The sequence below is a fragment of the Lampetra planeri genome, chromosome 15 (genome assembly GCF_965212315.1).
Source record: "Lampetra planeri chromosome 15, kcLamPlan1.2.h2, whole genome shotgun sequence".
Lineage (NCBI taxonomy): Eukaryota > Metazoa > Chordata > Hyperoartia > Petromyzontiformes > Petromyzontidae > Lampetra > Lampetra planeri.
Window position 1 is genome coordinate 5,142,889 of NC_136121.1, and position 288,358 is coordinate 5,431,246.

Here is a 288,358-nt window from a genome sequence, read left to right on the forward strand (position 1 = left end):
ATTGTTGCTGCATTGGCATTGTTGCTGCATTGGCATTGTTGCTGCATTGACATTGTTGCTGCATTGACATTGTTGCTGCATTGGCATTGTTGCTGCATTGATATTGTTGCTGCATTGGCATTGTTGCTGCATTGGCATTGTTGCTGCATTGGCATTGTTGCTGCATTGGCATTGTTGCTGCATTGGCATTGCTGCTGCATTGGCATTGTTGCTGCATTGGCATTGTTGCTGCATTGGCATTGTTGCTGCATTGGCATTGTTGCTGCATTGGCATTGTTGCTGCATTGGCATTGCTGCTGCATTGGCATTGTTGCTGCATTGGCATTGTTGCTGCATTGCCATTGTTGCTGCATTGACATTGTTGCTGCATTGGCAATGTTGCTGCATTGGCATTGTTGCTGCATTGACATTGTTGCTGCATTGGCATTGTTGCTGCATTGGCATTGTTGCTGCATTGACATTGTTGCTGCATTGGCATTGTTGCTGCATTGGCATTGTTGCTGCATTGACATTGTTGCTGCATTGGCATTGTTGCTGCATTGGCATTGTTGCTGCATTGACATTGTTGCTGCATTGGCATTGTTGCTGCATTGGCATTGTTGCACCGTCCATGCTCCTGGTGCTGCTGATACACTTGGGCTACGCCCATCCACAGACCTTTATAAACAGTTTGCCTTTGGAGGCTGACTCCTTTGCCTGATGATGACCGCTTGTGTTGCGATCGAAACGTCGTGATATTTTTTATCCACTTTACTTATTATTACTTTTTTTTTCGATCTATGTGACTTACTTTAAATTAATTGTATTTATTTTGTGGAGATATAGGTATGTGAAGGAGTAGACCAGTGGTTGTCAACATTTGTTGGCCACTGATAACCCTCTTATTCAACCCCCTTGCCTGATCCAAAACGGTTTTTTAGAAATAAATGTCATTCATTCATGAACGTCAATATTTTAAACGATCGTTCATTTTGTGAGGTATGACCTAAGCTAGTAACTGCAAGCGGCGAATAAAACTAAAATCAACGGAGGCATCTGCATGCAGGACGTAATGTGTTCGCTCGCTGGCTACACTTGTAAGCCACATTGTTTACGATCAATGAGTTTATAAAGGTCTTTTATATTTTTCTAGGCTACCATATGGATTAACATTTTATCGTAGTTATTTTATATTGGCAGATTCATACTCAACAATGACTCTCGTGTAAGATATCATTTCACACGCGTATAGACATCACCTCACGTACCCCCAGTTTGAGAACCACTGGAGTATACTTATCGTCTGCTCATATATTTCGTTACCTATATTCTCCACAATGACGGCAATTGTTACTTTCTGTTACTCTGTTCAATGCTTTTAAGCAGCATTTTTTTTTTACAAAGGTAGAAAACCCTGCCTCTGCAATGGATGTAAATTGTTCAAAGTTCAAGTCTCATCAACAGTTTGACAAGTCGCACTAAAATCCCAGTTAACAAACGGCAGTCGTTTAACACTTTGGTTCGGCAGTGCCACTGAGCGGATGAACTATTCTACGCTTGCCTATGATGCCCTATCCCCACTCCTCCGAATAGCACGTGTGTCTACATACGATGCGAAAGAAGTGCAACATATATACATGGCAGCAGCGAAATTTGCGGGAGCTAAATGCCAATGTCGAGGTCTGCTAGCCCATGAGAGGGCTTCAGGAGAGAGAGAGACTTTGTGCTATTCCTCCACCGTTGAAGAAGCGCAGACCAGAGTGGTTTTACTATATGGAGTAAAATAATACTTTGGGGCCGTCCATAAATGACGTCACGCATCTAGGGGGGGGGGGGGGGTCGGACAATTGTGACGATGTGTGACGAGGGGGGGGGGGGTTTGAGTAATGTTACGTCACATCAAAATGCACAACTTTAAATAAATATAGAATTGTTATAACAACACGAATTGTTATAACAACACTCCTACAACATCAGAGTGCATCGCCACATTAAATACGCACTACAATGACTATAGTTTAAAGCGATTTGAAGCATATTTTATTTTCAAAATGGAAATATGGTTTTGGGGGGGGGGGCAGAGCTTTGTGACGTCATATTTGAGGGGGTGGGGTCTGACTTTTTGTGACGTCGTGTGACGAGGGGGGGGTCAAAAATCGTCCATAATCGCGTGACGTCATTTATGGCCGGCCCCTTTGGTGTTTTGTGTGGACCAGTACAGAACCAGTTGCTCTTCAACGAAAATTAAGAGACAGTTGTCCCCATCTTAAAAATTCACATCTATTGCCCAACTGGTTTTACCTGTGCCAAAAATAAACATAATTTTCATACTAATCGCGTAAATACTAAATAGTAATCTGGAATTTCAAATGAAGCGTGCCAAGTCATCCGTACTCGTTACCGCCGCCTTGTGTGATGCTTCTGTATTCGTGAATTCCACTTCGTCTACATGTCAAGACGTAAATCGAGTTATTACTGTACTTAGTGTTTTTATTTATTTAAATATATACATTTGATGTTCGACAAGATATGTCTTCAACTTGTTGATACAAATCCTGAATGATCAACAAAATATCGATTACCCCTTATCAGTGCCGACCTTATGACAGACCAATTCAGACCTGATTGGTCACCCCGTGCACTTATAAATTTCAACGTTCATCATCTTACAAAGTCCCATCACAAGGGAGAAGCACAAACAAATAGACAAACAAATGTTTGCCCCTATTGAAACGGCTTTACGCCGTATGGACCTGCACACTAAATTTGCCTGTACGTGAATACGGGCTAAACCGTATGGGTGGACACGTATGCTTATGTAATATATCCTCAATGATCCAAAACATACTGAATCATGTTCTTAAAGGTAAGAATATTGCGTTCGTTTCACTAATTAAAGTAATTTATAAATCAGGTTTTAGCATTGGCAATATAAAATTATTTATGTTTGACAATAGAGGACACTAAACTTGATTTCAAGCTTTCGTGACTGCAGGAATCCATACACATCAAATCAAGAAGTATTAAACATTCACTTTCCAAACAACATCACTCAAAGTTTTGAATCGAGGATTTATTATCTAGGTTCTTCACTATAGTAATTCATTGTCTTAGCCATGTCACAACTGACTGCATAAAAAAATCTACATAATTAAATTTGCACTTAATTTGGCTTAACTTCATGACTGAAGAATCAAAATATTAGATTGACTATCATGCAACGAATATCACTCATATGCAAAGACATTTGGAAAATGCTTCCCCATACTTTGTGGACCAGAGGTAAAATGAAAGGGCGCTCTAATGTAGCCCATTGATATCCACTTCCGTAGGCAGTTATCTAATACGAAGCGTTGTACTTCTCTATGAGAGATTCAAATGTCTACCTCGTCTAATGACACGGCCAAACAGAGAGAAAACCAGGTAAAAGCCCCACTGAGACTGCATGACCTTTTTTCAAATGGAGCCTTGGGTTATATAGATCCTAAAGAATATGAATAAAAGTTATTTGCGACCATATTTCACCACGCTGGTCAGTACGGGCTGATGTTAGCTGGGGCCGGAGATCAAACTCAGAAGTCACCAGGTGCAGCGTGCTAACCACAGGTGTCCCTCTCGCAACGCCAGGACATGCGCTCCTGAAAAACAGCGCGTAAGTCGAATCGCGCTGTATGAAGCCAATTTTTCCCATAGACATGCATGTTATGAGGGGGTGTGTTACCGAATAAAAGAATTAGTATCATTTCATTATTTTAGCCCCAGATGTACAAAATACGTATATATGTAATACTTATTAATAATAACATTACAAATATACGTTACAAAATGTGTTTATTAACAAATATGAATTAAGATGGAAATGATTGCTATTTATAAATATTATTTAATAAGGATTAACTACAGGGATGCTTGAACGCTTCCATGGGCTGCTTCGACTTAGATTCAAGGTGGCTACGCCCAGCCCGTGACAATGGGCGCTGACATGACGTGGTCACGCCATCAGGTTGAGATTTTAGTTGGTTAACCTGCGAAATATATTTAAAACATTGAAATTTTACAATTTTCCAGTTTTTCTTCTTGAGTGTGCGTAACTCAGAAACCCATAGCGCAAGTGTGAATTATGTCCATAAAGGATGAATCGCGTAGTTGGCTAAGCTGTGAAATATATTTTTGTAACTTTTAGTTTTCATAACTGAAAATAATTTTCGATTTTAAACATTGAAATTTTACAATTTTCCAGTTTTTTTTCTTGAGCGCGTAACTCAGAAACCCATAGCAGCAATCATCATCAGGCGTGAAAACCACAGCAAGAACATTTTCACACCTGGTGATGATTGATTGTGTTGCAGTCGAAACGTCGTGAGAATTTTTATTGTTTAATATTTTTGCTATTTTATTATTTCCCTTTTACGTGACTTTACCGAAAGAAGCAAGAATATAAGTAGAACGTTTTGTCTATATTTATTTAAAGTTGCGCATTTTGATGTGATGTCACATTTCTCACCCCCCCCTCGTCACAAATGTCTGACCCCCCCCCCCCCCCCAGGTGCGTGACGTCATTTATGGACGGCCCCTAATGAAAATTCCACATTCCTATGACTGGGCGAGTTAATCCATAGGACAACCATTATTGACTTCTCAAAAGTTGGCATGCATTTTTTTTTATCAACACCAGACGGATAAGTCGTCATCTGGTTGGAACTTGACGTAGGGACTTTACAATCGTGACTGGGCTACTTGAATATATTTGGCTATTTCTACTTTAACTGAATTAAAGTTCTGCACCGCTGTATATGATGATGCTTCGTTGGCAATAGTGCACAAGCACTATTCCGTCACAATACAATTTACATGTGGCAAAAACAACTGCATTTAAATTAAAAAAAGTATACACGGGGCGACGTTTCAGGCAATGGACCTCCTTCATGTGCATAGTTTTCTGTGCTTATTTTACGTGGATGTTGCTATGAAGACGGGCCATTACCCGAAACGTTGCCGCATTAATTTATTTTTACACTTACGAATGCGTCGCGGTTTGTGTTTTAGGCTAATAAATGTACCGAAAAGTACTTTCGTTGCATGGACAGATCGAGCCCTCTGCAGCCATATTACGTCGGGATGGAGAGCACTGATAAGGGTCGATACCTGTGCAGTCTTATAAAATGGTTTATTTCAAAGTAAAAATTGTTAATTTGTACAGTTATTCGCTTGCCTTTCCTATACTATGTACTCCTATCGTGTTTTTATATTTTGATTGTGGTAACTTTCTCACACGCCCCTACTGGACATGTGTGATAAAGAGCTTTATAGGTCGTCGGATTGCTCCAGTATTAATATTCTGATTATGTGTTTTTGTATTATTTATTGTTGTAACTTTCTAACCCGCACCCTATTGGACATCTGCGCAAAAGTGCTTTATAGCTGATCGGATTCCTCCAGACTAAATACAGACTCTGAAATAAAGATTCTGATTGTGTTTCTGTATTATTTGTTGCTGTAACGTTCTGACCCGCGCCCTACTGGAGACACCTGGGCTTTCATAGCTCATCGGGATTCCTCCGGTACACATCAAATAAAAAGTTACGATTCTAGATTTGAAGCTTTCGTGACTGCAATGATTCATACTCTTAGGTTTTTTCGGTAAAGTCACGTAGGTAAAAAAAAAATAATTTAATTAAAATTGAGCAATTTTTCATTTTTTACCTACATAACTTTACCGAAAAAACCTAAGAGTTATAAAAAGTTAAGACTGAATTCTATCTCCCTCCACGTGTTTCTCCCCTCTTGCTTGAGATGGCTTCACGTGGCGTCACGAAGTCTGCTCGCTCCACAACGATTGGTCGAACTCGAGCCACGTGGGAGGGGCGTGGTGTGGAAAGGGGAGGGTCAGGGGCACCCTGACGTACGTATTATAATTCCCAATACGGATAAGTAGTCCGAGCTCGCTAAACCAATGAGCTGTCCGCGTCGGGCCCTGTCACGCGCGCGGCTCCGACCAATCAGCAGGGTGCGCGGTGCTCGTGCGCAGTGGGAAATACAATCGCGCGCCCCTCCCCCTCTCTCTTCCCCCTCGCCTCCATCTTGCGGCTGAGCGAGAGGCGACGCAGGTCCGTGTCTGAGCCGCGCGTTTCGGTCGTCTTCCTCGCGTTAACCTTCACCGCTCCCTCTCGGAATGAACGTCTGTGCCCCGTGGAGTCCCGCGATGGAGGGCTGACGTGGCTAGGCGCTTGCTGTTTGGTGTAAATGTTTAATGGGAGTTGTCTGGGCCCGTTGGGGGCGCCGCGGCCTGTTCTAGCCTAGCGCCATGTGGCCATCGTGTTGTGTCTGGTAAAGTGTTTTGTTTAATTGGCTTAATTCAATCTGCGTGCGATTTTTGTCTGCATATTTGATGCGTAATTTGTGCCGTGATTGGTGCAAAATTGGTTGTAAAAGTCGTAAAGCTGTGTTTGTACGATCTTGCGTTGTCGATGGGCTTTCACGTGGTGACAATGAATCGCCGGCACTGTCGTATCGTTAAAGTGAATGATCACTTTATCAATGTTGAATATCACTTGTAACGGTGTTTAAATTATTCGTGTATTTGTAGTCTCATGTTTGTAGTAGTCTCGCGTTAATAGAATAGTAATGCTCTGTAACGTGGCCATTGGACTGTTATCAGCTCGGTAAAGCATCCATTTTATACTTCACATCGCTACTATTTTTAAAAAATCAATTATTACATTCCTCTATTGGTTGTATAATTAAAACTGATCGCAAAATAAGCGTTGGGTAGTTCTGTGGAGATATGGCTGGTTCCCGCCATAGTGGATTTTACACACGGGCTTAATCATATATAAATGTTACTATATTAATACATGCTTATGCGGAGTGTATTTTATTAACGTGTTAGTCACTTAACAGTGAAATGTTTTTGTATTCGTGCTCGTTATCCTTTATTAGTCCCCACTATGTGGAGTTTCCTCTAATGGTTCATACACGTGGTGTTAGTTTCTCTAACCATCGAGCTACATTTTAATACGTACGTAATGTGTTACCTGCAGTTACGTGCACTATTTTAACATGTAAATAGATCACGTTTAATGTTTCGTTGGCGTTTGCCATCCTGTAGAGTTTTTGGTCCCCGCCATAGGAATGTGGAGTTTGCAGCAGCGGCTTTGAGTCCACTGCCCGAAATGAGCGCCACGTAGCGCTCATTTGCTTGAGGAGAGGGGATACTTTTAAAGCAATATATTTACTTACGACCATGGGAAAGTAATTTAGGCCTGGGCTTCAGCGGTTCGAGATCGCTTAATGCGGCAAGTCTGCACTGCTCCGTCTAATGGTAGGAGATAGCATCTATCATTTTCTTTGAGGTGCAGACTGCCTAGTATATGAATGTCAGTACATATTTGGATAGTTTAACACGTAGGCTTTCACGATTATGAATATCCATAATAGTTTTTTGGGGTTTGATCGCGTTAATAGAAATGTCGTTAAACCCGCCACCACCCAACACGGCCAATTGGTAAGGCTTGTCACGTTAACGAAACATGCCGAATTAGTTACTAGGACAGCACACCGGTGTGGTGTAGAGTAAACCCATAACATTTGCAATTCGAGTAGTCGAGTGTAAGTGTGGATTTACACTGCTGTACTAGTAATTAATTGGCATGTTTTATTTACGCAACGAACCTTACTAATTGGCCGTGTTGCGTGGTGGCGGGTTTAACGACACATTTCTATTTACGCGATCTAACCCAACAACCTGTATGGACATTTAGACACTTTACGCCGAAATGATGTAGTGCTGTCTGTCTTATTATGTCTGGGCCCTATTGTGACACTTTCTTACCCAGGAAAGCTTAACTTAGTCAACTTTTTCAGGAGGGTATTGGCACATTTTTACAGTAGGGGTGGTTATGCATAATCCCGTTGAGTAATTTGCAGATATTTCAACTTATTAAAGTGTAACTTTGTACTGTACTTAAGCGGGGTCAATGCTGAGTTGGTAATGACGAATCAGCCCCTCCTATATTAAATTGCCTATCGGTCTTTAAGTGTCTGTGTGGCTACGAAGGACGGGGCAAAGCAAAGTCCTTTTAAAAACCCAGAGTGGGAGAGGCTTTACAACTTCCCTTTGGATCCTGTCTGAGGAAACAACTTTTGTGTGCGAGTCCTGGGTTTGAATTATTCTGCTCACCAGTGCAGGGATGGGGCTTTATTTGCTGTGATCCTAAAGCCAGATTTACCTTTGACTGTTTCAGGCCCTGTGCGACTTTCCACGTATGAACAAATTGGTATATTTGGCCAATCGTCGGATTGTTTTTATCGCTATGGGAGGAAAACTGAGAATCCAGAGGGGAACCCATGCTAAATAGGGGGAGAACATACAAAGAACGCCACGCAGGAAAAGGGTTCCTAAGTCGGGAATCTTGCTGAGGCTCAGGTGTTAACAACTCTGCCACCCTTGCAGGCATTAGACTAGCACATGTGCTTCAATGAGTGACCGTGAATTACAGTCGTTTTATTATTCTAAGCTTGTGTTCTCTCTGCAGGAAACATGGGCAAGACACATGGCAAGCGCCGGGGGACCCGGTACATGTTTGCCAGGTCCTTCCGCAAGCATGGTACGCATCCTTAACCAATGTTTAGCAGTTTGTCCCACCTACACACAATACAGGAAACTTGTACTTAATGTATCCTGCGTTGTCCTGCAGGATTGTAGATAATGAAATGGACAGTTGTATTTTTTTACGACAAATTAACGTCTTTAGTCCCATCAGCCTATGGGCCCTCTAAACCAATGTTTATAAACCAGTAGATAGTTCCACTTATCAAATGCTGCTGGGAATATTGGTCCCTAATGTAGACGGACACATTTTATATGCGAGTTGTGAAGCATTCGGGTCTGGTTAATTAACAATACATCAGTTAACTCCACTTACATTTAATGTTTGTTTAGACAGGAGCTGAGCAGCTGCATGCAGTTTTATGCTATTGCGACCACAATTCTAAAATAATGTCCTTGAAATGTTACTGTGGCGTTAAAACAAGTGTGAAAGGAACTGGTTATTGTAATGCACCATTTATTTTTATATAGAATATTGTAATCTATCATGTGTGTCTGACGATGCTGATTAAAAGTTAAATTTGTATATACTACAGCGGTGTTGGTGCATTGTGGTTAATGACGATCAGCCCCTCCTATATTAAATTGCCTATCAGTCTTTAAGTGTCTGTGTGGCTACAAAGGACGGGGCAAAGCAAAGTCCTTTTAAAAACCCAGAGTGGGAGAGGATTTACAACTTCCCTTTGGATCCTGTCTGAGGAAACAAGCTTGTGTGTGTGAACCCTATGCTTGATGGTCATTCTTCTGCTACCACTGTAGGGGGTGGCCGTTATGTTTGCTGTGCTTGTAAGTTTACGTTGTACTTTTTTTGACCATTTCAGGCCCTATCCCACTTTCAACGTATATGAAAATCTACAAGAAGGGGGACATTGTTGACATCAAGGTGAGGCTTCTCCCATCGTTGGCTGTGGAGTGTGTAAACCATAACATTGTTCTTCTGTGATGTTTGGTGGGAATGGAGGTGATGCATGCATATGAAGTGCATATGCTGAAGTGGCTTTTAAAGGAGATGATGCTGATACAAGTGACGTCATCACATCTATCCCTCGAAGGAACGAAACAGGATTTCTCCACAAATCTGGCTGTCCGCTTGATGCTCGTTACTTCCTGGCGAAACGTCGTACTCGGATTGTAAATGTTGTGGATTTGCTCTCCAACACACCGGTGTGCTGGACTAGTAACGAATTGGCATCTTCTGTTTACTTGACAAACCTTACAAATTGGCTGTGTCGGGTGGTGGTGGGTTTAACGACACATTTATATGTACGCGATCTAACCAAAAAAATCCAATGTTATGGAGATGTTGCCTGTTTGTGAAAATAATTAATGGTAACTTACCACAATAATCATCAATGGAACAACCGGTGATGACCAAGCTCGAGTTTTCAGATTTCCCAAATCAAAATATTACGCAAGCCTAGTTTTTAAATCGGTGCACATTTCTTATACCATTTATTTCCTGTCACGTCAGTTGGCTTTCATAGCAACTGTGGCATTGGACTTGTATGACGCGGTGTAATTTTTCTCGACAACAAAGAGTGGATGATGTGAAGCTCAACTCGCCAGCCTATAATCCCTAATGGCCGTGACTCGACACATCCTTTGCGTTTACTTATCTTGCTGGACAGGCAGGACCAAATATCTACCTTTCCCACACACCCTAGTGGCTGTGGATTTTTAATGGTAATCAGCTTGTTGGCTTCAAAAACATTTTGGTGAGCTGATTAATTCTCTTTAAAGGCTGAGAGCCATAGAGAAGGGTAAGATAATGACCCAGAGCGTAGGAATATTCAGTTTTGTCAGCATTACAGGTGTATGAGTAATATAATTTTCATTCCATTTGGATCAAATTTGCCAATTAAAGGCATCTCACTGCGGACAATTTCCAGGAAACGCTGATTCATATGCAAAAATTATGACCAGGTTATTATTAGACCTGGATTACTCAGCCAATTAAAAATCGTGTGCCAACATTTATACACTCACGGCCATGCAACATTGGTTTCAAGAGTATTTTCCTGCTGGTTCTGAGGACATGTTTTTTAGGGGTTATGTTTTTATTACAAAATTAAGGTTTTATTGAAAGGTTATTTCTTATAAAGAGTGGTGGCAAAGTGAGGCTGCTCTGCACGTTTGAGTGCTCCCGTGAGGGTATTGAGGTTTTTCCGTTCATTTGTGCAGCATGCATTTGTTTGACGGTGCTTTTAGTTTGCTTTTATTTTACTAGGTAAGGCCCCCGCTGAACTATTTAGCTCTTTTTTTCAAAATCGACCTGGCCACAAACGGTAGCTCAACGAAGTGGGTTATGTGGAAATTTATAGCAGCCAAATACTCTAAACTTGTGTTTTAAACGTGGAGGGGAAAAACGGAAGACCCGGACAAAAATCCACGCAACCACGGGGAGAGAACACGTGCACTAAAAATATACAGCAGGCGTCAAGGTTGGGATCGAACCCACGACCTGTAAACCAGGCGCGGTAGTTAACATCTCGCCCCCCAGCGGCCATGTTTGGCCAATGTACGAAGACATAACAAATAAAGTTATGGGTCTGCATTGACAATGGTGCACGCGTATAGAGCAAAATTAACTTTGCCATTGCCTAGCATTCACGGGTTAAAAGTGCCACAGTTAAAATACTTGGCTTGCCATCAGAAGATTGCAAGCAGAAATCTTACTGTAAGTCATCTCAGTCCTCCATTCCTCCCAAGTACCATTTCGTTGAAGTTCCATAAAGGAGGTGCTACAGCGGGAATCTAAAGTGTCCAGCAACAGAGTACAAATGGTTGTCAAGCAGACCAACCCGCAACTTTTCTTGAATTGAGCATGGTTCCATTAACTTGTGAAAGAACAATCAGAGGTAGTTCCAGTGTGAGGGAAGTAGGGTCCATGTGCTACAAAATAGTGGTTGAACGCAGTGTGGGTGAGCAAAAACAGTTAATTTTGACTGGCGATTCCTCGACATTGGTGGTGGCGTAGAGGTTTTGAAGTTTGTGGGAACATTGAACATTGGCTGTGGTAGTGGCATTAAAAGAGTGACTGGGAAACAAACGGCACAAGCATCAACCCGCTAAACTCCCTCACATTCAATTTTGACTTAAAACTTTCGTGACTGCAGGAATTCATATTCTTTGGTTCACTCGGTAAAGTCACGTAGATAGAAAAATAATAATGCAAAATAAAGGGAATAAAAATAAAAAATTATGAAAATAAAATTATCCCTGAAACAGTCTACTGGGAAATTAAGTGGTGGCGCAGTGGTTAGCGAAGTGCAATATGGATCCGGCAACCTCGAATTCGATTCCCAGCCACAGCTTGCGTCAGTGGCGAGTGGTACCCGAAGCGTCCTGCCCACCCTTCGCCCAACCCGCGCTGACCAGTGTGGTAGTGTGGTCAAAACAATCGCCGACATGATGCATCATCATTAACAACATCGCTCCCTTAGACACTCGTGTCATTGATTGGATGTGTAGTGAGTTGCAGCACGTTAAAAGTGTTAAGACGCGAACCTTTCCGTAGCAGAAAATTAGACAGTGCTGATTGAATTGTGGCTTATGAGAGCAATATTGGTGCATTGCATGCAGTTAATGACGATCAGCCCATCCTTTATTAAATTGCCTATCGGTCTGTAAGTGTCTGTGTGGCTACAAAGGAGGGGGCAGAGCAAAGTCCTTTTAAAAACCCAGAGTGGGAGAGGCTTTACAACTTCCCTTTGGATCCTGTCTGAGGAAACAACTTGTGTGCGAGTCCTGGGCTTCGTCATTCTTCTGCTGCCAGTGTAGGGTGGTGTTTTATTTGCTCATGAAGCCAAATTCAGAGTTTGATTCCCGGCCAAGGCTAATATCAGGTGGCGAGTCTTATCCAACCTTCACCAATGCACATGGAACAGCGTGGTAAAGTATGGTCCAATAACTCTTGTGACGTGGGGAGTCCTTATCTATGGAGCAGTGAATTGACAAAGGGTGGTATAGACCAAATCCATTTTTGTGCTACTTTATTCTCTTTCATAGTATTCTCTTACAAGACGATACTTTCCACTGGTGCCGTGTTCAAATTGAAACCATGCTGCGGAATGCTTGAGCACTCCAAATGGTCTTCTTGGTTCTTTCGGGAAAGTCACGTAGAAGGGAAATAATAAAATAATACAACGCAAGCGGCGTTGTAGCCGAAACGTCGTGAGAATTATTTTATTTTTATTATTTCCCTTCTACGTGACTTCACCGAAAGAACCAAGAAGATGAATCCCTGCAGTCACGAAAGCTTTCAATCGAAATTTCACTCCATATGGACGACTCCCGCGGGGCTCTGCACGAATCCCCCTTGACCACGTGTGTGTGTGTGTGCGCGCTGTGGCTGCGCTAACAGGGAACAGGCACGGTGCAGCAGGGCATGCCGCACAAGTGCTACCACGGCAAGACGGGCCGCGTGTTCAACATTACGCAGCACGCGGTCGGAGTCATTGTCAACAAGCAGGTCAAGTACGTCCTCGCCGAACTCGCCTCGCCCGGACCCCTCTTCCCTCCCCGTCCCCTCGCCTGGTTCCTGCCGCCCTCCTCTCGCTGGTTGATGAGCGCGGTGCCGAGTTGCGTCGCGTAAACGTGCATTGTGCACTGTGTGAAGAGTGCTCAAAGTCACACGCAGCAGAGTTTACCCCCCCGAAGGAAACTTGGGGCTGTGGAGTACCGGTGGGTGGAGTTGCTGAAGGTTTCTGTCATTCCATCGGAGAGTCAATATTTACATGGGAGATATCGGGCTTAAAATAAATTTGGAAATTTCAAGGAATGTAGTTTCTGTTGAAATATACACTTCGTTGTTTTTAAATAATGGATATATTTCACTCTTAATTTCAAGACTTGCCGGCGCAATGTCCAATAAAAGTCTCGTGTTTATTGTCCTTCGGAGATTTAACTTAAAGCTCACAGCTCAGAGTAATGATAGACTCCATCTAAGAGTAAAGGTCATAAATATATGGCAGAAAACACAATTGTGACCATAAGATCAATCATCCCATCTCTTGCATCTAACTGGTTATCATCACGTGCCATGTATAATGCACCCAGCCTCGTTTTAGTGACCACCAACTCAAAATACTTTGAATTATGGTAATTTAATAGCAGCAGCAGGACAGACGCCTGCACGCTGGTTTCATTCTTGTTGGGAAACATCAGTAATGTATAGCCACCGTTGCCTGTTTTTTTCGAGGCATTCACAGAAAAGTATTAGAATCGTTTTTCTATAATTGTAACGCCTCTACTTGTTTAACTTGTCGTAGGCAAGTGTTCAAATTTCACATCCTCCCCCCCGTCCCCCCCCCCCTTTCACTTTGCCACATAAATCCACCATATTTAACGTGGCCATTAAAAGGGGAACAGGAAAGTCCTTCTATAAACCCATTGCCGAGGAGGAAACCACCTCGCTCTGGATCCTGTCTGAGGAGACATATGCCGCTCTGGCGATAATGGCGACGATACTCTGAAAGAATAGGGAATCTCGTAGGAGTCATTCAACCGAGAGGGCTGTCAGTGGAACGCTTTGAGTAACTTGCAGCCTGGCCGTTCAGCGATGCAAATTGAGTATAGCAGGCAGATGTTGTTGAAACTTTGTAGACATCGGGGAATGCGATGTCCTCTAAATTGTTGAAATTTCTAGGTTATTTTTTAAAAGGTGATAGGTCAGTGCGTCTTTTACGATTCGTTTCACAATCAGAAGTTCAGTGTCAATCCTCAAACAGCTATGAAAAATCTACATTGGCATGCAAGGGACAGTATTTAATTAGGCTTTTTTTTTATTCACCTTAGGGGGATTACATATCCAAACTGTACCACCAGCTCTAACAAAAAGACGACAAATCAGTGGGGAGCTCTCCCCTCCCCGTGGTGTTGCTTTATCACTGACAGTGCCACTTGCTGTAGTGACATTACTCCTGATGCTCCTGGCTGATTTTAAAGCCTTTTTGTCTCACGAAAGAATGTCCACGCTAATGTTGGACATCCTGAGGCACACGGATATGATGTATGTAGCTGCAAGATAAGAGCTGTTTTGTGGATTGCTTTTGTTCAACAGTATCAACTTAAAAGATCCTGAGAACTGTAACATCAGAAATTGGGGGGACTTTGAAGAACGGTGTGCGATTCCAAGGCTGGAAGATGCATCACCTCCGATAACATTTTCCATTTTGTTGTGCTTTGATGGGATGTGTGTGTGTGTCAGTGCCTGGATGTGTGTGTGATTAGCGCTACGCTGTTACAAATCCGGCGACCCGAGTTAGATTCCCGCTCACAGCCAACACCACCAGTGATGATTATCTGAACCGGTCCTGGGCCTCCCCTAGGTCGACTCAGCCTCAAATAAGTACCTGGTGTGGTGTGTAAACATCGCGACTAGGGAGACAAAGGTGGTCGGGCGTGGTGCTGGCCACCCACCCCCTCGTGTGCCGTGCCGGCCTTCATAGGTGCTACTCGCTAACAGCACTTGCCCCAACAGTCTGTCCAGGCTGTGTGTGGTTTAGTTGTATTTCTTTGTCGTCGTTGTGTTCTGTTTTGGGTGCTGTCCGTGCTGATAATCTCCTCAACCCCCCACCCTCCACCATTGCATTTAGCAGACCCTGCTGTTGGATAAGCTCACAGTTTGCCAATTCACGTGAAAGCAATCGGATTATCCACAATTACTAAAATCACCTCATTTCTCCTTGAAACGCCTGCCCCCCCCGGGCTGAATGCCCCTCTGGGTTCTGCTTGGATTGGCTCCTCTCGGTCAAAGCACTTTATATACAACTGATTAGCCTTTATTTAACCAGGTCATGGCCCACAGCCTATTTTAGACTCATCTCTACTCGTATCTTTTGTTTGTCTGTATTAAAAGAGCTTTGCTGGAATGCTACGGTTACACTTTCAGGGTGGTATTATGTTAAAACATAAAAATAGGTAACGAAAAATTGGCGCAGAATGTTTAATGAGTGGACGATGACACAAGCATACACTGGGCTGCTCTTTCACCTGAGGTCACGTCTCAAATTTTATTTTTTGGTAGTTTACACGAAATTTCCGCACTAGGCTGCCCCCTAATGGCAGCATTGTGACCGTATGGATGATGGTTGAAAATGTACCTAAATCTTTTTGTTGCATTTGAATACACGACCGAGGGCGGAAGGGATTTTATGGCAAGATAAAAGTGACGTTTTCTTTTCACCTACGTGACTTTACCGAAAAACCCAAAGAGTATGGATCCTTGCAGTCACGAAAACGTCAAATCTAAAAGCTAAAAGTGCCGTTGCAAGTGGAATGGATACCGTCGTATACGTGATATGGAAGAGGAGGTTGCGGTAATAATATGGGACTTTTCTTGGCAGTATAATATAACAATAACTATTACGCTTTCTGGAAATCAAACGGGTGTCAAGATGTTAAACCACCAAACGGAATCCTTATTCAAGGATTGTTTTTTGTTTGCATGTTCACCACAAGTACGTGTGGTTAATGCAGACAGGATTCCTTGAATAAGGATCCCGTTTGGTGTTTTAACATCTTGACACAACTGTTTTATTGCCAGAAAGGGGTAAAACATCTTGTTTAAAGAGGTTGCGGTGGTTGGGAGCACGTGCAGGGTGAACGGCAGCTTAGCGATGCAGCCATCGTTGGCACCCAGAGGTCACGAACCAGGCGGATGACCTAAAGCCAGATGGTGGTGGTGATGATGATGAGACCAGGAGTCTTCTTGGAAGGATCTGTTGACTTGAGTGGAACACCAAAAGGCAACAGTGGGTAGCTGTTGGAACAAGGCTTGGAGACCAGGTAGTTGTGACAATGCGTCAGCGGTGTGATCTGGCCGAAGGAAGGGAAGCGATGGCTGTGGTTCTGTCGGCACCATTTCGCCGTGATGAGCTCTCGACCACGGCCATGTATTTATCTTTCCTGCCCACCCACGATGACTCCTATGGTTATCCTGTATTTGTTTTGTCCACCCACCACTGACCGACCTTGTAACCGTTACATCGCATTTGTCCCGCCCCCACCGTGTGCCCGCTGTTGCGCAGGGGCAAGGTCCTAGCCAAGCGAATCAACGTGCGCATTGAGCACGTGAAGCACTCGAAGAGCCGCGACAGCTTCCTCAAGCGCGTCAAGGAGAACGAGCTCAAGAAGGATAAGGCGAAGCTGGCGGGCGAGTGGGTGACCCTGAAACGCCAGGTAACGTTGCCAGGGTCGTGGCTGTCAAAAAACGTGCGTCGGCTGTGCGTTCCCCTCGCTATGGTATGCAGGAGGACGTGGGTTCGATGCAGGAGGACGTAGGTTCGACCCCCGACCCCTGATGCGCCTGCTGTAGATTTGGCGTTTGCTTGTCTCTCTCGACATGGTCGCGTGGGTTTTTCTCCGGGTCCTCTGGTGGTTATTTCCTCCATATTGAGAATGAACATCACGCGTTTATAGAGTATTTGCCTGTTGCTGTAAATTTCCATGTGCTAAGCCGCTTGGTTGAGTTTTCATTTGTGATGAAAAATAAGTTAATACCTCGGTGGGTTTTTCCTGGTAAGATAAAAAAAAGTTTTGTTTTATGTCCACGTAACAATGGGCCGCTTCGTTGAAAAAAAATAGTTGAATAACACGTTCAGTATATTGTGACGCGCCAAGAAGCCCTTGCGACGATGGAAGTGCACAAATTATTATTTTATAATTTTACCAGGTGAGGCCCATGAAGCTATCTAGCGCTTTTTCAGAAGCGACCTGGCCACATGATCGCTTAACGAAGTGGCTCTTCACGTGGAAATGTATCGCAGCCAAACACTCTTAAAACTCGCGTTGGTTCTCAATGTTGAGGGAAAAAAAGAGCCCGAAGAAAAATCCACACGACCAGAAGGAGAACACGCAAACTCCAAATACACAGCAGGTGTCAGGGTCCGGATAGAACCATGAGCTGCATACCAGTCGAGGGAATTAACATCTCACCACAGTGGCGAGATGTTCGAAACGCAGCGTTGTCTGGGAAAAAATAGTACCCTCTAGTTCCAGATGAGTGCAGCTAAGATGGTTGCACTGATGGATAAATATTGTTTATGGGCTGTTTCAAAGTGGTAGACTTAGAAAAATGGAAGTTGGCTGTAGATTCTCCACCTTTGCCTTAATAATACAATTTATAATTCTTCTTCTTTGGTTCTTTCGGTTAAGTCGCGTCTAAAGATAAAATAATAAATTAAAATAATAGCGACGTTTCGATTGCAACACAAGCAATCATCATCAGGCATAAAATAAATAGCAACAAAATCTAACTAGAAAACTATAGACAGACATACAAGCAGACAGACATCACAAGGACACACAGAGAGAGGACACATATCGGCACAGAGAGAGGGGTCGTTTCTGTGACGGTCCCTTAAATATAGGGAGGGGGGGCGGGGACGGAGAGAGGGAGGGGGTAGAGAAAATTAGCATATCAATGAGTGGACGGCAACGTGTTGCTGCTGCGCAAGTAAGATGACGACGTGGCACGGCACGCAAGCTTGAAAATTAGGAGAAAGGCACACTACAATTTATAAATCAGCACATGATATTGGACCATTGTTATAGCAGAAGGCTATCACGAAGTTGCTTTCTTTCACAGACAGTCTTCCATCAGGGGGCAATCTTGCTATGTGGTTTTACCCTGCGAGGCAATTTGCGGGCAAAATTTAGATCGCAATGCCAGCTTGCATGGTGGGCCTTTCTCGAATGACCTCGCGGTAAATTTAACATCCACTGTCAAGCCAAACTGCGCAAAGTTTGGTTAGTCCACCCGTGTGCGGTATACCGGCGAGCGAACTGGGCTGGCTCCACTTCGCTGGCTGCACTTGGCACTGGATGTAGTTGGGACCTTTTGCAAATCAAACCTCGGGGAGAGAGCTCCCCCCCCCTGCCCCCCTTCGTTTTAACCGCGGATGCTGCCTCGGTTCGTGCACTGGCCCCGAGGTTGAGTCGGCGCGGTTGCCGTGTGCGTGCGGCTTCCCTTTGAGCTTGGCTGCCGTGTAATTACGGGAGGCAGCGTGGATTACGAGCGGATTAGCGCCAGCCCACAAGCCGCCATGGCTCGTCGGAGGGCATTGGATGTGTGCCCCTTGGCTACCGAGGCTGCAGTGGCAGCTGGTAATGTCGTCTCATCCAATTATTACAGTGACGTGTGTTTACGTGTCGGTGAATTTTCGTTATATTTAACAAAAATATTTCTGGTAAACTTGAGTGCGCGCATTGCACATGTACCCGGCGGGGCGCGCAATCGCCGTTACTGTTCGCAACTCAATCCGTTAATTTCCTGTTTCGGGGATTGACGCTGGCCGTCAACTTTCCTGGAGTCGATTAAATAAGCGCCACCTGGTGGGGATATCAGAACGGTTGTTACATGGGGACAGACTGGCTGCCACCATAGGAATGTGGAATTTGCACAAACTCTTTCAGGGCTCCCTCATCAAGATGAGGCTGCATTGCAAATGCTTGTGCTTGGTGTAAGACCCTTGGTCACATCTCCAGACTGGTGTTAAGTTTAAAATCCACACCGACAGAGGGGCACGCGTGCAGTTCGTGCATTGTGTCAATCCTCGAGTGACTCTCGGTTCTGCTGAGTGGGAGGTCGCCGCCCCTCCTCAGCTGGCTCCAGTGTCTGCAGCTGCCTGCCCCCTACGGCTGTCCACCCATGCAGCTCCCTGCTGCTGTTGAGGCCCAGGCTAACGGGCCTTGCTTTCAAGCAATGCTTGGTGGACTGCCCTCCCTGGCTTGTTGTAAATCCCTCCTCTGCCCCCCCCCCCCATCTTGGTTTCACTTGTCAATCTGTGCAGTGTGTCACCCTCTTTAATTAACTCTGCTTTTCATCTCGGTCGTGCATACTCCCTACTTCCCTCCTACCACCTTGCACGGTCTGGCTTCTCCCTTGAGCCAAACACTAATTTGGCAGAACTGTAGTAATGCTGTACGAAAAAAATCTATCCCGTTGCCTGATGGCTTTATACAGTGCGCCTCGCAGCGAAACCTATATATTATGCATTGGCTTGCATTCTTAACTGCTTGGTTTCCGCAGCCATATCAACGTGGAAGTTCCACCATGGCTGTCGGTGAAGATGAGCACTGCTTCGTGCCCTTTTGAGCGAGGGAGGCAATTCGATTTTTTGGCAAAGGCACTTTGATTTGATGTCATGTCCTTGTAGCATTTATTGTGTTTGCATTGAGGTTTTGTTGTGAAAAGTGGGACGGCTTATATTCTGATGTCAAACCCCACTTTCGTCATGATGCGAGGCCTCTCCTTTCAGAGTTCATTTGAATGTGCCCCCCCCGCCGCGCATTCTCTTACCAGAAAGTTTTCCATAAACTTGTGATCGGATGCCAGATATTTTGGTGCGGCAGGGGAAGAAACAATAACATTTGTAGGTTAACATTTACTGGTTGGTGTCATGGCGCGGCCGCTGAATTAATAAAGAGCTGCACCGGTGGGGCCTTGGTGTCAAAAAGTTGGCAGGCAGTGGCTTGTTTTTGCCGGGTATTAAAAAGCGTGCACATTTGAACGTTTTCAAATGTAACATACAGTTAAACAAAATATACAAACAACGCCAATTACATTTTAGTTTTTCCATTTTTAACCCGCCTGGGACAGCAGGCTGCTTTATAATGACAGAAGAAAGTTAATAATAGCATCTAAACGACTTTTAAAATAAATGCAAGATATTTGCTAATGAAGGCATGGAAAAAAGTGGTGTGGTGCGTTTAAGAGTTAATGCTTCCCTGTAGATGTAGGCTGTTTGCAGAAGCCCGTTATGGCAGGCTTGAAGGGATATATCTAGTGAACTGCCTCAATTGAATTATAATTTAATCCACTATTTTGATGTTTGAGGTTCAGTGCAGCTTTCGGCTGAGCCGTGCATATTTTAAGGGACTTAAGTTTGGTTTGCATGAATTATTGACCGAACATGCGTAAAAAAAACGGCGCAAACTCAAACAAATCTTTGGCGGTGTTTATCTTCGTTGGTGGTCCTGAGACTGAGGAAATTTAATTTCCCTATGGCAGTGATGAGTCTATCCACAGGGCAAGCCACAAGTTGACTTTTCAAAAAGTGGTATTTAATTTATCCCAACAGAGGGGAAAAAGGGATGTATTGATAACACCCGATCAGAATTTTAGCTCCGCATCCTTAAAATTGAGAGTTCAAGCGCTCTGCTCACAGTTGGCCAGCCATTCGTTTAGTTAGCGAGTTTCATTACAGACACAGCAGTGGATGTCAAGTGTCCCTTGTAAGATTGAGCCGTGGCTGTTCTGTTTTGCAGAGGTGTTCTGGTTTAGCCTCTACTCGCCGAGATGTAATGACGCTTCCCAAAAGATGAACGTTAAAACGCGCATGAATCCGCAGACCCCGCAAAGCTCACGGCCTGTCTGAATCGGTGTTGTGGCACGTAGTGAACTTTTCTCTTGACTGCAATTCTAGTTTCTACTGTACTAGTGATCGGTTTAACTTGGGAGGGGGAGGCTCCGTTGAGTTGGCTCCCAACACAGCGCCCGGTAGGAGGGGGGGAATCTGTACATGGGACAGTGCGGAGAAGAAAGACGTCCGAATGAAACCTCCCAGAGCTTGATAACTCTTGTGCTTTTGCGTGGAGGAAAAGTTGCCAAAGTTGTTCTACAATGGGGAAAATATATTTTGGTGTTGCCCTGATTGCGACCGACATCGTAAAACAACGCACATTGTGGAAGTGGCCTGGTGTCTCGGGGGCTAATAAAGTTCTGGAATCGTTGAGCTGGCTCCACCAAGGAAACCTGGGTTCAATCCCAGGCAGCCATCTGTTACAAAGCTTTGCTTCTCAAGTGTAGCGGCTGGGTGGTCTCAGTCCTGTCACCAGTGACTGCACATGAAGTAAATAAATGTTTCATTTAATGCGGCCAAACCAAGTTCAGTTGTATTTAAAGGCAATGACTACATCAATATCGGGGTGGATGAGACGATGCGCTACGTGGTGTGGGGTACGTAACGATGGAAAGGCGTCTCACCGTGGGCGATCCTCTGCTTTTTCAAGACTTCTAAATGTGGATGTTTTAATGCAATTCTGGGAGAGCTGTTACATTATGATAGCGAGGAGGTGGGGATAAGCAAAAACTAAAAACCTTAAAGAAAACCATTTTTTTAATCGTTATATTGGAGCGTGTGTGTAAGTGTGCGCGCAGCGTAACACTAATCTTGGTATGCTTGGTCCTTTCGGTTAAGTCACGTTGAAGGGAAATAATAAAATAATAATATAAACCAATAAAATTCTCACGACGTTTCAACTGCAACACAAGCAATCATCATCGGGTGTGAAATCCGAAAGAACCAAGAATATGAATCCCTGCAGTCACGAAAGCTTTAAATCAAAAAATAATCTTGGTGTCGATCTTGAGCTGTCAAGCAAGCTACCAAAGTGGCAGTGCAATAGTGCATGCAAGATATGAACACGTTGTGATAGGTGCAGCAGTAGCAAATATGGAATTTAAAAAAATGTAATACGTTCTTCAGAATAGTTTATTTGTGTGTAGTGGTGGCGCATTCATGAGGCAAGTGTTGGCACTGCTCTGCATTTGGAATGCATCTGCATTTTAAACCCCCTTTCACGTTTCCATTTTAGATTTATTCGATATCTAAAGTGGTTTATCAAACGGGGGGTAAAGAAAGATTCCTTATAAAACCTAGAGTCGAAGGGTTCTAACTGCCCGACTCTGGATCCTGTCTAAGGAAACAGCGATGACCCGTTGGAGCTGCGCGTGGCTTTCGACACGTTTTGGGAGAGAAAAAACAAACCACGACGTTATGTACGCGTGCAGCCAGACTGCAGATTTGTGCCGCGTTCGCGTGGCAAAGATCGCTCCGTCGCGTTGAGTTGCTTCGCTTAAAATGCAGCAAGAACAAAACTAACCGGCCAACCACAATGCGGCTTTTGAAGCGTCAACGAAGCTTTGGACGCTCGATGTGCCCCAAGCCAACACGATTGACAGACTCGATTGATTATTTGCGTCCCAGTTGGCAGGTTTAAATGGCTGTAGTGGTCTTTTGGTCTTTCGGTAAAGTCGCGTAGATAAAAAAAGAATAGATCGCGACGTTTTGATCGCAACACAGGCAATCGTCTTCAGGTGGCTGTTGTAGTTAAGCTTCATTGGCTTGCTTCATCGATGCATTCAAGCTTGACTCGCAGACTTGCATCAATCTGCTGCCCGCCAATGTTAGGAATTGCTTCCACCCAGCAGTCTGCTATGGGCTCCCCAGGATCAACATCTCCCCCCCCCCCTCTACCGTTGACTTTGGCTCTATAAAATAAATATGGCCACCGCCGTGTCTTCTGTATAGCATCTTGAGATGCAGTCATAGTTTAGACGCGATATGTAATACGAAATTGTTATTGTAGGTGATAGATTGCATATTTTTAGAGTGCGCGTGTACCCTGCCTGGTTGCGTGGTTATAGACTCTTAAAGTTGCAAGTTCAAACACGGACCTGGTGGTTTGCTGTGCCCGTATTCCAAGAGATTCATAAGCGCACAGTGCTACTGACATGTTGAGTCAAGTGGATGTCTTAAACAATGTGACGTTACAGTGCTCGCTATGAGTTCCAGATGGATGTTACTTATCTTGACGTGAACGTGACGCTACAATTTTAATTGGCGGTTGGCGAAAAAAAACCTCGCTTATAATTTAAAATAACAAAGTTTCTCTTGGAACGACATGTGCTTGACTGCCTTTGCGTGTTATTTCTGCACGTGACCCTCACCCCCCCCCCCACACCGTCTGCAGCCAGCCCAGCCTCGTGTGGCTCACTTCGTCAGCACCAAGAACAACACGCCGGAGTTGCTGGAGCCCATTCCCTACGAGTTCATGGCGTAAAGGGGAGTGGAGAGAAGACTCCATCCCACCCCTCTCCTCTCTCTCTCTCTGCCTGTCCCTGTCAATAAAGAATGGTCGAACCGTACCGCGCCCCGAACGAGTGCCGTGGTTTTGTCGGCGCCGAGTGCATGGGTGGTTGTGTGCATGGGTGGTTGCGTGCATGGGTGGTTGTGTGCGTCGAGCTCCTAGTGTTGTGTGCGTGTGGTTTGGTTAAAATGTACATTGTGGAAGAAAGTTGTCATAAGATGTACAGCTTTAAGGTTCCAGATAAACATACTTTCCTTTAATGTGTTGTGCGGTCAGCACGATGGGAGATGCACATCCAGTTTCACCCTCGAGAGAAAGGTGCCTATACTCATTGGTTTATTTGGTAAAGTCACGTATGTGGAAATAAAATATACATTAAATAAAATTAGATTAAAATAAATCGTGACGTTTTGACCGCCACACAAGCGCTCATCAGGTGGAATTTGGGTAAAACACATCAAGGGCACACCCAGAGGGACATCACGCACACAGAACGCCAAACTGCACAGGGGTAAATACAGCAGGAAGATGGGAGACGTGAACTCGGCAAACCTTAGAAACGCAATGTGATGCAAATCAGTCGGCCAACAACACAGACACTAACCTGGTTGACCACGTATTTCAAAAGACGTGTCATGATTGTCATGGTCTGTGGCCGTGGCTAAACAGCGAGTGCATATTCGGTTTAACGTGGAAAATGTGTACACGTGAAAGAGCAGTTAACTCGGGGAAGCTGTTCAGCCCATAGGAGATCGAACGGCTTATCTCAAAGCTAGCCACTTTGTGGTAATTACCTGTAGTGCATATAAATAGTTGAAACAGTTCATTACATTTTAAACCAAAGTTTATTTCCATTGACAATGTTGCAGTTTACAAGGTCACACGGCAAAGCTTGGCGCTCGCATTCACTTTGCGCCATCCTACCCATGGTTTTATCCTCGTTCAGAAAAAGTTGTGCAAGTCTGCTGGAGCACACGTCTTTCCCTGCACACAACCCAAGTCGGATGTTCAACTTTGTTATCCATTAAAGTGCCCAGATTTTCAACGGGATGCAACTACCATTCACTTCAGTCGCTGCACGAAACTCTTCCAATTACACCAACTCTGCACTTGTGACGCAAAGGTTAAAGCTTTGCGCGGCTACAATTACGTTTATGCAGTTGCACATTGAGCATGTCCAGTGACCCATTCATGAACATCACGAGCCAGAGGCAGAAGCAGGAACCAACCACCTGGAGTTGAGAGAAAAAAAAAACTAGCAGTACCAGTTTATTTGTTTAAGTTTATTGATAATCATTACAAATGGTAGATCATATTTCACGGTTATTGACAACACTGATCAATATGGACCCACTTGTGGCCACCTCGGGTGATTTACGACGATTAAAATATCTGCTCCGGGCTTTTGGACTGAGGCACAGTGCTCCACTGACAAGAGACCACGAACTTGCACTAGTTACAAGTTCATTGTTTAGTGTTCGTCCAATGCAGTCAACTACTTTTCCACCTTTTGAACTTGTCAACATCCATTTCCCCGTTTGGAAGTTGAGTGCAGTGTTTGGACAGAGATGGTAAAACTCATTGCACATCAGTCGACTTTTCCTTCCCTTCATAAAGTAACTTTGAATTTAGAATCTTGATCATTTGGATTTCTAGTATCATCGACTGCACCTCAATACGTACCTGGTGCTGTGGCTGCATACCATGTGAGCAATAAGTCCTCCAATAGATTTGATAGATCTATTATTCTAGAGGTTGATCTATCGTAGAAATTCGATTTCTCAATAACCAATGGCTGGTTTGGGCACGGAGGCACTTTCAACTACATGTGGTCTTGTATAAGATTAGCCAGTATCCTGCAAAGATAGTTCTATATTTTATACAAATGCAGTCCATTAATTGGTGCAAAATTATGACGGCAAGATGAGAAGGCTCGATCGCGCTTTGGTATATCAACTCGCAAAGCCGTCCGTCCAATGTGTGCGGGAATGATCATCAGCCAAGATCAGTCTCCTGCTGGACGAATGGCTCCCCCCCCAAGCCGTCGCAATCACAATCATCGTATCGGCTTCAGCCGTTCCGAGACGTCTGCAAGTCGCGTGGTGGGTGTCCCGTTCACCGCTGAATCTCGGCACGCGCAAGTGGTTCAGAGTTGTATTATTTAGGGAGGCGTAGCAGCGCCGCTGTTTTTAAAGACATTGCACTCACAATGGAGAAGTGTAGCGACACGACCACACTGATAGCTGGCGCCAAATCCGTGCCACGCCCTCCCGCGTGGCCTTGTGGGAGCGTTGGTACGGAAAAGGTTATTTTAGTGTACGTCATCGGAACAGAACCGCAAGAAAAAGTGCTATTGCGAGTGGACTACGGCAGGACATGTCGCTTGAAGGAATGAAGGCCAATGGTCAGGACTCGAGGAATAGCAGCAAAATGACGGAACGGACGAAAAGGCACCAAGTCCCGTGACGCATTAAACGGTCGGATTGAGTCGGTCCTTTGAAAATAGGAGCACGGGAACATCGCTGGGCTGCAAGAGCCGCGTGGACATCACCAGCACCTGCCACGGCAACGAGGAGGCAGAGGAATTAGAGGCGGCGTAGTGGATGGATGTGAAACAACACAAACTGTTAACCCGAATAATCCAGCAGGGTTACCCCAGCCCCAAGCAGCGGCACCGCACGAGCTGAGACGCACATTGGTGGTGGAGTGTGCGGTGTGGTGGTGGAGTGGTGGTGGTGGAGTGGTAGTGGTGGAGTGGTAGTGATGGAGTGTGCGGTGTGGTGGAGTGGTGGTGGAGTGTGCGGTGTGGTGGTGGCGTGTTCGGTGTGGTGGTGGTGGTCCTTCCCCCACACCTGCGATTAGCACGGGTTGGCTACGTACGATGCGAAATAATTTCTACAAACAAAACAACCACTCGGGGTTCCCCACCACCGTCACCCCCCCACCCCGTACCTGTTGCGTGACCTTCATCGCCGTCACGGAGTCGCGGACGAGCTTGATCTCGGCTGGCGTCACTCCGCCCACGACGAAGATGACGACGAGCGGGTGGTCGGCCGGCCTGGGACGGCTCACCTGCACGGCGCGACACACAAACACGCAAGCCACACGCCAACGTGCAGCATGCGCGCGGCACACAAACACACGCGTCACGTTCTCGACACACAAACATGCATCACGCACGCACGCAATACAAAAACATACCTCGCGCACGCAACACGCATCATGCCTCGTACACACGACACACGAATACGACACAAACACTCAGCTGTTCTTTCACACCGTACTACGAAGCCAACCGCGCAAAACGAAGGTGCGGCGGAAGGACAACAAACCAAACACAATAAAGCGGTTCTAAAGAAATGAGTTTTCAATTGAGGTGATTTAAAAGTGCATCGCTCCAGAGGCTTCCTAATATCGGCAGGAAGCGCGTTCCAGACGGCCGCAGAGGCGCACCTGAAAGCGCGCGATGCGGTGACCGTCTTTGTTCGATGGCGAGAATGATGACGACGACGACGACTCGGGCCCGGCGACGGACTCACTACAGGGCCCCGCCCCCTACTCGCTCGCGCACCTTCATGAACATGCTGATGCCGGTCTTGAGGAGGTCCGTGAGTCCACTGGCCATGTGCTCGATGTCGGAGCTGTCCGGCTGCTCAGCGGCGAAGATCTCATCCAGGATCTGCTTCAGCAGAGGCCGGTACGCCGCCGGCTGCACGAGCACACGGAGACCGAGGCACGTGCGCAGACGCGTAAGAGCCACGATGAACGTGTGACAAGTGCCGTTGGTGAGCGGTTATTGAGGCCGCAATGGCCGCACGGTGCCCAACCGCCTTTGTCTCCTCCGGCGCCGATGTTTATACGTCTCAACAGGTACTCATTGAAGGCCGAGAAGCCCTGGGGAAGGTCCAGGCCAGGTTTAGTAGCCTGCTCTCACCGGTGCTGTGCAAAACTCCACACAAACAGCAGGTGCCTGGGTCGGAATCGAACCCACGACCTCCTGCATAGCAGGCGAGGTAGTTAACATCTCATAGCCGCGGTGCTGCACCGCTGCTGCTCCTGCCACGGTGCGCACGGTGAACCTGCCGAGTGGGGTGGTGGGGGTGGTGGAGGTCGTGGTGGTGGTGGGGGTGGAGGGGGTGGTGGAGGTGGTGGGGGTGGTCGTGGTGGTGGTGGAGGTCGTGGTGGTGGTGGGGGTGGTGGGGGTGGTGGAGGTCGTGGTGGTGGTGGGGGTGGAGGGGGTGGTGGAGGTGGTGGGGGTGGTCGTGGTGGTGGTGGAGGTCGTGGTGGTGGTGGGGGTGGTGGGGGTGGTGGAGGTGGTGGGGGTGGTGGTGGGGCTGGTGGAGGTGGTGGGGTGGTGGAGGTCCTGGAGGTGGTGGTGGTGGGGGTGGTGGGGGTGGTGGAAGTGGTGGGGGTGGTGGAAGTGGTGGGGGTGGTGGTGGGGGTGGTGGTGGGGGTGGTGGGGGTAACGGAGGTAGCAGGCCCATCCTCGCCCCACCACTCCTGCAGCACCCACCTGGTGTGCCCCCTCCCCGGGGTCGTAGATGCTGGAGAAGCGCTTGAGGGCGTGACGAGCGCGCGCCACTCCGCGCAGCGCCTCCAACACGGAGGCCGCCAGCCGCTCGCGCTCCGCTTGGCTCGGCGTGGCGGCGCCACCGTCCTGGCCCGCTCCTGCGTGGCACGGACGAAGGCGGCCCCGTGAGGCCTCCCCACCTCCCCACGCACGAGCTCGCACGAGCTCAAACGCCCCATTGTCAACCGTGAATCTGGAGCGGCGGTCTGTGAAAACTCACTGGATATTTTTCGATTTAAAGCTTTCGTGACTGCAGGGATTCACCTTCTTCGTTCTTTCGGTAAAGTCACGTGGAAGGGAGATAATAAAATTATAAAAATAACACATAATAAAATAATACAATTCTCACGACGTTTCGGCCACAACGCAAGCAGCCGTCCTCAGGTGAAGAACAGGTCTGTCGGAAAGACAGCGTCTGAATGAACACCACTAAGCTTGGCAGCGTATATTTAAGCTGGGTTAGGGGGGGAAGGGCGCCTTGACAAAGGACATCTGTTGAAGAGGAGCTTTGCCGCTCATCGGGTTCCTCGAGTGTGAACAAATGTTCAGATTTTGGGAACAGACATTTTCCTTTTGGCCTTAGCTAAAACTAGTTGGGGAGCCGCATCACACGTAAAGCTACTTGTAAACAAACACTGCAGCAGGTATACACAGCAGATGATAACACACATTCCGACTGAAATAAACAAAACAGGTGATGGAATAAACTGCATCCATTTAGGTCCCCCCCCCCCTTACTTATTCTTTAACGGTGCAGTTTGACTGTTGTACATTTTGTTGTCACCAAGACATTGCCTAGTGACCCCATTCCCTGCCATATTTAATCAATTGTCTTTATGTTAAATATGTTTGAGATTTAAAATTTGTTTTTAAACGGCTGCCTGCAAAGAGGAGCCAAAGAGCCGCCGCATGCGGCGATGGAGGAGCAGGTTGCCGACCCCTGACCTATGACCTATGACCAAGCAACCCACACAGAGAGCCGTAACACAGACCTAGTGACTCACGCAGAGAGACAGAATCACAGAGACACCCAGACCCACACAGAGATCCGTAACACAGACCTAGACACTCACGCAGAGAGACACGGACTCACAGAGACACCCAGACCCACACAGAGAGCCGTAACACAGACCTAGTGACTCACGCAGAGAGACAGAATCACAGAGACACCCAGACCCACACAGAGATCCACTGATGAACAGTGAGACCCCTACGACGAGAACCCACACACTAATGTAGTCATCGACTAGCATGAAGACCCAGAGACTCATAGACACCCAGCCTCGCACAGAGAACCATAATAACGAGCCCCACAAACGTACAAGTCATCGACTCGCATTCAGACCCGCGGGCTCGCACAGACTACAATCACCGTGACAATTGCCGTAATCCATTGCATAGCCAAATTTTGCCGCGCATTGAATTCATATTTATTGTAGTTTTTTGCTTCGTAGATTTTCTGCTTTATTTTTCGTACATACTTTGCTATTCCAGGTCTCCCTTGCAAAAGGAGAATTTTGTCTCAACCGACCCTCTCATGCGGTGGCAAAAGTTCTTGTACGCGTCAACAACAGGCATCACATCATAGCCATCCCATCCGAGTTCAGTGCAAAATAACAAAATGGAAAGCTAAACGATCTCCCCGCTCAATTGTCGCACTGCTCTGCTGGCAGCGTGTGCCGGTGGTAATTCCACGTTCCCGTGACGGGGGACGGTCCGTCCGAACTGACTCGCCACGAGGTTTTCAAGGCACGCGCGGTTGAGAACGCCGACACGTACCGCCCTCTGCTGGCCCCCCCGGCGCGCTGCGTGTGTCCGCTGCGGGTATCGGGGCAGCGACCTCAGCTCAGAGGTCGCAAACGGGTTTTGATTCCTTACCCGTACCCGTACCCGGCCGCACCAGGGTCGCAATCGGGTACCCGTACCCTACCCGATACCCGGCTACCCGTACCCGGCCGGGTATCGGGTAGGGTACGGGTACCCGATTGCGACCTCTGGGATGAAGCCATGTTGCAGGCGCGGGTGGGTTGATTCTATGAACTTGAATTGTGAGAAGAGACAAGACGTTGGGAAATGAGTGACAAACGGTTACTCACCAGTGACTCACGGCCTACCCGTACCCGTACCCGGCCGCACCAGGGTCGCAAACGGGTACCCGTACCCGGCCGGGTATGGGTATCGGGTACCCGATTGCGACCTCTGCCTCAGCTCCTCTCTCTCCAATGTCAATCCACTGCTGGATGAAGGCATCTCATCCGCCCCCCGCCCCGCCGCCCCCGCATCTTGTCGATCATTGGGCCATGCTTGACCATACTTCACCGCGGACCCGCTCGGGTAGTCCTCACCCACTGACGCTAGCCAGGAATCAAACGCAGGTCGCCGGGATGATAGTGCAATGTGACCAGTGGCGGGGGGGTGGCACGTGCCCCCCCAATGATCTCTAATTTCGATCGGATCATTGGGGTTTATTAGTAATAAATCGTAGTTGTTTTTTTTTGTATATTTAATATTTTGTTAAAACCTATCTACGTGACTTTACCGAAAGATCCAAAGAATATGGAGTGGACCAATCCGTTTCTAAGACAATGCATCGTTATCAGAGCATGTTTCTATTGTTTTCATGTTCACCGCAAGTACGTGTGGTTAACGCAGACACGATTCCTTGAAACAGGATTAGCGTTTGGTGTTTTAACCTCTTAACGCAGCTGTTTTATTGCCAGAAAGGCTAAAACCTCTTCTTATATTTTTATACCGGCAAAGAAATGTCCGACATTGTAGCTGCCCACACACCTGTGTATCACAACTCACTCAAACTCGTAATGTGCAATCAACCCTTCGTTATAATCCACTGCTCGATCAAGACCACTCCACACTGTGGTGGTGATTATTATTAAATCCTTTATATTAAGTTCACTTGCTTGCTTGCTTGCGCGCTTACGACCGTGCAAATCTTTCGGTCGTTTTTTAACCCACTTCCCGTGATCCAATCGAGCTGACATTTTGCACACAGACTCCGTTGTGCGTGACAATGTATTTTCGTGAAAACATTTTTCCAAAATTTTCCACTTTTTAGGAACATTTTTTTTCATATTTAATTTAAAATACCAATGTGATAAAAATGAAACTCTTACTCAAGAAAAACAGAAATGAATAATAAAATAAAACCGATGCCACGCATATAAAGGATTTATAGTGAAAAACTTTGTTTTTACGGGTTAATTTTTTTTTATTTAGAAGCAGACTTCAACGACGTTTGGTGAATGCCGAGTTGGTACATCTGGGGGACGGGGGGAGAGAGGTGCACACGGACCGGTTCGGATATCACGGTCGGGAGTCGAACTCGGCAGAGGTTTTTTTGCAGAGGTTTTTTTTTTTAAACGACTCGGATACATTTCATGTCAGCGGTGTAACTAACATGTTTTGATTTCGTGCGTTTGCCATTCAAAATGAATTGTCTTTAATTACAGTTTTCCATACGCACATGGCTCAACATGCGGTAATTATACCCAATGGCATGCAGGTGTGTGGGGGGGGACAACCCGTTTAGTCGGAGCGAGCGGTGGTGCAGCGGTGAGCCCACTGAACCAAACCTGGACACATTTGCCCCCTTCAACCAGCCTGCTCTGACCAGCGTGTTGTGGTGTGGTATGGGTGGTTTGGTATGGGTGGTGTGGTATGGGTGGTGTGGTATGGGTGGTGTGGTATGGGTGGTGTGGTATGGGATGGTGTGGTGTGGGTGGTGTGGTATGGGTGGTGTGGTATGGGTGGTGTGGTATGGGTGGTGTGGGTGATGTGGTGCGGGTGGTGTGGTATGGGTGGTGTGGTGCGGGTGGTGTGGTGTGGGTGGGGTGGTGTGGTGTGGGTGGGGTGGTGTGGTATGGGGTGGTGTAGTATGGGTGGTCTGGTATGGGTGGTGTGGTTTGGGTGGTGTGGTATGGGTGGTGTGATATGGGTGGTGTGATATGGGTGGTGTGGTATGGGTGGTCTGGTATGGGTGGTGTGGTTTGGGTGGTGTGGTATGGGTGGTGTGATATGGGTGGTGTAGTATGGGTGGTCTGGTATGGGTGGTGTGGTTTGGGTGGTGTGGTATGGGTGGTGTGATATGGGTGGTGTGGTATGGGTGGTCTGGTATGGGATGGTGTGATGTGGGTGGTGTGGTGTGGGTGGTGTAGTATGGGGTGGTGTAGTATGGGGTGGTGGAGTATGGGGTGGTGAAATATGGGTGCCCCCCCCCCGGCGTGCGTTGGGGTAGGCCTTCATCCAGCAGTGGACTGACACTGGCCCACGGTGTTATTTCAACGACAGACACAAACACACACGCACCGCGTACGTAGCACGGTTGGCCACGTTCGGTACAAACGATGTTCAGCACGTTGCAATACGATCATTGAAACGATCTTTAGTTGTTGAAAGCGACTATTTCCCCCCGAGTGAAAATGGCACGTGGCTGAGCGCGTGGACTCGACTCTGGCCACGTGTACAAAAAACAATACGGATTCGTGTTGCAGCCAGCACGTGGGTGTGCGTGGTCGGCTTACGCGTGCCAATGCACGTGCGTTTGGTACAAGTTATTCCCTCGATATTCGCGAGGGATACGTTCTGTAGACGCTGGTGTGGTGGAGCGGTGGTGGAGCGGTGGTGGAGCGGTGGTGGAGCGGTGGTGGAGCGGTGGTGGAGCGGTGGTGGAGCGATGGTGGAGCGGTGGTGGAGCGGTTAGCGCCACGCTGCGCTCCGAACCAAGGGTGGCCCAGTCGGGTTTTTTTACAATCGGGTTTAATTGTCTTTCTATATTAAACCCGATCATCTGAGATTGGGAGAAATCCGGTTTAATTGGTTCTAATTGCAGAACCGCACTTGTCAACGATGGGCTTCATCCATTCCAAGCGAAGGAACTCACTGGCGCCCACGATTGTGGAGAAGCTCGTGTTCATCACGACCAACCTGCCCGCCGCATTCTACGACTACCCCCCGTGCCCCACGGCCCCCCGAGTACGATAGCAGCACCGACGAGGAAGCAGCCTAAGCCTTGGATCAGAGTTTCGTATTTATTAAACCAGGTTTTAATTCCCCGAAATCGGGTTTAATTGTATTAAAGAAAAAACCCGATGCCTGCCGCTGGAAAAAATCGGGTTTTTTCCACCCACGCTCCGAACCTGCCGACCCCAGTTCGATTCCCGCTCACGGCCAACACCGCAGCGACGATTATCTGAACCGGTCTTGGGCATCCCCAAGGTCGACTCGGCTTTAAACATGAGTACTTGGTGCGGTGTGTAAACATCGTCACTAGTGAGACAAAGGCGGCCGGGTGTGGTGCTGGCCACCCACCCCCTCGTGTGCCGTGCCGGCCTTCATAGGTGCTCGCCAACAGCACTTGTCCCAAAAGTCTGTTAAGGCTATAGGGGGGATCTTTGTATTTTTGTTTGGAACACACGTTTGGTAAGTGTTTGTTTGGAACACGCGTGTGTGTGTTTTTGAACACGCGTGTGTGTTTATAACACGTGTGTATTTGGAACACGTGTGTGTGTGTGCGTTTGGAACACGTGTGCGTCAAAACTCGGTGTGTATGGAAGCCGCATTATCTTTCAAACGCCGGTGGTGGTTTGCCCGGCTGTATTGGGACCACGTGCGATGTGTTGGAGGCCACGTGGCAGATTGCCCGCCACGTGTGAGACACGTGTAACAGTGTGATGCCAACAAGTGTGTGTGTGCGTGCGTGCGTGAAACACCTACGCACGTGTATTGGAGACACGTGTGTGTGTTGTGTGAGAGCGGCGCGTGGTTAAACATGTTTGACAAACACGTGTTCATACCTGTCAACCCCTTTTGTCAGTGCTCTCTACCTGATTACAGACCACTTCAGACCTCATTGGTCACCCCGTGCCCCTTATACATCTCAACGTTCATCCCACAAAGTCCCATTACAAGGGAGACACACACATAGACAATCACCACGAGCAGACTCACCACAACACTCACCACTACAAACCTGTCAACCCCTTATCAGTGCCCTACCTTATTACAGACCACTTCAGACCTCATTGGTCACCCCGTGCCCTTTATAAATTTCAACGTTCATCCCGCAAAGTCCCATCACAAGGGGAGAAACACAAACAAATAGACAACTTTCTTGTTGTTGCTGCCCGTATTGAAACGGCTGTACGTCACGTGGACCAGAAAACTCAATCTCCCTGCACAAGAGTTCGGGTTTCAACCAGATGCGTCCGACAGGTCTGCGCGTGCTTGAGAATAGTTTGTAAAACGTTCAGACAGACAGACGTCGTCACCAAATCACGCGCCTTCAAAGACGGCCACGACAGCGCGCGCTTTCAGAAGCGCTTCAGCGACCGTCTGGAACGCTCTTCCGATATCGGGAAGCCGCCGGAGACGTGCACTTTTGAATCGTATCTCCTGTTTACAGCCCTGAATGTGTAAATTCTACATTCCTGTGATGGGGACGAGTCTATCCACAGGACGACCACTGGTCCTCACTTTGTGGACCCTGGGGGGATGACGATGATGATGATGATGGGCTGAGTCAACCCCCCGCCAGGACTTCAACTCGTGACCTTCAGAGCCCCAACCCATCACTCCTCCATGGTTAGTCCACAGTGGTCGTCCCATGGACAGCCTGGCCCTGTTATAAGAATGTGGAATTTCCACCACGTAATCAGGGCCATTAATTGTTTGAGCATGGGGACCTACCTGGACTTTGACACGACGCAATGTTTGTTGATTATTACTTAAATAACAGCGTAACACAGCCGTGACATGGAGCAGATGTCTCCAGGTGGCACGTGACTTGCACCATCTTCCGGCGTGTGCAATGTTACCTCCGTGGGTCAACGTCTGACACAAGGTGATGTTGCGATGCCCCAACTGTGGCAGTTCCAATAGAGAATCTTACTTCTCCCGTGAGAGGACGCTGATAGCACAACGGCAATATGATGGGGTGAGAGAGTTTGCAAACCCACACGCAGCGATCGGTGACGTTCGTAAACGGAGCAGTCTCCGGATGAACGCGATGCTTCAGGACATCGGCACGGCCTGTTTGCGTTGAGTTCGTCGTCCTTACACCCGCACCTCCGATTAGTGCGGTTGGCTACGTACGGTGCGAAAGAAGTTCAAAATACTGTACACACAAGCGTGATGCCGAGCCTGGACCACAGTGCACAGCAGGCAGGAGGAGGCTGCTGCACTCCGTGGTGGGTGGCAAATGCGTTGTTGTATTGCACTGCTATGCTCCCACGTCGATGTTCCTCCAACTTCGCCGATCCGCGCTGACCCAGTGTGGACAAGTAGGAGTGGGGGAGGACGGGGGGGGGGGGGTAATCAGAAGTGTCCTGACGAAAGGCTGTACACGGACATGGCACGTTTGTCCAGGTGTACAGGTGTCAGACAAATGCCCGACACCTTTGTGTGTGTGTGCCAGAGCGAGGCACGTGCGTCACAGGTGTTCGTATTTTGAGACAGGCGTGTAGAGTACTAGGAAAACGCGTGCGCGTGTGTGCGTGTGACACGTGCATGTGTGCGTGTGCGTGCATGTGTGCGTGCGTGTGTGCGTGTGCGTGCGTGTGTGCGCGTGCGTGCATGTGTACGTGTGTGTGCGTGCGTGTGCGTGCGTGTGCGCGTGTGCGTGCGTGTGTGTGACACGCGTGTGTGTGTGTGCGTGCGTATGACACGCGTGCGTGTGTGTGCGTGTGTGACACGCGTGCGTGTGTGTGCGTGTGTGTGCGTGTGTGTGCGTGTGTGTGTGCGTGTGTGTGTGCGTGTGACACGTGTGTGTGTGCGTGTGCGTGTGCGTGCGTGTGACACGCGTGTGGCGGCCAACACCATCGATAGCGATTATCTGAACCGGTCACGGGCCTCCCCGAGCTATTTATATAGCAGTGGATTAACAAAGGCGACTAGCACGAGTGAGCTGTAATATACAGGCGTGTGTACTACAGCGTGTGTGAGATTACATCGGTATTGTGCATGTGGGTGGGAAGCGGTGGTACAACGGACAGCGCGTCGCGCTACGGACCCGGCGACCTGAGTTCGATTCCCGCACGCCAGGGTGCCCCCCGTTATAACACCAGGGTACCCCCCGTTATAATATAATAATGCCAAGGCCCCCCCCCCCCCCCCGTTACACGCTACGGGCAGATTACGAATTTAAAAAGCTGAGAGAGCGAGCGAGCGAGAGAGAGAGAAAAAAAGCAAATAAACTTGATATGCATGACGATTTAAGTTACGGAGTTTGAATAAGGGTAAAAATGGAAAGTTCCTGGCACAAAAGCCACATACTCGTGCGTTCACTTACTCACTTATTTAGGACCTGGCATTCGTTTTGGCTGAATATTTGTCAGGTGGTTGGGAAAGAAAGTATTTGTGAAAACACTCTGCAGCCTGTTCACCAGCCCGTACACCAACCTGTACACACGATCCTGGTGTACACCAGCCTGTACATCAGGCTGTACACCAGGCTGGTGTACACCAGCATGTATACCAGCATGTACACCAGCTTGTACACCAACTTGTACACCAGCATGTATACCAGCTTGTACACCAGCATGTACACCAGCATGTACACCAGCATGTATACCAGCTTGTACACCAGCATGTACACCAGCATGTACACCAGCATGTACACCAGCATGTACACCAGCATGTACACCAACCTGTACACCAGCTTGTACACCAGCATGTACACCAGCTTGTACACCAGCATGTACACCAGCATGTACACCAGCATGTACACCAGCATGTACACCAGCTTGTACACCAGCTTGTACACCAGCATGTACACCAGCATGTACACCAGCTTGTACACCAGCTTGTACACCAGCATGTACACCAGCTTGTACACCAGCTTGTACACCAGCATGTACACCAGCATGTACACCAGCATGTACACCAGCTTGTACACCAGCTTGTACACCAGCTTGTACACCAGCATGTACACCAGCATGTACACCAGCTTGTACACCAGCATGTACACCAGCTTGTACACCAGCTTGTACACCAGCTTGTACACCAGCATGTACACCAGCTTGTACACCAGCTTGTACACCAGCATGTACACCAGCTTGTACACCAGCATGTACACCAGCTTGTACACCAGCTTGTACACCAGCATGTACACCAGCTTGTACACCAGCATGTACACCAGCTTGTACACCAGCTTGTACACCAGCTTGTACACCAGCATGTACACCAGCATGTACACCAGCATGTACACCAGCATGTACACCAACTTGTACACCAGCTTGTACACCAGCATGTACACCAGCATGTACACCAGCTTGTACACCAGCTTGTACACCAGCTTGTACACCAGCTTGTACACCAGCATGTACACCAACTTGTACACCAGCATGTACACCAGCTTGTACACCAGCTTGTACACCAGCATGTACACCAACTTGTACACCAGCATGTACACCAACCTGTACACCAGCTTGTACACCAGCTTGTACACCAGCATGTACACCAGCTTGTACACCAGCATGTACACCAACTTGTACACCAGCATGTACACCAGCTTGTACACCAGCTTGTACACCAGCTTGTACACCAGCATGTACACCAGCTTGTACACCAGCATGTACACCAGCATGTACACCAGCATGTACACCAACTTGTACACCAGCTTGTACACCAGCTTGTACACCAGCATGTACACCAGCTTGTACACCAGCTTGTAAACCAGCTTGTACACCAGCATGTACACCAGCATGTACACCAGCTTGTACACCAACTTGTACACCAGCTTGTACACCAGCATGTACACCAGCATGTACACCAGCTTGTACACCAGGCTGTACACCAGCATGTACACCAGCTTGTACACCAGGCTGTACACCAGCTTGTACACCAGCCTGTACACCAGCCTGTACACCAGCTTGTACACCAGGCTGTACACCAGCATGTACACCAGCTTGTACACCAGGCTGTACACCAGCATGTACACCAGCTTGTACACCAGCTTGTACACCAGCCTGTACACCAGCTTGTACACCAGGCTGTACACCAGCATGTACACCAGCTTGTACACCAGCCTGTACACCAGCCTGTACACCAGCTTGTACACCAGGCTGTACACCAGCATGTACACCAGATTGTACACCAGGCTGTACACCAGCATGTACACCAGATTGTACACCAGCCTGTACACCAGCCTGTACACCAGCATGTACACCAGCATGTACACCAGCATGTACACCAGCTTGTACACCAGCTTGTACACCAGCATGTACACCAGCCTGTACACCAGCTTGTACACCAGCATGTACACCAGCATGTACACCAGCTTGTACACCAGCTTGTACACCAGCTTGTACACCAGCTTGTACACCAGCATGTACACCAGCATGTACACCAGCTTGTACACCAGCTTGTACACCAGCATGTACACCAGCTTGTACACCAGCTTGTACACCAGCCTGTACACCAGCATGTACACCAGCTTGTACACCAGCATGTACACCAGCTTGTACACCAGCTTGTACACCAGCATGTACACCAGCTTGTACACCAGCTTGTACACCAGCTTGTACACCAGCATGTACACCAGCATGTACACCAGCTTGTACACCAGCATGTACACCAGCTTGTACACCAGCTTGTACACCAGGCTGTACACCAGCATGTACACCAGCATGTACACCAGCTTGTACACCAGCTTGTACACCAGCTTGTACACCAGGCTGTACACCAGCTTGTACACCAGCTTGTACACCAGTTTGTACACCAGCCTGTACACCAGCTTGTACACCAGCTTGTACACCAGCATGTACACCAGGCTGTACACCAGCTTGTACACCAGCATGTACACCAGCTTGTACACCAGCATGTACACCAGCATGTACACCAGCTTGTACACCAGCATGTACACCAGGCTGTACACCAGCTTGTACACCAGCATGTACACCAGCTTGTACACCAGCATGTACACCAGCTTGTACACCAGGCTGTACACCAGCATGTACACCAGCATGTACACCAGCATGTACACCAGGCTGTACACCAGCATGTACACCAGCATGTACACCAGCATGTACACCAGCATGTACACCAGCTTGTACACCAGGCTGTACACCAGCTTGTACACCAGGCTGTACACCAGCATGTACACCAGCATGTACACCAGCTTGTACACCAGCATGTACACCAGCTTGTACACCAGCATGTACACCAGCTTGTACACCAGCTTGTACACCAGCATGTACACCAGCATGTACACCAACCTGTACACCAGCTTGTACACCAGCTTGTACACCAACATGTACACCGGCATGTACACCAGCTTGTACACCAACATGTACACCGGCATGTGCACCAGCATGTACACCAGCTTGTACACCAGCATGTACACCAACATGTATACCAGCTTGTACACCAACCTGTACACCAGCATGTACACCAGCTTGTACACCAACATGTACACCAGCTTGTACACCAGCTTGTACACCAGCTTGTACACCAGCTTGTACACCAGCTTGTACACCAGCATGTACACCAGCATGTACACCAGCATGTACACCAGCTTGTACACCAGCATGTACACCAGCATGTACACCAGCATGTACACCAGCTTGTACACCAACCTGTACACCAGCATGTACACCAGCCTGTACACCAGCATGTACACCAGCTTGTACACCAGCATGTACACCAGCTTGTACACCAGCTTGTACACCAACATGTACACCGGCATGTACACCAGCTTGTACACCAACCTGTACACCAGCTTGTACACCAGCATGTACACCAGCATGTATACCAGCTTGTACACCAACATGTACACCAGCATGTACACCAGCTTGTACACCAGCTTGTACACCAACCTGTACACCAGCATGTACACCAGCTTGTACACCAACCTGTACACCAGCTTGTACACCAGCTTGTACACCAGCTTGTACACCAGCATGTACACCAGCATGTACACCAGCATGTACACCAGCATGTACACCAGCTTGTACACCAACCTGTACACCAGCCTGTACACCAGCATGTACACCAGCATGTACGCCAGCTTGTACGCCAGCATGTACGCCAGCTTGTACGCCAGCATGTACGCCAGCATGTACGCCAGCTTGTACGCCAGCTTGTACGCCAGCATGTACGCCAGCTTGTACGCCAGCTTGTACGCCAGCTTGTACGCCAGCATGTACACCAGCATGTACACCAGCTTGTACACCAGCATGTACACCAGCATGTACACCAGCATGTACACCAGCATGTACACCAGCTTGTACACCAGCTTGTACACCAGCTTGTACACCAGCATGTACACCAGCTTGTACACCAGCTTGTACACCAGCTTGTACACCAGCTTGTACACCAACCTGTACACCAGCATGTACACCAGCTTGTACACCAGCTTGTACACCAGCTTGTACACCAGCATGTACACCAGCTTGTACACCAGCATGTACACCAGCATGTACACCAGCCTGTACACCAGCATGTACACCAGCATGTACACCAGCTTGTACACCAGCTTGTACACCAGCATGTACACCAGCATGTACACCAGCTTGTACACCAGCATGTGCACCAGCATGTACACCAGCTTGTACACCAGCATGTACACCAGCATGTACACCAGCATGTACACCAGCTTGTACACCAGCTTGTACACCAGCATGTACACCAGCTTGTACACCAGCTTATACACCAGCTTGTACACCAGCATGTACACCAGCATGTACACCAGCATGTACACCAGCATGTGCACCAGCTTGTGCACCAGCATGTGCACCAGCATGTACACCAGCTTGTACACCAGCATGTGCACCAGCATGTACACCAGCTTGTACACCAGCATGTACACCAGCTTGTACACCAGCATGTACACCAGCTTGTACACCAGCATGTGCACCAGCATGTACACCAGCTTGTACACCAGCATGTGCACCAGCTTGTACACCAGCATGTACACCAGCATGTACACCAGCTTGTACACCAGCATGTACACCAGCTTGTACACCAGCATGTGCACCAGCATGTACACCAGCTTGTACACCAGCATGTACACCAGCTTGTACACCAGCATGTACACCAGCTTGTACACCAGCATGTACACCAGCTTGTACACCAGCATGTGCACCAGCATGTACACCAGCATGTACACACCAACCTGTACACACCAGCTTGTACACCAGCATGTACACCAGCATGTACACCAGCATGTGCACCAGCATGTACACCAGCATGTGCACCAGCATGTGCACCAGCATGTACACCAGCATGTACACCAGCATGTGCACCAGCATGTGCACCAGCTTGTACACCAGCATGTACACCAGCATGTACACCAGCATGTACACCAGCATGTACACCAGCTTGTACACCAGCATGTACACCAGCATGTACACCAGCTTGTACACCAGCTTGTACACCAGCATGTACACCAGCTTGTACACCAGCTTGTACACCAGCATGTACACCAGCTTGTACACCAGCTTGTACACCAGCTTGTACACCAGCTTGTACACCAGCATGTACACCAGCATGTACACCAGCATGTACACCAGCTTGTACACCAGCATGTACACCAGCTTGTACACCAGCTTGTACACCAGCATGTACACCAGCCTGTACACCAGCATGTACACCAGCATGTACACCAGCTTGTACACCAGCTTGTACACCAGCATGTACACCAGCATGTGCACCAGCTTGTGCACCAGCATGTGCACCAGCATGTACACCAGCTTGTACACCAGCATGTACACCAGCTTGTACACCAGCTTGTACACCAGCTTGTACACCAGCTTGTACACCAGCTTGTACACCAGCATGTACACCAGCTTGTACACCAGCATGTACACCAGCATGTACACCAGCCTGTACACCAGCATGTACACCAGCATGTACACCAGCTTGTACACCAGCTTGTACACCAGCATGTGCACCAGCATGTACACCAGCCTGTACACCAGCATGTACACCAGCATGTACACCAGCATGTACACCAGCATGTACACCAGCCTGTACACCAGCATGTACACCAGCATGTACACCAGCCTGTACACCAGCATGTACACCAGCATGTACACCAGCTTGTACACCAGCTTGTACACCAGCATGTGCACCAGCATGTACACCAGCCTGTACACCAGCATGTGCACCAGCATGTACACCAGCATGTACACCAGCTTGTACACCAGCTTGTACACCAGCATGTACACCAGCATGTACACCAGCCTGTACACCAGCATGTACACCAGCATGTACACCAGCTTGTACACCAGCTTGTGCACCAGCATGTGCACCAGCATGTACACCAGCCTGTACACCAGCATGTACACCAGCATGTACACCAGCATGTGCACCAGCATGTACACCAGCCTGTACACCAGCATGTACACCAGCATGTACACCAGCCTGTACACCAGCATGTACACCAGCATGTACACCAGCTTGTACACCAGCTTGTACACCAGCATGTGCACCAGCATGTACACCAGCCTGTACACCAGCATGTGCACCAGCATGTACACCAGCATGTACACCAGCTTGTACACCAGCTTGTACACCAGCATGTACACCAGCATGTACACCAGCCTGTACACCAGCATGTACACCAGCATGTACACCAGCTTGTACACCAGCTTGTACACCAGCATGTACACCAGCTTGTACACCAGCATGTGCACCAGCATGTACACCAGCTTGTACACCAGCTTGTACACCAGCATGTACACCAGCATGTACACCAGCATGTACACCAGCTTGTACACCAGCTTGTACACCAGCATGTACACCAGCTTGTACACCAGCTTGTACACCAGCTTGTACACCAGCATGTACACCAGCATGTACACCAGCATGTACACCAGCATGTGCACCAGCTTGTGCACCAGCATGTGCACCAGCATGTACACCAGCTTGTACACCAGCATGTACACCAGCTTGTACACCAGCATGTACACCAGCTTGTACACCAGCATGTGCACCAGCATGTACACCAGCTTGTACACCAGCATGTGCACCAGCATGTGCACCAGCATGTACACCAGCTTGTACACCAGCATGTACACCAGCTTGTACACCAGCATGTACACCAGCTTGTACACCAGCATGTACACCAGCTTGTACACCAGCATGTGCACCAGCTTGTACACCAGCATGTACACCAGCTTGTACACCAGCATGTGCACCAGCATGTACACCAGCTTGTACACCAGCATGTGCACCAGCATGTGCACCAGCATGTACACCAGCTTGTACACCAGCATGTACACCAGCTTGTACACCAGCATGTACACCAGCTTGTACACCAGCATGTGCACCAGCATGTGCACCAGCATGTGCACCAGCATGTACACCAGCTTGTACACCAGCATGTACACCAGCTTGTACACCAGCATGTACACCAGCTTGTACACCAGCATGTACACCAGCTTGTACACCAGCATGTGCACCAGCATGTACACCAGCATGTACACACCAACCTGTACACACCAGCTTGTACACCAGCATGTACACCAGCATGTACACCAGCATGTGCACCAGCATGTACACCAGCATGTGCACCAGCATGTGCACCAGCATGTACACCAGCATGTGCACCAGCATGTACACCAGCATGTACACCAGCTTGTACACCAGCTTGTACACCAGCATGTACACCAGCTTGTACACCAGCTTGTACACCAGCTTGTACACCAGCTTGTACACCAGCATGTACACCAGCTTGTACACCAGCATGTACACCAGCTTGTACACCAGCATGTACACCAGCATGTACACCAGCTTGTACACCAGCTTGTACACCAGCTTGTACACCAGCCTGTACACCAACCTGTACACCAGCTTGTACACCAGCTTGTACACCAGCATGTACACCAGCATGTACACCAGCCTGTACACCAGCTTGTACACCAGCTTGTACACCAGCTTGTACACCAGCTTGTACACCAGCATGTACACCAGCATGTACACCAGCATGTACACCAGCTTGTACACCAGCATGTACACCAGCTTGTACACCAGCATGTACACCAGCTTGTACACCAGCATGTACACCAGCTTGTACACCAGCATGTACACCAGCATGTACACCAGCATGTACACCAGCTTGTACACCAGCTTGTACACCAGCATGTACACCAGCATGTACACCAGCATGTACACCAGCCTGTACACCAGCATGTACACCAGCCTGTACACCAGCATGTACACCAGCTTGTACACCAGCATGTACACCAGCTTGTACACCAGCATGTACACCAACTTGTACACCAGTTTGTACACCAGCCTGTACACCAACTTGTACACCAGTTTGTACACCAGCATGTACACCAGCATGTACACCAGCATGTACACCAGCATGTACACCAGCATGTACACCAGCCTGTACACCAGCATGTACACCAGCTTGTACACCAGCATGTACACCAGCTTGTACACCAGCATGTACACCAACTTGTACACCAGTTTGTACACCAGCCTGTACACCAGCATGTACACCAGCATGTACACCAGCTTGTACACCAGCATGTACACACCAGGCTGTACACCAGCTTGTACACCAGGCCGTACAGGCACTCCAGCCTCTTCCGACATGACTCCCGAACACATTTGAGCAGAGTCGGTCTGGTTTCCGATGCGACTTGGCGCGCCGCTTGTCATGCTCGAGTGTTTTGTCGATATCCGTCCGTTAAGCCGTGTTAACCACGGCTGACGAAGGGGGGGGGTAGAAACACATCGGCAAGCGGTGTTTCTACCGATGCTACCGTCATCGGGAAAAGAAGGTCTCGATTTACGCCGATCCGATTTCACAACGCTGGGTTTACATTTTAACGCGGGGACCGTCTGTATTTCTTTAGCTGCGACTGTAGTGGAGATGGGGGGGGGGGCAGTCAGAGGCAGAGGAGGATCCAGAGGAGCCTGGACCAGAGGTCGCAACCGGGTACCCGATACCCGTACCCTACCCGATACCCGGCTACCCGTACCCGGCAGGGTACGGGTAGCCGTTTGCGACCCTGGTGCGGCCGGGCACGGGTAGGCCGTGAGTCACTGGTGAGTCACCGTTTGTCACTCATTTCCCAACGTCTTGTCTCTTCTCACAATTCAAGTTCCTAGAATCAACCCACCCGCGCCTGCAACATGGCTTCATCCCAGAGGTCGCAATCAGGTACCCGATACCCGTACCCTACCCGTACCCGGCCGGGTACGGGTAGGGTACGGGTACCCGTTTGCGACCCTGGTGCGGCCGGGTACGGGTACGGGTAAGGAATCAAAACCTGTTTACGACCTCTGACCTGGACTCGAGTAGGTACAGGGCGTCAACAGCACAGGTGACAGCAAGGGCATCAGGAGCAGCAGCAGCAGAGTAGGTCACTCGCTCCCTACTTGGCTGTTGGAATGAGGAGCCATCATTGAAAGGAGTAGAGCCAGAGCAGAGGGCAGCAGAGGGCAGCAGAGCACGTGAAGGAGAGAGGCAGGCGGGAGGCGGGCGGGAGTGAGTGAGTCCACCGAGGACGCAGTCGTTGACTTGGTATTGAGACCGGGGGGAGGGGGGGCAGTGCAATAGAGGATTGAGAACGTATTAGAGTCAAAGGCGGACGACCTCGTCATAGCACGCCGATGACCACTGTTTCATTGCTTTTATGGCTTTATTTTTGGTGAGTTTTGAAAAGTTTTTCAGTTTGGCCATGTTTGTTTGTTGTAGTACAGAGTTAGACTGATGGCCTTAATCTAAGTTGTCTTGTGCGTGTTGTTGTTTGACTTGCATCCCACTGGGATTTTTGCACACAGCGTTGGTGTACGGTGTTTTCTGCAATATTTTGTTGTCTTTTCTTGGATTTTCTGTTTGCACTTAGTCACTTTAAGATGTTCTCTTGTTCATGTTTTTGTTTTTTTGTTTGTTGCGGTTGCACCCGATTCAAGAGCCGAATGGCTCACAGGGCTATACACCTAATAAATGAAACTTGAAAAACTTGAAACTTGATGGCATCGCTGAGGACATCGCTTTGGACGCAACTTACACGCATTTAAATGCGACATCGATGCGGGAACATCAACCAGAGGACTGTGATTTGTTTTTTTTACGATCAAACCATTCCCATATAACCTCTGTCCACATCAAAGTGGCAGAGCTGTTCCGTGTGTGTGCATATACTGTATATATACTGTGTGTATATACTGTGTATATACTGCAAAGAGGTCGTCTCCCGTCAATAGTAACCGTTTTCTTTTCTTAATTCTCAGAGCCTGAATAAAGCGACGGTGGTCGTAGCGGCGATGGGAATGGTGGTGGTGGCATCTGGTGATGATGCTGATGACGCTGATGCTAGTGGTGGTGGTGGTGGCAGTGAGAGTGGTGGTGGCATATATAGTGACGGTGGCTGGAGATACTGGTGGTGGCAGTGGTGGTGGTGTCATATGGTGGTGTCGGTAGTGGTGGTGTCATATGGTGGTGGTGGTGTCGGTAGTGGTGGTGTCATGTGGTGGTGGTGGTGTCATATGGTGGTGGTGTCGGTAGTGGTGGTGTCATATGGTGGTGGTGGTGTCATATGGTGGTGGTGTCGGTAGTGGTGGTGTCATGTGGTGGTGGTGTCGGTAGTGGTGGTGTCATATGGTGGTGGTGTCATATGGTGGTGTCGGTAGTGGTGGTGTCATATGGTGGTGGTGGTGTCATATGGTGGTGGTGTCATATGGTGGTGTCGGTAGTGGTGGTGTCATATGGTGGTGGTGGTGTCGGTAGTGGTGGTGTCATGTGGTGGTGGTGTCGGTAGTGGTGGTGGTGTCGGTAGTGGTGGTGGTGTCGGTAGTGGTGGTGGTGTCGGTGGTGGTGGTGTCGGTGGTGGTGGTGTCATATGCTGGTGTCGGTAGTGGTGGTGTCATATGGTGGTGGTGGTGTCATATGGTGGTGGTGTCGGTAGTGGTGGTGTCATATGGTGGTGGTGGTGTCATATGGTGGTGGTGTCGGTAGTGGTGGTGTCATGTGGTGGTGGTGTCGGTAGTGGTGGTGTCATATGGTGGTGTCATATGGTGGTGGTGGTGTCATATGGTGGTGTCATGTGGTGGTGTCGGTAGTGGTGGTGTCGGTGGTGATGACGACCACGTCTATGGTTGTGGCGGCCGTGATCACCCAGTGTGTTTAAAAAAAATCCAAACGGACTCCGAAAAAAAACCCACCAAAGCACAACTGCCCCCCCCCCGTTTGGCTCTTCAATCAGACGGTGATTGGGGGGGGGGGTCGTGGCAGCGGGGGGCCCACTGGGGGGCCCCCACTGGGGGGAGCGGAGGAGGAGGAACACGTGCCGCGGCTCGGCCTGCTGCACAGGTTACGCGCAGACGCGCAATTTACTGTACAGGAAGCGCGCTCACGTGGAAGTCATTAGAAGGAGAACTTTCTGCGGGCGAGGGAGCGAGCGAGCGAGGGAGCAGAAATAAATAAGCAGCGAGAGAGAGAGAGTGAGAGAGAGAGTGTCGCACGCGATGGTGCGCAACTCCATCGCGGACGCCCACTTTTTGTTTTCTTCCCGTAGCTCGTCTTCATCTGCGCTGTGCACGCGCGCACGCACAGACCCCCACCCCCCACCACCCCCAACACCCACCCCCACACCACCATCCCACCCCCCACACCACCATCCCACAAGCCCACCAGCACCACAACCCCACCACCACCCCACCCCCGCCACCACCCCACCCCCCACACCACCACCACTCCCCCACCCCCGACCACCACCACCCCCACACTACCATCCCACAAGCCCACCACCACCACAACCCCACCACCCCAACACCACCACCACCACAACCCCACCACCCCCCTCCCCCCACCACCACCCCCACCACCACCACCATCCCTCTGTAGCCTCAACAGACTGGTGGGTGGGTGGGTGAGTGGAGGGAAAACTTGTGAAGGCCGGCACGGCACACGAGGGGAGGTTGGGTGGGGGTGGCCGGCCAGCACCACGCGCGACCGCCTTTGTCTCCCCGGTGGCGATGTTCGCACACCGCACCAGGGGCTCATTTGAGGCCGAGTCGAGATACGGGGATGGAGGCCCCAGAACCGGTTCAGATAACCATCGCCGGCGTCGGTGGTGGCCGTGTGTGGGAATCCAACTCGGGTCACCGGGGTCGCAGTGCAGCAGAGGTGGGACAAAGTCATTGTTATGCAAGTCCAAGTCGAGTCGCAAGTCATCAAATTCATGACTCGAGTCTGACTCGAGTCCAAGTCACATGACTCGAGTCCACATCTCATAGGTGGGACAAAGTCATTGTTATGCAAGTCCAAGTCGAGTCGCAAGTCATCAAATTCATGACTCGAGTCTGACTCGAGTCCAAGTCACATGACTCGAGTCCACACCTCTGCAGTGCAGGGCGCTAACCGAAACGCTACTGCTCGCCACACACACGTAGGCACACACAGGCACACACACGCACACACACACACGCACACACAGGCACACACACGCACACACAGGCACACACACACACGCATGCACGCGTGTGTGTGTGTGCACACGCATTTAGACACGCGCAAGGACACTGACACACTCGTACACACACACAAAGACAGAGATCCCTGCATAGCCTTCAACAAACTGCTGGGGCAAGTGCCGTCAGCGAGCACCTAAAACACTCACACGCACACACAGATACACGCAGTCATGCATACGTCTTAAAGCACGTACATATGCATGCAGAGGCTGAGACACACACACACCCCAATGCACACGCACATACACACACGCATCAACTCTCACACGCACGCGCACACACACACACGGCCTCTGCTCTGCCACCCATACGGGATGAATGGTTTTCATTAAGAGGAACAGAGCGTCCACGTTTGCCAACTCAGCTTCTTAGGGGAGCAGCTATTGAGGCTGCATCTATTGTAGAGGAGCAATAGCACTTGTGGTTTTCATCCAACAAATATACGGGGTTTTTTTTAAAAATTTCCACACACATGCAGCCGCATTACGAGCCTGACGACAAAACTTCGATTCCCGGGCCCATGACAAACCTCGGCGGCGAGTGGCATCTGCACCGATCCTGGGCACCGACATCACCGCCCTGTGCTCACCGGCGTGGTGAAGATATGGGTCGATCAACTCCCGTCAGCCGACAGGGCATGGAAATGGTTTTCATCCAGCAGTGGATTGGCAAAAGCGCGGTTATTCGAAGGGTGCCGCCGAGGTAAAGTGTGCCCGTGTATCTGCGTAAGAGAACGTGGAAGAATTCAATACTCGCGGAAAAAGAGCAGTGATTATTTCACGATCGCATTGTATTCGCAAATTCATGGGCAGGATACAGTGCGGTTTGTACATCTGCGTGGCTCCTCCTTAGAGGTGCGAGTTAAAAAATCTCAGCCACAGATCATCCCCATCATAGTCATCTTCATTATCATCATCACAGTTCCGTCGTCATCATTATCATCATCGTGACCTTCGTAATCACTCCGGGGTTGTGAAAAAAGCCGGCAAGACCTGACGTGGTGGTGGCGGCGATCGTCTAACGCAGGAGACCGGTCACGGCCATAGGAATGTGGAATTTCAAACGCAGCTTGCGCGCAGTTCAGCGGCCCTGTGCTCGCGCGGGCACCAAAATTTGACTTTCATTTATACTGCATGAGGAATCCGATGAGCGATGAAGCTCTTTTGCACAGATGTCCAGCAGGGTGCATTTCAGAACGTTACAACAACAATCAAGATACAAAAACACGACAGTAGTGTAAAGTATAGGAAAGGTAGGAAAGTCACTAAAAATATATACGAATAAAACTGAACTATTATATTTTATCTTACCAGGTAAAAGCCCACTGAGCTATTCGCTTCTTTTTCAGAAGCGACCTGGCCACAAATGATACTCCTTACTATTTCACTACTATACTACTATATTCTTGGTTCTTTCGGTAAAGTCACGTAGAAGGGAAATAATAAAATAATAAAAATATAAAACAATACGAATTCTCACGACGTTTCGACTGCAACACAAGCAATCATCATCAGCTGTGAAATCCACAGCAAGAAAAAATACTATACTACTTCGATTTAAAGCTTTCGTGACTGCAGGGATTCATCTTCTTGCTTCTTTTGGTAAAGTCACGTAGAAGGGAAATAATAAAATAACAAAAATAAAACAACGTCGTGAGAATTAGTTTATTATGTTTTATTTTTATTATTTTATTATTTCCCTTCTACGTGACTTTACCGAAAGAACCAAGAAGATACTATACCACGATTACGAGGATTTACAATTAAATATTGTTTTACCAGGTAAGGCCCACTGACCTACGTAGCTTCTTTGTTTTTCAGAAGCGACCTGCCCATGACAAATGACGGCTCAACGAAAGTGGCTTCATCGTCGCGTGGAAATGTACAACGCCACGTTTCGATTTAAAGCGTTCGTGACTGCAGGGATTCATCTTCTTGGTTCTTTCGGTAAAGTCACGTAGACAGACCTGTTCTCCACCTGAGGACGGCTACTTGCGTTGTGGCCGAAACGTCGTGAGAATTATTTTATTATGTTTTATTTTTATTATTTCCATTCTACGTGACTTTACCGAAAGAACCAAGAAGATGAACGCCACGTTTGTGCGAGTAAACGCGTTTTCCCCCTTTCGCCAAAAGTCCTCCCCAGTGGGCAACGCGAGGAAGGATGTTGCGGAATATTTTTTTTTGCTTTTGCAAATGTTCCTACGAAATGTCCTCCTCTGCAAAAGTAGTTTTGGGATCCTGGCGCAATGGTAACAATAGCCATCTTCTCTCTCTCTTTCTCTCGCCCCCCCCAACAACAACAACAATCACGACAACGATCGAACGCTGGCACCCTGCGCCGTGCATTCTTATTGAAGACAAATAACGTTTATTTCATCATTCTTACTGGCCTTCCGGAGTAACGCTACCCAGCAGAATTCACTTAACCCTGGACCAGTTTCAACCTTCTGGCTCTCATCAGCAGAGTTTGGCCCATTAAACAAATACTGCTGTGTTGCCAGATGTTATTCGTATAAGCGTTCCATCTTCCTGTTTCAGTATATATTTTGTTAAACCAATATTCTACAAAAACTAATTCTGGGATTTTGTATCGCATTCATCATCATCATCGTGGTCATCGGCCGTGATCTATCGACTGCTGGATGAAGGGCTCCTTAAGCTGTTGCCACCTCTCATGGAACTCTTGCGATGCCACAATCACTCTACTTCCTACTGGCACACGTACGTACGACATTCTACCGGCATACACACGTATGAAATGCTACTGGCACACACACACATACAAACCTACTGGCATGCTCGTGCGCAAATCCTCCTGTCACAAATGGCATACATATGTTCACAATGCTACTGTCACACATACGTTTACAATTTACACAATGCTACTTGCACACAAACATGATCTTATTGGCACACATACACACAATCCTACCCGCGCACATACACAATATTATTGGCACATATTATTTGGTTCTTTCGGTATAGTCATGTAGAATAAAAATAAAAATATTAAAATAAAAAATAACCACGACGTTTCGATCGCAACACAAGCGGTCGTCATCAGGAAAAGGGGGTTAGCCTCCAAAGGCAAACTGTTTGTAAAGGTTTAAAATGGGCGTAGCCCAAGTGACAGCATCATGGGCGGGACAGCTAATGTTAATGTACGTGATGGGCGATGGCGGGCGTTGGTGGAAGCCCACCACCTGTACCATCACCACCCACCATCACCTCAAGCAGCAACCTCCACCGTCAACAGCGTGTGTAAAGCGAGGCGCAATGAATTCTACGCGACTTTACCGAAAGAACCAAGGAATATGAACGCCTGCAGATCGAAAATGTTCTCGGTCGAAATTATTGGCACATGTACAGACACAATCCTACACAATCCCACTCACACTCTACGACGGCCGTGTATCCCACGCAAATGCGTGGGCAGTGCTGGTCTTTGCATAATGAATAAAATACAATTATTTTAGTCCATCGGCCTAAGGGTCAACTAGACTGTAACCCAGTACATGCTGAATGTGATCAGAATGAGCCGGCAAGGGCAGGCGCGATGGTTTTCGCCCGTGATCCAGCGCTTCGGAAGTGCAGGCGATGAACTCCGCACGGGTCGATTCATCGGGTCAGTTAAGCGGCCAGCCCGTTGTGACGCGTGGTGGCCTGTACAAGGCAGTGCAGCAAGTAGGCTGCAAGCCCACGTGACGTATTTTTGAATGCTGCTCGAGTGTAAGTGGGAGCTTTTTTCTGGGCACTCTGGTTTCCTGCCACGTAAAAAAGGAAAAAACTCGGCCCCATCATCAAATTCAGGGCAGCTAAAACAAGCACCACTCGGTGGTAAATAAACAGCCGTCGTACTCTTGGGAGCACGGCTCCTGTCACAAAAATGCGGAATTCCCACCGATGACTCGGAGCTACCGAGTGAGACGATGGTGGCAACAGCGGCTCTGTCGCTGTGCACGGAGACACTCGCACCTGACGTTCACGCAAAACGACTCGAGCGTGTCTCACTCACGGTCCGGTAACAAGGGGCACCACGGTGGCGAGATGTTATCTCCCTCGCCTGGTATGCTGGAGGTCGATCCCGACCCTGACACCGGCTGTATATTTGGAGTTTGCGCGTCGCCCTCTCCCCATGGTCGCGTGGATTTTTCTCCGGGTCCTCCGGGTTTTTCCCCCTTCCATGGTTAGAATCAACATCACGCGTTTGGAATATTTTGCCTGTTTGTACATTTCCACGCGATGATGAAGCCACTTCTCGCTGGGGCTATTATTGGTGATGGCTAGGTCGCTTCCCACAAAAGAGCTATGTAGCTCAGTGGTCCTTACCTGGAAGAATAAAAAAAAGTTGCTTTAATAGTTTAAAACTTCGTGGTGGGGCTGGCGCACAGACGCACTTTCAAAAGCAGACTGCGGCACTTGGGAGGACGGAGCGTCGCGTGAAACTGTCACGGCTCATTGTAATGCAACGCAGTTGGCTTCCTCCTCCGAAGGTAGCATCGCCGGTTTATAGGTCGCACATGTTGCGGCGTTATTAATGCCAGACCGCAAAAAAAAAAAGAAAAAAAAATCACAAACAGAGATTCGTGCGGAGGAGGGCAGGTGATTGGGAACAAAAAAGGCTGGAAACCATATTTCTATTTTAATAAAAAACACACAAAAAACCTCGAAAACCGCGAGACATGTCTGTCAGAACTCACGGGAAACATCTTATCAGCCCGCGACCTGCGGACCAGGTGTTGGGAGGCAACCGAGGTCGCCGTTAACCAGCCGCAGACAGAACATCAATCGCGCGCCGCCGTGTGCCCCTCTCCTTCAGCGGGCGAGAGCCCATTGAGACCCAAACCGTTTGGGGTCCATTGCACGGAGAGCCGGGGAAGAGAAAAAAAACCCCACTGTTATGTAAGCGACCACAGCGGTGACCATTTACCCTCACCGGAACTCTGACCCCCCCCTCCCCCTATTAATTCAATGAATAATCGCGATCCCGTTTATGGGGGGCTTGTGTTGTTGTTTTACATCGTGATGGGCGTAGTGGCCACTTGGCGGCTGCAGGGGGTCACGTGACCCCCCGTTGTTTATCGCTCAAAACGAATAAAAAAATCGATCCTCACGCTGAACAAGCAAAATTCTTATTTTCTACCTACGTGACTTTACCGAGAGCAGCAGAGAGTATGGATTCCTGCAGTCCTGAAAAAAGCTTCACATCTAGATTAAAGCAACATTCCTCGTGGAATCGACTCAATGTTAACGCCTCGAACAGGGGCCATCGATATCAGGATAGCATGTTGCAATCTTAGCGGCGCTATGCGTAGACTGCCCCCCACGATAGCAATGTGGATTTTCCACCGTGGCCCTCGGGGTCCACCGCAGGACACGAAGACCATCAGTTGGGGCTCCTCTGAGCGGAGGCACTTTGATTTCACCTGATGTATCAATAGCAACGGCTGCGGTCCTTTATGTGGTCGACCGCTGGCGGGGTAGTGTTTCACACGCGCACATGCGCGGGTTATGACACTGTTACATCAGCGCTTCCCCTCGCGGACAGTGGTCTTTAACGTAAACCACGCAACACGTGCAGCAGGAGGGCAATGCCCCTTCTTTGTAGCCATTGCCCGCAACGTTGCCAATTACATTAAATTGTTTTCCTTTTAAGGCCACAGTGTTTATGACGAACGTGTTGAGTTCAGACGTTTTGTTGCGACGTGCGCTTGTGCACTACTGCCAGGAGAGTACCGCAAAGTAATTCAGGTAACAGACGATGTGCTGCGGTAAATTCTCCCGAGGGGCGCGCGGGCGGATCTGAGCGATGCACATCCAGGCTGTGATTCTCCCTCCCCCCCAGCCCCCAGAGATTCGGAGGATTGTCACGATTCTTGTTCGCGGTTCGTTCTTCGAATCGATTCCTTTTTAAATCCTTTATATTAAGTTCACTTGCTTGCTTGCTTGCGCGCTTACGACCGTGCAAATCTTTCGGTCGTTTTTTAACCCACTTCCCGTGATCCAATCGAGCTGACATTTTGCACACAGACTCGTTGTGCGTGACAATTCATTTTCGTGAAAAAAAATTCAAAAATTTTCCACTTTTAGGAAGAAAAAAAATTTCATATTTAATTTAAAATACCAATGTGATAAAAATGAAACTCTTACTCAAGAAAAACAGAAATTAATAATAAAATAAAACCGATGCCACGCATATAAAGGATTAATAGTGAAAAACTTTGTTTTTACGGGTTAATTTTTTGTATCACTCGTAAGGTTTTGCTCGCACCATTGACCCTAAATGTAACAGCACCAGGACATCACTCGCAAATGATTTGCATACACCGTAAACGACGTTGTCTTACACGTGCGATTCGACGAAAATGTATTGCACAGTCCAAGAAATCACCTGAATTGACGATTCGATGTTTGATCCACGAATCGACGGGTGGTTACATGCCGAGTAATGAGCTGTTACACTCCGTGTAACGTTTCAGCAGCAAGCTGTCTCATCGCTTGGCTATTGAGCCACATGAGCGCACAGACCATCATCGCTGGGGCACTGATAAAACGAGTACCACTTTGTGCAAAGGCAGCAGTGGGTAGGTTGTACGAGCGTAGGACGGGTCCACGCCGCGGGAATGAGGAATTTCCACCAATGGCTTGGGCCACGGGGTTTCCAGAAAGTGTATGTATTCATGTTCGCAGTCCTCTTCCTGACAACAGCTTTAAACACAACGGCCGCATCTGGCCAACTGCTCGACTCGCTGCATGGATTGTCCACACAACAAGAAAGCTCGTCACACTTTAGTTAGACTAAAACTAGTTTTTATTTTACCACTGAGCTACACAGCTCTTTTTCAGAAGCGACCTGGCAATCAGAAATGACAGCTCAACGAAGTGGCTTATCACGTGGAAAATACAGAGCAACCAAATCCTCTGAACGCGTGACGTTGATTCTAAATGTGGAGGGAAAAAACGGAGGACCCGGAGAAAAATCCACACGACCACGGGGAGAACACGCAAACTCCAAATAAACAGGCGTCAAGGTCGGGATCGAACCAACGGTTTCCTGTATATCAGGCGAGGTGGTTAACATCTCGCCGCCAAGATGTTAACGTTAACTTTGAGAAGGTGTTTAAACACAATTCTCAAATTTCCGACGACTCATTGCCCCCCCAGTGAGCTCGTGATCCGACCTCACCGCCCAAATTCACCCACCAAGACTCATGAAGACTACTCTCTCTCTCTGTAAACCTTTATGCCCCTGTAAACTTTAATATTTCCTGAAGGTCACTTGCCCAAAGTGTCGACATATATCTGTCGGCGTCAGTGCAAGTGTTCAATCGTAACGCGCTGTTGTGTGGGTGCAGCGATGGCGTGGTGGGCGGTCAAGCGCACTACAAACCCAGGCCACCGGAGTTCCCATTTCCAGCCACGGTTAACATCAGTGGCGAGTGATATGCGGCTTGGTGCTGAGCACCCCCCGCACACCCCCCCCACCCCCCTTCGCGAACCTACACTGACCGGCGTGGTGGTGATGTATGGCCCAACACAAACACCTTGACCGACATGGTGTTGAGAGGCCTTCGACCAGCGGTGGATAGTCAAAGAACTCTGCGGCCTCATTCAATCGTTGCCACTTCCCCAGCCAGCCCCGTCACTGGCGGTGTTCCCCCCCAAGGGGCACTTCCTGGTCCCCGACTCTCTCTTTCTCTCTCTCGACATCTCACCGCTTGCATATCTCCTTTCTTCGCTCAACTTCCCCCCATCGTTTCTCCGCAGATGACGTCCACATTTTTCTTCCACTTTCCTTCCTTTTCACCCACCCCGACGTCGCCCCCCGCATCTCATCCCGCCCTGGTTTCTATCCAATCTTGGATGTCACTGTCTGTCCATTAACCCTTCCAAAACTCAAATTATCTTTTCGCCTGCCTCCCGTTCCCCTCCGCCTTGTCCCACCATTTATTTCCCTCCTTCTTTCAATCTCCCCTATTTCCTCAGCCCCGCAGCCTTGCTGTTATCTTCGACTCTTCCCTCTCCCTCACCAATCGCATCTCCGCCACCACCCGCGCCTTGCCGGTTTCATTCGTTCAAAGTTCGCAAAATCCGACCGCATATGTCCACCGCTGCTGCAAAACCCACCGTCAATTCGCTTAGCCGTAGCCGTCTGGACTACCGCAGCTCTCTTACGCTCGGTCTGCCCATTTACACTTTCGCCCCCCCTCTTCAACAAATACAAAATAACTCGGCCCGGCTCACATTCAACCATTCGCTACAATTCCCACAACTTTCCTCGCGCAACTGCACTGGGCTCACTGTGTCCGACCGCTGCCCGTTCAAATCCCTCACCCCGGTCGACAAAAATCCCTTCGTGGACTTGCCCCACCGTATCTGGCCGCCACGCCTGTGTCGTTCTGCGTGTCGCCTTGTCGCCCTCTACGTTCTCAATGTTTGATGTCTCTCTCTCTGCCTCTCTGTTCCTCCTCCTCCTCGTGCTCAACTCACGCTCTCGCCCTTCACGCCCCCCACCCCCTTCACTGGAACAAACTTCCCCCTCCACATTAACCGGTCACCTTCGCTCGCTAAGTTTCCGCTCCTCACTCAAAACTCTCACTTGTTGTTCTCTGGCTCACCCCACGACGGCTCCTTAATCTCCCCCTCAAAACCGCCACCGTTACTGTTCCCTCTTCATGTTCTCATTACACGGCTTTCACTCATTCACCATTCATTCAATCCATTCATCATCATTTACTGCCATCAATATCGCTCTCGCCAAATTCACGCGGCACAGATTTTGCCCCCATCGCTTCCTCTCATCCATTTCATTCACCTCATCGTCACCATTACATTCACGTGTACCATTGTTAATTCTTTGCAAAAGGGCCTTGGTTTTAAGGCGCTTTCTAAATTCCTTCAAGATAACATAAATTACTTTGACCTGTGACCTGTTCACGTATGTCACGTGGCGGCAGGGTGGTGGTGGGCGCATCGGTAACGCCCACAGCAAGAAGCACCTGGCTTCGAGTCCAAAATCGGGTACCTCTTCTGTGAAGGAGTTGATACATTTCCCCTCCCGTATTCTGCGAGGGTTTCCTTCGTGTTCCCCGGTTGACTGGGCACTTGAAGTTGACTGGGCACTGCCGCCGCGCATGTCCCGCCGTGTGAGCATCAAGGCTGCGGTTTCCCCGCTACTCCTCAATTTTATCCGTTTCCACGAAGCTCCTGCACGCGCATCCCCGCATGCCGCGCTTGGAAGTTGCTGAATGTTCTCTCCTGAAAGCCCCGTTAGTTTAGTTTCAGAAACGGCTCGGGGCTTTAGAAAAATACAACAGCAGGAGGAGGCGCGGGGGGGGGGGGGTCGGTGTTTTTCTGGCGCTTAAGAGGGCGAACGGCGTGCGTCCACGCGCTCACGGTCCGCTCGCGGGGTTAAAGCTCTCTCGCCGTCGTGCGCCAACACAACGGTGTGGCAACATTTCGTTGCTCGTTATTGCTTCGTGAGAACGAAAGGAAGGGGCGAATGATGCCACCGATGCAGAACAAAAGTGGGCACGGTGTACGCACACTCATCGGAGGTGTGGGGGAAGGACGACTAAACTAAACACAACAACAAGCGGCTCGAGAGAAATTCTTTTCAATCTGGATGATTTAAAAGTGCATAGCTCCAGTGGCACCCTAATATCGGAAGGAAGAGCGTTCCAGACGGCCGCAGAAGCGCATCTGAAAGCGCGCCGATGCAGTGACCACCGTCTTTGTTCAATGGCCGCTGCTGCGTGGATGACCGGAGTTCGCGCGATGATGGTTTACGCTCCTTGACAGAAAATAATAGCACACGCAAACTGAAGAAATGGTAACGTGGGTGCCGTTAGCGAGCGCCTATTAAGGTCAATTTAATGGTTCGCGAGATGCACCTGACGGCCTTTGTCTCCCGAGTGCTGATGTTGGTGACACCAGATATTCATTTAATGCCGAGTTAACCCATCGGAGGCTCATACGAACTTCTACCGGTGATGTGACGCACGCATGATGAGCAACTAGCAGCTTGGGGATGCATTCATCCAGCAGTGGGTTGATCATGGCCGATGATGATGACGTTGTTGTTGTTGTTGTATATCACGGAGAGGAGTTGAACCGATGTGAGCTCCTGGCCAGCCAGCCGGGCAAGTGGTAGTCTCCAGACCACCACCTCGTGTGCTGTGCCGTCCTCAATATATGCTCGCTAAACAGCACTTGTCCTTGTGGTTTATGAACAGGGTGTCTTTGTTGTTGTGTTGTTGTGTGTGTGTGCGAGACTACTGTGCCGTGTTATTAACTTTCCTATAACAAAAAAACAAGACGTTGGCTCTCGTGCAAGTTTCTAACAGAATTTCTTAACGTTTGCCAAACTGAAAGACGTCTCCAGAGAATCACGTTTGAAAGTGAGGCCAGGTTTACAATGCGAGCCTTCTCACATTTTCTATTTTGTAATATTACACGAAAAATAAAACGCGCGTATTCCTGGTGACGCGCGGCTGGCGTGGCTGGGATATGAATCCCACCTGGTACGCGTCCAGAATGCAGCCAGTGAAGAGGTGCGCGAGTGTCTAAACGCGTCGGCGCAGGGGGAGAGAGCCTGAAGCTACGCAAGTTTCACCGCTTGGCAGGCGGCGCTTGTGGGAGTCCAAGTGCTCAAGTGAGAACCGAGGCAGTGCTGCTGGTTGAAAACTGGAATTGTAAACGTCGTGGGTTTACTCTCCAACACAGCGGGTGTGCTGAAGGGGTAACGAATTGGGGACGTTTGGTGTACGTGACGAACCTTACTAATTGGCTGTGTCGGGTGGTGGCGGGTTTAACGGCACATTTATATTGATGCGATCTAACCTGAATTTTTTTTAAATTATGGATTATATTGGTCACTTAAGCCTACTATGTGTCAAATTGCTCATCTCCTGTTTACAGTCCTGAATGTGGAAATTCTACATTCCTGTGATGGGGACGAGTCTATCCACAGGACGACCACTGGTCCTCACTTTGTGGACCCTGGGGGGATGACGATGATGATGATGATGGGCTGAGTCAACCCCCAGCCAGGACTTCAACTCGTGACCTTCAGAGCCCCAACCCATCACTCCTCCGTGGTTAGTCCCCAGTGGTCATCCCATGGACAGCCTGGCCCTGTTATAGGAATGTGGAATTTCCACCACGTAATCAGGGCCATTAATTGTTTGACCTACCTGGGCTTTGACACGACGCAATGTTTGTTGATTATTGCTTAAATAACAGCGTAACACAGCCGTGACATGGAACAGATGTCTCCAGGTCGCACGTGACTTGCATTAATTCTAGATTTGAAGCTTTCGTGACTGCAAGGATTCATATTCTTAGGTTTTTTCGGTAAAGTCACGTAGGTAAAAAATGTAAATTAATAAAAGTAAAATAAAACAAACAAAAAAAAATCACGACGTTTCGGAAGCAACACAAGCCTCCGTCTTCAGGTGGAACCGTCACATCCACGACAGCTGTATCAAGTAAATGAGAGATCACAAGAAATACCACCCCGTATATATAATGGTTGAGGGGGGAAAGGCCAGGAACAGCACACTTTTATTAATATGGTAAGGTGAGGCTTAAGACTAAGAATAGACTGCATAACAAAGGACTGAGCCTTTGTTATGGAGAGGTGCGGTTTGTAACTAACACCTAGCATACATAACAAAAGTGTGAAAAAAGAAAGCAAGTAAAAACTAAAACTGGTAAAACAACAAACTGGCTGTCTATCAATAACCTGTAATAGTTGTCTGTCAAATAAGATGGTCCAAATAAGTGTAGTTACATCTTTTTTGCATGGTTAATCACATATTTCCAATGATTACTCAGTTTGTAACCCTCATCACGGTTGAAATGATGTCTGTGTTTGAATATTTGTATGGCTTCGTGTACAAATCTTTGATGGTAGCCAGGAGGTTCGCAGAGCACCATTGCATTATCTACCGGCGTGTGCAATGTTACCTCCGTGGGTCATCGTCTGACACGAGGTGATGTTGAGATGCCCCAACAGTGGCAGTTCCAACAGAGAATCTTATTTCTCACGTGAGAGGACGCTGATAGCACAATGGCAACATGATGGGGTGAGAGAGTTTACAAACCCACACGCAGCGATCGGTGACGTTCGTAAACGGAGGAGTCTCCGGATGAACGCGATGTTTCAGGACATCGGCACGGCCTGTTTGCGTTTAGTTTGTTGTCCTTCCCCGCCGCATCACCGACTAGCGCGGTTGGCTACGTACAGTGCGAAAGAAGTTCAACACACGTACAGCCGAACAAGGCGACTGCCTGACCGATCGACTGACACCGTCACACCGATTCACGCTCCATTCTCGGGTTTCAACGATGCGACCAAAGTTTGTGTCGCGAAGGCCCTCCACCACCCGACGCAGGCAAACACTTACAAAATCGTAGAACGCTTCTCAGAATCGCAATCTTTAGTTGATCCTGGATAAATCCGATAAAAAGACGTGGCCAGTAGACACTGGCCACAAAATCCCCGCGCGTTAAACCGACAACATCATCTCGAACGTTTGTTATGCCGGCGCCGAACTTGCGGGGAATTCAGCGTCCGATTTCCAGCGCCGCCACTGCCACCACCACCACCGCCGCTCGCTGTGTGGCCACACGAGGCTGCGGCGCGCTAATCGCTTGGGGTTCCGGCTGCCGCTCCCGCGTGCCCTCGAGGTGCTGTTTGTCCGGACACTAATCTCCCCAATCCCCGTGGCGTCCACATTAGGAAACCAATTAGGAGACGGCTGCGCTCAAACGAGGCGGCGGTGAGCGCTTGCGCCGGTGTTTTGCCGGGGGTTGGGGGGTGCTGCTGGGGGAGGTACCGCACGTGTCGCGCGAGGTGTTAAGCTCGTGAGTAAATAAATAAAATGTTCGGCGTGCCCGCCTTGCTGGCGGGAAGGCTCAGGATGGCCGTGTCGGAAACGCGCGGGGTTCGAGTGCGGGCTTTCTGGGCGTACGCCCGTCGTTGTTATTCTTTCACGCCTGCTTTGATACGCGCTTGCGAACGCACCTCGCGTGACGATGCCCGTGATGATACGCGGCGAGCGTTGCGAGCGTCTCGCTTCGATGGCGAGCGATTTGGCGGCGCTCGTTTCAATAGGGGAGGGGTCCTGAGCTGGTGGTGGAAATTCCACGTTTCTGTGGTGGACAACCACCGTTGTTGTATTTCCCACAAGGTGGCATTAGCTCTGTCAGCTCCAAAAGGGATGGTGATGATGATGTCTTATAGTCGACCCATGACTCGGGTTCGAACTCGGGCCCTTTCGCCTGCAAGTCTGGGTGGCTCTCTAAGCAAAGGTGCGGCAACATTGATTGGCGAGCGTTCGGCAGGAACGTCCTCTCGATGGCAGCAATCTCGTGTCGCCGTCATGTGCACATTTTTCCCTGGTCGATTGGGTATTTTGAGCATCAGCCACCACTGCACCACGCGGCCAAAATAACCGAGGGTACGGGCTAATGAGTCGATGCGTGCGTGCGTGGTTCTGTGTGTTCACAGGAATTAAGTTAACGGGCCATGGGACGTATAAATATATACATATCGGGCTTGTTCCATCTGAACTAATGTGAGCAGGACGTGATTTGTAAGAAAGAAAAAATGCCTGAAATTATCTACACTTCCCACCAGAGGGTAGGGCAGAACAGCATTAGACGAGTGATACGTGGTTTCGACGTGAATTATATTAATAATATTGTCCAAACACTGAGTCAGCGTCAAATAGCGGTGTCTCATCAAGGGGTGAAACCAGGTGACCATGCCAAGTGAGTTCAATGCTTCAGACTGGCCAACGACATGAAATGTCACATCAGTTCATGTGGTTCCATGCTCAAACTAATGCACTTGCCTCTGTTGGCAGCCCTGAACCGGTGGTGGAAATTCCACATTCCCATGGCGGGGGCTATTGGTGCATTTTAGAGAGCCTGTGGAGGGGATGACGAGGCGAGTCAACCCTGTCAGCCAACACGGAATCGACCAGCGAAACCGTGAGCCGAGCATGATCTGGCTGCATGCCGCACGCAGAACGGGCCTCTGCACGCCTCAAGAACCATCACACTCTACAGACACGCACAGTCAATTCAGCGCCCGGTAATTAACCTGAACTCCAACCGTGACGCGTTTGTCAAGGGTCAGCGGAATTCATTTGTGCTCAGCGGGCATCAAGCCACACTGCCGACGCCGCCACCTCGAAAGAGACAAAGAGATTTGGGGGATGACGCAACGCCTCCTTAATCCAGTTTCCAGCGTCGAGAAGTACCTCATTGTGGCAAACGGAAGGACGCAACAAAACGGGAATTGTTTGGTGGAATAAGCCACCGCTGTGTGCTGGCAAGCTCGCAAGTGGAAAAAGAAATCGTCCCAATGTGGGCATGATCTGTCTTTTGGGAGAACCACGAATGCTGCCTGACCTGCCGCTTATAGAGTGTCGACCTCTGACCTTTAATTCCGCCCCAAGGAAGGATTATTTTCTCATTCCTCGCCAAGAGCCAGAGCCAGGTTTAGCGCGAGCATAAATCTCGGCTGCAACGGACCCGGCATTGAGATATCACTCGGCTGTTCCGCTTTGCTTTCTTTAATTTGGGAAAAAAAATCTGGTATTAGTTTTAATAAGGGAGAGGCCGAGTGCGTTTTCGATCGTCGCTTTCTCGTTTATGGGTCAGCTTCGTTGAAAGCAGAATGACTTTGCCTTGGCGAACGACCGCCCCATTGGCGAATTTCCGCGAAATTAATTTGACACGACCTGCAGACTGCATAAATAAAACCGGTCTAACGCCGTCTTGCACGCCTTTAAAAGTTTATTTTTACGCAATTTTAAAGTGGAAGAAAAAAATAGTCCAGGAGTGATCGATGATGGAATTGTGTGGTTTTGGAAAACGCTCCTTGTCTCACGATGACTGATGACACTTTAATGAGGTGGTCCACTTGCAGATTTCTTCAATGAACTCCATCAGCCAGGGGGCTGGCTGGTGTATATTTACATTGGTTCCATAATCACGCACAACCGATTAAGCGATACACAGCGAACTTTGGATGTGGGGGCAAAGCTGGTGTATGAATGCAATCGACACGAATGCAATTTGGCAACGATGTGAGTTTTCTTCCACCAGATGTGATTCATAATTGTGTACTGGCCGTGCGCTGGGATATGAAGAGGCAATGAATCCGTGAGGAAGTTTCTGCGAAGAGCGAACGCCGAGCGTCGCCAAACGGGGTGTGGAAGATTTTTTTCCTTCCTCCACCAAGTGACTTTTTTTTACATTTTACATAGCAGGGAGCGCAGTTTCGCACACACACGCACACCGCTATGAGACTGGCGGTTAAAACCTGGATTCGAACCCAGGATCATTATGCCGTGCCAGATTGGCGTCGATGACCAAGACTCTTAGCCGACCGGTGGCCACCGGGGGTGATTTTACGATCTTAGAATTTATCTTGATGCTGTAAAGCTACTTTACCAAGGTGCTTGTAAAATCGTACATAGCGTGATAATTATTTGAAATTAAGAATTGGGGTGATTATAAGTGGTGGTGTCACCATTGGAACCTCCTTTGCCAGTAGCAAAATATGATCATTGTTTTTTTTACCCTTTTATCTGGCAACAAAACTGACACCTTTTTTTACAAGGAGTCATGTTCGCATTGACCACAATACCTGCGGTCGGAATGCACCTTTTGGCGTCATCTGGTCCAACACCATGTGAGACTAGGCTCTAAGAAAAGCTGTCTCGGGTGTGGACCAATCAATTTCAAGGACAGTGCACACATTATCAGAGTTGTGTTTTTTGTTTGCATTCCGACCGCAGGTATTGTGGTCAATGCAAACATGACTCCTTGTAAAAAAAGTGTCAGTTTTGTTGCCCGATAAAAGGGTAAAAAAACAATTATCAGTGGTGGTGTCGTTTTGATGCAGTAGAAATAAGAGGGATTGATAAGGAGGTGTTTGGGATAGGCCTGGTCGTAGCTGGGGGGGGGGGGGACAGAAAGCTGGGGCAGGCTGAAAGAGTAATCGGGCATCCCGAACTAATCGTTCGGGATATTTTCCGAGGCGCGTGAAGTGGACTGGCTAACTTGAGTCTTAGGCTGCTTCCTGCCGACAGCCGAAACGATTCACATCCCGAGCCGTTTCACCCATCCTCCACCCCCGGCCACCTTTGTCTCCCCAGTGTGGATGTTTATACACCCACCGCACTCGGTACTCATTTAAGGCTGATCTGACCTAAGGCGAGGCCTAGGGCTGGTCCAAATACTACTGAAGTTAGCCATGGCCTGGCGTCGAATTGAAGTTCAAGTTCATTTATTAGGTACTGTATAGCCCTGTGAGCCATTCGGCTCTTGAATCGGGTGCAACCGCAACAAACAAAAAACAAAAACATTCACAAAAAACATCTTAAAGTAAATATGTGACTAAGTGCAAACAGAAAATCCAAGAAAAGACAGCAAAATATTGCAGAAAAAAAAACACCGTACACCAACGCTGTGAATTGAAGAGTGGTTAGGTTCAAAGTGCACTGCGCTAACCAATTGAGCCACCATTCCCCACACATGCAGTACGCACACCTACACTTTACGTAAATACATGCATACTGAAGGTGCTATACGTCTCAAAGGATAAACATTGTCACGATGGTAAAAACCTTCATGAACACTGACCAAGAAATGCATTGCGACATCGTAACCCCCCCATGTTACTTGCCCCACGCATTAATTGTGATGCGTGTTAATTTACCAGCTAACGAGTCCGCTGATACTCCGAGAGCGGTGTCGCAAGAGAGAGGCTGACAGAGCAAACGTAGCTGGTGTCTTGTGTTTGCCTCACCCACGGCACCTGGGTCTGTCCCCGTGACCTCCTGCCAGAGGGCGTTCGACACTTCACGTGACCTTAATGTGCACACAACTTGGCACAAGCGTCGTGGTGACGTCACCGCCACTTAGTGACGAATGGCGGTTGTTGTTGACTTATTAATGATCGCGATTTGATCTGATATAACTGCTCAACCCGAGCTATTGGCGTTCTCTCGACATAAAATGGAGGCTATCTCTGGTGCAGACCAATCAGCTTTATGAATGACGCACACGTTAATGGAAGCATGTTTTGTTTTGCACATTTTAGCACAAGCACGTGTGATTAATGCAAACTCGATGATGCCTTGCAATAGGTGTCTGCTTGGTGTTTGGACATCTTAACACCTGCTGCATCATTGCTGGAAAGGGTAAAGCCTACACATCCAGGCACAATCAATCATCGATCAATATCGCCCTCAACAAAGCGGGCATCAGTGCGCACCACAGCAGAGCGGGAACGGTACGGAAGGGAGGGGGGGCACGGACGAACAGGAGTGAGGGAAGAAATCCGTCACGACCACCGCGGTTAACGCCGACCGGGCAGAGCAAATCGCAACCGCGCGCAAAATAGAGCGCAGCCGTGCACAACGAATCGCACGGGAAATAGTAAGTAGGAAATAATACCTAGAAGATTATTTTTTAATCCCCTTAAAATAATTTCTTACATTTTAGTGCAAAGTTCAACTCGGCACAAAACCCACTTGTAATTATTAAGATTACATTTGTTAACCCAGCAAAGCTTCGTAGAGTCTGAAGACTCCTCTTCAAGAGGGTCCTGCCAAGTTTTTCGCAGCAGGGGGCAAGGGGGTGATGTTGCTGCTGCTGCTGCTGTTGCTCTGTGCCATCTCAACCGAGTCATTTGCAGGGACATTTTTCAGCATCGCGATGTTTGGCCAATCCCGGTTATTTTAGCTATGGGGAGGAAACCGGAGAATCCAGAAGAAATCCACGCAGAAGAAGGGGAGGGCATACAAACTCTACACACTTGCTCACACACTCAAACACTCTGCAAAACAAGGGGAGAACACACACATTCTACATATAGTAATAGGTTTTTACCCATTCAACTGGTACAAAAAACTGACACCTTTATACAATAATTGTTTTTTTACCCTTCTATCTGGCAACAAAACTGACACCTTTTTACAAGGAGTCATGTTTGCATAGACCGCAATACCTGCAGTCATAATACAAACAAAAGACATAACTCTGATAATGTGCACTGTCCTTGAAGTTGATTGGTCCACACCCGAGACAGCTTTTCTTAGATATTCTTAGGTTTTTTCGGTAAAGTCACATAGGTAAAACATCAAAATAAATGAAAATAAAATAAAATAAAACAAAAATCACGACGTTTCGGAGGCAACACAAGTCTCCGTCATCTCTTGATGCAGCTAATTCGGCTGTGACGGTCCCACCTGATGACGGAGACTTGTGTTGCCTCCGAAACGTCGTGATTTTTGTTTTATTTTATTTTATTTTCATTAATTTTCATTTTTTACCTACGTGACTTTACCGAAAAAACCTAAGAATATGATTCCTTGCAGTCACGAAAGCTTCAAATCTAGAATTAGCTTTTCTTAGAGCCTAGTCTCCATTGGTGTTGGACCAGATGACGCCAAAAGGCGTACAACTCTACATACTCACACTCGCTCACGAACACACTCGCACACTCGGGTGTTGAACCCAGGCCCTTCCTTGCTGTGAGGCGCGAGTGTCAATACCACCGCGCCAACACCCTGCCACGCTTATAAGACGACCTGTGCATGGAATTCATTACTTTTGTGTACGTTATATATTTTAACAAGAGACTGTTGGCAGAGTGCCTCGCTTATTGCAGCTCGCACAGCTGATTGGTTTTGATCTGCAATAACAGAGCCAGCGGTGACAGCCCCTTGCGATTGCTAAAGCTGTATGCAGGGCATAATGACGAGGCCTGTGTAACTCACACACACACACTCTCTCTCAGATGGATGAAATTGAGCTTCGTTAAGGGTGCAGGGAGTGGATGAGGGTATAAAGGTACGACTGATTAATCTCGTGCAGAGTCCTGCTTTATAAAATCAGTGGCTTAATAGGCTGTAACATACAATATTTAAAAGTCTACCTTGCAGCACGTAAAACGTGGCACTTTTTAGCCGTGCCGTAAAACAGTTGTACACGCGCCTCTTCCCTCCCGAGGCTGGGTCAAACAGAATGAAGTTGTAACCCAAACTTACGCCGCCGTTTCTCTGAATTGCTACTGGAGACTTGGCTGAGGCCAAGCTACGGTGGCTAGGATATGTTAACGACCTCGCCTGGTGTGCAGGTCGTGGATTCGATCCCGATCCTAAAGCCTGCTGTATATTTGAAGTTTGCGTCTCTCTCTCTCATCATCATCACGGTGGCTAGATGTTAACGACCTCGCCTGGTACGCAGGAGGTCATAAATTCAATCCCGATCCTGACGCCTACTGTGTATTTTCGGGCGGTTTTCCCACATTTAGAAACATTTGGCTACTATGAATTTCCACGTGATAAGCCACTTCGTTGAGCTATCATTTGTGGCCAGGTCGCCTCTAAAAAGAGAGCTATAACAGCTCAGTGGGGCCTTACCTGGTAAAATAAAAAATCGTTGACGGTGAAACCCCCTTCGTGCCGGGTCGGCGCTCCGACACAAGAATCTGAATCGGAATATTTCTTAATGCTGGCGGAATCCAATGAGCTATAAACCTATTTTTCACATATGTCCAGTAGGGGTGGGTCAGAACATCACAACAATAAACAATTTAAAAAACACGATAAGAGTGCAAAGTATAGGAAAGGTGAACTAATCACAATCGCCGTTTCCTCTCCGGCGTGCTGTCACAGGTCCGCGTTGCGTGTTTCTTGGCGGCATGTCCGACGTTTCGCTCCCACGTGCGGAGCGCTTCTTCAGGAACTGGAGAAACTCTCAGCACGTGGGGGAGCTAAGCCGATATGTTAATTCTCGGAGATGGAATTTGCCCAAGTAGAGTGTGGAACCAAACTTAACTTGACCGTTTTTTTTATATATATATGTACAGCCCTCGGAGACCACTTTAATAATAACCATGGGTGACAGAAGCCTGGCTTCGGACGCAGGATCTCAAGCAGTACCAGCTCAGCACTCAAGGACCTCTGACTTCTGATCCACCCGGCTAACACAAACAACATTTTTTTTTTACAAGACGTTGACCTCTCATTTAGAGTTTTGAGAGACGCAACCAGTAAGGTCAAGTAGCGCAGCCAAAAGTCAAATCGTGCAGCGGCTCGAACTAACATTGGGGCGTTGCTCCTTTCTGTTTAGAACTCTGGACCAATGGTGGAGCTCAACATTCACCGCAGGACAAGCAGCGCCGACTCCCCACGAAATGGTTCCTATTTGAAATCAACACCGGAGGAACGGTGGGGATGAGTTGACCCACCCCCGAGCAGGAATTGGAACTCGCGTCTGCGAGCGCTCCCTGTATCGCCACGGGCGCCACAGCCGTTTTGGGGAGTACCCTTCGCCATGAAGGTGTTACTTTGGCCAAAGGGGAAAGACGCAGAAAGGAAAATGTTCCGCACGGCTGTTTACGCGCGGGCGATGAATCTCATCGCAGGACGAAACTTTCGTATGGAGGGGGAGGGAGAGAGAAAAAAAAACAACAGGAAACTGACACAGCGGTGTTCAATTCACATAACCGCAGAGAGAGAGAGATATACGCTCAAAGCAAAGTGCCAGAGGCCAGATGTGCGCCTGAAGGAAGGCCATTGCTCCGCTCCCTCTGCGGTGAGCATGCCTCCGCAAAATAATGAAAAAAATCTCTCTCGTTGCGGGTCAAATTATTATCATTTTTTACAAGGAGGCAGCCTCAGACTGTCCTCACCAGAGGCAGTGTTTACAACCCGGGCCCCGATCTCTCTTTGACTGCGTGCGGATTTGTGTTGTTGTTGTTGTTGTTACGAAGCTGGAGCCATCACGGCAAAAACTTCGTTCGAGGAGGGACCCCGTTGTGAAGGAGGCGCGTGTCTCTGAGCCGATTGGCGTGCTTGGCTACGTACGGCGCGAAAAAAGTTCAACACGCGTACATTACTGACCCTGCGCACGTATCTAGCTGGTGTGTGTCCCGGCCTGTACGATATGTGTTTCGAAGCTTCGCGAATAAACTGAAGAGTTTAACAAGTAGACGAAGCGCGGTTGCCATTCTCGCGCGTCACAAGAGTGCTCCTGAATGCTATTCACCCGTTGTACAACGCTGGGCGGCAGAGTGTGAGGAACCACACTCGTGGTGCCGCCTCACAGCAAGAAGGGCCTGGGTTCGATCCATGACTCGGAACGCCTCTCTGCGTGGAGTTTGTACGTTCTCTCTCACTCTCTCTCTTTACCCCTGTTCTGCGTGGGGTTCCTCTGGGCTCTTCGGTTTCATTCCATGGCTGAGAAAAAATATTATTGTATTGGCAAAAAGCATCCCAATGCCAAGAAAATACCCACAAACTCCAGCACTCAACAGGCGTTTACACACAGAGTACCTGCTGTACAGCCCGCTTGTCATTCCACTGCTAGACGCTGGCTTCCCCATAACGTGCATTTTGTGGGATATATTTGACCGTACTTCAGCACGCAGACAAGCATGGGGCGCTGAAGTCAGGTTAGCATCGACGCTGCAGCAAGTACAGTACAACCGTAGCTGTAGCTGCACCGCCCTCACCTGCTGCGCCTGCTCTGCATGATGGTGGTCGCCCATCCGAGCCCTATCCAGGCTCTCGGCTGCTTAGCTTTCGAGATTTGATGAGACCGAGCACATTCCGGGTGATTTGGTGAAATGCATCTATCTACTACAGCCAACAATTGATGTCTACATGAAAGGCGCACGTCATTTCACGTTCCAATTACAGCTCGTCGGAAGACGTGACCAGCTGTTCTCCGTCGCCCAACGCGCAGTCAGCGAACAGAATGAGCCTCGCGTTGACCCCGCTTCGCCTCCGCGACCTTCAGCACACCTCCGCGTGAGGAGGCCGCGAAAGTTCACGTGACGAGGCCGGGGGTCTCGACAGCAGCCACGGACGAAGCCTCGCCCGACAATTACAGCAAATACCCCCCCCCCCCCCCCGTGTACGTCGGGGGATGCGTTCCCGCAAGGTGTGACGACGAATATCTAAGCGACGTAAACTCGAAGCGACTCTACGGGGTAGTAGTAGTAGTGGGTGGGTGGGTGGGTAGAGGCGAAGGCTGAGAAGCGACGGATAACGAGACAGGATGGGACGACTACGATGCTGGCGGCAACGCAAGCACGGGGCTCGAGACGACGCTAATCGGTTGGCGGTGTTAATGAGAAAGTGACGACGTATTTTGCGAAACGGCGTAAAAAGAGGGAAGGGGGGGGGTAAGACGTAAATCGGGGTGTTGCTGTACCAAAAAAAAAACACGGCGGCACTCAAAAGCCATCGAAGCCGCACAAAATAAATACATTTAAAAAAGTCTAGGTCAAGGGCTGACTTCAACGACAACAGCAAAAAAATGTCTTGCGTCACCAAAGTCGGGGCACTGTCGGTGCACAGGATTGTTGTGAGCGGGGACTATGGGTTGAAGGGGTTAAGTGCTTGAAAGGATGCACGCTGCAATCAAAACTCGTTGCTGTGAATTGAAACCAGGTGGCGGGAGGGAGGCAAAATGTTATTCAAGAGTTGATACGGGGAATGGGGGGAGCATTAAAACCGGCCGGCGAAAAAATGGCAGACACCCTGCGCGCCAGATGTGCACTTAAAAATATAAAAGTGTCCCGAGGAATATATTAACAAATACAGATACATTAAGGGGACCCCTCATTTATATGAGGCTGACAAGTTTGCCTGGCATTGAGCGAGTGGGGGAGGCAAGATGTGTTACAGCAAGAGTAGACGTGGCTGATAACGCACAGGAAGTTTACAATGGCAGACAACGAGCAGGAAAGCCAGGGGTTTTTAAAGCCACTAAACAGACGATGAGCGCTTTTTTTTTTAAAGGGGGGCGCAGAATTTACAAACTAACCTCCAGTCACATAAACCTCGCCGGCCGGCCGTGAACCGGAGCGGAAGGCTTCGTAGCAGCCTTCATAACTCACCCGCACTCTCACCGGCAGCGGCTCGGGCTCCTGCGGTGGGGGGCTGAGGTGGGGGGGGGCACGGTTGACGTGACCTCGCGCGGGGTGCCCACACGGCGCTGATCACAGGACGCGCACAGCGCCACTCACGCAAAAAGGCGCCGGTGGGCAACAGCGGCATAGGGCGTTGCGGAAAACTCCATCGTTGTACTGTACTCTTACGACCACCCCCCCCACCACCACAGCTTCCCCACCGCCTTCACCAAACCGCACTGACCAGCGTGGTAAAGTATGGTCAAATAGCCCCCGTGACCGAAACAGCGGGCCGCCAACTGAGATAGGGGCTGACCCCCCACCCCCACACACTCAAATCTAGCTACGCTTGAACGGGCAAACGACGGCGCGTGCCCACACGGCACAAGTCGAGGAGCGCGCGGGGGTCACGGCACACGCACCGCTCGGCCCGTCGCTCGCGCGAAGACGCTGGCCGCTGTGGGCAGCAGCAGCAGCAGCGGTAGCAGCAGCGGTAGCAGTGGCAGCAGCGGCGGCAGCAGCAGCAGCGGTAGTGGCAGCAGCAGCAGCGGTAGCAGTGGCAGCAGCGGCGGCAGCAGCAGCAGCGGTAGTGGCAGCAGCAGCAGTGGTAGCGGCAGCAGCAGCAGTGGCAGCAGCAGCAGCAGTAGCAGCAGCAGCGGCAGCGGCAGTAGCAGCAGCAGCGGCAGCGGCAGCGGCAGCAGTAGCAGCAGCAGCGGCGGCAACAGGCTGGGCCAGAAACGCTTCCGATATTGCTGGCCGCCGATAGAAGCCGTGCCCGGGAATCGGATCGGATCGCCGGGTTCGCAGGTGCAGTGCACCAACAACCGCATCGCCGCTCCACTCACCGTCTGACCTTTAATAAAATACAACCGAAACCATTTTTGTAATATTTGAGAGTATCGGCCCAAACAAGTAAACAATGGCTCTACAAAACGAGAGGGCGACCGCCCCTTTCAAAGCCAGGCCACTCGAGCACGCGCAAATCTTCGACGCAGCACACGCCGCATGAGCATTTGCACTTTTGCCCACAATAAAGGGGCACATGTTAAACAATAATAATAATAATGAAAGAGCACAATCGGACGCCGCTCTCTTGCCGTGTTTTGACGTGAAAAAGATATATTTGCTTGCCTTTTATCGCGTTTCCTACACTGGGCCCATGTGTAAGCAGCTCCAGATGTTTGGCACTGGGCCCGAACGCGCAGGGCTTGTGTCCTATTATTGTAATGTTTTTTTTCTTCTTCTCCCGGTGCCTGAGAGTGGATGCAGGGACTGTGCGAGGATGGCTGGAGCTGTTGCCCTCCCTCCCTCCCTCCATAAACTCCTCGAGTCAGACAGAGGACTTTTCCGTGGACCCGCCACGCTTTGCCTGATCAGGGCGATAGGAAGGCCCCGTTGTGATACGCGTGCCTAGGTTTTATGGCCGTTGGAGGCCACCTCGGGTCCTTTCTCGGATTTGTCAACGGAGTGTCATCGCGACGCAGCGTCAAGCAGTCGCTAAAATCACCGAGATCAACGGCAACCGTTGTACGGAGAGGATGATGAACCTGGCCGGTGGAGGGAAGTGTCCACCGCTTTCTTTCAGAGCTGCACGTGGAGATGAGTTCCCTCCGATGCTCCGTCAAGCAGGGACACACTTTGAGCTGGACCTTGACTCCAACCGTTGGCTGACAGCTCTTACATCACCCGCTCTTAATTGGCCGTTTCACGGTCATGAAATCAAAGTCCTCGCATCCCCGCAAAGAACCAACTTCTGCAGGGTTAAGAAGCAAGTGGACCGGTTGCACGAGGGGTCTCTCCCTCAGCCGGCGCACCCCTTCGAGTTGCCTGGGCCATGCTGTTCCGGTGTGTTCATTGCTTCGCGGGGAAGGGGTCTCACGTGCTTCTGGCTGCAAACGCAGCCGTCGTGTTGCCTAAGGTTCACCCCCCCCCCGCCGCCCCGGAGCAGAGAGGCTCCCCGAAAGAATCGGCTCATTTTTATTAATGTATTTATTTACATCCGTGTCCAACAATGCCCCCCCCTTCCACCCTGCAAAGGGGCCAGCGATTCCAGAAAGCCGGCTGGACCAGAGCAAACATTCAGAAAGTAAACAAACTACTAAGCGCTCGTATAAGGAAGGTAGTCGCGGAATATTTTATCTGGTGGGGGAAAAAAAACCGTCGGACAGCTTCGCGTTTACTCGTCGCGCGAGTCGGCCAAGGTCGCGTGGCAGTCGCAGCGAGTGCCTCCACGAGATTTCCCGCTTCGTTGGTGCGTGCGGGTTGTGTGCGCGCTGCGTGTGCGTTGCGTGAACGTACCGTACATTGCCAGCCGTGGTAATCGGAGGTGTGCGGTGTGTGAGCGGGGAAGACAAAGGTGGCCAGGCGGGCGTGGTGTTGGCCACCCACCCCCTCGTGCGCCAGCCACAGTACCGGCCTTCGTTAGTTGCTGCTCGCTAACAGCACTTGCCCCCAACAGTCCGTTAAGGCAACACCGGGGAATCTTTGACTTTAGTGTGCCGGTGGCACGACTGCGGGTGGCATGGTCCCTGGACCTCTCGACTCCTTGCAGCCCGGCGCCCTTTGCCCCTCCGGCCCGTGGGCCTCGGTGCAGGCGCACCGCCTGCACACCCGTTGCTCCGCACTACTCGCGCGTGCATTGCGCAACGTCGCTCTATCCGCATGATGTACGCACCGTGCATCTAATGGTATTTTCATTCTAAATGTATTCTAGCGCTCATCACACGCACGTCGAACCGAGCGCCTAAAGAATACATTATGTATGGTTTATGCAAATTCCGCGCAATTTTTGTGCTCGGGGTTACAGTTGGGCAAATGCACCGAACAAAACTATACAAGCAGCGCATACGGGGACACACGCAATGCAGTACAAATGCAAACTCGACGCCTCGCAATAGGCTTGGGTCTATTTGGTGTTTGAACATCTCAGCATCTCCTGCATCATTGGCGGACAGGCTAAAGCCTATTCCTCTTCTCAATCTAATTCACGATTCCATGCGTGTGGTGCCTCGCGTAGGAATCCATCCGAGCCGATCGATGAGCAAGTCGCTGCAGCCCCATCATTAACCCTTTCGCGTGCTGGCGACGTCCTTGTAGCTTATGGGAACAGAAAAACTAAAATAACTTTAGCGGTAAGTCTTCAGGTCGGAAGATGCACCCAGGCTCCCGCAAGGCCATGTGGGAGGGCGCGTGGCACAGCTTGCCGCCGGCTATCACGGAGTGCAGTCGCGTCGCTGCACTTCTCCGCGGTGAGTAGCAATGTCTTTAACAACAGCGGCGCTGCTGCGCCTTCCGAAATAAACTTAACGCCGGGTCCGCTTGCGCGTTGCGAGATTCAGTGGTGAGCGGGACACCCACCCTGCGACTTGCCTCTGTCCCGGAACAGATAAAGGGTTAATTACATGCCGCTCTTGGCCGCAAGGCATGTGCCCGCCCGCGCGTCAAACATCCGCGCGCGTTCGTAACGCGCGCGCGTGGCGACGCACGCGCGCGCGTTACGCACGCGCGCGCGAGATGCCCGCCGCACGTGTCGGACGCACGGCTGCATGAAAGTGAAACAGCGGCAACAGAGAACGCAGCGGCACGCGTCGTGGAGTTGAAGGAATTACGAGCGTCTGTGGGCGCGACACCGCGCGCCGTTGCGAGGCTGTCCTTATTCACGGGGGGGAGGGGGGCGGGGGGGGGGAAGGAATGCTCCTCGGGTTCTTGGGATTCAACGGAAATGCCTGGGGGCTCAGTGGGCCAAGAGAAAGCAGCACAACAGAGCTCATGCAAGATGGGGATTTTTTTTATTTCTCAAAAATGCCTCGAGTGATGGCTAAACATCACGTGCTTTTTTTTCACGCAGCAATGCTCGCAGCGCTCCGCTCGCGGCTGTAATAGGACCCATCGTGACTTACATTAGCATGCAAACAGAGGCAGCTCTTCCACCTCGTACAGAGACGATAGGGATAGGTTTACCATGTTCGGATTGATCAATCGAATCGCTTGTGTGGGCGTTTGCATTTTACGTGTAAAATTCCAGCACTGCGGACAAGTACTTTACTTGTACTCGTATACTTTATATACTTTTATTGATTCATTTTTTGTGATCTGTTTACCTCTCCTATACTTTGCACTGCTATCGTGTTTTTGTATTATTTGTGTAACTTACTGACCCCTGAGCTTCATAGCTCATCGGATTCCTCCAGGATAAATACAGATGCTGATTCTGATGTTTGGTTTCATTGCCAGGTGACGAACACTCCTGGCAGCGAATATCAAAGGTTTGTCTTCTAATCCGAGTGTGGATTAGATGCCTTTCTGGGGCCATTTCGGAACGTAATAAACTATTTTAAAGTATTTAAAAAAAACTACAAACTATTTTTTATTTTACCAGGTAAGGCCAACTAAGCTAGAAAGCTCTTTTTCAGAAGCGACCTGGCCACATATGATAGCTCAACGAAGTGGCTTATCATCGTGTGGAAATGTACCACAGCCAAATACTCTAAACGCGTGATGTTGATTATAAACGTGGAGGCAAAAACCAGAGGACTTGGAGAAAAATCCAAGCGACGACCACTGGGAGAAAGAGAGACACCGCAAACTCCACATCTACAGCAGACGTCAGGGTCGGGATCAAAATCACCACCTCCTGCATACCAGGCGAGGTAGTTAACATCTCGCCATCGTGGCGCCCAACATTGGTGATAAGTCTACATTGGTGGTCTCAAGACTCGAGTCAAAGACGGTGCTCTGTTGGGGTGTGTGGCCCAATTCCTTCGTCGCGTTTCATACTTCGCATGCAGGAGAAAACCCAGCGTGCCCGGAGGAAACCCACCAAGCATACGAAGGGACAACCTCCGAAACTCTGCTCAGACGGATTCACGAACCCACGTGCTGTACTGCACCACTTCTCGACCACCTACGAAAGCCGAGGCGACAGTTTCACAAACCTCTCCTCGTAAACGCGTGGATCGCAGAGCGTGCGGAGCCACCGGCCCGGCAAGGCCGAATCGATGGCTCAACGCTCGCCCGAGCGTGCGGACATCACCTCCGGCCACGATCAGACAAAGACAAAGATCCCCCGTATAGCCTGAACAGACTGTTGGGGCAAGTGCTGTTAGCGAGCACCTATGAAGACCGGCACGGCACACGAGGGGCGGGTGGGTGGCCAACACCACGCCCGGCCGCCTTTGTCTCCCCAGTGGTGATGTTTACACTCCATACCAGGTATTCATTTGAGGCTCAGTCCACCTAGGGGAGGCCCAGGACCAGTTCAGATAATCGTCACTGTGGTAATCTTTTATTTTATTTTTTACCTACGTGACTTTACCGAAAAAACCTAAGAGTATGAATCCTTGCAGTCACGAAAGCTTCAAATCTAGAATCGTCACTGTGGTGTTGGTGGCCGTAAGCGGGAATCGTACTCGGGTCGCCGGGTTCTACAGCTCGTGCACATTCACATGTCCACCCCCACCCCCCTTCGCAGCTGACTCGGGCTTGTGGGCAGGAAGTGCCGGCTGCGCTGTGGTGCCGGCACCGAAGCCGATCGGCGACGTCCAACGTCCAAACTCAAAGCAGGCGCCGCAGCTAAAGCCGCGAGATTTATGCCGCTGCGCTCCGTTTGCCGGGATCCCGTTAGCTCGGCGCTGCGGCTTTAATCTTGGCGAGGGGACGTTGAATATCGGTCTCTCCGCCCCGTTCCACTTTAGCAGCCCCGTCCGCCATTTAGTCTCGGTGCCAAGTCGGCGGGGCCACGGCAACGTCTCGGAGAGACGGGCCAACGCGAACAAAACTTCCGCGGCGAGGTGCGTCGCGACCAGAGACTTGCCCGATTGAAAGCTGCCCGTGTGGATTTATAGGGTTCGCCCAGAAACTGGGAGACGCAAATCGAAGCTAACAGGATTATTCGCAAATATGCAAATGTTGTTTTCCCCATCCCGTGACAGCTGCTATCCATCAGCTTCAATATGCACCAATTAAATACATCAGAGGACAAACGCACGCAAAAAAACAGTTCATATGCACGATTTTTTTTCCCCCAAGCGGTGAGATCGTGATTCACGGTCTCACGTGACTCATCGGTGTGATCACCCTGCGTGTTATCTTGTTGTTGTAACCTGGCTGTAGCACAGTGCCCAAACTCTCACGACGGGAAGGTTGAGAGCTCAAATCCCAGTTGGTGGTTGACTCGGCTTGTATAATCATCATCATCATCACTGTCATCATCGTTGTCATCCCTCTGGGCGTAGTAAAATGAGTTCTGCTTTGTGTGAAACGAACAGCGCTCGTTGCTGTTGTCGGAGGACCAACTTCCTTCACCTCTCTTCCATTGCCCCTTCCTCTTCCCTCCCCTCGCCCCTCCACTCCTTTCCCTTCCCTCCCCTATAGCCCTTTCGTGACCCCACCCCACCACCACCGTGTGACCTCTGTTACGGTCACTCATTCCCCAAACCCTTGCGCCGCCCCTGCCGTCTGAATCTCTGTTTCTGTCACCGCTTTGTTCAACTACGTTGAGCACCTTATAGAGCTAAGGCGCTCTATATATATATAAAATAAGACTGAAAAAAAAAACATTTCGCCGATTCAAGTAAACGGCAAAAAAATAGCCGGGCAGTACCCCGCGATAAAATTAACGACGTTGCGTGTTCCTGCTGATTTCACAATTCCCGCAGGCAATTGATTATTACAAAGCCTTCTGGAAATGCTTCCCGAGATCCAAGTCAGGAATTCTGTCAGCAAATTTGAAATAATGTTTCCCACCACCACCCCCACCACCCCCCCCCCCCCCAGGGGAGGGGGCGTAAAATAAAAATAATTTATCTGCAGACACCCACGCTTTAACGGAGGTCGGGAATAAATCTTGGCAACTGAAAAATGGCCACGTCATTTGGAGCACCTGGGGGGAGAGGTCACAGGCAGAGTGACTCGCTGTGTAGCTGGCATACTTCATCATATGTTCCTGTCCATTGTCAATCCACTGCTGGGTGGTGGGGGGGGGGGGGGGTTGACCATACTTCACCGCGCCCGTCGCGGCGGGTTTGGTCAAGGGGGTGCGCCCAGGGCTGGTTCAGGTCTAATGGGGATTGCTTGACCATACAACGTGGCGGCCATCTTGGCGGCCATCTTGGCGGTGTCATCTCGCGACCGTCAACGCGCGAGGCCGCCGCGGTCTCCGCCTATGGGGCTTTGCAACGCTGCCGGAATTGAGCGGCGTGATTTAGCGTGGCGGCGGCCGGGAGGAGAAGGATGATTCCTCACAGATATATCCGAGCGGGAGGTCAAGTTAATACCGGCGCGGCTTTAAGAGCCGACGGCACCTCCTAATGAGCGGACAAGGCTGACTCACTGCAGCGCTCGTGGTGTGTGACCTGTACGTGAGAATGTGCACGTGTCCTTGTTATAAATACGCGGGTTCATTTTGTGAGGTGGAACAATCCACCCTAACCCTGGCCGCCCCCCCCCCCCCAATAAGTGATTCAATGAATTGCAGTGTCCCACTGTTACAGTCCAATTCAAGACCCTAAAAAAAACATTTATTTTTTATTTTACGAAATCGATAAGCTGACATTATGTCTCCGACATATATCTGCCTCTCCGCACTTTTACGCGACCCACTGGCCCCACGGCCTTCTGGGAGTGTGCGTAAATTGAGCAGCATTGACTCGGCACAAGCAAAACTCTGGCCCGGTTCAACACAAGGGTGTCTCATCAGCAGCGTCAGGCTTGCTTGAATCAATACAACTACAAGACAACTTGAATTCAACAGTTTGTTAAGGCTATGCACGGGGGATCTTTGTCTTTTTGTATGCACGGGGACAACAGGTGGAAAGTGCACAAAGAAGCAAAGAGAGAAATGCACGCCTGAAATTCTACTGAGAAACAGAAAGAGGAACGTACGTACTTCTTTCGTACCGTACGTAGCCTTCTGCGGCCGTCTGGAACAATCTTCCTTCCAAAATTTAGGAAACTACTGGAGCTGTGCACTTTTAAGTATAGATTGAAAACTAATTTCTTAAGAAATGCTTCTTGTGTTTAAGTGTGTTGTCCTTCCTCCGCACATCCGATTAGTACGGTTGGCTAAGTTTATCACACAAACGCATACCAGTAGAGAACTTTCCAACTCCACACAGACAGACTTGAAAATCCACTGCTGTACCACCATCTCTGGTCACCAACCGCGCTAATCGGAGGTGCCGGGGGAAGGACAGCAAACAAAACACAAAAAGCCGTTCGAGAGATACGAGTTTTAAATCTGGATTTTAAAAAACGAATGCACGCTGGTTCAAGACACCGAGTGACCGGGCCAGGGCAGGACGCGCCGCTGGGAGGGACGGTGGCCGGCGATTCGAGATGGAGCGGCGGTCGGGGAAGGGAACGGCTCCACGGAGCCACCTCGTGTGCGGGGCGGAGGCGGGCGGGTTGTCGCGTCGCAGCACTGCGAGAGATGACGGCAGATTCATCCAGCAGTGGATTGAGCGATGACGATGACGGTGTACAGCGTGTATACAAGGGTACTGCTACTGGGGCACTGTCGGGTACTCGGGGCGAGTCACCTGGCCAAATCGGTGCATCTCTCACACATATCGGTGCTTGTGAATAAATCACCCAGAAAGCATCCCTTCAGATCTCAGAAGCTAAGCAGGACCGTGGCTAGCGTTTGTACGGGCAAACGCCATGCATAACAGGTGGCATAGGCTGCTGCTGCTGCCGAAACGTTGTGTATGTACACGTATGTTGAACTTCTTTCGGACCGTACGAAGCCAACCGTGCTAATCGGTTGGCAGCAGAGGACAGCGCAGCACAACTAACAGTTGCACAGCATATGCCCATGCTCCCTACCTGCATTAACCCGCTCTGACAAAAGCGTGGCGAAATATGGTCAAGCGACCCCAGGGACCCACACGGGGGGTTCCTGGGAGGCCCTCTTCCAGCAGCGGATCGCCACGAGGGGCGGTGCGTGCGTGCGCGCGTTTGTCAGCAGCGTGTCCCTGACGACTGAAGAGGAAAAAAAAACGCCCGGCCGTAACAAAAACCACAGCAGCGCGGAGAGGCGCAGGGAGCAGCGTAAATATCGCACGCGCACACCGGATAACACCGCGGCGTTGCCACGGGGACGCCGGAGGCTACACGCACGGGACGGCCCGCAGACGCTTTTCTCAAACACGGCGGCGCGGGTGCAGCGGGGCTGACGAGTAAACACACAGGCGGGCACGCTCCGCGGGGTCGTCCGAGCGGCACACAACGGAAGTCAACGCGGTTTCCGACGCTTCTGCGCGTGAGGTTCCGTGCATGAGTGAAAAGATGGATCATTGGGGCTTCGCCGTGGGGAGGGGCGGGGGGCGGAGATGTTATCTCCCTCGCCTGGTAGGCAGGAGATCGTGGGTTGGATCCCGACCCTGGCGATGCCTGTATATTTGGTGTATGCGTGTTTTCTCTACCACGTGGTCGCGTGGATTTTTATCCAGGTCCTCCGTTTTTTACCCTCCACATTTAGAATCAACATCACGCTTTTAAGAGTATTTGGCTGCTATAAATTCCCACGTGATGAGCCACTTCGTTGAGCTATAAATTGTGGCCAGGCCACTTCTGAAAAAGAGCGAAATAGCTCAGTGGGCCTTACCTGGTGCAATAAAAAATTGTTTAAATAGTTTTAGAATGTGCGGCGACGGGGGGACAATGTGCCACCATTATCGTGAGCCACGAGCGATCCACTGCTTGGTGAAGGCCCGCTGCCCACGCCGTCGCCACCCGTCACGGTCCTTTCAATGCCACAATCCGTCTGTCTCTTGCACGAGAGCCGACCTCGTCGCTCCACCTCCGCAGTGGCTGTCCTCGTGGGCGTGCTCCCTCCTTTGCCTGCTATTCCATTGCCCCCCTCGTCCCCTGCTAGTCAAGCGTCAACGCCCTTAGCCCGCTTACTGTGATGCGCCTCGTGAGAATTGCTCGCCTGATCCATGTGCTCAGCTCTCTCTCTCTCTCTGTCTCAGTGCAATTCTGCAGCGTCTAATTGATACTTAAAAAATGTAATACTCCAGCCATCCGGGGCCAAAAACCAATCCGCGTTTTGCCGAATTCGCCAACCTCCTCCGAATTAATGCGCGGATCACAGAAGGACTGCGCGATGCAGCCTGCTCTAGGAGTGGATGTGGAATCCTGGACCAGATTGTGGAACAAAGGGGCTGCAGTTCCGATCCTCCATCCTCTTTACGCCAGGTAGCACAAGTTCACCAATCATCAGGCGCACGTAGCATGTAATAACTAATTCTGTATAATAAGTTATACCGAAACTCCAGTTTGGCATGTCAGCCAAACTGATGTTTCGGAAAGACCACGGTATAATCGTATCGGTGTCACTGGGCCAGGGGACGATCACTGCTCACTATCCACAAAGCGGTACCTAATTTTATCGACCCCAAAGAGATGATGGGCCGAGTCGACCGCCGACTAGGATTTTCACCCAAACCCACAACCCTTCCGACCGCGAGCGAGGCCCTCCGATCGCAGCCCCAGCTATGACAGCCGCGCGGAGTCGAACCCCAGACACCCGCACGGGCAACGCAGGACGCTTTGTCGAGCACAATTAATGCCCGCAGCCGTTGAATCGCGCCTCTGTCCCGCTCAACGCACTTAATCAGGGCAGTGCTATCAGTCACGGGCGACAGCGACGGCGCTTCATCGCACGTCTCATCTTAAACGCTCGAAGAATTTCTCGTTTACGAACTCCTCTGCACTACATCCTCTTCTATTGCAGTTGTTATTTTAGCGAGCGCATGGCGAGGGACATTTAGGGATGCGAGGTCTCGAGGACGAAGTAAACAAAAGGTCAAACAGGCCCCGATTTATGGCCATGGAAGCATCCCTCCCGGCAGTAGCTCATGGAAAAATTATAAAAAAAAATGTTTTTGGCCCAGCGCACAGCGAGGGGGGGGGGGGACAGCCGCTGCCACCGCCGCCGCTATACCGAGCTCATTTCATGCCGAGTCAACCTAGGGGAGGCACTCAAGAGGATTCAAATGGCAAAAACTGTCAGTAACACACCACAGTAACACAGGGCAGTAACATAGTGACACCACAATAACACAGAGTAACACAAAGTCACAGAGTAACACAGTAACACACCTCATTAACACACAGTAACACACCACATTAACACACAGTAACACATCACATTAACACACAGTAACACACCACAGTAACATACAGTAACACACCACAATAACACACCACGGTTACACACAGAGGAAACAAATTTTATATTGGGCGACATTTCAGGAAATGGCCCTTCTGCATAGCAGAGAAATATAGAGGCCAGAGATTACTAATATTAGTGAATAATGATAGAATAATAGTGCATGATAGTAAAATTATAAGTTAATATAATAATAGTGAAAAGTAATATTATAATAGTGAAAAGTAATGTTGTAATAATCGTGAATAATAGTCATGTGGTGGTGGGTTTTAATGACACATTTATACATTTACACGATCTATAGTAGTAGGTTTTTACCCTTTTAAACTGGTACAAAACTGACACCTTTATTCAAGGCATCATGTTTGCAATAACCACAACACAAGTAGTCAAAAAAACAAACAAAAAGAAGCAACTCTGATAATGATAATAATATGCACGGTCCTTGATCTAACCCGAAAAACCTCTATGAGGTATAATCGTAATATGATAGTAATAGTGAACAATAGTAACATTATAGTAATAGTGAAACATAGGAATGCACAAAATGTCATGGGCCCATGCTATAAATGTGTCTTAAAACTAAACGTGTCAAATTCTACTCATGGAGTCTCGTTAGCCTCCCTATCTCCCTGCTTTTTAAGTACGACCCAGTGACCTATAGGAGAATATATCCTCTTAAGGCGCACACAGCATTATGGACGGACGCGTTGAACTTCTTGCTGTTGCAGTGTCTGCTCGTGTAATACCGCCTAAAGCAGCGTCACAATATATTATGAATTTTTTGCTTTAATTCCTGAGACTGTGGCCCACTTGCGTCGGAGTCTACCCGGCAAAGAAGGCCACCCGCGCAAATCGTTCACCGCCAGTCGACCCTCGATGCGCACGCACGCAACCTAATCCACGGCGGGCTTGATCCCGGGGCTCCAAAGCTCAATTTCATTCCGAGTCGACCGAGCGGCCGCTGTCTCTCTCTCTCTCACCCCACGGCGGCGGTGATGCCGTTCGCGGGGGGGGGGGGGCGGGGAACGCACGAGGAGACGTGCGGCCGACGTTGTAAACACAGCTGCTGCTGCTGCTTCCAACTCAGAGAACTCCAGCAAAACAAGGTGCGTGCCCCGAGCTGCCTGATGATAATTTTCTGACACCAAAAATAGGGGAGGAATTCGCGAAGGGGGAAAACACGAAAAGTACGAAAGTCGACACACGTTGCCACTGAACCCTGAAGACCATTGCAGTATCGCGCGTCAGGGGTGAAGGGTAATCGTTCCTTTGGATAGGGCCAATCCGATTCAGGATCTTTGATTTATCTTGGAGAAATCCGATGAGCTATGAAGCTCTTTTTCACAGATGTCCAGGCGGAGCGGGCCAGAAAGTTACAGCAACAAACAATGCAGAAAAGAAACGACGGGAGTGCACAAAGTATAGGGAAGGTAAGAAAATCACTAAGAATAAATCAAGAAACAAACTAAAACTAAACATATTCTTGGTTCTTTCGGTAAAGTCACGTAGAAGGGAAATAATAAAATAATAAAAATATAAAATAATAAAAATTCTCACGACGTTTCTTGCAATAATTTATTTTCTTGCTGTGGATTTCACACCTGATGATGATTGCTTGCGTTGCAGTCGAAACGTCGTGAGAATTTTTATTGTTTTTTATTTTTATTATTTTATTATTTCCCTTCTATGTGACTTTACCGAAAGAACCAAGAATATGAATCCCTGCAGTCACGAAAGCTTTAAATCTAAAACTAAACAATTTGTTATTTTTGCCGGGTAAGGCCCACTGAGCTATTAACTACATTTCACAAGTTAACTGGCCACAAATGATAGCTTAACCAAGTGGCTTATCATCACATGGCCATAGGACTGTGGAAATCCGGCGACTGATGAATTGCTTGGCAATGGTGATGGCCTCCATCCAGTTGTAAGATTTAGATCTGACGTTTTTATGAGAAATGCAGTACTGTGTTGGATCAGTTTGCTACAATGTTTGCCATCGCACACAGCTCAGGCCAACAAAATAGAAATCGAAATGTGGGGTATGCAGCAATCAACCAATAAGTGGGGGAATCTCTTCCCTCAAACAGGAACAGCTGGCAGCCTGGGCATAGCTACGCCAAGAGTGAAATCAGCTTCAGGTGCTTACAGTTTTCTTTTGCAAAGGGGAGCACGTAAATAGAGTGTGCCAGTGCCCGTAAACGAAATTATGGGTCCAATATAAATTTCGATTTAAAGCTTTCGTGACTACAGGGATTCATCTTCTTGGTTCTTTCCGTAAAGTCACGTAGAATGGAAATGATAAAAGAATAAAAATAAAACATAATAAAACAATTCTCACGACGTTTCGGCCACAACGCAAGCAGCCGTCCTCAGGTGAAGAACAGGTCTGTCGAGAAGACAGTCTGACTGTCTTCTACGTGACTTTACCGAAAGAACCAAGAAGATGAATCCAATATACATGTTTGAACTATTTATTTAACGAACTCATGCCTGGTGTACCGTGGCATACTCCACGCTGGCCAGATGAATATGAAGAAGTGGGAATACCCACGCTTTGCTCCCATAACAACGGCTGTTTACACTGCTGGGCGGACAGAGGTGACGGTGGCGGCGGTGGGGACGATGAGGAACTTCACCCTCATCGTCGTTCCAACTGCCGGGCCCGGAAGGGGGGGGGGGGGGGGGATCAAATCGAACCGGCGACCTCTGGGCCGCAAATCCGGTGCACCGAACCCGCTGCACCGCTGTGGCAGCGTCCATCGCGAGCCGACATGACCATTCGTCAACGTATCGATGCATCGTCGTTCTAGCCCCCTGTCAAACACCGTCCTAAGCGATCGCAAGTATTTATTTGAAACAACAGCAAACAGCGCCCGCGTCAAAAAAACCAAAACACCGGGATTTTGTTTACCTGCAAAGTCCCGCCAGGTGTCCGCCAGGCAGCCCTGCTCAGCGAGCACCTGGCCCAGCGCCTCCTGGAGCTCCGCCTCCTCCCGCTCCTGGTCCCGCCCACCGGGGGCCGACGAGCCAATGAGGGAGTAGACGAAGAGGAGCAGCTGTAGGATGTCGGCGGGCTGCAAGTCGCCCTCCTTGCGCTCGTCCCGCGGCTTGATCCGGGCGCGAAGCTGGCCCAGGACGCGCGGGAAGTCGCCCTCTTTCAGGATCTGCACTCGCAGACGAGCGGGGGAGGAAAACAGTGGGTTTATGTAACGAAACTATCGCAATAATGGGTTTAGTGAACGAAGCTGTTAAAATAATAAACAAACACATTATTTTTATTTACCAGGGAAGGCCCGACTGAGATACGTAGCTTTTTTTTTTTTTTAAACAAGTGACCCATTGCAAATGATAGCTCGGCAAAGTGGCTTATCACGTGGACATTTATAGCAGCCAAATACTCCGGGGAGAGAGAACATGCAAACCCCAAATGTACAGACGTCAGGGTTGAGATCGAACCCACGACTTCCCGCATATCATCGTGAGGTGGTTAACATCTCCTAGCCACCGCGGACACCTAGGTTTAGTGAACGAACCGTTTGCACCTCCCGATTAGCACATAGTTGGCTACGTAGGGTGCGAAAGAAGTTCAACATCAGAATCGGAATATGTATCTATACTGGAGGAATCCGATGAGCTACAAAGCTGTTTTTCACGGGTAAAAAAGTTACAACAACAAACAATACAGAAACACGATAAGAGTGCAAAATATAGGAAAGGGAAACAAATCACCCAAAAACATGCAAAAGGTAGGAATCGTGGATGGTAGCTCTCAAGTGACCAATTAACCCGGACACGCGCCCGATTCTCATCAGACCTTGTTCGTATCGCTTCTTCCATTTGGCACAAGTCGATCAATTGTCGCGCGCGCGTGCGATCCTCGGTGTGCTTCGCGAGCGTTAGGATCAATGTAAATGGTTGAATCGATGTGTCGTCTCGAGTCTGCGGATCCCACCAAACGGCCTCTGAGCTGCTTTGTTTTTTGGTCTTGTTGCCCAGGAGCTGTCTTCTAATTGCGCTATCGGCATGATGTCAGGAGACGAAGATATCTCTCATTCGTAAGCACTGTCCAGGAAAACGTTGTTACAGCGGTACTTATGAAGTCCGTCCATTCCACTGACATCCTTTATCCGCTGTTATAAGCCCTATGAAGAGTCTTGGTCGCATGTTAGTCAACACTGAAGTGTGTTTAATTGTCAGAGATTTAAATGAAGGCGAAGTTAGTGTGGTGGCTTTCCACACAGGACAGTGGTTGGCATCTGAGCTGGGTCCATCAACTCGCTGCAATTGAGAGTCCGGTTCAATCACAGGCGGCGGCGATAAGGAAAATACAAACTCCCCAGTCGTGTGCTGCGACTGTGGTCATCCAGAACAGATCGTACAACGTACAACGATGCTACACCCGATCCACAAATACTGAGGAGACACCACGGCGATGATACACTCCGCTCGCTACTCCTGACGCGGTTAGCTTGGCTTGGCCACCACCTGAATGTAAAATTGTAGTTGTTGCTCTGTATCTACATCAGTCGTACAAAAAAAGAAGAATAAATTAACCATTTTTATTTTACCAGGTAAGGCCCAATGAGCTGTATAACTCTTTTTCAGAAACGATCTGGCCACAAATGATAGCCCAATGAAGTTGCTAATCACGCGGAAGTGAATAGCAGCCAAATACACATTTCTAAATGTGGAGGGAAAAACCGGAGGACCGGGAAAATAATCCACGTGACCACGGGGAGAGAGACCATGCAAACTACAAATATACAGGCATCAGGGTCGAACCCACGACTTCCTGTATACCAGGCGAGGTAGTTAACATCTCGCTACCGCAGTGCCCTAAGACGGGTGGGGCTGGTGCCAGATTCAAACAAACCCTGCATCTCGGCGGTGATGGCTCGGCATCACCGCAACCATCATCCCAAAGTACTCTTAACTCAATTTCCTTCCCTTAGAAGCCAGCGGCCCGCTCGTTCAGATGCAATATTGTGAACGTGCGAGACCTGGATACCCGTGCAAGGAAATGAGTGTTATTACAGTATTTTCTTTTTTTTCTCTTTTCCAAAAAGTAGTCGCTGGGTAATTTGCAATTTTGAGAAGCGGCGAACTTTAAATGGGAAGCACATGTGGAAAAAGTGACACGGGGGTTGCGAACGCTTCGTGGCAGACAAATATGAAGAACAAGGGGAAGAGATGTTGATGATGACGACGTGAAATAACGAATGACGTTAGGCTAGAGGATGATTATCGACGTTGACAGAAAGCGGTACAATTTAGGACACGCGCGTTCAATAGAAACGTGTTAGGTAGAAGGTGGAGTTGAAACGTGGCTTTCCATTAAAGAAGCTTAATTTAGATCCAAAATATACAAAGAACACCTTGTTTTTATACGGGAGAGTTTCAAGTGAGCCTCAAGACCCTTTTCAGGAAGATGCTGAATCCGACCGTGCGCTCGGAGAAAACCCACATATACGAGCGTCATCATCCAAAGCGCCGCACAGATGGATTGCAGAAGTTTCACAGATCTGTGTGATCCACCAGCCTCCAAAGTCAACTATATACACAGCACGTCCGATCTTGGCCATTGTGGTTCGACTGCTTGAAGCCACCGCGTTGACCAAATCTGCAGCCGATCTTTTTTTTGACGGCAAGTCATCGCTTAACGCGCGGTGTTCACAATACGACGCGGTTCTTCTACCCGGGAACACTTTTTGCACAATGCGGAAACGGCGCACCGTTACAAAGCGGAACGTGCCACGTTCCGACGTGCGCTGAGCCGCCGACGACGACGACTTTCTTGAGCTGCACAGCTGAACGCTGCGCAAGTTCTGGGCTCACGCGCGGAAACGAAATGGTACAAGCGGTGGCGTAGCCCTCATCTTGCTTCTCTGTGCAGCAGCCACGGGGTGACCGCAGGCTGCTTTTATAGCACAAATTTGATTCAAATCAAATCGTCCCCCCCCCCCGTTAATGTGACATAACAGCGATTCCTCGCTTGACACGGCACTTTTCAGGAACGCATTTATCAGCGTTAAACGAGGAGTCGCCCCGTAACTGCTTTTGCCTTTCGGGCGAAAGAAGGTTTCCGCGTGGTCGCGCCGATGACCAATCACAGCGTGGCGGCACAGATCGCTCGCGTTGATTGGAACAACGGGGTATCTAACGTGCAACGGTCGAGAGTGCAGGGATGGTTTGGCTGCTGATATAAATTCCCCACGTGATGATAAGCCGCTTCGCTGAGCTATCGTTTGTGGCCAGGTCGCTTCTGAAAAAAAACTATAGAGCTCAGTGGGCATTATCTGGTAAAATTAAAATAGTGAAGTTTCAGTATATTTATTTATAGTGACTTGCTTACCTTTCCTATACTTTGCACACCTATTGTTTGTTTGTGTTTGTTGTTGTTGTTGTAACTTTCTGATCTGCCCCTACTGGACGCCTGTGAAAAAGAGCTTCATAGCTCATCGGATTTCTCCAGGATAAATACATATTCTGACTCTGATACACACCAGACCCAGTTTTCCCAAATCCTTTGTAATGTAATTGCAGAATTCCAATGTGCATTTACACATGGGAGAGACTGGCTTCGGTCAGAGGAATGTGGAATTGCCACCAGAGCCACCAGCGGTGATGACTTTGCATCTTGTTGATTTGGCTTCATTAACCCAGGAAGTCTCAAGACTCATTTTCAGTACGCTCCTCCGTTAGGACGCTTGGCTTAATCTTAAATTGACAACGTGTCGGCATGTGGACAAAAGCCGAAAGCAGGCGATGTAAACCGTGGGGAAAGCAACTCAAACATCCGTACGGACGCGTCGGTAAGCTACCCGCTCGCCGTACTGCCCGCGAGATGCCACTCTGTTGCATGTTGGGAAGAAAACCAGCGCACCCGTAAAAATAACCACGCACGCTTCGAAGACCGACGCTCAAGAGATGTCCGCACGGTCGAGGCAGGCCAGGAACCCACTTGCTGTACTGCCACCTGCCGGCCACTTCACGGCCGGTGAGCCAGAAGTCTTCTCAGCGATGTGGTAATCTCCGTGCGATCCATCAACCCCACCTGGACCACGGGAGTGCGCATGTCCCACGAGGCGATGACGCAACCACCGCGGCTGCACTCGGCTGAACCCAAGTCGAGCTCCATTACGACGGACTTGTTGAAGACATCAACGAGCGCGTTTCATTTAACCTCCATTAGGAGAGTGAATAACGATGTTTGAGAGCGCGACGGATGCGTCAAATGTCATTCGCATTGCAACACGGTCGGGTAAAGTCACCGATGAGATGTTAGTGCGTGGCGGCAACGGCATTAACAAAACAAACTCGCGGGGTTCGCATGATGGACCGGTTAACCGTGGCCGTTTAAAAAAAAAAAACAGCTTGAGTGTGAACGCACCGAACGCTGCGAACTGCGAGCATGGCCTTTTGAAATATTTTACCCATTACTTAAAAAAACGTTCTTCTTCTGTTTTCTATTTCTCACAGCGATTTGGCCGATTTTTAAACGCCAAAGTGTAAGCAATTAAAGAGGAAATGGTACTCAACATGAACGTTAATTAATTTTAATGGACACATTTAATATTTTTCCCCCAGTGTAATTACATCTGTACTCCCGGCCGCACGGCTTGTGCGTTAGAGGATGCCCCATAGAACTAGACATCACAGAACTACTGCTGAGCTACCTCCACGTGGCCTTTTTCGACCAAACACCACGTGGGCACACAGCTGCCCATGCGCCCTGTTCCAGAGGAACATTCCATGCGTGATATTCAATGTCATCATTTCAATTATCAGATGCTCGAATGTTTCTCAAGTAAGCGGAACAATCAACGTGGAATGCGATGGATGTTGTAACGTAGTCATTTGGCGAGAGCGCTGAATCCATCAACCCAATAATTTTTTTTTAAATCGGGTTTTATCATAGGTGGCTGAAACCCAGAATGGAGCGCAAGATCTCACCAGGTTTCAGATCTTTGCCATGAACCATGAACCTTGAGCCTTTCTCGTTCCGAGGCGTAGGCAAGTCGCAGGGTGGGTGTCCCGTTCACCGCTGAATCTCGGAACGCGCAATCAGCTCGGCGTTCATTCTATTTACAGAGGCATAGCGCCGCTGTTTTTAAAAACATTGTTACTCACCGCAGAGAACCGTAGCGACACGACCGCACTCCGTGACAGCTGGCGCCAAACTGTGCCACATTCCCTCCCGCATGGCATTGTGGGAGCCTCAGTACCGATATTTATTTTATTTTCACTTCTGATTTCGTTTTCATGGTGTACGCGTAAGTTATCGGAACGGGAAAGGGATCAGAGAATTCGAGTCCTGGCAACCCCTCTATATTTTATCAAAAGATTGAGAAACGAGTCCCTTGTAGTTGGACAGGACCATACCCTGACATCTACAGAATTGACTTTACATTTAAACAACAGTTTAATTATGCTTCGAAACCGTGAAAAGGTTTGTATTAATGGCAGAAAACAGCCTTGCTTCTATCTGTGCGTTTGCCTCAGGTCATGTGACAATATGTAATGAATTAATGCGGCGACTGGTCGCCTCCAAGGAAATGTGGAATTTCCACTACCACTTGAGCAGGTAAACACTTGATTTGAACTGGCTTCATTTACAAAAAAACCTCAAGTGAGCACGTGAGGTAGCACTCATCTCCAGCAGCAGGCCTCAACCAGCGGCGCAAATTCCACATTCCCGCAGCAGGAGTCATCCTGCCGATTATTCGAACGTGATTATCGTTACCGCCGTGAAGAGCCTCAAAATAACAGCAAGCGTCACGATGTTCCGCCCGCCCGTCCGTCCGTCCGGCCGCCCGCCCGCGTCAACAGCAAAAAATAAATTCCCGATTTTCAAAACGCGACTTCCGCGGAAGTCCTCCGGGACGACATTTTGGTGGAATGAGTGACTCAACGGGCGAAGGAGTGAGCGCACGCCCGTGGTTGGCAAGCGAGAGGAACTGAGTCAGGGCAAAGTTATTGTGAGCCGCCCACGCAAGCCGCCACGACGCGCGCACGCCGTTCGCATTACCGCTTGGCGGAGAGAAAATAACGAGAGTCGCACGCAGATCCCCCCGGCGCGGCCCCCCCCCCACCGCCGACCGCATTCACAAGGCGCGACGGGCGCATGTGAAGCTCTCGAGAGTGCCAAAGCCAAAGACAGTTTCAACACGGAGGAGGATATCGCCACAAATATTATTCACAATGAAGATTTTTGGGTTAGATCGCGTGAACATATAAATGTGTCGTAAGCCTCCAGCACCCGACACAGCCGGCAAGGTTCGTCACGTCAACAATGCGCGCCAATTAGTTACTGTTGGAGAGTAAGTCTGCAACATTTACAATTTGAATACGACGTTTCGCTGGTAATTATATCCAGCATCATCGGGCGATTTGCCAGAGTACAGTACGTGTGCGTGCGTGCACTATTTACCAGAAAAGTGGCAAATGGCCCGATGGTGCCGGATGTAATTACCAGCGAAACGTCGCGCTACTCAAATTGTAAATGTTGCGGATTTACTCGACAACACCCCGGTGGGCTGGAGCATTAACTAATTGGTGCGTTGTTTACGTGACAAACCTTACCGGCTGTGTCGGGTGGTGGAGGGTTACGACACATTCATACGTACGCGCTCTAACCCAATAACCTTTTTGTTAATGAAAAATTAAGCTCCCCACGGTATTAGCCTTGAAGGGATGTTGGTGGCAAATGCTGTGAGCGACGATCGCCCACGAAGCCCGGCACGGCACATGAGGGGGTGGGGGTGGCCAACACCGCGGCCGACCGCCTTTGACTCCCCGGTGGTGATGTTTACACACTTATTCGAGGTCGAGTCGACCTAGGGGAGGCCCTGGACCGGTTCAGATAATAGTCACTGGAGTTGGACGTGAGCGGGAACCGAACTCGGGTCACTAAAACGCGTGCACACATGCACACGCACTCATACGCATATACAGACAGACACGCAAGCACGCACGCACACGTACATGCACGCACATGTACATGCACGCGCACAAATACGTACGCACGCAAACACCTCCTCGTGCAACAAAGACCGCCCATGTAGCCTTTAAAAGACTGTTCTTGGGGCCAGTGCTTTCAGCGAGCACCTATGAAGGCCGGCACAGCACACGAAGGGGTGGTGTGGCCAGTACCCCGCCCGGCCGCCTTTGTCTCTCCAGTGGCGATGTTTACTGCACACCGCACCGGCTACTCATTTAAGGTCGAGTTGACGTAGGGGAGGGCCAGGATCAGGTTCTAATATTCGCCAATGTAATTGGTCGCGAGTGGGAATCAAAGTCGGATTGCCAAGTCCGGACCACAGTGCACTGCACTACTACTGCCCACGCATGTACACGCACATTGACAAGCACATGTTTGGACGCACGCATTCACAGACGCACGCTCTATTGAGTAAAAGTCAGACCATACAAACCCACCCTCATGCATATTTAAACGCACGTGCATTACGTAAACGTGTGTGTGGACACACACACACACGTGTACGTGCGGAAATAGAGCGAGACACCATTTTCAGGTCGAGTCAACCTAGGTGTGGCCCAGAGCAGACTCGGGATCACAAATTGTCACGGGTGTGGTGCATCACGGGCGGGATTTGAACCCGGCTCGCCGGGACCCTAAGGTTTGTGCAATAACCACAACTCCTCCACACTACGTTAACGAGGAACACCCACGCACAAGTGCACAAACACACACACACAAACCTACACAAACATCCGAACAAGCGTACACGTAAATTACACTGTCCAGAGCGTGCGCGTGCACGCACACACACACAGGAGCTTCTTCTTGGTTCTTTCGGTAAAGTCACGTAGAATGGAAATAATAAAATAATAAAAAAAACATAATAAAATAATTCTCACGACGTTTCGTTCTACGTGACTTTACCGAAAGAACCAAGAAGATGAATCCCTGCAGTCACGAAAGCTTTAAATCGAAATTTAACACAGGAGCTTGTGTACGCACAACCCTTCACACCCACGCACGCTCACTCACTAACGCACGCACACACAAACATCCCCAATGTAATCTTTAGCAGTTTTTCGGAGCAGGTGCTGTTAGCGAGCACCTATTGAGGCTGGCACGGCGCATTAAGTGGGTGGGTGGCCAACACCACTCCCGGCAGGCTTTGTCTCCCCAGTGGCGATGTTTACACTCCGCACCAGGCACTCATTTACGGCTGAGTCGACCTAGGGGAGGCCCAGGACTGGTTCAGATAATCGCTACTGGTGTTGGCCGTGAGCGAGATTCGAACTCAGGTCGTCAGGTTCGAAGCCAATCGCTACTCTACCGCTCCAAACACACAAATACACTGACCCACGCATAAAAAGACAAAGATCCCCCGTGTAGCTTTAATACACTTTTAGGGCAAGTGCTGTTAGTGAGCACCTACGAAGGCCGGCACGGTACACGGCGGGGTCGGAGGCCAGCATCACGCCCGGCCGCCTTTGTCTCCCCAATAGGGATGTTTTTTACACACAGCACCAGGTACTTATTTGAGGCTGAGTCGACCTAGGGGAGGAGGCCCAAGACTTGTTCAGATAATCGCCCCTGGTGTTGGCCGTGAGCGGGAATCGAATTCGGGTCACCGGGTTCGTAGCACAGCGCACTAACCACTACACTCCCGCTCCCCACACTCACACGCATACCAATACACTGACACACACACACTCAAAAGACAAAGATACCCCGTATAGCCTTAACAGACTGTTGGGGCAAGTGCTGTTAGCGAGCACCTATCAAGGCCGGCACAGCACGCGAGGGGGTGGGTGGCCAGCACCACACACACACATTCGCGCACGCTGCCACATGCATGCACGGATGCGTGCGTGCGTGCACACACACGTGCAAGCACACACACGTGCAAGCACGCACGCACGCAGCATCAGCCCCACGGGCCCACTCAGGAAGAGCTAAACAAAAAGTTAATATGATGAGCAAGCCCAGTCCACTCGATTGTTGGGGCCAACCCCACTTCAATTACACGGGTCGACCTTTCCACCCCTCCGTGGCTCGCTGCCAGAGCGCTGCGTGGATGCGGTGGCAGAGAAAAGATTACGGGAAGGGGCCGTTGTTGTCATCGTTGTTGTCATCGTTGTTGTTGTTATTCCGAAGGACGCGCAAATTACGGTCCCTTCATTCAAGTCCACCGGCTCCTTTCAAGCCACTCTTGACGACCGCGCGCAGGGGGGGGGGCAGAGTGGCTCCTGATGCAGCATGAGCCCCCCCCCCATCCCCCTTTTATATTCAGTGAGCGTCTTCCAGCAGTGGCCGAGCAGCATGGTTGTCATTGGCACTGGTGGAGGAAACGGGAACAACTGTCGAACCCGAGGCCCTGGGTTCGATTCCCGACTCGGGGCGCCTTTCTGCGTGGAGTTTCTGCGTCCCCTCTGGTTCTACAGGAGAACCCCCCCCCACCACATGCAATGTAAGTGTTATTGGCCAAACATCCCAACATAAAACGAAAAAAAAGTGCCTATAAATTACGGAATTGGATTACGTAAATTAACATGGCCTCCTTCAACTGTGAAAACCTGGCAGGGCCTATCCTGAACAATAGTCAAGAGACTCGGTGAGGCTTTCCTGGCCAATCGAGCGTACAGTACGAATAGGGGAGCCACGGTGCCTAGGAGATGTTAACTACCTCGCCAGGTACACAGGAGGTCGTGGGTTCAATCCCGACCCTTTCCACGGCCTTTTCAAAAAGCGACGGATGGGCTCGACGGCCGTGCGGGTGGAGTTTACAGAGGCGTCCGTTGGCGTCCGGGGGATGTCCAGATGGATTCCATTTGTACCTACTACAGAAGCGCGTGTAATTTTGGCAAGGGATCGGTGATGCGAGTGATGGATCGCGCTTCACCGCGGTAAGGCGTCCCCTTAATTCCCCCAACTTAGGGAAGAGGGGTAGCCACACACCCCCCACGTTTTCACGCGGAGAGACGAAGACGATAACGGTTTGCCGACCCCGACCGCCATCGACCTGAACTCACCAACCTCACAACGCTGGGAAGGGCCCCGCTGTTCTACCAAGGGAGCAATCCAAATTCGATTAAATCATTCCACCGCTGCTCAACTGTGTGACCTGGCCAATTCCCTGTCCCAGCTGGACCACACTCAGCAAAAAACATTAAAATAATAATCACCCCGTACCCAACAACAACCGGGAGTGGGAGGAAACCAGATTTTTCTCTTGGGTCCGGCGCTACAACCCGTGCCCCAAGCACTGGGCCAGCACCGCTGAGATCCCTCCGCGTTCAAGTCCCAAACGCATTCCACACCGCGGATTAAATTATGTCCTCGGGCCGGGTCGTCGGTGCGAGTTGCACGCAAAAGCCTCGGTCGAAATTTGCTCTGGCGCGGAAATTCGCTCGCGTTAGCTCGGATGGTTTTACCGAAACGGATCGCGATGGAGCTAATAAAAAATATGTGTGCATGTAAGAAACTTTTTATATTTTTAAAGTGGTCATTCCGTGCCGCCGTTGCTGCCACTGCTGCTGCCCCGCTGTTGTCGTCGTCGTCGTTGCAAAGCGCGCAAGCGATGATGACGTCCCCTTACATTTTCGTTACCTAGCTCCTTATGCGATCGACAGCACTGTAACAGAGTGCACGCGACCGGACGTGGGAATTATACGCGCGTCCGTGCACAAACGACCCCGAGCCGACGTGTGCGACGTCAACCACCACGGTGGGCCTACGGGATCCACTGGTACCCACCACGGGAATGTGGAATTTCCAGATGAAGTCGGTGGTGTATATTCCACGTTCCCATGGCGGGCTTTGGCAGGGAACGACGCTAGAAGGGATGATGACCGATGGTCGAGACCAATGACCGAGTGGCAGCCGAGAGAGGGGACGCTCCTGAAAGAGGGGCCGCACCCAAGACGACGGCCAACTGCGGAGAAGGAGCGACGAACTCATCTCGTGCGCAGGAGCGACGCGGGTTATCCACGTCGCAGCGCGGCGCGTTGTCAGAGCGAGAGGTAGGCTTGGCGAGCCCTTCATCCAGCAGTGGATCGATCACACCTCTCGGCGGTGACGTCACCACGGTGCCTTGCGCCATGCCAGGTGCACTTTGAGGTCATCGCGAAAAGTGTCGAAGCCCCGCTGGTGGGAGGTAACGGCCGGCCTCGGGCAGGCCCAGGACCGTCAATGTAGTTGGCCTTGAGCGGGAATGGAACTCGGGTCGCCGGTTTCGGAGTACAGCTCGCTAACCGCTCTGCTATCGCTCCCCGCACACGAAGGTGCGTGAGATTCTCACTCTGCACGAGCGATAGTCGTAGGACACGGGGGCGACATTCCGCTGCATCACCTTAGCACCACGCACTCACCACCAACAACACGCACCACGCACTCACCACCACCAACACGCACCACGCACTCACCACCAGCAACGTGCACCACGCACTCACCACCAACAACACGCACCACGCACTCACCACCAACAACACGCACCACGCACTCACCACCAACAACACGCACCACGCACTCACCACCAACAACACGCACCACGCACTCACCACCACCAACACGCACCACGCACTCACCACCAACAACACGCACCACGCACTCACCACCACCAACACGCACCACGCACTCACCACCAGCAACACGCACCACGCACTCACCACCAGCAACGTGCACCGCGCACTCACCACCAACAACACGCACCACGCACTCACCACCAACAACACGCACCGCGCACTCACCACCAACAACACGCACCGCGCACTCACCACCAACAACACGCACCGCGCACTCACCACCAACAACACGCACCACGCACTCACCACCAACAACACGCACCACGCACTCACCACCAGCAACACGCACCACGCACTCACCACCACCAACACGCACCACGCACTCACCACCAACAACACGCACCACGCACTCACCACCAACAACACGCACCACGCACTCACCACCAACAACACGCACCGCGCACTCACCACCAACAACACGCACCACGCACTCACCACCAACAACACGCACCACGCACTCACCACCAATAACATGCACCACGCACTCACCACCAACAACACGCACCACGCACTCACCACCAACAACACGCACCACGCACTCACCACCAACAACACGCACTCACCACCAACAACACGCACCGCGCACTCACCACCAACAACACGCACCACGCACTCACCACCAACAACACGCACCACGCACTCACCACCAACAACACGCACTCACCACCAACAACACGCACCGCGCACTCACCACCAACAACACGCACCGCGCACTCACCATCAACAACACGCACCACGCACTCACCACCAACAACACGCACCACGCACTCACCACCAACAACACGCACCACGCACTCACCACCACCAACACGCACCACGCACTCACCACCAACAACACGCACCACGCACTCACCACCACCAACACGCACCACGCACTCACCACCAGCAACGTGGACCGCGCACTCACCACCAGCAACGTGCACCGCGCACTCACCACCAACAACACGCACCACGCACTCACCACCAACAACACGCACCACGCACTCACCACCAGCAACGTGCACCGCGCACTCACCACCAACAACACGCACCACGCACTCACCACCAACAACACGCACCGCGCACTCACCACCACCAACACGCACCACGCACTCACCACCAACAACACGCACCACGCACTCACCACCAACAACACGCACCACGCACTCACCACCAACAACACGCACCACGCACTCACCACCAGCAACGTGCACCGCGCACTCACCACCAACAACACGCACCACGCACTCACCACCAGCAACGTGCACCGCGCACTCACCACCACCAACACGCACCACGCACTCACCACCAACCGCACGCACCACGCACTCACCACCAGCAACGTGCACCGCGCACTCACCACCAACAACACGCACCGCGCACTCACCACCAGCAACGTGCACCGCGCACTCACCACCACCAACACACACCACGCACTCACCACCAACAACACGCACCACGCACTCACCACCACCAACACGCACCACGCACTCACCACCAGCAACGTGCACCGCGCACTCACCACCAACAACACGCACCACGCACTCACCACCAACAACACGCACCACGCACTCACTACCAGCAACGTGCACCACGCACTCACCACCAACAACACGCACCACGCACTCACCACCAGCAACGTGCACCGCGCACTCACCACCAACAACACGCACCACGCACTCACCACCAGCAACGTGCACCGCGCACTCACCACCAACAACACGCACCGCGCACTCACCACCAGCAACGTGCACCGCGCACTCACCACCACCAACACGCACCACGCACTCACCACCAACAACACGCACCACGCACTCACCACCACCAACACGCACCACGCACTCACCACCAGCAACGTGCACCGCGCACTCACCACCACCAACACGCACCACGCACTCACCACCAGCAACGTGCACCGCGCACTCACCACCACCAACACGCACCACGCACTCACCACCAGCAACGTGCACCGCGCACTCACCACCACCAACACGCACCACGCACTCACCACCAACAACACGCACCACGCACTCACCACCACCAACACGCACCACGCACTCACCACCAGCAACGTGCACCGCGCACTCACCACCAACAACGTGCACCACGCACTCACTACCAGCAACGTGCACCGCGCACTCACCACCAACAACACGCACCACGCACTCACCACCAGCAACGTGCACCACGCACTCACCACCAGCAACGTGCACCGCGCACTCACCACCAACAACACGCACCACGCACTCACCACCAACAACGTGCACCACGCACTCACTACCAGCAACGTGCACCGCGCACTCACCACCAACAACACGCACCACGCACTCACCACCAACAACGTGCACCACGCACTCACCACCAGCAACGTGCACCGCGCACTCACCACCAACAACACGCACCACGCACTCACCACCAGCAACGTGCACCGCGCACTCACCACCACCAACACGCACCACGCACTCACCACCACCAACACGCACCACGCACTCACCACCAGCAACGTGCACCGCGCACTCACCACCACCAACACGCACCACGCACTCACCACCAACAACACGCACCACGCACTCACCACCACCAACACGCACCACGCACTCACCACCAGCAACGTGCACCACGCACTCACCACCAACAACACGCACCACGCACTCACCACCAGCAACGTGCACCGCGCACTCACCACCAACAACGCGCACCACGCACTCACCACCAACAACACGCACCACGCACTCACCATCAACAACGCGCACCACGCACTCACCACCACCAACACGCACCACGCACTCACCACCAACAACACGCACCGCGCACTCACCAGCAGCAACGTGCACCGCGCACTCACCACCAACAACACGCACCACGCACTCACCACCACCAACACGCACCACGCACTCACCACCAGCAACGTGCACCGCGCACTCACCACCAACAACACGCACCACGCACTCACCACCAACAACACGCACCACGCACTCACCACCAGCAACGTGCACCGCGCACTCACCACCAACAACACGCACCACGCACTCACCACCAACAACGTGCACCACGCACTCACTACCAGCAACGTGCACCACGCACTCACCACCAACAACACGCACCACGCACTCACCACCAACAACGTGCACCACGCACTCACTACCAGCAACGTGCACCGCGCACTCACCACCAACAACACGCACCACGCACTCACCACTAACAACACGCACCACGCACTCACCACCAGCAACGTGCACCGCGCACTCACCACCAACAACACGCACCACGCACTCACCACCAGCAACGTGCACCGCGCACTCACCACCAGCAACGTGCACCACGCACTCACCACCAACAACATGCACCACGCACTCACCACCAGCAACGTGCACCGCGCACTCACCACCAGCAACGTGCACCGCGCACTCACCACCAGCAACGTGCACCACGCACTCACCACCAACAACATGCACCACGCACTCACCACCAGCAACGTGCACCACGCACTCACCACCAACAACATGCACCACGCACTCACTACCAGCAACGTGCACCGCGCACTCACCACCAACAACACGCACCACGCACTCACCACCAGCAACGTGCACCGCGCACTCACCACCAGCAACGTGCACCACGCACTCACCACCAACAACATGCACCACGCACTCACCACCAGCAACGTGCACCACGCACTCACCACCAACAACATGCACCACGCACTCACTACCAGCAACGTGCACCGCGCACTCACCACCAACAACACGCACCACGCACTCACCACTAACAACACGCACCACGCACTCACCACCAGCAACGTGCACCGCGCACTCACCACCAACAACACGCACCACGCACTCACCACCAGCAACGTGCACCGCGCACTCACCACCAGCAACGTGCACCACGCACTCACCACCAACAACATGCACCGCGCACTCACCACCAGCAACGTGCACCACGCACTCACCACCAACAACACGCACCACGCACTCACCACCAGCAACGTGCACCGCGCACTCACCACCAACAACACGCACCACGCACTCACCACCAACAACACGCACCACGCACTCACCACCACCAACACGCACCACGCACTCACCACCAGCAACGTGCACCGCGCACTCACCACCAACAACACGCACCACGCACTCACCACCAACAACACGCACCACGCACTCACCACCAGCAACGTGCACCGCGCACTCACCACCAACAACACGCACCACGCACTCACCACCAGCAACGTGCACCGCGCACTCACCACCAGCAACGTGCACCACGCACTCACCACCAACAACATGCACCACGCACTCACCACCAGCAACGTGCACCGCGCACTCACCACCAACAACACGCACCACGCACTCACCACCAACAACACGCACCACGCACTCACCACCAACAACGTGCACCACGCACTCACCACCAACAACGTGCACCATGTGCTTCCTAAGTGCCTCCTTAATAAGGGGGGTTAAAGACATTTGTTGCCCTCACATGGCCATTACGAGCCCTCTGCGCCAGGAGACCACGAATCCGGCAGCGATTGAGACAACGGCCACCACCCGCCACGCACCGAGCGCAGTTCCGCAAACACAGTTGGGGCGCCACGGTTGCCAGGAGATGTTAACTCCCTCGCCCGGTACGCAGGAGCTCGTGGGTTGGATCCCGACCCTGACGCCTGCTGTATATTTGGAGTTTGTCTGCTCTCTCTCTGTCTCTCTCTCCGTGGTCGTGTGCATTTCTCTCCGCGCACCCGAGTCGGGAATTGAACCCGGGCCTTGTCCCTGCGAGGTCGCGAGGCCTCCAACCACGCCGCCCCCACGTGTTTAAGTCGGCGTTGCCCGCAGACTCAAACGGGTCCCTTCCCAAGGACGGCGCCCCGCCGCGCGGTCTTTGATGGCGTTCCCGCAGCGCCGTTCGTACAAGACGTGGCGAACACGGACGGGCCGCTCTTGAACCGCAAAACCTTGAACCCGGAAGCGACCCCAAGCACACGCGCGCGTGCCCGTGTGCCATGGTCACGCAGACGCCGCCATTGCGGGTGCTTGTCCTTTTTAATGTCTTGCCAAGGCTGAAAGCGGTCACGCATCAACTCTGTCCGTTCGTTCTTCCGTAAGGGGTGGGGGGATAAGGGGGGGGGGGGCACTCTGGGCGCCGTGGTGGCTAGGAGATGTTAACTAACTCGCCTGGTGTACAGGAGGTCGTGGGTTCGATCCCAACCCTGACGCCTGCTGCTGTGTATTTGGAGTTTGCGGTGTCTCTCTCTCATCATTATCACGGTGGCTAGGAGATGTTAACTACCTCGCCTGGTGTGCAGGAGGTCGTGGGTTCGATCCCAACCCTGACGCCTGCTGTGTTTGCAGCTTGCGGTGTCTCTCTCTCTCCCCGTGGTCGCGTGGATTTTTATCTGGGCCCTCTGGTTTTTCCCTCCATCTTTAGAATCAACATCACACGATTGGATTATTTGGCTGCTATAAATCTGCACGTGATGATAAGCGACTCTGTTGGGCTATCATCTGTGGGCCAGGTCGCTTCTGACAAAGAGCTGTGTAGCTCAGTGGGGCCTTACCTGCTAGAATGATCCAATGTGAACGAAGCTATGAAGCTGCCTGCTGATATACGCGACTTTCTCCAGTGGAAATCGGGCAAAACTGATAGAGGCGTTTCCCAAAAACGTGGAGACCCAAACCAGAGCAAAAAAAATTAACCCGTAAAAACAAAGTTTTTCACTATAAATCCTTTATATGCGTGGCATCGGTTTTATTTTATTATTCATTTCTGTTTTTCTTGAGTAAGAGTTTCATTTTTATCACATTGGTATCTAAAATAAAATATGAAAAAAAAATTTTCCTAAAAAGTGGAACATTTTGGAAACATTTTTTCACGAAAATAAATTGTCACGCACAACGAGTCTGTGTGCAAAATGTCAGCTCGATTGGATCACGGGAAGTGGGTTAAAAAACGACCAAAAGATTTGCACGGTCGTAAGCGCGCAAGCAAGTGAACTTAATATAAAGGATTTAAAAAAGGAACCAGTTTGCAAAATGACCATTTTGTCAAGATGCAAACCGAGCTTCGCCCTGACGGCTGATATCCGTCGTCTTTCATGTCGCCAATGAGACACTTCACGAGGGCAAACGCACGATGGGAAGCGTCACGTAGCAGCTCGTGCATCACACGCGTAGATTTTGTTTTTATTCGTAACTTTTGTTTCCCCTGCCTATATGGCCGACTGCTTCTCTCTCTCTCCAACGTCAATAAGCGCCCGCTGTGTCCGGCCGCCTTGAGATGCGGTCGCCTTTATATGGGAAAGAAACAATTCCGCATGGATAGGTGTGTACGGCGTTGCTGGTGAGGAAAGGCCACTTTGATGCTCGAAACCTTGAAGCCAAGCCAAGCAGGTTATTGCCTGGCTTGTACTGGGATGGGAGATTGCCTGAGAATACCAGGTGTCATAGGCTTGGACTGTGAAGTGGTCAAGAGGTGGTCGTACAGCAATGGATAAGAAAATCTATCTGTGTGGAGTTGAAAAGTTCTCCCGCGGCTTTGCGTATGTGTGTGTTCTCCTGGCCACCCACCCCCTTGCGTGCCGTGCCGGCCTTTATAGGTGCTCGTTAATGGCACTTGCCCCTACAGTCTGTTCAGGCTACACGGGGGATCTTTGTCTTTGCCTCCTGGCAGTGGGGAGCGGTTGTGTAGCGCTTAGTCCACCGCGCTACGAACCCAGCGAGACGAGTTCGATTACCGCTCACGGCCAACACCAGTGACGTCTATTTGAACCGGTTCTGGGCCTCCCCTAGGTCGACTCCACCTTGCAGCAGGCAATGAATGCCTGGTGTGTAAACATCGCCGCTCGGGAGACAAAGGCGGCCGGGCGTGGTGCTGGCCACCCACTCCCTCGTGTGCCGTGCCGACCTTCAGAGGTGCTGCTCGCTAACAGCACTTGCCCCTACGGTCTACTCAGGCTACACGGAGGGGGGGGGGGATCTTTGTCTTTGTTCTCCTGAAAATATACTCAATAAGGTCTTGGTCAAGCATGCTAAGGAGGACCCTTCATGGAAGGGAGTCATGAAGATTCAGTGAGACTTTGCTGGGTAAACAGATTCATCATCGTTATCATCATCGTAGCCATCACGGGGCTACAGCTCCGTAGAAGTTGTCCTCAAGCTTCCAGAGTTTTCCATATAAAGATACCGATCGCGCCCAGAGTATAGAGGCAGGCAGTCAGACAGCGAGACAGGCAGATGAAGAGACAAAAAAGATGGGCAGATGTAGATAATTATACATGCAGGCATGCAGGCAGACTGACAGCTAGACAGACAGACAAACATAAAGACGGACATGCAAAGAGACATATGGGTAGACAGATACAACAGACAGACAGATGAATGTATGGATATACAGAGAGAGACAGAGTAGACAGACACACATAGATACAAACAGACCAGCCAGATAGACAATCATTTATAAACGTAAAAACAAGGACATACATACACAGCGAACGAGACACACAAACACACATACTAAACTAGATAGCTCTTTTTTATAAGCGACCTAGCCACAAATGATAGCTCAAGTGGCTCATCTTGTGGAAATTGATTGCAGCCAAATACTCTAAACGCATGTTGATTCTAAAAAAAACGGAGGGCACAGAGAAAAATCCACACGACCACGGGGAGAGAAACATGCAAACTCCATATATGCAGCAGGCGCCAGGGTCGGGATCAAACCCACAACCTCCTGTATACCAGGCGAGATAGTTAACATGCAGCCACCAAGGCGCCCATACACACAGACAGACATACAGACATAATACATACATAATACACGTATACAATAGAATAGAACAGCAAAAAGTTAATACATATATATGACATATAAATCAGACGGGACAACGGGCAGATAGGCAGACAGAATGCAGGAGGACAGACAGAGAGAGAGATAACGCATTCCGGCAGTGACGCCAGATGGCAGAGTGAAAACCTACGTTTTTAAAAAATCCTTGGATTTGAGCCACGAACAACGTCTTAGCTTGTGCTGTACGCTACAGAGAATGTGTTCTGACCATAAAGTGCTTGTGTCAGAGTGAATGTGCTTTCATTCCATGTTTATTTACGTGTGTGTTTAGGCTCTTGCACGGTTTTTTTTCTTCATGTCACTTCTGGGAATAAATAAATGGCTCCTCCGGCCATGCATTTTTTGAGAATCACCCTAACCCCGTGTGCTGGAAACGTAGCAAGACACACAAGCATGTATTATTCTCAATATTATTATGACGACTTTGCTTGTTTAGCCAAGATAGTCTCACCAAGTCTCAAGCCACTCTTTTTCAGAAGGGTCCTGCCAAGTTTTTGTTTTGCAGGAGGGGGTGATGCTGGCGTGCATAATCCAAAATGGGCAAGATGGCAGGTCATTTGTCAGCAATGCTGTACCAGTTACAATGTATGCGGTTTTGGAGGTTTTTTTTGCCATGGGAGGAAACTCAAGCAGAGCAGTTGGAGAGATCATTCATCCTCACAGCAGCCGCTGTTGGCTGGCCATCGAACAAAGACGGTCGGTGCATCGCGTGGCGCTTTCAGATGCACTTCTGCGGCCGTCTGGAATGCTCTTCCTTCCGATATCAGGAAGCCACTGGAGCAATGCACAATGATGTCTTTAACCTGCGTAAATGTTATATCTGGATTGAAAACTAATTTCTTTAGAACTACTTTTTGTGCTGAGTTTATTGTCCTTCACCCACACCTCCGATTAGCAGTTGGCTTACGTATGGTGAGAAATAAGTTCAACATACACACACAATGCATACAAAATACTAAAGGGTGCCTGAGTCAGGAATCGAACCTAGGTCCTTCCTTGTTGTTGTTTAACTTGCATCCCACTGGGATTTTTGCACACAGTGTTAGTGTGCGGATGCTTTTTTCTGGAATTGATTCTGTTTTTTTTCCCCTGGATTTTCAGTTTGCACATAGTCACATAGTCACTTTAAGATGTTTTCTTTTTCATGTTTTTGTTTTTTGTTTGTTGCGGTTGCACCCGATTCAAGAGCCGAATGGCTCACAGGGCTATACCTAATAAATGAACTTGAACTCCTTGTGTGAGGCACCAGTGTTACCACTGCACCACCCTTGCCTACCACCTCCTGCCCTTTGTTGGTGCAGGAAAGCCTCGCTGGGTCTCAGGACTTTTTCCTGGAGGGTATTGTTCAGTGTTTCAGCGGTAGCTGCGTGTAATGCCAATTAACGAATGTTTTTAAAATAAAATTTGGCAAAATTCTGACCGTGATGCCGGCACACAATGGGCCAGCTCATTTTTGAATGACGTCACTGGGGATGTTTAACGTGCGCCGTGAAGCACGTGACGCGCGTTTGCATTATTAATTATTACACTGGTCAACACACTTGTTCTGGCATAAGGTAATCCAACGGTTTTAAGGTAATTGTGGGGTGCTGATTCCAAAGCTGGCATCAGTTTTTGTCTATCACATCAGGTTTTTGAGATATCAAATATTGCATTTTCAATAAAAACTGCAGAAGAAAAATATTTAATAAATGTGGATAACTACATAAAATGATATTATAAACAACCTATCCTAAAAATACAGCACCATATTTTAACACTAAAACAGTCACTGACTCGCAACAACTTGCAATCATAAGTGACAGAGATAATTTCTGGTAAAATCAATGAAAATGGGGTATGCCGATAGCATAAAATGAGATGTGATAGAGCAAATCTGAGATCAGATTTGGAATCAACACCCTGAAATTAGTCTAAAACAGCTGCAAAAGTCTAGGCCAGAAAAAAAAAATTTTGTTGACCAGTGTAATTACACCGGCGGTATTAACCAGGGAGGCCGCCGGGCATGAACCACGAATTCTCTGCAACAACAAGTGGTGAGCGTGCTCCCGCTGGTTCATGTTATTATAAGTTCTTTAAATTACAAGTAATCAGGATTTAACATGTGAAAGTATCGATTTAAAGCGTTCGTGACTGCAGGGATTCATCTTCTTGGTTCTTTCGGTGAAGTCACGTAGAAGGGAAATAATAAAATAATAAAAATAAAACATAATAAAATACAATTCTCACGACGTTTCGGCCACAACGCAAGCATCCGTCTTCAGGTGGAGAACAGGTCTGTCGTTGTGTTCATTCAGACGCTTACTTTCCGACAGACCTGTTCTTTACCTGAGGACGGCTACTTGCGTTGTGGCCGAAACGTCGTGAGAATTGTATTTTATTATGTTTAATTTTTATTATTTTATTATTTCCCTTCTACATGACTTTACCGAAAGAACCAAGAAGATGTGAAAGTATGTATGTATGTTGAACTTCTTTCGCACCGTACGTAGCCAAGCGTGCTCATCGGAGGTGCGTAGTATAGCATTGTGCACAACCAATCACGTGCCGGCATTTATACTCTTGTTATTCTGCTCAGCCAATCAAATGTGCTGCAGGGTACCTACCGCTGTGTAAGCCGCATTTGATTCGCTCGGCCAACTCGTGATCATGAATCATTGCGTTCCATTGGCTGCACGCAATCTCCATGCGCCGCCCTTATACGGTATTTGGCGAGGCTATCTTTCACAAAAAAACAAATCAAATGGTTTTCATATCATCCAAACTACAAAACACAACCCCAAGGACTTTACTGTGCATTACTGAAATGCTTTGAATGCAAAACATGACAAATGAATCATATCTGTGCAGAGTATCGTAAGTCGTGTGCCATTTCAAGCAAATTATTTTGAAAGCATTTCCCTATGTTGGCAGTAAAATGGACAGACTGTTAGATTTTTGTTGTTTTTTTCAATTTAACAACAAAGCAGGGATTGGCGATGTTCGAATGCAAACGGTGCTGTGAGATCACTACGTTCGATGGCGGCACTGGGGACGTTGGTTATTGTTCGCGTAGATTACCAAGGTCGCAGACTCTGGATATTTATTAAACCTGGAGAAATCCGAAGAGCTATGAAGCTCTTTCTGTTACAGTCGTCCACGATTGGAGAGACAAAGTATAGGAATGGTAAGCAAATCACTAAACCCTCCCCCACCCACGCACCGCCACCACCACTGACTTCCCACAAAGTGGTAGTCATTTTATCCACCCCGGAGAGTGAAGCCCTCGAAACCGCGGCAGAGACGATTTGACTTTCGCATACATACATACACGTGCGCGCGTGCGCGCGTGTGAATTACAGCGAGCGCACGACTTCCGGGCCCGACTTACAAATGTTGCCCCGAAGGAGGCAACTTCCCCATGTGGTAAAAAAACAAAAACAACAAGTAGCAGAAAGAGGCGCTCGACATTTGGTAGCTTATCATGCAGACGGGGCCCCTTGGGGGGGGGGGGGGGGCAACGCACGTAAGTTGCCGTCAGCACCGCGGGCCCAGGCGCACGGCGGGGTCAAAGCGCTTGGTTAACGTACATGCACGGCCAATGTAAAATGTGTCGTGAAACCCCGCCACCACCCGACACAGCCACTTTGTAAGGTTTGTCAAGTAAAAACTACACGTGCCAATTCGTTACTAGTACAGCACGCCGGTGCGTTGGAGAGTAAACCCAAAGCATTTACAATCGGAGTACGACGTTTCGCCAGTAATTACAACGAGCATCATCAGGCGACAGCCAGATTATGCGATCTAACCCAGAAACCTCTATCATGGATGCCTACTACATTGAGGGCGATGTTGGCACATCAAATAAATATTGGTTGTACGACTACAGCTGTGTACGATTGTCTCTATGTACATATGTTGAACTTCTTTCGCAATGTACGAAGCCAACCGCGTGATCTGGAGGACAACAAACTAAGAGCTGTGTGTACGACTAGCCGTGTGTACGACTAGCCGTGTGTACGACTAGCCGTGTGTACGACTAGCCGTGTGTACGACTAGCCGTGTGTACGACTCTGTAGCCGTGTGTACGACTCTGTAGCCGTGTGTACGACTCTGTAGCCGTGTGCACGACTGTGCCAGTGTATTTTTCAACTCTTCAGTCCTCCAGATTGCTCTCACCAATGCGGCACACAGATCGCCCCTTACTTTACAGGGTGTTGATGGGTTCTGGTCCTATGGGCGAAACTAAAAACTGAACAATTATTTTTAAATATTGTACCAGGTGAGGCCCAGTGGCCCCAATGATAGCTCAACGAAGTGGCTCACCATCATCGTGTGGACATCTACAGCAGCCAAACACTCTCAAAGCATGTTTCTAAATGTGGAGGGGAAAAACCGGAGGACCCGCAGAAAATTCTACGGGACTAGCGGGAGAACGTGCAAACTCCAAACATACAGCAGGCATCAGGGTCACGACCTCCTGTACTCCAGGCGAGGTAGTTAACATTTCTTAGCCACCGTGGAACCCACGGCGCTGCAGGCTGCTGTCGAGGCTTGGGCTGCTATTCATGCTTGAATCTATCTGCGTCGAGCCGACGGTGCTGTCACCACCGGGGTCCTCGGTTTCATCCCATGTTTGTTTGTTGTAGTACAGAGTAAGACTGATGGCCTTAATCTAAGTTGTGTTGTGGTTGTTGTTGTTTGACTTGCATCCCACTGGGATTTTTGCACACAGCGTTGGTGTACGGTGTTTTTTCTGCAATAGTTTGCTGTCTTTTCTTGGATTTTCTGTTTGCACATAATCACATATTCACTTTAAGATGTTTTTTGTTCATGTTTTTGTTTGTTGCGGTTGCACCCGATTCAAGAGCCGAATGGCTCACAGGGCTATACCTAATAAATGAACTTGAACTTGTGTACGACAATCCAAACCTTCATGAATCTGACTTGCCAAACATCCCAATGGAAAAGGACCCTCCCCCTAACAAATCGGAGTGCACGCAATTATTTCCAAGATCATATTGTTGCAATTAACTTAATATTTTTAAATCGTGTTTATTTATTGACGTGTAACGCTTGCCACCGTGTCTGTCTGCTGGCCGTCTAGCTCAGTGGGTTATTTACTCGAGCAATGAACTTTCTGATTCTGCGGGAACTTGTGAAAACATAAACACGTTGAGACTCGGTGAGACTTTTTGTTGCCGAGCGGAACTAATTACCGGCCAGACGGCTCTGTCGTGTTGCGTCCCACAATCGTGCCTCCCCCCCCACCCCCGAATCGCAAATTGTGCATTATCAGAATCTGAATATTTATTCGCGCTGGAGGAGGAATCCGATGAGCTACGAAGCTTTTTTTCACAGACGTCCAGTCGGGGGCCACGGGGGGTCAGATCGTTACAACAAAAAACGATAACAAAGAACACGCGATTGGAGTGCAAAGTCTCGATTTGAAGCTTTCGTGACTGCAGGGATTCATCTTCTTGGTTCTTTCGGTAAAGTCATCACGTAGAAGGGAAATAATAAAATAATATAAATAAAACGTAATAAAACACAATTCTCAGAACAGACCTGTTCTTCACCCGAGGACGGCTGCTTGCGTTGTGGCCGAAACGTCGGGAGAATTGTATTATTTTATGATGTTTAATTTTTATTATTTTATTATTTCCCTTCTACGTTGACTTTACCGAAAGAACCAAGAAGATGGAGTGCAAAGCACAGGGAAAGGTAAGCGGACACGCGCTCTCTGCGCGAGCTCCCTCCGCGGACGCTCGGTACGATTGCGAGCGTCACGCAGCGCCGTAAACCCAGCGCAAGGGCGCGGAATCGTTTGTTTGTCGAAAACAAATTTCGCCAGAAATAATGGCCCCGAGGGATTGAACGTTTCTCGTGCTTAAGCGGAGAGTCGCCCAGCAGCAATGCCGGCGTTTAAAATAAAACAAAAAACACGCACACATTCTTACGACTGTGACGTTCGGTGGTGACGTTATATTTTTATACGCAACTTAAAGATATTTTTTCAAACTTATTTTTTTAGCTGCATTGAGTTTTTCTCCACCACGGTTGTGCTGGACATGGTGGACATGACACCGGGACCTTGACCCCCGAGGTCGTGTGGTACTCGGCTAGCAGTCGGTTGCTGTGGAGGTCGCAGTGAATCTGTGGCCGCTCACGCGCGTCAGTGCGGGCGGTGGTGGTGATGCCTGAGTCACGCTGCCGTGAACATCTGAAGTGACGACAAGCGAAAAGCCGGTGACAAGCGGGTAGCCGGTGACAAGCGGGTAGCCGGTGACGAGGCCGCCTCAGCAGTGTCACATGTGGGGTTGGAGTTAGGGCTAGGGGGGGTCAGGAGTAGGGCTAGGGTTAAGGCCAAGTTGACTTATCAGGCTTAGGGGGGGTAGTGGCAGTTTTTGGTTAGCTAGTTAGGGTATGGAGGGGTAGCGCAAGAGTTGGGTTGGCTAGTTTTTTGGAGTGAGCGTTAGGGGTAGAGTTGTGTGTGGTTGGTGAGTTTGTTAGGGTTAGGAGTGCGGGTTGTGTTTGGTTGGTGAGTTTGTTAGGGTTAGGAGTAGGGGTTGTGTTTGGTTGGCGAGTTTGTTAGGGTTAGGAGTGCGGGTTGTGTGTGGTTGGCGAGTTTGTTAGGGTTAGGAGTAGGGGTTGTGTTTGGTTGGCGAGTTTGTTAGGGTTAGGAGTGCGGGTTGTGTTTGGTTGGCGAGTTTGTTAGGGTTAGGAGTGCGGGTTGTGTGTGGTTGGCTAGTTTGTTAGGGTTAGGAGTGCGGGTTGTGCTTGGTTGGTGAGTTTGTTAGGGTCAGGAGTGCGGGTTGTGTTTGGTTGGTGAGTTTGTTAGGGTTAGGAGTGCGGGTTGTGTGTGGTTGGTGAGTTTGTTAGGGTTAGGAGTACGGGTTGTGTGTGGTTGGTGAGTTTGTTAGGGTTAGGAGTGCGGGTTGTGTTTGGTTGGTGAGTTTGTTAGGGTTAGGAGTGCGGGTTGTGTTTGGTTGGTGAGTTTGTTAGGGTTAGGAGTGCGGGTTGTGTTTGGTTGGTGAGTTTGTTAGGGTTAGGAGTACGGGTTGTGTGTGGTTGGTGAGTTTGTTAGGGTTAGGAGTGCGGGTTGTGTTTGGTTGGTGAGTTTGTTAGGGTTAGGAGTGCGGGTTGTGTTTGGTTGGTGAGTTTGTTAGGGTTAGGAGTGCGGGTTGTGTTTGGTTGGTGAGTTTGTTAGGGTTAGGAGTGCGGGTTGTGTGTGGTTGGCGAGTTTGTTAGGGTTAGGAGTGCGGGTTGTGTTTGGTTGGTGAGTTTGTTAGGGTTAGGAGTACGGGTTGTGTTTGGTTGGTGAGTTTGTTAGGGTTAGGAGTGCGGGTTGTGTGTGGTTGGCGAGTTTGTTAGGGTTAGGAGTGCGGGTTGTGTTTGGTTGGTGAGTTTGTTAGGGTTAGGAGTGCGGGTTGTGTTTGGTTGGTGAGTTTGTTAGGGTTAGGAGTGCGGGTTGTGTGTGGTTGGCGAGTTTGTTAGAGTTAGGAGTGCGGGTTGTGTTTGGTTGGTGAGTTTGTTAGGGTTAGGAGTGCGGTTGTGTTTGGTTGGTGAGTTTGTTAGGGTTAGGAGTAGGGGTTGTGTTTGGTTGGTGAGTTTGTTAGGGTTAGGAGTGCGGGTTGTGTTTGGTTGGCTAGTTTGTTAGGGTTAGGAGTGCGGGTTGTGTGTGGTTGGTGAGTTTGTTAGGGTTAGGAGTGCGGGTTGTGTTTGGTTGGTGAGTTTGTTAGGGTTAGGAGTGCGGGTTGTGTTTGGTTGGCGAGTTTGTTAGGGTTAGGAGTGCGGGTTGTGTTTGGTTGGCGAGTTTGTTAGGGTTAGGAGTGCGGGTTGTGCTTGGTTGGCGAGTTTGTTAGGGTTAGGAGTGCGGGTTGTGCTTGGTTGGCGAGTTTGTTAGGGTTAGGAGTGCGGGTTGTGTTTGGTTGGCGAGTTTGTTAGGGTTAGGAGTGCGGGTTGTGCTTGGTTGGCGAGTTTGTTAGGGTTAGGAGTGCGGGTTGTGCTTGGTTGGCGAGTTTGTTAGGGTTAGGAGTGCGGGTTGTGCTTGGTTGGCGAGTTTGTTAGGGTTAGGAGTAGGGGTTGTGTTTGGTTGGCGAGTTTGTTAGGGTTAGGAGTACGGGTTGTGTTTGGTTGGCGAGTTTGTTAGGGTTAGGAGTAGGGGTTGTGCTTGGTTGGCGAGTTTGTTAGGGTTAGGAGTAGGGGTTGTGTTTGGTTGGCGAGTTTGTTAGGGTTAGGAGTAGGGGTTGTGCTTGGTTGGCGAGTTTGTTAGGGTTAGGAGTAGGGGTTGTGTTTGGTTGGCGAGTTTGTTAGGGTTAGGAGTGCGGGTTGTGCTTGGTTGGCGAGTTTGTTAGGGTTAGGAGTAGGGGTTGTGTTTGGTTGGCGAGTTTGTTAGGGTTAGGAGTAGGGGTTGTGTTTGGTTGGCGAGTTTGTTAGGGTTAGGAGTGCGGGTTGTGCTTGGTTGGCGAGTTTGTTAGAGTTAGGAGTGCGGGTTGTGTTTGGTTGGTGAGTTTGTTAGAGTTAGGAGTACGGAAGTGTTTGGTTGGCGAGTTTGTTAGGGTTAGGAGTGCGGGTTGTGTTTGGTTGGTGAGTTTGTTAGGGTTAGGAGTACGGAAGTGTTTGGTTGGTGAGTTTGTTAGGGTTAGGAGTGCGGGTTGTGTTTGGTTGGCGAGTTTGTTAGGGTTAGGAGTACGGGTTGTGTTTGGTTGGTGAGTTTGTTAGAGTTAGGAGTACGGGTTGTGTTTGGTTGGCGAGTTTGTTAGAGTTAGGAGTGCGGGTTGTGTGTGGTTGGCGAGTTTGTGCGAGTGGTTGGGTTCTTCCCCCATTGCTAAACATGATCGTTTCACTTGTTGTTGTTGTTGTTGTTCTCTCTTCACTTTCGGTGGTCGCCGTGCATGCCTGTAATCCGGGGTTGGTGGATCACACGGAGATGGTGGCTGTGTTAGATACAAATACAAAGATCCCCTGTATAGCCTTAACAGACTGTTGGGGCAAGTGCCGTTAGCGAGCACCTATGAAGGCTGGCACGGCACACGAGGGGGTGGGTGGCCAACAACCACGCCCTATTGCCGATGTTTACACACCGCACCAGGTACTCATTTGAGGCTCAGTCGACCTAGGGGAGGCCCAGGACCGGTTCAGATAATCGTCACTGGTGTTGGCCGTGAGCGGGAATCGACCTCGGGTCCCTGGGTTCATAGCGCAGCGCGCACACCGCTCCACTAGCGACCTCCATACATGTTAGATACACACAGTAGGTCAACTAGGGGGTTTCCGTGTGTACTTCTGAACGTTATCCCCTTAGGCAAACCTGGGTTCTCTCCAGGCACTCCGCTTCCCTCCCACACGCGCAAACCTACAAACGGAATGAGCCGAACGTCAGTGCACCTCGAGGATCGGCGAGACTCCTGCGGAGGGAACAAAAGAGTTGCGACCTCACGAAAAAATAAATCCCACTCTGCGTGCGTTCCTGACGTGCGACGCGACTCAAGTGGAGCAACGGAGGGCAGCGATCTTAATCACCCACCTGCGGGATAATTAGAGCATTTCCCTTCATTAAGCCGCGCCGCATTAATTTGAAACCTCAAACTTATATCCAGTCGAAGTGGCCTCTCTCTCTCTCACCACTCTCTCTCTCACTCTCTCAGTGGTGCTCATCTCCTGTTTACGAGCTCTGAGCCAGCGATGGAAGTTCCACATTCCTATGGTGCGGGCAAGTCTATTCATGCGACAAGCACCGTTGACTTGCTCGCCAAGTGGCACACATTGTTACTGTCCCGGGAGAGATGAGGCAACCCCACTTGACTGTGGTTTGAAATCTCAAGCTTGCGGAGTTGCACACTCCTCCAACCAGTGCGCCATGTGACCACCTCTTACATGTGGAGGGGGAAATAACCGGAGCACCCGGAACGAAATCCACGCGACCACGGGGAGAGAGACACGCAAACTCCAAATACACAGCAAGCGTCAGGGTCGGGATCGATCCCACGACCTCCTGTACAGCAGGCAAGGTCGTTAACATCTCCTAGCCACCTTGTATTCATATTTGTTTTCTTAGTGTTATCAATGTCATTGTGCTACGTTATCAGTAAACTTTTTTTGTAATTTGACAATCATATTTCAAGCGACCCCGACCACCTCCGAGCAGGTTTTCTCTCGTAACGTCACAACGCGCTTATTTGTCCTCACCCCGTTGTCGGATCGGAGTTCGGACAAATCTTAGCCGACGCAATTTCTAGCAATGACTAAGCCGTTGAATGCGCAGACCGCCGGGGTCTCACCTCGGCTTGCAGTCAAGCGACTCGAAGACCGGGAAAGCCTCAAGCTGCGGCAACTCAACGCTCCCGACTGAGACATTCACATCCTGTGCCACCCAGCCATCGTTATAAATATTGCGCTTGATTGGACAAAGAGATTCGGAGTGCGCGGCATTCCAAGCCCGCGGTCGGATGAACCCACTGTGCAAAAACACGCGGCCAGACCCCCGCTAAACATCCTCGCGGCGTTATCATCGGGTCCATCGCTGTTCGGCACGTCCTCTGCCTGGTTGGACAAAATTCAAGGCATATTCTTCACGAGCACGTAGCAAATCCTCCCACGTGAAAAGACGATTCGTTGTCCAGCAGCGGCAACCCGTGTGCGCTATACAATGTGCCCGAAATATTTCTTTAATTATTATAACAATAATTACAATAAGATGATGATTGCAATGATACAATAGTTAGGATTATAAAATAATGCATTCATAACGTTCCCTTAATGTTGCCTATATGGAATAACGCCGCCGACACACGAGTCTAGCGCGTCACATCTGCCCGAAAGAAAAAAAAACGGTTTCTAAAATAGCCGCGAATGTTCGTTTAAAAATAGGCTCCGCTCTAAAAACGACAACACGAAAAATATAAAAAAACTGTTGGAAGAATAAAACAACGAGGAGGGTGCAGTTGCACATCTGGAGGAAGCATGAACGTGCAGCACGGGGAGGGAGGAGACTGCATGTCTGAATAGACCTTGATGCCGCATACACACAAACGGTGGGAGAAGTGTCGTCTATTCTCAATCAGCCGGGCTGTGGTCAGTCAGCGTGGCGCAGTGGTAACACGTGTGCACCTCGCAGCGACGAGGCACTTGGGTTCGATGACCGGCTCGGGTGCCGTTCTGCGTGGGATTTGTATGTCCTCCACCTGTCGATTTAAAGCTTTCGTGACTGCAGGGATTCATCTTCTTGGTTCTTTCGGTAAAGTCACGTAGAAGGGAAATAATAAAATAATAAAAATAAAACATTATGAAATACAATTCTCACGACGTTTTGGCCACAACGCAAGCTGCTTGCGTTGTGGCCGAAACGTCGTGAGAATTTTATTTCGTTTGTGAATGCGGAATTTTATTTGTTGTTAGCCTCGTAAAAAAAAAAAATTCTTTAACTTTGTTTTCCTTTAGAAAATATTACTGGGGGCTTTTTTTTCGATTTAAAGCTTTCGTGACTGCAGGGATTCATCTTCTTGGTTCTTTCGGTAAAGTCACATAGAAGGGAAATAATAAAATAATAAAAAGAAAACATTATAAAATACAATTCTCACGACGTTTCGGCCACAACGCAAGCATCCGTCCTCAGGTGCAAATTCCTTTGTCAAGGCGCCCTTCCTCCTCTAACCCAGCTTAAATATACGCTGCCAAGCTTGGTGGTGTTCATTTCCGACAGACCTGTTCTTCACCTGAGGACGGCTGCTTGCGTTGTGGCCGAAACGTCGTGAGAATTGTACTTGATTATGTTTAATTTTTATAATTGTATTATTTCCCTTCTACGTGACTTTACCGAAAGAACCAAGAAGATGTCCTCCCCCCGTTCTGCCGTAGGTTTTCTCCGGGTTCTCCGGCTTCCCCTCATCGCCAAATTGAATGTGCAACGTAACCGGAATTGGCGAAACTCTCCGCTCATCAATTATTGCCTGCGGATTACTGCATTGGGATTAAACACCGCAATGTAGCACACCGACTGCAAGAAACACGACCCTTTTGCAAAAGAGCCCCGAGTCTCAGGGAGGCTTTTCTGGGTATAAGTGAGGAGAGGGAGTGTGAGCAGTGGCGCACTATAAAGCCTCCGGACCCTCGGTTTGATTTGCGGCGAGTGATTTCTCAACCGGCCGTTTTTGCCTCCGTGAGCCTTCGACAACAAACATGCAGCGACCTGGCGGGTGAAGTATGGCCAAAAACAAACCCCCCCCCCCCCCACTAATCTGAGGAGGCCTTCATCCGGCAGTTGACTGACAAGGCACAAAGTCAATAATAATCATTGCTACTATTATTATTACTCGTTGGTTATTTTGGTAAAGTCACGTGGGTGAAAAAATAAAAAGAATCGATTACAAAGATTTTTTTAGATTTGAAGCTTTCGTGACTGCAAGGATTCATATTCTTGGGTTTTTTCGGTAAAGTCACGTAGGTAAAAAATTAAAATAAATCACGACGTTTCGGAGGCAACGGTTCCACCTGAAGACGGAGGCTTGCGTTGCCTCCGAAACGTCGTGATTTTTATTTAATTTACATTTTTTACCTACGTGACTTTACCGAAAAAACCCAAGAATAAAGATTTTTTTTATTTTTAAATTTTTTCTTTTATTTATTTTATTACGACTTTACCGAAAGGAACCAAAGACTATGGATTCTTGCAGTCACGAAAACTTCAAATCTAGACTATTATTATTATTGCTGCTATGACCACGATGAGCTTTCCCCACACGCTGCTCAAGTTCCCATGTGAAGACGAGGCCGCGCTGCGTCCGCGCGCACGGCCGCCGCTGGCTCCTTGACCGCCCTGCGCGTGTGCACGACCGCTGTTCCCCACGCCCGCAGCTCCCCTCCCTCCCCGTTACATCAGCAGCGGCGTCCCTGCCAGCCTGGCGGCGAACGAGGCGCCCCGGTGCGCGCGCAGCTACCGGACCCCAACGATTGAAGGAATAAACTGAAGAATGAACGAAGGAATGACGGAGTTGCTCAGTTGCTCGCCAACCTGACTCGTTCAGCCGGTTCATTCACTCGCGTGCTCACTCGTGAGCTCGTGGTTTTGCGTATTCGTCCACTTTGCTCGCTCGCTCACTCACTTGCATACCGACTTGCTCACTCACTCACTCGCAAACTCGATCACTCGATCAATCACTTGCTACTCACTCACTTGACGTCCCGCGAATATTAATTGCTCCTTGGCAAACCTACCCACAGACTCACTTGCGACTCACTTTCTAGTTCCCACCTCGCTCGCTCACTCCTTTCCTCACTAACTCGTTCACCCACCTCCCTACTCAAAAGCTCTCTTTATTTGCTGACACACTCCCTCCCTCGCTCACTCACTCGTTCAATCACACCCTCGCCCCTGTCCAATTAGCATGGCTGGCAACGTACGGTGCGAAAAAAGTTCAGCGTACATGTATGTTTGTATGTGTATATACATGTATGTTGAACTTCTTTTGCACCGCATATGGCAAACCGTGCTCATCGGAGGTGAGGGGAAGGACAACAAACAAAACACAAAAAGTAGTTCTAAAGAAATGGGTTTTCAATCTAGTTGTATACACATACAATCACTCACTCGCTCTAAAGTCTAATCTCTTATTCCCTCGCTCCCTCGCTCGCCCTCTCACTCCCTCACCATTTCGGCTGCTCACCCGCTCGCTCATCACCTGCTCGCTCATCACCCGCTCGCTCGCTCACTCACCCGCTCGCCCGCTCGCTCACTCACTCACTCACTCACCCGCTCGCTCACTCACTCACCATTTTGGCTGCTCACCAGCTCGCTCACTCACCCGCTCGCCCGCTCGCTCACTCACTCACCCGCTCGCTCACTCACTCACCCGCTCGCTCACTCACTCACCCGCTCGCTCACTCACTCACCCGCTCGCTCACTCACTCACCATTTTGGCTGCTCACCAGCTCGCTCACTCACCCGCTCGCCCGCTCGCTCACTCACTCACCCGCTCGCTCACTCACTCACCCGCTCGCTCACTCACTCACCATTTTGGGTGCTCACCCGCTCGCTCACTCACTCACCATTTTGGCTGCTCACCAGCTCGCTCATCACCCGCTTGCCCGCTCGCTCACTCACTCACCTGCTCGCTCACTCACTCACCATTTTGGCTGCTCACCAGCTTGCTCACTCACTCACCATTTTGGCTGCTCACCAGCTTGCTCACTCACCCGCTCGCCCGCCCGCCCACTCTCTCGCTCGCTCATCCGCTCGCACGCTCACTCACTCACTCACCCGCTCACCCGCTCGCACGCTCACTCACTCACTCACCCGCTCACTCGCTCACCCACCCACCCACCCACTCACTCGCTCGCTCATCCGCTCGCCCACGCGTTTGAACCCCGTGCGTGCGCTGCTCGCTTGCGGTAATGTAATTGTTAACATTCGATAGATATCTTTGTTTGGTGCTTTTGGGTTTGTTTTAAGTCCCAATGCAGAACACGGGAAACGGTTTTGCAACAACCCTCGTGGTTTTATTTGTGTGCCCTTTGTGGTTATTCGTATTATTATAAAATGTACTGCGACTATCGTCATTGCAGTCACATGTGCACAACGGCTAAACTTGGCCATCCCACACAGCAAAGGCTATTTACCCCGACCCCCCCCCCCCACTTCATCATTGCATATACATATGTTGTGAACGTTAGCGGCAGAGGACAGCAAGCCCTCGTTTTACGCGGCAGATGCGTTCCTGAAAAGTGCCGCATTAAGCGAAAACGATTTCCCTATAAACGATGGCGATGTACTCCGCACGCACACAGTCTCCTTCTTTCGCACGGCTGCTGATGTAGACGCAGAGCAACAACAACTACGATTCCACATTCAGGTGGTGGTCAGCGGAGTGTAATCGCAGCGATGCCTCCTTGTATTTGTGGATCGGGCGTTGCGTCCTGATATCGTTGTGCGGTCTGCTCTGGATGACCACAGCCGCACACCGCTGGGGAGTTTTTCATTTTCCATTTGTGCATCAGGTATCCGCATCTGCCATGGTTTGTGCGGATGCAGTTTGGGATGGACCATGAGCTTCGTGGAAGATCAAACCCAGCGATCGTCTGCTTTGGCTGTTCGTTTGCGCGTTCTCGTTGCACATGCCGCCGCTTACCGTATCACTCCACGTAATGTCCAAGCCGCGCAGCTCAAGAAAGTAGCTCGTCGTCGACCGCTCAGAAACCGCGTTATAACGGCGCGCTGCTCGTTCTAACGGTGCGCATTACATGTTATAACGGCGCGCTGCGCATTCTAACGGTGCGCATTACGTGTTATAACGGTGCGCGCTGCGCATTCTAACGGTGCGCATTACGTGTTATAACGGCGCGCTGCGCATTCTAACGGTGCGCATTACGTGTTATAACGGTGCGCGCTGCGCATTCTAACGGTGCGCATTACGTGTTATAATGGTGCGCTGCTCGTTCTAACTGTGCACATTCCCTGTTATAATGGCACGCGCTGCTCGTTATAACGGTGAGCGTGCTGCTCATTATAACGGCGCGCGCTCCGCAGAAGTGTGCGAAAAGTCTTCCCGGATGGAACAACGGAGCCGTAGCGAAAACGCGTTGTGGCGTGAACACCGCCACGCGTTAAGCGAGCGCTTACCGCGCGCGTGTGTGTATCATAGAAACCTAACGCGGTGTGTTCACTTGAGCTGGCCACGTGGCGCTGGGATCTTGGCGCTGGCTTCTCCAACGACCGCGGCGATGGCGAGGGGCCCCTAGCACCTCGGTCGCAAGCGCCGGCAGGGAGTGAGAATGCGGACGGGAAGGAGAGAGGACCTTTTTTTGTGCGTGCTGAGCAGCGGCGGCGGCGGCAGGGTGGCAGCACAGTGGTGACGCTAGCGCGGCACGGCAGCAAGCGCGCGGGGGTTCCACACCCGACTCGGGTGCCCTCTGCGTGTGGAGGAGTTTGTATTCTCTCCCCCCTCTTCTGCCTGGGGGTTTTCCTCTGGGTTGTTCTCTGGTTTTCCGCCCATAGTTATTAAAGTTTCCATTTTTTTTTAAACCTCGCACAATGCAACCGGTGTTGGCCAAACGTCCCAATGCGGAATTTTTTTTACCCGCAAACTTACCCAATTGGGATCACACGCAGCAGCAGCAGCAGCATCGCCCCCGACTGTGAAAACCTGGCAGGACCCTCCTGAATAAGTCTCAGCGAGGCTTTCCTGGCTAAACAAACGTAAAAATAACAACTATAGTAGCAGCGGCATTGCTTTTTACTTCGTGTTTTTTTACTGAACACTTGAGCAATGTTGAGCAATGACTCGCACGTGAAAGATCTGCAGTCTGTGCTCGGAACGTTCACCGGTTCCACTCACGTGATTGAGCCGCTACGTTGAGTCCCACGTCCCTCTTAGAAGATCACGTTCTGCGTAATTCGTAAACCGTTCACGGTAAAACCAAGTCCATTTTCTGTCAAAATCGTGACTTGAGCATCTCAAAAATAGCAAAAACTTAAAATGAAAGGCTTAAAGAAATTAACGATCGATTTTGTTGTAAATTTTAGAATGTTTCATATATAGATGGAAATATAGACGTGGTGCCCTTACAACATTGCACATCTTCCACACAAAGACCCCCGTGTAGCCTTAACAGACTGTAGGGGCAAGCGCTGTTAGCGAGCACCTATGAAGGCCGGCACGGCACACGAGGTGATGGGTGGTCAACACCACTCCCGGCAGACTTTGTCTCCCGAGTGGCGATGTTCCTAATCCGCACCAGGTACTCATTTACGGCTGAGTCAATCTAGGGGAGGCCCAAGACCGGTTCAGATAATCGTCACTGGTGTTGGCCGTGAGCGGAAATCGAACTCTTGTCGCTGGGTTCGTAGCGCAGCGTGCTCACCACTACACTACCGCTCTCTCACACACACACACTCACAGCAACAACGATGACAAAGATCCCCCCCGTATAGCCTGACCAGATTGTTGGGGAAAGTGCCGGTAGCAAGTAGCACCTATAAAGGCCGGCACGGCACAAGAGGGGGTGGGTGGGCAAAACGACGCCCGGCTGCCTTTCTCTCCTGAGTGGCGATGATTACACACCGTACCAGGCACTCATTTGAGGCTGAATCGACCCCAAGGAGGTCAAAGACCGGTTCGGATATTCGTCACCGGTGTTGGCCACAACGCACTCACCGCTACGCCACCACCGTTTAAACATCGCTGGAGGGCAAGGGAACGACGTGACCGTCGCCGCGTCTCTCCCCAGCCGATTCCCGTCGCAGCGTGTGCCAGGGTGTCCCGTCGTCACTTGAACGGCCGCGCGCTCACGGAGCGTGGAGAGCTCATCCGCGGCGCGGAGCGAAGGAGAAGGAGCGCCCGTTTAGAGGTCGGACCACCTGCCAACTCCGGGAACACGAGCGCTTGTGGGACTGTTGCCAAACGGGAGAAGCGACAAGGTGGCTAGGAGATGTTAACTACCTCGCCTGGTATACAGGAGGTCGTGGGTTCGATCCTGACCCTGACGCCTGCTGCTGTATATTTGTAGTTTGCGTGTTGCTCTCTCTCCCTGTGGTCGGGTGGATTTTTCTCTGGGTCCTCCGATTTTGCCCTCCAGATTTAGAATCAACATGCATTTCGGTTATCTGGCTGCTATACATTTCCACATGATAACCCACATAGCTTACCTGGTAGGATAAAAAATACATAGTTTACAGGTCTGAGCCAGACAGAGGGAGCGAAATGCAGATGACTTTGTTGTCGTAATGATTTCATTATCCCTGTTTACCCAGAATGCCTCAAGACTCTTTCTCAGGAGGGTCCTCCTGCTGCTGCTTATGCTGTGTGTAATCCCACTTGAGTAATTTGCCGGTAATTATTTTCGCTTTGGAATGTTTGGCCAACACCGGTAACACTATCATTCTTTTTTCTTTTGTTAGCGATGGGTGGAAACCGCAGAACCCGAAGGAAACCAACGCAGAACGGGGGGGGGGGGGGGCGGCAGAATACAAACTCCACGGAGAAAGGCGAGCGGGTCGGGAAATCGAAATCAGGCACTCGCTGCTTTAAAGTGTCACCCCTGCGCCACCCCTGGCTTGCGCGCGCAGGGAAGTGGTCGTGGTGGCAATGGGGTATTAAGTTTGAAGCTGTCTCCGGACTGCAAGGAGAGTGGGGGCCTGTATTCACCACTTGACCCTGGCATGTACGAAAAGGCAATCCGTGATTGCGACAATTAATCTTGGGCTGTTGTGAACGACGCAGCTCCACGAGAGAAAGCCTTCGAGGCTCATTACGGGTTCCGTGAGGATTGTTAAAGCGCACTCCGTGTGCACTGCAACTGCTTCGCTCAAACAGATTAAATCAATAATACATTTAGCGTATACATGTGCATGCACGCACACAAAGACAAAGGCCCCCGTATAGCCTGTAACAGACTGTTGGGGCAAGCGCTGTTCTCGAGTAGCACCTATGAAGGCCGGCACGGCACACGAGGGGGTGGGTGGCCAACACCACGCCCGGCTGCCTTTGTCTTCCCAGTGGCGATGCTTACACACCGCACTTCTGAAAAAGAGCTAGAAAGCTCAGTGGGCCTCACCTGTTAAAATCAAAATAGTAAAGACTAAATATTAAATATACTGGAGTTATTGTTATCTGAAGAGCATGACAATTTGCTGCTGGGCTGCCGCCTCCTGTGTGCAACGTTTCACTTTGAAGAGACCTCAGCAGTAGCTCCGTGATATCTGCTTCTGTGGGCCCTTCTCTGAAAACAACACGGCTCTTGGCACAGATTCGAACGGGTACTTCGTCACTGCGTCTCAGGCAACAATCCCAACAGCACAATCGGAATAAAGCTGCGTAAAATGATGACGCAACAATCCACATGGTTAGAGGTCAGATACCTACTTGCTGTACTTCCTTCCCAGAGGCACCAGTGGTCTGGGCATCGACATTGGGCTGCTATCCCAACGTAAACATTTTCCCCAGCAGACAAGCATGCCGCGCGACTCACTGCATGCCTGTTTCAGAGTCCTTCTACCAGCGGAGGAATCGCCCGCTGATTGCACTGCTCTGGCTCAAGCAAGGCACATGACCCCCACGTCCACAATAAACACGCGCTGCTTGCGGTCACTCTGGACACACTCGACCCACCATATGAATGTGGAATAAGAGACGACTGCAACCCCGATGCTCGTTTGGTCCGTTAACGCTTCACCACCCCGCGCACCCCCCAACTGGCTCACAATTCAGAGTCGCGAATAATTTATTTGCGTCTCGTTTCCATTCACTCGTGGGTGTTGCACGTACGTAGAACTTCTTTTGCACCGTACGTAGCCAACCGTGCTAATCGGAGGTGCGTTGTTTCTTGTCTGCGCCGTTTGCCGAAACAAGCACGCGATTTTGTGTGTTCCGGAAGATTTCCACGCTCGCGTTACGATGCGGTGCGCGGACCACGGGGCAGACTCAAGCGTTGCGCTCACGGTCTCGAACATTTAACGCTTGCAGGGGCGCTCCGTCTTCGCAAAATGCGGCCACTTCAGCTCCCTAGTACCTCTTTGCAATATCACGTTACTGCTCTTGGTGGTTGTCAAGGGGGCCCCACCTCGTAACTTTCACCACCAAGGGGAGAAGTGCAAGGCACCCCCTGCCCCCGTGGTCGTTATGCTACTGCGTCACATGCCGAGCAGGAGGGCTTCGCTACCGAGCTGTGTTCACCGCCACTGGTACGGCCTCGCCGTGCCCGGCGATGCGGGCAAGCACCGTCACCGAGCACCGTACGAAGACGAGGCCACGGCACACGTGGTGGAACGGAGACGCTCGCGTGCACACCGGCAGCGCGTGAAGCGTGACGAGGCCGGCACGTTGGTGGATTGCGGAGCGGTTTTGCTTGAACGGCTCCGGCAACACCGGCTGTCCCGGCCTGCCAGGGTTTAGTTTCTCCCGAGAGCCGACGCAGTACCTGCCGCAGAGCTCGCGTCGGCCTCGCACAGGAAGGCGCTTAAAGCAACGAAACACGGCCAACTGACAGAATTGTTCATTTAGATCGCTTTTAAAATAATAAATATATAGAGGTTTTTTTTATTGAAGGGGGGTAAAAAGGAGACTGGAACAGCTGGGCACAATCTCGCACACAGACGACTTGGCAGTGAGCGCGGGTCCGTCCAGGAAAGAGCGGAGAAGGGACTTAAGATTGAAAGCCGTTCGATTGAAACCACGTTGAAGGTGGGAAATGTACGACAAGTGCTGCCTTTCGCTCGGGCCTGAGCGTTCACTGTAAAAGACGCGAGCCTCTGCTCGTACGGACTCATCTCTTTCCGACCGAGGTAGAGCGCGCCGAATGCATGAGCCGTCCGAGGGAGCGGGACGCGGCAACCCACGAAAAGGTGATCCAAGATGAACGAAACCTCAGCGTTAAGTCACGCGCCATGATGATGATGAAACGCGTTTGTCGTTGAAGCGAGCCTCAGATCTTGGCACGGCCACCAAGGAATGCACAAACAGGCCCAGGTCAAATTTTGATTTAAAGCGTTCGTGACTGCAGGGATTCATATTCTTGGTTCTTTCGGTAAAGTCACGTACAAGGGAAATAATAAAATAATATAAATATAAAACAATTTAAAAAATTATTGCTGTGGATTTCACACCTGATGATGATTGATGCTTGTGTTGCAGTCGAAACGTCGTGAGAATTTTGTATTGTTTTATATTTATATTATTTTATTATTTCCCTTCTACGTGACATTACGGAAAGAACCAAGAATATGAGGCCCAGGTCAATTTGGACTTTCACTTACTTTGGCCAATGCGAGCTCTGGGAAGGACAACGTCGGTGAGACCGCCACGGGACGGGCACCTCGCTCTGTGTGTGGGAGCTGTGGTCAAGTGGGACCGCCACGCGACGGACACCTCGCTCTGTGTGCGGGACGTGTGGCCAAGTGCCACCGTCACGTGATGGGCACCGCGCTCTGTGTGCGGGACGTGTTGTCAAGTGGGACCGCCACGCGACGGGCACCTCGCTCTGTGTGCGAGACGTGTGGTCAAGTGGGACCGTCACGTGACGGGCACCTCGCTCTGTGTGCGGGACGTGTGGTCAAGTGGGACCGTCACGTGACGGGCACCTCGCTCTGTGTGCGGGACGTGTGGTCAAGTGGGACCGTCACGTGATGGGCACTTCACTCTGAGTGTGGGACGTGTGGCCAAGTGGGACCGTCACGTGACGGGCACCTCGCTCTGTGTGCGGGACGTGTGGCCAAGTGCGACGGCCACGTGACGGGCACCTCGCTCTGTGTGTGGGACGTGTGGTCAAGTGCCACCGTCACGTGACGGGCACCTCGCTCTGTGTGTGGGACGTGTGGCCAAGTGGGACCGTCACGCGACGGGCACCTCGCTCTGTGTGTGGGACGTGTGGCCAAGTGGGACCACCACGCGACGGGCACCGCGCTCTGAGTGTGGGACGTGTGGCCAAGTGGGACCGCCACGTGACGGGCACCTCGCTCTGTGTGTGGGACGTGTGGCCAAGTGCGACGTTCCCGAGCGGGAATATAAGGGGGGAGTCGAAATTCCGTGACATCACCTCGCGAAAGGGAATTCTCTCAGGTGGGGTGTGTGTGTGTGTGTACGTACGTTGAACTTCTTTCGCACCGTACGTAGCCAACCGTGCGAATCGTAGGTGTGGGGGGAAAGACAACAAACTAAACACGAGCAGTTCTAAATGAGTTTTCAATGGAGTATGGTGGTGTAGGGTATAGTAGCGAAGTGTATAATAGTGCAGTGTATATTGCAGTAGTGTAGTGTTTATAGTGTAGTGTATATTGTAGTAGTGTAGTGTGTATAGTGTAGTGTATAGTTGTGATGTGTGTAGTGTATAGTGTAGTGTATAGTGTAGTAGAGTAGTGTATAGTAGTGTAGTGTGTATAGTATAGTGTATAGTAGTATGTAGTGTATTGTATGCCGTACTAGCGTAGTATACAGTAATGTAGTAGTATGTGTGTTGATCTTCTTTTTCACTGTACGTAGTCAACTGTGCTAATCGTAGGTGCGGGGGGGGGGGGGGAACAAACGAAAATGCGTGGCTCAAGACGGCGTTCCGAATGGAAGACACGTGTTGTCTCACGAGACGACGCTGGCAACACACTTGGGACGCAATTGGGAAAGAGATGAAGATTTTTTAAATTTATTCACGAGAAACTGGGATAGTGAAAATGAATACTTTATACGAATGTCCGTACAGTCATCGGTGACCAGGCTGAGATAACAAACTCACTACACACTTGAGAACCCGGATTTAAACTCAACTCGGTCTATGTGAGCCCATGGATCTCTACGAGCCTTTGGGTCTCTATGCAAGTCTATGAATATTACTGGTAGGAACCACCTGGTTCCACCAGCCCACAGGGGATTATTGTGTCCGTCCGTCGTGCATACAAAAATGGGAGAGGTGGGGCTGGGTGGAGAGGGGAGGGTGGGGAGGGGCTGGGTGGGGAGGGTGGGGCTGGGTGGGGGGTGGGAGGGGTGGGGCTGGGTGGGGAAGGGCTGGTCACCCCGTGGTGCCCTTATAAAACTCAACGTTTAACCTACTCACGCCGGCTTGTGCCCGCCCTCACAGTCGGGCATATTTGCGGAATACACCACGCCGCCGTTGACCCTGGCCATTGACCGAGCAACCCAACGTTCCTACCAGCTCCCTCCGCAGGAATGTGTTTATTCTGAGTCTGCGGGTGTCAATGCGAACGCATGGATCACCGTGTAAGTCGAAGGATTTCTATGCATGCATGTTGAACTTCTTTCGCACCGTACGGGGCCAACCGTGCCAATCATAGTAAATGGGTCTCCATAAAAGTCTTATGGCCTCTGTGTAAGTAATTGGTGGCTGTACCTGGACCATGAACGCACGACACTTTTCGAACCTGGTTTAATCACGAGTGGCTAGAACCCAGACTCGAAACCAGGTCCTCAGCAACAAAGGGGCTCTCTGGTGGCACCAAAAATGGACAATGCGAGTCCCATTGCGAGTCACCCAGCAAAACCGAAAGCCCAAAGTGTCTTGGTTTAGCACGCAGTGCAAGCCGATCGATAAGCCACTACGTTAATCCAAGCACAAGGAGATTAAAGCGCGTGCTAAAACAAAAAAGTCATGCCGGGAGCGTGGGTCTACTCAGCCGAACACCCCGATGGGATCGATACAGGGCAGAGCGCCACGGTGTTGGAAAATGACATTGGTCTCTCTTTTCAGAATCAAGAATATTTATTTTTGCTGGAGGAATCCGATGAGCTCGATAAAGTTCGTTTGCACAGATGTCCAGGAGAAGGGACGAGACTCCTGCCACGGGAATGTGGAATTTCCACCATCTCGGTACCGCCAATGGAGATGAGCACTGCCCAATGTTAATTTGAGTACACAGAAGACGCTTTGGCTTAAGATGTTGACGTTTGGCAGACGAGTCTGAGGATGATGAAAGTCAACGCTTCTCCTGGGTCAAATGAGCAATGGGGGGGGGGGGGGGGGCAGCAGCTGCACTCGCCTGTGAGGCCAGTGATGGAAATTCCACATTCCTATGTCGAGTTCAATGAAAGTTAAGTAAAACATACTAGCTTTACTACCCGGCTTCGCCCGAGACTGGGATTCTTATCTGAGATTAATACACGGCCTACGCAAAGGGTTGGGGGGGGGGGGGATGCGTGACGTCAGCAGGCACACTGCGTGACGCTGCCGCATGCCGTGCAAAATATATCCATTATTGCGCCCCCCCTCCCCCCCACAAAAAATTACAAAAGTAAATTTTTTCTACTTTTTGCATTGTGTACAGTCTGAAAGCATGTTGGGAAGTACGCAAAACATTTCGAACAGACACACATAATCACAAATTTCCCTTTTATATATGTAGATATGTTTTTTTGGCGGGGGGGGGATGATGGTGCTGCACTTTGAACCCAGCCAATTGATTTCTGGAACCCCCCCCCCCCATCCCCTTCACCAACCCACACTGCGCAGTGCGGTGAAGTACGGACAAACAACTCCCACACGTCCAAATACGCCAACGCAATGACGTCGCAAGGGTGCGATAACGACATTGCCGAGAACGTGATTTTAAAGCATTTCGCTCCCCCCCCCCCCTTACTACCAAGGCTTCAAACTCAAGTCAGACAGCCCAGGTGCCAGGCCGAGTACATACCTAGAGGATAAGAGCTTTTGTTTTATCTTCCTTGCTCAACTGCCAGTCCGAGCAAACCGATGTTATCGATTGGCCTCCCGGGACGCGGGACGCTGGGTTGCGAAAACATTCACGACGTTTGATCCGCATAGGCATCCCATTGTTAGCTGTGTAACAGAGCCCTTTGTTTGTTACTCAAAACCTGCTTCAGAAAAAAACGCCCTCGTCCAGCGTCCATTCATAACTGTTTAACGTCAACGTCCCCTTAATGACCCAGTGTTTTCAAGACCCCACGGTCTCCGATTAGAACACGGTCGATCACTCTGCACTCTCTCTCGGAGCTCCTAGGCAGAGCCGCTTCCGGGATTGTTAGCCATGCGAAGCCGCGCGCATCTATCATTTAAACTATTTAAAACATTTTTTTGTATTTTGCCAGCTATATAGCTCTTTTTCAGAAGCGACCTGGTGATCGCAAATTATGGCTCAGCGAAGTGGCTCATCGTGTGGAAATTTACAGTTGCCAAAAACTCTAAATGCGTGATGTTGATTCTAAATGTGGAGGGGAAAAACTGGCGGACTCGGTGAAAAATCCACGTGACAACGGAGAGAGAGACACGCAAACTCCAAATATACAGCAGCAGGCGTCAGGGTCAAGATCGAACCCACGACCTCCTGCATACCAGTCGAGGTAGTTAACATCTCCTAGCCACCGTGGTGCCCTACATTGGTGATAAGTCTACATTGGTGGTCCCACAGTCTCAAGACTCGAGTCAAAGACGGTGCTCTGTTGGGGTGTGTGGCCCAATTCCTTCGTCGTGTTTCACACTTGGCATGCAGGAGAAAACCCAGCGTGCCCGGAGGAAACCCACCAAGCATACAAAGGGGACAACCTCCGAAACTCTGCTCAGACGGACCCACGACCTCCTGCATACCAGGCGAGGTAGTTAACATCTCCTAGCCACCGCGGCGCCCATGATATACGCGGCGGCGGCGGTGGTGTTGATGACGAAGGCAGCAACAACTGATCGGGCCCCCACCGGGAGATGGTGGCCACCGGCCCGCCCTGCGATCTCCTGCCCGGCCCACCCGGCCAGCACGGCCCACCCGGCCAGCACGGCCCGCGCTTCGAGCCGCCCGCCACGGGTCATGGAGAGTGTGGGCGCGCTGGGCTTGCCTCGGGCATCTGGGCAGTGTCAGCGAGCGCAGTTGGAGGCGGGGAAGGCGGTAAAGGTCGCGCGTTAGCGCATAGGGGTCACCCCGTGTCCATCGCTCACGGAGTAAACACTCGCGCCGGGCTCAGTGAGCCCGGCCGCCTTAGCGAGGGACTCCCTGGCGTTCAGGGCGAGAGGTGGCGGGCGAGACGACCCGTGCGCACGCTCGCTCGCTCCGTACGTACATACGGTCACACCGGAAGCCACAGCGCTCTGCGTCCCCCCCGTGTCCCGCCACGTGACGGGGAGCTTGGCGTACATTCCAGCAGTGGATAGATCATGGCTGACGATGATGACGGCGATGACATTGGTCAAATACCCACGAATGGAGTTGGCCTATCCCAAGGCAGGGCCTTCCTGATAAAGAGTTGAGATTCAGTGAGGTTTTACTGCGTAAATAAAGGGGGACTGCAGACTTAAATGAGGGGGGTGGTGAAGTGGGGTTTGTCGCATTTAAATGAGCGTTTGGAGACACAGATGGCAAGGGCAGTGGTCAAGACTATACTAATCAGGTATGCATATCCCCTAGGTCACCTTAGCCTAAAATGACTACCTATTCTGTAGTGGTCAAAATCAGCACGGCGGAGGGAGGGAGGGTGGGGAGAGGGGGGGGGAGGCAAAGGCAGCTGGACGTGCACGGATCTGGTCGGACTGCACCACTGCGGCGTTAATAGGCGCTCGCTGACGGTGCTTGCCCAGCGCAGGAGCCCACGGGGGCGTCTCTCTGTGTATTTACGCGCGGGGGGGAGGGGGGCGGGTTTAATGGCCATTTCATACGCGGCAAAACACGGCCGTCCAAGGAAAACACGCGGGCCCGCGCTGTTATATAATTACAACAAATACACATGGTTATTACTGAATCTGTGCCATTTTTCGCAATTATCTGAACACAATGGGAACACCCGATTTACATAATTGGGTCGGTAAAAAAAATGAAGAATTTATTTAAAAAAAAAGTAAAATAATAATTATATAAAACTCCCCGCGGTCCTCTAATGAGCCTCCGCCGCGTTGAACTTTTTCGAAAAAAATGGACAAATACAGAGCAATGCATGCGAAGGAACAGAGCACATAGACAGCGGAGTAGAACACAGGGTCACGAGAACCGTGCCTCCGGGGGCTCTGGAGACCACCTGGAGAAGATTCCAGGCACGTGTTGGCGATGATGGCGAACAAGCGAAGCTATTAACGTACATTTGTTATCATGTCACGGTGTATTATCCGTTCTTCTCCCATTAAAAACGATAGTCCCATATCAGTGTTAACATTTTTTTTGAAACGCAGACGCCAATGGACAGAATGGAACAAACACTGAGAGGAGCGTGGAGGGATGCATGCTACGTACGGTGCGAAAGAAGTTCAATATACACACACCACTATACACTACATACTACGCCACTATACACTACACTATGCACACTGAACTACTATATACTACACTACTACGCGATAATACACTACACTGATATACACTAAGCCACCATACTACATTGAAGAGTCACTTCTTTGGAACAATTTTTTGTGTTTAGTTTGTTGATCTTCCCTCGCACCTCCGATGAGCACGGGTGACTACGTACGGCGCTAAAGAAGTTCAACGTACGCACCTACGTAATAGCTGACCTGACACGTGGTCCAGCAAGCACAAGCACACCGAGGACGCTGCACCGACCGTCAGGGATTGAGAATACGTTTTTCCCCATTTTATCTGGCAACAAAACAGGTTAAATTTCGATTTAAAGCTATCGTGACTGCAGGGATTCATCATCTTGGTTCTTTCGGTAAAATCACGTAGAAGGGAAATAATAAAATAATAAACATATTAGTGAGAATTCTTATTTTATTATGTTTTATTTATATTATTTTATTACTTCTCTTCTACGTGACTTTACCGAAAGAACCAAGAAGAAAAAAACAAAACAGGTGTTAAGTTGTTAAAACACCAAACTGAAACCTTTTGCGAGGAATCATGTCTGCGAAAACCACAACTTAACCCTTGTTTTGTTGCCAGATAAAAGGGGAAAAACGTATTCTCATATTTTGGTACTGGCAAAGGAGGTCCCATGACGTCGTCAGGGATTAGGGCCCATCGCTGGTGGGGATGACGGCCGACGGGGCACTAAACTGGTGACAGAACGGCAGCTAAAGGACTGAACGAGTACGTCTATCCCGGAGCGAATGCGTTGCTCTAAATAACAAAATAACAGAGGAGCCGTAACCGTCGTTACGCGACTCGGCAAAAAGTTAATCAACACGCAATCGCTTTCACAAATGAAGGGGCATGAACGTCCAAATTTGGAAGGTCCAACGGTTCTTCCGAACTGCGCGCGCGCTTGATTTTTTTTACGACCGGACAAAGAAACCAAAATGTAGCAAATGTAAAACAACAAGACACAACGCTTAGCGCGGAGAGCATCGATGTTACCGACGCGGTTCTGAACTCCAGTTCCGCCGGGGGCCGTGTGAAAAGCCCGGGGGGGACGGGGGGTGGAGGGTGTATGGATGTGTGTGTGTGTTGAACTTCTTTCACACCGTACGTAGCCAACCGCACTAATCGCAGGTGCGGGGGGGGGTGGACAATAAACCAAACACAAAAAGCAGTCCCAAACAAATGAGCCTTCAATCTCGATGATGATTTAAAAGTGCACAGCTCCCAGGGGCGTTCCAGACGCCGCGGGAGCGCACCTGAAAGTGCCGTGCGAGGATGCGGCGGCCGTCTTTGTTCGATGGCCAGCCACGGGGACGTCATCGTCCCTCACCCCCCCCCACCCCCTCCACGAAAACGACCGCGGTGATGGAGATTGGAGGAGACGCGAGCGCGCACGTTAATTCGCGTCGTTCGTACTTCATCGAGGGGGGCCCCCCGAAAATCATTTAACGACGGCCCCCTTTTGTTCGGTCGCTGCAGAGGGGGTGGCGGCGGCGGACGGTGGCGGTTTGAAAAAAAAAAGAGGCAATTCATTAGCGCCGGAGAACGGAACCCGCTTTCGCCGCCAACCCGGTGACCCCGTGGAGAGTCCCCCCCCGCGCGCGCGCTTTGTCCCCCCCCCCATCCTGTCCCGCGAGCAAACACGGAGATTAACCCCTTCCCTTAGCTCCCAACGCTCGGCACGTTTCTGCCCGTCACTGGGAAGCGGAGCCGAATTCTTCCCGCGCTCGCCCCCCCCCCCAGCAAGCCCCGCTTCTCTTTGTTTCCACTCTCACTTTCTCTCGTCTGCGTATCTCGTGCCTCGAAGGGTCAACAACAAATTAAACGCCCCGCTCGCTCGATCGCAACTTTTCGTTCGTTTGTTTGTGTCCGTGTTTCAGATGCGAATGCGGTTACTGGGCATCTGTAAAAAAATAAAAAAGACAGCTTTGTAAGCTCACGGATTCCTGCAGCAGAAATATTTTTGATTGCGAGCTCGCAGTCGAATCTCGGCGTGTTAAAACACCGGCTGGTTGTGCCAGCGAGCCCGCCGCCGCTGTGCCGCCGATAACACGAGCGCTTGTGCCACTTTGCGGAGAGTGAACGAGAAGGTCGCATCGATGGCGGTACTGGGCCCACCGCTCCCACAGCGCATGAATGTGGAATTTCTGCCAGTTGAGGGGAGCACTTTGCCCTGCCCCCGCTTGAAAAGTGGTCACACACACGCACGCCTCTCCCTTGATTTTATTCGCTTGCTCTTCCCAAGTCTCCGCTGTGCACAACAGACAATGCATCACATTGAGCTTTCCACCTGGTTAAATAGAGGACAAAGACTGGTCGACTGTAAAGGAGGGATGGAATACTATTCAGTTGATTGGCAAGCAATTGAAGAGTCATCCTGGTTTTTTTTTGCTACAACTCGTTGGGAAGAATTCTGGATGATGAACACGCGTGTGCGTGTGTGTGTGTTGACTACTGCTGTGAAGAACGGTGGTGTAGCGGTTAGCGCTACGCTGCGCTACGAGCGCGGTGACCCGAGTTCGATTCCCGCTCACGGCCAACACCGGTGACGATTATCTGAACCGGTCCTGAGCCTCCCCTAGGTCGACTCAGCCTCAAATGGGTACCTGGTGCGGTGTGTAAACATCGCCACTAGGGAGACAAAGGCAGCCGGGCGTGGTGCTGGCCACCCACCCCCTCGTGTGCCGTGCCGGCCTTCATAGGTGCTCGCTAACAGCACTTGCCCCTACAGTCTGTTAAGGCTATACGGGGGATCTTTGCCTTTGTTGACTACTGCTGTTCTCTCTGCCGGTCTGTGAATTATATACACAACAACAATTGACGACCTCCTCTGCCTTGGTGACATCACCAAGGCGCTCGTGCCAGGCTAGGTGCACTCTACGGCCACGTGAAGTGTTGAAGGCTTGCTGGTGGGAGGTCACGGGACAGACCCAGGTGTTGTGGGTTAACGGAGTTGACTGACATGTACACACAAACACAAAGACAAAGCTCCCCCATTTAACATTTCCTGACCATAGGGGAAAAGGGCTGTCAACAACCATTTATTCATGCTGGCAGAGCTCAAGAAGGGGGTGGTGGTGGTGTACCCAGCACCACACACAGCCACCTTTGTCTCCCCAATGTTGATGTTTACACACTGTAATATATATATCCGTTTCAGGCCGAGTCGATCTAGGGGACGTCGATTACCAGTTCAGATATCACTCGTCACTCCACGTTAGCCATGGCACAGGAATCAAACTCGTGTCACCAAGTTCAACGCGTGAACCACTGCGTCACTGCTTCAACAACAGCAGCCACCTTTTGGCACTCGGTGGCGGTGACGTCACCGCAGCGCTTGTGCCAAGCTAGGTACACCGAGTGCACTCACACAAAGACAAAGATCCCCCCCGTGTAGCCTTAACAGACTGTTGGGGCAAGTGCTGTTAGCGAGCACCTATGAAGGCCGTCACGGCAGACGAGGGGGTGGGTGTCTTTGTCTCCCCAGTGGCGATGTTTACTACACACCGCACTAGGTACTCATTTGAGGCTGAGTCGACCCAGGGGAGGCCCAGGACCGGTTTAGATACTAGTCAGTGTTAGTCGTGATTGGGAATTGATCTCGGCTCACCATGTTTGTAGCAAAGCGCGCGAACCACTACACTACTGCTCCCCATAAACATATACACAGAAACACACGCAAATACGCGCACACACACACATGCGGGAAAGTACATTCCCATACTCCTACATCTGTTTAACACAAGGTGGTGCATGCGTTGACCCTTCCCTAATGAAAGATCCATAAAAGGATGTCAACACAAGCAAGCAAAAGACAAGGACACATACAAATCCCCCATATAGTCTGACCAGACTGTTGGGGCAAGTGCTGTTAGCGAGCACCTATGAAGGCCGGCACAGCACACGAGGGGGTGGGTGGCTAGCACCACGCCCGGCCGCCTTTGTCTCCCCAGTGGCGATGTTTACACACTGCACCAGGTACTCATTTGAGGCTGAGTCGACCTAGGGGAGGCCCAGGACCGGTTTCAAATCATCGTCACTGGTGTTGGCCGTGAGCGGGAATCGAACTCGGGTCGCCGGGTTCGTAGGGCAACGTGCTAACTGCTACACTAGAGCTCCCCACTACACACACGAAATAACAAGCACTCACACAAAAAACACACTCACCTACACTGACAAAGAATACGCATAAATTCACCCAAACAAACACACACCATTCCACGCATTGACACACACACATACACACTGCCACACACAAAGACACCACCCACACACACTCACAATAGTTCACAAACACGCACGCACTCACACACTCGCGCATACACCCAAGTCTGCATACACAGGAGGTCACCAGATGCTGTCGCTCGATTTTACAGGGCCAATTACTGAAAAATTTCTTCCTTGAGAAAGGACCTAATGAATCTGCGGTATTACTCTCTCCCTGCTCTCAATATACAGTTATATTTCCTTCATCTAAAACAGGTGAGCTTCCATTGAGACAGCGTGCGTCTCATTTGCCACGGGCGGACCTGGGTAAAGATTCAGGCACGGAACGAAACAATGCAAAGGCATTTAAAACATTTGAGCGCACACGCACCAAGAAAACAATTACACGATCATTATAAACATGGAAACGTGCGTGGCAGGTAATAAAACCGCGTAGCAGCCGAGCCTTAAGAGACATAAAGAGCATTTCTGGGCAGCATTGAATCCGAGTAACGCGGTAGCCAATCGTTCCCTGCTTTGCATCATCAGCTGCAGAGTTACACACTGCAGTGCTCTCCGCAACGCTTACCGACTGCCGAAGCAACGTTTGTTTACATTTAATATTTCGTGCAGTTTCCTCCAAGACCTCCCCCACTTTCCCTAACCTACGCCCCTCTTCCCGACGGTTATATTTTATTGCATGTAATTGTAGTAGCGTGCTAGCACTGCCCGCGCGTTTGCGTGGGATACACACGGCTGGGGTGCAGCGTGGATGGATGCGGGTGACGTCACTGCCGAGCACAGCAAGCCAGCAAAACTTTTTTTGCTCATAGTATGGTAATTCTAAGTGCAATTTACCCTTTTTCCCACCTAGACTTCTTCACATTGCACTATATTCGTGTATAGTGCACCATCTGTTAAATCGTTTTTTGTGTCTCCCTTGCAAAAGAGGCAATCCTATTTCTTGTCTCTCAATGGCTTTTATTTTATCTCCGAGATAAATAAAGGACACACGAAGTGTGACACAGAAGGCGAATAGTGTATTTCTAGGTGTTTGAAATCAAACTTAAAGCAACGTACAACTTTCAGCTGAGCCCGCCCTTTGCTCAAAACCAATCACCGTGCATTTTCTAGGGGCCTGAATTAAACGCACCCTGTGCAGTTTGTCTTCTGCGTTGCAAGTGATAGGCTCGACTGTTTATGTGACATTTTTTCAGCTGTCTAGCCCTGCTGGAACATCATCGGAATTGACATCAGTCACTCGGAGACCTAACGCAACATCGTAAGCATTTACGTAGTCACAATTGTTCTTGTGAATTAGATCACAGTCATATTATCACCAAGCTCAAACTAATGGTGGGTGGCGTGCGTCTCCCTCTGGGCAACCCTGCGCTCGTGGTGGAAATCCCACATTCCTATGGAACAAGGACAAGCACTGTTACATCTCCGCAAAGCGATGCTTGTTGTTTTATCCACCCAGAACGGATGATAGGTTGAGTCGATTCCCGACCGGGCCAATCGCTGTCCCCTCTGCCGCCTGGTTGGATGGCATCAATGCACTTACAGGGCCGCACCCTTGAATGAGCACAGACGCTATTGCGAAACATTAATCTGGAAGGCGACGTATTGGCATATACGCAGTAAATGTTATTTCAATAGTGAATAAACAAACACACTCATCGGGGGGGAGCAGTGGCACAATGGTTAGCGCACGACACTACAAACCCGGCCAACGTCAGTGGTCAGGTCTGGAACCTCCATCCCACCACCCCCGCACCTCGCCCCCCCCTCCCCCCACCACCACTAACCCACATTGACCAATGCGGTCAAGCGTTGGGGAGTCCTTCATCCAGCAGTGGATTGAGAAAGGCTGTGACGGTTGACCTTATCGGACACGGCGACTCCGCGCTCACGCCAGCATTGGGACGGTGCTCACCTCCGCAGACGAGGCCGTAAGACGTTGGTGCAAATTCCACATGCCTATGGCAGGGGCCAGGCTCTCCGCTGGATGATCACTAACGAGGTGCCACAAGCTGCACTCGGTTAGTACGTACGTGCATTTGTAAAACGCGATAATGTTTCGCGAGCAGATCAGTCAGTTCTCAATTAGGGCACTTGATTAGTCATTTAACGAGCGCCGAGTCCTTGTCGTAACGAGCGAGGTGAATGATGTGAATCAGATGTGAGTCAGAGCAGAGCCGGGAGAGCAAGCAGAACCCCCCCCTCCACCCTGGGGGGCTTGCGGTAACAGCGCACCGACACGCGCACACACCGACACGTACGCACTCACCGACACATACGCGCACACACAGGCGAAGCAAGCGCATACGCACGCAAAACCAGATGCACTAACGGCACGCGTGCATGTGCAACCATGTGCGCCACGGGCTGAACACAAACACAGTCTCACACGTGCGCTCGTGCACGTACGTGCACAACAAAGACGCAGATCCACCGCATAGCCTGTAACAGACCGTTGGGGAAAGTGCTGTTCGCGAGCACCTATGAAGGCCGGCACGGCACGCGACAGTGGGTGGCCAGCACCACTGTTTAAACGCACCGCACCAGATACTCATTTGAGGCTGAGTCGACCTAGGGGAGGCCCAGGACCAGTTCAGATTATCGTCACTGGTGTTCGTCGCCGTGAGTGGGAATCAAAATCAGGCCGCCAGGTTCGTAGCGCAGCGTGCTAACCGTTGCACTACCGCTCCTCACGCACGCACACGCGCACGCACACACGCACGTAGGTCCAGGTACCCTCACAACCTAACGTCCTATTGTGCCACCCACTCGCGGTTCCCACCAGCGGTAGAACACACGCACGTACACACACGTGCGCGCATACGCTCACACACAGTACCCTGTCTTTATTGTGCTAATTGAACTTGGGCAACCCGTGGAGTTGGTGCTGGTGGTGGCGGAGACCAAATATTTAGACAGTGTAAATTCTTGGTTGGCGTGGGGCTGTTGGCTGTTGTGTGGGCGATTGCCTCCTCCAGAAAGGTCAAATGATTCGCCCGGCAAACAAGAGGCGCCGCACACACACACATATTCAGCGCCCCCGGCCCGCCTGTCCTTTTTCAGGAAGAGGGGTAGTGGGGGGTATGAGGGAGGCGAGCGTCGTCGGAGATGCGCGCGTGTGGAAATTTCCGTATTCTGCAGGAAATCGCCGTTGAGGAATGCTTCGCCCGAGTTTGCGTCCAAAGCTTTAGGGGTGAAACAAAAAAATATAGAGTAATGCCCTTTCTGGGAAAGGGTTGTAATACGAATGAACGAGAGAATATTTGAGGGATTTATTTTTCCAGGAAAGCATCGCCGAGTCGCGAGACTTTTCAGCGGCGGCCTGGATTGAGACGTTTGGCCATTTTTTTTGTCGTCGATGAAGAGAGATTCAAGGATTCCCATTGGGCAAATGGGACATTGGAGAGACCAGGGGAATGTGGCGTTTCCACCAACAATTTAGGGCCGCCATTGGAAACACGTTCTGCTAAATTTCTTGTTTGAACAGGGAAACACCTTGATTTCATTTACCCGGGAAAAGCTGCAAGACTAATTTTCAGGAGGGTACTGCGTTCACATGTTTGGCTGTTGTTTTGTTCAAAGAGTGATTTAAAGAGTGCCTCGTCATCATGTAGCGAGTGCTGCACTCCAAAAGTTTTTCCCAAAATTAATTCATTCAGCTCAGTCTATGAATCCTACATACTAAGGACATGTACATACGACTTGCATTGGCATGCATGCATACATACATACACGTCTGTAGATGTATGCGCACTGTGTGCGTGTAGAGTGGCAAGCAATGGTGGAGCGGGTCGGACCTCCCCTAGGTTGCCTCAACCTTAAATGAGAACCTTGGTGCGGTGTGTTAAACATCAGCACTGCAGAGACAAAGGTGGCCGGATGTGGTGGTGGGCACCCGGTCATGCCCCTCCAAATGTAACCGACATCTGCACGTAGTATGGGCCTGCTTTAGTTCAACTCAGCATAAAATGTCTACGGGACCAGATTGTATTTTGCATTTGGCAGTGCGATCAGAAGTAGGGAGACAAAAGTGGTCTGACGTAGTTCTGACCCTCGTGTGCCATGCCTGCCTTAGTAGGTGCTCACGAACGGCAGTTTATCCTGGTTGAAAATGCTAACTTCCTTTGTATGCGCACAACGTATATGTGAAGACCATGGCGTATATACAAACGATAAATGTGCACTTAATACTTTGTCGTACGCATATTGTAAATATCCAGCACTCGCCGTGAGTTAATTTAGCGTACACAAACATACTTTGGAGATTACACTGAAAAGCGTACAGAACCAGGTTCAACCAACCTATGGGACTGATATAAGTGGCATCAGCTGCTTCATCATCATCATCAGCAGCAGCAGGATCATCGCCGCCACCACCACCACCATGAAAATTCACAATCAGTCCCGCACCAACGTGAGAGAAGAGCATAAATAAAGTGCCATACTTTATGTCCTTACGACACAAGATAAATTAAGAGAGGACACATGAAACATTCCGTGGGGGGGGGGGGGCTAGCGTAAGCAAAGGCAACGTTTCCCATCTGCGCGAGCCAGTTTTCTGTTTACACACACCAACAAAAATATTTACGTGGCAAAAGCAACGTGAGTTACAAAAGACTCACGGTGATGGCTATCGCGCCTTGAGTTTGCCTGTAGGTTTATGAAGCACGACCCACGGTGTCTCAAATTACGACTGCGATCTAAGCATCGCGGTTATGGCGGCAAGGTTTTGTTTATGAACGTTGTACACATTCTTTTAATATAAAAAAAAACAATTCTCCGGTTACATTCCAATTGAGCCACCAGCGTGGAAGATGACATCGTAGAACTACTTCTCGTGTTTCGTAAACAATAATGGGCAACAAAGGTCACCTCGTGGAGGAGATTCGGCCCCACCATAGGAATGTGGAATTTCCATCACAGGCTAAGGGCAGCGAATGAGCGACCACCTCATTTGAGGAAGGAGGCACTTTGACTTGTTTTCAACTTGTGTGGGTTTTTTTGTTCTTTTAGTGGCTAATGACCCGCCTAAGACAATAAACTCCCCTACATTTAAGAAATCCGGTCAAATCTCAAATAGATATTTTTAGTCCATCAGCCTGTAGATTTTGCAGACGAATATCATACAGCAGCATGTGTTTAAGCGAGCAAACGCAGGACCGGTTTCCATCTTCTGGATGTCATCAGCAGAGTTAGACTTGAGGGCTAATTTGACCTCCGACCCGTGACCTCAACACTGAGAAACAAATAATGGCGTGGCTCTGCAACCAAGCTCACGCGCCGGTTAAAACATTATTTTACTTTATTTATATGTGGAGGCAAAGAACGGAGTTCTACTTCGATATATATACATAATCCTGTTCTCTAGGGGGTGCATCATAATTCAAAACCACCTCGTTGCTGACTCGGCAGCGCTTCTGAAACACAGAGGACATTGGGGCCCCAGCCGCCCGGCCGCTCGGCCACCCGCCCGCCCGCCCGCACACCAGCCCGCACGCCTGGCCTTGTCATCAGACGTAAAGAAGACGTACATGTGTACACGAGCGGGGCCGTGATAAGCGTGCGGATTCTCCACGGCGAATTAAGAGCCCTCTCCTCCTGGGATGCCGGAGGGATTTGGGGGGGGGGGTGGGGGAATAGAGATCACGTTAACCGGTCCCAAGGTAAAACATTTTAGAAGTGGCAACTTGGACACGCGCCTCAGTTAGCGCTGTTGCGGGGTTCCGCACGTCAGCACCTCGGCGTTATGCGTTCACCGCCGGCTTGAGACGTATACCATCTTGTGCCTGGCCCGGTCGGCCAATTCCCAAAAGCCTCTCCCCCCCTTCCCCATCCCTTTCCCAACCTCCACCACCAACACTACCACCAGCAGCAGCAGCATCAGCAAGCGGCCCTACACAGCAATGGGGCCAGCTGCCAATCAAGGCAGCCCAGGCATTTCCTATGCCCGAAAGCACGCCCAGCTGCGACCGACTCTTCTCAGTAAGAGACCTCCTCTCTTCTCAACTCCGACGCACACACGCAAAACACGCACACACATGGCGGGTGGTGTTAAAGGACAAAGATCCACCCGTGTCGCCTTAACAGACTGTTGGGGAAAGTGCTGTTAGCGAGCACCTATGAAGGGCGGCACGGCGCACGAGGGGGTGGGTGGACAGCACCACGCCCGGCCGCCTTTGTCTCCCGAGTGGCGATGTTTACACACCGCACCAGGAACTCATTTGAGGCTGAGTCGACCTAGGGGAGGCCCAGAACCGGTTCATATAATCGTCACCGGTGTTGGCTTTGAGCGGGAATCGAACTCTGGTCGCCGGGTGCGTTGCGCAGTGCGCTAACCACAACACTACCGCTCCCCTGATTAAAAACCACACAGACAGACACGGACACACACACAGGGCCGGCTGGCATAAAAAAAGGGACGGAGACGGATGAGTGGGCGGATTCCTCCATCTCCTCGGGGGTGTGGGCGGGGCATAGCGGGGGGTGTGGGCGGGGCATAGCGGGGGGTGTGGGCGGGGCATAACGGGCGGGTGTGGGCGGGGCATGACGGGCGGGTGTGGGCGGGGCATAGCGGGGGGTGTGGGCGGGGCACGGTGCGGGTGTGGGCGGGGCATAGCGGGGGTGTGTAGGAGGGGCCACTGCGGGTGCGAGGGGAGGAGCGAGGGTGTGGGTGGAGTCAAGAAAATGTATGCAAATGAGGAGGGACCCTGAGTGGGCGGAGCTCGCTCGGGGGGGGATGGGGGCGGGGCGAGGAAGGGCCCGCGCGGGTCTGCCAAGTTGGTTTTGATGGGAGAAGGGGAGGGGGGGCCATGTGTTGTTTTATTTGGGGGGGTGGTGGGGGGTGGTGGTTGGTGGTGGATGGAGGGTGTAGGGGGGAGGGTGTAGGGGGGAGGTTGTAGGGGGGAGGGGAGGGTCTTGGGGTTTTGGGGAGGTGAGCTGGAGGGTTATTGTGGGAAAACCGAGAGCAGAGGAGGGCTCGGTGGTGGTGGCGCTGGTAAAGTTGGGGGGGGGGGGGCAAGGCGGTATTGACTGTAGATGGCGCGCACTGGGAGCTAACGGCTCCCAGTGAAGGAGGAGGAGGTGAGGGGGGGCTCAAGAATGAAGGAGGCTGGCTGGGTTTGAACAGAGAGAGAGAGGGGAGCGGGACAAGATAAACAGAGCGGGCGAGGGAGAAACTGAGACCGCAACAGCGAGGCTGAAAGACAGATAGGGACAGGAAGACGTGGAGTCACAGAGACAGGGGGGGGGGGTGTGGGTCAACAGATTGGTACACGGAGAGACTGCGAGCCAGGGAGGAGGACGCAGAGATAAGAGAACCGATAAAGACAACCATCAGTCAAAGTGTCTGCGTGATGAAGCGGGCGTGTGATTGTCTCCGTCTCCATGGGTGGCCACGAGCCAGCAGTGGAAACTCCACATTCCCATGGCCGGGAGGGGGCAACCACTGCTAACTTCCCATGAAGCGGTGCTATTTTTTATCGACCGCTATGGAATTCAGGGCTCATTTATACGTATGTAGAACTTCTTTCGCGCCGTACGCAGCCATCCGTGCAAATCAGAGGTGCGGGGGGAAGGACAACAAAAATGTTAAGCCCGGATGCGGATATTAATCCTTGACCCCACACGGACAACAGCCATAAAGTGGACACAGTTTACACATGGCAGTGTGAAAGACGCAGGACAACACTCGAGACCCTTAGACAGACACGGGGACAGTGGGCGCTCGTGAACGAGACGGCAAGTGTAAGTGAGCGAGCGAACAATGAGCAAGCGAGTGCCAAGAGTGAGCGAGCAAATGAGTGGGTGAGTGAGCGAGCGATTGAGTGGGTGAGCGAGCGAGCGATTGAGTGAATGAGCAATTGAGTGGGTGAACAAGCGAGAGCGTAGGTGAGAGAGCGAGAGATGGGTGGCGAAAAAACTGGTCGGCAAAAGGTGGAAAAAATAAGATGGAATGAAATGTCTACTGTAAGAACGGCAACAAAAGAATGAAATAAATAAAAATGAGGAGTGTTAAATTTGTGCTGAATGCGCACGGGGGAGCAGCAGCGGAAATCGCGCGGCCAAATGCACGCAGAGGCGCGCTCGCAGACGGGACGGGGAAAACCTCCGCGAGCCTTCTGGAGAGAGAGGGGGAAAAAGTTATGTCTTGAAAAACTTGAACAACAAAACGAAGAGGAATAAAACAGGAAAGGGCGTCGAGGGCAACAAGATAGAACGACGCGAGGGTTGAAGAGCGACGCTCACGTCGCTTGAGCTACGAGAAAGCCAAGCGTCAGGGGTGAGCGCAGAGAGATATCTTGCTGGGATGAATCCCGAGCGCTCACAAGCCATCGATCTCTTTAACCGAATATTCAGCCCCCCGTTTCGGCGACGATTTTGTCAAATCGCGAGCGGGGCGAAAAGTACCATCGCCATCCTCCGTGGGTGTGGCACCAACCGGCCGTGTAACGGTTGCGTGGTTTTTTACCCTCTGATCGTCTTATTAAATCGGGCTTTGTGTCCCTTGCTGTAATTCCATTTCTGCGGAACTGACCACAAAATATATGAACCGCACTGCCAACACAAAATGTAATCTGGGAAAAACACGTACAGTGTTGTTGTTGTTTGGCTTGAGGCCAAACGCGATGAGTAACTCGATCAAAGAATTCACTGCTTCACGTTACCACTAGAAGAGTGACTCAAGGATTCATAATAACTGCGTCATCAGGGCAGTGAGCTGCCACCGCTCAGGGCAAGGGTTCAAATACCACGGAACGCCACGCGTCCTCGTTAACCCAGCCACCCCACCCCCCTCACGTGCGCACGCCCGTGGCAGCGTGACGCTGCCAACGACGACGCTCGCACAAATACCACAGATCGATTGCTTGCCGCACGTGGCCTGCCTGTGGTCCAGCGCTGTGGACTCGGTGAGGGTTTGCAAATCGCCGCACAGGTGGTGTGTGCAACTCCCTTTCCGTGGGTGTCGAGGAGTAGGCCATACCACGGTTCACCAGCAGAACATGGTACATTCAAAGTGTGCACTAAGTATCATCCGTCTCCGTCTGTACAGGGATACGGTGCTGCCCCCTCGCACACGTGGGGTGTCTGCAACTTCCTGCCGTGCGTACGAACACCGATTAAATCGCTGAAAACATCCGAACGCAACTCCGCGTTTGTGGATTGCGCAGCGTCTTCAGATGCAGTTTGCATGAAAACAACTAAGTGTCATACTCTTGCTTCTATGGGTAAAGTCACGTAGAAGGGAAACAATAAAATAATAAAAATATAAAACAATAAAATTCTCACGACGTTTCGATTGTAACACAAGCAATCATCATCAGGTGTGAAAACCACAGCTTGTGTTACAATCGAAACGTCGTGAGATTTTTATTGTTTTACATTTTTATTATTTCATTGTTTCCCTTCTACGTGACTTTACCGAAAGAACCATGACTATGAATCCCTGCAGTCACGAAAGCTTTAAATCAAAATCTAAGCAAGTGTCACTTAACGATATCACCGTCATTGCTATCGTGCGTAGAGCGAAGGGTTTCGACCGCACGGGCGGGTTGTGACGGGCGAACGTGGGGGGGGCGATCGAGCGACGCGAAAGTGTCACTCGCCTGCAGCAGCAGCTTCTCGGAGGCGAGCAGCGCATCCCTGCGAGCGCCCGCCGGGTGCTCCAGGGTCTGCGCCGTGGCGAGCACGAGCTGCAGCAGCGCAGCGTGGCCCCCCGCGTCGCGGGGGAACGCGCACACGTACGACTCCAGCTGCTCGCCCGTCACCTTGCCTGCAGGTGGACACAAGGGCGCACACGCACATACGCACGCACGTAAAAAACACAAAGATCACCCCGTGTAGCCTTAACAGACTGTTGGGGCAAGTGCTGTTAGCGAGCACCTATGAAGGGCGGCACGGCACACGAGGGGGTGGGTGGCAGCACCGCACCACCTTTGTCCCTCTAGTGGGGATGTTTACACACCGCACCAGGTACTCATTTAAGGCTGAGTCGACCTAGGGGAGGCCCAATGACCTGTTCATATAATCGTCACTGGTGTTGGCCGTGAGCCGGAATCGAATTCTGGTTGCGAGGTTTGTAGCGCAGCGCGCTGACCGCGACACTGCCGCTCCCCACATATACACACACATACGCATCCGTGGGCACACACGTACATACGCACGCACGTCCACATATACATACACATGCGTGCACACACACACGTGCATGTACATACACACACACACAGAGACACACGTACATACGCATGAACGCATGCACACACACGTGTATGTACGCATGCGTGCATACACACACGTACTTACGTATCCATGCACACACGCGCACAAGAACACACGCACGCACATGCTTCAGGTGCAAGCACCGATTAAGGTCGGGTACTCATTTACGGCCGAGTCGATGTAGCGGAGGCCCAAGATTAGTTCGGTCGCCAATAATGGCCGGGGGCTCCGCAGTGCGCAGCGCGCTAACCACTGCGTCACCACTCCCCCCACGGAGCACAGGCGCTCGCAGGTTCAACGCGAGCGGCCGCGGGCACTCGCGAGTCCCTCTCGAGGGGGCGAGGGTCGCTGCGTGGGCAGCAGAGGGCGCTAGGGCACCGCAACAAGCAACTTCGGCGAGCACCATCTGCTGGGCCCCGGGTGGGGGATGGGGCTGCCCGTGAAGGCGTTTGGCACTCGAGTGTTAAAGCTGCGGCGTAAACCCTCCATCCCCCGAGACGCTTCAAGGACAATTAAGACCCTTCAGCACCGTGGTGACACACGCTCGAGTGCCACGCGCACGTGTTTGTTGTTGTTCGCTCGCTCGCCGGGCCCGGGGTGGAGTGGCGAATCAAAGATCTCGGCTCAACAATGTTGGGGGGGCAGGGGGGGGGGCAAAGGCTGCTAGCGCCGCGTCGCCCCCCTAATGCACCAGATTTCGTCAGAAACTAAGCAGGGTTAAGGCCTGGCTAGTCCTAGGACGGGAGGCCGCCTCGGAACACCCGGTGCTGTGCGTAGGCGTGGACCACGAGGGGGTTGGGGAGACGGCGGGAGGGCACGGGATTTGTGAATCGGTGAAAGTAATGGCACGGGATTCGTGAATCGGTGAAAGGAATGGCACGGGATTCGTGAATCGGTGAAGGGAATGTCAGCGCCGGTCCCTCGTGTGCTCGGGGTTTCTCTGGGCACTCCGGTTTGCCGCTCGGTCGTGGCGCTAGCGGAGGAAACGACGGCGGTGGCCCTATGGAGATGCTTGCCATGAAAATGCGGAGTTTCGACTCATGGCGAGCACCGGAAATCACTGGCTTCAAAATCCCTTTGACGCTTGGACAAAGGCCAATAAACTAAACTATCAACTAAAGTAGTTTTCATTTGACCAGGTAAGGCCCACTGAGCTCTTTTTCAAATGAAAGCTCAACCAAGTGGCTTATCACGTGGGAATGTACAGCAGCCAAATACTCGAAACGCACGTTTCTGAATGTGGAGGGGAAAACCCGGAGGGCCCGGAGAAAAATCCACGTGACCACGGGGAGAAAGACACCGCAAATTGCAAATACACAGCAGCAGGCGTCAGGGTCGGGATCGAACCCACGACCTCCTGCACACCAGGCGAGGTAACCGACATCTCGCCACCGTGGTGTCGTGCATCATCCAGGGGCGCGTGCGAGCGCACCCGGGTGCGCACGAAGGCCCAGGTCTTACCCATGGCCATTTTGAGCACGTGGCCAGCCTGGCCGGCCCGCTCCACGACCTGCCGTCGCACCTCCATGACGGCCTCTTTCTGCTTGCTGTAGAGCATGGCCTCCCACAGGGCCTTCGCGCCGACGTCACTGAGCGGGCGGGGGGGGGCAAAGAGAGGAGGGGGGCGTGGGAGGGGGAGGAGGGGTGTGGGACGGAGGGAAAGGGCGAGACGGGGGTGGGGAAGCAATCGCATGAGGATCAGAGGGTAAAAACGTGAGTGAGGGAGGATGAGTGGTGGATGGGGGGAGACGGAGAGAGAGAAAATCACCAACGTGAAGATGGCAGGTAGACAGATGACAGACACGAGTCGGGCAAGCAGGCAGACGTGAGGAAAGCAAGCAGGCAGACAAACAAGTACACAGACAGGGAGATCGACGGGCAGAGGAGGGATATGGTGAGACAGACAAAAAGACAATGGGGGCATGATTGACAATTAAGGGGAGAAGAGACAAAATGAGAGTGAGAAAGAGACACGGGGAGAACAGGGAGAGACAGAGCAAGACAGAGAGTGATGCACATGGCAGACACCATGAGACCATACTGCACCGCAAGTACGGCAAAAGTTACTGAGGTCAGAGCATTATGCGTCATCAACTTCAATCGATTGCCTCTACTCACACGACAGCGACTGTAGTTACAAACATATCTTACAATTGCAGCAACCACGGTAACTACATCATTGGTAACGGCCTTTAACCAGAAAATCCTCGTTGAACGTCAAAATTCATTTCCAGGAAATTCCTCCGCTGTTGATGTTTCTTTCCACACGAGACCGACAATTCATTTTATGGACGGACGACAAGAAACAACGGTTCACGTAGAAGAGTTACGAGGAGGCCGACACAAAAAGTAAAGGGAGGAGAAAATTACTTCCGAGATTCGGATGAAAGCCAAAACCTTATGATGATGTTGATGATGATGACGAAAGATGTAGGTCTAACTGGGCACAGTCAATAACGTTAACGTTTGGGATTCGGGTTGACATGCAAGAGTAGATCGAATGTCCTCTTCTTGTGAATGAAGTCGCGGGGTCTTTACAATCCACTGAGATTCAGCAGTGGGTGGAAGATTGGGAGAGGACTGCACGTAGATGGCAGAGAGAGGGAGAGTCTGCAATGCGTGGAACGGGGACACAGCGGCGAAATGTTATCTGCCTCGCCTGTCATACAGGAGGCCGCAGGTTCGATCCCGACCCTGATGCCCTGTACATTTGGGGTTTGCGTGTCTCTCTCCCCGTGGTTGCGTGGAATTTTTCTCCGGGTCCTCCGGATTTTCCCTCCACGTTCGGAATCAACGAGCGTTCAGAGGATTTGGCTGCCATACATTTCCACATTGATAAGCCACTTCGTTGAGCTATCATTGTGGCCAGGATGCTTCTGAAAAAGAGCTGTGGAGCTCAGTGAGAGCCTTACCTGGTAAAATAAAAATAATTTATAGTTTTACACGGGGGGAAGTAGAGTGGACGTGACGTGACGGTGTTGGGGGAGACTACGTATGATGCGAAACAAATTCAACATACATACATACAGAGCATCCCATAGGCTTCCTATCAACCAAAAGATACATTGGTTATTCCACTTCATCATCGTCGTCATCAGCAGCAGCAGCCATGATCCATCCACTGCTGGATGAAGGCCTCCCCAAGCCATCACCATCTCTCACGGTCTCGCAATGCATCGGATCCATCTAGGCAACTGCACACGAGCGGATTTCATCGCTCCGTCTCTGCCGTGGCCGTGCTATGTATGTTGAACTTCTTTCGCACCATACGTAGCCAACCGTGCTAACCGGCGAGTGAGCGAGCGAGCGAGCGAGCGAGGCCGCGAGCGGCCGCCAGACTGAACCCGCGTCTCACGCGGCGGCGGTGTGGGAGGAGGAGAACGTGCAAGCGAGAGGGAGAGCGAGACGCATGAAGGAAAAGTGAGGGGAGGCCAGCGGCAAGGCCACGGGTGAGAGAGAGCGAGCGCACCAATAAACAAACGTCCGTCAACCCTCCTAAGACTTTCCAGAGCCCCACACGCGCCAGGGCGAGAAGCCTGGGCGCTCGCTGGGCAGAGCCGCGTGGATTAACCTCTCATCAATCTTACGGGCAGCAGAGAGCGGTCGCCGCAGCCTAGTCCGCCACACGGCAAGCCTTTGTTTGTTTGTTAGAGTCCAGGGCTCAGGCCTCTCCGAGGGGGAGTGCACTAAGAGAGACAGAGCACAGCTTTCATCTCGTGCACCACTGCACCGGCACCGGCGAGATTCCCGCTCAGCGTCAGGAACGAACCGACGGTGATTAACGCGCGCTGGTGTTCGTCATAACCGTCAACAGCCAAGGTCTATCCACTGCTGGGTTGAAGGGCCTCTCCCGAGTCATTGCCACGGCTCACGGTCTCGCGACGCAACAATGCATCGCGCTCTTGCGCAAGAGTTGACCTCACCGCCTCATCTCAGGGGTGAGGGGCGTGGGTGGAGGGCGGTCATCCTTCAGATGTGATCCCTCCTTTAGCTGCAAATCCATTACTAATCTTAACCATCGGCCATATCCTGTCCATCTGAAATCCCAACGGTTAACGCTGCCCCAAATGACCACGTGGTGATGCTCATCTCTGTGAGTGGCCTCCCAAAAATGGTGGGAAATCCACATTGCCGTTCAATAGGACTGCTGTCGAATTCATTTTCTCGAGCCTGTGCAGGGAAATATGCTGTGCTGTAGAGCATTTTGTTGTAAAAACGACGTAAACATTAGAATGTGTAAATCACGAGAAATAGGCTCACGTGGTGCCAAGATCAAAAGTACTACAAAAGGTTGAAAATGGCAGTCTTAAATATCAAAAGGAAAACCGAATAGGTGTGCCAGGTTGTAACAACACAAATTATAAACGTAACTCCAAGCAAACATTTAAATACAATTGGCAAAACAAACCCAGCACTGTAATAGCCGCAAATAAAACTACAGGCACGAGAGATCTTGCACCAAATAAATAATTGAACCTCGTTGGGCTCCCCCCCCCCGTTCCCCTCCACTTTGGAGACAAATTGAAAAGGAGCCTTCGAACTCAGCGAGGGCCCTGTTTAGGGTAAGGATACCTCGACGTCGCCGGGGCGACACAATCAAGCGGTGAGATTACAACAACGGGCCAAGCCCCACGATGCAATCGAGAACTGCGGGGGGCGGGGGGGCGACTGGAACCCGGAAGCGAAGTTAACGGTTTTGGCAGCCCATTTTATTTTTCGGGATATAATGCTCGCATGTCGTTTGCGGTGAAGGCCACAGACGTCTGAAATTTCCAGCGAGCTTTTCCAGCCGCAGCCGCCATCTGGCTCTGTATGGGCGCGCGCGCGTGCGTGTGTGTGTGTGCATGGGTGCGTGTGTGTGTGCGTGCATGGGTGCGTGTGTGTGCGTGCATGGGTGCGTGTGTGTGTGCGTGCATGGGTGCGTGTGTGTGCGTGCATGGGTGCGTGTGTGTGTGCGTGCATGGGTGCGTGTGTGTGTGCGTGCATGGGTGCGTGTGTGTGCGTGCATGGGTGCGTGTGTGTGTGCGTGCATGGGTGCGTGTGTGTGTGCGTGCATGGGTGCGTGTGTGTGTGCGTGCATGGGTGCGTGTGTGTGCGTGCATGGGTGCGTGTGTGTGTGCGTGCATGGGTGCGTGTGTTTGCGTGCATGGGTGCGTGTGTGTACGTGCATGGGTGCGTGTGCGTGCATGGGTGCGTGTGTGTGCGTGCATGGGTGCGTGTGTGTGTGCGTGCATGGGTGCGTGTGTGTGCGCGCATGGGTGCGTGTGTGTGCGTGCATGGGTGCGTGTGTGTGCGTGCATGGGTGCGTGTGTGTGCGTGCATGGGTGCGTGTGTGTGCGTGCATGGGTGCGTGTGTGTGTGCGTGCATGGGTGCGTGTGTGTACGTGCATGGGTGCGTGTGTGTGCGTGCATGGGTGCGTGTGTGTGTGCGTGCATGGGTGCGTGTGTGTGCGTGCATGGGTGCGTGTGTGTGTGCGTGCATGGGTGCGTGTGTGTGCGTGCATGGGTGCGTGTGTGTGTGCGTGCATGGGTGCGTGTGTGTACGTGCATGGGTGCGTGTGTGTGCGTGCATGGGTGCGTGTGTGTGCGTGCATGGGTGCGTGTGTGTGCGTGCATGGGTGTATGCGTGCATGGGTGCGTGTGTCTGTGCGTGCATGGGTGCGTGTGTGTGCGTGCATGGGTGCGTGTGTGTGCGTGCATGGGTGCGTGTGTGTGCGTGCATGGGTGCGTGTGTACACACGCGTGCGCGCTTGTACGGAGAGCGGCGACGCGGTAGTTAGCGCGCTGCGCTTACGAAGCTGGTGATTCGATTCGCGTTCACGGCCAACAACAGTGACGATCATCTGAACCGGTATTGGGCCTCCGCTAGGTCGACTCAGCCTCAAATGAGTAACCTGGTGTGGTGTGTAAACATCGCCACTGGAGTAACAAAGGCGACCGGTGTGCCGTGCCGGCCTTCATAGGTGCTCGCTAACAGCACTTACCCCAAAAAAAGTCTGTTAAGGCTACACGGGGGATCTTTGTCTTTTGTTTGTGTGCACGTGTGCTTATACACGAACACGCATCTACACATACACACACATTCACCCCCTCCTTACTGCCCTGCCAGTTACACTTACTGCTGTTTAACTGTGATGGCCACTCCTACCACCACCCCCAGCGCCAAGGCTCACCTCCCCACAACCTCCTACATAACACACAATAATCATTAGTGTCATTGTGGAAAATATAACACACAATGGAGAGCCATACTAATACGTCTCTTTCACAGATCTGTCCCTCCACAGACATACAAATGGAAAAACATACAAATGGAAATATTCTTTAAAAGTATTGTTTACACACAGCCCAATGGTCCCGCAAAGCCTTCTGGGAGTGCGTACTCTCAGCAGTAGTGACTGTAGTGACCCAATACCAGTAAACTCTGGACTGGTTCCGACAGCACAGTGAATCATCTGATGTTAACTCCCTCGCCTGGCCGTGGGTTCGATCCCGACCCCGACGCCTGCTGTGTCTTTGCAATTTGCGCTGTCTTTCTCCCAATGGTCACGTGGATTTTTCTCCGGGCCCTCCGGGTTTTCCCCTCCACATTTAGAAAGATGCGTTTCGAGTATTTGGCTGCTGTACATTCCCACGTGACAAGCCACTTGGTTGAGCTTTCATTTGAAAAAGAGCTCAGTGGGCCTTACCTGGTCAAATTAAAACTACTTCCCGTGATCACGTGGATTTTTTTCTCCGGGTCCTCTGTTTTTTTCCTCCACATTTAGAATCAACATGCGTTTCGAGTAATTGGCTGCTGCTCTCAATGTCTACGTGATAAGCCACTTGGTTGACCTATCATTTGTGATAGCCAGGTCGCTGAGAAAGAGCTGTATAGGTCAGTGGGCCATACCTGGTAAAATTTAAAGGTTGAGTTTAGTCAATCGGGCTTGCTTGATCTCCAACAAGCAGCTTTAACAAAGCCAACATCCGAGCTCCAACGGCTGCAACGATAGATAACCGCCCCCCCACTCCAACTAAAGGACGCAGACTCAAAGTCAATAGCTGTAGTTCTAGATTTGAAGCTTTCGTGACTGCAAGGATTCATACTGTTAGGTTTTTTCGGTAAAGTCACGTAGGTAAAAAAATTACAATAATAAAATTAAAAAAAATTAAATGAAAATAACTAAATTAAATCACGACGTTTCGGAAGCAACACAAGCCTCCGTCAGCAGGTGTAACTGCTCCAGTAAAATTACTGTAGCGTGTGAATGCTGCAAGCAGAAATTGCGGTTCTATTTTCTAGACAGTTTGCACGGCATACGTCTCACGTGATAATCACACCGCACGCTACGTATGCTGGCAGCGGGAATTTTTAAAAAAATAAAATCAGACTCCTGCATCACTGCCATTATACGCCAATGTAAAATCAGAATCAAAATCTTTACTCACCCTGGAAGAATCCGATGAGCGATGAAGCTCTTTTTCACGGATGTTCAGCAGGGGCGGGCTCAGCGAGTGAACATCGGCAAACAATGCCAAAGACCATTCGAGGAGAGCATGATAGAGAATAGGTAAGAAAGTCGCTCAACGTAAATAAATGGAAGTAAATGGCTTCACGCCAACGGTGGCGACGTCAAGCGATGTCCTGCGACACCACCGCCTCTGCAGAGTATGCAAGTGCGGAATGTACGTCACGGTGGTGACGTCACGATCCAGTTTTCTGAACCAATTCCTCGTTTAACGCAATTGGATGCGTTCCCGAAAAGTGCCGCATTGAGTGAAAAAACGATTTGGCTAAAATGTGAAAGTTGGGACAGGGAAGTGAGATGCGGGCTACGCTGCCGCTTGTACCGTGTCGTTTCCGCGCGTGTGCCCAGAACTCGCGCACTGCTCAGCCGCGCAGCACAAGAAAGTAGTTAGTCGTCGTCGAACGCTCAGAGTATCAAAGGGGGGGGGGGGGCGGGGGAACGTTCTGCGTTGTTCGAAAACCGTTCCCTAAGAGAGGAACCGCGCCAGAGCGAAAACACATTACAGTGTGAACGCCGCGTTAAGTGGCGAGCGGGCCGTAATTACGTAGGTGCCTAAGTAGGTAGGTAGGCAAGTGAGTGCTTTGAGAAAGAGGTACTTGTGTTTCTTGGGAGATGGGTACTTTAGTAGGTAGGTTGGCATTCCAGTGGATGAGTGGATTGGTAGGTAGGTAATTTATTAGGAGGCTAAGGTAGTGAACTTCAGTTGGTTCGTGGGTCAGCTGCTACGTTGGGTGGGCAGATAAGTAGGTACAGTAGTTGTGTTTAATAGTTTAGGTCGGTAGGTACTTCAGTATGAAGATATTTCAGTGGATGAATAGGTAGGTATTCCACTAGGTGGGGAGGTGCAAAGGTAAGTAGGTAGGTACTGTATCGCCTCGCGAGAGCGTATCAAGGGAACCCCTCCCGAGAGGTGATACCTGTTGGAGCACAGGAAGAAGGCTGGCAAGGCCACACGGAGCCAACTCAACACCGAGACTTCTGAGTGCTCATAGGGGTTTAAACGCAGACTTGTAAACTCTCCTCTCTCCCTCTGTCTCTCCCCTTCATTTGTGGGGGTGGTGGTTCCCGTCCCTCCCCGCTCGCTGCCGCCAGATAACAGCGGCGGTGGCAGCAGCAGCAGCATTGCTGGTAGACACGTCCCACAGCCCTGGACGTGGCAGGCCGTTCATCAGCCCTAATTGATACCAGCGGCGGGGTCTCTGGCCAAGCCCTCTAGACGCCCCCCCCCCACACCGCAACCCCCCCCCCATCCCCCACCTTCACCCGTTTCTCTCCCGAGCGCCGCTAAGCAGAAACACGTGGCGAGCCGCAGAACCTGCAACAGAGCACGGCCGTCGCTCCATCCGTGTCGGGAGGAGCCACGGAAGCGAGATGTTAACTCACTCGCCTGGTACACAGGAGGTTGAGGGGTCGATCCCGACCCTGACGCCTGCTGCTGTATATTTGGAGTTTGCGTGTCCCTCTCTCCCCGTGGTCATGTGGATTTTTCTCCGGGCACTCCGGGTTTCCCCCCCCCACCCACATTTATAATCAAAATCACGCATTTAAGGGTATTTGGCTGCGACAACTTTCCACGTGATAAGCCACTTTGTTGAGCGAGGGTCTTACCTGGTAAAATAAAAACGAGTTAGTTAACCGGCCAGCCCACGCGCAGTGATGTGCAACGGGGTATTTTCGGTGCACACACATCGGTGCGAACCGCCGTGCGTACTACAGTCCCGTTAAAATTATAACACTTAACACGTGAATTGATAACACGATCTTAAACGGAAAAACAATACATATACATACAATAGGTCGCGTTTTGGGAAAATCAACCTGTGTTTAACGTTGTTACGGCTCCCTCCTTCACGATATGCTTCGTTGAATGAGGTTCGGGCCACTGCCGGGAACGTCACGCAATGAAAGGGGGGCCATTGTCGGCAGGGAGTGGGGGGGGGGGTGGGGCGGCACAGATGAAACAAAAACACGGGTAACGCAACACACGTGTAAATGAGTCTACGAAAACATATGTACTGTTTACTCCGCGTAGCGTGGGGGGCAAAGGCTAAAAAGGCGTCCATCTGGTTTCACCGTCTCTCGCGGTGACCGGTCACGGCACCGTCGCGATCGCTCGTAACGGGAGCGGCGGTGCCTACGGGCTGCGGAGGAACACGGAGCGCCCGGTTTATTTTTCTCCCTTTTGCCGGCAAGGACGGTTGATCGGCACCTCCCTCCGACGAGCACAAGTTGGCCGCGTGCGGTGCGAAAGAAGTAAACGTACGTACGTCATCCGCCCACGGGTCCACAAGAGTCTAACCAAGCGCAGGTCTGCACGACAATTTTCGTGATGCTGCCCTGGCAGCGTTGCGCACACACACAACAGGAATCCCACGTTCCTGTTGGGTGGACACGTGCCGCATGATTGTAAAGCGTAATGGGCGACGTTTCGGGTAATGCCCCTCTTGCATGCTGTGGAGTAGAACAAATAAAAACAAAGAAACTCTTGGGCCTCGTATTAAAAAAAAAACATTTAGTGTTACAAAGGGTTGCTTCTTAATTGTCTCAATCGTATTACGTATGAATCGTTGTACGTGATTACGATAATTCTATCCAATAGGAATATTTGTGTATACTTTAGACTGGTCCCCGTCATATGAACGTGGAATTTCCAACACAGGGTCGAGCCAGCCAAGAGGGCTGAGGTTTTTCCCCATCGCTCATTGCAGCAGAGGCACCGACTTAAAAAAAAATGTCTGCATTGTCACCAATTTCCGAATACATTTTTATTCTACAGCCCCTTTGCAAATCCACTGCTGGATGAAGGCCCCACCACATTACCGTCGCTCACGAGGTCGAGTGACCGTACTTGACCATGCTGTCCCACACAGGGTGGGGTGGGAGAAGGGAGTGGGGACGCCGAGCAAAGACCCGCTCGGATGTCACTCTTCGCCTGGCGTCAGCCGTGGCTGGGGAAATCAATTCAGATGGCCGTGTTGTGAGCTCGGTGCGCGCGAAGCAATGCGCAAGAGCTCCAGCCCCCGTGCCCGTCCAGCAAGCGTCGATCTCGCGGAAACCTGAGCGCGTGTGCAAAGCTGCGTGAAACTGCGCCGAGGCAAGTGGCGATTCGGCCGCCTGGCGAATCGATGAATTTAGAAACGTGCGTTTTAGAGTATTTGGCTGCTGTAGATTTCCACGTGATAAGCCACTTCGTTGAGCTATCTTTTGTGGCCTGGTCGCTTCTGAAAAAGAGCTGTGGAGCTCAGTGGGTCTTACCTGGTGAAATATAAATAGTAGTTGTCAGTTCTATAGATTTAATTCTCACGACAAGGGCTGGCGATTCCATCCTAGAGGCCATTGTTTTTTCTCTTGTTGTTGCTGCTGCTTCTATTGTGGTGCATGCAGTCTCTAGGTCGACTCAGCCTCAGATGAGCACCTGGAGCAGAGTGTAAACATCGCCACGAGGGAGACAAAGGCGGCCGGGCGTGGTGCTGCACACGCACTCCTTCGTGTGCCATGCCGGCCTTCATCGGCGCTACTCGCTAACAGCACTTGCCTCAACAGTCTGTTTAGGCATTTACGGGGATTACACGAACTAATTACATACAACAATGTTATTATTCGATTCTCACATGCATGTAATGTGAGACAAATGCAACGCGTAATTAGATGCGCGCAGTTACGTGTGTGTAATGTGACCATAACAATAGGTTTTCATCGATGATTCAATGCATCAGCACATACCCAATATGTATGTACCCATGCACATTCATCCATGTTCTGAACTTGTATAGATATACGTATCTATATATATACACACACACAGACACGTGCACACGATAGTGTGCGCACATATGGCACAAATAAAAATTGAGCCTTGCCTGATGTTTTGGTGGGCCCACATCAGATAAATCCCGCAGAGTTAATTTAAAATGTGCGGAAACCCATTAATCATTCAATTACAGCGGCTTGCATTGGAAGCACCCGATACGGCCGCTTTTGAATGAGCCAGATCGGTTTTGCTCCGCACGTGTCTTAGGGATTGTAATGAATGGACGCGGCACGCTTCCCGGCGTGCTGCGCCGAGAGGGAGCGGAGAGGGAGCGGAGAGGGAGCGTGCACTCAAAATCCTGCACTCGATTCCCAGCCAAGCTTGACGTCAGCAGCAAGTTGGTATCCGATGCTGGTCTGGGCCCTCTCCTAAGGTCGACTCGGCCAGCGCCGGCGTGACAGGGGTGTGCCGGGCACGCGCCGGTGTTGCACACGCAACTTGTACACCACGACCGTGTAAATAGCCGGGCGTGGTGGCGCGTGCCGACACTCCAAGGCAAGCGTTGGTGCATCACGTAGATCAGTGTTCTTCATGGCTAGGCCCGCGGGCCTGCTGGTGGCCTTTAGTGCGGCCCCTGACTTGCGACCCCCTACACAATACACAAACGTGTAAACACCGCCCATCATCAACATCGTGCTGCTGTCAAACCCAACAATGGTTTCAAATGTGTGGGGGCCCTCACACTGACGATGTCTTATTGACGAAAGTGGGCACCCCCCCCCCCTCCGACCCCCCCCCCCCGCCCCTATGGAAATTAGTGAAGAACACCGACGCAGATTCACGATAAACCCACCGAGCTCTGTTGCCCCGAATCACAAGGAGCAACGCAGCATCTTCCTTGGCGTGATTCACGCCGCATCGCGGCGCACGACTTTCGTAGCAACGTCCGTGAGATTTGGGGAATGCGTGAGGGCGGCAATGTGGGAAGATAAGCAATCAAGAGGATGCAATGCATTTGCGATGTATTTGCGATGTTTTTGCGATGTATTTGCGATGTATTTGCGATGTGTTTGCGATGTGTTTGTGATGTGTTTGCGATGTGTTTGCGATGTGTTTGCGATGTATTTGCGATGTATTTGCGATGTACGTGTGAATTTTGAAAGGTCGCCTTTGTCTCCCCAATGGCGACCTTTACACACCGCACCAGGTACTCATTTGAGGCTGAGTCGACCTAGGGGAGGCCCAGCACCAGGTCAGATAACCGTCACCGGTGTTGGCCATGAGCGGGAATCTAACTCGGGTCGCTGTGTTCGCAGCGCAACGCGCTAACCGCTCCCCCCTAATACATATACACAGCCACACATGCGGACCCGTGCACGCACACAGGTTAACCACACGCGCAACCACATGGGGGTGCACTCATAAAAGGTGCGCAAGGTGTGCAGCGTGACCCATCATCAACACGGGAGACATACGGTGCTCCGTGCATTCGGGGACGAAGATGACCAGGAGATGGTAGTTCGTGAAGCGGGTTTGCGAACCCGTTCGTGTGGCCCTTAGGGGGTTCTCAAGAGGTGCACACCGATATTAATTAAGACCCCGGGGCCGGCCCAGGACACGCTGGCGGGTCGATGTCGCTCAGCTGGCCTGGGAATTCCCCAGGAAGAGCTAGAGTCTGTCGCCAGGGAGGTCTGGACCGCTCCACTCAACGCACTGCCGCCACTACCCTCACCAGGACAAGCGGACTGAGAAACGAACAAATTAATATTGCAGTGCAGGAAACTACCTAAAAATACTTGTAGAGATTGCTCTCTTGGATGAATAAATAACAGTATTCTTGCACTGGACAAATCACCCAGAATCCATCCAATCTCATCAGATTCTCAGAAGCTAAGCAGGTTTGAGCCGCGAGAGTGCTTGGATGGGTTGCCATAGGGCTCGCGGTGCAACGTGGTGCACAGAAGAGGGGAGTGCAGAAAAATCCATTGTTGTGCCGTACTTCTACGTTCCCGCATCAAAGTTCCCTCCGTTCAAATCCCGCACTGACCAGCGTGGTGAAATATGGTCAAATAGTCCCCCGTGACCAACACAGTGCGGGGGAGGCCCCCATCCACCAGTGTGCATTAGTTCACCGGAATAGGCGTTTGCTAACACTCGTCTGGGAGGGATCGGTGTGTGTGTGTGTTTGCGCGCACATGTCATATGTCCAGACAGGTACATGTGCACGCTGGAATAAAGTATTTATAGATATCCGTTTAAAACGTGAGCATGTGTTTATCGCGTTTTACATCGTAAGGCATGGCTCGAACGGTGAAATAACCCGCCCCCCCAACCGTATGAAAGTTACAAATCATCTGAGACTGGTGCCTCGAAGGAAAATCAAGCTCCGAGCAAAGATAGGTTTTGTCAGCCACTAACACTCATCACAATTGCAACCAGATGGCCGAGCGAGTGGGAGAGCGGGCTTCAATAAACCGTGTTAGGGCCACATTCCCCCTCACCCCCAGCGTGCGCCCAGCATCAAAGGCCACCCGTCAACAGTGTTTGGTCTGCACTAATGTCAACGCGACAAACCTCTGTCGCGAGACAAGCCGGGCAAGGCCAGTGCACTAAACGAGCCTCGGACGTACACGCCGAACATGGACGTAATTTTGTTAAATCTGTCCAAACGGTGCAGTGGTCAGAGGGCTCGGCAAACAACCAGAAGGTTTCGAGTTCTAAATCACTGCTCATCCCGTTAGCGGTCGACACAGTGAGTACAACGATGTGAGAAGTCAACGGTGATTGTTCATCTGCCTGGAGAATACGAGATGGGTGCCACTTTGCGGGAAGTCAACCGCGGGCGACCCATGGATCGAATGCCCAACTACCAGCCCCGCCGTCACGGGAACGTGGAATTCCCTTCCTGGCTCGGAGCTTGCCAACGGAGGGCGAGCGCTGCCCAGCTGCTCGTACGGTCAAGGTGATGTATCAACCGGAATGCTGGAAAGCGCTGGATTAAAGAAGTTGCCTGTCGCAACAACCGTGGACCAATTTCTAAAGGGACTGTCGGCACCAAACCTACAATATAAGGGGCCGTGGGTTTTTCGAGTGAGCCGTTACGCTGAACACATTTGTTTTTTGCTAATATTTTATTTAATAAGTTCTACCCCGAGGTCTTATCGTAAACAGGCCAGGGGTCAATTACAATGGTTAACTGTGTGATTTGTAATGAATTGCAATCGCGGTGTAATTGTAAGCTCGGTTAACGATGCTGCTATAACCGCGATTAGAATTAAAGCTCAGGTCTAATCGTGGCGGTGCTTTTTCTCGTTTGCCCTGCCCCGTCCAACCATTGCCGTCTCTGTGTTGCGTTGCTCAGGGGTAATGATAATATAATTATTCGTCTGCTCGGTGGTGTTTTGCATCCTCTCTTGAACTGTGAGAAACAAAAAGTGACACAATTGAGGATTTAAATGAATGCGCTTTAAACAGTGGACTTGAACAGCGTCGTCTGCGATGGCTATGGCGATGCCGCACAACTGCAATCCAGAGTTGGTGGAACACAAAGAGATGGAGCCACAATAGTGTGCACGTGACCCCCGGACCCACAAGGCTGTGTTTGTCAAACCTGTTTGGCCCGCGGCCCAATCAGTCGCTGCAAACATTTCCACGGACCACCCCCCCACCACTGGGGACAAAACGCATTCGCTTATCTCTCTAAATACCACACGTACTAAATTATTCATATTACCGGAACATAAAAACATGTTTTTTTAAACGCAGCTATCTTAGGAGGGGGTGCGGGGGGGTATTTAAATGTTAGGGTTAGGGTAGTTTAATCAGGGTAGTTTACCTAACTTCATTTTAAAATTAAATATGAATGTCCGAAACAAAAGGTGCAATAAACGTTGTCACCACTGTCCGGATCAAGCTGCGTTTTGAATCACAGCCACGGGCGGACCACCTGGTGGGTGCGGCGGATGACACTCTGAGAACCACTGCGCCGTGGGGCAATGAGGTGGTGGTGCCTGCTGGAAGGAGGACAGCAAAGTTGGCATGCGGCAACGGCCTTGCGGATTCAAATGCCGTCTTGCACCTGCGACGCATGCATCGAATCACGTTTCTCCGAACAAATTAGTTTGAATGCGTGTACGCTGCCAGCGATGTGCGCCGTTGAGTTCACGGACAGAAGAAGACTGAACAAACAAGATGGACAATGCCAACGAGAGAGTAGGAAATAAAGAACAGGGAATGGATTATTTCATGGCAGAGCGACCCCGGATCATGACAATTCATGAAATATTTAGCTGGAAGATAGGGGGTGGTGGGGAATGGTAAGAATAGATACATACCAAAAAGTTGGGTTTCAGAAATTCGATTCCTATATTGCGATTTGATCACTAATGTGGCTGTTAAGAATGCTGTACCATAGTAGGCCTAAATACCATGTTCCGAGATGAGGTGAATTGGACGACATGTATGTACATGTTTACATCTATGTTCACAGCCCTTTGCCAATCCACTGCCGGATGAGGGCCTCTCCATGTCTTGGGGTTATTTGACCATACTTCACCATGCTGGTCCATGCGTATGCAGTACATGGGGGCATAGAAGGGCCATACAGCATCGGATTTTCCTGCACTGCCCTCGGCTGCCCATAGCGTACCACTGACACCCAAGCAGAGGAATGTGCCGACAACCGCCGGAATGCTACGTTTGAATCTCGGCGTAAGGCAGCCCTCGATTATGAAACCGGGTTTCCTGAGATCTTCCTTTTCTCTCCTGCCTATGACTGAGTTCCCCTCTCTCTATATATAAAAATACCGTTCCCCCCTGTTTCTCCACACCACTTCAAGTTCAAGTTAATTTATTAGGTATAGCCCTGTGAGCCATTCGGCTCTTGAATCGGGTGCAACCGCAACAAACAAAAAACAAAAACATGAACAAAAAACTTCTTAAAGTGAATTTGTGACTGAGTGCAAACAGAAAATCCAAGAAGAGACAGCAAAATATTGCAGAAAAAACACCATACACCAACGCTGTGTGCAAAAATCCCAGTGGGATGCAAGTCAAACAACCAACAACAACCACAAGACAACTTAGATTAAGGCCATCAGTCTAACTCTGTACTACAACAAACAAACATGGCTAAACCAATACCAAAATAAAACCATGAAAGCAATGAAACAGTGATCATAGGAACTGTGACGGAATTTTCACAATAAATGGCATAAACAACAAGTGTTGGCGAGAAGGAAACCAGGCACCACAAGGGGGCAAACTTTCCATACTCCCAGAGCCGCAGAAATGCCCTGCCTCTTCCGAACTCTTACAATAAGCCATAATACCATTCTGATTCCTGAAATGTACAAATACGTCATGGGTGTCAAGCAGGACATTCAGTGGCGCATGCACTGCGCTATAAGCCCGGGCAACCAGACTTCGATTGCCGGCCACTGCAAACATCGAGTTAAACTAAACGAAACTCACTTTTATTTTACCAGGTAAGACCCACTGAGCTATGTAGCTTTTTTTCAGAAGCGACGTGGCCACAAATGGTAGCCCAACGAAGTGCCTGATTGTGTGGAAACCTATTCCAGCCAAATACTTGATTCTAAATGTGGAGGGAAAAACCGGCGACCCGGACAAAAAAAAACAGAGGACCCAGAGAAAAACTTTTGTTTAGTTGTGTATATATATAAAAGGGACATTTGTGAATATGTGTCTGTTCAAAATGTTTAGCGTACAAACTTGAAATTTGCCATGTGGGTACTTTCCAGACTGTACACCATGCAAATATTATAATGCATATATCTTTGCACAGCAAGTGAGCTGTGACGTCAAATCTGTCATGTCACCCGCGCATGCGTAGTGGTTAGCGTGCTGCGCTACGAACCCGGCGACCCGAGTTCGATTCCCGCTCACGGCCACCACCGGTAACGATTATTTGAACCGGTCCTGGGCCTCCCCTAGGTCCACTCAGCCTCAAACGAGTAATTGGTGTGGTGTGTGAACATCGCCACTGGGGAGACAAAAACGGCCGAGCGTGGTGAATCCAAGTCCCGGGCGAAGCCGGGTAGTAAAGCTAGTTTTGGATATAGGCCATCTGCATATAAAGGTGCGGCCCTGTAATTTCATGCTGGTACCACTTCTGGAAAAGCCGCCACCACAAGAGGGAGCTCTAGTGAGCCCTGCAGACATGCTAAACAATAACATCGATTCTTACCTTATCGTGTATGTGTGTTGCACTTCTTTCGCACCATACGGAGCCAACCGTGCTCATCGGACGTGTGGATACATCTATAGAACGCCACAGCTCAAGGCTCAAGGCACTTTGCACAGTTTAAAAGCGTTCCAAAAATACAGTCGTTTAGACGGCAGGGGCGTGCAAAGGCTGAGGAATGAGTGACCATGACAGAGGACGCACGGGGGTCGCGAAAGGGCTATAGGGGAGGGACGGAATGGAGTGGAGGGGCGAGGGGAAGGAAGAGGAAGGGAATGGGTAATGGAGAAGAGGACAGGTTTGAGGAACAAGAGGAGGTTAAGGCGGGGTACTGCTTAATATATAGGGTAAGTTAATTCCAGCGGTAGGTAAATCAAGATTGAAAACTCATTTATTTAGAACTGATTTGTGTGTTTCGTTTGTTGTTCTTCCCTAGCACCTCCGATGAGCACGGTTGGCTACGTACGGTGCGAAAGAAGTTCAACGTACTCATACATCTTCTTGGTTCTTTGGGTAAAGTCACGTAGAAGGGAAATAATAAAATAATGAAAATAAAACATAATAAAATAATTCTCACGACGTTTCGGCCACAACGCAAGCAGCACTTCCCACCTTCCAACCCAGCAGCTTAAATATACGCTCCAAGCGTGGTGGTGTTTCATTCAGACGCTGTCTCCCCGAAACGTCGTGAGAATTATTTTATTATGTTTTATTTTCACTATTTTATTACTTCCCTTCTACGTGACTTTACCCAAAGAACCAAGAAGATGAATCCCTGCAGTCACGAAAGCTTTAAATTGTACTCATACATTTTGGTAATTTTCTAAATCGGACAATGACACTGGCACACGAGGCACATACTTTCTTGAATAGCACGATGGAACCCATTGACGTCCACTGTGAAGTGCACGTCGCTGATTATTCATACTGCAGCGTTAACTGTCGTGGCTGCCAGGCTTGAAGCGTCAAGCCCCCGCTCGACCCGTGTCACCTCCACCGCCACCACCACCACGTGCGTGTCCTCGTACCTGGGCTGTGCCAGGCAGCCTGGCGCGAGCACCTCCCTGGGAGGAACGCCTCCGTCCCGACGCAGCGCCGTCAACGCGGTCATGTTGACCGCCACGTCGCTCGGCACCCCCGGCAGGCGCGGCAGCACTCCCAGAATCCTTTCTGCCAGGCTGTCGCCGTGGTGACCCACGGCTCCTGCGTACGCACGTGACGAGAATGAATGGAACCGCACGAACCAAGTCAAGCGGAAGTGGTTGGCTATGTACGGTGTAAAAGAAGTTCAACATATATGCATCATTATCAGTCATGATCAATCCCACTGCTGGATGAAGACCTCCTCAAGCCCTTTCCATTGGTGGCCCTAAGCCATTGGTGTAAACTACACATGCTTATGATGGGGGGGGGGGGGTCTATCCTTAGCACAATGACTGTTGACTTTTCACAATGTGTGATTGTTTTTTTATCCTACGAGCAAAGGGCTGAGTTCATCACCGAGTCTAGCGTTTGATCCACGTGTCACCTGCATGGATTTGAACCCCGAGTTTTGAAAAAGAAAAATCGATGTTTACGAACATGTACTTATGGAAACAGCATCAATGACGTGAAACTGGATAATTGGTGTGCAGCGTTGTGGAACGCAATTGCACGAATGACGCTATATAAGATGAAATCATTATTAACTGCTCAATAATGTCGTTACAACATTACTGAAGAGTCAAACGTTCATTCCCGATCTTCGCTCGATCGCCTTGTGGACAAGTCAGCAGTCAGCGCAGTCCGCATTTCTCGCAATGAGACGAGCCGATTCCACCGTCCCACACGCTGCGTGCAAACCGACGGAAGGAGCCTCAGCCTCGGCAATCTCACCCGCAAGGTCCAGCGTCCTGTCCACGAGCACCAAGGAGGCTCGTCCGGTGGCGCCCTTCCTCCGGGCACGCGCGGGCGGCAGCGAGGCCAACTCAATGGCCAGCAGGCGACTCGTGGGGCCCACGGCGAAGCACTCCTCCCGCACGCCGAGATGCCTCAGCGACGAGTCCAGCCACCAGGCGAGGAGGCGTAGGGACGAGGCGTAAGACGCGGGCAACGCAGAGACGTCCACGTCGTTCAGGCTTTGCTGCTTCTGCTGCTGCTGCGGCGGCTGCTGCTTGACACCTCGCCTGCTGCCCCTGCCACCGGCCAACCCGCCTGGATGCAGCAGGTCGCTCGGCACGAGCGGGAAGAGCGAGGCGGAGGCCGGGGCGAGGACGACGCCGCTCGCCAGCGGGCAGAGCGCGATGCCGGCCGCGTGGAGGACGCGCGCCGTGCAGTCGGCGCCACCACCACCACCACTGCCACCGCCGCTCATCCACTGGCGCAGGTGCTGCTCGAGGAGTTCGAACAGCACGGGCCGGGGCTCGCTGTCTGCTGCTGAGCTTGAGGCCGCTGCTACTGCTGCGGCCGCCGCCGAAACACCCAGTCCTCCTCCACCCTGCTGCTGCTGCTGCTGGAGGAGGTCAAGGTGCGCGGCGTGGCTCACGGACGTGAACACGACGCAATGGTGGACGCCGCCGACAGACACCAACACGTCCCGCAACGACGCGGCCACGCGGCCTCCGAGTAGCACGGGGGAGCTGAGCGCGAAGACAACCTTGGTCGGCTGCTGCTGCTGCTGGACATCGTCCTTCCGTCCTGGGAAGGTCCTGAGGGCCGCGGCCCCGGCTCGCCAGGGCCCCGCGTCCCCCCCGGCTCCGCCCGTCCAGTGCAGCGACTCGGCGCTCGCCGCGTCCACGAACACGGCGGCGTCCCGCGCCTCGGACAGCACGAGGCGCCAGCCGGACAGGGCCAGGGGAGCGAGGTCTCCGGCGGCGGACATCGCTCGCTGCGCTCTTAGTTTATCACAACAACAATAACAACAATAACAACAGCAGCAGCAGCAACAGCCGACGGCGGCGAATTGAAGCCGGCGCGTGTAACAAGACGCACGTGTCACCACCACCTCCTGTGCAGCGTCAATCGGAAAATCCGATTCTGACTTTAAACAACAAGATGCGGTTGACAGCGTGCGCTGGGGGCTTGTCGTTGCGTCGTATAATCGGGTGTGATAGCCGACACGGCAGTAAAGTTGTTGTTGTTGTTTGTTTGTTGTGAAGTTGAACTCGAATCGGACGTGGCTCCCCGCTGTTGCTGTTTACAGTGCGCGTGGCGTGACGTCACGCGGCTTTGCATTACCTAGAGCGGATAGGCGCGCGCCCGCCGCTCATTGGCCGGAGGCGACGGTGAGCCGCGTCGCGATTGGTCGAGGCGTCGCTTTCGCGGCCAATGGGGGAGGGAGAGATGCTGCGTGTGTGTGGTAGGGATTTGAGTGACGCACGCTGATGACGACATCGGGAGAGACCATTCGCGTCGTGGGGGTGGCGATGCACGTGAACTTGGGGCGAGAGATTTTAATAATTTTGATTTAAAGCTTTCGTGACTGTAGGGATTAATAGATTTGGTTCTTTCGGTAAAGTCACATAGAAGGGAAGTAATAACATAAAAAAAATTAGTTTTATTTTTATAAATTAAATTATTATTTTTTATTGTTGTATAATAATAATAAAATGATAATTAATGTATTTTTATAAATAAAATGTAAATTGTTATTGTTGTATAATTTTATTATTTTATTATTTACCTTCTACGTGACTTTACCGAAAGAACCAAGAATATGTTAATTATTGGTTTTTTTTCACAAGTGTCGATTGGTATTAAGTGAATTAACTGAAGTGTTTATGAGACGCGTCAATATGTATTGTTAAAATGTACGGTACATCAAATGCACTTCCAAATAATGTAATGACCTCGTATGTAATAGCGTAGCAAGTGCTGTAAATTCGTATCGTATCTCTGTCCATCATGATAAATACACTAATACAATATTGACTTAACTACATATAACATTAATACCTTTCTAGATTTGAAGCTTTCGTGACTTCAAGGATTCATACTCTTAGGTTTTTTTCGGTAAAGTCACGTAGGTAAAAAAATAATAATAAAAATAATAATAAAAAAATAATAATAAATGAAAATAAATCAATTAAAGACGGAGACTTGTGTTGCCTCCGAAACGTCGTGATTTAATGGGTTTATTTTCATTTTGTATTATTTTATTTTTATTATTTTTAAATCCTTTATATTAAGTTCACTTGCGCGCTTGCTTGCTTGCTTACGACCGTGCAAATCTTTCGGTCGTTTTTTAACCCACTTCCCGTGATCCAATCGAGCTGACATTTTCCACACAGACTCGTTGTGCGAGACAATGTTCGTGAAACATTTTTTCCAAAATTTTCCACTTTTTAGGCAAAAAAATTGTTCATATTTTATTTAAAATACCAATGTGATAAAAATGAAACTCTTACTCAAGAAAAACAGAAATTAATAATAAAATAAAACCAATGCCACGCATATAAAGGATTTATAGTGAAAAACTTTGTTTTTATGGGTTATTTTTTTTACCTACGAAAAAAACCTAAGAACATTAATACCGTATACCGGTAATGGGAAGGGAAAAAACCCGGCTTTAACGAACCTATTGCAAGTGCCGTAGTGGTGAATGAACGGCGTTTAACAATACCGTATACAAAACAATACCGTGTCCCACGTGGCAAATGAAACGCATCGCGATTACTCCACTGCATCATCGGTCATGCTCGATCCGCTGCTGAATGAACTGTTCCCTCCAATCGATTGCACTCACACGGCCATGCGGCAGATCCCACCCGGAGGGGGTACGAGCTGTGATCTCAAGTTCAAGTTCATTTATTAGGTGTAGCCATGTGAGCCATTCGGCTCTTGAATCGGGTGCAACCGCAACAAACAAAAACATGAACAAGAAAACATCTTAAAGTGAATATGTGACGGAGTGCAAACAGAAAGTCCAAGAAAAGACAGCAAAATATTGCAGAAAAAGCACCGCACACCCACGCTGCGTTGCCAAAATCCCAGTGGGATGCAAGTCAAACAACAACAACCACAAGACAACTTAGATTAGTACTCTTAGGTTTTTTCGGTAAAGTCACGTAGGTAAAAATAAATAAATAAAAAATAGAAATACTAATAATATAAATACTGTTTTATTTCTACTAATATTTTATAATATTTTAATAGAAATAAAATATTATTTTATTACTAATATTTTATAATATTTTATTTCTATTATTTAAATTGTGACGTCTATTAATAATAGAAATAAAATAATATTTTATTTCTATTATTTCTATTATTTTTCTTATTTATTTTTACCTACGTGACTTTACCGAAAGAAACTTAGATTAAAGCCATCATTATAACTCCGTACTACAACAAACAAACATGGCCAAACCAAATAACTTTTCAAAATCACCAAAATAAAGCCATGAATGCAATGAAACAGTGATCATAGGCGGGCTTCCATCGCGTTCACGAATTAATGCCAAAACATTAACCCGTAAAAACTAAGTTTTTCACTCTAAATCCTTTATATGCGTGGCGGCTAGAGTCCTCTCGTCCTCTGGCTTGAGATGGCTGCCACCTATGGGTCAGATGATTGTCTGCCACCATTAAGCAATTGGTAATTAAAAATGTATTTATTTTTCCCTAAACAGTGTCAAATTTTGGAAATTATTTTTTCACGAAAATTAATTGTCACGCACAACGAGTCTGTGTGCAAAATGTCAGCTCGATTGGATCACGGGAAGCGGGTTAAAAAACGACCAAAAGATTTGCACGGTCGTAAGCAAGCAAGCACGCAAGCACGCAAGCACGCAAGCAAGCGAACTTCATATAAAGGATTTAATAATAGAAATAAAATAATATTTTATTTATATTATTAAAAATATAAGTTAATAATAGCAATACAATATTATTTTATTTCAATTATTATTTCAATTATTTATATATATATATATTTTTTTCCCTACGTGACTTTACCGAAAAAAACTAAGAGTATTAATCTAAGTTGTCTTGTGGTTGTTGTTGTTTGATTTGCATCCCACTGGGATTTTTGCACACACCGTTGGAGCTTTTTTTCTGGAAGACTTTGCAATTTTTTCCTGGATTTTTCTGTTTGCGCTGAGTCACTTTAAGATGTTTTCTTGTTCATGTTTTTTTGTTTGTTGCGGTTGCACCCGATTCAAGAGCCGAATGGCTCACAGGGCTATATACCTAATAAATGAAACTGAAAAATGTGATCGATAATTTCAATTATTGAACTTTCCTTCGACTCCCCCCTCCTCTAACCCCGTTATTGGACTCGCCCGGCAACACGGAAGAGAAGACGAAGGGGGCCGCCTCACTGCATCTCAGCCTCCTCCTCCTCCTCAACCTCCTCCTCGATTCCCCGTTCCTCGTCCTCCCGTCCTCCTTCCCTCCCCTCTCTTCCTCCTCCCCCACCTCATCGTCGTCGTCTGGAGACGTCGCGATGCCCAAGACGAGGCCGGCCAAGCTGACCCCGAGCAAGCTGTACATCTGCTCGTTCGAGAACTGCAACGCGGTGTTCAACAAGGAGCGCTACCTGCGCGAGCATGTGGGCAAGCACACGGGAGAGGTGCGGCCACAACCACCACCACCACAAGCACCACAACCACCACCACCACCACAACCACCACCAGTACAACCACCACCACAACCACCACCAGCACAACCACCACCACAAGCACCACCACCACCACAACCACCACCAGTACAACCACAAGCACCACAACCACCACCACCACCACAACCACCACCACCACCACAAGCACCACAACCACCACCACCACCACAACCACCACCACCACAACCACCACCACAAGCACCGCCACAACCACCAGCGCCACAACCACCAGCACCACAACCACCAGCACCACAACCACCAGCACCACAACAACCACCACCACAACAACCACCACAACAACCACCACCAGCACAACCACCACCAGCACAACCAGCACCAGCACAACCACCAGCACCAGCACAACCACCAGCACAACCACCAGCACAACCACCAGCACCAGCACAACCACCAGCACAACCACCAGCACAACCACCAGCACCAGCACAACCACCAGCACGACCAGCACAACCACCAGCACAACCACCAGCACAACCACCACCACCAGCACAACCACCAGCACCAGCACCAGCACAACCACCAGCACCAGCACAACCACCAGCACCAGCACAACCACCACCACCAGCACAACCACCAGCACAACCACCAGCACCAGCACAACCACCACCAGCACAACCACCAGCACCAGCACAACCACCACCAGCACAACCACCACCAGCACAACCACCAGCACAACCACCAGCACCAGCACAACCACCAGCACAACCACCACAACCACCAGCACAACCACCAGCACCAGCACAACCACCAGCACGACCAGCACAACCACCAGCACAACCACCACTACCAGCACAAGCACAACCACCACCACCAGCACAACCACCAGCACCAGCACAACCACCACCACCAGCACAACCACCACCACCAGCACAGCCACCAGCACAACCACCAGCACAACCAGCACAACCACCAGCACAACCACAACCACCACCAGCACCACAACCACCACCAGCACCACAACCACCACCAGCACCACAACCACCACCAGCACCACAACCACCACCATCACAACCACCACCACCACAACTACCACCATCACTACCACAACCACCACCACAACAACCACCACAACGCGGCGTTGCGTCTAGCTGCCCATTGGCGACGTTTCACACCCGCGCCAAGCTGAGGAGGGAGCAGGAGGCGCGCGGACCCTGCAGCTCAACTCCTCGGGCTGTTCCCGATGGGCCTCGTCCCTCCACTCGTCCCCCCACTCGTCCCCCCGCTCGTCCCTCCGCTCGTCCCTCCGCTCGTCCCTCCGCTCGTCCCCCCGCTCGTCCCTCCGCTCGTCCCTCCACTCGTCCCCCCACTCGTCCCCCCGCTCGTCCCCCCGCTCGTCCCCCCCGCTCGTCCCTCCGCTCGTCCCCCCGCTCGTCCCTCCGCTCGTCCCTCCGCTCGTCCCCCCGCTCGTCCCTCCGCTCGTCCCTCCACTCGTCCCCCCACTCGTCCCCCCACTCGTCCCCCCACTCGTCCCCCCACTCGTCCCACCGCTCGTCCCCCCGCTCGTCCCTCCGCTCGTCCCTCCACTCGTCCCCCCACTCGTCCCTCCACTCGTCCCTCCACTCGTCCCCCCACTCGTCCCTCCGCTCGTCCCCCCGCTCGTCCCCCCGCTCGTCCCTCCGCTCGTCCCTCCGCTCGTCCCTCCGCTCGTCCCTCCACTCGTCCCCCCGCTCGTCCCTCCACTCGTCCCCCCGCTCGTCCCTCCGCTCGTCCCTCCACTCGTCCCCCCGCTCGTCCCTCCACTCGTCCCTCCGCTCGTCCCCCCGCTCGTCCCTCCGCTCGTCCCCCCGCTCGTCCCTCCGCTCGTCCCCCCGCTCGTCCCTCCGCTCGTCCCTCCACTCGTCCCCCCGCTCGTCCCTCCACTCGTCCCTCCACTCGTCCCCCCACTCGTCCCCCCACTCGTCCCTCCACTCGTCCCACCGCTCGTCCCTCCGCTCGTCCCTCCACTCGTCCCTCCACTCGTCCCTCTACTCGTCCCCCCACTCGTCCCTCCGCTCGTCCCCCCGCTCGTCCCCCCGCTCGTCCCTCCACTCGTCCCTCCGCTCGTCCCTCCGCTCGTCCCTCCACTCGTCCCTCCGCTCGTCCCTCCGCTCGTCCCTCCGCTCGTCCCCCCCGCTCGTCCCTCCGCTCGTCCCTCCACTCGTCCCCCCACTCGTCCCCCCACTCGTCCCCCCACTCGTCCCACCGCTCGTCCCCCCGCTCGTCCCTCCACTCGTCCCCCCGCTCGTCCCTCCGCTCGTCCCTCCACTCGTCCCCCCGCTCGTCCCTCCACTCGTCCCCCCGCTCGTCCCTCCACTCGTCCCTCCACTCGTCCCCCCACTCGTCCCCCCACTCGTCTCCCCACTCGTCCCCCCGCTCGTCCCTCCGCTCGTCCCTCCACTCGTCCCTCCACTCGTCCCTCCACTCGTCCCCCCACTCGTCCCCCCACTCGTCCCCCCACTCGTCCCCCCGCTCGCCCCTCCACTCGTCCCTCCACTCGTCCCCCCACTCGTCCCCCCACTCGTCCCACCACTCGTCCCACCACTCGTCCCCCCGCTCGTCCCTTCGCTCGTCCCTCCACTCGTCCCTCCACTTGTCCCCCCGCTCGTCCCTCCACTCGTCCCCCCACTCGTCCCACCACTCGTCCCCCCGCTCGTCCCTCCACTCGTCCCCCTGCTTGTCCCTCCGCTCGTCCCTCCACTCGTCCCCCCGCTCGTCCCTCCGCTCGTCCCTCCACTCGTCCCTCCACTCGTCCCCCCACTCGTCCCTCCACTCGTCCCCCCACTCGTCCCTCCACTCGTCCCCCCACTCGTCCCCCCGCTCGTCCCTCCACTCGTCCCCCCACTCGTCCCCCCGCTCGTCCCTCCACTCGTCCCTCCACTCGTCCCTCCACTCGTCCCCCCACTCGTCCCTCCACTCGTCCCTCCACTCGTCCCCCCGCTCGTCCCTCCGCTCGTCCCCCCGCTCGTCCCCCCGCTCGTCCCTCCGCTCGTCCCCCCACTCGTCCCCCCACTCGTCCCTCCACTCGTCCCTCCACTCGTCCCTCCACTCGTCCCTCCACTCGTCCCTCCACTGGTCCCCCCACTCGTCCCTCCACTCGTCCCTCCACTCGTCCCATGTAGACGTACAGCCACTCGCATCACTCAGTCGCTTGCCCATTGCAGTTGACAGGAGCCATACATTGAAATCTTGGTCGCGGTGGCTGATGTGGGTGAGCGTTGGAGTCTCTGTTCATTTTGAGTTCCTATGCAATGCCACAATGTGTCTTTGCTGCTGCTGCTGCTGCTTAGCACGATGCCTGACGACCTCGATCCGTTTAAACACGAACGTGAATGCACGCGCAGTGCGGATATGCGGTATGGGTGCACGCGCAAACCTGTCAACCCACACGGTTTACTCGGATTCGTGTACAGGGAAAGTGAGTTTCGAGGTCCATGCGGTGTACAGCCCTTACAATCCGGGCAAAACATTTGTTTTTGCGCTATGTTGTGTTTCTCCTTTGTGATGATGGGACTTTGTAGGATAAACGTTGAGATTTATAAGGGCACGGGGTGACCAATATGATCTGGATAAGGTCGGGCACTGATAAGGGGTTGGCAGGTATGCACGCATGTACATGTACCGTATAGAAGGGAGCGGTGGCACAGTGGTTAACGCACGCCCACTTTGAGCCAGACGCATCTCCGTTCAATACTTGACCAAGGCCACAGAAAACCAGTCCTGCCGCACCCCCAAACCTCCACACCCCCACACCCCCACACCCACTGGGCCCTGCATTCGCCAGCGTGGTGTGGTGAAGTATGGTCAAACAAACCAATGGACCCACCTTCGCACAGCCCATGTCCAGCTGGACATCGACAACTGCAGTCTTTTTTTCTTCTTCTGGATATCGAACCCAGAGGGATGAATTTGCCAAGTCGACCAGCGACTGGGAGATGGGCTCACGACAGAGGTCGCAACCGGGTACCCGATACCCGTACCCTACCCGATACCCGGCTAACCGTACCCGGCCGGGCATGGGTACGGGTAGCCGTTTGCGACCCTGGTGCGGCTGGGTACGGGTACGGGTAAGGAATAAAAACCCGTTTGCGACCTCTGGCTCACGACCTTGTGAGTACGAGCCACGATCTCGGCAGCAGATGAGGTTTCGGTTCATGGCCATATTTTTTCAGACCAGACCAAAAAAAAAGCGGAACGATTGCTATTGATTTCAGGTTGCAGTTCGATCAGTCTTGTTATTCAGACATTTGATTTGCTAAACTTGAATAGTCCTCGGCGAGTCACAGTTGCCAGAGGACAACGCTGGCCCACCGTTTATCTGCGTAAAAAAAATGCTGCTGGAGAACATTTATGATCAATACCCTGTGATACCTGTGATTAAACCGGGTTCTTGAGTGTGGCGAGTTGATGGTTTCATCCCAAGTCACCGATGTCTGCACACAAAAAAAACACTCATTCCTGCGGAGGGAGCTGGTAGGAACGTTGGGTTGCTCGGTCAATGGCCAGGGTCAACGGCGGCGTGGTGAATTCTGCAAATATGCCCGACTGTGAGGGCGGGCACAAGCCGGCGTGAGTAAGTTAAACGTTGAGTTTTATAAGGGCACCACGGGGTGACCAGCCCCTCCCCACCCAGCCCCACCCTCCCCACCCAGCCCTACCCCTCCCCTCCCACCCCCCACCTAGCCCCACCCTCCCTACCCAGCCCCTCCGCACCCAGCCCTACCCTCCCCACCCAGCCACTCCTTGCACGACGGACGGACACAATAATCCCCTGTGGGCTGGTGGAACCAGTGGGTTCCTACCTATTTGGCCCTGCACTTAATTTCATGAAATTCCAGTTCCTGGGAATTAAATGTTAGATTTGACTACGAAATTTTACCCCCCTCAGTGGCATCGCAGGTGGGAAATTGTTTCCCCATGCCGTGTGGACCAAATGTCATTTGAAGGAATCTCTTGAGATACCTCTCTGATATCTGATTCTGCGGGCCGTTCTCAAGCATAAAGGGCCACGCCGCTCTGCTAGAGATCCGGATGGAGAATAATATAACAATACAATTTATGAAGCGATCAAAGTTGTGGACTGAAGACGCAATCCTGAGGCGCGGAGTGGAGCTCAGTGTCAGGTCGCGTCGCGCGGTCTGGTGAGACTCGGTCAAATGTCGAGCCGAAGAGATGATGCACCTTTCGGTGGTTTTTGAACGAAGAAAAACGATTGTCGTCATCTCTTAACATGGCACCGACAGCACAATTGGCGGAAAAGAAAAACGTTTTAGAAAAAGTTATTTTATATTAAGATATGCATTTCTTGTCTGTTCAATATTAAGTTACAACAATATTGATGACTCTTCTTGGTTCTTTCGGTAAAGTCACGTAGAATGGAAATAATAAAATAATAAAAATAAAACATTTTATTTTATTATGTTTTTATTTTTATTATTTTATTATTCTACGTGACTTTACCGAAAGAACCAAGAAGATGAATCCCTGCAGTCACGAAAGCTTTAAATCGAAATATTGATGACGGTGCGTTCTTTGTGTGGCTGATTAACACGCGGTGTTTGTGTGTGCTCTGCGAGACAGAACACATTTGCGTGCGAGGTGCCCGGCTGCAGCAAAGCGTTCATGCGCAAGGAGCACTTTGATAACCACATGCGACGCCACACGGGAGAGAAGCCACACGTGTAAGTCCCTCATCCTTTACTTCGCCCGGTGTGAGAACCTGTTGAGAGTGTCGCCTGATTTCCACGAGAGACCTGGGGGAAAACGTGCGGTGGTGTTTGTGAACTTTAGTGCAGAGTGCAGAGGTTTTCACCGCCGTTGATGCCGTCAACATCTGACCTCCAGGGTTCACTCTGACTAATTTTTCCCATAGTCTGGGTTGAGCCCTTCCCTTTTGGGTCAACTACCTCTCCTTGCCACGCCGATGTCCATCTTGGTAACCTGCTCTGCTCCATCCTGCACGGGTGTCGCACCCAATGCAACTTCCTCTTCCTGGCGATGTCCACAGCACTTACCAGTCACATTCCATTCTGAACTTGGAAGTTGCTTACTTTGTCCAGAAATGACTGTCCGTAGCTTCATTGGCAGGCATCTGGAATCGGTGTACAGAAGCTTCTTCTCTAATTGCTATGCTAAATTCCAGTTCTTGTACTTAAGTATCTAATCGTGATGTTCAAAGATGGCATACTGTCAGAGCGGACCTTCCACGTCGTATGTTCACTCTAAAACAGTGTAAGTAAGAGCGCGTTGGCGATGTGTGGTGACATCTACGGCATCTTTCGATTTAAAGCTTTCGTGACTGCAGGGATTCATCTTCTTGGTTCTTTCGGTAAAGTCACGTAGAAGGGAAGTAATAAAATAATAAAAATAAAACATAATAAAATAATTCTCACGACGTTTCGGCCACAACACAAGCAGCCGTCCTCAGGTGGAGAGCCCGTGGGCCAGACCTGTTCTCCACCTGAGGACGGCTGCTTGCGTTGTGGCCGAAACGTCGTGAGAATTATTTTATTATGTTTTATTTTTATTATTTTATTACTTCCCTTCTACGTGACTTTACCGAAAGAACCAAGAAGATCTACGTCATCGTTGCATCAATCGTGGTTACGTTTGCTCATTGGGTTGTGTTGTGTTCATTGTGTTGTGTTGTGTTCATTGGCAGCTGCGAGTATGAAGGCTGCAATGAGGCCTTCTCCTTGCGATCCAACCTGATGCGGCACATCCGGAACAACCACGAGAATCCTGAGAAGATCTATCAGGTATGGAGTGCCGGGTGGGACGTGTGGAGCGCTCACATTACACACTCATTAGGAACTGCGTTGACGTGGCCGGGTGGCTCAATGGCCCGAGAACTGAACCAGCAATGGTAACATCCGGAGTTCAGGTGGGGGTGTCAGGCACAACACACAACAACAGATACAGATCCCCCGTGGAGCCTTAACAGGCTGTTGGGGCAAGTGCTGTTAACGAGCACCTATGAAGGCCGGAGCAGCACACAAGAGGGTGGGTGGCCAGCACCACGCCCGGCTGCCTTTGTCTCCCAAGTGGCGATGTTTACACACCACACCAGGTACTCATTTGAGGCCGAGTCGACCTATGGGAGGCCCAGAACCGTTTCAAATGGTCGTCACTAGTGTTAGCCGTGAATGGGAATCGAACTCGGGTCGCCGGGTTCATAGCGCAGCGCGCTAACCACTACATTACCGTTCCCCGCTGTTTTTCAGGCACCTGTGATTAAACTGGGTTCTAAAGTGTAGTGAGTTAATGGTCTCAGCTTGGTCACCAATGCTCACCAACATAAACAAAACAATTGGTTCTTCACTTACATTGGATCAATTCCAGTTCCGAATGTAAAATTTTGGTTGTACTGTGAACATTTATTTGCAGCATGTATGTTCGTTTAACTCCATTCGCACCGTACGTAGCCAACTGCGCTAATTATCGGCGGTGCGATTCGTGTGGGGAAAGTGTGTTTCCTCGTGTGTTGTTAAAAGAGGTCACGTGAACGAATCTCAGAGGGAGTTCTCTGAGGTTTGAGTCTGCGGGCCTTTCACTATAACGGGGCAATGCACTGTTCTGCGTTAGCTCCAAATTGGTCATTCTTCACCGTATGACACGATGCAGAAACTACAAATGGAATATAATTGGGGGTGAAAAGGACAAAAACAAGTTTACTAATATTTTTGGTTCTTTCGGTAAAGTCACGTAGAAGGGAAACAATAAAATAATAAAAAATGTAAAACAATAAAATTCTCACGACGTTTCGACTGCAACACAAGCAATCGTCATCAGGTGTGAAATCCACAGCAAGAACATTTGAAAAAGTGGCGTTTTTTTCTTGCTGTGGATTTCACACCCGATGATGATTGCTTGTGTTGCAGTCGAAACGTCGTGAGAATTATATAGGTTAGATATATATTTTTTATTGTTTCCCTTCTACGTGACTTTACCGAAAGAACCAAGAATATGAATCCCTGCAGTCACGAAAGCTTTAAATCAAAGTTTACTAATCATTTAACGACTTTGTGTAAGCACTGGTCAGAACCAAAGCTGATGTGTCTCGCTGCTTCAGAAACTGTCAGGCATTGCTCATCTCTGTTTATTACCTTGAGCCACTGGTGGCAATTCCACATTTCAATAGCGGAGCTAGTTTTTTGAATAACTTTTGGACGTGTTGTAAACGCACCGACACAAATGCACAACCTTTGTCGTCGGTCATCCTTTATAGCACTTCGTCAATCCACTGGTGGATGACGGCCACCCCATGTTGTGTCTAGATGGGGGTAGTCTAACCATACTTTACCACGCTGGTCAGTTGCGGCTTGGCAAAGTGGGAAACCCAGGGGTCGATTTGGATTTCACCCGACATTTCAGATATTGGCCATCACCAGGAATTAAACTCGGGTCACCGCGTTCATAGTGCAGTGCACGAGCCACATTACCCCACCTCATTCCTAATACTTTCTTAGAAAAGTAAAATATAGAAACAGGCTCATGTGGGCAAGGCCCTTGTTCACAGTAGAGAGAGCAGCCATGTTGATGTATAAACATCAAATTTATCGAATCTTCAGACATCTGCACACTTTTCATTCAAATAGCCCATTGTGTTCTTCAAGGCAACTCGTTATCAAGTGCAAGTCTTTGCCCACATGGTCAACCTTCCGTACGTACATGGCCGTGCTGTGAAGCAACGCTGTTGATGGTGGTCGTGGCGAGTGCCTTTTGGGTTGTGTGGAATGTGGCGCTTGTAAGCGTTAACAGCAGCGAGGGCACGCCCTCTAATCCGCAATGATAGGGGCGCCACACCTTGACAGTGTCGGTGAATGTCGGTTTGGCACTCACGAATGTGAATGCTTTTTTTTTGCAGCTTGTATGTAATGTGTATGTTGGACTTCTTTCGCACCGTACGTAGCCAACCGTGCTCATCGGAGGTGCGGGGAAGGACAACAAACTAAACACAGTTCTAAAGAAATTAGTTTTCAATCGAGATTATTTAAAAGTTCAGAGCCACTAATTAATGTGCCAATTTAGAAACTGCCGTTGGGGAAACATTTTTGTTTAAGTTTACATTTATTTCAGATCCCCATGGTGTCACGTGCAGTCTCCAACTCTCTGGCCTTGCTATTTGTGTGGTGCGAAGGAGGGAAATTACCACCACAACGTCCGCCTGTTGTCTGCCTCTCCCTCCGAGGGCCACAGTGTCGTTGACGAAGGTGTCGAGTTGAATTGTTATAAATAATTTGTTTCAATTTGATTGAATTCGTGCAGTTCAACCGCTGGCATAGACATCTGTTCATACCCCGGTTGGTAGCTCATCATCCCTTGCGAATTCCACACAATTACCCATTATTGTTTGTGAGAATAAAAACAGTGAGTGGGTCCTCATGTGGATATACTTGTCCCTGCCACGGGAATGTGGACATGGAAGCCGCCCTCATAGTTTGTTTGTGTTGGGAGAGATGCGTTCACTTAAATTGAAATAATGAAAATCGTCCATTCCCAGACGAAGGGCCTCTCGACCCAGTGGTAGTTAGGGGGGTGGGGTCAATGATCATACTTCACCGCGCTGGTCACTGCGGGTGTTTAATTATGTTGTCATGTTTAATTCGCTTTGTTGCACGAATCTTTAATTCGCAACAGATGTCGAACCAACTTTGTTCCACGCATACGCGGACACCCGTGCAATTCCCCCAACCAAACGGGACCCTCCGACCTTGGTCTTAAATAACAGCCGTTGGTTTGTTGAGAGAGCCTTGCGTGATTAGCGCTCGTTAATTAGAAGCTGACGAGCTTTGGGCAATCATCGTGGCTGCTGCAACGAGCACGGTTCACTTGCGAGCGCGAGCACCGGCCACGGACGACGGCGCTGCAGCTCTGCTCTCGCGTGCGGTTTAATTGGCGCCGCAATTGCGCCACCATCTCGGCTGTCGCCCCGGTGTGCCCGCGACAATTTCTTTAAATCACAATTAGACATCTCCGAGGCCTGGTGGATTAAAGAGGCAGCTGGCTCCACACCAACTTCGGATTAGCGGAGTGCAGCTGTGCACTGTACACGTTGCGAGTTTGGTGCGCACGCGAAACGCGCGCTGCACTACGGAGCCTTACGAGCCGAGCTCGATTCCCGCTCTTGGCCAACACCAGTGAAGATTTTCTGAACCGGTCCTGGGTCTCCCCTAGGTCGACTCGGCCTCAAATGAGTACCTGGTGCGGTGTGTAAACATCGACACGATGGAGACAAAGGTAGTCGGGCGTGGTGTTGGTCCGTCCACCCCTCGTGTGCTGTGCTGGCCTTCACAGGTGCTCGCTAACAGGACTTGCCCCAAAGTCTGTTGAAGCTATAGGAGGGGTGTCTTTGTTGTATATTAATGCATATTCTTGACCTCCCCCATATTGGTGTAATATAACCTTTGATGGAATGGCATTTATATTTTAGCAATGTGGATTTTGTCTCGTCTTTGTGGATTGTAGGTCATAAGTGAAAATATAAATGCTGTAGGCGAATCAACAGATTAAATGAATAGATGAATGCACCAGTCAAAGATGTGCTTTGCCAGCATTTGGCATTTCTGATCCTGATCAACAGGGTGTGACCTCTTGAGCAAAAACCACTAAGTAGGCTGCAGTCATAGGCAAGAGTCACCCATGAGTATCATGGAGTCCAAGTCACATTCAGCAGAAAAGAGAGAACCATTGTGTTTTGTATTTATCTTCAATAATCGCCGACACACCGACAAATAATTCTAACTTTGTATTCATCCTCTTGCCCCAATTGTGCCCTGGTTGTGCTGTGGACACCATTTCATGAGATTGAGTATCCAATGAGATCTCTTACAGACCTATGCAACCCTTTGCGCTAGATAACATAAAAACAATTATAATAGTTTACTTATTTATCCAGAAGAGTCGCAGATTTTTTCACGTACGTACGTATGTTGAACTTCTTTCGCACCGTACATAGCCAACCGCACTAATCGGAGGTGCGGGGGAAGTACAACCAACTAACAACAAAAACCATCTCTAAACGAATTAGTTGTCAATCTAGATGATTACAAAGTGTGTAGCTCCAGTGGCTTCCTAATATCGAGGATTAAGAGCGTTCCAGACGGCCGCAGAAGCACATCTGAAAGCGCGCGATGCAGTGACCGTCTTTGTTCGATGGCTAGCCCAAAAGCCACTGCGAGGATGACTGCCAATTAAAGATGGTGTGTTTTCATCTTCTTGGTTCTTTCGGTAAAGTCACGTAAAAGGGAAATAATAAAATAATAAAAATAAAACATAATAAAATAATTCTCAGAGTCTTCTCGACAGACCTGTTCTTCACCTGAGGACGGCTGCTTGCGTTGTGGCTGAAACGTCGTGAGAATTATTTAACTATGTTTTATTTTTATTATTTTATTATGTTTTATTTTTATTATTTTATTATTTCCCTTCTACGTGACTTTACCGAAAGAACCAAGAAGATGAATCCCTGCCGTCACGAAAGCTTTAAATCGAAAAATGGTGTGTTTTATACGAGTGGGGGAAAGCCCATGCGTGCGAGGGGGCAACACTCTATCCCCGTACAGATGGAAATAGATGGCGAGCAATCCGCTTCTCAATGCCCGCACGAAGGGAGGTTCACATTATTTGTGTGCGGCGTTCCACCAACCCTCGCTACCTCCACAGTGCGGGATTACAGGCCACGTGCAGAGCCCTACCACCGCCCGGCTTCAAGAAAGTGGATATCAAAGAGCTACCTCTAAGATCCCATCAAGTGACCTCTGTTCTACACAGTAGAGGGGGGGGGGAGCACTTTCACACTATGCTCTGCCACTGAGGGTAATGTTTGTCCCGTGACAAGCCAATGTTGTTCATTCTTAGAGCTGGAATTTATCCACATTAAGGGCAGAACCAACGTTTTGTGTGGTTGTTATTGCCTCGTTCTCGTTGGGGACTCGCCTGAGACCACCAACTTCCTACACTTGAGACCCATCTCGGTGGCGAGATGTTAACTCCCTCGCCTGGTATGCAGGAGGTCGTGGGTTCAATCCCGACGCCTGTTGTACGTTTGGAGTTTGCATGTTCTCTTTGGACGTGGTCGTGTGGATTTTTCTCCGGGTCCTCCAGTTTTTCCCTCCACATTTAGAATCAACATCACACGTTTAGAGTATTTGGTTGTTATAAATTCCCTCATGATCAGCCACTTCGTTGCTTCTGAAAAAGAGTGAAATAGCTCAGTGGGCCTTACCTGGTAAAATTAAAATCGTTTATAGTTTAGTGTAATAGTTGCCTGGAGTTTAAGCGATGGTTTTCAGCGGTGCTGGATCAGGCATCTGACAGCTGAGCTACTGGGCCGCCCTCCACAAGATCATTTTCTCGGTTGACATGGACCGTCAGTTTTGGTTTGTGAACACAATGGCATGTTTCTCTGCCGCTTCCATGTCTCTTGCAGTGCGAATACGAAAACTGCTGCTTGAGATTTAAAACGGAAGACCAGCTGAAAATACACCAGGTTGTCCACACCAAGACGCTGCCGTTTCGGTAAGTCCAGCCACCGCCAGCGTGGTGGTTCCTTCGTTTTTGTGCCATGCAAGTTGCCGCGGGTCGTTCGGCTGCCGGGTTTCGTGGTGGTCGCGGCACATACTTGAACTTACCCACTTGGCGAGTGGGGTTGGTGGTTCATATAGGGATTGAGCCACGGCGATGCGCGAGACCCACCTGCAGGTTTAAGTAATAATCATTCTGTCGATTTTTTTGTCTGGGGCGGGTCCTGCATCGGGGAGATTTGAGCAGTTCCTTATTTGATTTGAAGCTTTCGTGACTGCAGGGATTTCATATCATTGGTTCTTTCGGTAAAGTCACGTAGAAGGGAAGTAATAAAATAATAAAAATATATAAAATAATAAAAATTCTCACGACGATTCGACTGCAACACGAGCAATCATCATCAGGTGTGAAATCCACAGCAAGAAAATGTTCACACTTGATTATGATTGCTTGTGTTGCAGTCGAAACGTCGTGAGAATTTTTCTTGTTTTACATATTTTTATTATTTTATTATTTCCCTTCTACGTGACTTTACCGAAAGAACCAAGAATACACTTCCTTATTGATGAGAGTCATCTATCTGCGATACTACAACAGTTTAAATATTAATAATTTTCAGCGTTTTGTCAATGTACTGCTGGGTCAAGACCTCCTCCCCTCCCCGCCTTGTCGGTCACCAGGCTTGTTTGTCCATTCGCTGCTCAGCGCGGCTCACAAGAGTGTGGCCCTCGGACCTGCTCAGGTATCACTCGCCGCTGATGTTAGCCGTGGCCAAGTATCGAACCTCGGGTAGCCAGGCTCGCAGCGCAGCACGCGATCTTCTGCTCCGCTGGCTGAAAAAAGCCTGCACCTACAAGCGGGGTAATACTCAACAGGTGTGCTCGCCCTGGACCAGCTTGCTGTGCTGCCATCTCTTTGCTTGTCCGTTGGGAAGTTGGACACTCCCTTGACGGCCTGCCTATCCAGCTCATTTGACGAGTCAACCGCTCGCGCGCTCGTTGTTTTTATTTTTTTAAATCAGGCACAGCGAGCTTCCAGAGGTTGCTGAATCGGCCACTCCTCCACAGCTGTCAGATCCGTTCAGGAGGGAAGCCTTCACCATTCTCCCTCCCCTCAAGTCCCACCTAGCCCTGGCACGCATACCGTGGCTATTGCTCCTCCTGCTCCTGTTGTGTGGAGTGGTGGCGCATTGCTTGAGTTGTGCCCGTTCGGGCTGAGGGCCGTATTCTTAGTCACGGCTCGGCTCTGGCTTGCCCTCCAACGCGACTCGTCGCAGGCTTGAGCCGCGGTGGCTAGGAGATGTTTACTCCCTCGCCTGGTATACAGGAGGTCGGGGATTCGATTCCGACCCTGGCGCCTGCTGTATATTTTGAGTTTGCGTGTCTCTCTCTCCACGTGGCCGCGTGGATTTTTCTCCGGGTCCTCTGGTTTTTCCCTCCACATTTAGGAACGTGCGTTTAAAGTATTTGCCTGCTGATATAAATTTCCACGTAATAAGCCACTTCGTTGAGCTATCATTTGTGGCCAGGTCGCTTCTGAAAAGGTCCTATATAGCTCCATCGGCCTTGCCAGGTCAAATCAAAAATCGTAAAGATAAAAGGTGAATTGCTTTGAGCTACAGCTCACTTGAGCCAGAGTCAAGCCTGAGCCGAGCCGAGACTTAAGGATACGGGCCTGAGAGGTGGCGATGCCTGATTGTGTGTGCGCGTGTGCGTGTGTGTGTGTGTTCGTGTGTTCGTGTGTATGTGTGTTCATGTGTGCGTGTGTGTTCGTGTGTGTGTGTGTTCGTGTGCGTGTGTGTGTTCGTGTGTGTGTTCGTGTGCGTGTGTGTTCGTGTGTGTGTGTGTGTGTTCGTGTGCGCGTGTGTGTTCGTGTGTGTGTGTGCGCGCGCGCACGTGTGTGTGTTCGTGTCAGGTGTCGCTACGAAGGCTGCGACAAGGCGTTCATGCTCCCAAGCAGACGGACGCGGCACGAGCAGGTTCACAGCGAAGAACGTAAGCGACCTGCCCCGGGCCGGGGGGGTTGGCGGATCACGCTGCACGCGTGCAACGCTCCTTGCTCGCCTTTTTAAAAGCGTGCACCCACGCAGCTGCGTGCGTGCCACTGCGTTGGTTCACCTGTGTGCGTGCGTAGCGTCCGTGTGCGTGTATGCGTATTTGCCAGTGTGTATCCTTGTGCGTTCGTACACGTATGAGCTTGCACTGCATTCTGTGTGCACTTGCGTGCGCCTGTGCATTCTGTGCGCTTTAGTTTGCAAGCGAGTGGGTGGAATTGTGCATTCGTGTGCATTGAGTGCATTTATGCTCGTGCGTTTACCTGCACGCCTGTACACGACGGAGTGGGTGTACATGTACATTTATTTGCGTTTGCATGCACACATGCACGCATGTGTGTGTATATTTACACGTGTGTGTGTGCGCATGTATGTATTCTCCTGCATTTGCATGCATGCACGCAAGTGCAGAAAATACATGCCATCACGAATGTGCAGTGTTTCACAGACACTGCAGCAGTTTCATGATAGAGAGGGGGGGGGGGGCGGGGGGGTGTCGATGCTGTTCTGTCTAATTAATCCCAATCGAGTAATTTGCAGGTTATTCGAAATGTCAAATTTGGGCCGTGAAACCAGTGAACAATGGCCTACTGGCCGCTTTGGATGACGCCACGGGATCTTGAGCATCCACTGTGAGGCCGACGACGCGTAGCAGCAGTAGTAGTAGTAGCAATAGTAGTAGTAGGAGTATTGCACAGCGGAGACACACCGCCACAGTAATAACCAGGGCGGCCGGCCGGATTCGAACCACGAACCTCTGCAGCAAGCCGCAAACGTGCTGCCGTCCTCACAAAGACAAAGATCCCCCGTATAGCCTTAACAGAGTGTTGGGGAAAGTGCTGTCAGCGAGCACCTAATGAAGGCCGGAATGGTACACGACGGGGTGGGTGGCCAGCACCATGCCCGGCTGCCTTTGTCTCCCCAGTGGCTATGCTTTCACACCGCACCAGTTACTCATTTGAGGCTGAGTCGACCTAGGGACGGCCTAAGACCAGTTCAGATAATCGTCACTGGTGTTGGCCATGAGCGGGAATCGAACTCGGGTCGCCGGGTTCGTAGCACAGAGTGCTAACCCCTCACAGAACAAAGGCAAAGATGACCCCTACATAGCCTTAGCAGACTGTTGGGGCAAGTGCTATTAGCGACCACCTAATGAAGGCCTGCATGGCACACGAGGGGGTGGATGGCCCACACACGCAGATACGTGTGCGTGTTGCTCTCCCGCAAACCACACGCGTGCGTGTCCGTGCGTATCCGTGCGTGCGTGCCCGTGCGTGCCCGTGCGTGCCCGTGCGTGCCCGTGCGTGTCCGTGCGTGTCCGTGCGTGTCCGTGCGTGTCCGTGCGTGTCCGTGCGTGTCCGTGCGTGTCCGTGCGTGTCCGTGCGTGTCCGTGCGTGCCCGCGCGAGCAGCTCAGCACGTGTGCTCGGTGTGCGGGCACGGCTACCGGCGGATCGACATGCTGCGCAAGCACGAGTGGATCCACGCCGCCAATCGGCCCATGTTCCACTGCCCCGAGGCGGAGTGCGGGCGCGCGTACACCACCTCGTCCATGCTGCGCTACCACGTGCTGGCGCACCACCACGGCATGGGGCCCTACCAGTGCCAGGAGCCCGGTTGCTACAAAGCCTTCACCTCCAAGGTGATGATTGATGGTGTGATGGTGGTGATGTTGATGGTTGTGGTGATGGTGATAATGGCTGTCGTGGTGGTGGTGGTGGTGACGATCGGTGTTGTTGGTGGTGGCGATCCGGAGTCTGAGACCAGGAAAAGTGCCGGGCGGAGATGATCCCCCCCAAGCGAAACTGCTGAGGGAGGGTGGTGTCTGTGTGCAGACTCCTACATGACATCATCACAACTCTCTGGACCACAGGACGGGTTCCACAGGATTGGAAGAGTGTCCTGGTGTGCAGTCTGCACAGATTGTAACAACTATAGGGGCATCTCCCTCCTCAGTGTCCGGGAAGGGTCCTGGCAAGGATTTTTCAACATCGCCTTGCTGAGAAGAGGCTTGCGGAGCCCCAATGTGGTTTCACGTCAGGGCGGTCCTGGACGGATGCCATATTCTCCGTCCGTCTGCTGCAACAGAGCTCGAAGGAATTTCAAAGGGCCATACATCTCCGCTTTATTGACCTGGTCAAGGCCTATGATACCATCAGTAGACCAGGGCTTTAGGATGTTCTTCGTGCTTTCGGGGGCCCTGATTCTATCCTTCCAATCATTAAGGACCTTCATTGATGATGGTGGGCAGGCCGAGGTAAAATTGGTTCGCTGGGCGTTGGAGCCATTCCCTCTTCACGTCGGGGTGCGACAGGGATGTCCTCTGGCTCCCATGTTATTTAACATCATATTTGACCATGTAGCTCGAAAAGCTTTCCATGACTATACCAGTGAAATTTCTATCTGGTACAGATACTATGGGAGGCTGATCGATGCCTGGGTGCAGTCAAGGGATGGCTTCCAACTGGTCAACCATGTTATGTACGCTGATGCTCACTCAGAGAAGGAATCGGAGGTTCTGCTACTGAATCTGGAGCATGTCATTAAGAGATGGGGCCTTACCATCAGCTCTACCAAAACTACACCCCCTCAACTCCCCATGAGTGATGGGACAGTTGTGGAGAGAGTGGATAATTTTCCATACCTGGATAGTGTGCTCGTGACCAGCTCTGGTTTGGCAGCAGAGATCTCACTCCGAATCAACCGAGCCGCATTCTATTTTTCTAAACTGCTTAATGCTGTGTGGAAGCTACCTGGTCTGTTGCTCCACACGAAGCTTCATGTCTTCTCGGAAACAGTAATGCCCTCCCTTCTCTATGCTTTTGAAACATGGACCCCCCTGATGGAACATCTTCGCCTGGTGAGAAACATTCAGGTTGGCCTGCCTACGATCCATCCAGGGTTTAACCAGGCTGGATTGTGTGAGCTTGCAAATCCTAGAAAGAACTGGACATATTCCTATCAGTAAGCTTGTCCGGCAGGCAAGACTGTGTTGGCTGGGTCCTGTAGCCCACATGCCCAGCCACTGCATGTCCAAGCATCTTCTGTTTGGCCAGATCGAGGGAGCTAAATGAGCATGGCATGGGCTGGAGAAGAAATGGACTGATGCAGTACAGGGGGATGTGGAGCTGAGTGCACTTGCTGAAGACTGGTACCAGCGGTGTCAAGATCAGCCTTTTTGCAGGAGGCTCGTGAAGGATGCTGCTGGACAGTTGGAGGCAGTAGCCCTCCAACAATAGCGGAGGGCAGAGGAGTGACGCTCACAACAACGAGCGGAGTTGCCGGACGACTAAAATGCAGCAAGTTGGCACAGTGAGGGGCACAGTCGGCGCATCTGCCAGTCATCTCGTTCAGTCAACCCATGGCACCCTGGGTCTGTCCCGTGACCTTCTGTCAGCGAGCTTTCGATACTTCACTTACGTGGCCTTGGAGTGCACCTGGCCTGTTATAAGCGCCGTGGTGACATTGATGCCACTTAATGGTGATTGGCTGCTGTAGTTGTTGGTGGTAATGATCGTGGTGACGGTGGTGGTGAAGATAGTAATTTTGGTGATGGTGATAGTGGCGGTGATGGTAATAATAATGATGATGATGTCATGATGTGTTTTCTTTAAATTTTCTTACAGCAAAAGCTCACAAAGCATCGCTCGACACATGAACCGCCAAAAGCAAAGGTCAAAGAGGTGATTATTTAACTTTTTGCCAAAGCGATACATTTGAATGCCAAGTTAACACGGGTGATCATTGAGACGACAGACATTTGACAGCCACCGAGGGGTCGGTGACCAAGGGGGAACCCTAAACTGAGATCAGAATCTCAATATTTGTTTATACTGGAGGAGGAATCCGATGAGATATCAAGCTCTTTTTCATAAATGTCCAGTCGGGGCACGGGGTCACAACGTTACGTGGTGGGGGGACTGCACGAGCCGACCTTGGAGTACGGGGGGTCCACTTGTGAGCGGTGGCGAGGTTGTAATCGGGTCGACAGCGTTGATGCTGACGACCTCCTCTTGATCTCTCTCCGCAGGTTGAAAAGGAGGCAAAGGATTCGTTGGCCTCCCAGCTGAGCGGATTTTATCTGCCGAAGGGCGGCGTCGACGTCTTGCCGATGGAGCCCAACGCGGCGCACGATCCCACGCGACTCCAGCACGTCAATTACGGCGTGGCCAGCACACCGCCCTCGCTCAGCAGCTGAGCTTTGCTGCTGCAGAGGGCCCGTTTCTTTTTTTTTTTAAGATGTGCCCTCTCTTAATCCACACTAAAATTGAAAAGGTGCTTTTTGGCTGACCTTACAAGGCACCACCGTGGAGGGGGGTGGGGGCGGTGGGTGGGTGAGAAAATAACCCCCACAGTACCTTGCAAGCCGCCCTGAGAGCACGCTCATGTACATACAATGCACCCGCGCTTTGAGACGCCGGCCTTGAAGACGGCTGTAGGCGTGGCATCGTTACATTTCACAGCGGTTAGGCAGCGTGGTAATTTTTGTACAAATTACATTACTGTTGTTATTGTTATGAGGGATCGTCAGAACTGTATAGCCCTGCTGCTCTGCTTACCAAGCGGTTTGTAATATAGACCAATCCACTTGGGCATCTGGAGCTTTGTAAAATTCTTGCTTTGTAAAAGCAAAAAAAATTGGCACGGTCTAAATGCCTGCTGGTTACACACGACAGTGTTGTGTAGCCAATGAGAATGTCGATGATGCGAGAAGAGACGTTTCTTGGCTTTTGCGGATTATTTTTGGCAGGAGGAAATGTTTGAGGTTTTCAAAGTGACACTACAGTTTAATTTTGAGGTTGAGTCACTGTGGTTGCATTCGTAAGTGACGTATGTGCGGGTGTCTGGCTCTTTAGTCGCTGCACCCATGCTGTGGACCCACACGTGCACGAACAAAGACGGATCGGTTGAGTATCATTGCAGGCCTTTCGGGCGAGTGCTGTTTGCGAACACCTATTAAGGTCGGCACGGCACACAATTTTGGATGTGTAGCCACCTTTGTCACGCCGGCGCTGTATTTTTGACGCACCACATTGAAGGCCAGTGGAACTAGTGGAGGCCAAGTGCCAGTTCGGTCGCACACCACGTGCCACTTGATGCAAGCCATCGCCGATAATCAAACACAAATATCTGGGATTATAGGACAGAGCTGTCTCCACCACTCCCCACACGTTGCGTAACTTTCGCTTTTGTGACGATGACAAAGATCCCCTGTATCGCCTTGACAAATTTTTTGGGGACAAGTGCTGTTTGCGAGCACCTATGAAGGCCGGTACGGCACATGACAGGGTGTTGTGGCCAGAACCACGCCCGGCCACCTTTGTCTCCGATTGGTGATGTTTACACACCGCACCAGGTACTCAATTGAGGCTGAGTCGACCTAGGGGAGGCCCACGACTGGTGTTGGCCACGAGCGGGAATCGAACTCGGGTCGCCGGGTTCGTAGCGCAGTGCGCTCGCAGCTCCACTACCGCTCCTGTAACTCGTAAATATATACAAACAAATTAAATCCAACATTAGCCTGACACTTAATAAACATTCGTCTTAGAGAGTAGACCTTTGAGGTTGCGTGCCGACTGCACGGCACTTGCGCGGAAAATCAAATCGAAGGAGGTGAAGGCCTTGACCGCGATGGCTTTTTCACCTCTTTACCAAACATTTTAGTTGGCATGACCTTGTGTGGTTTTTTTTTAGAACCTTTGTTTTTATAAAAGTTGACCTCCCCTTTAATGCGTGTGTATGTGCGTGTGCACGTGGGTGTAAGCAAGCATACCGAACGGTGATTAACTGAAACATTTATTTATACTGGAGGAATTTTATTTGGTATCAGATTTCTAACAGAGCATCATACAGAGATGCTGCTTAAAGCCTTTTCGAACTACTTGACTCCAGTGCAAACGCCTCGAGACAACCCAGGAGTTTACCCAGTAGCCCAGAGTTCAGAGTATTTAACAGGCCCCACTGAGAGCCTGGGTTTGAATCCAGGTAACCACGTGTTGATGATCTCGGCCCAGGCACCATTGCATTACGTTTGGTTTTGCACTTGATTTGAGTAAATTACAACTCCACTATCGGTTTGACTGCCCTGTGAAAATCTTATAGAAGAGCTTGTAGGAAAGTAGTCCACCTGGGAAAAAAATCGCTTCTGAAGGCCGCTTGATACATGGGGCAGAGTGTTCTGAGATTTGTAAATGTGTTCAGTTTCATGACATCACACCGATTGCGGTTGGTAGGCATGCATTAACATACAACATCCCATTAAATAGATGAGCTGCTATTTTTCAGGTGACATTACAGACTACAAAAATAACGCAGCTGAGCTTGTCACTATGCGAATACTCTCATATCCTTAGACCTTTTTTTTTTACTCAATAACGAACCTTTCAATTGTCAGCCCAGGACACACCACGATTATGTAAATGTATAAAAAATAAGGAGCTGGGGATGTCCCAGAAGCTTGCCTGTCGTCGTAATGTCTGATGGGGTGTCACCCTTGGTATTTGTGTTTTGACATGCAGCATTCAACATTGGTGATGCGCGTGTGCTTGCAAATGATCCGTGCCGGTGTTAGTTTCCGATGTGACGGAGGGTAGAAAATTAAGTATTGTACTCTACTCGACGAGATCGTCCAAGGACGGGCCTCCATGCACTCCTCACTCAAGCAACCAGGACATGTTGTTGAATTCACCAATCAACCCAGATTCAGTGGGAGGTCACTCGTTCTCTTCTGCTGCGCCCATTGTCTGGAACTCCCTTCCCTTAGCCATATTTGCTGTCGACTCATTCCCCTTATTCTCGTCAAGGCCTTTGAGGCCCTCTGCCGATGACCGACTGCCTCACGGCAAAATAAATCTGCGCGCTGTGTCTGTACAGAGTCTTGAGATGCGTTCACATTTAGATGTATAAATCCATGGTGTATTGTATTACACTGCACACATACATGTATTGTCAGCATACATGTGGTTATAATGTAGCTCAGTTTGACGAGCAGCAGACCTTCCCTGTCGTAAGGTGATTTCAAATCCTGGCCAAGGCAAGCTCTGCCCATCGTCATCATTCTCCGTCCTTCCACGGAAGGGTAAAATGGTCGTGAGTCGCCACGGTTGTATTTAAGTCCATTCGGACCCCTGGCATATTGAACGTGGAATGTTTCACTGCTGGCTGCGAACTGTAATTAATGATGTGCATCTTGCAAGGCGCTTGTTTGAGCAAGGGGACATTGACTTTGACGCTGGTGCCCAACGAGAGTGCACGAGGAATGGTCACGATGTTTTGAGAAGCGCGGTATTTGGTTTGAAAGAAATCAACCAAAACCATCACATTCTGATTATGCGTAGAGTATATATATTTCATAACGTGCATTAACCAAGTGATGGTAAGGTGGCGCGGTGGTTAGCCCGGAGTGTTGTGAGCCCAGCAACTTGAGTTCGGTTCCTGGCCACAGCTAAAGCGTCGGTGGTGAATGATATACAAGCCAGTCCTGGCCTCCCCTTCAACCCACACTGGCCAGCAAGGTGAGGTATGTTAAAAAAACAACCTCCATGACCGACCCAGCGTGGAAAAGGCCAGTAAATTATTAAGTTGAAATACTTAAAAACTTGAAATACTTAATAATTTGAAATGTTTAATAATTTACTGAAATACCATACAGACACGTGCGTTGGCTTGAACTGCTCTCAAAGCCTCTGGACTTCTTGTACGGGGCACATCTTTTCGTACAAGGCACCATATTTACAAATAAATGTATAAGTTTGGAACAGAACGGTCATGTGTAGAAGCTGTAATAGAACCGGGACTGTACTACGAACGTGTTGTTCAAGAACATACTTTACAAACGCATCTGAGATGTTGAGGGAATCATTTGAATGCAACAATGCAAACAAAAAATAATCCAGTCCGGGTTTTACGAACTGCTTGCTCAACATCAATGCTCGAAGCTTATAAGAGTGAACTGCACGTGATGGTATTTTTGGAAAACCAGAAATAACTCATCTTCTTGGTTCTTTCGGTAAATATTCTTAGGTTTTTTTCGGTAAAGTCACGTAGGTAAAACATCAAAATTAATGAAAATAAAATGAAACAAAAATCACGACGTTTTGGAGGCAACACAAGTCTCCGTCATCAGGTGGGACCGTCACAGCCGAATTAGCTGCATCAAGGTTCAAATCTAGAATCAAATCTAGAATCTTTCGGTAAAGTCACGTAGAATGGAAATAATACAAATAATACATAATAAAATAATAATTTTATAAAATAATAATTTTATTATGTTTTATTTTATTATTTCCATTCTACGTGACTTTACCGAAAGAACCAAGAAGATGAATCCCTGCAGTCACGAAAGCTTTAAATCGAAACAGAAAAAGCTCGTTGATGGCATTTTTGTGTTTGGAAACAAAAGGCTTGGAAGCTGTTTTTTTTTTTTAGAAATCGCTAAAATATGCTCGTGTTATCAGAGTTTCAAGAATAAAGATTCGCTCAATTCACGCGAAAACACGTCCGAGTTGTGTTCGCGATTGCTGGATATCAGCTCACGGACTTGGTCACGGGGTAGGTGGATCACATCGGGATGGGAATCGTGAAGTCCACACGATGTCGCTCACCGCCTGCCGGTATGATGCCTGTCGCAGTGGAGGCTTTTGAGTGTTTCTCCATGGCATGCGTGGTGTTTTCTTCTCTGTGCCTTTCCTCGCACACAAAAAATACTCGAAGAAATGTTTTGCGAAACACATCGGGCAGAACCTTCCTGAAGTAGAGTGCGTACAGTACTGGCACTTGATGATGCCTTGTGAGCTGCATAAGTCGGGTTGCCACCTCTCCTGGTTTTCCCAGAATCTTCTTATTTATTTTTTGACGCAGCTATCCTGTAAAGTATGTTGGTGTTCCCAGGACATTGCATCTAGATTTGAAGCTTTCGTGACTGCAAGGATTCATATTCTTAGGTTTTTTCGGTAAAGTCACGTTGGTAAAACATTAAAATTAATAAAAGTAAAATAAAAATAAAAATCACGACGTTTCGGAGGCAACACAAGCTTCCGTCTTCAGGTGGAACCGTCACAGCCACGACAGCTGTATCAAGTAAATGAGAGATTACAGGAGCTTGCCGCTCCCCCCCCCCTCTCCAACCATTATATAAACGGAGTGGTAGCTCCTGTAATCTCTCATTTACTTGATACAGCTGTCGTGGCTGTGACGGTTCCACCTGAAGACGGAAGCTTGTGTTGCCTCCGAAACGTGATTTTTATTTTATTTTACTTTTATTAATTTTAATGTTTTACCTACGTGACTTTACCGAAAAAAACCTAAGAATAGGACATTGCATTTTCCGTTTTTTGTCAGTTGGATACTAATACACCACTCGATATAATGCATTTTTATGCGGTGCTCCCTGATAGTATTGTGAGAAATTCTTCCGATATATCTCAGTTTTATTTTACTTCAAGAGGTGGGAAACTTGATAATGGAAAGAATGACAAATCCGTTCTCCAACCCCAGGGATCAGGTCTGCAGGTGTGAAGTTGTGCAGGTTTGAACTATTCTGCTTAAACAACGTCACGGGGCAGAGTGGGGGCAATGGGATGGACCCTACGAGTTTGGAGGAAGTAGCCAACCCCCTGTGAGTGGCTGGCTGATGTGTCATCTGTTGAGGAGGTATGAAACGTGATGCAATCTGAGCAGGATAAGAGCTAAACAAAATTTTTATTTTATTTTACCATGTATGGCCCACTGAGCTATATAGCTCTTTTTTCAGAAGCGACCTGGCCACAAATTAAGTGGATTACCATGTAGACATTTAAAGCGGCCGCATAATCTAAATGCGTGATGTTGTTTCTTAATGTGGAGGGAAGGAACCCGGAGAAAAATCAACGCGACCACGGGGAGAACCCTGTATACCAGGCGAGGTAGTTAACATCTCCTAGCCACCGTGATGATGATGAGAGAGAGACACGCCAACTCCAAATATACAGCAGCAGGCGTTAGGTCAGGATCGAACTCACGACCTACTGTACACCAGGCGACAGAGGCGTAGCTAGGGGGGGGCAGGGGGGTACATATGTCCCCGGGCGCCAAGGTAAAGGGGCGCCAAAATGAGGCTTACAACGTTACATTATAACTTATTGCGGCGGGCGCGGCAGCCTGAAACTACTGCACAAATCTACATCTCAACCTAAAAGTTAAATATCCCGCCACACACAGCCTACATGTCATGTAATTATATTTTGGTACGCGTGCCTATTAAGAACTTACATGGAAGAACGTCCCAAACAACAGACAGGCGCAGTCTTTCAGCCTTAGTCACTGGCCTGTTTTTTGGTGGCGGAAACTACGACATGATGATGAACTTGTTGACAGTAACGGGGAAGATGAGATAGAAGAATCTTCTGATAGAGAAGCTGAAAATACTCATTATGATGCTATTCCTGCTGTACTAAGGTTTCACGATGTTGGCTACTTAGAATATGATAAAACGACAAAGCTATCGAAAATATCACAGCCTCTTCGCAATGAAATGATTACTCTCGGATCCTTGCCTTTTCAGCACAGACAATCTATCATCAGTATCCAGAGAACGTTCAATTACATCCGCATGGTATGAACGCCGACTAGCGAATGAAGAGGAAGTGAATCGTTCGTGGCTATTATATTCACCAATCAATAAAGCTGCGTACTGTTTCTGTTGTCTATTATTTACATCATCGAGTTCAAACTCACGAGCTTCGTTTGAGTTAACAAACGGTTTCAACAAGTGGAGAAAGCCAGAAAAACTAAATTCTCATGAAAACAATCCTAGCCACCGCACAGTATATATTTGTTTTTCTCTCGTTCAACAATTCGTTGTGAAGAGTTAAAAAAAAGCTGTGCCCATCACAGTAAAGCGGGAGTCTGAAACACGCTGGAGTGCACGATCAGAAGCTGTTAAAGCTATCTATGAAGGACTGGATGAACTAGTAGGGCTGCTAGACAAATTATCGGAGGACGTAACTATGACGCCTGAAACCAGAAGCGATGCAGAACAGTTACAGGCATGCGTATTAAATTTTTACTTCATAGTTTTATTACATTTCTGGAATGTCATTCTTGGAAAAATTGATCGTGTTCAGAAGCGCTTACAGGATCCTACTATGAATTTCAAGGAAGCAGCAACTGATCTTGAATCTTTGGAGCATGAATTTGTCAAGCTTCGTGATGATTTGAGCCAAGTTGCTGTAGAAAACGCCAAAACAAGATGCACAGCCTGGGGGATCGATGTGGACAGAAGAATTAGATTCCAGGAGAACTGGCAAGAGATGCAGAACTTTCAGCAGCAGAAGAAATTGTGTTCGTTATGAAGAGCGTATTTTATCGACTTCAACAGGAGATGTCAACACGGTTTTTACGACTAAAAGACCTGAACACAAAATTTGGATTTCTGCTGGACGTCAAAACTCTTCTATCCGACACAGATGTCGATGCAATTCGTCGAAATTGCACAGATTTTGGAAATTTCTATGACACAGACACCAATGGCCACGAACTTTTCACAGAAATTGGAGGTTGCAAAATGCTGCTCAGTAACCGGAATTAAGTTCTACCAGAAACTCCTTTGGATCTTCTTGGTTTTATTGTGTTTTATGGAGACAACATATTTCCGAATTTGCGAATTTCACTGCAAAGTTGATTAACAATAGCAGTTTCAATTGCAAGCTGTGAGCGGTTGTTCAGCAAATTGAAACTTATTTTGTCGTATTTGCGGCTTCAATGGGACAAGATCGTCTCAGCGATCTTGCTCTTCTTAGCGTTGAAAGAAAAACATTGCAAAAAACAGATTTTGATTACGTGATTGACTAGTTTGCGACAGTGAAATCAAGAAAAATTAATCTTTGTAGACTATGTCATCCAGTCTACGACAGTGGCTGAGTGAGCCATGTAATATAATTTCTATATATTTGCTTCTTTAAATACAATGTAATAGGAAAATGTGATTAAACGGGGGGGAGGGGGGGCGTCAATTTTATAGTTTGTCCCCGGGCGCAAAATATCCTAGCTACGCCTCTGCCAGGCGAGGTAGTTAACATATTCTAGCCACCGTGATGATGATGAGAGAGAGACACCGCAAACTCCAAATACACAGCAGGCGTCGAGGTTGGGATCGAACTCACGACCTCCTGTGTACCAGGCGAGGTAGTTAACATCTCCGAGCCACCGTGATGATGATGAGAGAGAGAGAGACGCAAACTCAAAATATACAGCAGGCGTCAAGGTCAAGTAAACCAGGTGAGATAGTTAACATCTCGCCACCGCGGAATGTTGAGCAGCTTGTGGAGCCGCAATGTGGTGTCAGGTAGGGACGCTCCGACATGGAAACCACATTTTCTCTCAATGTGCTCCTCAGATTTGTATTTGCTTGTTTTTCCACTTGTTTTCAACGTGCTTCGTTATAATTTATTGTCCGGTATTATGTTGATTGTCATGTTGGTGGCTCGGCTCACTTGCAAGTGAGACACTGCCCCGATCTCTTGAGGTCTCTTCTTGGAGAACACGCTGGCGAGATGTTAACTACCTCGCCTGCTGTACAGGAGGTCGTGGATTCGATTCCAACCATGACACCTGCTGTGTATAGAGAGTTTGCTGTGTGTCTCTCTCCCCGTGCTCGAGTGGACTTCTCTCTGGGTCCTCTGTTTTTAAAATCCTTTATATTAAGTTCACTTGCTTGCTTGCGCGCTTACGACCGTGCAAATTTTTCGGTCGTTTTTTAACCCACTTCCTGTGATCCAATCGAGCTGACATTTTGCACACAGACTCGTTGTGCGTGACAATTTTTTTTCGTGAAAATTTTTTTCCAAAATTTTACACTTTTTAGGTAAATTTTTTTATATTTAATTACCAATTGCTTAATGGTGGCAGGCAATCATCTGACCCATAGGTGGCAGCCATCTCAAGCCAGAGGACGAGAGGACTCTAGCCGCCCGTTTCAAAGACCAATGTGGGCTGGGTTGTGGCCCATTGAACACGCATATAAAGGATTTATAGTAAAAAAAACTTTGTTTTTACGGGTTAATTTTTTCCTCTCCACACTTAGAATCAACATCACGCGTTCAATCGAGATTTAAAGTTTTCGTGACTGCAGGGATCCATACTCTTTGGTTCGTAGGTAGAAAATAAATTAAATCGCGACGTTTCGATTGCAACACAAGCAATCATCATCAGGTGGGAAAACCACGGCAATTTTTTTTTCGAAACGTCGTGATTTCATTTATTTTATTTTATACCTACGTGACTTTACCGAAAGAACCAAAGAGTGACATCACGCGTTTAGAGGGTATTTGGCTGCTGCTATGAATGCCCACGTGACGATGATAAGCCACTTATTTAAGCTATCACTGGTGATTGCCCGGTCGCTTCTGACAAAATAGCTACACAGCTCAGTGGTTGGAGATCGGATTTCTTTGGGTCTTTCGGGAAAGTCACGTAGAAAGAACAATAAAATAACTAAAGTGATTAAAAATTATAATAATGAAAATAAAGTGATTAAAAAATAATTTAAATTTTATTAAATAAAAGTGAATTAAAAAATAATAAAATATTAATTGTAATCACTTTATTTTCATTTTTATTATTTTATTGTTCTCTGAAAATAAAGTGAATAAAAAATAATAACATTTTATTATTATAATAACATTTGATTATTTTTGTTCACTTTATTTTCATGTTTATTATTTATTGTTCTATCTACGTGACTTTACCGAAAGACCCAAAGAATATGAATTCCTGCAGTCACGAAAGCTTCAAGTCAAGTTTGGGCCTGACCTAGTAAAATAAAAATAAATACTTTAATAATTTATAGATTCATAATTTACATACCTGTGAACCCCTTATCAGTGCCTAGCTTATTGCAGACCAACGCGGACCTTATTGGCCACCCCGTGTCCCTTATGAATCTCAACATTCTTCCAACAAAGTCCAATGACAAGGTCGTAACACAAACAATGATTAAAATTTAGATTTAAAGCTTTCGTGACTGCAGGGATTCATCTTCTTGGTTCTTTCGGTAAAGTCACGTAGAAGGAAAATAATAAAATGATAAAAATAAAACATAATAAAATAATTCTCACGACGTTTCGGCCACAACGCAAGCAGCCGTCTTCAGGTGGAGAACAGGTCTGTCGAGAAGGCAGACTGAACCAAGAAGATGAATCCCTGCAGTCACGAAAGCTTTAAATCGAAATTTTAATAATTGTTTGTCGAGAAGGCAGAGTCTGCCTTCTCGATAGACCTGTTCTCCACCTGAAGACGGCTGCTTGCGTTGTGGCCGAAACGTCGTGAGAATTATTTAATGTTTTATTTTTATTATTTTATTATTTTCTTTCTACGTGACTTTACCGAAAGAACCAAGAAGATAAACAATTATTTGGTTTTTTTGCCCTATTGAAACGGCCGTATGCCGTATGGACCTGAAAAATCAAGGCCCCCTGTGCAAGAATACGGGGAAAACCCCACGGGTTGACATCTGTGAGTTTAGATAACTTTTAAAACGTTACTCTTAGGGTTTTTCGGTAAAGTCAAATAGTTTAAATAAATAATATAAATAATATTAGAAATAAAAATAATAGAAATAAAATAATAACTCGAGCATGAGGTCACAAAGCCATGGGCGTGGCTTTAACGGATGACGTCGCGGCGCGGTACGTCACGTCCGGTGTGGCGTCATTAGTTCGCGCGCTCCGTGCGCGACTGCCTGTACCGAGGGCGGGTGGTGATTTTTTTCCCCCCTTCCACCCAAAAGTTCTTCAAACAGAACAACTCAGAAAGCACGCGTGCTTTTGAATTTTAATATCCTTTATTTTATATACACGTGCGTATAGTTTTTTTTAACGTCGTAGAAGGCGCGCGCGATTGGACGCTCGCAAGAGGTTCGTGTTCACACGCGTAGGCCCCAATCGCCACAAGGCCCTCCGCGCAGCCTCCCGTCTTGCCTGGAAGCTCTGCCGCGGGGATGGCCGCGGAGGTGGGGGACGCGGCAGGCGACGCCGTAGGCTTGGGCGGGGAAGATGAAGAGCAATGGTTGTATGGAGGTTCGTTTATTTACATTAATTTAAACGCGCGTGCTTTTTCAGCTTGCTCTACGTTCGTTTGTGTCATCTTTTGCCCTGTTAAAAGAGGGTAAATTCGGAATTGCAACAGCGTTTGAGGGTTGGTGGTAGTAGCTGCCTAGAGTTAAAATGATTTGTTACAGAGGGTTGTTTCGTAACTTGTCCCTGTTACAATCTTGATTTGAAGCTTTCGTGACTGCTGCAGCGATCAATACTCTATGGTTCTTTCGGTAAAGTCACGTAGGTAGAAACTAAACTTGCCCCTGCTAACCTACACGGGGGAATCCCTTGTGCGTGAAGACAGCAGCAGCAGCAGCAGCAACTACCAACACACCGATGTTGGTGTACAGTACTAGTAACTAATTGCCATGTTCCGCTTACGTGCTCCATTACTAATTGGCTGTGTCGGGTGGTGGCGGGGTTAACGACACATTTACGCAATCTCACTGCCAACTCCCCCCCCCCCCCCAAAAAAAAAAAACTAACCTAATATTTTATTTATTTTGGACAAAAAAGAGATTTGAAGAACTTGAGTTCCCCGTGTTGCACAAAACGTCAAATATATCTCCAAATTTCGTTATTAACCCTTGCCGTGTTAGAGACTGAAAGTGACCTTTCTAGGCAGATGGGGCAGAGAGTTTGCCTGATACATCCAACTTTCTCGATACATAAAATGATGACAAAAAGAAAATGAATGTACAATTACGGTGTGGTTGTAATTCATTATGATTGACAATTAGTTAGCATATACCGCAGACCTGGTAAATTTCGACCATTGGCTTAGACCAACGTATTCACTAGCTTAAGATCCTGAATATTGAATAATGATTAACCAAGTTGTCGGGATTTTGTTATTGCTTGTGGTTTTTTTACTTGGTTTATCTCCAGTAATTTGCTTCACTGTATTGTGCTAGTAGCTAAAGCTAATTGTTTTAAATATTGTGCTTAAGTATTGCTTTGCAACAACCATAAATCATAAGGTTGTACATGTATACTTTTTCGTCAATAAAACCCGGTGCACATTTGTTCATCGTGTGTCGCTGGAATGAATAGTCTTAAGGTTTTTGGAATAAAACATTGCTGCATATACATTTTGATCGTACGCGTGTCATTCTTAATATGCATTAGGTTCAAACATTCTTTGTACTTTTCTAGTTTCAATTAACAAGGCACTTAACTAGGGGATAGAACATAGCGGTTTTTACATTTTACGTGTTTATAACAGAACATTTTTAAAGGCGTTTGTTGGCATAATACAAACTTCCAAAACGTAATTTGTTTAACGTCCACATGTTTTAGAACGAGATATTAAAATGTAAAAAAAACAGGCCATACGTGATTGTGGTCATTGTGAAAGAGACATGGAGTCTTTGACTACCAAAGCGTGCTTGTGCACTCTCAGGACAAAAATATAGACGAGCAAAGTCCGTTTGAAAGTGTAGGTTACACATCCCAAAAGAAAAACAAGTAACTAAATGGATTTTGTTTTATTCCGCTTGTTATTTCCTTGTTAAGACAATGATACAAACTCACTGTTTAAACTGGTTAAATAAATGACAGTAGTTAAAATGTACACATGCAAACATTGCATATGTATGCATCTGTTTCCAAACATGTAAAAAATGTATCCTGGAAATGAAGATAAGGCACTGAAGTGTATTTGGTGTTTAAATGTGTTTTGTGTTAACATAACGGCCTAAATATTTAGAATAATCACCTTATCAGTGCACGTGGAGATACCTGCCTGCCGTTCTTGTCTGAGTCTTTCATAAAAAAAAGCCCCTCCGTTTATTTTATCACACTGCATTTCACATTTTATTTCAGATGAAGATGCCGCTGACAAAGCGGAGGGTGAACCTGCAACTGTTGGGTAGGTGCACATCACTCAGAGTCAAAGACATCCACACTGCCCAATGGGGTGGGAGGAGGGGCGTTGAGGGGTCTTATCCATCATGAGGAAAGTCGGGCAAATTAAAATTTTATAATTTAATTGTTGCACGAATGCTGCATTTAAATTACATTTCTGCAATGCCTAACTTTTACATAACAAGGAGTTCATATTTACACTTGTATCATGTACGTGAAGATCACTGCTGTACAGTTTAACCTGAGTCATCATCCCCGTGAGACAAATGGAAGGTTTAGGCTCACTGAATGTGGAAGGCCGAATGATTTTACGGATGGTCTTGAAGAATTCTGTACGTTTGTGAAGTTTATGTTACAAAAAATTAGGACCGCACATGGTTGAGTGAGCTGTCCAAGGGAACAGGCTCATTTTCTATCATTTGGGCTGTTGATGACATACCTCTCACGTTTATTAACATTGGTATTCGAACCGAATGAAAGAAGTAGACTTTTTGCAAACATTTTAAATAAATGTCATTGATTTAGAATAATGTACAGACCATGTGATTGATTAACTTGGGTTGACTGCAAAACGCCATATGTTCTATTGCGCAAATGGTAATGTGGTGGGCAGCAGAGAGACCTGCAGCTATATCTATTGGACGGTGCTTTTTATGCTCTAGTGTCTTGAGCAACCCATATTGATCAGCTACATTAAGTCTGGTCAAGTAACCCCATGACCGGCAAGGCGTGAGGAAGGTCCTCATCCAGCAGTAGGCTGACAAAAGAGCTGTACATGTAAAACATAGCAGATAACAGTCAGATGTTGACATGACAACATTGATTTATTTCTGTAAGATTGCAGGCCGAGTATAGTTTTTTGGCTTGCGCACAAATCCGCGATAGGTATTGTTGGGCAAGTACTGCCAATGGAAACCTCTTAAGGCTGGCATAGCAGTCAAGAGAGTGATGTAAATGTAGAAAGCTCCACACACACCCAGCCCTCTTCCCCCAGTGGTGATGTTCACATCTTTACCACATGTTTATTTTCAGCCTCTTGACATAGAGGAGGCTCAGACCTGGTGTAGATTCCAATTCCCCCTCGCGTTATTCATCGTCAGAAAGTAAACTCGGGTCAGTGAGCTTTATTGCATAGTACGCCAACTACCAGATCAGTAACACCCACTACTGTTCACCACTCGGCAGCGGTGATAACACCATGGTACTTGTGCTAAATTAGCTCGACTCTGTCAGGAGGGTCCATCATTGAGGTGTTTGGCCAGTTCCGTTAATCGGTGACTTCATGTGGGAGGAGACTGGAGTATCCTGCGAAAAGTCACGCGTATGAGTGGATAGCACTCAAAGCTCTGCAGAGATATTGAAGAATCCATTTGCTGTAGGGCCACGGGCCTCCCAGCCAGCACAAAGATCCCATTTGGCCAAGTGTTGCGAGCGAACACCTATTAAGTCCGGCATGGCGGTTGTGTGGCCAGCAACGTGCCTCGCCACCTTTGTCTCCCCACTGCTTATTTTTACACACGGCACCAGATACTCATTTAAGTCCGACATTACTTTAGTGGAGGCCCAGGACCGGTTCGGATCACCGCAACTAATGTTAGCCGTGGCTGGAAAACGGAACTCGCGTCGCACGGATCTCGGTGCGCTAATAGCTGCACCGCCGCTCTCCTCGAACATGCCCGTGTTTGCACGTGGTGGGTGTAGCTCATCGGATTTCTCCAGGATAAATCAAGATTCCGATTCCGATAGCGCGGTGGTTCTTGAAGCGGCGTGTGTCGCGGCTCTCCATTTGTCTTCCAGGCCACCTGCGGACGTGCCCGCGGCTGCCGACGACAAAGGCGGCGACCTCCCTTTGAACGGCAACGCCGAAGAAACCAACGGCGACGGCACCGAGGCCGTGGCCGCTCCGGTTTGTCTCTCGCTCTGGTTCGCAGATGCACAGGCCAAAGGGGAAGACCACGGGTACAAAGAGTAGACACATGGGCGTTAACTGGTGGAGGTTTTGTGGAACGACTGAATTATCGCCATGGGTAACATCGCTTGGAAAGCCATTAGGTTTTATAGATTAAAACATTTTTGCTTATATGAGGAGACGTCGGATGTTCTGCTTGTATATGCTTTTACACTCGAGTTGGCAAAAACTAAATACTCAATTGAGTTTCTCAATATTTGAACTTGCCACGTTCCAACTGCGAGTCCTGGGCTCTAACCACAGTACAACCTCAGCAGACCCTGTTACTTGAAACTTTTTTTGTGTTAATTGACATTATAAATGTTAAGATCGTGCTCTTAGTCATCAGGCGTGCACATGCCTACTTCTCCCCCTCGCCATTCTCACTCCACTCCCCTCCTGGAACTCTCCACTCCAGCGTTCTGTCGAAGCTCCCAGTCAACTTTTGCTCAGTGGGAAATCGCTCCTTCCGCTTGTGTGTATGTTGAACTTCTTTTGCGCGCCGTATGTCGCCAACCGTGCCAATCGGAGTGAAAAGTATAGGAAAGGTAATAAGCAAATTGCAAAAAAGAAATGACAACAATTTTTATTTGACCAGGTCAAGCCCACTGAACTATTGGCTTCTTTTGCAGAAGCGACCTGCCACAAATGATATCTCAAAGAAAGTGGCTGATTAGAGGTGTGGGAAATCTCTAGCCTGGAACTCTCTCCCACCAGCCGTCTGCCATCGACCCCCTGCCCTGGTTCAAGTCCGATGTCAAGTCCTGTGCTTTTTTCTACTCTGCGACTGTGTGCGGTAACTTGATGTGCGGTCGCGTGTAGACGCTAAACATGTCCACGTTGTGCATTTATTGTGTAGAATGGGACTGAAGATGCCGAAGACGACAGCGATAGTGATAGCGACGACGACGACGTGCAGGTCACGATTGGGGACATCAAGACAGGGGCGCCACAGTACACGTGAGTACGCACGCACACGCACGCACACACAAGCACACACAGGCAGGCGCACAGGCACGCACACGCACGCACACACAGGAACACACAGGTACACACGCACACACAGGCACACACAGGCACACACAGGCACACACACGGTTGCACACAGGCACACACACACACACACACATGCATGCTGACAGATACACCCACCCACATGCATCATTACAAACAGCTGTTCACATGTATTAGTTTATTCAGTTTCTGAACCAGCTGGCTAGGATTGGGCAAAACTTAGTCCACGCATTGTTGAAATACTCTCGCATGAGCGCACATACATATCGCGTACACACAAACTAGTATCTCCATTCACACACATGCACGCTAACCACTGTACTACCACTCCATAACGAGGGTTAGTTTTCCGCTGCACTACACACAAAGACAAAGATCCCCCATTTAGTCTTAACAGACTGTAGGGGCAAGTGCTGTTAGCGAGCACCTATGGAGGCCGGCACGGCACACGAGGGGGTGGGTGGCCAGCACCACGCCCGGCCGCCTTTGTCTCCCGAGTGGCGATGTTTACACACCGCACCAGGTACTCATTTGAGGCTGAGTTGACCTAGGGGAGGCCTGGGACTGGTTCAGATAATTGTCACCGGTGTTGGCCGTGAGCGGGAATCGAACTCGGGTCGCCAGGTTCATAGCGCAGCGTGCTAACCGCTACACTACCGCTCCCCACACACATGCACACACACACCCCCATAGCCTTTGCACACACGTGCATGGACGCATGTAAGCTACACTGTATACGTCTATAGCAGGGGTCGGCAACCTACGGCTCCGGAGCCGCATGCGGCTCTTTACGGGCTGCTTCTTGACGATATGTACGTATGTACAGTATGTACTCAGATGCATTGCGGCTCTTGAAATACTGAATTTTGTACCGAATTTGAAAGAAATGGCTCTTCTTGTTATTTTGGTTGCCGACCCCTGGTCTATACCAACTAGCAATTCACGGTCACTGAGTGTACACCACTGATCAATCACAAAGATTGTCCCTTGTGGAATATCCACCACTGAAATAGGTTACAAGTGGAGAAGAGCTGTACTCCATCTTTAACTTTTAAACCAACTTATCAATGCAAGTCTCTGCTAGCAGTTTATTTTTGTTCAAGTTTCACTGTTATAACAATTTATTTTTAATCATGTTAGATAAAAAAATAGTAGCGTGGATAAAATGTATGTTCCTCCAAAAAATATCCTACATCTTTGGTCCGACATTTGTTTTATTAAATAATACGTTTGTGTGTTCCATCTAATTACGCTTGCAATCGGGAGGCTGACATAAAACAATGTGTAAATCATAGAACGCTGTAGCAGCAGCTGTTAGAAATGATTCCATTTTAGAAAGAAAGTTACTCGACTCATACGTGCACGTTTATATCTGCTCTGTTACGTGATGAAGCAACAATCTGGATTATACGATGGGCCGTCATTATTGTAACCCCCACCCGTTTTGTGTTCAGTGGCGTGAACCTGAATATCAAGCCCGGCGCACGGCCGTATGGGGCATCCTCAGCAGGTACAGCGGCACGTGGCGTCGTACAGATTCCACACCTTTACGTCCGTTGTGGAGTGTTGTGAGTGTATTTAATAGGTGTGCCGTGTTTTACACCCACACGCCGCGCGATCTGAAGAATCGTCACAATTCACGGTCTCATTTCGATGATTTTTTCTCTCGTTTCTGCTACCCAGTTCATATTGTTTCTTGTTTCGGTCTGCGTGTGTTGACTGTGTGTGCGTCTACGTGTTTGTGTGTGTGTATGTGCACGTGAGGGAGGCTGACATTTGGGCTACGCCCATTTCAAACCTTTATAAGCAGTTCTCTTTAGAAGCTAACCCCCCTTTACCCTGTGATGACCGCTTGTGTTGCGTTCGAAACGTCGTAGTTTTTTGTTATTTTGTTATATTCTTTGGACCTATCTACGTGACTTTACCGACAGAACCAAAGAATACGTGTACGTGTTTTCGTACACGGACAATGGGGGAGCGGTAGTGCAGCGGTTAGCGCACTTCGCTACGAATCCGGCGATCTGAGTTCTATTCCCACTCACGGCTTACACCGGGGACGATTATTTGCACCCCTCCAGGGCTTCCCTTAGGTCGACTCGGCCTCAAATGAATATCTAGAGCAGTGCGTAAACATCACCACTCATGGACGGACGTGGTGCTGGCCACCCAGCACCACGTGCCGTGCCGGCCTTCATAAGTGCTCGCTACAGCACCTGCCCCAATCCTCTGTTAAAGCATTACGGGGTATCTTTGTGTTTGTACAGTATTCCCTCGTTATTCGCGAGGGATGTGTTCTGGAGGTGCTCGTGGATAGAAAATGGTGCGAAGAATTACCTGAATGAAATATAAAAATAACCTATTAAATATATGAAATTATAGTGACACAAAAACATTGAATTGGTTGCCATGAACAAAGTAATGAATAATTAATGTAAAATAATTAAATAACGGTTTCAAAATTACTACCTTCATCTCATCACCTTATCTGCAGTCGTGCAGAGTTCCAGATGCGATTCGCTCATAGCCAAAATCGCCGACAGCAAGTTCATCAACGTGCTCCTGCGTGTACCCTACTTGTGCGCAAGCGTAGCGCTCACATGCTGTGTGCATGCATGAGTGTAGCATCGACGCACAATCCGAGCCCGTGCTCGGTTGCGAGTGTAGTATTTGCCTGCTGCGTGTTCGAATCTTCCCCCCCCCTCTCTCTTCCCGTGCCCGCAGCCGGACCCAAACAGGTGAAGGGCGTGGATCTGGACGCGCCGGGGAGCATCGCTGGCATTCCTGTTCTCGAGGTTGACCTCGACTCCTTTGAGGACAAGCCCTGGCGCAAACCAGGTGCGGACAGCCACAGGAACGGCACCGCGCCGCTCGCAGAATGCTTCCTCTGTGCTCTGTTTCGGTGGGCGAGAGAGAGCCCGGCTGGATTCATTAGGGCATCTGCGGTGGCTAGGAGATGTTGACTACCTCGCTTGGTATGCGGGGGGTCGTGGGTTCGATCCCGACCGTGATGCCCGCTCTATATTTGGAGTTTGCGTGTTCTCCCCGTAGTCACGCGGATCTTTTCCTCCACATTTAGAATCAACGTCACACGTTTCAGAGTATTTGGCTGCTTTTAATTTCTGTGTGATAAGCCCCTAAGTTCATTTATCATTTGTGGCCAGGTTGCTTCTGAAAAAGAGCGACACTGCTCGGTGGGCCTTAACTGGTAAAATAAAAAATAGTTTAGTTTATGCTTCGTGGCATTGAAGATGCAAGTTCACCAACGACAATGACAAAGGCCCCTGTTTAGCCGTAGCGGATATAAGAGCCTCCTGCAAAAAAGTCTTGACTCGTTCAGACTTTCCTGGGTAAATGAAGAGCAATACACGTTTAAGAATGCAGATGTGTGTGGTGCGTGTGTGCCTGGTGCGTGTGTGTGTGTCTGTGTATGTGCTTTGTGTGTCCTTTGCGTTGGTGTGCGTGGTACGTGTGTCCCGTGTATGAGGAGTATATGTGTGTGAATGTGTGCGTGCGTGGCACGTGTTTGTGTGTGGTGTGCGAGCTGTATTTTGCTTGGTTCGTGGACGTGTGTGTGTGTGTGTGCATGGTTAGTGGATGTGTGTGTGTGTGCATGGTTAGTGGATGTGTGTGTGTGTGTGTGCATGGTTAGTGGATGTGTGTGTGTGTGTGCATGGTTAGTGGATGTGTGTGTGTGTGTGCATGGTTAGTGGATGTGTGTGTGTGTGTGCATGGTTAGTGGATGTGTGTGTGTGCGTGTGCATGGTTAGTGGATGTGTGTGTGTGTGTGCATGGTTAGTGGATGTGTGTGTGTGTGTGCATGGTTAGTGGATGTGTGTGTGTGCATGGTTAGTGGACGTGTGTGTGTGTGTGTGCATGGTTAGTGGACGTGTGTGTGTGTGTGCATGGTTAGTGGACGTGTGTGTGTGTGCATGGTTAGTGGATGTGTGTGTGTGTGCATGGTTAGTGGATGTGTGTGTGTGTGCATGGTTAGTGGACGTGTGTGTGTGTGCATGGTTAGTGGACGTGTGTGTGTGTGCATGGTTAGTGGATGTGTGTGTGTGTGCATGGTTAGTGGATGTGTGTGTGTGTGTGTGCATGGTTAGTGGATGTGTGTGTGTGTGCATGGTTAGTGGATGTGTGTGTGTGTGCATGGTTAGTGGATGTGTGTGTGTGTGTGTGCATGGTTAGTGGATGTGTGTGTGTGTGTGCATGGTTAGTGGATGTGTGTGTGTGTGTGTGCATGGTTAGTGGATGTGTGTGTGTGTGCATGGTTAGTGGATGTGTGTGTGTGTGCATGGTTAGTGGATGTGGGGAGCGCTTAGCGTCCTGCGCTGTCAACCCGGCGACCTGGGTTCAATTCCCATTCACAGCCAACACCAGTGACGATTATCTGAACTGGTCCTGGGCCTCCTCTAGGTTGACTTGGCCTCAAATGAGTATCTGGTCCGGTGTGTATACATCGCCACGAAGCAGCGAAAGGTGTTTGGGCATGGTGCTGACCACCCACCCCTTCGTGTGCCGTGCCAGCTTTCATAGGTGCTACTCGCTAACTCCACTTGCCCCCAAAGTCTGTTGAGGCTACAAGTGGGCATCTTTGTCTTTGTCGCTGTGTTCCGTTTGCAGGCGCGGATCTGTCTGACTACTTCAACTTTGGCTTCAACGAGGACACGTGGAAGGCGTACTGCGAGAAGCAGAAGCGTCTTCGCCAGGGACTCGATCCGCTGCCCAGCGGCCCGGCCATGAACCGCATCACGGTGCGATCGCTCGCTCAATCGCTCGCTCCATCGTGCGATCGCTCGCTCTATCGCTCGCTCCATCGTGCGATCGCTCGCTCAATCGCTCGCTCAATCGCTCGCTCCATCGTGCGATCGCTCGCCCAATCGCTCGCTCAATCGCTCGCTCAATCGCTCGCTCCATCGTGCGATCGCTCGCTCGCTCCATCGCGTCCGCCCGCCGCTCTGCCGATCCGTTGCCCGTGCCTCCGCCGCGATCGCTGATCTTTTTCCAGTGGCCTCGCGGTGGTCGGATATTTATTGCTGCGCTTGCGAGAGAGAAAGAGAGCGCGTGCGTGCCGGAAGTTGCGCACGTGCGGTTTGGTCTCGGGGAGTGGCGCCGTGGTGCGCCAGCACTGTGCCCCACAGTCCAGGCGGTCGCGGTTTGAGTCCTGATCGCGATGGACCCCAAGCCTAATTCTAAAACAGCCCTGACGCCTGCTGTCTATTCGGAGTTTGCATGTCTCGCGGGTGGTTAGCGCGCGGGAGCCTGGCGACCTGAGTTCGATTTTCGGCCGTAGGTAACATCGTTGGCGGTTAAGTGAACCGCTGAGAGGCCTTCCTTAGATTGGCTCTGCGCGGTGTGTAAACATCGACACTGAGGAGACAGGCAGCCGGGCGGGATGCTGTCAACACCACCCGATTTGTGCGCCGTGCCGGCCTTCATAGGTGCTCGTGAATGACACTTGCCCCCAGCAGTCTTCTTAGGCTATTCACGGATCTTAGTTTTTTTGTGCGAGTGTGTGCCTCTGTTGTGCTGTTGTGGGGAGCGGTGGTGCAGTGGTTAACGCGCTGTGCTATGAACCCGGTGACCCAAGTTCAATTCCCGCTCACGGCCAACACAAGTGACGATTTTCTGCTCGTGAACAGCATTTGCCCCAACTGTCTGTTAACGGCTTTACGGAGGATCTTTTATCTTTGTTGTGCTATTATATGTCCGATATAACCTGTCCATTAGGGGGGGCATCTGAGTTTAGACGACCGCGGCGTCTCATTCGCTTCCCGTGCTGTGATTGGGTGGGGGGCCCTCCGTGCGTCACGACGATCGTTAGGCGGCAGGTACTGCCGTCACAGCTCTGCGGAGGTCGGCGTGTCCGGCACACGTAATGATGCATTACGCAGAGAGGTGTGTGTGTGTGTGACTTGTGGAATCCAGTGCACTTATCATTTTGTAACTCATTTGTTGTTCTTGCACCGTTCACTTCAAGAGCGCTTGTGAACCGTTTGACCGGGCTTCGGCTCTAAGTGGCAGTCGTTTGTCCCAGCGCGAGTCTCGGTTCGCTATCGTGCTTTATTCATCATCGTCATCAGCCATGATATATCCACTGCCGGATGAAGCCCTTCCCAAGCCGCTGCCATCTCGCGGTGTCGCGGTTCGTTTAGCTCCTGTACACAAACCCAATTTCATTTCTCCATCTCCTCGTTGGACGTGCCTCTCGGGGCGCGTTCCCCCCTCTCAACGCCGCTTCCATCACGAGCCGCGACCTCCGGCCATTGGTCCTTGGAGCGACGCGTTGCCTTGTGTTCATCACCATTGGTTAGTCCGCCCGCACGCACGCACGCGTCGTCGTTGTCGTCATCACCGGGGCTTTGTTGCCTCCTCAACGCTGGGGGCAGTACGGCATGTCCTCGTTATTCGCGACGAGGGATACTTTCCGGAGATGCTCGCGAATAACAAATCTCACGGATAGTGGTAATGGCCTACGATTATCGTGCGCACAACGTCTGCAGAAGATTTTAAAGCTTCGAGAAGTTCTCCATCTCTTTATCTCATCACTCTCTCATCACTTCATCTCTCATCACTTTCTCTCTCATCACTTTCTCTCTCATCACTTTCTCTCGATGCAGTCGTGTAGAGTTCCAGATGCGATTCGCGGATAGTGAACATTGCGGATAGCAAGCTCGTGAATAACGAGGGAATGCTGCGCGGCAAAATCTGTTGTTGTACTGTACTTCTGTTCTCCCACCACGTCCGTGCTCCCAGCCTTCGCCAACCCGCGCTGACCGCGTTAGGAAACTTTATTCACCGACCCTCGTGGCCTGCTCGACTTGGGGCGGCGCTCGCTTGCCCGGCGGTTGATTGCCAGAAGGGCCGCGCTCGAGCAGGATTAGCTTGGCGAGCGGCCGCCCGAGCGGTCGATCGGCCGCACGTGTACGCGAGGGCCACGCACGTGTACGCGAGGGCCACGCACGTGCACGCGAGGGCCACGCACGTGTACGCGAGGGCCACGCACGTGTACGCGAGGGCCACGCACGTGTACGCGAGGGCCACGCACGTGTACGCGAGGGCCACGCACGTGTACGCGAGGGCCACGCACGTGTACGCGAGGGCCACGCACGTGTACGCGAGGGCCACGCACGTGTACGCGAGGGCCACGCACGTACGTCGCGAGCTGAGGAGGCGCCGCAGAGCGTCGGACGGGCGCGTTGTCGCTCGCAATGCGTCCGCTCGCACGCCTCGCTCTATTGCCGCTCCTGCTTGTGAACTTTTTACTTTCACATTTTTTATTTTACCAGGTAAGGGCCACTGAGCTATGTCGTTCTTTTTTCAGAAGCGACCTGGCCATCATGAATGACAGCTCAAGGAAGTGGCTTATCGTCGCGTGGAAATTTATAGGAGCCAAATACTCTGAACGCGTTGATTCTAAATGTGGAGGGAAAAACTGGAGGACCCGTATAAAAATATCCTTGCGACCACGGGGAGAGAGAGAGACACGTTAACTCCAAATACACAGCAGGTGTCAGGGTCGAGATGGAACCGACGCCCTGCTGTGTACCGGGCGAGGTAGTTAACATCTCCTAGCCACCGTGATGATGATGAGAGAGAGACACCGCAAACTCCAAATACACAGCAGGCGTCAGGGTCGAGATGGAACCGACGCCCTGCTGTGTACCGGGCGAGGTAGTTAACATCTTGCCACCGTGGCACCCACAGGTGCAGCAAGGGCGGACGGGGAACCTGCTCGACAAGGAGCAAGACATGGCCGGACCAACGCTCATCAAGACCGAGTTCCCGCTGCAGCAGGGTGGCTTGCGACGGATGGGACCCCCGCCTCACAGGTAGCGCTCCACCCCCGCGGCACAACCTGGCCATGCGGCGGCAGCAGCAGCAGTGTCCTGCAGTGTCGCTGTAGTGTCCCTGCAGTGTCCCTGCAGTGTCGCTGTAGTGTCCTGCAGTGTCCTGCAGTGCAGCCTCAGCTATGCCGTTGAGGATGAGTGAGATGTTGGTGTTTGATCGTTTGCAAATGACTACGCAAGAAAGCAAATGACATTTGTGCTTCTACACTTTAATTTTGGCTAAATTCCAGCTCTGAGAAGTTGCAGTGAACATTATGGTTGAAGGCAGAGGAGGTAGAAAGTGTTTCCCCCTCCCGTGTGGAACAGAGGTCACTCTAGAAGGGATCGCCGTGGTAGCTCTGTGACACTCGCACTGCTCTTTGAGAGTTCCCAATGAATTCTTCCCCTCCAGACATCCCGATGATAGTGCAGTCAGGATGAACGCGTTTTAATTTTCCTTCCCCCGAACCTCCGTTCAGCACGGTTGACTACGTACGGTGCGAAAGAAGTTGAGCATACGTCCGTGCATGCGTACGTGCCGACGCGTGGGTAAATAATCCCGAGGCCCGTACGGCGTCCGGAAGTGCCTCTTGTAGCAGCGAATTAATCAAGAGGGGCGCGCACGTCGAGCTGGTGGCATGTACGTGCAGTGGCGTGGATTCTGGTATCGGTGGACTTACAGAGGCTCGCGTTTGCGTTTGAACATATATGAACCCAGGAAGCTGTCGGGCACCATCGACGTGATCGGGAGCCAGATGATCGGCATCACCCGCGTGGAGGGCAGGAGGCGAGACCGCGACGGCCTCCCCGAGCCCAGCCCCATCCAGGCAAGGGCCGGCCTCACCGCGCAATACCGCTGCAACCACCATATCTACACCACACTCACAACACCGCTGAGTTACCATCGCACCGCCACCGCACCACAACTGCGCCACCGTCGCAGTCCCACCACACCGCCGCACCGCTGCAGCTCCCACCACACTACCACAACGCCGTACGGATGCACGTTCAACTTCTTTCGCACGGTATGTAACCAACCGCGCTCATCGGCGGTGCCGGGGCTGTCAAGTCCTGGCGAGGTTTTGGCGTACAGCCATTTTGAACGTCTGCTGCTGGGCGAGGGGCACCCCCCAGCACCCCTGTGTGCGGGTCGTGGGGGGCGGCGCCATTCCTTAGAGGGCCGTGGTACGCTTCGAACGTCAACCGCCAACCGAAGTGCGCGGTTTTGCTGGTGGTTTGGTCGTCAAGACGGGGGCGACGGCATCCGACAAGTGACTTGCCGTCGTCGCCTTCGAACTGAGCTCTTCTCGATGGTGCGGCGCAGTGCAAAAAATATCGATTTTGCTGCAGTGCCCACCACCGATAGCCCCAAAATCAGATTCCGTGTTTGGTATGTCTGTATGTTGAACTTCTTTCGCACCGTACGTAGACAACCCGTGGCTAATCGGAGGTGCGTTTGGAAGGGCAACTAAGGAAAAACAAAAAGCAGTTCTAAAGAAATGGGTTTTCAATCTCGATTTCAAAGTGCATAGCTCCAGTGGCTTCACTTGGAAGCTGTGCACGTACGTAGCTGTGCACGTACCTAGCTGTGCACGTACCTAGCTGTGCACGTACCTAGCTGTGCACGTACATAGCTGTGCACGTACGTAGCTGTGCACGTACCTAGCTGTGCACGTACCTAGCTGTGCACGTACGTAGCTGTGCACGTACCTAGCTGTGCACGTACCTAGCTGTGCACGTACCTAGCTGTGCACGTACCTAGCTGTGCACGTACCTAGCTGTGCACGTACGTAGCTGTGCACGTACGTAGCTGTGCACGTACCTAGCTGTGCACGTACCTAGCTGTGCACGTACCTAGCTGTGCACGTACGTAGCTGTGCACGTACGTAGCTGTGCACGTACGTAGCTGTGCACGTACGTAGCTGTGCACGTACCTAGCTGTGCACGTACGTAGCTGTGCACGTACCTAGCTGTGCACGTACCTAGCTGTGCACGTACGTAGCTGTGCACGTACCTAGCTGTGCACGTACGTAGCTGTGCACGTACCTAGCTGTGCACGTACCTAGCTGTGCACGTACCTAGCTGTGCACGTACCTAGCTGTGCACGTACCTAGCTGTGCACGTACCTAGCTGTGCACGTACCTAGCTGTGCACGTACCTAGCTGTGCACGTACCTAGCTGTGCACGTACCTAGCTGTGCACGTACCTAGCTGTGCACGTACCTAGCTGTGCACGTACGTAGCTGTGCACGTACGTAGCTGTGCACGTACGTAGCTGTGCACGTACCTAGCTGTGCACGTACGTAGCTGTGCACGTACCTAGCTGTGCACGTACCTAGCTGTGCACGTACGTAGCTGTGCACGTACCTAGCTGTGCACGTACGTAGCTGTGCACGTACCTAGCTGTGCACGTACCTAGCTGTGCACGTACCTAGCTGTGCACGTACCTAGCTGTGCACGTACCTAGCTGTGCACGTACCTAGCTGTGCACGTACCTAGCTGTGCACGTACCTAGCTGTGCACGTACCTAGCTGTGCACGTACGTAGCTGTGCACGTACGTAGCTGTGCACGTACGTAGCTGTGCACGTACGTAGCTGTGCACGTACCTAGCTGTGCACGTACGTAGCTGTGCACGTACCTAGCTGTGCACGTACCTAGCTGTGCACGTACGTAGCTGTGCACGTACCTAGCTGTGCACGTACGTAGCTGTGCACGTACCTAGCTGTGCACGTACCTAGCTGTGCACGTACCTAGCTGTGCACGTACCTAGCTGTGCACGTACCTAGCTGTGCACGTACCTAGCTGTGCACGTACCTAGCTGTGCACGTACCTAGCTGTGCACGTACCTAGCTGTGCACGTACCTAACTGTGCACGTACGTAGCCAACCGTGCTAATCGGTATCCGGGATGAGCTGGCAATTGCCGACAGGCGCTTGCCCAATCCCACCTGCCGTTATGAAGCCGTTCCGCAGTCGCGTGCCGCTCTGAAGCCACTGAGACGGCTGCCTGGCCTGCAGCCCCTTGCAGGAGTTAAACGCATGCAGGTGTCGACCCTACCTCTTACACTTGAACAAGGGGGGGGGGCGGGGGGGCACGTGTCAAGCCATACGAGCCCGGCAACCGGGAAACGTGGGCGGGGTGGGGGGGGGGCAAAGTCTTTGAAATTCATCGCTGCGGCGAGTTTTGTGAACGAGGTGCCCTGTGAACATTTTTTGCCGTCTTTGAAGGGGGGGGGGGGGTGGGGGGCGGCTTCGTAGCAAAGGGCTCGCGCGTGTTTGATATTTGACGTTGCCTGCTTTGGTCAAGATTTCGAAAGAACATCTCCGTTTCCTTTCCTTGCCGCCCGCGTTGGGGTTTTAATTGTGCAATTGTAATCGGATAACGAGACCCTGGTAATTACCTCTGTATCGCTAGCAACAGAAATGCCACATTCTCGGGCGTGGGCAAAGTGGTACCGTCAGATGAACACTCTGTACCTGCTTGGGTTTTGGAGACACTTTGGCTTGACAGCCGGGCGTTCAAAGGTCCTGAGCTGAGACACGTTTAGTAATCAGTAAAAAAAAAATTGCAAAGTGCAAAGAACCATGTCCACTCATCAAGACTTGAGGGACCCTACCAGGTGGCGCTGGGCTCGGAGGCACTGAGCCACCCCTTGCGAGTTTCAGGCGGTGATTTTGGGTTTCAGCCGCCCGGAAATGAACGGTGCTCCCAATGGTGACAAGGCTGTGACTGTGAATTTTTTAAATATTTTTTTAGAAGTAGTTTTTTTGCGCGACGCAGCTTTTATTCGACCTCTGGTAGTGAATGAAAAAAAACATTGTTTCACATGCAACAAACAGTTTTGTTTGGCTTTCGCGACCAATATTATCCATTATAGAGGTTTTTGGGTGAGATCGCGTGACGTCTTGTTAAACACGCCACCGCCCCGACAGCCAAATTGGTAAGGTTCGTCACGTGAACAAAATATACCAATTCGTTACTCGTACAGCACACCGGTGTGTTGGAGAGTTAAACCCACAATCATTTACAATTTGAGTACGACGTTTCGCCAGTAATTACAACCAGCATCATCGGGTGACGGCCAGAATTGTGGATCGTGCTGTCGCCAGATGAAAGAAAGGTGTGCACGTAGTGTGGCTAAGAAAATCCTATCCCTACATTCCTTGGCAGTTCTTTGACACACAGGGTGGTGCGCCGCTCGCTGCAAGCAAAGTGGATGTCAAAACGTGGTCGTCTCGCGCTGCGACGCCGATTGCGCGGTCCGAGTATAATTGTGGGAAACGGTACATTTTTGAGGGAAAAAAAAAAAAAGGCCGTGTCCCTACGACGCTGAGTGAGGAATCGGCCTCAAGCGGCCTGCACGGGGCGATCTTGCCGAACGGGCGATCTTGCCGAACGCAGCCCGACTAGAAAGTGGCGCCGTTCCACCTTTGCCGCTCCCGCACGCGGCCTCCTCCTCCGCAGCGGTTTGGCGGGCGGACCCCGGTAATGATTTCCAGCGACGGAAGCTTTTAATCTGCCGGACGGTGATGTACGAGAACGAAAGTTTGCGCGCGGCCCCTTGGGGGCGCGTGTTTTTAATGCACGCTTTACACTCGCGCACGTGCGCACGCTTGCTTTTTACCTGGTGCGGCTTGTCGCCACGTCGCGCACCATTAATGTTGACCTGCGAAGAGGCTTTGATATCGTAGGTGCACGCCAGTGGACGATGGGGGATTTGTTGCCGCACGTGCGAGAGATGGAGAGAGAGAGAGAGAGAGCGTGTGCCGGGAATTGCGCGCGTGCGGTTTGGTCTCGTGAGTGGCGATGTGGTGGTTCAGCGCTGTGCGCCACAAACCCAGCGGGTCGTGGTTTGAGTCCCGATTATCATGGACCCTAAACCTGAGTCTAAACCAGCTCTAACTCGAGTCTAACACAACCCTTATCTTTAGATTTGAAGCTTTCGTGACTGCAAGGATTCATACTCTTTGCTTTTTTCGGTAAAGTCACGTAGGTAAAAATAAAATAAATGAAGACCTAAATTAAATCACGATGTTTCGGAGGCAACACAAGCTTCCGTCTTCAGGTGGAACCGTTACAGCCAAAGTCACTTACTACAATGACGTCGTGATTTAATTTAGTTGTTTTCATTTATTTTATTTTTACCTACGTGACTTTACCGAAAAAAACAAAGAGTAACAACCCTTATCACTATTTTAATCGTAAGCCAACCCTAATCCTAACCAATACCTAATTCAACCCTAATCCTAACCAAAGCTTAATCCTAACCCAACATTCATCTTAACACAATCTTAAATTAACCCCAACTCTAACAATCATAACTCATACCCAATCCCAATGGCAATGTTATCTCAAACCTTAACTATAACCATAACCAGACCCTAACCTTAAACTAATATATATATTTTTTCCAAGTAAGGCCCACTAGGCTATATAGTTATTTTTCAGAAGTGACCTGGCCACAAACGATAGCTTAGCGAAGTGGCTTATCACGTGGCAATGTATAGCAGCGAAATACTCTAAATGCATCTTGATTATGAATGTGGAGGGATCAACTGGAGAAAAATCCACTCGACCGCGGGGAGAGAGACACGCAAACTCCAAATATACCGGCGTCAGTTCGAGATTGAACCCTTGACCTCCACCGTGGCGACCCCTGACCCATACCTAATCCTGACCCGTACCTAAACCATAACACTGACCCCGAACCCCTAACAAACATAACCCGACCACGACCCCAAGCCCACCTGAGACTCTGCCGCGTTTCCGTGGCCGTGCCCCAGGTGCTTGGGACGCTGCCGCCCCCCGGGGACTACAGTGCGAACCAGGGCAAGCCCCCGCCGTCGTTCGCACCCCCAACAGCTCCGCCGCCCCTGCGGCCCATGGGCCTCCCGCCGAACTTCATGCCACCACCACCCATTCTGCCGCCACCCGTGAGCGTGGGCCCTCCGCACATACCTCCTCCAGGTGAGCACGGCACGACCACCAACACCTCGCACCAACACCTTACACCAACACCTCGAACCAACACCTTGCACCAGCACCGTACACCAACACCTTGCACCAACACCTTACACCAACACCTTACACCAACACCTTACACCAACACCTTACACCAACACCTTGCACCAACACCTTACACCAACACCTTACACCAACACCTTACACCAACACCTTGCACCAACACCTTGCAGCAACACCTTACACCAACACCTTGCACCAACACCTTACACCAACACCTTGCACCAGCACCTTACACCAACACCTTACACCAACACCTTGCACCAACACCTTGCACCAACACCTTACACCAACACCTTGCACCAACACCTTACACCTTGCACCAACACCTTACACCAACACCTTACACCAACACCTTACACCTTGCACCAACACCTTACACCAACACCTTGCACCAACACCTTACACCAACACCTTGCACCAGCACCTTACACCAACACCTTACACCAACACCTTACACCTTGCACCAACACCTTACACCAACACCTTACACCAACACCTTACACCAACACCTTGCACCAACACCTTACACCAACACCTTGCACCAACACCTTACACCAACACCTTACACCAACACCTTGCACCAACACCTTACAACATATTGAATATTTGCTGGTTCATTCCAGGATGATTCTGTTATGCGTCGTCGCTTTAAGATGTTCTGTGTTCATATTTTGTTTGTTGCGGTTGCACCCGACTTAAGAGCCACATGGCTCACAGGGCTGTACCTAATAAATGAACTTGAACTTGAACCAACACCGCCCCTACACTAACCTCAACCCCGTCCCCAACACCAACCCCCGTTCATAACCCCAACCCTGCCCCTGACCCCATCCCCACCCCTAACCCCAACACTGCCTGTAACCGCAACACCTTCTCTCACCTTAACCCCAACCCGATCCCTTACCCTCAATTCCGCCCCAACACTAACCCCAACCCCGCCCCTAACCCCAACACCGCCCTTAACCCAACCCGCCCCTGATTCCAACCCCGCCCCAACCCCTAACCCCAACCCCGCCCCTAACCCCAACCCCGCCCCTAACCCCAAACCCGCCCATAATTCCAACCCCGCCCCGAACCCCAACCCCGCCCCGAACCCCAACCCCGCCCCTAACCCCAAACCCGCCCATAATTCCAACCCCGCCCCTAACCCCAAACCCGCCCATAATTCCAACCCCGCCCCGAACCCCAACCCCGCCCCGAACCCCAACCCCGCCCCTAACCCCAAACCCGCCCATAATTCCAACCCCGCCCCGAACCCCAACCCCGCCCCGAACCCCAACCCCGCCCCTAACCCCAAACCCGCCCATAATTCCAACCCCGCCCCGAACCCCAACCCCGCCCCGAACCCCAACCCCGCCCCTAACCCCAAACCCGCCCATAATTCCAACCCCGCCCCGAACCCCAACCCCGCCCCGAACCCCAACCCCGCCCCTAACCCCAAACCCGCCCATAATTCCAACCCCGCCCCTAACCCCAAACCCGCCCATAATTCCAACCCCGCCCCGAACCCCAACCCCGCCCCTAACCCCAACCCCGCCCCTAACCCCAAACCCGCCCATAATTCCAACCCCGCCCCTAACCCCAAACCCGCCCATAATTCCAACCCCGCCCCGAACCCCAACCCCGCCCCGAACCCCAACCCCGCCCCTAACCCCAAACCCGCCCATAATTCCAACCCCGCCCCTAACCCCAAACCCGCCCATAATTCCAACCCCGCCCCGAACCCCAACCCCGCCCCGAACCCCAACCCCGCCCCTAACCCCAAACCCGCCCATAATTCCAACCCCGCCCCGAACCCCAACCCCGCCCCGAACCCCAACCCCGCCCCTAACCCCAAACCCGCCCATAATTCCAACCCCGCCCCGAACCCCAACCCCGCCCCGAACCCCAACCCCGCCCCTAACCCCAAACCCGCCCATAATTCCAACCCCGCCCCGAACCCCAACCCCGCCCCGAACCCCAACCCCGCCCCTAACCCCAAACCCGCCCATAATTCCAACCCCGCCCCGAACCCCAACCCCGCCCCGAACTCCAACCCCGCCCCTAACCCCAAACCCGCCCATAATTCCAACCCCGCCCCTAACCCCAAACCCGCCCATAATTCCAACCCCGCCCCGAACCCCAACCCCGCCCCGAACCCCAACCCCGCCCCTAACCCCAAACCCGCCCATAATTCCAACCCCGCCCCTAACCCCAAACCCGCCCATAATTCCAACCCCGCCCCGAACCCCAACCCCGCCCCGAACCCCAACCCCGCCCCTAACCCCAAACCCGCCCATAATTCCAACCCCGCCCCGAACCCCAACCCCGCCCCGAACCCCAACCCCGCCCCTAACCCCAAACCCGCCCATAATTCCAACCCCGCCCCGAACCCCAACCCCGCCCCGAACCCCAACCCCGCCCCTAACCCCAAACCCGCCCATAATTCCAACCCCGCCCCGAACCCCAACCCCGCCCCGAACCCCAACCCCGCCCCTAACCCCAAACCCGCCCATAATTCCAACCCCGCCCCTAACCCCAAACCCGCCCATAATTCCAACCCCGCCCCGAACCCCAACCCCGCCCCTAACCCCAACCCCGCCCCTAACCCCAAACCCGCCCATAATTCCAACCCCGCCCCTAACCCCAACCCCGCCCCTAACCCCAAACCCGCCCATAATTCCAACCCCGCCCCGAACCCCAACCCCGCCCCGAACCCCAACCCCGCCCCTAACCCCAAACCCGCCCATAATTCCAACCCCGCCCCTAACCCCAAACCCGCCCATAATTCCAACCCCGCCCCGAACCCCAACCCCGCCCCGAACCCCAACCCCGCCCCTAACCCCAAACCCGCCCATAATTCCAACCCCGCCCCGAACCCCAACCCCGCCCCGAACCCCAACCCCGCCCCTAACCCCAAACCCGCCCATAATTCCAACCCCGCCCCGAACCCCAACCCCGCCCCGAACCCCAACCCCGCCCCTAACCCCAAACCCGCCCATAATTCCAACCCCGCCCCGAACCCCAACCCCGCCCCGAACCCCAACCCCGCCCCTAACCCCAAACCCGCCCATAATTCCAACCCCGCCCCGAACCCCAACCCCGCCCCGAACCCCAACCCCGCCCCTAACCCCAAACCCGCCCATAATTCCAACCCCGCCCCGAACCCCAACCCCGCCCCGAACCCCAACCCCGCCCCTAACCCCAAACCCGCCCATAATTCCAACCCCGCCCCTAACCCCAAACCCGCCCATAATTCCAACCCCGCCCCGAACCCCAACCCCGCCCCGAACCCCAACCCCGCCCCTAACCCCAAACCCGCCCATAATTCCAACCCCGCCCCTAACCCCAAACCCGCCCATAATTCCAACCCCGCCCCGAACCCCAACCCCGCCCCGAACCCCAACCCCGCCCCTAACCCCAAACCCGCCCATAATTCCAACCCCGCCCCGAACCCCAACCCCGCCCCGAACCCCAACCCCGCCCCTAACCCCAAACCCGCCCATAATTCCAACCCCGCCCCGAACCCCAACCCCACCCCTAACCCCAAACCCGCCCATAATTCCAACCCCGCCCCGAACCCCAACCCCGCCCCGAACCCCAACCCCGCCCCTAACCCCAAACCCGCCCATAATTCCAACCCCGCCCCTAACCCTAACCCCGCCCCGAACCCCAACCCCGCCCCGAACCCCAACCCCGCCCCGAACCCCAACCCCGCCCCGAACCCCAACCCCGCCCCGAACCCCAACCCCGCCCCGAACCCCAACCCCGCCCCGAACCCCAACTTTGCCCTAAACCTGTTCACCTTCATGCCGTCCCCACTCACACCACCACCTCCTTTGAAAAACCCCATCCCGAACCCCACCCAGAACCCTTTCTCTTGCCTGGCACTTGCGAGATAGGGTTTGTGTGCTTGTTTTGCGTGAGTGTTCGTCGCTTGGGATCTTCAATTACAATCAAAAAGCATTTCTGACTTCTTGCCGAGCCCCACCCCTGTTGACATTGAGATTGTATGAAAGGAGCTGTTATATCTGCTGTACTTATTTTTGTTATTATTGATTCATCGGTTATTTTTGGCCGTAAGTTACTCTCACGGTATACGTGCATCAAATCGTGTGTGTGTGTGTGAAGACAGCAATTTATGATCTGTTTAGTATATCGGAATCAAATATTTATACTGGAGGAATCCAAAAAGCTATAAAGCTCTTTTTCACATGTCCAGATCGTATGCTTTGTGAAACAATTAGGAGGTGAGCTTTTACATTGGGGGTAGAATGGTGGCACAGTGGTTAGCTCACTACACTACCAATCGTGGAACCTGATTTCGATTCTCTGCCATGGCAAATATGAGTGGCTCTGAATATCTGAACTTGACCCCAACCCCATCACTAACCCGCAGTGACCAGCGTGGTGAAGTATGGTCAAACAGCTTTCATAACCGATGCGGTGTCAGGAGGCCTTCATCCGGTAGTGGATTCGTAAAGTCTGATCAATTGTTTGTTTAATTCGCATATTAAGCACGTACAGTAAGTCCTCGTTTAACGCGGCAGATGTGTTCCTGAAAATTTGCGTGGCAACTGAAAAACGCGTCAAGCGAAAACAATTTCCCCGTAAATAATTTCACGACACGACGCACAAGCAGGGGAGTTGGCGGGACAAATAACTGTGTTACTGTACCGTTCAGCCATGCAGCTCAAGAAATCGGTTCGTAGTCGACCGCTCAGGAATCGTGTTATTACGGCGCGCATTTTGCGTTATATCGGTGCGCTGTTCCGCCTTAAAATGGTTCGTGTTGTGTGTTATATCCGTGCATGTTCCGCGTTATGACGGGGTGCATGTTTCGCGTTATAAGCGCACGTGGTTCCACGTTATAACGGGGTGCATTTTATCATCGTGCGCATTCCGCATTGTGCGAAAAGTGTTCCCGAATGGAAGAACCGCGTTATGGTGTGAACACCGCCACGCGCTAAGCGAGGACTCGCCGTCGACGGAAGTGACTTTTGTGTGCCACGTTGCCCCCCCCCCTCCGTTCACCTGGGGCACGTAGACCCCCCGGACATCTCGCTTGCCAGTTTCTGAAAATTCTGAAGCCCCGTAGGTTGTCCCCGTGAGGTCCAATAATTGCTGTCCCCTTGGTCGCCCACTCGCGTTCCATTATTCCGGCCGAAGTTTCAAACCCATTACGCTGATTGCGACTGGTTGCCTTTCCCACAGAAAAAAAAGCCCAACGTTTTCGGAGCCACTTTAAGGATTGTCATCATGTGCTTGTGTTTCTTCTTCATCTTCCGTGCATTTATGTATTGGGTAAAACAAAAAACCCCCACGCGCTCACAATGTCACTGTGTTCTTTAAAGTAATTGAATTGAGTTAAATAGCGAATCCATTAGCAAGGAATGTTGAGTTGGCCGAGCCGTATGGATTACAGTGGCCACAAGCCCTAATTGAACGCAATCATCTTCAGCCCGCTGCAATTTGCGCAAACATTCGCCAACGACGGTAATAGTTTGACGTTCAGAAGCTGTAACATTTACAGCTGTTTGTCAACCCGCTGCTGGATGACGGCCTCCACTGGCCCTGCTGGTCATGTGGTTAGTTTAACCACACTCACCATGCTGATGATCACTGTTAGTTATGGGGAAGAGGGGAACCAGCACTGGTTCAGACATCACCCCCCCACCCCCACCCTACCCCCGGCTGGACGTCAGCTGTAGCCAGGAGTCGAACTCGGTTTGCCGGGTTAGCGGCCAGTTGCACGAACCTCTGCGCGACCCCAGCCGCGATCGTGGCTGCCGCTTCACGCGACGTTCCGCCGAGCCGAAGACAGGTGGCCCGTCAACTTAGCACCCCGGCGACGATGTCGCTTACGAGCGAGGCGTAGGCAGCCAGCTTTGTCACGAGCGTCAAGCCGATGCATCGTGAGAGCCCAGCTTTAACGGGCGACGCTTTGAACGCGATTGCGTCCTCGGCATCCGTTTCATCAGCCTCGCCTCGTAAACGAGCTGACTCGCCGCCATGTGACCTTAGCCCCCATGCCTCGCCGCTGCTGCCGCTCGTCAAAGCCGAGCGTGCCTATCTGGGGCCCGTTTGGCGCGCGGCGGAAAGGTCGATCGCGATCGATTGAATTTTTTTGCGTAATCCGCTCGCGCGTTTGGTGTTGGGCCCCGGTGGCGGTGCTGGAGATGGCGGGGGGAGCGGTACGGTACACGGAGCGGTACACAGAGCGGTACGGTCGCATGTTCCGACGGTGGTCGGCCTTGCTGGGCCGTGCCCCGGCTACGGGCTCCCGGCTCGCTCGACGCTGCCAAGGGCTCGCCAGCGCCCATGAGCCGATGGGCATCGTGGAAATGGGGGTGGGGGGGGGGTGCCGTGGTTATCGAGCGCACTGTGTCGCGAACCCGTTGGACTCGAGTTGGGTTCACGGCGACCATCGGGCTCGAAGCGCAGAGCACTGCAGCACCACCAGGCCAGGGTCAACGAGGCAATGACGTTGAGTTGGTGCAGATGTTTCTTCACAGCTGCTGAGAACTGCTGTGCTTATTGGGGGGCTGGGGGGGGTGGTGGGTGGCGCTGTGGTTTGCGCACCTCGCTATAAACCTGGCAGTCGGAGTTTGATTCCCGGCCACTTCCGACATCGGTGGTGGTGAGTGATGCCTGAAGCAGGCTTGGATGCCTCCCATCAGCAACCCGCACTCATCGGCGTGGTGAAATATGGTCAAGCGACCCCCTTGACCAGCATGCTGCGTGGAGGCCTCCATCCCGCAGTGGATTGGCAAAGGGCTGTAGGTGATTTATTATTGCATTGATAGAACGTCAATTTCATATCCTCATGCGCCTCGCCGAAGATTAAATGAATGAGCGCTGTTATTAAACGGCTTTTGAATGATGAATTCGCTCTTAATGCGCGTTTAAAAACCCCACGGCAATCACAGCTTTGTAAATTTTAAACCAACAGAGTGCTCGTGCGTGCGACGTGGAGCGGCGTGTCCCGTCGCGCGCACCTCATTCACCCCACTGTTCCCATTCTTCATGCGCAGCGGCCGTGAGGCGCGCAGCGTCCAGCCCCGAGCGTCTGCGAGCATTCTTATCTCTCGCCTGGGGGGGGGAGGAGGAGGAGGGAGAGGGAGGGAGGGAGAGTCGGGTGTTTGGCAGGCAGCTGCGAGCGAGCCGAGGCGGAAGTGGTTTTAGGCACGGGTACAGAAATGTGCTCCTCATCTTGGCTTTATCGGCACGCACGTGCCCAAATTTCAAGAGCAACACGTAGGCAGCGCCGAGCCAGATGGGGATAAACGGGGGCCCTGCGCTGGGAGCCAGATGTGAGTGGGCGTAAAGACGCTGTCTGTAGAATGGTCTCTCGGATACCTTCGTGTGGGTGAGCTCCTAAAAAAGCGGGCTCAAGTGACTCCCCTGCTCAAGCAACGTGTGGTGCGTTGTGGTGCTATTTGAGCCATTGGTGGACATTCCACATTCTCATGGCAAACGGCCAGCGTGGTTCATAAGTCGGAGGGTGTTCGGCCGATTGGGTGGCCTCGAGTCAGCGGGAAATGTTACTGTGACCATTGGTGACTTGCTGCAAAGTGGTACCAATTTTATTGACCCCACCAGAATGATTGGCTGAGTTGACCCACAACCGGGATTTTAGCTCACAGCTTTTCAATTGAGTTCAGCACCGCAACAAGGACTCCCTGGCCGTATAACAAAGGTAGCGTTAGTGTTATTAAGATGTTTAAATAAACGCTGACTGCTTAGGAACAGAATTTCTTTGATGACGACAAGTCAGTTTTTTCCCCTGATTTCCAGTTGACTCTGTGATGCGGTTAACCGTTCATTGAGGATGACTTGGGTCATGTGACGCGCATGCTTACCAACCACATGGAGCCGGCGAGATGTTAACTACCTCGACTGGTATACAGCTGGTCGTGGGTTCGATCCCAACCCTGACGCCTGCTGCTGTATAGTTGGACTTTGCAAATTCTCTCCGTGTTCGTGTGGATGTTTTTTCTCAAGATCCTCCAGTTTTCCCTTTCGCATTTAGAAGCAATTTGGGAATATTCTCGAAACCCCCCCCCGCCCCCCACCCCCAGTTGCGCGGTGACCCCGGCGCATACGTAAGGCCTCCCGTTGGCGGTGATGTCGGTGCGAAGATTAGAGGAAGGATGAGAAAAGCGGCAGCGTTTTATCCGCCTACAGAGCGAGCGTTTGGCGCGCGCCGTGTTTGCGCGCCGCGTGCCCTGGGCTCCCTGGAAAGGCGTGGAAGAAATGCGGCCTGAAGTTGTGGATCTCTGTGAGAGGGAAACTCGTGTGGGCCACTAGGGGAATCGGTGTGAACACAGCCAGGCGGGGAGTGTCTCTCTGACTGGACGAGCATTGGTGTGGGAAGCGGTGGCACAGTGGTTTGGCGTACTGCGCTACCAACGCGGCGACCAGAGTTCGAGTCCCGCTCACGGCTAACACCGGTGACGATTATCTGAACCTGTCCTGGGCTCTCCCCTAGGTCGACTCGGCCTCAAAATGAGACAAAAGCGGCCCGCCGTGGTTCTGCCCACCCGCCCAACTCGTGTGCCGTGCCGGCCTTCATAGACGCTCTCTAACAGCGCTTTCCCCAACATTGTTAAGGCGATACGGGGGATCTTTGTCTTTGCAACGGTGGAGATTCCACGTTCCCATAGCGGGTGCCGGTCTAGCCAGAGGAAGACCACCGTTGGCTGCATCTTTTTCTCATCCCTTCACCTGTTTTTAGGGGCTCTGCGGGGAGCGCGACCGTTGCCTTCACCGATTTCTCCTTGCGGCGGTCTCTCCACTTCTCTCTGTCCTTGCGTCCCGTCCGTGCCAGCTGGATCGCGGTTTTCCTCTTCTTTGCAGCCCCGTCACCCATTCGTCCTGGCCACGTGTTTTAAATATTGGAGTTTCCTACACTTGACCCGACTCGACCGGCCTTGATCCTTTGACGGTGCCTCCTGAGCCGACGACCCCTCATGGGCAATTGAACTCCGGGACCATTTCGCTTACGAGTCGCGTCGCTCCATGCCTCGTCTCGTTATTCAGGGCGCGTGGATGCGGGGCGGTGTGCGGGGCAGCACGTAAGCTCCCCCCCACCCCCCCCGAATGCCCGACACCTTCCGTCGGCAGACCACCAGATGGTGCGCTCAGATCGACGGTGAGGCGGTCAGAATAAACACGCTTCACTCTGAAGATGTTTCAAGTGGACCAGCGGCGCTGCTAAATAAGTAATCGCTAAAAGATGATGAAAAACGAATCCTGAATTCATTCACCCCAAGGCCAACCTGCCGAGATTCTCAAGACTCCTATTTTCGGAGGGTTCTGCGTTGGGTCATCTGGCCAATTTGTTTTTAACTCGACAGCACGCAGAGTGTGTGCATGTTCTCTTCGTGAACATGTAAGTTGCCTTGTAAGCTTTCGTTTTTATTCGGTGCAGTCCAGCGAACGGCGCGGAGGGGTGGCGACCAGCGGAGGCTCGTGCCGTTGCGATACGAACCCGGCCACGGCTGGCATCAGTGGCGCGTGGCACCTGGGACCCCATCGCCCACGTCGCCGACCCGTGCCCACCGGCGCGGTTAAGCAAGGGCAAAACGACGCGCCGTGACCTGTGTTGATTGACCCGAGGGATGTTGTACACAATTATTTTTTAAGCCCGAGAGACAACTGGTGGGGTATGGTGTGTCCGCATGTGGTTCCGATCTTCTCACGTCTTTGTACGATATTCGTCGTGATCCTGATGTGATCGTGCGATGGTTATCGAGAGGGCATTTGTGAAGCGGCTTATCGTTTAAAAGGGACGATTAATCACTTCCTGAACACGTGCTTTCTCTTTGGAGAAGGAAACATGATGTGAAAACAGCCCTCGAAGCTTCGAGTTGAAGCTAACTCGATTTTGTAAAATGTTTGAAAGCGTCTTTTAGTGTACCGCAATGTGTCCCCTGTCATTATTATAATATTGCGTTTAAAAAAAAGGCTCATTTAGTTAAAGATGTAATTAATTTGCTTTTTAACGTTTGGCACAGCTTTTAGTGGCCAGTATATATCCTGGCCACTTGATTCAAACATTTTCAGATGTTTTATTATTTTTGGTTCTTTCGGTAAAGTCACGTAGAAGGGAAATAATAAAATAATAAAAATATATAACAATAAAAAAATCACCTGATGATGATTGCTTGTGTTGCAGTCGAAACGTCGTGAAATTTTTTTATTGTTTAATATTGTTATTATTTTATTATTTCCCTTCTACGTGACTTTACCGAAAGAACCAAGAATATGAATCCCTGCAGTCACGAAAGCTTTAAATCAAAAGATGTTTTGTTGTTATTTAATGTGTGGCGGTCAGGTGGTGGTGGTGCGGCGGTTAGCGCATCACGCAGTAAAGCCGGCTAACATCGGCGGCGATCGACCTCTGAACCGGTCTTGCCTCCCCATAACAGGCCCCCCCCACCCCTTTTATTCTCCAACCGACATTGACCAGCATAGTTACGTATCGTCAAATAACTCCCCCGACGCGCATCGCAGCATGCGGAGCGCCGCTTATATGTACGCATGTTGAACGTCTTTCGCACCGTACGTAGTCAGCCGTGCTCATCGGATGTGCGGGGGAAGGACAAGAAACTAAACGCGAAAAGCAGTTCTAAAGAAATTAGTTTTCTAGATGATGATTTAAAAGTGCGTAGCTCCAGTGGCTTCCTAATATCGGAAGGGAGAGCGTTCCAGACAGCCGCAGAAGCGCGTCTGAAAGTGCGAGATGTGGTGGCCGTCTTTGTTCTATGGCGAGCCAAAATCCACGTGATGGTTTATACTCATTGACGAGATCAGCGAGGTATCGTGGTTCATTTGTGGGAAGCACTTTGTGTGTAATAAATGCGACCCTATAATTGAGGGCTGTAAATATGAGAACGTTTATGAACATTAACAAAGGTACACAGAAATGCTGAAGCTGTTAGTTTCCAGCTCGGATATCTCCTGTTTGCCGACCTAAGGCAGTGCAGGAAATTCCACATGCCTCTGGTCGGGCGGTGGGAGAATTCATACCACAGGACAAACGCTGTCGACAAAGCGGTGCTTGTTTTATCGACTTTTGGAGGAGTGGTGTGCTGAGGCGACCCCTGACTGGGATTTTGAACTTGCATTTTTAATGTTGCAAGTCTTGTCAACGGAGTGCAGTGCGTGATAGTGTTACGTACGCGTTCTCAAAGCAAATGATCGATGAGTTTTTTGGGGAAAAAAGTTTCAATGTTTTTTTAAACGCGATTGTCTGTAACATGACCTAATCACAGTTACCTATTTACTGGATCTATAAAAAAACCCAACTCTCCCTTGCAAAAGAGAGAATTCAATTTCGTGGTGCGTTCCCGCGGTTAAATAAAAGGTGCGGCGGCCGCAGTAGTTCCGACCGGTCGTCGAATTCCAAAACTCCGTGCGGCGCAATCGATTTCATCATCCGCGCTGAGGAATTGCAACACGGGCAGATGATTTCACTGCTTTGTGCAATTTGACTAATGTCTTGATTATTATTCATTTTATTACTGCTCAGTCTTGAAACGAAATGATTTCCAAATCAATGACGCTCAAAAAGCCCCAAGTGGGTGATGGCTTTGCTGTTGTTGCTGTTGTTGTTGTTGTTAGGGAGAAGGGGGGAGGGGGGGTCATGGAGAGTGGGCTATGGGGGGGGGGGGGTAGTGGTGGGGGGGATGGGGGGGGGGGGCTAGTGATGGTGGGGGGATAGGAAGTGAAAGAGCCCCCCGGAGAAAGAGGGGGGGGGTAAAGTTTATTATATATTTATTTGTTTTCTCCTTCTAAGCCCTTCGTAAGGACTGACCCAGCAAACGAAAGTGGGGGCATTACGGCACTCACGCGGCTATTTTCCTGCCCCCCCCCCCCCCCACCAAAACCTGTCCTTGGCCTCCGCGTGGGCCCGCGTCTAAGTGGACAAACAGCCGGGGACTTAAGCGGCGGCGGCAGCGGCAAAGTGCCACCAAATGAGCGCAAACAAAAAAAAGGCAAAATTGCACCTTTCCCCCCCCGCCGCCCCGCCCCGCAAAATTGCGGTCGAAAACTTCTAAAGCAAGCGGGGAGTAATTGAAGCACTGGGGAACAGCATTTAGTTTGTTTTAGAGCCATTTACGCCGCCCCCCCCCCCCCCACCGCCGCTGCCGCCGCAGCGATTCACCGCTCGTTTCCTGGCGATGCCTTGCTCTGGCGGAGCGAGCGCGCGATGGGCGAGCGCGCGGGCGCTTTTATGCCGAGGCGTTTTTTTTTCTTTTTCCGCCCCCTTTTCCCGCTAACGCCGCACTCCGCTAATGCCTCTAATGCAGTCAAATGAGTCGGATTGTTTCATGCGAGAAGTAATTTTGGCCAATTTCGGTGGCTTTTTGCGCTTCTCCCTTCTATCTCGCTCCCCCCCCAGCCTCCTCCCCCCACACCCATCCCTTCCCACCCACCCCCACGGCCCAACGAATTGCCGCCCTCCTCCCCCTCTGCAGAACTTGCGTTATCCCCCTTAGGCTGCCCTTGAGGGGGGGGTGGAGCGGGTTCAGGCGCGCTGCGCGCCGTTTCGCGATCGTTGCGGCCCCTTTCGTCTCTTTGCGCTTCGTTTTCCGTGAAGTTTGACGCCCGGGTCGGGCAGTTCGGCTTTTTGGGTAGGTGGTGGTGGTGGACTGGTAGCTTGATCAGCTGTTGGGCGTTGTGTGGTTGTGCGTCCGTTTGTGTGTCCGTTTGTGCGTCCGTTTGTGCGTCCGTTTGTGCGTGCGTGCACCTGGCCTGGCACAGGCGCCGTGGTGGCGTCTTCACGTGGACATTTATAGCAGCCAAATACTCCTAAATGCGTGATGTTGATTCTAAATGTGGGGGGGGGGGAAATCAGAGGACCCGGAGAAAAATCCACGCGACCACAGTGAGAGAGACACCGCAAATTCAACATATACAGGTGTCGGCGTCGGGACCGAACCCACATTCTCCTCTATGCCAGGCGAGGTAGTTTAAGGATCTCACCACCGCGATTTGGAATCCAGGCCGGAAGTTGACTCCTCATCCTCCGTGCGAATGTCTGTTGAATAAGTGCCACTTTGTGGGAAGACGGCGGCTAGTCATTACGGAGGTTTTGGTCCCTGCCATAGGAACGTGGAGTTGCTGCTGCCTTAGAATAGCCGGTGGAGGTGTGTGCTGTCCTGTTGCTGGTTTGAGCAGGGAGACCCTTAGGCCCCCGTCACTGTGTTTTTTCCACCACAATACCGACGCTAACCGCTTACAACCTAAAATTAATGGAATACGCACCTTGAACATTGTTTATTTTGTAAGGTGCAATCACATGTTGTTAATTGCTGGTTCACGCACGTGAGATTTCTTAACATTTCTTTATTTTCATTACTTTTGTGAGACTGCGTGCAATTGAAGCTTTGCGGTATCTTGTTAACAACAAAAAGCCTTTGATTAGACTAATTGATGGGTTCTGTTATCAAGGGTCCTTGGAGTGTTATGTGCAAGGGTGTGTGTGTGTGTGCATGAGCACGTGTGTGCGTGTGTGCACAACACCAGTGACGATTATACACTGGTCAACACACTTTTTCTGGCATAAGGTATTCCAACGGTTTCAAGGTAATCTTGGGGTGCTGATTCCAAATCTGGCATCAGTTTTTGTCTATCACATCAGGTTTTTGAGATATCAAATATTGCATTTTCAATAAAAACTGCAGAAGAAAAATATTAAATGTGGATATCTACGTAAAATGATATTATAAACACACTATCCTAAAAATACAGCACCATATTTTAACACTAAAGCAGTCACTGACTCGCAACAACTTGCAATCATAAGTGACAGAGTTAATTTCGGGTAAAATCAATGAAAATGGGGTATGCCGATAGCATAAAAATGAAATTAGTCTAAAACAGCTGCAAAAGTCCAGGCCAGAAAAAAATGTTTTTTTGTTGTTGTTGACCAGTGTTATCTGAACTTGTCCTGGGCCTCCCCGAAGTCAACTCGGCCTCAAATGAGTGCCAGGTCTCTAAACATCGCCACTCGGGAGACACAGGTGGCCACCTACCCCCTAGTGCGCCGTACCGGCCTTCATAGGTGCTCACCAACAGCACTTGCCCCAGCAGTGTGCTCAGGCTATACGGGGATCTTTGTGGTGGTGGTGGCGGCGAGGGAAGCAGTTGCATAATGGTTCACGCACAGCACTACAGATCTCACTAACCTGAGTTCGATTCCTGCTTATGATACTTAACACCAGTGACCAGCGATATCCAAACTCGAGTGAGTCCGTGACCAATCTACCACCCACACCCAGTGCCGTATATGTACGCGTGGTGGTGGTGGTGGTGGTGTAACCACCGTCGTTTATATGATGCCTTCACACATCCGACCCGTTCACCGGAACCGCCCGCGCCTCCGTCCCAAGCGACGGTCCGTCTCGGTGAGGGCGCGCGACGACATTGCAGGGTACGCGTTTTCCAACTTTTCCCCAACTCTCTCTCGCTCTCTCTCCCCGCGCGTAAAGACGGCTGGAATTATCGTGTGGTTGTAACCCCCTAAACCACCGTCCACCCCATGGGCAAGGATTCCCAGCTCCCTCCTCTCCCCACCAGACACGCGCCCACTGCCCTCCCCCCCCCCCCTAATGCACGCGAGGTGTTGACAGCGCAGCGTAATTATAGGCAGATGATAGGAACCACATTAGGCACTTGTGCCGGGTAATTGTGCCACTTGTAGGCTTTTAGCGACAGGCTGTAGGCGACAAAAGCGCATTTGTATGACTCCGGTCCAAACAGGGCTAATCTCGGGGTCCTTAAGATGATTAAATGACTGCTGTTTTAAAGCTAATTTTACCCCGCCAGTGCGCTATTTGCTAATGATAAAATGTGCCTTTGAAATTGCCCGTGTGGGATAGAGTTTGAATAAATAGCATTAGAGAAGCCGCAAAATTGGCGGGTGCATTATGCTCGTATAATGCGAGCGGCGCATGTGAGCAGCGGGTTTTATTTTTATAACCCCCCCCCCCCTCCGTTACACACCAGCATCCGCCGGGATAAAACGTCTCCTTTTTGATTGCAAAAAACTCGTACATTTGGCCTCATAAATGGTCTTTTGTTTGAGTTTTAAAGTGCGCGGAGGCCCTCTTTGTAATGTTTTGACAAAGTGGCTCTCTCGCTTCCTATTGTATCGGCGCGCCGGGCAAAGAAGCAAGAAAGCCGCGAGCGCACGCAGAGTAGCGCCGAGCAATTTCGCCGAGCGAGCGACTTGGCACGGTGTTTGTCCGCCGATGTAGCGCTACTTTTTGCAGCTCGTCGGCCATGATCGTCGTTCCGCTGTTGGATGAAGCGGTTTGTGTATCGGTGAGCGCTGAGTTGAGCTACGAACCCGGCGACTTGGGCCTCCCCTAGGTCGACTCGGCCTCAAATGAGTACCTGGTGCGGTGTTTGAACATCGCCGGTGGGGAGACAAAGGTGGCCGGGCGCGCTGCTGGCCTCTCACCCCCTCGTGTGTCATGCCGGCCTTCACAGGTGCTCGCTAACAGCACTTGCCCCAACAGTCTGTTAAGCCTATACGGGGGATCTTTGTCTTTGTGCCCACCGATCTAGCGGTACTTTGCAGATCGTCGTCATCAACATCAGCCGTGATCAATCCACCGCTGGATGAAGACCTCCCCCTAGACATCGCCATCTGTCACGGTTTCCGCGATGCAGTAATCCCTCCCGTGCCTGCACATGAACTGAGTTCATCCGCTCCTGGTCCACGGTCATTCGAGCGTTGCTACGCACGACACACGGGCGTGCTTTAGACTCTTGCCACGTGGTATCATGCTCCAGTGGTTAGGCCGACAAATTCGGCATCTTTGGAATCGACTGATGGCAGTTGAGCCCTGGTGACGTAATAATAATTAACTGCCGATTGGGTTCACTACTGCAACTCCATCGAAATCACCTTCGGTTGCAAGTGCAGCCCACCGCAGCTCTTTAGCTGCGCGAGCAAACTTGCATTGCAGTTGAGAGATGTAGCCAAGTTCAGTTGCGGAACAAAATTGGATGCGACGGGCGGTTTTTTTTTGCAGGGGGGGGGTGCTGTGGTGGCTGGGGGAAATGTTAGCTACCTCACCTGGTATTCAGGAGGTCGTGGTTTGATCCCGACCCTGACGCCTGCTGTATATTTGGAATTTGCGTGTCTCTCTATCTCATCATCATCATCACGGTGGCGAGGAGATGTTAACTACCTCGCCTGGTGTACAGGAGGTCGTGGGTTCGAACCCGACCCTGACGTGTGTCTCTCTCTCTCTCCCCGTGGCCGCGTGGATTTTTCTCGCGGTCCTCCGGTTTTTCCCCTCCACATTTAGAATCAACATCACCCGTTTAGAGTATTTGGCTGCTATAAATTTCCGTGTGATAAGCCACTTTGGTGAGCTATCATTTGTGGCCAGGTCGCTTCTGAAAAAGAGCTACATAGCTCAGTGGGCCTTACCTGGTCAAGTAAAAATTGCTTATTTAGGTTAAATCTGTGCCGTCAGTGGCGACCAAGTTGAAAGCCTCCGATTACCGCGATTGGCTACGTACGTTGCGAAATAAGTTCAACATTCATACATATTTTGATAAACCGATTCAAACACGGGTTGCTTGCCTGGAATCGAAGCCAGAGTGTCAGCGGTGCCAGCGGTGGCGGCTCTGCACCCTGATCCCCCTGATCCCCCCCCCCCCCCCTACCGAGCCTCCTCCCGGCCACCGCTACATATCCAATGTCCAATGTAGCTGGCTTCCGAATACATCTTGCACACTTTCTTTTCACGGTCGATTTGAACCAATTGTTCATAATAGAGGTTTTTGGGTATGATCGCGATCTAACCCAAAAAAACTCTATTGTGGATGATATTGGTCGCGAAAGCCTACGTGGTAAACTAAAAAAAAATGTTGCATTCGTGGCTTTCAGCTTTTAATGGGACCCTGCACTCTTGCGTGTATACGTGCGCGTAGGTGGGGCAGTGGTGAGTGTCGCTGCGCTACGAACCCGGCAACCAGGGTTCGATTCCCGCTTACGATCAACACTAGTCACGATTATTTGAACCGGTCCTGGGCCTCCCCTAGGTCGACTCGGTGTGTAAATATTGACACTAGGGAGGCAAAGGCGGCCGGATGCGGTGCTGGCCACCCACTCCCTGGTGTGCCGTTCCGGCTTTCGTAGGTGGGCTCGCTAGCAGCACTCGCCCCAACAGTCTGTAAAGGCTATGGGGGGGGGGGAGGTAATCTTTGTCCGTATATATATTTTTATTTTGTTCTACCGTGCGTACACAGAGTAAACATGTGCGTAATGACCAATGATGGCTTCCGCACGAAGTGGCATTTACGGAACGAGGGTCTGAAATGCGCGGGCTTTTGAATGAGGTAAAAGCCGCTCATTGGAAAATCGCTGGGTCTTTAAGAGCAGGTGGTCGCCCCTGTGTGTGTGTGTGCGTGCGCGCGCGGAGGGAGCGGGGGGCGGCATTGTGGGCTCGTCCGTGCGTGCTAATTGCCCCGGTGCATCACAGTCGCGGCCAGGAATATGCGCTGCCAGGTAAATGTCTTGTCGGCGTGAGATGGGCACCGGGCGTACGGGGCGCGGAGGGACGCGAGGTTTTTTTTTGTCCACAAGTCCTCCTCCGGCTTCGCGCGCGTGTATGAAGACTTTTGGACGATGCTTTGTGTCGTGTATTGTACTCCGCAAGAGCAGTGCACTTGGGCCATTATTGATGCTCCAAGACTTTCACTTGCTGCCGGGAAGAACACCTTGTGCTGTTTCTCAACGCAGCGCGTGCCACTTTGCTGTCACGAGCAAAATCACCGTCCGTGCGAGTGACCCTATAGCCATGGCAACACTGGAGAGGCACTTGGTCTGGTTGAGTGTGTTTTCACCCAGATTTCGATGGTTAAAAAAAAAAAATCCATCATTGATATTTGTCTCACATCATTACATTGCCCGCATTAGCTACCTTGCACGTGAGACGCGATAAAACATCTGTCGCAATTTGAGCTCTGTTGCTAAGAAGAATTTTTTACATTTTCTCTTGGTTATAGCAAGACTGCTTACGCGTCAGGCCACGGACCTATCGACCACTCAACGTGTAAAGACACACGTGTGCCATTGGTCGGGTGGTTAGCATCATCGTCGTTTGCCCCTTTCACGAGAACTGGATGTTTGATGACAATGCAGGAATCGCCCGCTATACACGAGGGTTGCGTTTCCTGGGGAAATGACACTTAATTCGATATTACTAAAAGCGAACTAATTCCCCGCAAGGCGTTATGTTATTGCTCGCTGACTTTTTTGTGTGGAAAAAAAACTGCGTGTCTGAAAGTGTACGAAAATACGTATGATTATAAGTTACGATACATTTAACTCATAATAGATACAAATAGTTTGATCAAACTTGTCAGAGTTGAAGAGCTTGCTGATCGAGGTCTATTGGGGTGAGCGCAGGAAGCTTGCCTCTTTTCTGGGCTCTTCTCTGGACCTTCTTGCTTGATCGCAGAGCATTTAAAAGACAGCTGGGGCAGCATTCTTCTTCAGCTCCTTGTACAGCTCCTTGTAGCAGTGATTGCCAGTTACTGTTGGTGGCGGTGGCGGTGGCATCGTTTCATCAACCTCTTCCTCAGGTCGTTGTTTCTCCAGCTGCCTCGGATCCTCAATTGACAGCTCCTCCTGGGACTCGCAAGCAACTCCATCACATTGTCTGATTCCACGACATTAATCTCTGCCGGCAACCAAACGGTGGATGAATTCTCATGATTTCAGGGTTACGATTCGACCCCAGAAGAATTCTAGATTTGAAGCTTTCGTGACTGCAAGTATTCATATTCTTAGGTTTTTTTCGGTAAAGTCACGTAGGTAAAAAATTTAAATGAAAATGAATAAAAGTTAAATAAAATAAAAATCACGACGTTTCGTTACCTACGTGACTTTACCGGAAAAAACCTAAGAATACCCAGAAGAATTGATTGTCCGTCTTGTTTCTACCCTCATTGGTATTGTTTCTTGCGTTAGTTTGTTCAGTCAGCCTGAATGTAGCAGCGTACGATTTGCGTGTGTAATTAATACTTCCAGCGTTGTGATTCGATCTGCTTTTCATGAGTATCAGAATAAATTTTAGTCGATGGAAGAAAAAAAAACACTTGGACTTAAATTTTTCACCTAATTTTGTCCGCGAGCTAAAAGCGGCACTTACAACAATTGTCTCCATCGCTCACTCAAAATTGCATAAAATTAAGTTTCTGCTTAGAATTCAAGTTCTCGGCTGTAATGGGCATTTAATAAATTAACAAAACTACTTTCAAATTGTGCATTGCAGAGCGGGCTGCTTCACAAACAAGCGATGCGATGATGGAGTGAAGCACTTTGCTTGGGTCTCTTGATGTTTTAAAAGAGCGCTTATAATCTAAGAGCGTTAATCCCTCAACCGACCATATTTCCCCGGCTCTTGTCACTTTTCAGTTTCTCCGCTCCGCTGCGCGCTTATCGCCGCGATCGGTCCGATGCGCAGCGCTTGAAAAACATTCGTCCACCGAGTCGCTGCCGCCTCAAGTCATTGATGAGCCCACGTCGTGAGCTACTCATTGAAACGGATTTATAAACAGACGTCCCTTTCTGTGTCTCCACCTGCATGTAAAATATTTAGTTATCCACATCAGCGGCCTATTATGGGCCTTCCAGGCCGATGCTATCCGGCGGCAGTGTTTGTTCAAGCGGACAGGCCGTTGACCGGTTTCGCCTTTCTCCGTCTCGGCAGCAGAATTCTCTTGCCGGTAACTTCCGGCAACCCGGCTGCGTTCATTTAGCAAGCTTGCCTCTGCTGATGAGTCCTCGAAGCTTGAGACCCCCATCCGGAGTGTTTGCATGCCTCAGCAGTCGAGGCATTGCTTGACCATTCTTCCCCGCTGCTTGGTGTGGGCTGGTGAAGGACCGCTTAGGATGTCACTCGCCACTGACGTTGGCCGTGGTCCAGGAATCGGACTCGGGTCGCCGGGTTCGTAGTGCGGTGTGCTGACCGCTGTGTGCCAGCGCTCTATGCCGCTGTGTGCCAGCTTTCCTAAAAGCCCATCTCTGTCATTCGTTGTCGTCGCAATCCGCACTTTGTTCAACCACCACCGCGCACTGCTGGCCACAACACTTCTCTTTCTGTTTATTTCCCTCGCGTTGCCACACTTTGGAAAATCCCTCCCTTTTTGCCGTCATCGTCTTCTTTACCGCACGCAATTCAAGGAACGCGGTAACCCCCGTCCGCCGCAGCTCCGACGGGCGCCGTTTGTTGCCGGAGGAATCGCTCGCTCGACGCGCATCGGAGCACGCGACTCTTGAGGAACGTCGCCGCAACGGCGCAGTGGCCCGCCGTCGTAACGCTCGATCCCTGGTCGCGTGTCGTGCCTTCGCAGGGTTCATGCCGCCGCATATGCCGGGACCCCCGCCGCCCATGGTCGTGCCACCGATGGACAGGTAAGAAACGTGCGCGCGTGTGGGTTCGCGGTGACCGCTTGGAGCAGAAGTGCGCGGTTCACATCTGGCGGGCCGCCCCGGTTAATACCGCCGGGCGTTATTGACCGTAAACAAAAACAAAAAATGCCGTCTGCTTTCACGGCAGACGTTTAAAGATCCCGTGACGGCATTCGAAGAGAGCTAGGCCATGGGGTACCGGCGTTACGGTGTTGCCAAATGCAGATGACTCGATTGGGATTACACGGAGCAACATCGTCCCCCCCCACTGAGAAACTACCGCGGACTCTGTCTGTAACACACAGCAGCGCCTTCCATCGCGTGTATGTATTTTTGTGTTTAGTTGGTTTTCCTGCCCCCCCGCACCTCTGATTATCGCGTATGGTGCGAAGAAAGTTCAACATGTTGAACTTCTTTCGCACCGTACGTTGCCAACCGTGCTAATTGGAGGTGGTGATAGCCTCACGCAATAAGAATGGCTCAAAGACCAAATGACTGAGTGACTCTTAATTAATATTGAGTGCCACTTTTGTTTTCGTATTGCGCTCGAAGGTAATTGTCAAGGCCCCCATGATCTTTTGGGCGCCACGGTTGGCGAGATGTTGACTACCTCGCCTGGTATGCAGGAGGTCGTGGGTTCGATCCGGACCGTGATGCCTGCTCTATACATTTGGAGTGTGCGTGTTCTCCGCCGTGGTCGTGTGAATTTTCCAACATGAGCTGTCGTTTGTGTGGCAGGTCACTTCTGAAATTGAATTTTCTATCGAGAGTGCACAGCTCCGCAGTGGCTTCCTAGCATCGGAAGGAAGAGCTTTCCAGACAGCCGCAGAAGCGTGTCTGAGAGCGCCGCGTGATGTGGTAACCACCGTCTTTGTGACCCTGCTCCCTTCCCCCGCCCGCGATCTCAACGAAAATGAACGGCGGTTTTTCCCGGGCGACCACCTCACCCCGCGCCGCTGCGTCTGCTTGTGTCCTCTCTTTGTGCCTCCTCAGCGGGCCCCCGCCAGGCTTCCCGAACCGCCCCCCGCCCATGCCGTTTGGCTACTCCAACGTCGGTGAGTTGGCCCGACCGAGAGGCCCTGGGGCTGCCCGCTCGACTTCTCCGTGGCCCCGTTGCACCGGGGCGGACGAAGCCGTATTCTCACGATGGTGGTGGTGATGGTGATTGCGCTATGACTGAAGATGCCACTTATGATACCGTTGATGCCGCTGCTGCTGCTGATGATGATGATGAAATTGGTGGTAATGCTGGATGATGCTTATTGGAGATATTGCTTGTGCTGCTGATGATGATAATGCGGATGCTGATATTGCTGATGCTGTTGCGGCTGATGATGATTCCCCTAGTGTTAATAATGATGGCGGTGTCAATGCTGCTGATGCTGATAACGCTGATGGAAATGATTTTCTACCACTCCCAGTGTTACTGATGGAAATGGTGCTCATGATGATGATGATGATATCGACGACACTGCCGATGATGACACTGCCGATGATGACACTGCCGATGATGACACTCATGACGACGATGATGGTGACACTGCTGCTGAGGTCACTGGCGACCCTGATGCCAACGATGCCCTGACTCCCCCCCCACCACCTCCCCCCTCCACCCCCCCCACCCCACCGTCGCCCCCCAGTCTCGTACCCGCCCGTGTCTGTCCCCGCGCCCTCGTGGGGCCCTCCGGCCGGAGCGTCCGTCGACAAACCGGGCCCCATCCAGGGCAGCGCCATGGTGGTGGTGGGCGGCCCCGGTGGCCCCGTCGGCCCCGGTGGCCCCGCTGGCGGCGGCCCCGCTGGGAACCCCGGTGGAGGGGTGGGAGGGATCGGAGGCGGCGGGGGAGGCCCGGGAGGCCCCGGAGGCCTGGGCCCGCCCGGCGGAGGGGCGTCGCCCTGGGACCGCGAGCGGTTGACCACGTCCCGGGACGGACACACGCGCAGTCCGTCCGTCAGCAGCTACGTCAGGTGAGCGCACACGCGCAGGAGGGGAGGGGGGGGGGGGAGTAGGGGGGGGGGGAACGGGTCGTGGGGAACTGTGCGGCGTCGCTGGCGAGGTGGCACCGGTGAGATGACAACGCCGGTCATCCGGTGGACGGCGCCTCAAGGCGATGCCACTTCAACTAAAACTAAACTCACCATTGGAACCTCCTTTGCCAGTAGCAAAATATGATGATTGGTTTTGTATCCTTTTATCTGGCAACAAAACTGACTAAAATATTTTAATTTTACCAGGTAAGGCCCACTGAGCTCATGTGGCTCTTTTTCAGCAGCGATCAGGCCATCACAAATGATAGCTCAACGAAGTGGCTTTTCATCGTGTGGACCAGTTATAGCAATAGGTAAATACTCTTAACGCACGGTGATTCTAAATCGGAGGAGCCGGAGAAAGGTGCACGTGACCACGGCGAGAGAACACGAACACTCCAGATATACAGCAGGCGTCGGGGTCGGGATGGAACCAGCACGACCTGCATACCAGGTGAGGTAGATAACATCTTGCCCAAAGAGTTGAGGCTTCTAACATTGAAACACAGGGGCTGTTGGGCAGCAGTAGCAGCAGCTGCAACTTGATTATGTCAGTGTTGCGGTTCGTGCAAAATGGGATAATGTCTCTTTCCCAGGAGGTTCCTAACGGCCGTGTCATACACACGGTGCCGGCACAGCTGAGATCCCAGGTTTTTCATCTCCAGAGTTTTCTCACGCGGACGATGCACGAGCAGCTAGGCCGTTGCCGGATCGTTGGAAGTTCATGACGGCCACGTCGGAGACACTCAGCAGGCACCGTTCATCCTGGGATCTCCCGTGGCCGTTTCGTAAATTCGTAAATACTCAAGCGAGTGCGGCCGAGATCCCCGGGGGGGGGGGGGGGGGTCTGTCCCATTTGGGTCTCAACGGCTGTGCCAGAGACACTTTGACGCGGTGCTGGTGAAGCAGCCCCCCCTGAGTTCAAAGGACCTCATCGCTTTATAAATCGCATTTGCGTTGTGTAGTTTGCCAACGTGCGTGGTTCGCACCTACCGAGTAATCTGCGGTCATTTTGTCAATTTCAACGGGCTGCTATGCTCACCAATCGCAGCTCGAAAAGTGCTCCCGGACAATGCTAATATTAGACCTTTGTGGTCTTGGCTTTTCTAAACCACTGCCAGATGTGTTCTCGGAACATTTGATTAACATCAGGTACATTGTTTGATTACTTTAATCGCTCTTCACGCATTTTGCCACTCAACCAGTGACAGCTCGGTCTGTTCTGCTTGCCAAGTATCAATGCCCCTGGGTTGATGTCCTTAAATATGCAGTGGAGTCGCTAAAAATAGACCTCGCATGGGAAAACTTTGGGGGGCAGTTCCACGATGAATGACTCCGTATAAAATGAAAGTGTTATTATTAAGGGGGTTACATTTGGGACACTTTCAAGATGTTGGTTATCGTCGTTATAATCATGACGTGGCTCTTGACGTGGGCCTGGCATGTCGACCGATTAGCACCACTTTTATCTTCTTTCACGTGGCATTTTTGGGGATGGCAACAGATTGCAAATTAACGTCGAGATTCGGCATCCCACGCGCCTGCTTCAGGAGCAGCCGCGTGGGTTTGTTTCCGATCGCCGTTTAACGATCCGATTGGGGCAGCCGTCCCCCGCTAAGTTGCACGGTCTGAGATGTCGCGCGGCAATCTCACGCACCGGGCTCTCGTTCACTTAGCACCGTCACCTGGGCTTCGTTTGTCCAACTTGTTGACAAAGCAGAGACGGCCGCGATGTACCGCGGTGTCGGACGTACCCAGACGTTGCGACGACTCCTTCGTGCCACGCCTGATACCTTGACTCGCTCGCCATCGCGCAACCATATTTTTACTCAACTTTACAAGCCGCACGTATGTTCAAGATGAATTGTTTACGTTTAGCTCGGAGATCGCCTCCTTCGTGAACTTTCTCAGACCGATGAAACCCCGCTGCAGGGCAACCACGGTGGCTAGGAGATGTTGACTCCCTCGCCCGGTTTACATGAGGTCGTGGGTTCGATGCTGACCCTGAAACCTGCATATTTGGAGTTTGCGCGTTTCTATCCCCATGGTCGCGTTGATTTTTCTCCGTTGTCCTTCGGGTTTTCCCCTCCACATTTAGTATCGACATCACGCGTTCAGAGTATTTGGCTACTGCTCTAAATTTCCACGACGACAAGCCACTTCGATAATTGTTTTTTTACCCTTTTATCTGGCAACAAAACTGACACCTTTTTTTTACAAGGAGTCATGTTTGCATAGACCACAATACCTGCAGTTATAATGCAAACAAAAAACACAACTCTGATAATGTATGCACCAGAGGTGTGGACTCGAGTCATGTGACTTGGACTCGAGTCAGACTCGAGTCATGAATTTGATGACTTGCGACTCGACTTGGACTTGCATAACAATGACTTTGTCCCACCTATGAGATGTGGACTCGAGTCATGTGACTTGGACTCGAGTCAGACTCGAGTCATGAATTTGATGACTTGCGACTCGACTTGGACTTGCATAACAATGACTTTGTCCCACCTCTGGTATGCACTGTCCTTGAAGTTTATTGGTCCACACCCAAGACAGCTTTCCTTAGAGCCTAGTCTCACATGGTGTTGGAGCAGATGACGCCAAAAGGCGCACAACTCAAAGACAATGCACCATCAGAGTATGAGAGCTCGAGGTAAAGCATTTACACCATTGGAACCTCATTTTCCAGTAAAAAAATGTGATAATTGGTTTTTTAACCTTTTTTAACGTTTGGTTTTATTTTAAAATAAGAATACTTTACTTATTTGGACAGCGGCTCCTGGCCCCACGAGCGGTTCTCCCAGCGCAGTGCCACCAGTTGTCTTTTGTTCGTGCGAAAGCCACTTCAAGGTCCCCAGCTCGCGGTTTTTACCGACGTTTTTCACGAGTTTGTACGACAGAGCTTCGTATCTTTTTTCCCCCCTCCCCACCAAATTTGTATCCCCATCGTGCTGTTGGGTATTGACGTCGTAAGCCGCGTGGTCGCACAACCCCCCATCACGTTAGAGAATAACGCGAGGGGTGTCCAACAGGAAGTGGACACCACGCAGCTGACCCCTGAGATCCTTTCAAGTGACCTGAGTGACCTCGGGTCCTACGCACGGCGGTCAAACCGCCGTTCTTAATTCACAACGCTGGAAATTTGACAACGTGAACCAATTTTACTACGGCGGGCATTGTGTGCATTGTCACTGGGTTGGTGACTGGGTTCAAGAGCATCAACTCAATCGACTTGAGGGCCGAGTTTACCCACGGCAGCCCCCCTGGGTTCGAACCCAGGTCTCGCGCTCTACAAACCCCCCCGATGCCCACCTTGTCCATCTCCGGACGACGACAACGACGGTTGACCCGTCACAATGTTGGTGTACCTATCGACCGCAAGCGGGACGCGCGATGCTTTGCGAGCCTGGTCCCTGACTGGGACGCGAACCGTTATTTGCGTGCCTGTGGTTGCGAATCGCGAATTGACAAATGACGTCAATGTCTCGCACCGCCACGACAGCAGCCACCCCCGGCGTTAGCCTGCGCGCTCATGCTGCAACATGGCCCTGGTTCTTCCATTTGTTTGCACCTAAAACTAACCGAGCACTATTATTCCCCGGTGCGTGCGTGTGTGAGCCCGTATATTTTTTTGCGTATCAACGCCCACGTCGCTTGCGTGTCGTGGTTAACGGCGATTTGCTTATGCAATTTAGTTGTTTGCGCACAAATAATTTGATGTAATAGGCCAGGGGTCCTCAAACTACGGCCCGCGGGCCACATGCGGCCCGCCGAGGACATTTATCCGGCCCGCCGGGTGTTTTTGCCGCCGCTGCCTGTCTGTTACTTTTTTTCTACATGAGAAGGACGGTCATTGGTGGAAGAGCGAGAGGGGGCGGAGTTCCCCCCAATCAGACTGCATTGATGGGCAGTGCAGTCTGTATGTCTCTGTGTGGGCAAAGTTATTGCTGGTATATTGTTTTTGTAGCGCTGTATATATATTGGTATTTTACTAATATCAATTTTGACTCCCTAGGAAACAATGATGTCAAGAAAGAGAAAAATTGACTCGGAGTGTAGGATATTCAAAGAACAGTGGACTTATGATTACTTTTTCACGCAGTACAAGGAAAGAGCTGTGTGTCTGATATGCCAGAATATAGTGTCTGTGTTCAAAGAATACAATTTACGTCGACACTATGAAACTCAACATAAAGATAAATATTATTGTTTGGTCGGAGAAGTGAGAAAAGATAAAATATTAAAACTGAAAAATACATTAACAACTCAGCAAAATACTTTTGTGAAGCAGAAGCAGCTAAATATTTCATCACTGCGAGCAAGTTTTCAAGTTGCCAAGCTAATAGCGTGCACTGGCAGACCATTCGTGGAGGGAGAATTTGTTAAAGAATGCCTTCTTTCTGTTGCCAAAGAGATGTGTCCAGAGAAGGCCGATTTATTTAGTACGGTGAGTCTTTCAGGACCTACAATTACACGGAGGATTGAAGAAATGGGAGACAATTTGCATCAGCATTTGCAAAACTCCACAAAAAAACTTTCCTATTTTTCCTTGGCACTCGACGAAAGCAATGATGTTCGTGATTCTGCACAACTTCTAATTTTTATTCGTGGGACGAATGACTATTTCGAAGTCACAGAAGAGCTTGCTGCACTGCAAAGCATCAAAGGAACAACTACAGGAGAGGATATCTTTCGATGTAAAGCTTTCGTGACTGCAGGGATTCATCTTCTTGGTTCTTTCGGTAAAGTCACATAGAAAGGAAGTAATAAAATAATAAAAGTAAAACATAATAAAAAAATTCTCACGACGTTTCGGCCACAACGCAAGCAGCCGTCCTCAGGTGAAAACCAGGTCTGTTGGGGAGACAGCGTCTGAATGAAACAGCACACGAGCTTGGAGCGTATATAAGCTGGGTTGGAAGCGGGGGAAAGAGTGCCTTGACAAAATAATTTGCATATCAAGAGGAATTTAGCATATTTATGGGAAATGCAGGAATGTGATTAGTACTACATATGCCCGTGCTGCATATGTAGTACTAATAACATTCCTGCATTTCCCATAAATATGCTAAATTCCTCTTGATATGCAAATTATTTTGTCAAGGCGCTCTTTCCCCCGCTTCCAACCCAGCTTATATACGCTCCAAGCTCGTGTGCTGTTTCATTCAGACGCTGTCTCCCCGACAGACCTGGTTTTCACCTGAGGACGCCTGCTTGCGTTGTGGCCGAAACGTCGTGAGAATTATTTTATTATGTTTTATTTTTATTATTTTATTACTTCCCTTCTACGTGACTTTACCGAAAGAACCAAGAAGAGAGGATATCTATGAAAAGGTTTGCCAAACTGTGAATGTTTCGATTTAAAGCTTTCGTGACTGCAGGGATTCATCTTCTTGGTTCTTTCGGTAAAGTCACGTAGAAGGAAAGTAATAAAATAATAAAAATAAAACATAATAAAATAAAATAATTCTCACGACGTTTCGGCTACAACGCAAGCAGCCGTCTTCAGGTGAAGAATGAGATACCGTACTATATACTGCCAGAGTATAGTAAGTATACTGATGGTGCTATGCAGTTTATACTTTAGTTTTTTATGTAGTTTATACTTTAGTTTTCTACGTGGTTGTTTAGTAACTGCAGCTACATATCATTAACATTCCTTTCCTTTGTTAATGCTACTCCCTGCACCCCCCCTTGGTGCTGCTGATCCTGCATAATGCATGGGCATAATATGACTTTGAAACCCCCCCCGCCCACCTCCTACGCATTTTCCATGAATATGCTAAATTCCTCTTCATATGCACATTCTTTTTGTTAAGGCGCTCTTCCACCTCCAACCCAGCTTATATATAAGCTCCTAGCTTGGTAGTGTCTCATTCTTCACCTGAAGACGGCTGCTTGCGTTGTAGCCGAAACGTCGTGAGAATTATTTTATTATGTTTTATTTTTATTATTTTATTACTTCCCTTCTACGTGACTTTACCGAAAGAACCAATAAGATGAAACTGTGAATGGTTTGGAGCTGAACTGGGCTAAACTAGCCAGTGTGACAACTGATGGTGCTCCTAGCATGGTGGGGTCTAAGAAAGGAGTAATTGCTCGCATTAACCAAGAGATGGACAAACATAACCATTCTCATCCAATAGCCATACACTGCCTCATCCACCAACAAGCGCTGTGTTGTAAATCACTGAAGTGGGACTTTGTTATGAAATTTGTGGTATCTTGTGTTAACTTCATTAGAGCTCATGCACTAAACCACAGACAATTTCAGGAATTTCTGTCTGAGCTAAATGTTGACTATGAAGATGTTCTGTATCACACAGAAGTCCGTTGGCTGAGTCGTGGGAGAGTTTTGAAACGTTTCTATGACTTCCACAGATTACAGCTTTTCTGCTTTAAAAAAACAAAGAAGTACCAGAGCTCAATGATGCAGAATGGAAATGGCACCTTGCCTTTCTGACAGATGTAACAGAGCTACTCAACAGTTTCAATGTGCAACTTCAAGGAAAGGGGAAGCTCATCTGTGATAGGCAATCACATGTCAAAGCATTTGAAGTAAAATTAGGCCTCCTCATGAAACAAGTGAAGGAGGAAAACTTCTGCCATCTCCCCACAACTCAAAATCTGTTAGCGGAAAAACCATTGGTTGCATTCCCAAACAAAACATGTGTGGATTCACTGGAAAAATTGCAAAAGGAGTTCCAATTTGGATTTTAAAAGCTTCATCTCCATGAACAGGACATACAGCTTTTCCGTAACCCATTTTATATTGACATTGAAAATGTGGATACAATTTACCAAATGGGACTGGCTGAACTGCAGAATTGTGACTCTCTGAAAGACGCATTCAAGTCAAGCAGCCTTCATAATTTCTATGCATCTCTCCCCTCTGAGACATATCCTCATCTCAGGAACCATGCACTCAAAATGGCAACCATCTTTGGCAGCACTTATGTCTGTGAACAGACTTTTTCCAGAATGAAACATTTGAAATCTCCAACCAGATCTAGACTAACGGATGCACACTTGCATCACTTGTTACGACTAAGCAGTGACAAATATGGAACCGGACATTGACCATCTCATTAGCCAAAAGCAGGCCCATAGTTCCCATTGAAATACTGGCAAGTTTGTTGATTTAACTTTACTTGTTCTTCATTTTAAATATTGTATTTGTTCCCGTTTTGTTTCTTCACTTCAAAATAAGATATATGCAGTGTGCATAGGAATTTGTTCATAGTTTTTTTTTAACTATAGTCCGGCCCTCCAACGGTTTGAGGGACAGTGAACTGGCCCCCTGTTTAAAAAGTGTGAGGACCCCTGTAATAGGCGGTCACCTGTACGGTGACCGCCGCTGACGGCAGGCGCGCGACCGTGAGTGTTTGTGAGTGTTAGTGGGTGAGTGTTAGTGGGTGTGTGTTAGTGCGTGAGTGTTAGTGGGTGAGTGTTAGTGGGTGAGTGTTAGTTAGTGAGTGTTAGTGGGTGTTAGTGGGTGAGTGTTAGTGCGTGAGTGTTAGTGGGTGAGTGTTAGTGCGTGAGTGTTAGTGAGTGTTAGTGGGTGAGTGTTAGTGAGTGTTAGTGGGTGAGTGTTAGTTAGTGAGTGTTAGTGGGTGTTAGTGGGTGAGTGTTAGTGCGTGAGTGTTAGTGGGTGAGTGTTAGTGCGTGAGTGTTAGTGAGTGTTAGTGGGTGAGTGTTAGTGCGGGCCTTAGTGTTAGTGGGTGAGTGATAGTGGGTGAGTGTTAGTGCGGGCGTTAGTCCTGGCGCGGGCGTGAGTCTTGGTGCGGGCGTGTTTGTGTGTGTGTTTGAGTGTTAGTGTGGGCGTGAGTCTTGGTGCGGGCGTGAGTCTTGGTGTGAGTGTGAATCTTGGTGTGAGTGTTTGTGTGGGCGTGAGTGTTTTGTGTGGGTGTGAGTGTTGCTGCGGGCGTGAGTCTTGGTGTGAGTGTGAGTCTTGGTGTGAGTGTTAGTGCGGGCGTGAGTGTGTGTGGGTGTGAGTCTTGGCGTGAGTCTTGGTGTGGGTGTTAGCGTGGATTGCGCGAAGTAAAGGGGCCGTCACTCGCACTAAATAGCGGAACCGGCGACTCGGGATTTAATTGCGTGAGATAATTTAATAATATTAGGGGGGCATTTGCGCACCCGTATTATTTTTCGTCAAATCTGCCCCCCCCCTCCCCAAGCCCTCACAATGCATTTACATAAAGCGTTAACAACCGCCCGACTATTTGATACACAATGTAAGCCAATTTATAGCACCATTTGCCAGTGTTTTAATGAAATAATGAGCCCAATTAAGGTTTCCGTTTGCAGAGATAATTTAAAAGTGTGGAAAATGGGGTAATTGCCTCCACAAAAGCGTCATTTGCTGGGGTTGACGGTGGTGGTGCGTGTGCGCGTCTGCATGCGTGTGTTTTTTCCTCGGAGTGCCTCTTCCAATGCATTAAGTGCTGCCTATTGTTCTGCGTGCGTGTGTGCGTGCACATGTGCGTACACATGCCCGTGTGTGTACACATGCCCGTGTGCGTGTGTGCGTGTGTGCGTGCGTGTGTGCGTGCGTGTGTGCGTGTGTGCGTGCGTGTGTGCGTGCGTGCGTGCGTGTGTGCGTGCGTGTGTGCGTGCGTGTGTGCGTGTGTGCGTGCGTGTGTGCGTGCGTGTGTGCGTGCGTGCGTGTGTGCGTGCGTGCGTGCGTGCGTGCGTGTGTGCGTGTGTGCGTGCGTGTGTGCGTGCGTGTGTGCGTGCGTGTGTGCGTGCGTGTGCGTGCGTGTGCGTGCGTGCGTGTGTGTGCGTGTGTGCGTGCGTGCGTGTCTGACGAGCAGCGCTTCCCGTTGACGACCACCACCAATGAGGAGTATTTGAACCAGTCCTGGGCCTCCCCTAGGTCGACTCGGCCTCAAATGAGTACCTGGTGCGGTGTGTAAAAACATCGCCACTGGGGAGACAAAGGCTGCCCGGCGTGGTGCTGGCCACCCACCCCCTCGTGTGCCGTGCCGGCCTTCATAGGTGCTCGCTAACAGCACTTTCCCCAACAGTCTGTTGAGGCAATACGGGGGATATTTGTCTTTGTGACCGGCAGCAACGATTCACCCTCCCAACCGAGCGCTTTCATGGACTGATTCACAACCGATTGTTTTTTTTGAGTTGTTCCATGTCATTCTTCTTCTTGCGTACGGTTGATGTGGGTGCAAAGCAACAACTACAATTTCAAATTCAAGTGGTCAAACCAGACAACCATTTAATGATCCGGTCAAATTGATGTTACGTGTGCAAGCGGGGGGCGCCGCAGTGGCGAGATGTTAACTCCCTCGCCTGGTATGCAGGAGGTTGTGGGTTCGATCACGAACCCTGATGCCTGCTGCTGTATATTTGGAGTTTGCATGCTCTCATTGCTTGTTATCCCGCACCTCCGGTTAGCACGGTGGGCTACGTGCGTTGCGAAAGAAATTCAATATACCTACATGCATTTCTCCTGTTGTATATTTTCTTTCACGTGAGATTAGAATCGCTGTCACTGCGAGAAGGCCCTTGCGGTTACAGAAGTGGTTTGTGTGTGGTGACGCTGGAGGCGTGTACTGTGTTCTGGCCAAGGAAGCTGCTCTCTAATACTCGATGAGAGCAAATAGGATATGTGCAGCGATATAATTTGTACATGTGTTTTAGGCGATTCGTTTACCTTTTAAAAATGGGATCTTTTTGCCAGTATCAAAGTATGAAAAAAATTACCCTTTCTGTGTGTCACTCTAGCGAGATGTTATCTGCCTCGCCTGGTATACAGGAGGTCGCGAGTTCGATCCCGACCCTGACAAATGCCTGCGATATTTGGAATTTGTATCTTCTCCCAATGGTGACATGGATTTTTCTCCTGGTCCTCCGGTTCTTCCATCCACATGTTTGAAATATGGGCGCTTTGAGTATTTGGCTTCTGTGTATGTCTGTAAGCTCGAAACTTTCACGTGATAATGCGCTTCGTTGAGCTATAATCTGTGGTCAGGTCGCTTCTGATAAATAGCCATGGAGCTCATTGGACCTTACCCGGTAAAATAAAAATTAAATATATATATATAAGGTATAACTTCTCAAGCCGAGCTATAAATGCTCTGATACATGTGGCATTATCTTTGCACTGTCCGCCTTTTGGCATTGTTCTTTACATCATTAGACCTCCTTTGCCAGTTCCAAAATATAATAATAGGGGTTTTTCCCCTTTTTTCTGGAAACAAAACTGAAACCTTTTCACGAGGATTCATGTGTGCATTAACCACAATACCTGTGGTCAAAATGCCAACAAAAAAACACACTCTGGTCGAGCACCGTTTGAGACGAGGCTCAAAAGAAAGCTGTCTCTGGTGTGGACCAATCAGTTTCAAGGACAATGCCAATATATTATCAGAGCGTGATGAATGTAATTCGCCCGGGGGCCTTTCCCCAGTGCGAGGCCTCGCGGTTGGCAAGGCGCCGTACAAACCGGAGTAGCGAGCCGTGTCCGGCCCCGTCTCCTCTCGGTTCCCCCACGCCAGAGGTCGCAAACGGGTTTTGATTCCTTACCCGTACCCGGCCGCATCAGGGTCGCAAATGGGTACCCGTACCCGGCCGGGTACGGGTACCCGTTCCCTACCCGTACCCTACCCGAAATGAGTGACAAACAGTGACTCACCAGTGACTCACGGCCTACCCGTTCCCGGCCGCACCAGGGTCGCAAACGGGTACCCGTACCTGTACCCGGCCGGGTACGGGTAGCCGGGTATCGGGTAGGGTACGGGTATCGGGTACCCGGTTGCGACCTCTGCCCCACGCCCGCTGCTGCGAGTCAACATGCCGGCGAGCATCTACGAGGGATAGCCCTGCAATTGCCCGCTCGCTCCACTGCTGCCAGAAGGGCCTCCAACGTTGAGGGAGTTCTGGAGAGCACCGTGAGAATAGGAGGGGAGGGGGGTCCCCCTTTTAGAGCAGCGGTTCCCAAAAAAGAAATTTACAATTTCAAAGAGCTGATAGTGGCTTGTAGTGGTCCGCTAAATGTTTGGAGGTTGGGAAGTGGGTGCGCACACTCAAAGTTTGGGAACCGCTGCCCTAGAGGGTGTTGTGGCCTAGTTGCCTACCGTCCCACGGTGGACATGTGTCTCGGAAGAGGTTGGCTCACCCACACGCAACCCACCGCTCGACTAATCTGGGCAGCGGCCTTAGGCCAACGCATCGTGGTAATCTCAAAGTCATCGACGGAGCGAAGCCCACAGGGGCCTGCCCGTCATCACCGCGTGCCGGCCGTCCCTCACCGTCGTCTCTTCCCCCCCCCCCTGCCCCACCACCACCGTGGGCCCTGCAGCGAGGACGAGCGCTTCCGCTACTGGGAGCGCGAGACGCGCGAGTTCGGGCGCGAGCGCGAGATGGAGCGCTCGTACGAACGCGAGCAGCAACAGCAGCAGCAGCAACAACAACAGCAGCAGCAACAACAACAACAGCAGCAACAGCAGCAGCAGCAACAACAACAACAGCAGCAACAACAACAACAGCAGCAGCAACAACAACAACAGCAGCAGCAGCAGCGCGAGCACCGGGAGCCGCCGGCGCGTGAGCACCGAGATCACCGCGGCGACGTGCGGGAGAGGGAGCACCGCGAGCGCAGCTACGACCGCGAGCGGCGGCACGGCAGCCGCGACAGGGGCGGCGGCGGGGGGGGCAGCGGGGGGGGCAGCGGGGGGGGGCAGCCGCGACACCGAGGAGCGGCACCGCGACAGGCGCCACCGCGACAAAGACGACGGGGGAGGAGGAGGAGGGGGAGGGGGGGGCGGAGTGGGAGGAGGCGGAGGGGGCAGCAGCGCGGGCGGTAGTGGCGGCAGCAGCCGACACAAGTCGTCCCGCAGGTGAGACGGGGCGGGAGCGAGCGGGGCACGGGCCTCTTGCTGCCGTGGCTGCCCCAGCTTTCACTGGGGCTGTCGTTGTTGTTGTTGTTGTTGTTGTCGTTGTTGTCGTTGTTGTTGTTGTCCGTGCTGGGCCCTGGTTGGTTGTTCCGGCTGTGCTGTCGCTGCTGTGTCTCTCCTCTCGCCCGTGTTTCCCTGCACTGACCGTGCCCCATACCATCCAACAAGTCCCCCCCCCCTTAAATCTTGACTTAATGCTTTCGTGACTGCAGGAATTCATATTGTTTGAGTCTTTCGGTAAAGTCACGACGTTTCGATGGCAGCACAAGCGTTCGTCATCGGGAAGAAAAAAGAGGGGGAAAGCTGCTGGAGCAGACTGTTTTAAAGGATTAAAATGGGTGTAGCTCAAGGGTCATAAACAAAGTGGGCGGGGCTAGTTATGTTAATGTAATAAATTAGCATGTCAATGTAAGATCGGAGAGCGGCCTCCACGACGAAGGGCGCGGAGGTGGCTATGTTAATGTGAGAGATTAGCATGTTAATGTGAGAGATGAGCATGTTAATGTGAGAGATTAGCATGTCAATGTGAGAGATGAGCATGTTAATGTGAGAGATGAGCATGTTAATACTGGTAGGAACGAAGTGGACCAGCCTACAATAGATTATATCGTCCGTCCGTGTAGCAACATCGCCCCCTACTGCAAACACTTGGCATGACCCTACAAAAACCTTTAGACTCTGTGAGGCTTTCCTGGCTAAACAAGTGTAACATTCCCTTATAATTCCCTCAGATAGCTTTTATTAAAACATTTAAATTAATGAGGCTTTCCTGGCTAAACACGTGTAACATTCCCTTATAATTCCCTGAGATAGCTTTTAATTAAAACTTTGAAATTAAATAAAAAAACTCACAGCGCCCTAAAGCCTACAGCTAGGCCTAAAGCCTAGAACTAGGCCTCAAAGTCTCCCTTCGTATCGTACCCCCGCGTGTGTGCAAGGGAGTTAATGTTTAACAATGTTACATTCCCTGATGCTTTTAAATAGAAACATTTAAATTTAAAGCTTTTACATAAATAATTAAAACATTTAAATTAACAATTAACTCACGGCGGCCTAAAGCCTACAGCTAGGCCTAAAGCCTAGACCTAGGCCTCAAACTCTCCCTTCGTATAGTTCCCCCGCATGTGTGAAAGGGAGTTAATGTTTAACAATGTTACATTCCCTGATGTTTTTTAATAGAAACATTTAAATTTAAAGCTTTTACATTAAAAACAACTTCCTACCCCCCCCTCGTCGGCGGCTCTCCAGCCTAGAGCCAGGCCTGGGAATCTCTCCCCCGCTCGGGGTGTATTGGGCGGGGCTACAGCGGCAGGGGGCGGGGCTGGGCGGGGCAACGGCGGCAGGGGGCGTGGGCACGAGGTGGAGGGCGGGGCTACGCGGGGTTGGGGCGGGGTTGGGGCGGGGTTACGGCGGTAAGGGGCGGGGCAACGAGCTGGGGGCGGGGACACCGAGATGGGGCGGGGCCACGGGTGGCCGGGGCGGGGTTACGCGGGTGGAGGGCGGGGCCACGGGGCATCCACTTATTGGCGGCCATTTTTTGCCATTTCATTTTATTATAGCCATTCAATTGTTCGTTCCTACCAGCCCACCCCGCAGGGTCCTGTTGTGAGAGATTAGCATGTTAATGGCGGATCACAGAGTAGCAAAGTCGAGCTTGGTGAGCGAGGTGGCTGTGTTTGTGTGGGAAGTTTAACCTGTTCATGTAAAATCAGAGAGCCGAAAAGAACAACTAACATTGGAAGGTGGTAGTTATCACTTAAACTGGTTGATAACGTCCTTCCAATGATTGCTCAGTTTGTACCCATCTTCTCGATTAAAGTTGTTTCTGTATATGTGGATGGCTTCATTAACGAATCTTTGTTGATAGCCAGTGGGTTTGCAGAGTACCTTCGTCTTAGAGAAATCAATTTTGTGTGAGCCCACCGCATTAAAACAATGATCAGCCACGGCCGAGGTATTGGTCCCGACCGTGTTTGAGATCTGCCTTATGTTCACGAACACGGTCCGAGACATGTCGCTTATTTTCCCCAATGTAACCACTGCCGCAGACACAGCTTAGTTTGTAGACGCCGGGGTATTGCATGTCAGGGATCACATCCTTCACAGATGGGATCAGATCACGAATTTTACGTACTGTTAAATCGAACCTGGATCGTGTGTTTGCTCATGATTTTGGAGATATTTTTGGTGACCATTGCTATGTAGGGCAAAGGGATTGTTTTGATTGGGTCTTCAGATGGTTCTTTACCAACGGTTTTGGGAAGGATGGTGGTGGGAGTCAGGTTTTAGGTAGGCATCCGTGTGGGTGGCTTTCCTGTAGACAGAGCGTCCCATTGAGCCATCTGGTCTCCTTTCGATTAAAACATCCAGGAATGGTAGCTTGCCATCCTTTTCCACCTCCATGGTGAATTTGATGGCTGGGTATATGGAATTGATGTGCTTGAGAAATTGGTTGAGAGCTGGTAGGCCATGTGGCCAGATGACGAACGTGTCATCTACGTACCTCTTCCACAAGGACGGACGTAGAGTGGATGCCTGGATGGCATCTGTCTCAAATTTTTCCATGAAAACATTGGCTACAACTGGAGTTAAGGGAGAACCCATTGGAGTACCTTCAACTTGTTTGTAGAAAGTTCCTTTCCAGGTGAAGTCTGTGTTGGTGAGGCAGTGTCTCATCAGGGCTGGTACATCGGCATTCAGTCCTTGTTGGAGCAAGTCTTCAATGATTGCAATGGTGTCAGGCACAGGAACTTTAATAAACAAAGAGACTACATCGAAACTAACGAGCAAATCACCTGGAGACAGTGAGATTTCTTAACGATACCAAGTGAGCTGAGTTAAGTCCAGCTGAGGAGGTCTTACCAGTGAATGGTTGTAAGACAGAAATCGGGCCTTGTATTGCGATCGAAACGTCGTAGTTTCTTCTTTGAACCTTCCTACGTGACTTGACCGAAAGACCCAAAGAACATGAATTCCCCCCCACCCCCTCTCTCTCTCTCTCTCGTTGTGTTTCACTCTCATAAAGTAACTCAAGATGCGGTTGCAAAAGGAGTTCTGAACTCCTTTTGCACCGTATTGGTCAACAAAAAAAAAATTCTGGCCTGGACTTTTGCAGCTGTTCTAGACTAATTTCAGGGTGCCGATTCCAAATCTGATCTCAGATTTGCTCTATCACCCGAGTCAGTGACTGCTTTAGTGTTAGAATACGGTGCTGTATTTTTAGGATAGTGTGTTTATCATATCATTTTATGTAGATATCCACATTTAATAGTTTTCTTCTGCAGTTTTTATTGAAAATGCAATATTCGATATCTCAAAAACCTAATGTGATAGACAAAAACTGATGCCAGATTTGGAATCAGCACCCCAAAATGACCTTAAAACCGTTGGAATACCTTATGCCAGAAAAAGTGTGTTGACCAGTGTATAATCGTCACTGGTGTTGTGCACGCACACACGTGCTCATGCACACACACACACACACACCTTGCACATAACACTCCAAGGACCCTTGATAACAGAACCCATCAATTAGTCTAATCAAAGGCTTTTTGTTGTTAACAAGATACCGCAAAGCTTCAATTGCACGCAGTCTCACAAAAGTAATGAAAATAAAGACATAAAACCGTTGGACTATCTTCTGCCAGAAAAAGTGTGTTGACCAGTGTAAAGTAATCCGCTAAACTCGAGAGCCTCGCTTCAGCCGGTGGCGGCGTGAAGCTCGGCTCTGAATCGCGGCCGTCGAGAGTGACAGCGCTGATAATTGTTTTTTTATCACATCACAACTCAAAGACAATGCACCATCAGAGTATGAGAGCTCGGGGCAAGCATCTACACTATGGGAACCTCATTTGCCAGTAAAAATGATAATTCGTTTTTTACCCTTCTATCTGGCAACAAAACTGACACCTTTTTTGAGTTGTGCGCCTTTTGGCGTCATCTGGTCCAACCCATGTGAGACTAGGCTCTAAGGAAAGTTGTCTCGGGTGTGGACCAATCAACTTCAAGGACAGTGCATACATTATCAGAGTTATGTCTTTTGTTTGTATTATGACTGCAGGTATTGCGGTCTATGCAAACATGACTCCTTGTAAAAAGGTGTCAGTTTTGTTGCCAGATAGAAAGGTAAAAAAACAATTATCATATTTTTACTGGCAAATTAGGTTCCCATAGTGACAGCGCTGTCGTGTGCGTGCGTGCGCGCGACGCGCAGGAGGCACCACGACGACGACGACTCTGACGGCCACCGGCGGCACAAGCACAAGAAGTCCAAGCGGAGCCGCGAGGACAAGGAGCACGAGGCCGGCGCCACGGAGGAGCGCACCGCCGACGCCGAGGCCGGCTCGGCCGCCGACGAAAACTGAGCGACGGTGCCGCCGCTTCCCCCCTCTCCCCACCCCACCTCCCACCCTCCCTCTCCCTTTCCACCCCCGTGTGTTGTTCTCGGCGATTTGTGGCTCGTTTTGGTGGCTCGCGGTCATTGCCGACGACGCGCCGGTGATCGCGGGGCGGGGGGGGCGGGGGGGGTGGCCCGTTTCTGTCGATTTGGTTTCGACGTCGCGTCTCTCTCTCGTCGTTTTTGGAATCTCGGAGAATCTCCACCGCCACCCTCCCCCTTGGCTGGGATCTGACCCCACGGGGTTCCAACTGCGACATCCGGGGGGGGGGCGGGGGGCGGCGCATGTCCACGAAGCCGCCCCCCTCCCGTCGAGAGCGTGACGCGTTTTCTTTTGCGAAAGCCGCCGCAGTTCGGCGGCGAGATTTTGCTCCGTTCCGATTCAATGGGCCGCCGTGCGTGTGTGTGCGTGCGTGTGTGTGCGTGCGTGTGTGCGTGCGTGTGTGTGTGCGTGCGTGCGTGTGTGCGCGCGTATGCGTGCGTGTGCGCGCGTGTGCGTGCATGTGTGTGTGTGCGCGCATGTGTGTGCGCGCATGTGTGTGCGCGTGTGTGTGCGTGTATATATTTTACGACCGGTTTAGACGCGGCCTGTCTCGGGGTGTTTTTTGTTTGTTCCTTTTGACCTCGAGGCCCTAAAGGGTCCCCCGAGGCCCCTCCCCCTTGTAAGCGGCTATCCGATGTTGCTTTTAATTTCATTTGGAGCTGGGACGTGGGACGTTGACCTCATCCGAGTTTCTCTCGCGTACTTGGTTGTCGTTGAACATAAATTTCTCCGTGCTGACGTTGGCAGATGTTTTTCTTTTTAACTCAAGGAGTGGAGCGATGGATCCATCCAGTGATTAGTATCGATTATCGAGCTCACAATATGTGCGTTGAATAAGGTGCGTGGTAATCGATGATTTTCGACTTGCTTCAGTGTATGTAATAGGTTCACTTGACCTCCACAACCACTAGAGGCGCTATCATTGACCGCTGCAAAAACAAAAAATCTGTGAATCGAATCATGACCCAAGATCGTTTCACCCCTGACGTCTCCTGCACAATATTCTCCCCACACTGTTCAATTTCCGATTACTCACTTCATTACGTCACCGCGAAGCACATTACAGTGTCTTGTCTGATCATCTGGAAAATATATTTTTATTACGATGTCGTGGAACAAGCGGGGAACGTCTCCACGGCCCAACGAGCGCGGCGGCGTCCGTCGCCTCCCTTCTACGGCTCTCGAGCCGCCGGTGGAAATTCCACGTTATTATGGCAGGGCCCAGAAAGTTATCGGAGTTGCGAGGCTGGTGTCGACCTCGTGACGATGTCCGTCGCATCGCCCGCCCGCCCTAATATTTTTCTTCCCACTCGCCAAACGTGGGTGACGGGGCTGTCCAAGCGCAGTGCCGTCGACGCTGCTGTGAGCAGCTCTGAGCGAGCCGTGGCAACGTGGAACGCGTTTGTCTCGAGTAACGGAGCCCCCCCCCCCCCCACCAAGCCGACAGAGCGGCCGTGTCGAGGGACGACCGAGCCGACCGTCCGTGCTTTTACTCGGCGCGAGCGATTTGCGTTTTAGCGGTGGGGTCGTCGCGCGAAGGCGTTTGTACTTCCGGCTTTTACAGCGAACGAGTGAGTGCACGCACGCACTCACTCCCCCCCCCCCCCCTTTCCGTGGACAAGAAGGTGTGTGTGCGAGCGAGCGATTGATTCGGCGCGTGGCAAAACGTACCACCGATGAGATTCATGAGATCTGTGACTCTGTCGGCTGTATGTGTTGAAATAAAAAGAAAGATTACACCTTTTTTTTTTAAAAGAAAAAGACATCTGCTTGGCTGTTTGCTTAGATCGTGTATGCAGCGTTATTTTGTTTTAAATTATATTTGGTTAGATGTGTGTGTGTCGTGTGTGCCAGTCATCTCAGTTCATCCATTTCATCTGGGCCTGTGCAGTGACCTGCCAACAAGACGTCAACACTTTCCTTCACCTCAAAGTGCACCTAGCCTGGTACAAGCGCCGTGGGTTGACACAAGTAATGGCTTTTGGCGGTCGTTGCTGCACGATGAAGGCTTCGTGTGTATCTCATTCTCTTCTGGGCCTTTCCTAGGTCAACTCAGCCTTAATTGAGTACTGGATTAGGTTCCATCATCACTGGGGAGACAAAGGTGGTACAACATAGTCGAGGCTTCATCCTGCATCATGCCAACCATAATAAGTGCTCACTAACAACACGGGCAATCCATAACACAGGTGCCGTTGATCATCAGACATTTAAATTACAGCATTCCCTGGTTATTCACGAACTTTCTGTCCGCGGTTTTGGCTACCCGCGAAGCGCCTTCTGGAACTCTACACGACAGCATCAAAAGAAAATGATGAGATGAGGGTTATTTTTTATCATTACCCGCAAAGTGTTCTATTCACGAAGATCTCGGGAACACGCCCCTCGCCAACGACGAGCTAACGCTGTGCACAAGCATACCGACGGTAAACAAACGTTCCGTAGCGAAGAGCTCCCCTCCGAGATCCCGCCAAGTGACTTCGGACCACAGAGAGGCAGCAGTTGCCCGCGAGCCGTGCCGCTGAGGGTAATGCTCATCACCTGGCAGTCAGGCCACGTGATGTTTGACATCTCGGTTATTTGTGAGTGGCCCGAGACCAGCAACTCTTCCCTCAACCCGCAGGGAGCTTGCCTGGAGATTCGAGCCCAGGCCTTTGAGCGGCGCCAGCTCAACGCTTTCACCTCAGCCCACGCAGACACCTCACCCGTCACTCATGAGGGTTCATGGACATGTTTAAACAAAGATCAAGATCCCCTGTGTAGCCTTAAGACTCATTGGGGCAAGTGCTGTTAGCGAGTCGCACCTATGATAATTGGTTTTTTACCCTTTTATCTGGCAACAAAACTGACACCTTTTTTTCATACGAGGAGTCATGTTTGCATAGACCACAGTACCTGCAGTCGTAATGCAAACAAAAAACATAACTCTGATAATGTATGCACTGTCCTTGAAGTTGATTGGTCCACACCCAAGACAGCTTTCCTTAGAGCCTAGTCTCACATGGTGTTGGACCAGATGACGCCAAAAGGCGTCCAACACCATGTGAGACTAGGCTCTAAGGAAAGCTGTCTCGGGTGTGGACCAATCAATTTCAAGGACAGTGCATACATTTTCTTGGTTCTTTCGGTAAAGTCACGTAGAAGGGAAGTAATAAAATATAAATAAAACATAAAATAATTCTCACGACGTTTCGGCCACAACGCAAGCATCCGTCCTCAGGTGGAGAACAGGACGGCTGCTTGCGTTGTGGCCGAAACGTGAGAATTATTTTATTATGTTTTATTTTTATTCTTTTATTATTTCCCTTCTACGTGACTTTACCGAAAGAACCAAGAAGATGAATCCCTGCAGTCACGAAAGCTTTAAATCGAAATTTAGTGCATACATTATCAGAGTTGTGTGTTTTGTTTGCATTCCGACCGCAGGTATTGTGGTCAATGCAAACATGACTCCTTGTAAAAAAAGGTGTCCGTTTTGTTGCCAGATAAAAAGGGTAAAAAACCAATTATCATATTTTTCCACTTGCAAAGGAGGTTCCAATGGTGAGTAGCACCTAATGAAGGCCGACCGGGTTGGGTGGCCAGCACCATGCCCGGCCACCTTTGTCTCCCTCTGTTCACACGCGGCACCGGGTGCTCATTTGAAGCCGAGTCAACGTGACATTCATGAAACACGCGTTGCTGAAGAGGCAGTTTTTATTGCATGACTTTTCACGAACCTACATGGACATTCACGGAAAAGAATTCCGATGGAGGTGGGGTGGCGGGCAGCCACGAAAAAACCGAGCAGCATGCATTCGTTTATTTTGATTCGCGTTTGTTTTCACCGCCAACCTAACTCCAACCTCTGCGTTTGTCGACTGTTTCAACCGCGGCAAGGCCCCCGCGACCAGCTCTCCACGTGGAAACCGCACGCGCGGGTTTTCCGCCACGTGAACCGCAAGGCGAACCGGGATTGGCGAGCCCGCCACAATGGACGCCCTTGATGCGCGCGCGCGTCTGTTAGAAAATCCCAAAGCGAATATCTAGAAAAAGGCGTGGAACGAATTCCAACGCGGCGAAGATTTGTACACGGGGGGGGGGGGGGGGGGGACGACTTGGCGGCAGCAGCGGCGCGTCCGGGGCGGGTCGTCAAACTCCGTCGTTCGGCACATGGAGTTTGATGTCGTTCGAAAAAGCAGGCACGCGTCGTCTGTATTTACAAGCGGGCGAATGCAAAACGAGGGGTTGGTTCCAGCACTACTGCGCACAGCAGCGCAGTAGTGCGGGAACGAAGCGACAACCACAGAGGGAGCATTTGAAGTCGAGGCTGAGCATCACGTTTTAGTATCGTGGTAGTAGCAGAACCGGCCCGTGTCAAAGAGGTTTGAGATTCAAAAATATGTGAACAATTGTAAAATCAAGTGTACATGTAATCGATGCGCTTATCCATTATCGGATAAATGAGCATTTCAGACTTTGTGTTTATATATATATCTCTCTGTTGGCAAAAAAGCGAGCCGGTCATGGAAATTTCGATTTAAAACTTTCGTGACTGCAGGGATTCATCTTTTTGGTTCTTTCGGTAAAGTCACGTAGAAGGGAAGTAATAAAATAAGAAAAAAACATATTTTTATTATTTTATTACTTCCCTTCTACGTGACTTTACCGAAAGAACCAAGAAGACGGTCACGGAAAGTCCACATTTCCCACAAACCCCTGTGCCAGTCCACCAACCGCCACGAGTTTGGACTTTGCGTACCGTAGACTTCGCTCTTTTGTGTTGAGGTTTAACGCCATCGCGGTTCTTGGACTCGTCGCTCTCAAAACTTTTTGACCTCGCTTGAGCGGACGCGCGGTCGCATCCGTGAATATCGGGCACTGCAGAAAACGACCGATGAAAGCTCTAAACCATTTGTATTTTACCAGGTAAGGTCCACTGAGCTGCATAGCTCTTCATCAGAAGCGAGCTGGCCACAAATGATAGCTCAACGAAGCGGCTTATCACGTGGACATTATAGCAGCCAAATACTCTAAATGCATATCGAGTCTAAATGTGGAGGGGAAAAAAACGGAGGACCCGGAGATAAATCCACGCGACCACGGGAAGAACACGCAAACTCCCAAATATACAGCAGGTGTCAGGGTCAGGATCGAACCCACGACCTCCTGTATACCAGGCGAGCTAGTTAACATCTCCCCACCGTGGCACAAAGCGTTTTGCTTATTTGGAGATCGAGTAAATGCCTCCGACTATCGTCAACACCAAAGTCACGACAACGTCTGCGGCTTAATTCACAGCCCGGCAACACTGCAACACGTGACACAACTATTGCGCAAGTTAATCGAAGCCACGTTACTGCCGAGGCAACACGGCCACAATCCGAACACGTGTACTCGTCGTGAACTACCGGGTTTCGTTCATGAACAGGCACAATAAATATGACAATTTACAATTATACAGCAGCAACCACGACACGAATTATTACTTTTAGTTTTCCTTACATCGTGACGCCAAAGCTAAGCTCGCAGAAAGGCATAATGCGCGACCCGGTGGAGAAGCCTTCCGTGGCGATGTTTGGTGGGAAAAATGACAGAGCACCAAAACCGCCGTGGATTTGTGCATTCGCGGGCAAATTTATTGAGCCGCAGTTCGCCGATCGCTCGACCACTCGCGGCTGACTGCGAGATTCCTGCACGCGATGACGCCGCTGCTGCTGCCGCTGCTGCTGCCGCTGCTGCTGCTGCTGCTGCCGCTGCTGCCGCTGCTGCTGCCGCTGCTGCTGCCGCTGCTGCTGCCGCTGAACACGCTGAGTCTCCGTGTGTCCGACTCGTCTCCCCAGCGGCCCATCGCCGGTCCCTGGCCACGCGGCCCTCCCAGCCTCTCCGTTGAGGGGGTTCAGACGCGCGCAATTTTCTTTCCTTGAGTGTAGAATACTGTACACGAGGGATACGTGTCCAGTATTGTACGCTACATTTTTTTTATTTCATTCTTTCCATTTACGCTCGGAAACATTAATCATTTTTTACATTCAGAATGCTCTCCCGCCGTTTCACGTCTGGGTTGATGCAGGGTAATGGAAAACAACAGCCGATCGGACTTTTATTTTTGATTACTATTTTTAATTTTGGCCTTTCAAGTGAGCTCGTAACGATCCACTTGATAATTCGATGTATTTTCACCCATCGGTGGTTATGATCATTTGGTTCGCGATTCATTTTCAATCCGAGATTGTTGAAGCCTGTGTGAAACCCGCAGTCGTCTAAAGGTGATCACGGGCCACGTAGCCGCGCACGTGCGATGAACAGGCGCAGCGCGGCGAGCGGGGTGATATCACCATCGGTCGGTGAGCGGTGATATCTGAACCGGTACTGGGCACCACCCTCCACCACAACTGCTCCCATATCCGTATTCACCAAACAGCAGTGACCAGCGTGGTGAAGTATGGCCACTAAACCCCCATGACCAACAGAGCTGGCCTTCATCCAGTAGTCGACTGACAATGTGGCCATACGAAACACATTGAATCCATTATTTCCTTTTATGATGTCAATTTTGTTTAGTTTCCCACCAAACATCTAGATGTTTTTTTTTACTAATTTCCACCAACACACAAATCAGGCCTCACAGTTGTTAATTCTTTTGCAACTGAGACCTGGGATCGAGAGAGCGAGTGAAAAAGCTGCATTTCATCACCTACGCTGGAGTAATTGCTCGGACTATTTACAAATCGGACTCGACTCAATTGCCCGTCGTTTTTGCGTCTGTCCAAAAAACTAGAATGAGCGCCCGTTGGGAAAAACGAAGGCAAGAGAGAGATGTTGGCCGAAAATAGGTTCTGCCACCAATCATCGCACAAGCAGCAGTAGCAGCAGCAGCGGCAGCAGTAGCAGCAGCAGTAGCGGCAGCAGCGGCGGCAGCAGCGGCGGCAGCAGCAGCGACAGCAGCAGCAGCGGCGACAGCAGCAGCAGCGACAGCAGCGGCAGCCACATTCCCGCAGCAACCAGGCGGTCCCCAGAACGCGAACGCAGCGGAGATGGCTCAGACCTTTGACCCTCGATGAAACAATGCAAGCTTTGGTTGGAAATGACTTCTCACCGTTTTACAAAGCGCCAGTTTTAAGGAATTGTGAAACAATAATGATTCTTAAAAAACCAGGATGACTTTAAAATGTCTCTCTGCTCGGATGAGCGTGGGGGGTCGACATTCACACCTGCATCCGAGGCTTTCGGATAGTGGTGGAAATTCCACATTCCGGTGGCAGGAGGGCAGTTCCATAGGACAACCCCTCTTAACTTCCCCATAAAATTGGTATTGAGCCGCCTTGTTAAACCCCTTCATCAACCACAGTGCCGTCCGACTCCACAATAAACTTACAACGAGAACAGCCTCATTGAGTCTCATTGTGCCAACGCGTATTATTATTTTTGCACGTGTGAGCAAACGAGGAGTGCCCGGAGGAAATCCACACACACACACACACGTACGAATAGAACACTCGGAAACTCTGCTAAACCGGAGGGGCTTCGTGTAAAGTAAAAAAAACAAATCCTACTTGCTGGACTGCCTCCAGCACAATGCAGCCGCGCTCTGGGGCCGGGGAGGTCAGCCGCGGTTGGTGAAGCGGGCCGTCCAACACGGGGGGGGGGGGGGGGGGGAGCGTTTTGTTTCTGTCGTTTTCTCCGTCCCGACCCGAGCGACGGACGCTCGGCCCAGCCGGGCGCTGGCGGCGGCGGCGGTGGTGGTGGTGGCGGTGGTGGTGGTGGTGGTGGCGGTGGTGGCGGTGGTGGTGGTGGCGGTGGTGATGGTGGTGGTGGTAGTGGTGGTGGTGGCGGTGGTGGTGGCGGTGGTGGCGGCGGCGGTGGTGGTGGTGGTAGTGGTGGTGGTAGTGGTGGCGGTGGTGGCGGCGGTGGCGGTGGTGGCGGCGGGTGGCGGTGGTGGTGGTGGCGGTGGTGGCGGTGGTGGTGGTGGTGGTGGCGGTGGTGGCGGCGGTGGCGCCCGCTAGACGTGGGAGCCGGGCAGGGAGATGACGGTCAGCGAGACCTTGCCCCGCAGCTCCTTGAGCGTGCGCACGAGCGCCGCGTGGTTCATGCCGGCCGTGTTCCTCCCGTTCACGGCCACGATGCGATCGCCGCACCTGCCACACGCGTACGAGGGGAGAGATGATCAGAGAGAGATCACAGAGTGAGATCACAGAGTGAGATCACAGAGAGATCACAGAGTGAGATCACAGAGAGAGATCACAGAGAGAGATCACAGAGTGAGATCACAGAGTGAGATCACAGAGTGAGATCACAGAGTGAGATCACAGAGAGATCACAGAGTGAGATCACAGAGACAAAGACGATGGGAGTGAGATCACAGAGTGAGATCTCAGAGTGAGATCACAGAGAGAGATCACAGAGTGAGATCACAGAGAGAGATCACAGAGTGAGATCTCAGAGTGAGATCACAGAGTGAGATCACAGAGTGAGATCACAGAGTGAGATCTCAGAGTGAGATCACAGAGTGAGATCACAGAGTGAGATCACAGAGTGAGATCACAGAGTGAGATCACAGAGAGAGATCACAGAGTGAGATCACAGAGTGAGATCACAAAGTGAGATCACAGAGTGAGATCACAGAGTGAGATCACACAGAGTGAGATCTCAGAGTGAGATCACAGAGTGAGATCACAGAGTGAGATCACAGAGTGAGATCACAGAGTGAGATCACAGAGTGAGATCACACAGAGTGAGATCTCAGAGTGAGATCACAGAGTGAGATCACAGAGTGAGATCACAGAGTGAGATTACAGAGTGAGATCACAGAGTGAGATCACAGAGTGAGATCACAGAGTGAGATCTCAGAGTGAGATCACAGAGTGAGATCTCAGAGAGAGATCACAGAGTGAGATCACAGAGTGAGATCACAGAGTGAGATCTCAGAGTGAGATCACAGAGAGAGATCACAGAGTGAGATCACAGAGTGAGATCACAGAGTGAGATCACAGAGTGAGATCACAGAGTGAGATCACAGAGACAGAGACGATGGGAGTGAGATCACAGAGACAGAGACGATGGGAGTGAGATCACAGAGTGAGATCTCAGAGTGAGATCACAGAGAGAGATCACAGAGTGAGATCACAGAGTGAGATCACAGAGTGAGATCTCAGAGAGAGATCACAGAGTGAGATCTCAGAGTGAGATCACAGAGTGAGATCACAGAGTGAGATCACAGAGAGAGATCACAGAGTTAGATCACAGAGAGATCACAGAGTGAGATCACAGAGTGAGATCACAGAGTGAGATCACACAGAGTGAGATCTCAGAGTGAGATCACAGAGTGAGATCTCAGAGTGAGATCACAGAGTGAGATCTCAGAGTGAGATCACAGAGTGAGATCACAGAGAGAGAGATCACACAGAGAGAGATCACAGAGAGAGACAGACGATCACAGAGTGAGATCACAGAGAGAGAGACGATGAGAGTGAGATCACAGAGTGAGATCTCAGAGTGAGATCACAGGGTGAGATCACACAGAGAGACACGATCAGGGTGACACCACGGACAGAGAGAGAGCGAGACGGCGCCCGCACCTGAGGCGCCCGTCGTTGAAGGCGGGCGTGCCGGGCACGATGTGCTTCACGAGGAAGGGCTGCGTGTGGCGGTTCTCCTCGAAGCCGCCCACGATGCTGAAGCCCAGGCTGCCCGACGTGCCGCGCACCAACACGACCTCCTTCTGCCTCTGCAGCGCGCTGCGACGTGGCCGGGTGGCGGCGCGTGCCAGAGAGCGTACCGCAAACACGCTTGTGTCAATGTGTGTGTGTCAGTGTGTCAGTGTGTGTCAGTGTGTCAGCGTGTGTCAGTGTGTGTCAGCGTGTGTCAGCGTGTGTCAGTGTGTGTGTGTGTGTCAGCGTGTGTGTGTCAGTGTGCGTTAGTGTGTCAGTGTGTGTCAGTGTGTGTCAGCGTATGTCAGTGTGTGTGTCAGTGTGTGTGTCAGTGTGTGTGTCAGTATGCGTCAGTGTGTTAGTGTGTCAGTGTGTGTGTCAGTGTGTGTGTCAGTGTGTGTGTCAGTATGCGTCAGTGTGTTAGTGTGTCAGTGTGTGTCAGTGTGTTAGTGTGTCAGTGTGTGTCAGTGTGTTAGTGTGTCAGTGTGTGTCAGTGTGTTAGTGTGTCAGTGTGTGTCAGTGTGTTAGTGTGTCAGTGTGTGTCAGTGTGTTAGTGTGTCAGTGTGTGTCAGTGTGTTAGCGCGATGCGCAATAAACCCGACGACCCGGGTTCGATTCCCACTCACGGCCAACACCAGTGACGATTATCTAAACCGGTCGCAGGCCACAGTCCCCACTCAACCTCACACTCACCCACGGTCCCCGCTCACCCTCACGCTCACCCACGGTCCCCGCTCACCCTCACGCTCACCCACAGTCCCCGCCCGCCCCCCCAGCGGTGCTCACCTGGGCAGGCTGAGCCAGGTGACCCAGGAGGGCGTCCAGGTGAGGCGCTCCCCCGTGGCGGCGCCCCCCTCCTCGTTGCGCTCGTTGTCCGCCTGGGCGGCCGCCTCCTCCTCGTCGGTCGACGTCGCTCTCGGCGGCCTGCGGAGTCAACAACAACAACAACAGCAGCGGCCTGCGGGGTCAACAACAACAGCGGCCTGTGGGGTCAACAACATCGACAACAGCAGTAGCGGCTGCTATTCACCAATAAGTGGTGTCGATATCACCACGGCGCTCGTGCCAGGCTAGGTGCACTACGAGACCACGTGAAGTGCCGAAGGCTCTCTGACAGGAGGTCACGGGATAGACTCATGTGTCATGGGTTCCGTGACACACACACACGTCCACACAAAGAAAAATATCCCCCGTATAGCCATAACAGACTGTTTGGGGCAAGTGCTGTTAGCGAGTAGCACTTATGAAGGCCGGCATGGCACACGAGGGGGTGGGTGGCCAGCACCACGCCCGGCCGCCTTTGTCACCCCAGTGGCGATGTTTACTACACACCGCACCAGGTACTCATTTGAGGCTGAGTCGACCTAGGGACGGCCCAGGACCGGTTCAAATAATCGTCACTGATGTTGGCCGTGAGCGGGAATTGAACCGGGGTTGCCGGGTTAATTGCGCAGTGCACTAACCACGGCACTATCGCTCCCCATACACATACACACAACAACAATCGCAATTCGCCACTAAGTGGCGGTGATGTCACCACGGCGCTTGTGCCAGGCTGTGTGCACGTTGAGGCCACGTGAAGTAAGTGTCGAACGCCCGCCGGTCACAGGGCAGACCCAGGGGTCGACTGACTGAGATGACTGGCCGATGCACCACCTGTACCCCCTACTGTTCCAACGTGTACACAAAGATCCCCCGTATAGCCTTAACAGACTGTAGGGGCAAGTGCTGTTAGCGAGCACGTACACACACACACACGTACACAATCACACACACGTACACAATCACACACACGTACACACACACATACGCACACACACACATACATACACACACACACACGTACACACACGTACACAATCACATGTACACACACGTACACACACGTACACACGTACACACACACACACACACGTACACACACACACACACACGTACACAATCACATGTACACACACGTACACACACGTACACACACGTACACACGTACACACACACACACGGTGCCCTCCGCCTCTCTCCACGCCGACCTGTCTCTGCGCTGCCCATCCCTGCGGCCGGCCCCTCGCTCCTCGCCGACGCTGGCGGGCGACGCGGTGGCCGAGGTGGGCGAGGAGTTGGTGGGCGACGCTGCGGCGGAGGAGACGTGGGAGAGCACGTGCAGCTCCACCGTGGGCATCGCCGCGCCGGCCTTGAGCCCGGCCACGGCTTCGGCGTGCGTCAGGCGCGTCAGGTCGCTGCCGGTCACGCTCAGCAGCACGTCGCCTGCGCACGCACAGACACGGGGGACGGACACGCGGGGTGAGCGTGGGACGACGCGCAGACAGAGGACAGGAGGTCGTGGGTTCCATCGCGAGCGTGACGCCTGCTGTGTACAGGTAGTCGTCTACTTACGATGGAGATGCGTTACGACGACCCCATCGTGAGTCGAAAATATCGTGAGTCGAAGATGGGCTAGCCTACCCAGGAGTCTTAAAGAATGGTGATAATTTAGCAAAACAGCAATTTACAGTAGCGTACTGTATAAACTATATATACTGTATGTATTTATTAAAATACTGTATTGCACAGTAAAATGTAAAGTAAAAAAAACAAGGTAAATGCTTAGCCTACCTATATGAACTGCAATTAAATAGAAAGTTTTTTTCAGGAAACAATCCTATCTGCTATATAAAAAAAACTTTGAACATGCATTGAACGTATCGTATCGTGGTAACCTTAAAATTAAATCGCTAAAGCTACGCATCGTACATGCATTGAACGTATCGTAACGTATCATATTGTACTGTAGTCGCCAAGATTCTGTCCGTCGTCTGCATACTTGAACGATGTTAGGTTGTCGATGGCAATTTTGCCGTATCGCCATCGTAAGATCGAAACATCATAAGTCGGACCCCATCGTAACTCGGGGACTACCTGTAATTGGAGTTTGCGTGTCTCTCTCTATCCCCGTGGTCGCGTGGAATTTTCTCCGGGCCCTCCGGTTTTTCCCTCCACGTTTACAATCGACATCGCGCGCTCAGAGCGTTTGGCTGCTATAAATGTCCACGTGACGATGCTAAGCCACTTCGTGGGGCTATCACTTGTGGCCAGGTCACTTCTGAAAGCGAGCAACATAGCTCAGTGGGCCTTGCCGGGTAAAATAAAAAAATTGTTTCTCGCTTTATGGTTTTCAAAAATTCAATGACGACCACGAGATGGCAGTAGTGACCAGGCCACTCGGAGCCGGTGCAGCTCTCAATCATCGAGTAAAGCTCGAGACAGCTCCAGTGGCTTCCTCGTGATTCGTAGTGTAGCGTGTAGTGTATAGTGTATAGAGGACTGTAGCGTGTAGAGTGTAGTGTATAGTGTATAGAGGACTTTAGTGTTTAGTGGTGTAGTGTATAGTGTATAGAGGACTGCAGTGTTTAGTGGAGTGTTTAGTAGTGTGTAGTGTACTGTATACTGGTGTCGTGTATAGTCGTGCAGTGTACAGCAGTGTGCATGTTGAACTTCTTTTGCACCGTACGTAGCCAACAGCGCTCATCGGAGGTATGGCGGAAGGAATACAAAAAGCAGTTCTCGAGAAACGAGTTTTCAATCTCGACGATGATCATTTAAAAGTGCACAGCTCCGGTGGCTTCCTAATATCGGAAGGAAGAGCGTTCCAGACGGCCGCAGAGGCGCTTCTGAAAGCGCCGCGCGATGCGGCGACCGTCTTCGTTTCGCCAATAAAGCCGCCGCCGCCACTGTCACTGCCGCTGCTGCTGCTGCTGCGGGGACGACCCTCAAGTTTCGCGCCACGACGGTTTCCACTCCGCGGTTCGTTAGCGGCCAGCGCCCCCCGCGGTGCGTGCCGAGAGCGCGACCTCCTCCTCACCCGTGCGGACGTTGCGCGTGCGGCCCAGCGAGCCGTGCGGGTCCACGCTCGTCACGTAGATCGGGAGGTCCCCCCCGAGGCTGCCCAGACCCCCCGCCACCGTTATCCCCAGAGACTCGTGGGGGGCCTTCGAGACACGCACTGTCTTCTCCTGCCACGGCGAGCCCTGGGGGGGGGGGGCATGTACACACGCACGCACGGATGAATGCATGCAACGCGCACGCACAATGCGCGCACCCGCGTGCACTGGGTTAGGGCTACGGTGAGGGTGAGGGTTAGGGGTTAGTGACGGGATTAGTTTTACGATTCGGGTCAGTGTTAGGGTTCGTGCCGGTAGTGCGAGTATCAGGGTCAGTGTCAGGGTCAGTGTCAGGGTCAGTGTCGGGGTCATTGTTAGGGTCAGTGTTAGGGCTCGTGCTAGTATTAGTTTTAGTATCGGTATCAGGGTGAGCGTCAGTATCAGCATCAGTGTCAGGGTCAGTATTAGGGTCAGGGTCAGCGTCAGTATTAGGGTCAATGTCAGGGTCAGCATCAGGGTCAGTGGTAGTGCTCGTGTTGCGGGGCCCTCACGGTGCTCAGCGCCGCTGCCGCTGCAGCGGTGGCGCCAGCGTTGTGGTCGTTGTTGTTGTTGTTGGGGACCACCTCGTGCAGGATTTCGGGAATGTGCGGCCGGCACTGTCGCGACACCACGAAGTGCACGCGGTCCTGGCACGACTGCAGGCGCAGGCGCGCCGAGCGGGGCGATCGCGCGCACACAGAGAGAGAGGGGAGGGAGAGGGGTACGACAACGTTCGTCAGCGCCCGCGACGTTCACCCGACTCGCACGTCGGGTGAACGTCGCCCTGGACATTCCTGCGGCCGTGTTCACCGTTAAACCGCCACGACGTGCCATCGCGCTTCCGCCCAGCGGATGTTTCAAAGATCCCGCGGCCGGCATCATGGGTTTCAAATTTGCCAAATTTGAAATATGACCCCGCAAATTACTCGATTGGGATTACACGCTCAGCAATGTCGCCCTCTACTCCGGGACGACTGCAGGCCGTGTCTGTGAAACGCAGCGGCAGCAGCTGCAGCACCGTCGAGTTACTAATCATTTTAAAGTATTTGGATTATTTGGCTGCTACACATTTCCACGTGATGAGTCACGTGATGAGCCACTGCGCTTTTGGCTATGAATTTGTGGGCAGGTCGCTTCCGAAAAAGTACCAAATAGCTCGGTGGGCCTTACCTGGTAAAATAGTTGAGTTTTTGTTTTTGTTATTTTTCTCACCTTTCCTATACTTTGCACTCCGATTAGCACGGTTGGCTACGTACGGTGCAAAAGAAGTTCAAGGTACTGTACATGCGCCGTGCTTTTGTATAGTTTGTTGCTGTCACCTTGTGACCCCGTGCCCCGACGGGACAACTGCGAAAAAGAGCTCGACAGCTCACCGGATTCCTCCCCCAGGATAAACATTCCGGATGTGATTCACGCGCGCAGCATACACAGCTCCACCACCACCTCCACCCCCACTCCCACCTCCACCACCTCCACCCCCACCTCCACCCCCACCCCCACCACCTCCACCACCACCTCCACCCCCACTCCCACCTCCACCACCTCCACCCCCACCTCCACCACCTCCACCCCCACTCCCACCTCCACCTCCACCCCCACCACCACCCCCACCCCCACCACCTCCACCACCACCTCCACCCCCACTCCCACCTCCACCACCTCCACCCCCACCACCTCCACCCCCACCTCCACCCCCACCACCACCCCCACCTCCACCCCCACCCCCACCACCTCCACCCCCACCACCTCCACCCCCACCACCACCCCCACTCCCACCTCCACCCCCACCACCCCCACCACCCCCACCACCACCCCCACCACCACCACCCCCACCACCACCACCACCCCCACCACCCCCAACCCCACCCCCACCACCTCCACCCCCACCACCCCCACCACCACCACCCCCACCACCCCCACCACCACCACCCCCACCACCCCCACCACCACCACCCCCACCCCCACCCCCACCCCCACCACCCCCACCCCCACCCCCACCTCTACCACCACCTCCACCCCCACCTCCACCACCACCACCACCCCCACCCCCACCTCCACCTCCACCACCACCTCCACCCCCACCCCCACCACCACCCCCACCACCACCCCCACCCCCACCCCCACCACCACCTCCACCACCACCTCCACCCCCACCCCCACCACCACCCCCACCACCACCACCACCCCCACCCCCACCTCCACCTCCACCACCACCTCCACCCCCACCTCCACCTCCACAACCCCCACCTCCACCCCCACCACCACCCCCACCCCCACCACCACCACCCCCACCCCCACCCCCACCTCCACCTCCACAACCCCCACCCCCACCACCACCACCCCCACCCCCACCTCCACCACCACCCCCACCCCCACCTCCACCACCACCCCCACCCCCACCCCCACCTCCACCACCACCTCCACCCCCACCCCCACCCCCACCACCCCCACCCCCTTGCCTGTATGATGGCGACCGCCTGCTCCGTGGTGGCCCTGCGCACATCGCGCCCGTTGATGGCGATGACGCGGTCGCCCGCACGGAGGGCGCCCTCCCTGGCCGCCACCCCCCCCAGCAGCACGCGCTGGACCATGACCCCCGCCGGCAGCTCCGAGGGGCCCCCGCCGCCACCGCCGCCGCCGCACGCCGCCTCGGCCAATCGGATTCCCAGCACCTCGCCCGAGTAGCGCTTCCTCAACACCACCTGGGGCCGGCACCGCGCGGTCACGGGACGTCGTCGTCGTTAACGTCATCACTCTTCGTTGTCGTCGTCGTCGTTGTTAACGTAGTTATCGTCGTCGTCGTCCATAAAGCCTACGTGTTAAACTGATCATCATCATCATCGGTAACATGATTTTTGTCGTCAACATCACCATTGTCATCATCATCATCATATTCGTCATCGTCATCATCATCGTCGCCGTCATCATCGTCGTCATCATCGTCGTAATTATCATCGTCAACATAATTATCGTCGTCGTCAACATCATAATCATCCATAAAGCCTACGTATTAAACTGATCATCATCATCTTTAACGTAATTATTGTCAACGTCATTATCATCATCATCATATTCGTCATCATCATCATGGTCACCTGGAGGCTTTCATTTCCAGGCCCAGCGGCCGCGGCGAGGCCGTCCCCGCGCCGCGTCTCTCCGCCGCGGAAGTCCCGGCACGTGTGCCGGCGCGGGAGCCGGTGCGACTCCCGTTGGTGGGCGGCGCCCGCCCCTCCCGCCGCCGCCAACGCCGACGCCGAGGACGCCGAGCGACGGTAGGAGCGCCGTGGGGGCGAGCGCGAGGAGGAGGCCGCCGCTGCCGCCGCCCCGGGGGGGGGGGCCGCCCCGTCGGGCCCGAAGGCGGCGTGGTGAGCGTCGCGCAGCACGCGCAGACGCACGCAGCGGCACGGCTCGGCGAGCGCGGCGCGCGCAAACTCGTGCGGCACGCTGCCGATGTCCACGCCGTTCACCTGCGCCGGCGTGGGGCGGGGGGGGTGGGGGGGGGATGAAGGACAACTTCAGTTATCGACCCCCTTCCCCGAGGTGATGATGGGCGGGCGGCCAGAACGCAGCAAAGTGGTTAAGAGGGAGCAGAGGCATCGCATCTCCGCATCTCAAACTTCATTTGGAGCTATCTGCATCTCATTACATCTCCGCATCTCAAACTTCATTTGGAGCTATCTGCATCTCATCGCATCTCCGCAACTCAAACTTCATTTGGAGCTATCTGCATCTCATCGCATCTCCGCATCTCAAACTTCATTTGGAGCTATCCGCATCTCAGTCAGGCGACCCACGCGACCTCCTGTGCAGCTCTGTCCCGTGACTTCGTGAACCTAGTCTGGCGCAGCAGTCAACACACGGGCACCTGGGTCTTTGCCGCGGCCTCCTCCTGCCAGCGGCGAGCCTTCAACACTTCCCGCAACAGCTTCCAAGTGCACCTAGCCTGGCACGAGCGTCGTGCTGACGTCGCCGCCACTTAGTGGCGAATGAAGGTTGCTGCTGCTGCTGTTGTTGTTGTTTGACTCCTGCTCTATATTTGGTTCATCTCCAGGTCCTCCAGATTTTCCCTCCACTTTTAGAAGCAACGTGCGTTCAGAGTATTTGGCTCCTGCTGTAATTGTCAACGCGATAAGCCACTTCGTTGGGCTATCATTTGTGGTGGCCAGGTCGCTTATGAAAGACAGCAGCATAGCTCAGTGGGCCTTACCTGGTGAAGTACAAATAGTTGAGTTTAGCTTTGTTTAAGTAAAAATTGTGTCGTTCGGAAAAATGTAAGGAAGCCGGAAAGAGAGGAGAATGGGCTTGACGACGACATCAGAAGAGATTGGTGCCAGCAAGATGTTGTACTACACTATACACTACACTATACACTACTATACACTACACTATACACTACACTATACACTACTATACACTACACTATACACTACTATACACTACTATACACTACTATACACTACACTATACACTACACTATACACTACACTATACACTACACTAGTATATCCTACACTAGTATATACTACACTACTACACTACACTATACACTACACTATTATACACTATACTATACACTACACTATATACTACACTAGTATACACTACACTATACACTACTATACACTACACTATACACGACACTATACACTACTATACACTACACTATACACTACTATACACTACACTATACACTACTATACACTACACTATACACTACTATACACTACACTATACACTACACTATACACTACACTAGTATATCCTACACTAGTATATACTACACTACTACACTACACTATACAATACACTATTATACACTATACTATACACTACACTATATACTACACTAGTATACACTACGCTATACACTACACTATCCACTACTATACACTACACTATACACTGCACTATTATACACTACACTATACACTACACTATACACTACACTATACACCAGAGGTGTGGACTCGAGTCATGTGACTTGGACTCGAGTCAGACTCGAGTCATGATTTTGATGACTTGCGACTCGACTTGGACTTGCATAACAATGACTTTGTCCCACCTCTGAGATGTGGACTCGAGTCATGTGACTTGGACTCGAGTCAGACTCGAGTCATGAATTTGATGACTTGCGACTCGACTTGGACTTGCATAACAATGACTTTGTCCCACCTATGAGATGTGGACTCGAGTCATGTGACTTGGACTCGAGTCAGACTCGAGTCATGAATTTGATGACTTGCGACTCGACTTGGACTTGCATAACAATGACTTTGTCCCACCTCTGCTATACACTACACTATACACTACACTAGTATACACCACACTATACACTACACTATACACTACACTACACACTACACTACACACTACAATATACACTACACTATACACTACACTATACACTACACTACACTATACACTACACTACACACTACACTACACACTACACTAGTATACACCACACTATACACTACACTATACACTACACTAGTATACACCACACTATACACTACACTATACACTACACTACACACTACACTACACACTACAATATACACTACACTATACACTACACTATACACTACACTATACACTACACTACACACTACAATATACACTACACTATACACTACACTACACTATACACTACACTACACTACACACTACACTACACACTACACTATACACTACTATAAACTACACTATACACTACACTATACACTACTATACAGTACACTACTATACGCTACACTATAAACTACACTATAAACTACACTATACATTACACACTACACTATAAACTACACTATACACTACACTATACACTACACCATGTGCCCATGAATCGTGATGTACGTACAACGAGCGGGTACACCCACGTATGTACACACACACACACACACCTACGTATGTACACACACACACATCCACGTATATAGACACACACACACCCACGTATGTACACACACACACACACACCCACGTACGTACACGCACGCACACACACACACGTGACGACGACGACGACGACGACGACACGGTGTGTCTCTGGGGATGTTTGTCTCTGGGGGTGTTTGTCTCTGGGGGTGTTTGTCTCTGGGGGTGTTTGTCTCTGGGGGTGTTTGTCTCTGGGGGTGTTTGTCTCTGGGGGTGTTTGTCTCTGGGGGTGTTTGTCTCTGGGGGTGCGCGCGTGCCTTGAGGATGCGGTCTCCTGGCAGCAGGCGAGCGTCGCGGCTAGCGAGGCCGGGCCGCAGCACCTGTTGCACCACGATGCTGTCAAGCGGCGTGTCGCTGCCGCCGACCACCATCACGCCCAGCTCCTCGTAGGGGTCGGCACGGCGCAGCTCCAGCGTCGACACGGCGCCCTCGCGCACCGGAGAGCCCGGGGACAGCTCTACCACACGTCACGTGGTGGTGGTGGTGGTGGTGAGGGGTAGAGAAGGTGTCAACATCACGTGGTGGTGGTGGTGGTGAGGGTAGAGAAGGTGACAGCATCACGTGGTGAGGGTGGTGAGGGGTAGAGAAGGTGTCAACATCACGTGGTGGTGGTGGTGGTGAGGGTAGAGAAGGTGTCAACATCACGTGGTGAGGGTGGTGAGGGGTAGAGAAGGTGTCAACATCACGTGGTGAGGGTGGTGAGGGGTAGAGAAGGTGACAGCATCACGTGGTGGTGGTGGTGGTGAGGGGTAGGGAAGGTGACAGCATCACGTGGTGAGGGTGGTGAGGGGTAGAGAAGGTGTCAACATCACGTGGTGGTGGTGGTGGTGAGGGTAGAGAAGGTGTCAACATCACGTGGTGAGGGTGGTGAGGGGTAGAGAAGGTGACAGCATCACGTGGTGAGGGTGGTGAGGGGTAGAGAAGGTGTCAACATCACGTGGTGAGGGTGGTGAGGGGTAGAGAAGGTGACAGCATCACGTGGTGGTGGTGGTGGTGAGGGTAGAGAAGGTGTCAACATCACGTGGTGAGGGTGGTGAGGGGTAGAGAAGGTGTCAACATCACGTGGTGAGGGTGGTGAGGGGTAGAGAAGGTGTCAACATCACGTGGTGGTGGTGGTGGTGAGGGTAGAGAAGGTGTCAACATCACGTGGTGAGGGTGGTGAGGGGTAGAGAAGGTGACAACATCACGTGGTGAGGGTGGTGAGGGGTAGAGAAGGTGTCAACATCACGTGGTGAGGGTGGTGAGGGGTAGAGAAGGTGTCAACATCACGTGGTGAGGGTGGTGAGGGGTAGAGAAGGTGACAGCATCACGTGGTGGTGGTGGTGGTGAGGGGTAGAGAAGGTGACAACATCACGTGGTGAGGGTGGTGAGGGGTAGAGAAGGTGTCAACATCACGTGGTGGTGGTGGTGGTGAGGGTAGAGAAGGTGTCAACATCACGTGGTGAGGGTGGTGAGGGGTAGAGAAGGTGACAACATCACGTGGTGAGGGTGGTGAGGGGTAGAGAAGGTGTCAACATCACGTGGTGAGGGTGGTGAGGGGTAGAGAAGGTGTCAACATCACGTGGTGAGGGTGGTGAGGGGTAGAGAAGGTGTCAACATCACGTGGTGAGGGTGGTGAGGGGTAGAGAAGGTGTCAACATCACGTGGTGGTGGTGGTGGTGAGGGTAGAGAAGGTGTCAACATCACGTGGTGAGGGTGGTGAGGGGTAGAGAAGGTGTCAACATCACGTGGTGAGGGTGGTGAGGGGTAGAGAAGGTGACAGCATCACGTGGTGAGGGTGGTGAGGGGTAGAGAAGGTGACAGCATCACGTGGTGGTGGTGGTGGTGGTGAGGGGTAGAGAAGGTGACAGCATCACGTGGTGGTGGTGGTGGTGAGGGGTAGGGAAGGTGACAGCATCACGTGGTGAGGGTGGTGAGGGGTAGAGAAGGTGTCAGCATCACGTGGTGAGGGTGGTGAGGGGTAGAGAAGGTGTCAGCATCACGTGGTGAGGGTGGTGAGGGGTAGAGAAGGTGACAGCATCACGTGGTGAGGGTGGTGAGGGGTAGAGAAGGTGACAGCATCACGTGGTGAGGGTGGTGAGGGGTAGAGAAGGTCACAACATCACGTGGTGAGGGTGGTGAGGGGTAGAGAAGGTGTCAGCATCACGTGGTGAGGGTGGTGAGGGGTAGAGAAGGTGTCAACATCACGTGGTGAGGGTGGTGAGGGGTAGAGAAGGTGTCAACATCACGTGGTGGTGGTGGTGAGGGGTAGAGAAGGTGACAACATCACGTGGTGAGGGTGGTGAGGGGTAGAGAAGGTGACAGCATCACGTGGTGGTGGTGGTGGTGGTGAGGGGTAGAGAAGGTGACAGCATCACGTGGTGAGGGTGGTGAGGGGTAGAGAAGGTGTCAGCATCACGTGGTGAGGTTGGTGGTGAGGGGTAGAGAAGGTGACAGCATCACGTGGTGGTGGTGGTGGTGGTGGTGAGGGGTAGAGAAGGTGACAGCATCACGTGGTGAGGGTGGTGAGGGGTAGAGAAGGTGTCAGCATCACGTGGTGAGGGTGGTGAGGGGTAGAGAAGGTGTCAGCATCACGTGGTGAGGGTGGTGAGGGGTAGAGAAGGTGTCAACATCACGTGGTGGTGGTGGTGAGGGGTAGAGAAGGTGACAACATCACGTGGTGAGGGTGGTGAGGGGTAGAGAAGGTGTCAGCATCACGTGGTGAGGGTGGTGAGGGGTAGAGAAGGTGTCAACATCACGTGGTGAGGGTGGTGGTGAGGGGTAGAGAAGGTGACAGCATCACGTGGTGGTGGTGAGGGGTAGAGAAGGTGTCAGCATCACGTGGTGAGGGTGGTGAGGGGTAGAGAAGGTGACAGCATCACGTGGTGGTGGTGAGGGGTAGAGAAGGTGACAGCATCACGTGGTGAGGGTGGTGGTGAGGGGTAGAGAAGGTGTCAGCATCACGTGGTGAGGGTGGTGGTGAGGGGTAGAGAAGGTGACAGCATCACGTGGTGAGGGTGGTGAGGGGTAGAGAAGGTGTCAGCATCACGTGGTGGTGGTGGTGAGGGGTAGAGAAGGTGACAGCATCACGTGGTGAGGGTGGTGAGGGGTAGAGAAGGTGTCAGCATCACGTGGTGAGGGTGGTGAGGGGTAGAGAAGGTGACAGCATCACGTGGTGAGGGTGGTGAGGGGTAGAGAAGGTGACAGCATCACGTGGTGAGGGTGGTGAGGGGTAGAGAAGGTGACAGCATCACGTGGTGGTGGTGGTGAGGGGTAGAGAAGGTGTCAGCATCACGTGGTGAGGGTGGTGAGGGGTAGAGAAGGTGTCAACATCACGTGGTGAGGGTGGTGAGGGGTAGAGAAGGTGACAGCATCACATGGTGGTGAGGGTGGTGAGGGGTAGAGAAGGTGTCAACATCATGTGGTGAGGGTGGTGAGGGGTAGAGAAGGTGACAGCATCACATGGTGGTGAGGGTGGTGAGGGGTAGAGAAGGTGACAGCATCACGTGGTGGTGAGGGTGGTGAGGGGTAGAGAAGGTGACAGCATCACGTGGTGAGGGTGGTGAGGGGTAGAGAAGGTGACAGCATCACGTGGTGAGGGTGGTGAGGGGTAGAGAAGGTGTCAACATCACGTGGTGGTGGTGGTGGTGGTGAGGGGTAGAGAAGGTGTCAACATCACGTGGTGAGGGTGGTGAGGGGTAGAGAAGGTGTCAGCATCACGTGGTGAGGGTGGTGAGGGGTAGAGAAGGTGACAGCATCACGTGGTGAGGGTGGTGGTGAGGGGTAGAGAAGGTGTCAGCATCACGTGGTGGTGGTGGTGAGGGGTAGAAAAGGTGTCAACACGGCATGGCAGCTGCTAAGTTGTGGTGGCAGCGGCTACAGTGGTGGTGACTGTAGTGGTGGTTGTGGTGGTGATTGTAGTGGTGGTTGTGGTGGTGATTGTAGTGGTGGTTGTGGTGGTGATTGTAGTGGTGGTTGTGGTGAGGGTGGCGACGGTGTTGGCGGATATTGATGGTGGTCTTGGCCAGGGCCGGATTAAGATTGTGTCGGCCCTTGGGCTGCAGGTACTGTGAGGCCCCCCCCCCCCAGTAATATTTTCAAAAGGAAAACAAAGTTAAAGAAAAATCAAATGTATTGTTACAACGCTAACAACAACAAATACAATTCAGGATTCACATACGAAGTAACTTTTCACTTCATCTCCTCCAGCTGGCGGAGGCCCCTGGGCTGCAGCCCCTAAAGCCCCCACGCCTTGAACCGGCCCTGGTGGTGGCGGCGGTGGTGGCGGTGGTGGTGGCACTGGAGTGGGTGGTGGTTGCGGTGGAGTTGGTGGTGGTTGCGGTGGCGGTGAAGTTCATGGCAGTGGTGGAGTTGGTAGTGGCATCGGTGGTGGTGGTGGCGGTGGTGGCGGAATTGGTGGTGGTGGTAATGGCGGCGGTGGTGATAGTGGAGGAATTGGTGGTGGTGGTAATGGCGGTGGCAGTGGCGGTATTGGCAGTGGTGGTATTTGCGGTGGTGGTAATTGTGGTGGTAATGGTGGTGGTGGCGGTAGTGGCGGAATTGGCGGTGGTGGTATTTGCGGTGGTGGTGGTGGTAATTGTGGTGGTAATGGCGGTGGTGGTGGTGAGGACGTTACCGGAGCCGGACGATTCCCCGCCGGAGGAGCTGTCGCTGCGCGAGGGGGGGGCGCTGTCCCTGCTGGAGCCTCTCGTCCGTCGGCCCACGTCTCCATCGCCGACTGGGGCGACACGGCCCAGCACGGCACAGTCAAGCCAGCCGCACTACGTCTAGCAACACCAGCAGCGTCACTACAGCCCCACCTACAGCGTGACTACAGCCTCACCTACAGCATGACTACAGCCTCACCAACAGCGTCACTACAGCCTCACCTACAGAGTGACTACAGCCTCACCTACAGCGTCACTACAGCCTCACCTACAGCATGACTACAGCCTCACCTACAGCGTCACTACAGCCCCACCAACAGCATGACTACAGCCTCACCAACAGCGTGACTACAGCCTCACCAACAGCGTCACTACAGCCTCACCTACAGAGTGACTACAGCCTCACCTACAGCGTGACTACAGCCCCACCAACAGCGTCACTACAGCCTCACCTACAGCATGACTACAGCCTCACCTACAGCGTGACTACAGCCCCACCAACAGCATGACTACAGCCTCACCAACAGCGTGACTACAGCCTCACCAACAGCGTCACTACAGCCTCACCTACAGAGTGACTACAGCCTCACCTACAGCGTGACTACAGCCCCACCAACAGCGTCACTACAGCCTCACCTACAGCATGACTACAGCCTCACCAACAGCGTCACTACAGCCTCACCTACAGAGTGACTACAGCCCCACCAACAGCGTCACTACAGCCTCACCTACAGCATGACTACAGCCTCACCTACAGAGTGACTACAGCCCCACCTACAGCGTGACTACAGCCTCACCTACAGCGTGACTACAGCCCCACCAACAGCGTCACTACAGCCTCACCTACAGCGTCACTACAGCCTCACCTACAGCGTGACAACAGCCTCACCTACAGCGTGACTACAGCCTCACCTACAGCGTGACTACAGCCCCACCAACAGCGTCACTACAGCCTCACCTACAGCGTGACTACAGCCCCACCAACAGCGTCACTACAGCCTCACCTACAGAGTGACTACAGCCTCACCTACAGCGTGACTACAGCCTCACCTACAGCGTGACTACAGCCCCACCAACAGCGTCACTACAGCCTCACCTACAGAGTGACTACAGCCTCACCTACAGCGTGACTACAGCCCCACCAACAGCGTCACTACAGCCTCACCTACAGCATGACTACAGCCTCACCTACAGCGTCACTACAGCCCCACCAACAGCATGACTACAGCCTCACCAACAGCGTCACTACAGCCTCACCTACAGAGTGACTACAGCCTCACCTACAGCATGACTACAGCCTCACCAACAGCGTCACTACAGCCTCACCTACAGAGTGACTACAGCCCCACCAACAGCGTCACTACAGCCTCACCTACAGAGTGACTACAGCCTCACCTACAGCGTCACTACAGCCCCACCAACAGCATGACTACAGCCTCACCAACAGCGTCACTACAGCCTCACCTACAGAGTGACTACAGCCTCACCTACAGCATGACTACAGCCTCACCAACAGCGTCACTACAGCCTCACCTACAGAGTGACTACAGCCCCACCAACAGCGTCACTACAGCCTCACCTACAGCGTGACTACAGCCCCACCAACAGCGTCACTACAGCCTCACCTACAGCATGACTACAGCCTCACCAACAGCGTCACTACAGCCCCACCAACAGCGTCACTACAGCCTCACCTACAGCATGACTACAGCCTCACCTACAGAGTGACTACAGCCTCACCTACAGCGTGACTACAGCCTCACCTACAGCATGACTACAGCCTCACCAACAGCGTCACTACAGCCTCACCTACAGAGTGACTACAGCCCCACCAACAGCGTCACTACAGCCTCACCTACAGCATGACTACAGCCTCACCAACAGCGTCACTACAGCCTCACCTACAGAGTGACTACAGCCCCACCAACAGCGTCACTACAGCCTCACCTACAGCATGACTACAGCCTCACCTACAGCGTGACTACAGCCTCACCTACAGCGTGACTACAGCCTCACCTACAGCGTGACTACAGCCCCACCAACAGCGTGACTACAGCCTCACCTACAGCATGACTACAGCCTCACCAACAGCGTCACTACAGCCTCACCTACAGAGTGACTACAGCCCCACCAACAGCGTCACTACAGCCTCACCTACAGCATGACTACAGCCTCACCAACAGCGTCACTACAGCCTCACCAACAGCGTCACTACAGCCTCACCAACAGCGTGACTACAGCCTCACCAACAGCGTCACTACAGCCTCACCTACAGCATGACTACAGCCCCACCAACAGCGTCACTACAGCCTCACCTACAGCATGACTACAGCCCCACCAACAGCGTCACTACAGCCTCACCTACAGAGTGACTACAGCCTCACCTACAGCGTGACTACAGCCCCACCAACAGCGTCACTACAGCCTCACCTACAGCATGACTACAGCCTCACCAACAGCGTCACTACAGCCCCACCTACAGCGTGACTACAGCCTCACCAACAGCGTCACTACAGCCTCACCTACAGCGTGACTACAGCCTCACCAACAGCGTCACTACAGCCTCACCTACAGCGTGACTACAGCCTCACCAACAGCGTCACTACAGCCTCACCTACAGCGTGACTACAGCCCCACCTACAGCGTCACTACAGCCTCACCTACAGCGCGACTACAGCCCCACCTACAGCGTCACTACAGCCTCACCTACAGCGTGACTACAGCCTCACCAACAGCGTCACTACAGCCTCACCTACAGCGTGACTACAGCCCCACCTACAGCGTCACTACAGCCTCACCTACAGCGTGACTACAGCCTCACCTACAGCGTGACTACAGCCCCACCTACAGCGTCACTACAGCCCCACCAACAGCGTCACTACAGCCTCACCTACAGCGTGACTACAGCCTCACCTACAGCGTGACTACAGCCTCACCTACAGCGTGACTACAGCCCCACCTACAGCGTGACTACAGCCCCACCTACAGCGTGACTACAGCCCCACCTACAGCGTGACTACAGCCCCACCTACAGCGTCACTACAGCCCCACCTACAGCGTGACTACAGCCCCACCTACAGCGTCACTACAGCCCCACCTACAGCGTGACTACAGCCTCACCAACAGCGTCACTACAGCCTCACCTACAGCATGACTACAGCCTCACCTACAGCGTGACTACAGCCCCACCTACAGCGTGACTACAGCCTCACCAACAGCGTCACTACAGCCTCACCTACAGCGTGACTACAGCCTCACCTACAGCGTCACTACAGCCCCACCTACAGCGTGACTACAGCCCCACCTACAGCGTGACTACAGCCTCACCTACAGCGTGACTACAGCCTCACCTACAGCGTGACTACAGCCCCACCTACAGCGTGACTACAGCCCCACCTACAGCGTGACTACAGCCCCACCTACAGCGTGACTACAGCCTCACCTACAGCGTCACTACAGCCCCACCTACAGCGTCACTACAGCCTCACCAACAGCGTCACTACAGCCTCACCTACAGCATGACTACAGCCTCACCTACAGCGTCACTACAGCCCCACCTACAGCGTCACTACAGCCTCACCAACAGCGTGACTACAGCCCCACCTACAGCGTGACTACAGCCCCACCTACAGCGTGACTACAGCCCCACCTACAGCGTGACTACAGCCTCACCTACAGCGTCACTACAGCCCCACCTACAGCGTCACTACAGCCTCACCTACAGCGTGACTACAGCCCCACCTACAGCGTCACTACAGCCTCACCTACAGCGTCACTACAGCCTCACCAACAGCGTCACTACAGCCTCACCTACAGCGTCACTACAGCCCCACCTACAGCGTCACTACAGCCTCACCTACAGCGTCACTACAGCCTCACCTACAGCGTCACTACAGCCTCACCTACAGCGTGACAACAGCCTCACCTACAGCGTGACAACAGCCCCACCTACAGCGTCACTACAGCCCCACCTACAGCGTGACTACAGCCCCACCTACAGCGTCACTACAGCCCCACCTACAGCGTGACTACAGCCTCACCTACAGCGTCACTACAGCCTCACCAACAGCGTGACTACAGCCTCACCTACAGCGTGACAACAGCCCCACCTACAGCGTGACAACAGCCCCGCCAAGAGCGTGAGCTAGCGAGCGAGCGATAGAGTGAGCTAAGATGCGAGTGAGTGAATAAGCCAGTGAGCTCGTGAGTGAGTGAGTGAACATGCGAGCGAACACACGAGTGAGCGAGTGAGCGAGTGAGTGTGTGAGTGAGCAAGCCAGTGAGTGAGTGAGTGAACACACGAGTGAGCGAGCGAGCGAGTGAGTGTGTGAGTGAGCAAGCCAGTGAGTGAGTGAACACACGAGTGAGTGAGCAAGTGAGTGATTGAGCGAGTGAGTGAGCGAGTGAACACATGAGTGAGTGAGTGAGTGAACACGCGAGTGAGTGAGCGAGTGAGTGAGCGAGCAAGCGAGTGAGTGAATGAGCGAGTGAACACACGAGTGAGTGAGCGAGTGAGTGAGCGAGCAAGCGAGTGAGTGAATGAGCGAGTGAACACACGAGTGAGCGAGTGAGCGAGTGAGTGTGTGAGTGAGCAAGCCAGTGAGTGAGTGAGTGAACACACGAGTGAGCGAGCGAGCGAGTGAGTGTGTGAGTGAGCAAGCCAGTGAGTGAGTGAGTGAACACACGAGTGAGTGAGCAAGTGAGTGATTGAGCGAGTGAGTGAGCGAGTGAACACATGAGTGAGTGAACACACGAGTGAGCGAGCGAGTGAGTGAGTGTGTGAGTGAGCAAGCCAGTGAGTGAGTGAACACACGAGTGAGTGAGCAAGTGAGTGATTGAGCGAGTGAGTGAGCGAGTGAACACATGAGTGAGTGAGTGAGTGAACACGCGAGTGAGTGAGCGAGTGAGTGAGCGAGCAAGCGAGTGAGTGAATGAGCGAGTGAACACACGAGTGAGTGAGCGAGTGAGTGAGCGAGCAAGCGAGTGAGTGAATGAGCGAGTGAACACACGAGTGAGCGAGTGAGCGAGTGAGTGTGTGAGTGAGCAAGCCAGTGAGTGAGTGAGTGAACACACGAGTGAGCGAGCGAGCGAGTGAGTGTGTGAGTGAGCAAGCCAGTGAGTGAGTGAGTGAACACACGAGTGAGTGAGCAAGTGAGTGATTGAGCGAGTGAGTGAGCGAGTGAACACATGAGTGAGTGAACACACGAGTGAGCGAGCGAGTGAGTGAGTGTGTGAGTGAGCAAGCCAGTGAGTGAGTGAACACACGAGTGAGTGAGCAAGTGAGTGATTGAGCGAGTGAGTGAGCGAGTGAACACATGAGTGAGTGAGTGAGTGAACACGCGAGTGAGTGAGCGAGTGAGTGAGCGAGCAAGCGAGTGAGTGAATGAGCGAGTGAACACACGAGTGAGTGAGCGAGTGAGTGAGCGAGCAAGCGAGTGAGTGAATGAGCGAGTGAACACACGAGTGAGTGAGTGAGCGAGCGAGTGAGTGAGCGAGCGAGTGAATTAACACGTGAGTGAGTCAGTGAGCGAGTGAGTGAGTTAGTGAGTGAGTGAGCTAATACATGAGTGAGTGAACACGTGAGTTAGTGAGTGAGTGAGCGAGCGAGTTAGCGAGTGAGTGAGTGAGTGAGCGAGCGAGTGAGTGAGTGAATACACGAGTGAGTGAGCGAGCGAGTGAGTGAGTGAGCTAACACATGAGTGAGTGAACACGTGAGTTAGTGAGTGAGTGAGCGAGCGAGTTAGCGAGTGAGTGAGTGAGCGAGCGAGTGAGTGAGCGAGCGAGTGAGTGAACACACGAGTGAGTGAGCGAGCGAGTTAGCGAGTGAGTAAGCGAGCGAGTGAGTGAGTGAGTGAGCGAGTGAGTAAGCGAGCGAGCGAGTGAGTAAGCGAGCGGGAGCAGGAACCGACTGTCGAGCTCCTCCTCGGAGCTGAGCTGGAACCCGGGGTTGACGAGTCCCGGCTCGTCGGAGAGCAGTGCGATGGCCTCCACGGAGCACACGCCGGCGTTGAGCAGCGCGAGAGCGTGCTGCGCCGAGCTGTCCGCGCCGTGGCCGCCGCCACCTCCCCAGGCCGCCGCCGCCTTGCGCCGCTTCTCCTCCGCCTCGCGGAACGCCGCTGTGCCGGGGCACCTGGCACAGACGACGGCCCCCCGGCCCCGGTGAGCGAGCGCCCAGCACGGCAACGGCAAGCGGCGACGGCGGTGCCAATGGCCGCTTGCAGCACGGACCCGCGAGCGGTGAATCTATTTAGACTAAAATTTTTTTTTTTTTTTTCACCAGCTAAGGCCCACTGAGCTGTACGGCTCAACGAAGTGGCTCGCCTTCGTGTGGGAATTTATAGCAGCTGTCGATTCTAAACGTGGAGGGGAAAAACCAGGGGACCCGGAGAAAAATCCACGGGACCACGGGCAGAGAGAGAGAGAGAGACGCAAACTACAAATATATACGGCAGGAGTCAGGGTCGGGATGGAAGCTACGACCTCCTGCGCACCGCGGAGCAGATCCGCGATTCGGGGTCGCGGTTGAACTCACGAATCGGTGAGATTTGCCGCCTTGCGTGTCAATGTCCGTTTTGTCTGCTCGATTGACACGTAATCTGCGGGATGGTTGAGGCTGCGCCTCGCCAAATGCCGATGTCCCAGGGCAGCTGATGACAAGGAGAGGGGCCCGTTAGCAAGCGCCCACTCAGGCAGCAGCAGCAGCAGTGCAAGTGAGACGCTGGTGGTGGTGCTGCTGTGATCCCGTGAGGAGAAGAAAAAAAACTCGCACCTTTTTTTTCATTTCAATAAAATGGCAAACGGCGAGAAATGTGAACAAAAGCGGTGGGGGAGAGATGTACGCTTAGAATTGAACCGGGGCAGTAAGAGGAAC

General features: G+C 51.0%; 6 protein-coding genes and 3 non-coding genes across 9 annotated transcripts in view; 7 read left to right on the top strand and 2 right to left on the bottom strand.

Moving 5' to 3' along the window:
- Positions 1–5,875: 5,875 nt before the first annotated feature.
- Positions 5,876–23,519, top strand: RPL21 (ribosomal protein L21). The gene is made up of 6 exons (XM_078600855.1): positions 5,876–6,086; positions 8,514–8,585; positions 9,409–9,470; positions 12,951–13,063; positions 16,618–16,768; positions 23,345–23,519. Exons 2-6 carry the CDS (start codon positions 8,519–8,521, stop codon positions 23,432–23,434), a joined length of 483 nt encoding a protein of 160 aa, XP_078456981.1. The 5' UTR covers positions 5,876–6,086; positions 8,514–8,518; the 3' UTR covers positions 23,435–23,519.
- LOC144722851 (small nucleolar RNA SNORA26) lies at positions 7,998–8,120 on the top strand. The gene has a single exon (XR_013586102.1). It is a non-coding gene; the product is annotated as a small nucleolar RNA SNORA26 (small nucleolar RNA).
- Positions 12,200–12,322, top strand: LOC144722852 (small nucleolar RNA SNORA26). Its single transcript, XR_013586103.1, has one exon. It is a non-coding gene; the product is annotated as a small nucleolar RNA SNORA26 (small nucleolar RNA).
- Positions 22,174–22,302, top strand: LOC144722850 (small nucleolar RNA SNORA26). The gene has a single exon (XR_013586101.1). It is a non-coding gene; the product is annotated as a small nucleolar RNA SNORA26 (small nucleolar RNA).
- Positions 23,520–24,729: 1,210 nt separating the features above from the next.
- Positions 24,730–166,851, bottom strand: SCFD2 (sec1 family domain containing 2). Its single transcript, XM_078600854.1, has 9 exons — positions 165,504–166,851; positions 164,657–164,831; positions 147,623–147,750; positions 145,546–145,712; positions 85,523–85,775; positions 27,975–28,129; positions 27,033–27,170; positions 26,414–26,533; positions 24,730–26,018 (listed from the first exon to the last, which is right to left on the bottom strand). The coding sequence occupies exons 1-9, from the start codon at positions 166,486–166,488 to the stop codon at positions 25,932–25,934; spliced, it is 2,208 nt and encodes a 735-aa protein (XP_078456980.1). The 5' UTR covers positions 166,489–166,851; the 3' UTR covers positions 24,730–25,931.
- Positions 166,852–169,887: 3,036 nt separating this feature from the next.
- Positions 169,888–189,093, top strand: LOC144722616 (transcription factor IIIA-like). The gene is made up of 8 exons (XM_078600856.1): positions 169,888–170,178; positions 175,801–175,901; positions 176,882–176,978; positions 182,651–182,739; positions 184,660–184,739; positions 186,209–186,438; positions 188,423–188,479; positions 188,827–189,093. Exons 1-8 carry the CDS (start codon positions 170,053–170,055, stop codon positions 188,992–188,994), a joined length of 948 nt encoding a protein of 315 aa, XP_078456982.1. The 5' UTR covers positions 169,888–170,052; the 3' UTR covers positions 188,995–189,093.
- LOC144722739 (uncharacterized) lies at positions 170,331–171,420 on the top strand (the record flags this gene model as incomplete). Its single annotated transcript, XM_078601098.1, has 1 exon — positions 170,331–171,420. A coding segment is annotated over one exon (1,002 nt), but the record flags the coding sequence as incomplete, so codon positions are not given.
- A 10,359-nt stretch (positions 189,094–199,452) lies between the features above and the next one.
- FIP1L1 (factor interacting with PAPOLA and CPSF1) lies at positions 199,453–252,670 on the top strand (the record flags this gene model as incomplete). The annotated part of the gene is made up of 14 exons (XM_078601269.1): positions 199,453–199,849; positions 201,692–201,737; positions 203,531–203,639; positions 204,541–204,641; positions 206,150–206,205; positions 207,417–207,530; positions 209,319–209,449; positions 212,403–212,527; positions 213,231–213,351; positions 218,308–218,491; positions 238,919–238,979; positions 239,970–240,031; positions 240,617–240,941; positions 252,322–252,670. Coding segments are annotated over exons 1-14 (1,863 nt in total), but the record flags the coding sequence as incomplete, so codon positions are not given.
- A 12,585-nt stretch (positions 252,671–265,255) lies between these two features.
- The window catches only part of LOC144722620 (ligand of Numb protein X 2-like), an 87,822-nt gene continuing 64,719 nt past the window's right edge, over positions 265,256–288,358 (bottom strand). The window contains 11 exon segments of the mRNA XM_078600863.1: positions 265,256–265,472; positions 266,913–267,071; positions 267,771–267,908; positions 269,015–269,249; positions 270,844–271,009; positions 271,414–271,557; positions 273,361–273,603; positions 273,997–274,368; positions 277,099–277,298; positions 281,457–281,558; positions 287,397–287,617. Of these exon segments, the coding sequence (XP_078456989.1) occupies positions 265,337–265,472; positions 266,913–267,071; positions 267,771–267,908; positions 269,015–269,249; positions 270,844–271,009; positions 271,414–271,557; positions 273,361–273,603; positions 273,997–274,368; positions 277,099–277,298; positions 281,457–281,558; positions 287,397–287,617 (2,116 nt within the window). The 3' untranslated portion in view covers positions 265,256–265,336.

What these genes read in the sequence shown, in the direction of transcription:
- LOC144722616 (XM_078600856.1), top strand. Translation starts at nt 170,053, where the DNA reads ATGCCCAAGACGAGGCCGGCCAAGCTGACCCCGAGCAAGCTGTACATC. An exon ending in TGGGCAAGCACACGGGAGAG is followed by an intron (nt 170,179 to 175,800) that starts GTGCGGCCACAA and finishes TCTGCGAGACAG; the next exon opens with AACACATTTGCGTGCGAGGT. An exon ending in ACCAAGACGCTGCCGTTTCG is followed by an intron (nt 182,740 to 184,659) that starts GTAAGTCCAGCC and finishes TGTTCGTGTCAG; the next exon opens with GTGTCGCTACGAAGGCTGCG.
- RPL21 (XM_078600855.1), top strand. Translation starts at nt 8,519, where the DNA reads ATGGGCAAGACACATGGCAAGCGCCGGGGGACCCGGTACATGTTTGCC. An exon ending in GGGACATTGTTGACATCAAG is followed by an intron (nt 9,471 to 12,950) that starts GTGAGGCTTCTC and finishes CTGCGCTAACAG; the next exon opens with GGAACAGGCACGGTGCAGCA. An exon ending in ATTGTCAACAAGCAGGTCAA is followed by an intron (nt 13,064 to 16,617) that starts GTACGTCCTCGC and finishes GCTGTTGCGCAG; the next exon opens with GGGCAAGGTCCTAGCCAAGC.
- SCFD2 (XM_078600854.1), bottom strand. Translation starts at nt 166,488, where the DNA reads ATGTCCGCCGCCGGAGACCTCGCTCCCCTGGCCCTGTCCGGCTGGCGC. An exon ending in CAGGACGCTGGACCTTGCGG is followed by an intron (nt 164,832 to 165,503) that starts GTGAGATTGCCG and finishes GTGCGTACGCAG; the next exon opens with GAGCCGTGGGTCACCACGGC. An exon ending in CCGGGGAGGGGGCACACCAG is followed by an intron (nt 27,171 to 27,974) that starts GTGGGTGCTGCA and finishes GTGCTCGTGCAG; the next exon opens with CCGGCGGCGTACCGGCCTCT.